The 288,358-nt window shown below is 41.3% G+C and overlaps 15 protein-coding genes and 1 long non-coding RNA gene across 22 annotated transcripts in view; 6 read left to right on the forward strand and 10 right to left on the reverse strand.

Annotated features, from left to right (window-relative positions):
- Positions 1 to 1,718: 1,718 nt before the first annotated feature.
- On the reverse strand, positions 1,719 to 64,475 carry LOC134626156 (septin-9-like). Of its 5 annotated transcripts, none has more exons than XM_063471719.1 (11): positions 64,350 to 64,475; positions 47,104 to 47,820; positions 11,534 to 11,743; positions 8,612 to 8,740; positions 8,418 to 8,499; positions 7,994 to 8,131; positions 6,550 to 6,667; positions 6,013 to 6,108; positions 5,812 to 5,908; positions 4,962 to 5,013; positions 1,719 to 3,097 (listed from the first exon to the last, which is right to left on the reverse strand). In XM_063471719.1, exons 1-11 carry the CDS (start codon positions 64,369 to 64,371, stop codon positions 2,956 to 2,958), a joined length of 1,803 nt encoding a protein of 600 aa, XP_063327789.1. In that variant the 5' UTR covers positions 64,372 to 64,475; the 3' UTR covers positions 1,719 to 2,955. The 5 variants fall into 5 exon arrangements, with proteins under 5 accessions (XP_063327789.1, XP_063327788.1, XP_063327785.1 ...); XM_063471718.1 differs by lacking the exon at positions 64,350 to 64,475 and adding an exon at positions 57,245 to 57,534; XM_063471715.1 differs by lacking the exon at positions 64,350 to 64,475 and adding an exon at positions 56,064 to 56,150.
- On the forward strand, positions 25,068 to 27,403 carry LOC134626159 (uncharacterized). Its single transcript, XR_010093806.1, has 3 exons — positions 25,068 to 25,231; positions 25,690 to 25,858; positions 26,525 to 27,403. It is a non-coding gene; the product is annotated as an uncharacterized LOC134626159 (long non-coding RNA).
- LOC134626158 (uncharacterized) lies at positions 30,278 to 36,044 on the forward strand. Its single transcript, XM_063471723.1, has 2 exons — positions 30,278 to 31,297; positions 32,169 to 36,044. Exon 2 carries the CDS (start codon positions 32,170 to 32,172, stop codon positions 33,610 to 33,612), a length of 1,443 nt encoding a protein of 480 aa, XP_063327793.1. The 5' UTR covers positions 30,278 to 31,297; position 32,169; the 3' UTR covers positions 33,613 to 36,044.
- On the forward strand, positions 37,199 to 40,065 carry LOC134626157 (uncharacterized). Its single transcript, XM_063471722.1, has 2 exons — positions 37,199 to 37,273; positions 38,183 to 40,065. The coding sequence occupies exon 2, from the start codon at positions 38,184 to 38,186 to the stop codon at positions 39,663 to 39,665; it is 1,482 nt and encodes a 493-aa protein (XP_063327792.1). The 5' UTR covers positions 37,199 to 37,273; position 38,183; the 3' UTR covers positions 39,666 to 40,065.
- Positions 64,476 to 89,316: 24,841 nt separating the features above from the next.
- LOC134625392 (T-cell antigen CD7-like) lies at positions 89,317 to 91,241 on the reverse strand. 2 transcript variants are annotated; one of them, XM_063470615.1, is made up of 4 exons: positions 91,154 to 91,241; positions 90,719 to 91,042; positions 90,157 to 90,293; positions 89,317 to 89,933 (listed from the first exon to the last, which is right to left on the reverse strand). In XM_063470615.1, the coding sequence occupies exons 1-4, from the start codon at positions 91,215 to 91,217 to the stop codon at positions 89,847 to 89,849; spliced, it is 612 nt and encodes a 203-aa protein (XP_063326685.1). In that variant the 5' UTR covers positions 91,218 to 91,241; the 3' UTR covers positions 89,317 to 89,846. The 2 variants fall into 2 exon arrangements, with proteins under 2 accessions (XP_063326685.1, XP_063326684.1); XM_063470614.1 differs by having other exon boundaries at positions 91,139 to 91,240.
- Positions 91,242 to 106,043: 14,802 nt separating this feature from the next.
- Positions 106,044 to 115,427, reverse strand: LOC134626160 (jupiter microtubule associated homolog 1-like). The gene is made up of 5 exons (XM_063471724.2): positions 115,234 to 115,427; positions 112,636 to 112,778; positions 109,359 to 109,507; positions 108,428 to 108,458; positions 106,044 to 106,673 (listed from the first exon to the last, which is right to left on the reverse strand). The coding sequence occupies exons 1-5, from the start codon at positions 115,287 to 115,289 to the stop codon at positions 106,519 to 106,521; spliced, it is 534 nt and encodes a 177-aa protein (XP_063327794.1). The 5' UTR covers positions 115,290 to 115,427; the 3' UTR covers positions 106,044 to 106,518.
- A 1,808-nt stretch (positions 115,428 to 117,235) lies between these two features.
- Positions 117,236 to 123,263, reverse strand: LOC134625393 (small ubiquitin-related modifier 2). Its single transcript, XM_063470616.1, has 4 exons — positions 123,136 to 123,263; positions 120,806 to 120,937; positions 118,490 to 118,561; positions 117,236 to 117,956 (listed from the first exon to the last, which is right to left on the reverse strand). The coding sequence occupies exons 1-4, from the start codon at positions 123,154 to 123,156 to the stop codon at positions 117,894 to 117,896; spliced, it is 288 nt and encodes a 95-aa protein (XP_063326686.1). The 5' UTR covers positions 123,157 to 123,263; the 3' UTR covers positions 117,236 to 117,893.
- A 581-nt stretch (positions 123,264 to 123,844) lies between these two features.
- nup85 (nucleoporin 85) lies at positions 123,845 to 131,040 on the forward strand. The gene is made up of 19 exons (XM_063470617.1): positions 123,845 to 124,100; positions 124,484 to 124,574; positions 125,711 to 125,867; positions 126,010 to 126,080; positions 126,240 to 126,283; positions 126,568 to 126,637; positions 126,727 to 126,848; positions 126,997 to 127,131; positions 127,682 to 127,804; positions 127,935 to 128,066; positions 128,340 to 128,446; positions 128,551 to 128,634; positions 128,769 to 128,834; positions 129,044 to 129,195; positions 129,298 to 129,415; positions 129,635 to 129,735; positions 130,112 to 130,263; positions 130,539 to 130,640; positions 130,842 to 131,040. Exons 1-19 carry the CDS (start codon positions 124,068 to 124,070, stop codon positions 130,938 to 130,940), a joined length of 1,959 nt encoding a protein of 652 aa, XP_063326687.1. The 5' UTR covers positions 123,845 to 124,067; the 3' UTR covers positions 130,941 to 131,040.
- A 2,100-nt stretch (positions 131,041 to 133,140) lies between these two features.
- On the reverse strand, positions 133,141 to 142,011 carry gga3b (golgi associated, gamma adaptin ear containing, ARF binding protein 3b). Of its 2 annotated transcripts, none has more exons than XM_063471727.1 (17): positions 141,760 to 142,011; positions 139,825 to 139,909; positions 139,653 to 139,728; positions 139,470 to 139,568; positions 139,268 to 139,391; positions 139,071 to 139,174; positions 138,887 to 138,967; positions 138,628 to 138,765; positions 137,128 to 137,209; positions 136,912 to 137,037; positions 136,568 to 136,810; positions 136,322 to 136,404; positions 136,102 to 136,238; positions 135,628 to 135,914; positions 135,373 to 135,542; positions 133,914 to 134,024; positions 133,141 to 133,348 (listed from the first exon to the last, which is right to left on the reverse strand). In XM_063471727.1, the coding sequence occupies exons 1-17, from the start codon at positions 141,797 to 141,799 to the stop codon at positions 133,238 to 133,240; spliced, it is 2,097 nt and encodes a 698-aa protein (XP_063327797.1). In that variant the 5' UTR covers positions 141,800 to 142,011; the 3' UTR covers positions 133,141 to 133,237. The 2 variants fall into 2 exon arrangements, with proteins under 2 accessions (XP_063327797.1, XP_063327798.1); XM_063471728.1 differs by having other exon boundaries at positions 136,568 to 136,807; positions 141,760 to 142,009.
- Positions 142,012 to 142,021: 10 nt separating this feature from the next.
- mrps7 (mitochondrial ribosomal protein S7) lies at positions 142,022 to 145,173 on the forward strand. Its single transcript, XM_063471731.1, has 5 exons — positions 142,022 to 142,077; positions 143,713 to 143,904; positions 143,994 to 144,057; positions 144,153 to 144,320; positions 144,749 to 145,173. The coding sequence occupies exons 1-5, from the start codon at positions 142,034 to 142,036 to the stop codon at positions 144,968 to 144,970; spliced, it is 690 nt and encodes a 229-aa protein (XP_063327801.1). The 5' UTR covers positions 142,022 to 142,033; the 3' UTR covers positions 144,971 to 145,173.
- A 36-nt stretch (positions 145,174 to 145,209) lies between these two features.
- On the reverse strand, positions 145,210 to 149,386 carry mif4gdb (MIF4G domain containing b). Its single transcript, XM_063471730.1, has 6 exons — positions 149,296 to 149,386; positions 148,616 to 148,734; positions 148,422 to 148,531; positions 148,169 to 148,324; positions 147,624 to 147,716; positions 145,210 to 146,781 (listed from the first exon to the last, which is right to left on the reverse strand). The coding sequence occupies exons 2-6, from the start codon at positions 148,692 to 148,694 to the stop codon at positions 146,554 to 146,556; spliced, it is 666 nt and encodes a 221-aa protein (XP_063327800.1). The 5' UTR covers positions 148,695 to 148,734; positions 149,296 to 149,386; the 3' UTR covers positions 145,210 to 146,553.
- A 258-nt stretch (positions 149,387 to 149,644) lies between these two features.
- On the forward strand, positions 149,645 to 154,544 carry slc25a19 (solute carrier family 25 member 19). Its single transcript, XM_063470618.1, has 7 exons — positions 149,645 to 149,751; positions 151,014 to 151,172; positions 151,514 to 151,669; positions 151,769 to 151,939; positions 153,067 to 153,247; positions 153,317 to 153,447; positions 153,536 to 154,544. The coding sequence occupies exons 2-7, from the start codon at positions 151,041 to 151,043 to the stop codon at positions 153,749 to 153,751; spliced, it is 987 nt and encodes a 328-aa protein (XP_063326688.1). The 5' UTR covers positions 149,645 to 149,751; positions 151,014 to 151,040; the 3' UTR covers positions 153,752 to 154,544.
- Positions 154,545 to 154,675: 131 nt separating this feature from the next.
- pitpnc1a (phosphatidylinositol transfer protein cytoplasmic 1a) lies at positions 154,676 to 223,499 on the reverse strand. The gene is made up of 9 exons (XM_063471726.1): positions 222,924 to 223,499; positions 180,203 to 180,351; positions 167,748 to 167,836; positions 166,386 to 166,393; positions 162,242 to 162,313; positions 160,376 to 160,471; positions 158,180 to 158,335; positions 157,501 to 157,564; positions 154,676 to 155,936 (listed from the first exon to the last, which is right to left on the reverse strand). Exons 1-9 carry the CDS (start codon positions 222,969 to 222,971, stop codon positions 155,626 to 155,628), a joined length of 993 nt encoding a protein of 330 aa, XP_063327796.1. The 5' UTR covers positions 222,972 to 223,499; the 3' UTR covers positions 154,676 to 155,625.
- On the reverse strand, positions 199,760 to 201,096 carry LOC134625669 (H-2 class II histocompatibility antigen, A-S beta chain-like). Its single transcript, XM_065470626.1, has 3 exons — positions 200,978 to 201,096; positions 200,373 to 200,451; positions 199,760 to 200,002 (listed from the first exon to the last, which is right to left on the reverse strand). Exons 1-3 carry the CDS (start codon positions 201,094 to 201,096, stop codon positions 199,760 to 199,762), a joined length of 441 nt encoding a protein of 146 aa, XP_065326698.1.
- Positions 223,500 to 264,343: 40,844 nt separating the features above from the next.
- On the reverse strand, positions 264,344 to 277,100 carry cacng1b (calcium channel, voltage-dependent, gamma subunit 1b). The gene is made up of 4 exons (XM_063470619.1): positions 276,860 to 277,100; positions 267,137 to 267,211; positions 264,995 to 265,132; positions 264,344 to 264,576 (listed from the first exon to the last, which is right to left on the reverse strand). The coding sequence occupies exons 1-4, from the start codon at positions 277,098 to 277,100 to the stop codon at positions 264,344 to 264,346; spliced, it is 687 nt and encodes a 228-aa protein (XP_063326689.1).
- Positions 277,101 to 283,782: 6,682 nt separating this feature from the next.
- LOC134625398 (voltage-dependent calcium channel gamma-4 subunit-like) overlaps positions 283,783 to 288,358 on the reverse strand; it is a 16,793-nt gene continuing 12,217 nt past the window's right edge. The window contains exons 2-4 of the mRNA XM_063470621.1: positions 287,725 to 287,808; positions 286,697 to 286,837; positions 283,783 to 284,956 (exon numbers count right to left, since the gene is read on the reverse strand). Of these exons, the coding sequence (XP_063326691.1) occupies positions 284,430 to 284,956; positions 286,697 to 286,837; positions 287,725 to 287,808 (752 nt within the window). The 3' untranslated portion in view covers positions 283,783 to 284,429. The remainder of the gene's footprint in view (positions 284,957 to 286,696; positions 286,838 to 287,724; positions 287,809 to 288,358) is intronic.

Genomic DNA, 288,358 nt, shown 5'->3' on the forward strand with positions numbered 1-288,358 from the left:
CACGACTGCTCTTCACCGTCAGGCCCGTTTGCACTGGTGTCGGCAACATGTGCTCTGGAACGTGAACATGTGGAGGAACGTTATGCTCAGCAGTAAGTCCAGATGCTGCTGCAGTTAGATCATGGAGGTTAAGTGTGAAGATTGCCGATTGTGCACAGATAGGTAACAGTTTTTGGTGTAGGCAGTGTGATGGAGAGACGCTGCAACTTCCTTACTGGAAGAACAAGTTAACATTAAAGGCTTCAAATCTCCACAGTCTGGGACTGTACCGCTCATCCCACAGCAGTGTATGACCAAGCTGCTGACCAGCATGAGGCAGAGGTGCGAGGCTGCTGTGGGCTTGTATGGTTCTTCCACATGTTACTGAGGCATCTCTTTGTTAACTGAATAACTTGTTAAATTTCCAAGATGTCTTGTTTTGTCAGACTTCGATCCTCACATCCAATAAACTACACCAAACAAGAGTCAGTAGCAGAATAAGCTGTTTGGCAAGAGAAGATTTGGCAAGTTTTTCCATGGGTGTAACCCACAAATGCACTTTCCTTATAAATGTGGCAACACTTAAGGGGAAATAAACAGGCTTTCCCAGAGTATAAGATTTATTGCCAAGAAGCATTGTTAGAACAAAGACATAATCAAACACAAATTCCCTTACTTTTTGTGCTGTGTTTAGATTCTTAGACTTTATTCCTTGATTTTCCCCCCCTGTTGGCTGCAAACTTTTTCATTGTTCTATAAGCATCAATATGCGATCCTAAAACTGGACATTTACACACACACACACAAAAAAGTGTTAAATCTGTTATTGCATTTATTCTCTACTTGCTCGCAGCATACTGAAGACCACCAAAGACCTGTTGTTCAATCAAATACTGAATTATAATCCATCAGATCCCCGGCCACATATAGCAAGAGTTATAGTATTGATAAGTCTGTTAACTTAAACAGATTGTCTGTATTTTGCTTGAACTCTTCACATTTTTCTAATAGTATAGCCTCTCTGTGGCCACTGCACTACTTCTTCCTGGAGCCTTCACTCAGCACTCTTAGATCGGCACCCATCTGTCTTTAAACCACAGTGGGTGGCCAAAAAAAGTCACCACTTGGCTTTAATTAAGGAAATGGTGTCTTCCATGGGACCGAAGGTCTAGGTTCAACAACTGATGACACAAGCATATTCCAAGCTGTCACAGCTGATGAGTTACAAGTGAAGCTTCAGTTTAGACCTGAGAGTCACTGAAGTTCCCTCTGGGCCGATTCCACTGGCGTCAAGTCCTTCAAAAGGAATCAAAGTAAATATTTTACTTGACACGAGTCTGTTTGCCGCGTTTACATTCTCTTCTCTGCTTCAATACCTCAGGACGCTGACGTCTGCACATACTCTCACTGATCCCGAAGGTCTCGCCTTCTCCAATGTCGTGCCGAGGAAGAAAAGATGCACTCATGCATTCAAGTAATTAGCACTAATAAGCTTTGCACTGACCTAGTAGGCAGCCATATTGATTTCAGGGGCTAATCAAGAAGAAGTTTAATGACACGGCAATTAAAGTGCTCCAGTAAGTGAATTACACCTGTAATTAAATGCTATGGAAAAGCCAGTGTGGGAGAAAATGATCTAAAATGTCATCGGTGTATACATTTAAACTTTAAAGAGTGAGTTCTTTCGCTGGCTGGACTTCTTCTAGGCATTGTAAAAATATAAGAAAAAACCAAGAATATTTACAACTTCAATCTTTATTTCTTTCAAATAAGATAAAAGAAAATTTGTTATCAATAATACAAGTACAAAAAATGTATCAGAACACAGACGAATATACAGGACAGAGCTTGACAGTGAGAGCTTAGGAAGTAATATATGGATGAAAGAAAGATCCTCGGTACATGATGGGAGGAAAAACAAAGTGGGCTGGTCAGTGGAAGACTAGATTTCAACAAAAAAAAAAAAAAAAAAAAAAAAAAAAAAAAAAAAAAAAAAAAGAATTTAAGGGGACTGGAAAACGTCTAAATGTAGTCAGCCTGGCACCAACAACCCTGCTCTCTTTCCAGTTTTGGCCAACATGCTATGAAAAAAAACAAAAACCCTCCAATAAATAAGGCGCCATGACGGGCCCAGAGCAGGGGAAGTGTGTGTGTTACTAATCTGAATATATGGACTACAACTGACGGTGTTCACATTTTATATCGTGCATAAATACTTTATCATCTTAAATCACTCTTAAGATATTTCTATTCATAAACAATGACATTTATAAGTGGGAATTAAAAACAACTTTTAAAGAGAAACACGAGCTGCGACAGAAAAGTTAAGTCAAGCGTATGAGGTGCTCTCTGATAACCCTTTTGTGGGAGTGGGGGGTGATTTAACTAAGGGGGAGAGAGCTGAGTGAAGCTGCACTGCTCACACTTTACATTACTGTGTGTTACAAGTTGGCGAAGCGCTGCCTGGCCCTTCTCCAACATGCTTTATGCAGTGATCAAGTGCAAGTATCATCACTTTTCACACGTCGCTATAAGTGTGTGCTTAGAGGAAAAAACAAAACTGTGGCCCACATTCCTACAGGCGCTGCTAAAAACAAAACACCAAAATCTGCAAAAAGAAAAGTGGACGAGTTTCATATGTTACATTTTAAGGCACTTCAGTGTCAGTTCGTTCGGTTTGGTGGAAGCTGAAATTTTGGCACCACAAATATTAACTGTAAGCAGATAAAAATCCCTCTCTCGGTCAGCGATACTGAGGGGATTTATTCATGAAGCAATAAACTGACATAAACCGTCCATTCAGCCGCCAAAAGTCACCGAAGATGAAGTCCCTCTGGCAGGCGTTTGAGTTTTTCGCACCCTGTGAGGTGGGGGGAGGAGGTTTGGAGTGGAGTGGGTTGGAGTGAAGGGAAGACTGTTGCTGAACATCAGAGTCTCAGAACAAACGAGTTATGCTATGATGGCGGCGGGCGGCGTCTACATCTCGTGGGCGGTGAGATGATGTTCTGGGATACCGTTGGCATGAGCCACCATCGTGTTATTCTCATTGAGGCGCCTCACGCGATACATTTCATAGTGGATGCTGCTGGTGATGTCCTTAATGTTCTGCATGTGGGTCCTACAAACAAAAACACACACGGTCGCATCACAGAAGTGTCCGTCCATCTCAAACCATCACAGTTTTTACATTTTCTACTCAGCCACCTTAAAATTTAGGGTACAAAGTGTGGACAGATATAATTACTGCTGTAAAAATCACACACCTTTGTATATATGGATTTTTAAAGAGGCTCGTCCACACACTGAGATCTGAAGTTGTTTAAATGAACAAAGATCTCAAAAACTTGAAAAATTGAAGTTTCCAATGGTCTTTCTCGATGTATTAAAGGGCGATTTTATTCTGTTCTATATAAACTGAATCCGGATTTGCAGTTTCAGAGGATGAGCTGGTCAAAATTTATATTAACAGACTGAAGCAGTCTCATTCTTGAACACAAACACACTACCTAAAACATTTCACACTGAAAAATACAACTACAGACCATTTCTACATGTAGATAACTCAAAGCAATAAAAAAATTATTTTTAACTAAAACATTTAGTCACAAAAATGAAGAAAATGCTATTTTAATAACATTTTCATGCTGGATTGAACAAATATGACAAGTTGTGCTACAAAAACAAAATATCAGTAGATGGCCTAAGATGAATGAAATGAATGAATGAGGACTCATGAAAAGTACTAAAATTTCACAAGAATCATTATATATTATATAATATAGCCGGAGCAAAATACAGACTATTTGCACAGACGATATCTTATTGGATCCATTAAACTTTGATAGTTTACTCAGTATTTTCTGACTTTTAGGGCGTTTTCACACCTATAGTTTGTTTATTTGGGTCCAAATCAGTTGATGAGCTTGCATATTCATATCCTTTAATTTCTAAAAACTTCAAACGAAACACAATCCACCACTAAAAAGAACATCAAGTCCTCTTATCGGCCAGAGTAATCGACTGGTCTAGTCGTCACTCAATAAAACATGTTGTTTCTAAGATTTCCTTTGCTGACCCCCTACAGTGAAACCAATTCTCTACGTTTCACTCATCCTAAGAACTGCAATGCTCGAGCACACGACAGGAAACTATGATCACTTTATCTCGAGTTTGAAAATAAAAACTAGTTTTACTTTAACATGCTGACTGGAAACATCCTCCTGCTCCTTTGTGTCCTTTATTTTGCTTTACAATAACCTCAAACAGTTTTGAATCCACCTTGATCCAGCATGTACCTGTAAACTACCAGCACACTTGCAGTGCCAGACAGAAACCGCTCAAACCGTGTCTTTAACTGTTGTGTGTGTCTGACAGAAGGGAAACACGCAGACTTGAATCGCTCCAGCTGTCTTTACAGACAACAGCTCATGTTTTATTTCCACTTTGTGCCTGTAAACATGTCTCATATCAGTTTTTCCCTCTGCAAATTTGCGTTTCTGCTTTTACTGCACTGGGACTGTGATCACTATAAAAACATAGGTGGATTCACTGAAGCAGGACGCCTCTTGTAAATTAAAAACTAGGGCTGTCAATGTTAACGCATCATCACGATCACTGCGATTAAAATTTTTAACGCCATTAACCAATCAGGAGCGCAGAATGGACAAACTGCCCGAATTGCGTTGACAGAGACATTTCAGGGATTTTGAGTCATTCTGTGCTCCACATGGGTTAACTGCGTGATGACGGATTAATCCGTGTTAACGCACTAACATTGGCAGCCCTATTAAAAACATTTACATATTCATTCATATTGCTACTACATACATGTGGCACATGTGATTCATGAGACTGATCTACCGCATGCAGATTGAGTCTCCCTCTCTGTGTCTAAATTTACAAAAATCCCTTTATTTATGATGAATCTGTGCCAGATCCTCATCTGGCATAAACTTGTGGACTTGCAGACAGCATGCACTCACCTGATGAGGAGATCCCGTAAATAGGCAAACTCACAGTGGGCTATGTTCTCAACTGCAGAGAGAGAAGCTTTGAGTTAGAAATAATCAATGGGGAGTTAAAACAGGTGCTAAGAGGCTGCAGAAGCTTCATGAATGGCTGGTGCTGAGATTCTTTAAGAGTCCAGCAGGTGGAGTCAGTGATCCTAGTGTGATGGCTCCATGCAGCAGGCCATCTTGCCCTCACCTGCTGCAGCTTTCATCTACTTTGAGTATTTTCTGAGGAGATTAACTGCATCAGAATTTCCCAGTGATGTGTGCCTGTGTGTGTCAGCACAGGCACACTCTGCAGGAAATTAAACTTCCTTTATGAGGCACTTGATAAAGGGGTGGGGCCTCCTAACTGGAGTGGCTAACATAATTAAATATTGAAAGTCCGATCCTGCAGTCAAAATGAATGTGACCATAAAGTCGTATGACACTAATGATGACCAGTTTCCTTCAGCTGCTGGAGGAAACTGGAATTAAAAATGACTAAACTTACACATTTTCTCTGCTCAGTGCATATCCAATGTGAGGATTCAGCGGACATAATCTTTGTGATATTAAAGGGAATGAGAGAGGTTGGGACACAAAGTAAACAATCAGGCCTCTTCATAGAGACTGTCTGGTGGAGGGCTGAGTCAGCTGCATGGCACACGACCGCTGTCTGGAGAGCTGAATGGAGCATTGTTGACACTCTGTGACCAGCTGATTCCCAGAAACCCTCCCTTCTTTTTTACCCCTCATTTAATAAAACCACTGAAAAGTAAATGATTTATGAACTGCTTTGCTAAAAGTGCATCATTAATATAAATACAAATGAGAATTGTACCTTCAATGGTTCCCCACTTGGTCTTCCTCCCCAGCAACCTCCTGCCGTTGACCTGATACTCCTGATCACTTCCCACCACAGCAAATGGGATCATCTCCTGTTCAAAAGGTTAAAAGTAAACGGCTATTAGAGTTAGAAATCCTTACAGAATGGATTTCAGATAGAGCCCAAAGTCCTGCTTGGTGATGCTGCTGCCCTTACCCTGATCTTTTCATTGATCATTCGGTCCTCTGCGTCCTCATCAAATTCCTTCTGTGGGTATACGTCAATCCCATTGGCTCGCAGCTCTTCCCTGATCTGGTTAGAGCATGTTCAAATACACACATGCACACAACAAATCTTTAACCCACCACAAGTCTTTTAATCTCTGGACTAATTAGGCGGCTGTTCTTGATGTATCCTTCTGAGAGATCAAACAATTGTACCTAAATATGCACAGGATGCAGATTAAGGTTGCATTAACGCTAATCTATGCCAAAAGTTTGGGCTTAGTCGCTAACCGCAACAAACAAAACGCAAAACCCTCACAGGATGTACGCCTAAACCTGTGCGCACACAGAGTGTGTTAATGAGGGAAAGGGAAATCCTGAGATCCTTGAAAACAAAGCCAATAAAAACCTCATAAAGGGGTCAGCTGTTTAAAAAAAAGTAAAGGCAAGCAGAGAGCAAAAGGGTAAAAGAATATAGGGATACTTCTTCAGAGAAGTTGCAATGCCACTAAAATCTAATAGATGTTACCTTCTTTTTGAAGAAGTCTCTCTCCTCCAGCGTAAGTGTATCTGCCTTGGCGATGACTGGGACGATGTTGACCACTTTACTCAGACGTCTCATGAATTCGACATCAAGAGGCCGAAGACTGAGGAGACACAACATGAGAGAACCGGGAGGAAGACATTACATTTAAGAACAAAAGCACAGGAAATTGTAACGCAAAGCTTTCGCACCAGAGGGCAGATGTTCCTAAGAAACGTCCCAGATGGAGGAACATTTACAGTTCCAACTTCTTATCATGCACCCATCATTACACAGAGTGTGTGAACAGCTGCTTGATACAGTTAGGGGAAGCAGCTAAGGCTTTTCCCGCAGTTTGAGAAAGCATCTGCATGTGGTTAGAGCAGCGGATTCTGGCCTGGCTAACGACTCTTTCACACAGGCTGCTCGTTGTCAACAACAAGGCTTGTGCACTCGAGAAAGACAAAAGTGCAGAATTGATTGCATGCACCCAGACACACACAGAGTCTCTGTCTCTTTCGTCCTTCCTGCCTCTCCCCCCGTTAGGCTTTTTAAGGCAAGCCTGGAGCAGCTGCTGGCCGGGCCATGTGACATCTGCAGTGTTGGATCAACATGAAACGCTGCTTGCTGGAGACGGGGGGTTGGGGGGGCATTCACACCAGGCCCCTGCCTGAGTAAAGACATGCCATGAGACAAAAATTAATAGAGGTGCAGCATTTGCTCTGTTATCAGTTGTGTCTTTGTGTGCGTGCTCCAAAGGGGATGACAGTCCACAGCTGCTTCAACATTTTCCCAAGACCAGTCGCTGCACTCGACTCGAGTTACACCAATGAAAAAAAAGGAATATAAAAGAAACTATAAGCTGCATGGTGAATTATTATGTGAGACTGTGTTCACCCAACCCCTAATTCCTTCTGCTAGTATACCCAGACCCCCTGAGCTCCGATCGGTGCAGGTCTGAACCAAGAGAGCGCTGAGACGGAGGGTAAACCGGACGGTTCGATGAGAGCCAGATGTGTGGGCCTGTGAGAGGTCCAGGGAAAAACTTAGGATACTGAGCTGCTTCAGGGCCTGGCGAGAGCAGCCCATGTCTCCAGAGTGTGTGGGCTGGATAGAGTCCTTGTGTGTGTTCAATAAGAGGGGGTAACAAGGCAGAAAGATCTGCTTCACATTTAAAAAGTTAAGAACAAACAAAGACAGTCTATACCAATATGTGCTGACATGCAGAAGCAAAGCACAGCATTGCTGTCTGTAACAACAGCAGTTATTTAAATTCCAGTTGATGTAATTGTTTCGTATTGTCACCATGTCAGACTTTTAGAAAACACAATGTTTGTTTACAAGAAAACTACAGCGCATAAAAAACAGCTTGTGTGACAGGAATCAGCACTGATGTTTTTTTAGATGTGTCTTTTTGAGATTTAAAACTACGACTGTGGTGTGTCATTACCAATGTCCAGTTGGGGGGATGAAGTATATGCAGCAGTGGACTCTGGAGTCTGGGATCCTTTTCTTCCTGTTGATATTGATTTCCTCCTGCAGGTACGCCTCGTACTGATCATTAATGAACTTCATGATGGGCTGCCAGCTATACCATAGTGGAGAAAGATAATTGAAGAAGGAGAAGGACAGAAGAGGGAGGGGGAAAGAAGGGTAAGGGGGTGGAAAAGGAAGAGAAGGGACAGATCAGTAAAAGAAGGAAGGAGGAGGGGCTCAGGCAGACAAAGAAGAGGAGGAAGGACAATGATAGAGATCAGGAAAAGTAAGAAAGCAGGAAAAGCAAGAATAAAGGGAAGGACATCTGGTTAGAAACTCTTGTCATTATGAACTCACTGCTTATATGGTTGTTGCAGCAACGTTAAGTTGTAGCCTACCAGTTCTCATTGTTGATCTGGTCTCCAAAGCCTGGTGTGTCAATGACTGTCAGCTTCATTCTTACACCCTTCTCCTCAATGTCTGCAAACAAAAACACATAAGAACACTGAGAGCCAGCACAGCAGCAAACTGCTGTAACACAGACAAGCAGTGAGAATGCAGATGGGCATAAGCCAGCTGTCGTGAGTTGTACCGTGACTGATGGACTTGATTTCCACTGTTTTGGGAATCTTCTCCTGGGCTGTAGCCAGCACAGACTTACGGCTGACTTTAGACTTGAACAGCGTGTTCATCAGAGTAGACTTTCCCAGGCCGCTTTGTCCTGTAAGCAAAAACACAAACAAAAAAATGACAGGCAATGAGAAAAAAAAAAAACAACACTTCGACAGTGACTGCTTACACAGTGGGGAGCCAACGGTTTACACAATGGTGCCATAATAAACCCAAACAAGATTCTATAAAATGACCCTGCTTCACTCCAACAATTTCAGAAGCTGTGACATCTGTCTGCTCAAACACTGCCAACAAAACGTCAAAGCACACCAGTTTACTTCATATGCAGTAAGTGATGAGAAAAAGGGGCAGCTGCAATGAGCCAACAGCAGGACAGGGCAAGCAACAGCCACAACTGCTATGCCTATGGTTGTCTTTTGTCATCCGCTATATAAGTCTCCAACGACTGCACGTGCACAAGAGTTTGGGCGTTTCCCCTGTCTAATTTCTCCAGCTCCTTTCTCTCAGCTGCCTCTCTCAACAAGTCTCATCCCGTGGATATGGGATGAGATCCAGCCCCTCCGTTGTAATTGCAGCTTGTGATAGTAGTCCCCGTTTTGCTCTGCAGCCTCGATGAGTTTGGCTGATTTGTCCACCTGCTGCAGGTTCTGGTTAGAGTTTCAGAGCAGAACGAGATCTAACGTCTCCAGCTGAAATCCATGACTGTTTATTTGGAGTACGTTTGACTGCGGGAATTCTTCTTGGGGAAGCAGCTTAATGACATTGTGGGCCACCACAACCGCAACATCAACCTCTGGGAAAAATGGCACAGGAAAGACTGGGGCTAAATGACAAGCAGAGACTGAACTGAAAAATAAAATGAGCAAAGGGAGTGTTCACTAGTAAATTAATTGTGAATGGTGATGCTGTTTTGGATGGAGGTTAGTTTTACTTTGGTATCCTGTGGAGGCAGCAGCATATGAAACACTAAAGCTTTTTTTTTAATAGCCCTAAAATGCTAATACGACATATGGCACTTATGAGCCACTCAAAATAACAGCAGGGGAAATAGCATGACTGCAACAGCCACACCCAGAAATACAAAAATGTAACTCCTTCTTTAATCTTATAACTACCATTTCAAGACACTTTCTGATCAGATAACAACACAGATGCTCTTGTTTTGCTACAGTAAGAGGATAAAATGCTCCCCCATCCGGGCAAATTGAAACAGACTTAATTTATCAGCTGTCTGTCTATATGGATGAGACCCCCTGTGATCCTTGGACCTCATGCTAACATCACCACGGTTTAATGAAGAGCTGTTTGGAGGGGCCCACTGAGAAATGACCACTCAAAGTTCAACCTCAGGTTAAGTCAACATTCAGAACTCTGATTTATGGATATGCACTCGCATGCACAGCAGCACACACTCCACGCAAACACAGATTCACAGAACAAATATGAAGCTCAGCAGCTGGAAGTTAAAGGACTCAAAAGTCCACGTGGCAAATTAGCATTTTATCTGCTACAGAGCTTTGGCAGTACTGATGCCACTCTGAGCCGTGTCCAAACTCGCTCCAACAGCTGCTTTCTCCAAAGTGTCTGCATCCATCATCCTACCGCTAACAACCATCACAAAACAGTGAGGTGATTCCAAAATCCCACAAGTGCTTTCTGTATGAGGTCAAAGTCGTACAGATGCTTTTTAAACTGTTAAATTGTGTCTGGCAGCAAACATTTTCACAAGAAAAAGCAAACAAGCTGGAAGGAAAATTTTTAAAAATGACACTCAAAGTTATCACAATTCATTATCTTACCAAAAAATTTGTTCTTCTCTTTCTATCGTCTCGCTATCCTGTTTGGATGTAGGGGTTTCCCCCCGGGTGTCCTCTTTCTTTATAGAGGAGGAAGTAAATCCACCTGCTCTGTTAGTTTTAAACTGTTAGATTGTAGCTACTGCACCTGGTCCGAAGCATGACTGAGTCTTATGTTTTATAATCAGTCCATTTTCACTCCATTTGTTTAACAAATGAGAATTAAAATAATGAAAATCCAGTGAAAATACGTTGTTGATTTTCCTTTCAGTTTTGCTACAATTTTTGGAGGGGAACATAAAGTCCTCTATGCAGGTAAAAATCCGTCAGTTATAAAGATGCCAAACCAATTATCCAGTTCTTAAAAACCATCAATTGTTCCTATAATTTCACCTTGATATTAAAAAAAAAAGACACCCAAAAAAACCATGGAAACCAGTTTTGTTTAGTTGTGTTTACCCACTCAGGCCTGGGGCTGCTTCTCAAGCACATTTTTTTAATTTGAGGATGAGACACAGACCATGTGTGGAGACGACATGCAGGAGACATAAAGCAGTGAGATTGGGTGGGTTCGATGGTGGCCTGTTTGATCCTGAGGTGTGTAATTAGCTCCTATTTTAAAGGTGTCTGATCACAGTGATGAGCACCACTGAGTATGCCCAATTAAAAAAAAAAAAAAATAAAAGAAAAAAGCTTCAGGCTTCTATTTAAACTTGATTAGAGAGAAAAGCATCATGACTCAGTCTCAGCTCTAGTTATACATAACTGAGGTTATTGTGAGATTTAAGTGTATACAACCATCAATGCAACCATTTATTTGCAGAAGGCCACACTTTTGAGTAAAGATGGGAAATATTATTTCAACCTGAACATTTGCTAGCAGTAGTTATCCACAGTGAAGCACCAGCTCAAAAGTCTTACTCAAAGGCAATTCCTGGAATTATTTCTAATGCTTCACATGCATTTCTTTTAATGTGTGAGTGCGTAAGCAGCCAAAGATTTGATCACTGCAATGCTATGTGTCCGACAACTACTGTGCGAACCAAATCTGGGTATTTTAGTGAGTGTAAACAGGCTCTGCTTACCCACAACCATAATGTTGAGCTCAAAACCCTGCTTCATGGCTTTCCTCCTCATCTGCTCCAGAATGGCATCAATACCCACGTAGCTGAAGTCCAACATGGGGCCGCCAGCCTTCTCCCCATACAGTCCACCCACTGCTGGGGACACCATAGCATCAGGCACCACCGCCTCAGACATGGTACTGCTGCTGTAGCTGGAAAACACTTCAGGTCCTGATGTAACACAAAGAAACAGAGAAGGCTTGAGTTACTCAGAAGTATAATATGGAAGAAGCAATAACAGATAAATGACTCATCTGTGAAAACAGGTACTGCAAGTAAAATGATAAGCGAGTTTTTTTAAAAACAAAAAAACAAAATGAGTAGACTTTTTACAAGAATTTCAAGATTCTTGGTTCCTTGGAAATCCATAGGAGGAAGTAATGTACTGCACCAAACTGTCATAGTGCTGAAATATGTAATGATTGACAACTTCCTGTTATAGAACAAACCAGTTCAGCTAAGCAGCTCTTCAGGTGATGGCAGTTCAAAAGAAAAGCTATCAGTAGAATTAAACTACAGTAAAATCTGTTAATAACACACATACACATTTGAACAAGATAATAGGGAATTCCTGCAGTGTCAGAAAAATGCATCCCTGACTGGGAAAAATCGTGTGAACACCCAGTTAAACAACAGCTTGGAAGGTTGATGGCACAAAAAACCAAGTTATAGCTGAAATGGCCTGCGTGTTTGCCTGATAGGGAGAAACTTGATTAATGGTGCAAGTGGCCATGCACATCATTGCATCTTTAATGTTGGGTTTTATTCAACCTGTGATGCACTTTGTAACTGTTTACAAAGTGCTATTAGTTATTGTTATTTCTAAAGGAAAGCTCTGGGATCCATCTTCTAGTGAATGTCTGCACAAAAGTTTCTGATAATCCATCTAATGGTTGCCGTTTATTTCAGTCTGGAACAAATGTGGCGGACTGTCTCGAAGACAGACAGACAGAAAAACAACTAAAAGCACCTCCTGACTTTCAAGGTCCTGGTTGGTCTCATGCCAGAACAGTTTCTCAACCCAAAAGTAAAACTATCAGAAAATTCGCTCTGTGGAATTAGAGTAGTTTAAAATTGGCAGAACGACATCTCTTCACTTTGTTTTTGTAATGATTAACTTCATGTCCTTCTGTGAAATGCCTGCAGATGTTTGTCTAATCACAAGAGAAATATTAAACTTTTAATATGTTCACTGAGGTCTGCGCATGCCAAAGTCACCGTACCTCTCGAGCTGTGTATGTGACAAATTTACACGACGACAGTGTTTACGTCCGTGTGTCATTAGATACACAGTCCATGTACCATGCTACCCCTCGCAAGGCCTCCCCTTTCCCTTGCTCTCTACAGTGCAGTGTTAGTGTCCTGCTAATGTGAGAGTGGAAAAGAGTGAGACTGGTGAGGTTGAAACCTGATCCACTCACAGCTAGCCTGGCTAACACACACAAAAGCCCTGAGTACATGCTTGACTTTGTGCCTTTAAACATGCTGGTTGCCTTGACTTCACACACTCAGACTTTCCTCTGTTTGAGCGCACAGCTGATCTGTAGGTACACATGCAAATATCAGCCCCTGGACTGCCTGCCAAGAGTTTAACAGCTTTTGGATTCCAGCGAATACTCGACCTGTCACAAGGAGAAAGTAGTCCAGACAGCAGGCCAGTTCACCCGTATCACTCTGGGAATTAAATCAACAGGCTGGTAGAAAAGTCAACACACTTCAAACTGGCACTGCACTGATTACTGGAAGAAGAAAAAAAATCTGAGGAACAGCAGTGCTGTAGAAACTCAAAACTAGCTCATGTTAACACGTTAAGTCTTGCTGTTATAATATGCTCCATTGTGTGTGCATCCATGTATCATAGAGACCCACCTATGGAAGCAGCTCTCCTGGCCTCTTCACCACTTCCTCATCCTGTTCCAAAAGTCAGTCAGCAACTTACAGCGACTCACTGCCCTCCACCTCCCCTCTGCAACTCCCCTGTTCCCATACCTCTGTTTCGCTCATGTCTTTTTCCCCTCAGCCTCACCCTTTCCTCCCTGCTCACACTGATCCTCTCTCATTGGTGTTCCCTATTGCACACCAACTCTCAGTTTTCTTGTATCTCTCCTGTTTGAGCCCCTCCTCCTTTCTGCTACTCATTTCGCTTTTAGCTTTGTTATTAAATGTGCTGGATAATACAAAAACTCCATCCTCTTCTTCTCTACACCATCTATTTTCCCCCTGAAATCCCTTGCTGATTTTTTCCTGCGACAGCTTTGTGCTGTAAACAGAGATGTTTGCCAGGAGTTAGGACACTGTGGCAACCAGGCCTCCAACAACAGAGCTTCAAAGGCATGATACCAGGGAAAGCATCAAAGGAAAGGGACATAAAATGAACAAGATGGAATACTTAAGATATCATCCAACAGCAGCTACACCTGCAAAGCACTAAGATATAATGATGAGAAGATCATCTGAACAAGCTTAATCTTCTGTTAGAGCTGAAACATTTAATAGATGATGGATTGTCAGCTACTTGGATAACTGTTTAATCTAATCCAAAGGCTTTACTGTCAGGACTCATGCACAACCATGAGCTGAGCATCGACCCATTTTCGAAGGGCATAACACGGGATAAAACAAATTTGTTCTTTTTATTGTAACTGTAGATGTTACTTCTGCGGTCCCAGCACAGTCCTCATTCCCAGCCTCTGAGCTTAAACACTTTTCTCCAATTTGGTATGCACACTTCTCATTTTGTGATCAGTGTGGGTTTAAAACAGGAAGAAAAAGTAGGTTTTATGGAGGTTTTTGGTTCTGTGTAAGCTTTGTGGAAACAATCAATTACAGTATTTGGTCTGAGGACTTCCTGAAATCAATGCTCAGCACCTCTGCAGCATGTCTGTTCTGTTTAATGTTCAATTACTATTTGCTAATCTTCCACTGTGGGTGGGAATTACAAAAGCTAAGATACCGAGTGAATGAGAGAGGGACAGAGTTGTTGGTGGTAACTAGCTGGTTTCCCAGCCAGAAGCACAAAGACTCTTCAAAAGATTGGTTTCATGAAGGACAGTTAACAATGTACTGATTTTCTCAAGTCAAAGAAGAATTTAACACCATAAACAACTTGGCAAACATCACAACACCACACAAAAGGAGTCTTGAACCACTACCGTGGGAAACCAAACTCTTCTCTACAATAAAAATGAATCACTTCATTCATGGGCAGGACACTTCTTTAGACCTTTAGCCAACTTTGGTAAACTACAAACCCTATGATGTGGTGAGTAAAGCATCGTATCAGTGGTGCAGAGAGTGTGTCAAAGCATCTGGATACACTGACCATTTATCAGATGGACGTATTCACCCTCTGTCATGGTTTTTAGCCAGTAACACAGCTGTCAGACAAGAAGTGGTTGGAGAATGGCCTTATAAATGTTAAAAGTTTTATTTTATTTTTTTTACCTCCACCTGGAAAATGTCTGGCCCTGATGGCTTAACAGCTGTTGGACATTACCTCAAACCTATCAAACACAATGGGCTGACTGAAAAAATTACTGTTGAGTCAAATAGGGATGTAAGGAATGACATACTGTGGGAACCTCAGGTATTTTAATATGTTGTCATGCAAACTGATGGTGTAAATCCTTTGGAGGTGGATTAAATGAGCCTCTCAGATGGCCACAGCCTTTTAAGAATAATTATATTGGGCCGCTTCTCAACTCAGCATTTTATGTTTTCCCCCCCACTAGTTTCAAGTCTGATGGGAAATGGGCATGCAAACGTTACATTTGAGAGAAAATGCGATGACAGTTGTGGAATAGGTTTGCTTATGTTGCTGATCAAACAGCACAAGCACAGTTTGGATGAATCAGATTTGTTTTTCAGTGACAATTAAGGGTCATTTAAAAACTTCAGTTTTCATTGTTGCTTGCTTAGTGGTAATAAATCACCCCTGGATGACTTGCACATTTGCCATGCCATTCCTTAGCTCTACTGTTCGCCTGCATCATGGACAAACAAAATTTATTTTAGCTATTGGAAAGCAGAGTGACTCACTGTGATGCTGTTTTCAATTACAGGCACTAAAGAGGTTTTCTCTTTTATTGCTTCCAGCGGTATCAGATTGCTTTGCTTTTTTTGTAAATATAGCCAGAAGTCTCATCTCTGCAGCAAAGCATTTCAGAGAAAAACAGCAAGACACAAGAAAAGGAAGAAGACCGAAGTGTGGAGAGAGAAAAAAAGGCAGACGTGTGCAGATAGGCATGAGATAAAGAGGAGAAGCAAAAAAGGAAGATGGCTGTCGTTGAGTAGGGGGGAGGTAAACAAGATAAGGTCAGTGAGAGGAGGACAAAGAAAGGCATGCAGAGGGGGAGAAGGAGGGGAGAAAAAAAAAGTGTGGATTGCAGAGATTGTGATTTATTCCAGTTTTGGGCCTGGGGCATTCCTCACTAACTACACACAGGCCTCCAAACTGAGATGCAAATACATTTGAATCCAGCTAAACATCTCCCTGTTCACTGGATGGTCTTTTCAAAAGGCACTAAAACTACAAAGAAGTATGAAGAAAAATGTGACTCTGTCGCCTAAGTTTAGATGCAGTGTGGCCAAAACCACTGAGCCATGGCTTAGCTGTCCAGGGTGTTGATCTCAACAGGGTGGTGAGCAGGTCAGAGATCATGTTCCCAGTTTAGGTTGGAAAGAGCTGCACTGAGGTTAGTCCCCTTATGACAAACCTGTGGTTTGACCCTTTGAGTAAACTCTGTAGAATTTAGAGGAATCCAGAGAGAGAAAAGGGCTGGAAACTTGGAGTGTTTGTTATCTGCAACACAGACTCACTCAGGGCATCTGTAAAACTGATTGTACAAAATCTTTCCCTTTATCGCTTCACTTTTACAACTGTGTTATACAACATGCAGGCAGTTCCACAGTTTTTCTACTATTTTAACGAGCCATAACGTACACAATTCTTTCTCTACTAAAGCATTGCACTGAATGATTAAATGCCAGGCTTTAAACAAACACTAAGCCATGGATGAATAAGATCCAAACACAATTGCTCAAAACTTACAGTCACAAGAACTCCTGTTTTTCAAAGGAAATTAGATTTGTTTTTATCCAACGTTACATGAAACGGATCAAAAATGTAGTAAATGACAATTGCTGTCTAATGGGTCCATTTATCACAAAATGATTTATGATTTTTAATAAAATAAACAGAGGTCCACTCTGAGCCAGCATCGCCCCTGTGTCACAGTGTTACACTGTATTACCCAATGTGGGTTTATATGATAAAATGGCTAACTGATCCCATTAGCACAGCAGAAAACTGTTTTGTTAAACTAGCCATGATTTGGCTGCTGAAACATCTGAGGCGGCTTATTCTAATAATCAATTAGCATTTTGACCACATGTTGTGGATTCCTGGAAACAGCTTCCAAATCCCATCCTTGGAATCATCTCCACACCTCCTGCTTGCTTGTGTTTATACACCACTTTGCATTTAATTTAATTATTCATCCCCACTCTCTTCCTCAGTTGTGCTCCATCTCCCTCCCTTCACTCCCAACTGTAGGCAGTTTATACAGTAAATTTCATCCAGATTGATTGCATCCAGGAAAATTTAGGGAACAGCCATGCATATATTAATTTAATCCATTGTATCAACACCAACACAAAGCTGGTGAATTCCTACAGATAACCTTAATTATATTTGATTGAAAAGGAAAATTGAAAGAGTTTGTGTCCAAGCTCCACATAACAGCAAGCTTAATTTGTTTCATAGCAATGACAGCTCAATAATTTAGTATTTAGTATCCACCACTAGGCATTAATCCCATCAAGCAATAGATTAACCTGAACTTGTGCATTTTAAGTGCTTGTTTGGAGCTGTATGTCAAAGACACATTGGTTTACTAATCCACTAAATGGGTTTTGAGATCTTTGTTCTTTTTAACAATCTATTTATGGGCTGGTTAAAAACATCTGCTGCCTTTGTCTTCCATTTACATTCCCAGACAGGACGAAGGCGGTTTGCAGTCGAGTCTCATCTTAACGTCGCTAGATTTGTTTTGATGGTAACCCAGATGCCTCTTGAGGAGTGTGTGGGCTGCTGCAAATTTTATTTTATTCAATGTGATAAAAACGACTGATTCTCAAGCTGGCTTTTTTATGGTTGATTTCCCACAAGAGATGGTGCAAACACAGCTGAGAAATTTGTGTAGAAGCGATAAAAATGTATTCAATTACATTGAACTGGGGTTCCGGTAGCCCTCCAGCATTGAATCAATTCGATACCCCCAGACCACATGGGTTTACAACACACATAAACACACAAACACAGTTTCCCACCCTCTAACAGTGAAGGCCTTTTTATTAAAAGGGGAAATTGGTTTGGTGGCAGTGCAAACACTGACTTTAATAACACAACAGCCTGAGTGTTTTTGCAGCAAAGCCGAATTCCCAGACTCCTCATCGTTCAGCTCTCAGGAGAAATGTGCCCTTTGACCCCTGCAGGGTCCATCTCTGTCATTATGTCACCTGGCACTATTTGCCTGGAAATGATATACCCATCTTACTGTGTTCTGCACGTGTGATGCATTTAAAGGCATTTATGTGCATGTTTTTAGAAGTATTTTAATATTGGGGCGATCGTGGCTCAAGAGTTGGGAGTTCGCCTTGTAATCGGAAGGTTACCGGTTCGAGCCCCGGCTCGGACAGTCTCGGTCGTTGTGTCCTTGGGCAAGACACTTCACCCGTTGCCTACTGGTGGTGGTCAGAGGGCCCGGTGGCGCCAGTGTCCGGCAGCCTCGCCTCTGTCAGTGCGCCCCAGGGTGGCTGTGGCTACGACGTAGCTTGCCATCACCAGTGTGTGAATGTGTGTGTGAATGGGTGAATGACTGGATATGTAAAGCGCTTTGGGGTCCTTAGGGACTAGAAAAGCGCTATATAAATACAGGCCATTTACCATTTATTTACCATAATGCAGATGCTTAAAACCAATGATAATCAGTCTCTTAACAACATACAACTTAGTATTTTCAGCATGCAGCATCAGCAGCTAGCGTTACTTTGCAGACAGCAGAGAAATGTAAATTACTGTAATGACAGCAGAAGCCCACAGGTTTGTCTAGACTTCCAGAGGAATGTGTTCGGCCTCTAAGCTGTGGTGGTGCACAAGAGAGCTGTTGTCTTTCTAGGCTCTTCAGCTAATTCTTACACCAAGCAGCTCCAAAAGAAAAAGAAAGAAAGGAAAAAAGGAAAAAAATCATCACTGAGAGCATCAGGTAAGGTTTCACCTATACATTATTAAATGCATGCATGCCTCAATTTACCGTGCGGACACCCAAGTGCAAGCAAGAAGACTTATTGACTCAATTCAAGGCTCAGGCTGATTTAGTTTCAACTAAACATCTACAGTTAAGGAAATACATTCCACTGCAACAGATCATGCTTTACAAAAAATATTCCACCCTAAAGCAACTGCTAAACTTTACCCTCTAACTGAGTTTACACGAAAGCAAAATGAATCAGGAAGTTGTCAGTTTTGTGAGTGTCTTTGTGGCTAGGCTAAATAATACATTAGTTATCCATTACCTATTGGCTACTTGCTGACAGTAATAGAGCATGTGGACTGAACCAATGTAATCTTAGTGAATGGGTCAAAGTGTATCAGTGAAATGGTTAGCTGACAGTGAGCGTGGGTCTAGAGGGGCAGGGGGTTGAGGAATCTGACCTCTGTTCGTGCACATGCCTCACCTTAGAAACAACAGTTAGAAGTGTTATTTAAACCAAAAAAAAAAAAAAAAGTGCAGGGAACTCAGTTGAAAAAGTTCTGTTTTTTTAACATTGCATAGACATAATTATAAATACCAAATTATCTACAAACAACCAATGTTACTTTAATGCTCAGTTGACTTAAGGTGGACTTAGAGGGCAGCTGTCCTTCACTATTGAGACAGAAGGCTCAAGGTGTTCAAATCCTCAGAAAACACAAACTCACTATTCCATCAAAAACACAGACAGCAGGACTCCTCCTCTGACACAGTCTACAGCCTGTGTGCGAGCTGAAGCCTGTCACCTGGGTCCTCTCCAAGTCTAAGCAGCAGTATTTATGGACTGTGTTTGACCCACATACAAAGCTTAAGGGTGTAGTGGACATTAAGTGAAGTCACAGTGTCAGTTTGACTTGAAGAAATGTGACTCCTTACTCAAAGTAGTTCATATTTACATGTTACTTCGGTTAATTTCAAGTGAACCACCATCATCTCCTCACCTTTGAAGATTTTAAAGTCGTATATTTATCGTGTGTGGCAGCATGACACTTCTAGGTCACTGTAGGTGTAGACAGCCAAACACTTGTTACATTAGACCCTAAAAGCGTGCCCTATAAAGGGAATATTAGCTTATTGTGTTATGTTAGTTTAGAATTGTTTTCTTTTAACGTCTTCATTGCTAATCTATCAACATCAACACTTGCAGACAACTGAATCATCTCAAAATTTATATGCAACAAGTTACAACAAAAATACGACGGTTTCTCTTTTTCACTCTTCTCTTGTGGTGAACATCAAACGCACATACATGTACTAGAAAACGCAAACCAGTTATTCAGAGAATCTGCTCCCGGTGAATCCAACAGAGATGAAATGTTATCGATTTTACAGAGCTCCGGTTACATTCATGAAATGTTTTGCATTTCAAACTCATGATGCTAAATTCCACAATAGATACACAATCTTACTGATCTAACTTCTTGACTCCCGATGTGCACAGACAGACAAAGACACGCAAGATGCAGAAGGTAACGATGACCTTTTCAGCTTCCCATTAAACAGTGGTGAAAGGCCACAGTCTGTTCTGCACAGGGGCCACAACAGAGCTCCTTTCAGCAGCTCTGCGTGTGTGTGTGTGTGCACATATGTGTGTGTTTCTGAGGCAAACCAGAGGCGGGTGACTTTCTGAAAAGGTGAGGGGCGGTTGGTGTTTCCACCGGTTTGATATTAGCTGCTGAGAGGAATTCCTTGTATTCTCCAGGTCAACTTTGGATAACAAAGCCTGGATGATAAATTCTGAGGCCCAAGGTTGTGTCAGCTGCTGCCACATGGCCCCATAGCCAAGAACTCGCACTATCACTTTGTCAGTGCTTAAACAAGGGAAAAGAAACTTGATCTGTACAGAGCTCATAAAGAAACACTAATCTGAGGCTAGCCTGTTCCACTTTCCTAAAAGGATTCCTTCACTGTACTTTCCAAAAGCACATCGAAGCCTACTAACCACATGTGTGGTGCTAACTGTCCACTCTGCATACGTATTTGGCCTGGTAATATGTCATTGTCAGCAACAGCAGTCCGGTGTGTGGACAACGTCAGGAGGAAGGAAACAAAAATAAAACTGGGAGTTTAAACAGAAAAAAATGGGGTTGAACATGATGGAACATCCCCCTGGATACATAAACAGACGTGTGTGTGAGCCTGTGTGTGTGTGTGTATTACACAGAGAGATCGATTACAAAGCGTGCCACACAGCAGACATGCACAACATTTAGGAGATGAAAGACAGGGAATGCAAAACTTGAACAATGGTAATTATCCGTGAAAGCATACTCACACAAAAATGAGAAAAAATATCCCAACCTGAGATCCTGAGCACTGTCTTTGAAATACACAGCCATGCTTCTTTACAACCAACAAATTAATAGCCACGTGCATATTTAAGCTTGGTTAAAACACATCAGTAACATTACATGTTTGAACAGCTGGACTCAAAAACAAACAGTTTTCTTCTTTCTGGTAAGAAGACAAACACACAAATAAAGAACAAAGGAGAAAAACTACTTCCTGCACTTCCAACTGATTTTTAACACACACACATACACAGCTCTACACACACACACACACACTTACACTCCCTGCCAGTATGCAAAGCACTCACCGTGTGTGAAGTGTTTGTGTGTATGAGCTGTCCCCTGTCGAAGTGCAGCGCTCCAGTGAGAGGCCAAACTCTGCTGTGGCTCTGGAAGCTCCCTGCCTGCCCCTCCCACCCATGCCTGTCATGTGACTCTGCACGTAAGGCAACACCATACGCCCACTTCCTGCAAATAACCCCGACCCTCCCTCTGACAAATAAAAGGGAAAAAACACCCCCACAACTTCCAATGCGATAAAAAGTAAATGTTAGCAGAGACCGGACAAAGACAGAGCGTCAGTGGCTGCGATAAAGAAACAACAGAAGAGCTGTGTGTGTGCATGCGTCTGCAGCTCTGCAGCCTTTAGGCCAGCTTCTCCTCAAGTCCCACATTAAAAAACCAAAAACTGTAATTACTTTGTCTGGACTCCTTATCTCCTCATCTTTACGTCATCAAACTACTAATACTCAGTCCCTTTAACAAATCAGTACCCTCCATAAATCAAGACTCACTGATTTTTTTCCCCCTCTTTGCAAATTTTATATCATATTGGCTTTTACAGTAAATCATAAAAAAACAAAACAAACAAAAAAAAACAAAACAAAAAAGTAAAAATGTTTTAGATAAAGCCAAAGAAATCAAGCAGACAGAGCAGGGGATATGATGACATTTATGCTTTTACAAAAATTTCACAGGAAATCTTTTTTTAAAAGCAGCTTGTGTAAGTACTGAATAATCCCACAGCAACTAAACTGAAATATTTGGCAACAGTCAAGAGCCTGGATAAGATATCCTCAGACATTTCAACAGTAAAAAAAATTACAGGGATGATGTACAAACACTTTTGTTACTGTAACAGCATTAAAGCCACATGTATACATAGTATGACAAAGTATGAAAAGCAATACCTTTGGATATGTGTAGTTGAATAATTACAGATCAATATATAAAAATAATATAACATGAATCCGTGTATTAGACAGGTATATTTATTTATAGCATATATTAGATTGTATACTGAAAACAGATGTATAAGATGAGTTAGATGGGGGTAGGAATGGCTGACCAGGAGTGCAAACACCAACAACTATTACTATTTTCCAGTGAAAATATAAACAAAATACGAAAAGACGAAATCTAAAGGGTGGCAAAATGAGATGTTAAAAAACACCTGATCCCTTATCTTCCAGTACCTGAGAACAAACCAATCACTTTGGCTGATTACTACTCTTTGGAAGTGTGTATATTCATGCCAGATTAAAGAGGAAGGGAACAGCTGTTTTCAGGCTCACAGGAAGTGTAATTACACACCAGTGCAGCGACTTGAGTTTAACCTTACAGGCACATGAACAGACACACACACACACACACACACACACACACACACACTCTCTCTCTGGGCAACACCTGCATTCCTTGAAACGAACAGTCAGGTTCCTGAAAAAAAATACAGGCGTAATATGTTGGAGAGACGTGTCATTACTCAAACTCAGAGGCCAAAATAAACCAGGGCTTTTAAACAATGTCCATCTAACGAAACTGAAACATCAATATGGACCTTCTGAGTCCTGCACAATACCAACACACGATTTATTAAATCCGACACACAAACATAGCTGGACTTGTAACTGTGATAAAAACCAGGTTTCTACCAAATATGGACGTAAAATAAACCCTTGTTGTCGTTAGTTTTACAGGGTGGAGAACCCTGCAATTTCCCCCAAACTTGGGTCCCGTCTCTCTTACAGCTTTTTGCTCTTTGACCTTTTTCTTTCTTTTCAACTCACTCTTTCTGAAGCTCACCTTTATCTCCCCAATAAAAACCTGATGTTTAAAGTGGAGACAAGTGGAAATGTAGATAATTCTGACAGCACTTAATAATGGGTTTAGGAGCTGGTTTATTACTCAGCTGCACTTTATTTCACCAACACGACACAATCATCTTCGAAATCTTCTTCTGTGGATTATGTAGATTATACAATAGGAAGACATAACAGAGCTTTTCACTCCTAATATGCATTGCAGCAGTGCCAGTGATGAAGCAAGCCACAGAGAGTTTAAATAAAAAGGGGCAAAGGTCATGACTTAAGACAAATTAAAAATCCACATTTAGGAAGATGAAAGCATCATCCTGAAGTCACGTAAACAGCTGTGTGCATAAAACTGTGCCACTCTGAACTCGAAACACAAACTCCTCTTTTCAACATCACTGCCACTCAGGAGCTGCTCTCCAAAGGTTTCACTATTAACTTGTCTTTTTTAAGCCTAAAATAGACTTTTTATGAGATACAAATTCCCTCTTTCAGATTTTCTTCTTAAAAACGCTGACTCCTGAGTGAACCCTGCATGCATGCAGCGTGGGCCAACCATCATTTGTTTGATCTGACATAACTTGGCAGACTTCTTTATTACAGAGCTGCTGTGCTGCTGGGGACACGGCCTTCTTTAATGAAAGAAGAAAAAAAATCTTAATTTTGAGGAGAAGGAGACAGAAAGCCGATGTCAGGGGCTGAAATTTGTGGGCCACACTGAGCCAAGATGGTGTCATGTACTGGCAGGCAGAGCATGAAGCTGCCTGGCTGACCCCTGACAGTATTCCTTGCAGTTGGACTTTCATAACACAGAGATAGAAAGAAGAACCATAGATTGACTGGGCGCATTACATTAAAGGCATCACAGGTTGTCTTTTTCCTCCATAGGAAAATAGTGGAGTGTACGACTAATACAGAGGGCTGCAACACATCTTAAATCAGTATTCAGTAAACTGCAGTGCACGGGGTGTGTGTACAGTTCTACTATAAAACATCTTAGGCTGATAAATGACATTACCAAAAATAAATAAATAAAAGGTTCATTAGCTGACATGCATGCTGAGGTTTCTAAAAACCAAAAAAGCAAGTACAGAAAAATTAAATCAACAGCAAGGATCTTATTCATTTCTGCAACACTCATGCTGCTCATGTGAAAGATGTGGGTGGTGGCCACAGAGAAACTAAATGTTTCCTTTGTGTGTGTGTGTGTGTGTGTGTGTGTATGTGTGTGTGTGTGTGTGTGTGTGTGTGTGCGTGCGTGCGTGCGTGCGTGCGTGTTTCTACCCTTTCTACCTCACCCAGAAGGAATACTTAAGCCTCCGTACAGGATAAAAGGAGAAACTTGAGCATGTCTTTATGTGTAAACATTTGTGAGTTTACTTAACCTAAAAATCTATTGTGCACTGTCACACTGTGACGCCTGGATTTCCATTTGGAGATGAAGAGTAAACACTTGCAATGTAAATAACATTTAGGGGCCAACTTTAGGGCAAATCTACAGGAAATTAATGTAGGTCAGTGTCCTCTGAAGTGATAGAAACACTGTGTGTGTGCGTGCGTGTGTGCGTGCGTGTGTGCATGCGTGTGTGGGGGGTGGGGGGGGTGTTTGGAGATGTCACATGAATCCAATTCTCTGGGAAGAGGAAGTACTTCCTCACTGAGGAGGATTTGTAGTAAACAGCTGAATGAGGCCCTCTCAGGGTTCTGAAAACAGCTCCTTCACCCTCCTCCACCCGATGTGTGTGTGTGCCGACACTAAGCCACTCAGCTCTGTGTGTTTGTGTATTGTGCTTCTTAGTGTATAATACAGTGGACTTAAACGTATCTTTGACAAAAGTTTTCCAGCTCCAGGCTCGCTACCTTCCAGGTGCAAGGCCAACTACCTGTGTGACAGCAGCATCTGCTGGTAGCTGGTAGAGTTGCAGCAGTAGAAGCAGCTCCACAAACTTCAAAACAACATGGGTGAGTCTCCAGCCTCAGCTTTGCAGTGCAAAACCTCAAATCTAAAAATTTGGCAAGTGTATATTTAGTTATTTTAACATGATGAAACTTAAAATTTGAGTTGTGATGTAAACATCTTTGTACATAATCGTAAAGTTTTTATATGGTGACAGGAACTACAGAACATCTTTAAACAATGAAAACTAAAGTAAACAAATTATAAATGAAAACATAGCCATTAAAAACACGTGTACACTCTTTAAAATTCACTCAACTACAACACGAGAGACTCGACTGCAATTTCAGTCCCTCACCTCTGCAGTTGGGCAGACACACCCATATTCGGACTTTGGATTAAATGACCAATAATCAGCTTTTGTATTTTAACAGAACCAAATTACCACAAAAAAGAAACAAAACAGAACAACAACAAAAAAAAAAACCACACTGAAATGCATGCTGGTTTTGCTCTTTTACAGTGAAGAAGTCTTTTTTAACAGGCAGACTGTCAGATTTCCTCTAACAACAAAACAACCGGCTAAGCGTGTTTTCCTGGTTTCGGTTATAAGGAAAGTGAAATCTAAAGGGAGTTACTACAGCCTCACACAAACATACAGATCAGCCATCGAAAGCAGCAGATTTACGCAGGTAAGCGTCTCGTTTTCTAGCGGCTACATTTTTGCTTACTTTTGCTCAAATGACTGCTGACAAATTTACACCCAATCACTAATGCAGCATTTATCAGGTGACAAAATACTTACAGATACAATGAAGTTGACTGTTTTTTTGCATTAGATTTCACTATGAAGTGGATTACATTTGACTCCTTCTGCCTTCTCATAAGTTTGTCTTGCAAATACACACACTCCTGCAAAATTGCACTTAATTAGTTTAAAATCTAGTTAGTTTAGGTGATTTTCATGGAACCAGTGCCAGACTGAAAAAAATTAAATTCTAAATGAATTCATTAGGATCACTGTTTGGACAAATACAAATGTTAAGGCATGTTTTCATTACAAGTCTTTGACTCTAAAACTGCCATAAAACAATATCTACTTTGTTTTATTGCTCTTCTTTAACCTGACCGTTTAGGGACTTTTACTTTGTTATTTATCTGAAGCTGAAAGAAGGCTTCATCACATAATGGATGGTATTAATCAGGGAAAACCCCCCCCCCATAAAACCCGTTTTAAATAATGTTTAAATACAGAGTAGGACAAATGATTGCATGATGAAAAGATCACTGGTCACAATGACAGCATGGACTTAAATATGGACGAACAATAAAACTAATAAACATAAATTTCTCTACAGGATGATGACGACGTCAGCAAGAATTACTGTGCTGTGTGGCTGTGTGGCTCTGCTCCTGACCCTGACTTCTGTGTCAGCTGTAAGACAAATACTCAATTCAATCAATGATCTAATGTCAGTAGACTTCGGCCAGTCTGTGCCGATCCACAGTCTTGTGCTGCTCCACTGGTTTGCCAACACTGTTGACATTGACAGAAACGATGTCATACATCTGACCTTTAACCCAAACCATGATTATGGGTCCCACTATTATGGCAACAGTGAGAATCTGTTTGAACTATCGCTGGCATCCAAACACTACACCATCGGTAACATCAATGCATCAACATCAGTCCCACTTCCACCTCATGTCCAAGCCCAGTCAGGACATGGAAACAGAGTTCGAGTCGTTATTAGAGTCAGGGAGGCATATGGAGTGCGACAAGTAGAGCGAGTCTATTTCACGCAGCATTATCCATTTTACTATCGAAGGTCAGCTTATGATCCCGATCAAACGTACGAGGTCACTACCAACCTCTTAAGAGAGATCAGAGAGTTTTCTATGGACAGTCATGACATGATATCATTAAGGTATCTTAGGGATCGCTTTGGAGGCAGTGCTAATGATTTACAGTTAGAACGCATCAGAAACATGTGGGGTCACCTTGCTTCTCTCGGACTGTTGTTCCACATTGTGGGGTATACTGGGCCAGTACAATCCTACTGTAACCAAGTCCAGTTGGCATCGAGAAGAAATGATTCATGGAGCAACATTCAAGACTGTCTAGGTTTCTTATGTCGTTTGTTGTTAGTAGTTGTTTTGGTAGTTGCTGTTTTGTTTTTTCTTTTGTTAGCAGCAGCAAATAAAAAGTGAGTAAACAATGTGAAGAGAAAACTTGTTCCAAGATAGACTCAACCAAACTGTAACTGTTGGACCAGAAAACCATCTGGATCTTTATTTTGAACATGGCCTTCACTTGTTTTGGGAAAAAAAAACAATTAGCCAGTTGCAACATCTGTAGTACCACTAGATGACTGACGAGAAATTTTGTAAAAGTGTTATAAAACTTTCCACTTTTCACTTTTTATTTTTACTCTCTAATATGAGTTAATTCTGTGCTAAGTTTGAAAGTTTTAAATGGATAGACCCACAGCATGCTTGCAGTAAAAGGCCAAATCAATATTTTGTATATTAGCTACTCAAAATGGTTCTTACTGTGCATCATCTGTACAATGTCTACTCGTGTCTAATCTAACAGTAGTCCCAGCAGATTCATCCGGTGAGGCTCAAGGACAATAATGCTGATGGAGAAATGACAGACATGTTGATTAAGAGTGTATCTGACTGATGCTTTTGTATTTTCTCTGTAATCTTGAAATGCCTTTGACTTAATGGCCTAAAAATAATAAAATATACGATTCACTTGATTCAAATCCATCTGTGTTTCCAAGTTTCAAAACGTAGCTGATATAATATTTGTTGTGCACTGTGTAAATTTCTACACGTCCTGATAATGGCAAAAGACCAAAAATGCAGCAAGTGTTAGAGGCCAATAACCTGCATTAAAACAAACAAAAACATCCGTCTCAAACAAAAAGCAGACACAGATTATGTGCAAATATTTCAATCCACTCTAGTAAAGTCATGAGCTGTGACACATACATATTTTTGGACACAGAAATAATCTCAAGTTTTTATATAATGACTACAGATCACCTTTAAACAATGACAACTTAAATTAAGAAAACAAAATCATACAAGAAAAACACCAAATTCAAACACATGTGCACAATGTGTGAAATTCGTCTGTGATCATTTGCTACAGGAGAGACTACTGCAGTGTCACAGTTCGTCACCCTGCCATAAGGCAGACACGCCCATATTCAAAGTTTCCATTACAAGTCTGCTCATAAATGGCCAATAATCAGCTGTTAACAGACACGTGACTGCCAAACTACCAAAGATACTGAAATGTTTTTTTGTCTTTAAAAACGGAAGGAAGTCAAATAGTGAGACTTGTTTTTCAACATCCTCTTCGCAACTGTCAAAGCTCGTCACTCTGGATTTATTTACAAGGAAAGCGAAACCTAAAAGAAGTTACAACTGCTCTCACACAACAAATAGATCAGACTGAGAGAAGCATACCGACACAGGTAAGTTCCCTCATTTTCAAATTCCTTACTCGACTGGTGAAGAATTTACCCACGTCTCTAATGCAGAATCTATTCTACAGGTGACAAAATATTACATATACAACAAAGTGGATTTGACATGGAGTCTGTTACAGTGCACTACGTATGCCTTTTGTTTAACTACAAGCATACATACTTCCATTCAATATGATCTGCAAGTCTGCAGGATTAGTATTAAAGCTTTGAATTTTAATTTGTATAACTTCCTGACACAGTTATCGGGAGCATCATGAAACCAGTGCCATGGCCAATAAAACGTGAAATACAATTCATTAAGATTAGCAACTGGCTTTATCTAATAAAACATGAAAACATTTTCGGAATCGCTTAAACAAAATCTGCTTTGTTTAATTACTCTAAGCGGACCGTTCAGTGATCCCGCCCTCTTGTTTATCTGAAGCTGACAGGAGGCATCGGTGGACAAATCAAACAAGTTTTGATTATAAATGAAGAGTTACTAGTGTGACACTCCCCTATCATCACCAGCTCTCAGATCCTGTTCAGGAAGTTAAGACTCTTTGGGAAAACAAGAGAATTTTGAATTTAAGTTAAAAACAAAATCTCTTTATTTAAGAAGATTTAATAATTTAATAAAACTTTAATTTACTTTTCTTGATGAATGGCTAATACCATTCACCAGGAAAAGTAAATAAAAACTGTTTCAGTGTTTGTACGACCAAATGATTAACGCTTAATTACAGACTAGGAAAGAAAAATTAAAGTCCTTTTTGTAAATGGTAGCATGTTGATAAAAATATGTAATCATAACTATTATATGCATCACAGGTCACAAAAAAGACAAAAAAAAACCTTGTAAGGACTGAAAATGCATGACTTCACTAACTTAAATCTCTCTACAGGCTGATAAAGATGTCAGGAAAGATCATCTGCTGCTGTGTGGCTCTCCTGATCTTTACATCAGTTTCAGCTGTAAAACGAATGCTCAATTCAGTCAGTGATCTAAAGTCAGTCAGATTTGGCCAATCGGTACCTATGGAGAGCCAAGAATTGCTCCGCTGGTTTGCCAACAAAATTGAAATTGATACAAATGGTGTCATACGACTGAACTTTGACCCACACTGCGATTATGGCTCACATCATTACGGCAACTTTGAGGGGTTGCTAGATGAATTGCCAAGGGGGTACAGATACTACACTCTTGGTAATGTCAATCAACAGACATCACTCCAGCTTCCATCTCATAGGAGAAACAGGGCCCGAATCATAATTAGAGTCAGGGAGCAGTCACAGAGAGTAGACCAAGTCTATATTACACAGCATTATCAGAGATTTGACTACCAAAGGTCAGAGTACGATCCAGAACAAACGTACCTGATCTCTACTAACCTCCTAAGAGAGATCAGAAGGGCTCATATGGACAACTCACCGATACATCGTGTAAACGCGTCCCAGTCATGGGACACTGGAAACAGGCAGGCTGCAACAAGAAGAAATGGACAACCTAATGGTTGGAACAACGATTGGTTGATCGCTTTGGTTGTTGTTGTCTTCATTTTTTATTTTTTTTTTATCTTTTTGCCATCAGCAAATAAATACAGAGTATAGTTTAATCAGTAACTGAAATTATGCTCAGGACCAGAGAACCAGGAGCATCTTTGTTTTGACCGGGACAACAGGGCAGTTATCTGAGTTTGACTACATGACTAATAGTTTCTGCTGTACAATTTGCAACCATGTCGTTATTTATTTTTATTTTTTTCCATTTTTGTTTTAACCTGGACTATATGAGTTTATTTTGTGTTAGATTTGGTTATAGCATGCTTGTAATAAATCATTTTGACAGCAAGTCACAAAAATCAACATTTTGTATATGGACTACTCAAAATTGTGCATTTGTATTTGTAAAATATCTAATCAAGTCTAATCAACAGTAGTGACTACCAGCAAATTCATCCAGGGAGGAGAACGGACAATTGCTCTGACGGATGAATGACAGAGACGTGATGTGTTACCGTTTTGGTATTGTATTGCATTTTTAAAATGTTGTGCTCATTAAACTGTATTTTTAATTGGGGACAGTCATTTTATGTGATGTGTTATAACTGTGTTGACTCAAATGTTGTATTCGATATATTAGTCTCGCTTAAAAAGTAAATTAACTGTGTGGCCTGGTTAGGTACTGGGCTATAACAAACAAGATTCACTTGATTCAATTTCATCTGGCTCTTCTATGTTTTACAACATAGCTGATATGCGGTTTGCAATGTACTACGTAGATTTCTACACTTTCTGATAATGGCAAAAGATTTTAAAAAACGGAAAAAAGTGTTTGAGGCCAATAATCTGCTTTAAAAACAAAACAAAACAAAGAAACAAAAAAATGATTATGTGCAAAGGAAGGTCGAGAGCTGTGGCACTTACATGTAAAAGTGACACTTGGCTGTGTACCCAACTAAAATACTGTTCTGTTTTTCTCCATGAGGATGAGGTTTCATGCAAACAGCTGTATTATGAAACTTCCCGTTACCGCTCGCCTTTCGAGCTGCTTTAGTTTCATTTTCAGGGAAACAGAAACCTAACGTGAGTTACGTCTGCTCCTACACAGAGAGCTCAGACACTGGCAGAAGCAGGCTAAGGCAGGTAAGCTCTCTTACTTTCTGCTGCTAATTTGAATCATTTGGAGACTGATTAACTCTAGGTTTTATTGTAAAGGCTTCTCTGCTTAGAATTTATTCTGAATGGAAAATTATTTACATGACAGTGCAGCTAACAGCATTGCACGAGGAATTTATATGGAGAAAGTTACAATAAATACTGAGAGTCGACTGTCTCTTTGAGGATTACACACTTCTAATGCACCCTTTCACACAGAAGAAGAAAACCACACAACATACATTCAACTCTTTCTATGGCTTTATTGACCCACCGAATGCATTTCAATACTTGAAGCAGGCTTTTATGTGATGGATTGTTACCATTGGTCTCTATTACACAGAGTCTACAGAGCACTTTGCGATATTTTGTGTTGTGGATTGTTTTACTTCCTGAAAAGGCAGCAATCATAATAAACACTGCATGAGCAGCAGCATCATTGTAGCACACAGCTATATCAGTAAGTATATTCTGTGTTAAAAAAAAACAAAAAACTGTCAATACAGACATTAATTTGATAATGCTTTTGGAAATATTCAGGTTTACTCATGCAATTGTATTTTAGCAGCTCATGAGCCCACAAACAAACGTCAGGACAAAACATTCTGGCTTAATTAGAAGCAGACAAACTTGTACTTAAGGACCAGGAAAGCTCAAAACGTACACACACCCAGACACACACGAACACACACCCGGACACACTCACACACCCGGACACACAATAACTAGCAAAGCTTACTGCAGGGTTCATATGGACACATGTCTAATGTTTAAAGACCACTGGGAAAATATGAACAAATGTAAGGTAAAGATGCAGAGATGAATAATGAAACCAGTAACTTCTTAAATCTCTCTACAGGATGTTGAAGATATCAGGACAAATCAGCTGCTGTGTTGCTCTCCTCCTGACCCTCTCCTCTGTGTCAGCTGTAAGACGAGCGCTCAATTCAATCAGTGACCTGAAGACGGTAGGCTTTGGCCAGTCTGTGCCTGAGTACAGCCTCCGCTTGCTCCACTGGTTTGCCAATGAAATTGACATTAACAATAACGATGACATCTTGCTGACCTTTGACCTAAACAGTGGTGCTTATGGCTCACATTATTATCGCAACAATGAAGAGCTGTTAGACCCACTGCCGAGGGGATACCAATACTACACTGTTGGTAATATCTACCAAGATGCATCACTGGAACTTCCAGATTATGTCGCGGAGTCGGACATTGAGGAAAGTAACAGGGTTCGCATTATAATTAGAGTCAGGCAGCAGAATGCAGCACGGATAATAGATCAAGTCTATATCACACAGCATTATGAGCCATATGAAGATCAAGGGACAGATTATGATCCACAACATACATATCCAGTCACCGTCTGCCTCCTAAGAGCAATCAGAAAGTTTTCCTTGGACCGCAATAACATCAACTCAATGAGGTCTCTCAGAGACCACTTTGGAAGCAGTGCTGATGATTCCCAGCTATGGGACATTATGGATATCTGGGATGACCTTGCTTGTCTTGGACTGTTTTTGTTTATTGTGATCCCAGAAAAGTGTTCCTCTCACAAACGCAACAGCAGACGTCAGCCAGCACCAAGAAGGAACACACAACCTGATTTTGAGAGCAGGCAAAATGTCACTTCTGGGATGTCTGCAAAAGATCAAGTGGATCATAGAAATGGGATAAAACTGAAGGTGACAACAGGCGAAAGTGGAAACGCCAGAATTATTTGGAGCAATGTTCATAGTGACCTTCTTAAACGAAATGTGATGGTGGCACTTTACCAGAATAATCAGGAAGAGAAAGCCCTGATTTCTATATGTATTGGGAACATAGTGTCAGGTAGTTATGACACATCAGTACCCCTGAATGAAGGCCTTCAGGTACGACTGCATGAGGTTAGGACTCGATTTTTCTTCTGGATTTCAGTAGGAAAGGAGATAGACAGAGGCAGTGAGTTTAAAAACCCCAAAGCTGTGAATATAACAGGTTACAATGCTAACCTGCAACTCTTTGCAAAAGACGGCAAGGCTTGTGCTCGCTTAATAGTGACAAAGTCTTTCCATAACTGGAAGTCTGAATTTAAAAACGCATGGGTAGGTTTCTATAGCTCTGAAAATAAAGCCACAAAAAACTATGAATGGTGGCAATGGCAATGGGCAACAAAATTCAAAGAAAACAATTCTCAGGACAATTATAATGTGTACGAGTACGAGTCAGACATGACAATTGCCGCAGGAGTGCAAGTACGCTTCATACTGCAGCATGAAATAGAGAAAGCAAGAACCTCACCCTGGGCTGAATGAAGAAATTTACTCCTTTAAATACTGATTGAATAATGTTTTTTAAAAAGCCAAAAAAAGAAAGTAGAGACAAGTGTTAGCAGCAGATTTTAATTGCAGGTCATTACCAGCCTCTTAAGAGTGATCAGAAAGGTTTCTAGAGACCACTTTTGAAGAAACAATCATGATTCCCTGCTATGGGACATTATAAACATATGGTTGTTGTTTATTGTTGTCAAGTGGCCTGGCCCTATACTATGAAGCAAACCCAGAGTATCTTTCAATTAGCTGGATTCACTGGTGATCAGGATACATAGTCATACGAAGCTGATTATCAACTTGCCAAGTTAACTCCCAGCTTCTTTCACATGAAAAGGGTGGTCTTAGCATCTGACTGATCTCAAAGGAGCATTTCATAGATCATATACACAAAATGATCCCTATGCAACCTAAACCAGACATATTATCAAATGGTAATTAAAAGTCTGTAAACATAGTAACATTGAAAAAATAAATAAATAAGTATAAATGTTTTTATACTTCACAAAAATGCTGCCAAATCTTATAATACAGCAACTTGGACACAGAAAAAACACCAAGAATACCTATTCAACAAATAAAACGAAAGTCACTTTGATCTGCAGCCAAACTGAAGTCATTTCAACATCTCCTTTATTAGCCTGTGGGACAGTAAGTTTTAATGCTCAAATGCATCTAGTATAAACAGCTGTAATGTGCATCCATCACCTTAGAAATAATCAACAGCACAGAGCATGCACTCAGCCATAAAATAATTAACGTGAATTAAAATGTTTACTTTACCACTCACTGCACTAAGTCATAAGATTAATGATTTTCTCTCATCCTTTTTGCAACAGTGTTGCATTTTACAGTTTATGTTCTTTGCATAATTTTGATCAACATTTTATCATCATCTGATAAGGTCTGTGATAGCAAACTCATAGGGATCATTTTGTGTGGAGGAAAAGTCATATGACCTATGAAACACCCCTTTTAGATTGGTGTTGGCAGCATCTGACCAACCGTTTCATGTGAACATGCAGGGAAAACCCTGGAGTTAATGAGTTAATAACTAGCTTCGTGTGACTGTTTATTCAATTGCTGATGTTAGAGTAAGTAAATCCAAATAACAGAAAGATACCCTGGGTGTGTAGAACTTTCTTCATAGTACGGGCCTCTGGAAAGCTACAACTCTAACCTAAATAACCTATCACAGGCTGCAACACAAGGAAACAACACGACTCTGAGATAGCACCTTTGGAATCAGGGCTTCTCCAACATCTTATTCTCATTCTTCTGTTTCCCCCGCCTGTCATATGTGTGCAAGGACTAATTTAACTAAAATCAACATCAGCACATAGTTTAAATCGAGCTTCTCTGTTAGAATTGACTGTTACCGACTACAGAATCCTTGAACAGTGTTACATCATTATTCTTACTTGCTGTCTTGATACACTCCTAGCAAGTTTTTACTTTTTTCAGCACCTTAGCTCCTGACCTTTTTTTCCTGGTATTTCTTCTGTATCATTGAAGACTGCATTTTTCAAACCCTCTTGAAAAAGAAAAAAGGACAAATTCAGATAGTGAGGCCATTAGTAATTATTGGCCTATTTCAAATCTTCCATTTATTGGGAAGATTACTGAGACTGAGTTTTTAAATCAAATTTCTACTATGAAATCTTCCAATCAGGATTTCATCAATGTCACATCACATAAACTGCTCTCATTAAAAAGGTGTTCAATGATATTTACTATCATTGTTTACCTGTTTTACACTATATTTACATATGTTTTTAATCTGTGTTGTATGTTTTTTAACATTTTTAAAGTAATTTTTACTCATTATACTTTTCTGTTCATTCATCAAGTCATTTTACTACATATATTCTCTTCAAAAATAAAGTTATTTTAATCAGATTTCGTAAAATACTTTGAATGACTGTTGAGTAATCGCTGATATATAAACAGATTAGCACACTGCCTTGCCTTCAAACCAGTAAATAACACAAAGAGGCACAACATGCTCTAGATATCAACTAAACCAAGCTATACCCGCCTCACTGTTCACCAAGAAAAGGCCACGACCACCAGCAGGATGTGTAATTAAACATGGAAACAAAAATCCAGCAGGAGTTGTTACAGATGGCTGCAAAGCGTACAATATTTAACTTTACTTTGTGCTGTATGGATTTGCTTTCTAAATCTTGCATAGAATGCTTGAAATGAAATGTTTGGGATTTCTAAATATATTTTTAGCATTTGAACTACATAAATTGGTGCTTACTATGTATGATGTAGTTGCGCCACATATTTGTAAGAAAAAAGGACAATTGCTCTGATCGATGAATCTCTCGTATGTTGAATAAACATGTATTTTCTAGATGTTTTTTGTATTTCTTCTGTCACCTTGAAAAGTGTGTGTTCATTAAACCATTTTTGTGTGTGCAATGGTTATTTTGTGATGTGTCATAACCAACTTTAGAAACACAAACAAGCAGATACGTAGAATGTAAGGCTCATCAGTGCCTACGCTATATGAGCAGGCTCTGGCTGCTGGGCTGGGGTCAGCATACAGTCAACTTTATGATCACAATGGGTTCTTGGCTAGCTGTGTGTTATCATGCCATCTGTTCAGATGCTTGCAAAGAGCTGATGATGCGTTAATAGCATAATACGATTGTTTCTGTCATGGGTGCAGTTTACCCTGTGGTGTATGAAATGCATGTCTGTTCCATTTTGCTTCTCAAGCACACGAAATGAATTCACATCCATTTCTTTTATCTGCTCTATCCATTCAATATGCAGATAACTGAAGAACTTTTGCAATGTAAGTAAAGACAACATTGTAAATGTAATATAATTACTGAGTTAAGTGTATTAACACGTACCTGCCTTGAAGCAGAAGTGTTATTATGTTCGTATTAGATATATTAGTTTGAGAGAATATAAACAAATAAAAAAAAAAATACATTGTCCTGGTGACCTACTGACCTAAAAACAATGCATGATTCACTTGCTTTAAATCCATCTGGGAATGTTCGTTGCACGTCTTCCATGTTTCACAACATAGTGAATAACAAATAGCAGGTAACCAAGTGACTCTTTCTGTTGCCTAATAATGGCAAACGACCAAAAAAGAAGAAGAAAAAAAAAAAAGAAGTCAAGTGTTTGAGGCTAGTATTCCACATACATATATATATATATTAAAAAAGCGAATAAAAATTAAGACACTGACGTGCAAGTATTTCAATCCACTCTAGGAGGTCAAGAGTTGTGACACATACATATAAAAGTACTTACAAAGACCTGATAGACTTGATAAGGCTTCAGGTAATACTGACTAATATTTAACCAAATTTGGCTCAGTCGCTCTCCCAACAGTCAGACACTTCATCCTAAACCTGCTCTTAAAAATGACAAATAATCAGTGTTTGTATCTAGAAACGTGGCTGTAAAGCCAGCTAAAATGCTGAAACAGTATTCTGTTGCTTGCTATTACAGGAGGTGGTTTCATGCAGACAGATGTATTAGAAAACTTCCTGTTAGTACTAGCCTTGCTGGCTGCTTTGGTTTCATTTACACGGAAACGGCAACCTAAAGGGAGTTACCTCTGCTCCTACACAAACAAAGAGCTCAGACACATGACAGCAACAGACTAACGCAGGTAAGCCCTCTTACTTTTTGGTGGGATTTTGAATGAATTTGTGACTGATTTAACTCTAGATTTTATGTGTGAAGGCTTCTCTGCTTCTCACGTTATTTTAGTATTGTATGTAGTAAGTTACAAAAATTGAACATTGACAGTCTTTTGTAGTATTACGTACTTCTAATATATCTTTTATCATAAAAGAAAACCACACAATTAATATTTTACCTCACTTTCTACAGCTTTATTGACCCACAGAATCATTTTCTCTATTTGAAGCAGGATGTTATGCAATTCACTGGTTCTAATGGTCTTTATTACACTGATAGTCTACAGAGCACTTTGTAACAGCTTGTCTTGTGGATCATTTATTCATTTGACAAAGGCAGTTATCATAAACATTGCATGAGGAACAGTGTCATTAGAATTTTAGCAAACAGCCAAGTATGTTCAGTATTAAAAATAATACAGACATTGGTGTTAATGTTTTCAAAGTCATGTTTGTAAAAACAATATTCAGGTTTACTCATGCAGTTGCATTCAATAATTTCAGTAGTTCATGAGCACACATATAAACCTTGGTTCAAAACTTTCTGGCTTAATTTAAAAAAAAAAAAAAGAAAAAACAAAAACAGAATTTGTACTCAATGACGAGCCAGGAAAGCGCACTCCTGTTGTTTAACCAAATGATCTGGCTCATGAAAAACACACACTGAGACACGATCCTCATGTTAACCTAAGTCAACACTGCATTATGGGATTAGCCAAAGGAAAGATAACTGGCAAAACCTGTTTCACTGTTTATATGAACATGTCTAATGTTTAAAGACCACCAGGAAAAAGATCATCAAAATATGAACAAATGTAAGGTGAGGATGTAGAGTCTAGATGAATAATGAAACCACCAACTCTTAAATCTCTCTACAGGATGTTGAAGACAGGAAGAATCACGAGCTGCTGTGTGGCTCTCCTCCTGACCCTAACCTCTGTGTTAGCTGGAAAACGGACACTGAATTCAATCAGTGATCTAAAGTCAATCGACTTTGGACAAACGGTGCCCAAACACAGCCTCCTGTTGCTCTACTGGTTTGCTAATGAAATTGACATCGACAACAACAACATCATCCTGCTGACCTTTGACCCAAATAGTGGAGAATTCAGCTCACATCATTACGGAAACTACGAGAGGGTGTTAGATCCACTGCCGAGGGGATACCGATACTACACTGTTGGTAACATCAATCAACAAACATCGCTGCCACTGCCATATTATGTCATCCACCCACGGGCGGAGTACCCAGCGAGAAACAGGGACAGGATCATATTCAGGGTCAGGGAGCAGAACGTGGGACGCCAAACTTCACAAAGGATCGATCAAGTGTATATCACACAGCATTATGAGCCATCTGAAAATCAGGGCACGAGGTATAATCCAGAGCATACATATCAGGTCACTACCAATCTGCTGACGGAGATCAGAGAGTTTTCTGTGGAAGAAAATGACATGAGCTCACTGACGTATCTCAGAGACCGCTTTGGAAGCCATGCTGATGATTCCCAACTATGGCAGATAAGAAACACGTGGGGTGAGCTTGCTTGTCTTGGGCTGTTTTTGTTTATTGTGATCCAGGAGAAATACTCCACTCACAAACACAACAACAGACCTCAGCCAACACCAAGAAGGAACACACAAACTGATTTTGTGATCAATATCCCAGAAAGCAGGCATAATAATCCTGTTGGAATGTTTGCACAAATTCAAGCGGATCATAGAGATGAGATAACACTGAAGGTGACAACTGGAAAAAAGGGAAATGCCAGAATTATTTGGAGCGATGTTCCTAGACATCTTCTTAAAGAAGGTGTGATGGTGGCACTTTACAAGAATGATGAGGAAGAGGACGCTCTCACTTACAAATCTATTGGGAACAGAGGGTCGGGCAGTTATGATACATCAGTACCCCTGAATGAAGGCCTTCAGGCACGACTGCATGAAGCCAGGACTCTATGTTGCTTCTGGAAATCATTAGGAGATGAGATAGACAGAGGCAGTGTGTTTAAAAACCCCAAAGCTGTGAAAATACCGGGTTATGATGTTAACCTGCAACTCTTTGCAAAAGACGGCAAGGCTTGCGCTCGCTTAATAATGAATGAGTCTTTCCACAACTGGAAGTCTGAATTTAAAAACGCATGGGTAGGCTTCTATAGCTCTGAAAATAAAGCCACAAAAAACCACGAATGGTGGCAATGGCAGTGGGCAACAAAATTCAAAGAAAACACTGATTTTCAGGACATGTTTTATGATGTGTACGAGTACGAGTCAGGTATGACAATTGCCCCAGGAGTGCAAGCACGCTTCATTATGCAGGATGAAATAGAGAAAGCAAGAACCTCACCCTGGGGGGAATAAAGATATTGAAACAAAATTTAAGATAGAAATATTAAATTAACCTGTACATATGCCCTTTCAAATAACAGCTGAATGATTTTTATTAAATTAAAAAAGGCAAAATAAGATACCAGACCAGTGATGTCCATACTGTATATTTAAAAGTAGATTTTTAGTTAAAACAATCATATAGTAGTAGATGTAAAGGTACTTCAGGCTATGCTGTCTTCTGCTGAAAACAGACATGAGCCTGTAAGAGCTCATTGCAGAGATACTGGTACTAATGTGCTGTACTTCATGTGGTCAGAAGTTTTTGTAAAGCAGTGATGAACTGGGTTTGAGTCAATCAGAAACAATGTATTCATCAGCCCATAATCACAGAGCACTGTTAAATGTCCATTTATGGAAAAAGGAAGACATCCATGGGATCAGTGTTAAGATTTCTATGGGGAATTTTTTATATTTAAAAATTTTTTTTTTTTTTACCTTATGGAAAACGGACACAATGGCTTCTGTGCGTCTCCAAAAGATTTGCTGGTGTGTGCGCGACATTTTGCCTCTACATTTTGAATGTATTCTGTGTTTGTATTATTTTTTCCTTCCGTTTTTGAAAATGTTTTTTGTAAAGACTGATTTCAACTGTGTATGACATGCTTATGTTGATGACCCCTTTACAGCAATGTGGCATTAAGATTTGACTCTTAAGGGTTCAAGCTAAAATCCTGCAGACCTCGCCTTTACGGAGACATGCCGCAGAAAAGGACTGGACTGGATATCACCTGCTAGGATTAAAGGTCCTAGTGTGTAAATGCATTTTTAAAAAACTGTACAAAGTCTTCTGTAACGGCCTTATCGTTCATGATAAAGTGCTGCTCTGCAAAGGCTTTTCAATGCTCCAGCATATCTAGTCAAACAAGACGCACCGCTGTCTCAGCTGTTTGCACAAGATTGCAAAAATATGAATTGCCTGGATGAATAAATGTCCTGTGTGTTAAGCTGTAAGTGGTATATGGGTCTAAAGTTTAATGAAGAACATCCTGTGAAAAAGACTCAAAAATTGTGTTTGTTAAACATCATTTCATCAGTGACATTAAGTTTTTTTCTAAAAGTTAGATGTGCATAATTACAGAGACAGGTGTTTCTCCTTTTTCTAATCACAAGACATTTTTTTGGGGTCAGGGATAAATCATTTCCATCCCTTGTGACATGCACAAGTCGTCGTTTCTAGCCAAGTCCCAGGCAGAACTATCAAAAGGCCTTTATGCTTGAGTGAAAGAGATAAATACTGTTTTAATGCGGTGAAAAGAGGATAGCACTCAGAGGGCCAGCACAAGACCCAAAAGATCATAAGATAATGACTCATCATTAAAAGTGTTGCAGGCTCAGCTTTGCGAAAATAGTAGTACAAAGAACTCTCTAGTGAAGAGACCAGAGCCAAGTTTTAATGACAAGCAGACACTTATTTGTTCCGTCTCTAAAAGTCTGAAAGCTGACACATTTGATCAGCTACTTCCACCATTTTGTAAGAAGAAAGCAGAAGAGCATCAATTGGCTGAAAATATCTCATTTCTGCTATGACTTGGAGTGATTCAGATTAGGAAGAATCAGTAATCGATTAATGACACCTAATCCATGCACATTCGTTAATTTAGTTTTGCTAACAACATTAACAGGTTTAATTTTTGTAAATGAAAATATGCAAATTCAAAACGCATAGGTGTTTATATAAAATATATACAACACAGACACACACACACACACACACACACACAAAAGCAACAAAACAACAACAAACCCCCCCCCCCCCCCCCCCAAAAAAAAAAAAAAAAAAAAAACACCCAATATCCAAAAATAAAGCTGCTGTGGATTCACTTTCATACTTCCTCTTTGTACATCCTTTCAATCACATTACATAAAACTAAACACATAATAAAGCAAAAACTGCATAATGTGTCATTACTGTCCTAAATTCACACCCCAGTGCATGATGTTCACACTCAGTTACTATAAGCAACCTTAAAATCAGCAAATAGAGCTCACTGTATCAAAAGGTTTTTGTTCCCTTCCTGTGTTCCTTTGTTAACCAAAACATAATGGACTTTTTTTAGTTTCAAGCAAGTAGCAGAAGAAATTATGTTAAATACTTCACAATCCAAGAGACCTCATTAATAATAAGGAAGCAGGTGCACGGCATGGGAATGGAATTCAGCATGATGCTGCAAGTTCCATGTTTGGCTCCACACCTACATAAACGCACACCTCTTCAGGAAAGATAGCACATGGAAAGATTGCATTAGAGAGGTGTAATCAACAAAACACCTTTGATATTCACTATTTACAACACGTAAATCATTAGCTGTGAGCCTCAGGCACTAAGTATTATGGAACGTGTCGTAGCTATGGCTCAACAGCTTATTAAACAACAGTTAAAACGCCTTTTTTAAACGGAGCATTTCATGAAAATAGAAATTGTCTTCAGGCCAGTTAAGAACTGGTATCATCCCTTAAGCAAAACATAAGACAGAGACATAACAGGACACACAGTTTTGTTTAACTGAAGCATGGTAATCAGTTTTATATACATTAGCTCTTATTACTTGAGATTGTTTGTAAGAAAATTATCCACAAAACAACCAATGTTTTATGTATTTTATATTTTATTTAGGTCGACACAATAGTAGTGCCTTAAAACATGCATCCAAAACAGCTTTTTTTTTGTAAATTAACAGTTGTGTAAAATCCTAATATGGTATTGCTATTATTTCAAGATGTTTTTATGTGCTGTTTGTGCAGAGAAATTAAACTAATTCACCTCAAGCTGCTTGAGCTGAAGTGCAAGCTGTTAAGCTCAATGCTACACGATGAATGTGTGACGTGCATTTGAACATTCAAACAAACGTACAGCCAGGATATGGAGATATCTATATTTCTACAACGTTTCTAATTTTAGATTTTTTGGGGGAAGATCTAAATGTCAATCATTACAAACAAATACATCCAGCCAATTAAAACAATAACTTGCTTTGTTTTTTCTAATGCTGAATTGCATTCACTTGCCATCATTCCAAGGTATGATAAACTTAATTCTGGCCTAAAAATGGCTTTGTGAACCACAGGTTATTAACTTATTTTTAAACACCTGTACTACGAAGTTTTTGACTACTTAAGTTTAATTTAAAATGACCTGTGGTAGTTTGAATGAGCTGGACTGAGGTTACCTTTATAAAGCAGAGGATGGACTGAGAAAAGCCAAAAAATGGAGCTGGAAATGCAAGTAAATCAATGGCAGGAGGCAAGACACAGCAGACATAATCTAAAATAGTAGATTATATAAGAGTATATAACAGAATATATTCAAACTTTTCTTTTGCTTTTTCTCCTTTCAAACTTTCTGGTATTTATGCATAATCTGATGTGAAAATTCTTCTCATTAAGTTAACGTATTTTAAAAGACACTTATACAAACTCGCTGCTGTCAGAGTGAGGCATCCAAAGAAGACCGGAGGCATAAAAAAAAATAAAAATGAATGGTGTAAAATTTAAAATACACAAAATGTAATATGCGCTGATTAACAGTGTTACTTAACCACTTGTAAATTTTAAATACTGCTTTTTATCATTTTTTAAAGCAAAAAGACAGGAAATACCAGTGGTGATATTATTTTGTTGTTTGTATGCATCACAGTGTGTAGCTAAACTTATGTATGACAATCACAGAGCAGCAGGTTTAAAGGGATTTCAAGCCTTGGTCTTCCATTGTTGTTTTCTCTGAGAAACAGACCAATAAATCATCATCCTATATAAGCTCTACGCAGCTGTGTGCTGTATGTCAACAGCAAGAAATTGCAGTAAAGTAACGAGAAACTGGCTTTGAGCCATATAGAAAATGAATTTGCATGCAATAGTTAGTCAATCATAGAGCTCCAACAGGTTTTAAATTGTTAAATATCAATTCATGTCGCAAAAACTCTAACAGATCGGTGTCAAGATACTTCTGTGGTTTGTTTATGGCTGCAGGCATCATCATCAGCAGATAAATGTGATATTTAAACTCAGAATCAGTATCCCTCTCAAAAACACATTACTGAGGGGTGCATTGTTATGCATCCACAGTTTGAATTCTATTGCATTTATGTGTATTTCTTTTTTCTTACAGTCCTTTCACATGAAACACATAGTCACTGTATTTTATTTTGCACTATATAAGCAGCAGATACAAATTTATAGGACAGACTCTGTATTGCCTTGCCTTGAACTGTGATCATCGCTTTGTCCGTGTAAAGATGCCTGCATTAACATAAAAAAAAAAAAAAATCTTCTGAACTACCCCTTTACATTGAGCTGTTTGTGAATCAGGGAGCAAAGCATACATGCTGAACACACTTCCACTACATACAGTTTCTTTAGATCACAATTTCAAATTTTAAGTCCTGCAAATGCGTTAGCAAACCCCACTTCCTGTCACATGTTTTCCATAGCAGCTGGTTCTCTGAAAAGGTGCCCGCTGTTGTTGTGGCAATCCTCGCTATCATCCAGCTGCAGTCAAAGGTGGTATGGGTGGAGTTAATTTGCACGGTGAGAGCAGCTGACTAATTTCCCAGATATTTTTCATAAAGCCCTTTGCAAATAACCTTTTGCAGGAGAAACTTACTGCATGCAAACAGACATCCCAACCCACAAACTCAATCTGGAAATACTGCAATTTTTTTTTCATATTAAGTTTATGCAAAACAAAGCCTATTTGACTGACTCTGCAATATGTATCACAGCATCCATGACAAAACAAATCAAGGTCAAGGCCAGGAACAGGAAACTGAGCTGTGTACACAATGAGTGTGCATGTGTGTCCCTCTCTTTGGGTAAACATGAGATCACATCCTGCTTCAGACTGAATACAGCTGCTCATCGTTACAGGCGACAAATCAACCGACGCAAAGCATGTCATTACTACCTCCTGTGCTCTCGAACAGCCACCACAAAACATCTTATCACCTATCAGCATGTTCATCAGTCACTCTCCCCTGGGCGTGAGGCATTCTTAACCCTCGCCATCTACACAAGGATGAATGTATGCGCTCATGGCATGTACGTACATGAGCTGACACCCGAAGGGGAGTACGTCCCACTTCATATAAATCAGAAGAGGCTTTAAGTAATAATCTAATGGGTCTCAGAAAAAACACTGACACCCAACCGGATGCAGACCTGACATAGGCGGCAACAGAAGTAAACAACAAACTGAAAACATTTCCCGTTTCCCCTTCCAAAATAAGTCAAAATATTTACCAACAAAAACAAATGCTTGGCCTGCATCAAAGCTATGTGGAGTTGTTGAGAAAATGGTAATTAAAATCTCGCTTTGGGCACGATGTTGAACCAGTGTGGTCTAACTGTTTAGATTTATTTCCAAATGACGGGATGCTAAAGTGGGCTTTTCTCATATTGTTTTCTCCCTGCAGACAAACTACAGGAAGCACATCGTCTCTATCCACGCTTCACATCTCCATGCATTTGGCTCTCTCTTTCCTTCTTGTCCACAAACTCTAGACTCTCTCTCCGCCTCCTATCTGCTCATTGCTGGAAGCTTCCCAAGCTTCTTGCAGGGCCTCCCTCCACATGCATGGCTGAGCAGGAAGTGTGTAATCTGAGCCAAATGTGGCAGAAGCTGAGATCTAATCCTCTGCCGTTTCCTTGCTTATTTTACATAATTAGAATGCACATGTGCTCAATGATACAACAATGCTGGTATCTAAGAAACAAAAGTTTTAAAAGTCTTTTATATCTTTAGGTAGAAGAACAACCAAAATAAATCTCTAGCTGCCTGCAAGGGAAAAACAGTGGACAGAGTCAAAAACAGGCGAGACACCATGTAAAAAAGTGGAAATTGGAGGCTTTCTATTTTTATGTAAAATGTTTTATGACCTCCAGATTTGGAATGTACCACCTCCCAGCCGCCTACGCCTACATACTACTTAAGCAGCGAGAGCAGCCTATGAGCACAGCTGTCTCCAGATAGCAAAGGCACACACACACATACCAGTATAGCGATGCGCTGTTTTAGTTGGACAAGATAGGAAAGCAAACAACCAAAATAAGCGATAAACTGAAAAACAAAAAATGTCCTGCACAAATACGCATGCTTTCTTTCATTTAAACCAAGAGCCAAGAAGAATACTAAAAAAAAAAAAAAAGCAAAAAAAAAAAAAAGCATACAACGACAGTTCAAAAACTGAAAACAGACACTTCCAAAGGCTGACATTTATTATTAAAGAACGGGGTTAAACAAACATATCAGAGGGGGGAAAAAAGCAGTTCGACTTGAAAGTGGCAGTAGAGAAAAGGTCATAGGTTAACCTTAAACATTAATCCACTAATGATGAGGCATATCCAGAAAGTACCTCATGGAAATCCACATTCAGTTTTTGGGAAAGTGTTACTGTAGAGCTAAATTCTCCCTGATAATGTGATGAAAGAAAAAGAACATAAGAAAAAGTTCAAAGGCAGTAATGTGTCATCTTTGGGTATGAACCAGCATGCTGGATGAGCAGCCTAACCAACCTCTGTCATCACTTTCCCCTGATCGATTGCTCAAAAATGGTCAAGCAAATTAAAAAGTCCTCCATCAAATCATGTTATGATCAACATCAAACACTTGAACTGGTCAGGTTGAGTGGTTAGTCCAAAAAGTGACTGTTTCTCCCTCAGTAAAACCAATACTTAAAGGCACAAGTTACTAGAAAAACATCTGACGCTCGAGTTTGGGCTTGGCATCATCCCTGTACCACATCTGAGAGGTTAGTCAGCTGTGGGTGAAAAGTAAAGCCTCTGAGTGGTCTAGACAGGGATAAATTCACTTGTGCAAGTATCCTACTGAGTTTATGTCACAAAAATCCAGAGAATACACCGAAAGAAAAAAAAAAGAAAGAAGAAATCACAAACCGCACGCTAAGGTCAAAAAACAGCGGCTACCAGACTTCCTCCTGCGTCACATGCATCTTATAAAAATAACCGACCAAATTAACTACAACTGCCTGCTTGTCTGAACTTACAAAGGCTTCAACCAAACTGTGAGTGCTATAAGTTTTTAACATAAGTTCAGGGAGAGCCAACATACTCAACTGCTTGCCTGAGTCTTTTCTTGTAACCGCTGTCCTGGGAGAAGCTCTGGGATTCTCATCATCACCCTCGCTGACCTACATTCAGATAGTCTATAATGACAAGCTCACAAGGACTGTGAGCTGTATGCCTCCTCTTAACATGACTATGAGTGTGTTGCAAGATAAAATTAAGAAGAAACAGTCAAGCGGTAGAAAGAAGTGAAAATCAGATATGGTGTCGCTTTCAAACAAAAAAAAAAAAAAATCAGAAACAAACTGTTTGATCTCACTGAGGAGTTTCCTTCTATAAATCATACACAGGGGTTACTCTGGAAAACAAGCCCAACTGAGGAGGTACTCACTGTCTGCTGGTCGGCTTGCGGACGCCTCTGTGACAGGCGACTGCACCCTCTCCACCCGGTGCTCTGCAGGTGAAGGCAGGGGGGCGACAGGTGCAGGTGGCTGGTGGCCGTTGTTCTCCACAGGAACCTCTGGCCTCTTGAAGGCCACATCAACTGGGCTAAGGTTGGGCGACGGGGGTTCCGCCCTTCTCTGGGGAGGCTCGGGGATCCTAGACACCGGGGTTGAGGCCATCTGGGAGTCGATCCTCCGGGGAGGGGCGGGTGGTTCGTGGGTCCTCGTCATGTTCAGCTCCCCCCGCCTGCTACTGGTGCTTGAGAAGGAATTGGAGGAGCTCTCCAGGGAGGTGCTCCTGTTGCTCAGGCTGACCTCCGGCCGTTTGAGCCCAAAGCGGGTGATGCCAGCACTGGGCGAGCTATCTATCTGCTTGGAGGAGACCTCGATGGACATCTCGGCACGGCGGGAAGAGGCTGTATCAGCATTACGACCCCCCGACAACTCAATGCGCCTCATGCCGGTCTTCGGGGAGCGTAGACTGGAGGACTCAGAGGGTGAAGATCTGGTGGAGGAGTAGTCAGAGTTGCGGGAGCTCAAGTCGTAGCTCCGCTGGCTGGATGTGGAGGAGGTGGATGAGCGGAGGGGGTTGGTGGTCCGGCGAGTCAGGGGCGATGGGTGTGTGGATGTATCCGCTTCCTCCACCTCAAACGAGCGTTTCAGCGCTGAAAGACAAACAACAAACATGGTTACATAAGAAACAGCAGCCTGAGCTGATGGATATGGACTTAAATCACTGTTGCACCATTACAGTGTTATCATATGGAGCAAAAAGAAAGTAAAAGCACAAATAAAGAAGAAAACATGAGAGCCAGAGGACACAATAACGCTCATCACTTCCTCTCCAACCCTGTAGCAGGACTCTAAAGAGCCAACATCCATTTCTGGTACTTAATGGCCTAGTTTTAGACCATAAGTTTTATTTCAAATACTCATTACATTTTTCTTTTAGGCTGAGAATTTCTGGGGAAACTGCTGAAAAGAGGCACTAGAGGCCTGGAAGTCCTCAGGTTTACCACTTTAACAAAGTTTTAAAAAATAATAGCAAAAACACATGCTGAACAATAATCAATTTAATCGGAAACATACAAGTTATTAAACGAAATGCAGCGCGCAATGTTAAGATTATCAGCTAACGAGTTGGTTAGCTAACAAACCGCTAAAATGAAATAAAATAAAATAAAGAAAACCCAGAAGAAACTCATCTTACTCGACTTGACACGCTTCATATAGCGCGATAACATGGCGTTTAATTCACTCGATAAAGATACTTCTATTTTCCCACCAATCGTTTTAATATGATTGCCGAGCTTTCCAATCACATCCAGCCACTGAAAGAAAAGAGTTCAGTTTAACCGGCTACCTACACATCTCTTCAGCGCCACGAACCTCGCGCACCTGTAGCCAGAACAGCGTATCAGGATGACGTCGTCAGAGCCCAGATTGATCACGTGACCCTTAATCCTAAAGCGTTGACGTATATTCTACCAGAAGTATCAAGATTTTGTAATTTATTTATTTTTTTTATTTTATTTTTGCCATAGTGAAAATTTCCTTTTGCTATTATCTCAAAATTCAGATTGGAATTTGTAATTTTTTTAAATTTTACATTAAAAAAAAAACTTTTCCCAATTTACAATGATTTTCTTAGAAGTTTGAATTAGTAAGTCGAAATACTGAGATAATAACCTGAAATTTTGACTTACTTATATTTTTCCCCAGTAGTCAAAATAAGCTTCCATGGATTTTATTAAAGGATCTATTTAAAACAAATCTCTCACTAATAAACTAAAAATGAAATATAGAAATATTTTCTTATATCTATTTCATGTTATATTACAATTTATTCTACACCAAACTAAGCCTCGGAACCTTTGGACTACTTTGAATGTAACTATCTGGCAAGTAATATGTTTTGAAGTTTTGTTAGTTCAAGAAAAAATGCCAAAGAAACTTGGATCCTGCCTTGGTGAGTGGAATTTCAGCATTTTAATGGTATAGACACTTTACAGCAACAAAAAGGTCAGAAAGAAAAAGTCAATAAGACATATATTAGAAAATGACAGTACATAAAAATAAGTAAATAAAAATGGTGTACAAATAAAATATGTGACTATACAGGCAGTTTGGTAGCTATGGATTAACTTAGCACATCAGCCTCTCTTCTAAATATAGTCAATTCTGGCTCCTGAAAACAAAGATGAGGAAGGCCGCAGAGCAAAAGTTGAGGCTGAAAAATCCAAATCAGCCAGTGTATATTGACAAACCAGTAAGCCCCTTCCATATCTTTTGAATGAGTCAGTATTTCACCAGCAGCTGTGTTGTTACTGGTTGATAAATTGCATTTTTTCCTCACTGCAGTGAGCTGCATGTCAGATGTCGATGGTGACACCTGGCTCACCTCAGCTCGGCCCAGAGACAAGAGCAGCCACTAATATCTGGACCAACACAGCCCCTGTCCCAGATAAACACCCGAGCCCGATCAGGCATCTGGCGTGTTTCAAAGCTGACGAGCCAAGTACCAGCATGGGAGAAGCCTCTCTTTCCCCCAACTCAGTGTTTCCACATCCTCGATATGTTTCTGCAGATTTCTGTGTCTGATATCACAGCGTGTACCGAGAAGAAACTAACAAATAACACTGCCCACCACGAGGTGCTGGGTTAGCTGGTCGTCTGCAACAGTAATGACCTTTTGAGTTGCTAAAGCATGAAATATACATCGCTGCGATCATTTCATCTGTGTCTGACAACAAGCTCTTTGTGTAGAAATAATGAGAAAACTGGCCCTTGAAATGTTCTCAGAAGAAAGGGTAGCAATGCCTGATGTTCTTCTTTAAGTATAAGCACACAGATGGCACACTAGTCACACTGAAGTTATACTAAAATTAATCGAATGTGGTGGGAATTTCTTGTCAGAAATGGAGAGGAGGGGAACCATTAATGAAGCGGCTAATTTAGTGGACATGACTCGCTCTGTTTATAGAGGCCGAGGAGTAAAAGTAAGCAGAAAATAGACGCCAAAGATGACTTAAAACTGCATCTGGCTGCTGGTTTGATAAACAGTAATGACCCGTTTGCCTGAAACGGCGCTGAAAGTGCGCTCTGTGGTGACACAAGGCCAACGCAGTGACGTCCTCACAGACACTGTGGAGACAGGGGCCTTGTCAGCTGAGTTACTCTGTGTTATCTCTCACTGGATGTGCATGCATGTGTGTGTGTGTGTGTGTGTGTGTGTGTGTGTGTGTGTGTGTGTGTGTGTGTGTGTGTGTGTGTGTGTGTGTTTAAACACAGCTGTAAAGCAAGCACAACTGGGTTTTTTGTTGTTTTGACGGTCAGTGGGGATTGATCCCTTTTTTTTAGTGTGAAGAAGATGGCACCATTACTTCTGCATGTCTCAGTGGCTCCTTATGTGCCTGCATGTTTACACATGAACGGTGTTGAGCGCGTGTGAAGGTTTTAGCTGTGCTCCTATGCGTGATGGCTTCAAGCTGCTGCTGCTGCTGCTGCTGCTGCTGCTGCTCTGAGGCGATAGCATTGATTACATACCTTCCAACGAAGCACAGATAGTACTGATAAGCCCCAACGGGGAACAAAATGCAACCCCAGTCCAGTCTTCTCGATCTCCTTCTTTTTGAAGCTGAATTTGAAGCAGGTTTCTGAGTCTTATTAATCTTGGAAACCCTTCTCACAACCTTAACTGCCAAATAAGGAAGACACTGAGCCAAGCATGATGTTTTTCACCCGACACTCGGTCAGGCATGGGCTGGATCCATGTAGTGCACTGAAACATAGTTAAACTGCCAGAAAAATCACATGACGCTGCTCCTCTAGCATAGCATGTACCGACTGAGGACCACATTCGCTACGCATCTCTGAGCGTGACGGCGGATGAGCTGGACAGGTCAGCGAGAGGTAGTTTGGTCATCTGGAGGTTGACAGTGAGCAAGCTGACAAAACCTAATTAGAGCACCAGCATACCTCCAAACAGACAGTCACATGACAAAGCACCAGCATGCTTGAGGGTAAGTTATAATCCTTGTATCTGTGCATGTACTGTCTACTTTATCATACAGTTGCTGCAGAAAAGTTGGTGGTTCGGTCTGCTAGCAATTCCCAGCAGCTTCCCGCAGTCCCTGTCCTTGTTTCCTGCCGAATTAAGATCCTGCTAAAGCATTTATTGTGAAGTCACAGGAAACACAGCTGAGGTTATCAAAAAGAATCCAGTTATATATATTTTTCATTCTCCCTGACATTGTTCTGATTGGGTCAGCTTATTGGGATTTGAGCTGAACACGCTCATGTGCCAACGCATTCAAGTAGAAAAGCACGTAAAAAAGTGATGAGTATGGCCTGCAGTCGTCTTCCACCACAAGATAAGGTCACCTTCCTTATCTTATCTTCTTCGCGATCATCTCCCTGAAGGTGGAAATCTATCACCTGTTCCAAGAAGCAGTTGCAGGTATTTATTCTTCTTAAGCAGTGTTATCAAAGACCAAATTTTCAGCTTGCAGAGGTTGCCATATGCAGAAAGAACACAGCCAAAGAAAGATAAATCAGGTTAAACTGTTTTCCTGGTACAATTTTCATGTGATCAGTTACACTTATTCCCCTGAAATTTTACTTGGCTTGGACCTTTCTAGTCTTACTGAGGTGTTTAAACCAACTACAATAGCAATACTTGGCTCCATGCAAATGTAGCATGTGAGATATTTAAGTCGCTTTAAACATATTCAACTAGTCAGGCAGATCCCATTGTGTTAATGGAGCTGCTCAGTAATGTCAAACCGGAATGCTGTTACGCTGACAATGAGTGGATATGAATGCTTCAGCCAGGTCTGAGGTCTATAGTTTTACAACTTTAAAACAGAATTTACAACATTAGATTCAAAGAAGGTCTAGTATTTTAGTAGCCTGTTACTTCGCACTAGATACTGCTCTCTTATTTCCCAAGGGGAAGCCACAGCAGATAAACCTGCATGTTTGATTTGGCACAGATTTTGCGCCGGATGTCCGGCCTGATGCAACCTTCCCACCATGGGAGGCCCTGAGACCGGCACTAAGAGTACACTAACTTCCACCTCCCCGAGGCTGGGTTTCTATCTCCTCTCAGTCTTTCACCAGGGATCTTTGGCGTAACAGGCAAACATGATAACCACTACGCCACTTAGGCATGTATGTATCGATGTGATATCCCCTTACAGACACACACCCAGCTTACTAACCAATTCTTCAAGTGGTACAACGTAAATGGTATATGAACCAGGATTTTATAGAGTCTTTCTATGCAGTTGAGCATCAAAGCCTTGATTTCTACCGCAAGTCTCATTCACCCAATAAAACACACATTCAACTTTGGTAATGTGAACGAAGGAGTTTGGGAATGACCTTTCAATTGGTAGACAACCTGCTCTACCATCTGAGCCACAGTTGCCAAATTTCACAGTCCCCCATCTCATCCAAATTTGGTCACTGTTGGCTCCAAAAGAACAAGATGGAAACTACAAAAGTGTTAAAGTAAATGCTTCAAAATGCCAAACGCTGGGTGACACTAAGGGCCAGCAAGGCCGTGCATCGGTCCTACACAGTTTTACAGACCATCATTCATGTACATCTTGTAGTTTTTACTGTCACCAGAGGCAGCATATATATAAGAAAAGACTGTGTGGGATAGACTTGCTTGTGTTTTTGCTCATCTTTCAGCCAAGTAATGCATATAATAACAGGACAAATAATCATGAATCCCCAACCACCCTGGTAAGAAAAACTGCATAAAATGCATAGATACATAAACCAAGAGTATGCAAAAACCTAAGGTTGTTGCCCCAGAACCAACAAGTACCTCCATCCCAGTTGGGGGGTGGGTGGGGGGGGGAGGACTACCATCCCCTCGCAGTGAGTGGTAGGGAGGATGAATCAGCTGGACACAAGCCAGCTGCTGAACAGTAATGCTCATCCACCTGCCCCCAATGTCTAAGATGCAGATAGCATCCTTGCACATTTTTTAACCAGTCAGCATTGCATGCTGTTGTTTTTCTTTTGTTTTATTAACAACTGTATGTAAGCACATGTCTGTAGGTTGCATATCCATAACCCTTCACTCTGCAAAGCCAAACACCTACACAAATGATTTACAGTGAATTCTGCTGTCCATGCCCATTTTTTATTTACAGTCTGTTTTCGAGCACTTGAGGCTTGCGCTCCTCTCTTAAAGACAGGGTGGTCTCCAGGTCAGAATGTTTCTTTGAAACAGCTGGCATAGGATCATTTGGTCCTTAACGAATCTCAGTCAAAGACATTATTCATTCCCTTACAGGAAAAAAAAAATTTAGTCAAAGAAAATCTTTCATCGAAGACTAGCTGTTTTTAGCTGTAGCATGGAGTGTGTCCATAACTCTCGGATCTTGCCCGGGGTTGGAATAGGTGCAGCTTTTTTACCCGCCATGTCCAACTGGGAGGAAAAAAACTAGGATTAGTTTTAAAACCTAACAAAGACCTGCTGTGTTCGCTCTGCAGAGTGACCCTCTGTGCCTTCCAGCAGCACCCCTCCAGTTGGCGTCATAAGCAGGAAACCTGTTGGAGCTGGTGAATACAGAGCAGCCTGATAGTGCTGATAAGGATGGGGACTCCTGAGGGTGGCTCATCAGCCTTTTGTCAGAAAGTTACTTCCTTCCTCTCACACTCTCTCTGTTTAGTGTGTCTACTGAGCTTTAATGCTTGCAATCAATATGGTACTAGCCCAGCATACAGTATCTGTTTCTTTGTAGCACAGTTTCAACGCTTTGCTGGCTACAGAGCACCAACTAACACGGTTCCTGAAAAAATCCAAAGCCACATGTAATTGGCAGTTGGCTTACTGTATAATGACTGTTTTCATTTTGACAGGCATTTAAGTTCCTGCTATGATTCCTCGTCGGATTTCTTTCTGTCACCATTAACGAGAATTATCCCACAGAACAAGGTGGGCCGCCTCATTTAGAAACAGATTGTTAAAACTGCCGCACACAGGATGAAACAGAGACTACGAAGCCCACAAATTCTGTAAATGTTAACCTTTTTTTTTGTATTACATACCATGCATACTATATATCTATAGGCTTTTCTTTCAGTTGTTTATAAAAGCCTGCTTTCTTAGCTTGAGATAAGATTTTCCTTTGTCTTATCACCGACTGTCAAAACAAAAAAAAGTGCCATGCAGGCTGGGCCCCATGCACAAAAAAAAGAAACCCGGCTGTGCTCTGATCCACTCCTCCTCTCCGGCCTACCCCGACATTTTCACCCACCGCAGAAATGTACTCCTGTGGAATTTCCTCTCATTGGACAAGCAAATGCCCTTAACATGCAGTTTGGAGATGCAGAGAGACAAGAGTAGTAGACAGAAGTCACTAAATCACGGTTTTTCTGGCTACGAGACAGAAAAACAGCCAACTTTTCCCAAGAGAAAAGACAGCACAGATCTACGATGACCCTGAATGAATGTGTGTGTCTGTTTGTGTGCATGTGCTCCATCTGCTCGCAGAAGAGGAGCCCAGTGGCCCGGTCAATGATCTATGTCAGTTAGGGAGGCTGAGGTCACAGCTGAGGTCACCAGCCTCAGGGGCGAGTAAATCCTCTCCTCTGTCTGTTTCAGCCTCTCAATGGTGTCATCAGCTGAAGGCGTGGCAGGCTGAATCACACTCGCTGTCCAGCACCAGTGACATGGCAGATACACACACTGATACATAACGTTCTCATTCTTGTTACTGTCCGGATTACACAGCGCAAACTCTTTTTCCACCCCATCCAAGCAAAGAACATAATCCGATGATGGTATCTCAGAGCACTGGGGTTTGTCAGCATATTAATAATTAGCATATCTGACATAAGATAAAGTACAGTTAACCTATTATTACAGCACTCATTACACTTTGTTCCCATGTTCAGTCTGACGTCATCTCAACTCTGTTTTCTGTAGAAAAACATGTTTGATTTCCCCCAAACCACTTGCAACACTTTTAAACAGCTCAACAACAGCGTTAGTCATGTCGATTGGCTAACTACTTGGCTGTTAAACTGGCTGACTGTCTTAACCGAGAAATTCCAGATTCATGTCACAGTACCAGTCAGTGCAATGGATGCATTTAAAGGTCTGAACCCAGGCAAGATGGGTCCAAACCCGATCAGAGATGTGAAATCACTATGAAAAATGCAACCTTTCCAAACTTCTTCCAATCTTTGTAGATGTGGTCTGTGGTGGTTAAAATCACCCCCAACTGACCTAAATCCTAAACATTCACGGCCTTGTGTCTTTTAACCGGAAAAGACCAAAAGCTTGGATGCAGCCCTGTTTTGGAGGCTTACAGTGAAAAGTTTTTGCAGCACAGTGCGATCCATTCACCACATGTCACTTTAGATTACAGAAAAGGCAAGAGACTCTTATTACACAGTAATAAACTACCGCTGCTGGTCTTTGTATCATAAAATGATGTAAAACCTGAGACGGGGGAGGCTAAAACTGTGGCTACAAGATACAAGCGGGGTGTAGTACACCATGCTAAAATAAAACTAGCTGACTCGATCTTACTGATCCAGGTAAAGTTGAGGCAGCTAAACTCCCCTCAGGGAATAAAGGGTATGTTGTGTTGCTTTTAAATTCATCTTTTCTGTCAGAAAAGTGTGTTACTTTTTCTCTCTAAAGTCACAGAGTCTGGCTTCAAGGAGAGTTTGTGACAAAAGCATCATCTAACCTTTAAGGGTGAGATGACTGTGTCTAAAGTTTCCTTGCTTATGATTTTAAAAGTTCCTCTTACAGCAAATTTCAAATCAAAAACCCCTTTGATTGCAGACTGCCCAAAAGCTGTTCTCAAATGAAGTAAAATGTTTAAAAATGTACCAACAAATGAGCTCATTATAATGAAATCTTATCACTTACAGTAAGAGGAGAACTTGTAGTTATTTATTTTCCAACCCTGATACATATCGGCTCCCACAGGACTCCCGTGCTGCATCGGTGCCATGCTGTGCTCAATGAGCCACACAGAGCCACACAGAGCAATACATCACGGGGCATGGTGGTGACACAAAGGTATTACCACACAGTTAGCCCAACCACGGACAACACACACACATACACCACTGACAACCCCAACAGTAGGCCATTATGCTGGTGTTACACATGAGCGAGGACCATCTGAAAGCGTGACTTCGAGCTACATGGTTGGAGCGCACCTCTTGTTTTCTGAACGCCACTTATCTTTCCGCTCGGTTGCACTGTGTAAGCCGGTGGTTTAAAGACCTAAAGACAGGAAGAGAGTGAGGCAGAGAGATTCCCAGGACATACCACGAGCAAACTCGTGTTGACAGAGGAGCAGCTCTGGACAAGTGTGGATGCGTTCCTAATGGCTGTGAGACAGGAGGCATCTAGTGAGACAGGCAAACGGTTCCGGGGGGGAGAGATGTCGGCCTGCCTACCCTCACCCATTCCTCTTGTAACCACCACCGGTTAGGCGAAAAGGGGAAGAGGAGAGGGAGCTGTGAATGGACAAGCTGCTGAGAGAGGGAAAGGGGAAGCACAGCCAGAGGACGAGTGGGAGGGGAGAGATGACAGGGGGAATCTGTGTGCCAGGGGCAGAGAGATGAAAAGGAAGAGGGGGGAGGTGGTCCAGGTGTTCACCTCGCAGCCGTACGGTCAATTTGTGCTTCCTGAGCGCTTAAAATATAGTTTCATTTTTTGCCTTTTCTGTCACACGAGTTTGTTGTAAAGTGAAGCAAGAAAAAAAAATCAGTTACTTTAAAAGCACAAATTTCTCTCTCACACTTCAGAATAAAACACACTCTCTCAACACATCTCGCAACAAAAGTTTAAGAGCAGTTTAAAAAGCAGCAACACTCACAAATTTGACTCCCCCTCCCCTAAAAAAACACCACAGCTCACCGCAGATGTCAACAAAGCCCTCACAACACTCTCCATTTTTCCAGATGCGCTGGGCTCCAATCAAACATGTGGAAATGATCTATAGTGTCCTCATGGCAGGGTTACAGAGAGCCTCACTCCACAGTGACAAGGAGAAGAAGAAGAAGAATCAGCAGAGCACATGAGAGAAACAAACTGACCTTCAAAGTCTGATATGATCCCTTCCAAGTGAGCGTTGACAGTGGAATCAGACATTTTGGGCGTCAAGTGTGTTTGTGCGTGTGTGTAATAAATGCGAGAGAGAGAGGGAGCAGGGTTCCCTTTCCCTAGCAAGGAAAAGTCTTCCTACGGCGCAGTCCCGCTTTTAAACAAATCCCAAATTAGGAGCCCGTGTAAGGGAGAGGTGGGGAGGGAGAAAAAAAAAGAAAAACACACACATATATATGCACACACACACCCACACACCAGGCAGGTCACAGATCCAAAACGCTCTCCCTGTCCTATCTCTCCTCTCTTTCTTAAAGCAGCAACTTATTTTTCTCTTCTCCTCCTTCTCAACTTCCAGAGTTTGGAATGAGCAACCAATGACAACCCCCCACCCTCCCGCTCTCTCCCTCCCTCTCTCTCTCTCTGCAGCTCACTGCCTTCCCTCCCTCCCCCCTCCTCTTCCTTCCCTATCTCCCTCCCCTTCTGCAGCCCTCCTCTCTCTGGCTCGCCTCTTCTCTGCGAACCCTCTCATTTTCGACTGGGCAAGTCGAATTATTCACACACCAACGTTCAAAACGCACTTCCTACAGGCCCGATCACATGACTCAGACGCTCCGGGCAGCACACTGAGGGGCCTTTGGAGGCTCTCAAAGGGTTGGAAGCCATTAGAGCAGCATCCTACAAACACGTAGCTCGCTCAGTGTATAAGAAAGATGAGCTCTACGTCCAGTCCTGGAGCGAAAGCTTGCAGACGACACATGAACGACCCGAGAGCGAAGACACAATCACACAATGGACTAATATGGTCAGGACGGGCCCATGCAGGCAGTTTGTAGGTCGTCTGACATGCTCAGTCACTCTGGAGGCAGACATCAATAAATAAGTAGCCTAATGACTTAATGACCATGTGAATGAGGCTCTCTGTGGGACGGGTGGGCAGGGGCGCTGGTCAGTGTGAGCGTGTGTGTTGCTCTGTGCATGCACGGGAGAAGAAGCGAGCGGATGTGGCATTTAGGGGCATGTGGATGAATGCATGTTAAGAATGACTGCGCACAGTCGCAGTTAGTTTACTAGAGTGTCTTGGAAATGTTTTTCTAGTAAAGCGCTGCCGCCTAAACTGACAGTTCGCTGCGAACGCAGTTACCTTTTGTGTAAACTAGAGTTACTCCACAATGCTATCACACCCTCAGGCAACTGCTCAGCCACAGGCCTGTGGTGAGAAAACACTGCTGCTGGCCTCGCAACCATTCATTAGTGAAGACAATAAACACCAAAAGTATTATAGTTATGTGTGTGTGTGTGTGTGTGTGCTGAGAGGATCTTTTCTCATAAGGCTCATAACTCTTTCCAATCTGCATGGATGTTCTGCTTGTAAAGTAAAGAGGCAGCCCTTAGAGACAACAGCTGAAGCAAAAATGATTAGGATTTAAACGGCAGTAAATTTTTTCAGAGCGTAAAGGGGCAGGAGACGTTAAGAGGCCCCCTCAACCCCCCCAGCAGTTTCTGCCCGGCGTGTGATTTATCTGGAAAGCCAATCGGTTGCTTACACTAGAATCAAAGTTTGCATTTTCTGTTGATTTAAGCATGTTTACCTCGCCATAAACACAGATGTGCACGAGTGCCCAAACACACACTAAACACGCTGATTGTGAAAATAAATACGGCGCTTTACTGTACCAAAACCTGCAGTCTGCGGTTAATCTCACTCCACGTCCGTCCGTCCCCCCCCATCAGTGAACCGTGAAAACAATTATGTAACCGGAAAAATGTCAGCAAATAACTTTGGTTAATACAGAGAACTTGAAAATTGTGGGACATGTTTTCAAAAGCTTCAATTTTTAATTTTTGGTTTTTGCCCAGATGAACAGAATCAATTTTCTGGGAATGTGCACAATACGATATCTGCACTGCCTTACTCACAAGTTTCATAGGGGTTGTTCTCATCTTACTACAGCCCCACACACTTAGCCTATAAATACACCTAAATATGTTTACTTCAAGTGTGTTTTCCTGGAGATATGAACCCTACAATGTCTCAATTGTGTATCACTTCCTCCAGCAGAGGTCAGCGTTGTACTTATAAATAAAACGTGTCACTATACCAGTCACTATACCAGTCACTATAGCACCCGGTAACATAATCTGGGAACAAATAAAGATGGAGACACGAGGAGAATACTGCTCGGGACACACCCTCCACCCACACAGCCAATCCTGCCCAGCATGTGTGTGGTGGATTTCTACTCAGCCTGGCATAAAAATACACACCACTTACACGCTGAGCCTTTCTGTGCACACACACATGCACGCACACACAGACGATTAATAAGCGCACAGCTGATGCATGCAAAACCACGAACATGCATGCACACTCAGCACAGCACCCAGGCCGGTCGCCGTAGCAGCTTTGTATAAGTGTGAGGACACTTACCCCTCACCTTGACTTTTAACAACCCCATGCCCAAACCTCACTGTGAGCTACACCCCGATTCTACACAAAACCCTGAAATCAAGTGTGAACCTGCATGCAGCTGTTTGAAGTTATCAAAATGGTTTTAAGCAAAAAATGAAGAAAAAAAATGTTCACACAGAGCTAGAAAGAGACACACACAAACACAGCAATGCACACTTCCTTCCACCACATATCCTTGCAAGCCCCAGCAAGCCCAGACAGCTCTAATCCAATCTGCTGTAACAACTGTCACACTGGGAGAAGAGGGGAATGCTTTTCGCCCTTTAGAGAACTTCATTCACATCATAGCAATCGTGCACTCGCGCTCAGCACATTCAGAGCGCTGAGAAATCATTTTTATCTGCTTTTTTGCACAACATATGCCTTGGATATGGTATGTGGTAGCCCAAATGTGTGTATGCGTGGGTGTGTGTGTGACTGGAAGTTTTTACAAGGACATGTTGTTTCCAGATATCGGTGCAAGCTTCGGGGCCTCCTGTGGTGTCAATTCAGCCACAGCGCCTCTTCTTTCTAGTAAACGTGGCATTGTGTCATGAGCAAAGATGATGTTTTTCATTAATCAGTGGTAAACATGTGCATTATTTTCCACAGAATAATTAAATCATCAAGTTAGTCTTGGCAGAGCTGTGTATTTGTTGTAAAAAAAAAAAAAAAAACCTCCTAAAAAAACAGCAATAATTAGGAACATTGATTCAATCCAGAGTAGGAATCTACTGGGCCTTCGGGCCTTCTGTACATTTCTGAACTGCAATACACTTGAATAGCGAGCTGTTAATAAAATGTTGCACTGCAGCAAGAAGACAAAGAGTCTGTCGCTTAAAGAAACCCAGACCACCACCACGCTAAAGAGGGTCCTGTCCTTCGAGGAGCTGAAAAATGAGAGGAGCCCAGTGGGAGGAGAAGACGATTGCTTCTATAAACAGATGCCAGCTTGGCGTGGCAGTTACTGGGGCGATGCCAGGGCAACAGCAGACTGAGATACGCTAGTCTGTAGTCTGGTGAGCAGTAAAGATGCCCTGAAAGTTCAAATCTGAGATAAAACGCCATGAAAACTTTCAATAGTAAGCAAAGCCACACTCATCAGGAGGATTCAAGAATGCACCTGAACATCATTGATGACTGCAGCTTTATTAACTTTTTTTCTACAGATGGCATGTTTTCAAAGCCGTTTCCTAAACCCCTCGTACCAATTTCGATGCGTGAATAATGATCAGTGTTTCTTTCAGCTTGTGTCAGTTGTTATTTCAAACATTTCCAGTACCAGATACAGAGGAAGCTCTGGCTTCCTGCTGAGTTCACTGTATAACAACAGAAAAGCTTTGTTGGCCTCAATGCAGACAAGTCGCCCATGAGTCAGACTGCATCAAACAAGCCATCTGGAAGAGGTAAAGTCAGTGCCTTGCTTGCATTGATCGCGTGTGCTCATTTGTGTGTATTTTTTGGATGCTTCTGTCTAGTTACTGCAACTCTGTTTACATGGCAACCCCCATAATAAGCAGCTGTACCTGGCTCGGGGCTTGAGAGAGGGGGAGAAAGGTGGGGAAAGGTGTGCTTGTTCTCTCTCCCTCTCAGGCAGCGAGGGGAAAATAAATATATATGTAAAGAGAGAGAGAGGGAAAAAGGAAGATGTGGAGTGACAGTGAACCCCCCACGGCTTTAATGGAAACTAGAAAGCAGGAAGATATCTGTCAGCAGTGTTAGGAAAAAAGCAGTAAACCCACTGGAAGAGTGCTTTTAGCTAAAAGTGGGAATGAATGGCATGGGAAGGCATCAGAGTGAGAATGTGTGATGGTGCACACACACAGTAAGAATCTGTAAAGGTTGCCACATTAAAACACACACATGCACACGTGCACATGTGCACACGGAGCCTGTGGCCCCAGAGATGGTGAAGTGACTTCATCTAAAGTAAAAGCACAGCTGTAGTGATGGCAGCTGCCCCTTAACCAAAATGTTAAACATCAGCACCCGGCCAGGCTCCCCGACCTTTAATCAAAAGCAGCACCTGTTGGAAAATACACGCACACATGCGAGGGAACCCCCCCACTCTAAAAAACAACTCTGCACACTGCAGAGCAAACCACACAGCCTGTGTATGTGACTGCACATGGGGGTGGTGGGGTGATGGCTCGGTAAATACAGAGAGCAGCTGTCCTTCATTGGAGATGACTCTCATTACGCTCGTCTTTCTTTCTCCCACCTACGCCTTCTGCGCCGTGTCACCACTGGGTCGGTAACAGCACTGTTTAATAGGTCAACAAGCCAGCACTGTCATCACGGCCCTAGTTTTTCCCCTGCAGGCACGTTTTGTTTTCACCAAAATCAACCCTCTTATTTCCTTAAAACCGGTTACTGTGCAGCAGCCTGAAGATGCAGAACAGCACAAGTCTCTGAGACTCCAGTGACCGTCGTGTAACTCAGCGCCTCCACCTGGTGGTGAGTGTATAAATTACACATCAATCAGAGCGCTCCTGCCACAAACAGCCTGCCTGGCGTCTTTCAGTGAGTTACCGCATTGATCACAAAAGCTTGTAGTCACTGTGAAAGTCATGACCCTGAGACTTCAGAGCGGCGTTGACTATGGCTGTGTCATGCAGATGTTTATCAAACCTCATCAGCTGACTTCACTGTGACTGGAAATGATGTGAAACATCAGCTCTGCGGTTCATGGAAAGTTTCTGTTGAGGACATCACGGTCGTTGATTCATGAGGGGGGAGGATCACAGGAGACAAAGGGAGCCTTGAAAATCAGCATCAGCACCAGAGGGGTGGGGAAACAGAGCGGATTCATTAAGTGGGGTACACATGGTACATATAACACAACAAAAAGGGTCGCAGCCTATCTGAGCTAAGATTAAGGCTGCGATAGTCCACACAGAAAGGCCACAGCTGCTTTTCAGAGGCAACTGTGCCTCAGGAGGACGTGTAGGTTGTCTAGTAAATCCAGACATGAGCTTTGGACAATTTCAAGAGAATCTGGTCGAGACTCTTTCAGAAGTTGTCCTTTCTTACATGTGGCACGCGGCAGGAAACTGTCCACTTCAGACACGCTCTCACTCCTGGAAATACTCCGTGGTTTAGGCAAGGGTGGTGCCTGAATGCCACTGCCTTGGATATTTGTGTTTTCCACGTGCCCAAATGCTCCCAGTGGCCGGGGGGTGGGGGAACTTGAATGGAAATTCTGCCACCATGCATCGGTGTGTGAATGAGGAACACACTGTAAAAGGGCTTTTCGGAAGGTTAAAAGGAACTGAATACATAAGTGTGAAACAACAGGCAACAGTGCTACACGATGCACCGCAGAAAAATGCGTCCAACGCGATTCAGTGCTTAAAAAACGCAGCTACATGTGAGCCAATAGAAGCTAAAGCATTACGAGAGATTGATGGAGCTGATGCACACATGCTCACAGATGCATCGAAACCTGAGGGAATATTTAAACAGAACAAAAATACACACGCATGTCCTGCTGGAGCTGTTACAGCCCACTGGAGAAAGCACCTGGAGTGGAGAGGTCACTCAGAGAGAAACAGAAAGAGAAACGAGAGGTTCTGTTCACGGGGCGGGAGAGGTGCGATAGGTGTACCACTACTTTACACTTCCACCACACACTTGCCAATAATCTGAGCTTACTTCAATTCGATTCAACAGACCCTTTAGGTGCTACAAGCTGTGCTCGTTCACACACACACACACACAACCGCACCAACCACATGTATGCTCATTAACATAGACAGTCACACACACACTCATATAAACATGCTGCTGCCACCACTTGAACGTTTCCACCCTACTTTTCTTGAGCTTTTTTACAGCTCTCACACTAACACCTATAAAAATACCAGCGAGAAGCAGACAGGGTTCCCTCACTGATGACTTTAGCATCAGTCCAGCTCACATACCAGCACCTGTGCACAGAAAAATGGTTATCAGTTCACTAATGTGTATTGTTTGCCGCATCCAGCAAAGAAAGACATGGCAGAGGTGCAAATTTGGAACGTCACTTAAGAGGACTGAGGCAGTCCTTTCTCTGCGCTGTCAACTGAAAGAGGGACTGACCGACGGCCAAAGAGGGATCAAAGCCACAAGGGACAAGAGTAGTACTGTTCAAACAGAGCTCCTTCCTGTTTTCACACTAAAGAAGAATGCAGGGGATGGAGAGAAATATCTAAGAAATAAGTTCTGTTCTTTGTCACTTTAACACAAAAAAGTAACTCTCTAAAAAAGGTGCAACACTCATGCAACAAATGAAAACGAAGCAAACCAGTCCAAATCTGGACCAACATCTAACAGAGGTTCGCTGATACAGATGGTGAGGTGAGTGCAGAGAGACAGAAATACATGAAAGGAAACAGGACAGATAAAAGACAGATAAACCAAAATCGGGTCCGCTAAGCTGCTCCACAAACCCTGCAGAGCTCCCGGTCCCAGCTTCCAAACCCCAAAGAAAACATCCAGTCAGCAAACAGCCCAGAATGAGAGAGTGGAAAATACCATGGAGGGGAAAAATAGACTCTGGCTCATGGAGAAAATAACCCAGCAAAAGAGCCGACCGAAGAGCCTTAAACTGCGCTAAAGAACGGATGGCACGGACTCATCTAAGTTCCCCGAGAGTTTGGGCTTACCTGAGAATTTGTCCCCCTCCATAACCGGATCACTCCCTCCACAGCCACATGTAGTGTCTGCTCTTTGACTCCACTCTCCCTCTCTCACCCTCTCCCTCTGCCTTTTTTTAGCCTTCCCTTTTTTCCCCCCCTCTTGCTCCCTCACTCCTTCCCTTTCTCCCTCCCTCTGTTCCTCTTCCTCCTCTTCTTACTCTCTCTTTCCTTTCGGGCTCTCTCTCCCTTTCCCCCCTCCCTCAACTCTGATTCCTTCAGTGTGTCTTGCTAATGAATTCAGAATTACGACATCCCCATGTGCTGATCATATGTTGCTCCCTCTCTCTCTCCCTCTCCTTCTTCAGAGCAGACCAAGAGACTGAAGCAGCATTGTGTCTTGAAAATAGAAACCATTAGCTCCACCATGTGACACGGACAAGCTCCTTACAGACAAAAATAAACCGCTGGACTTGAAAACTCCTCTGTCAGCCTGCTTATAATGCTCTCCTCGCGTGTGCGTGCGTGCGCTCCGGCCCTGATTCATTTGATACCAGCTGCGATCTCGTCGAGCTGGTATGACTGTCCTGCCTCAGCCACGTCTGGACTTCCCCATGATGAAACAGTTCTGCCGTTGTGTATGGTGTGAAAGGCTGATAGCCCGCTGAAATAACACTGAAGTGCGAAAACAATAAGAGCTGGAAGCAAGAAGGGGGAACTTAATTAAAACTTCCCAATTAAAGCTTCCCAGTAACGAGCCTATATAGGTAACGCAGAAGAAGTGCTTGTGTTTTGCTGGTATAGTGGAACAGCAGCCGTCGCTCTGTAATGTGTGCTCAGGAAACTAAAATGACCTGCGACTGTTGGCATGTCCCTCACGCTGCGCCGCAGAGGTCAGGGGTCGCATGGCAAGCGTCTGAGCTCTGATAGAGAGCTCAAACACACTTAGACATGTCAGTCAGCTGTCTTGTGCAACACGTAACGTCCCCAGTGACCCAGTATTTGTGCCTTCATAGGAAGCTTCGGAGTGCTTGTGTGTCCTTTGTTTGTCTCAACTCAAATCACTTTTAATCCTTCAGTTAAAACCAGCCTCATTAGGCCCCAAATGGATAAAATCTGGAACTCTGATTAGCTGGAAGCCGATGTAAGCAAAGAGGATAGAGCGCACAATTCTAGCAGGAGGCACAGACATGATTAGTATTTGTTGCCAAAATAATTAAAGGACTAATTAGGTGCTGATAGACAATCTAAACAATGAATGAGCAAATCAAACTTCAGGCCTACTTTCAGACACACATACTATATATTAGAGATCAACGATGTTCACCTACTCCTGCTGTTGCTGGTTTGCCAATGAGAGAATCTATCAAGTCATTTAAGCGAAATCAGCTCCTTTTGGCAGTTCTTGTATATTAATAAGATGATATAGATGTAAGGCTATTTATCCATCCAGACTGATTTTGTACACTTGACTGAGTAAGGTACTGTGCAGCAGTCTTGGCTCACCCTTTATTTCTTTAAACTTTGCTTCTAAGGAGCCAGATTTTTTTCAAACCTTTTAAAAGTAGCTTTCTATAGATCTTTCAAGCTTTTTATTTAGAACTTGGCTCTGCCTGACTATTTTTAGAGGAATGTTTTTCTTGTTTGTTAGACTACTTAACACTGACATGTGAATAATTCAAGAAAAAAAGGCATCTGAATCAAGACATAAACCACTGTTGTTGTCAATACAAAACAGACAATTGGAAACAAACTATTTTAAACAGTATCTTGAGGCACTTTGTTAATTTCATTAGTTGAATATACAAAACTGCCAAAGATAACAGGCTGATAGGCACCAACTATATTTGTGCACTAACAATGGGTCAAAAAGTTAGCATATGTTAGCACGGTGTGCAGTGTGTCCTTAAAAAAAATTGAGGAAACAGGATGAGTGGGGGAACATCTTGACAGAGAACAGAAAGAAAGTGAGCCAACATCCAAGGAAGAACTTCCTTCTGGAAACCTGGAAAACTATTCCTGAAGACTGCTTAAAGAAATTAGATGAAAACCCTCCTGGAGGGGTTGAGACTGTGCTGAAGAATAAAGGTTGTCTTTCAAGCTCATTAGAATTTTACAAACTCTGTTTTGGCCTTATATACTCTATTTACATGTATGTTCGCACATTTCAATAAATCACTGCACATAGTTCCCATTTTCCTGACAAAACATTTGTGCACGGTGCTATACATCAGAGGAAACACACATCTAACTGTGGTGAGAGGCTGGTGCTCATAAAAGGCTACAGGATGTAAACATTAGTGGCCCCCTCTAAGCTCAACTGTAAAGTTAGCTTGCTGCATGCTTCTTTACAATGTTAATAGATTAGAAAGAAAATAGTTCCTACAACCTGAACCTGCTCACATTACAGTTTGCTCAGAATCTGGGTCGTGACTTCTGGGGGAAAAAAACAAAAAAACATAATACTGAGTTTTGAAATGTATTTTTTGGCACTTTGGAAAGACAGGAAATGTGCAGATTTGATATTTGGGTGAACTGTCCCATTAAGTTTAAGATGAGAGTAAATGTCACTCAATGTGTTGTTTTTGCCATAAAAAAATGAAGTGTTAGAATTAAATCCTATCTGGGTTAAGTGCATGTGATTATCCTTCTGGAGGGCTATATCTCTGTAATGTCTCTGTGTGCATGTCCAATAAAACAGGATCTGCTGACTAATAGAGGGGAATTAACCACACACAGACAGACAATGGCAACAGTGTTGGACAGACCTGTGTGTATGTGTGTGTGTGTGCTCTAGTTGAGTTTACAGTAAAGCATCCTCCCAAACACACGCCTGCTGGCTCGTAAATCTGCTCCGTTGGCAGATGTTTTGTACAGAGCATCTCCCTGTGAATGCCAACACAAACTCCTACACACACACACACACACACACACACACACACACACACACACACACACACACACACGCCCTGTGGCAGCTGCATCAGCGTTGGGGGGGTCTGCTGACAAGCAGGGCCTCTTCTGGAGCCTCAAGCACTGTTTGTAAGTACAGCATGTGGGTACGGAAACATCTAATCAGCCAATCATATGGCATCAGATCACTCTGTGTAGGCATGGTCAAGATGACGTGCTGATGTTCAAACTGAGCATCAAAATGGGGAAGAAAGGTGATGGTCGTTAGTGCTTTTCTTTGTTCCCTCAGTGAGGTGTTTCGTTGTCAAGTTAAACGAAATACCGTCCTTCCCTTTTAAGATTCGCTTTTAAAACTGAGAGTGAACAGCGGAAAAAACAAGTACACATGCTTAAAAAGAGCGAAGCCTAAAATCATTGATTACCCTCATATTGCTGTCCTCACTTGACTCTCTCTGCGCTTCCTTTTTCTCTCTTCTCTTTCCCTACATCTCTTAACCGATTGCATTAGATGACCGCCCCTCCCTGAACCTGGTTTTCCTGGAGGATTCTTCCTGCTAAAATGGAGTTCTTCCTTCCCACACTCTCCAAGTGCTTGCTCACAGGGGATTGTTTGGATTTCTGGTCATTTGGTTTTTCTTGAATGATGCTCTATAATTTAACAGAACAATTTTTCAGATACTATCTGAAGAGTCATTATTCGTCTTTTCTTTTATCCCTTGCTGTTTGTTACACAGAAAAATCATTTCACAAAAGTGCTGCTGACGCAAAGACTGGTGGGAGAATTCAGTTTGTGCGACTGCAGACTGTCGTCCTCAACGATCTTTGAATGGGCTACGAGTTTCTTTTGAACAGTTAGAGGTATCAAGATAAACAAGTACCTTATCTCATCTTCTAAGCCACAGTTTGCAGCGTGATGTAATCCCCCCAGTTTGAGATGTGGTGTTGATCACGTGATTAGTTGATGGTTTCATAAACAGCCTTGAAAGAGATGGTCAGTATGTGTGGATGTGTTTTTTCTTTCTGTGAAATATTACACATTTTATTTGTGCAAGATTTTTATTTTAAATCTGAAAACTACCATATAAACAACACTGCAAAAACACTGCTGGCATTGAAGCAAATAAACTGTTTTTAGGGCTTATTTTTTATAACCTGTATTTTTTAAATAACTTCTAACCTGTTGTCAGAGCGAAGATAGAAATAAGATCTAGAAATAAGATCTAAAATAATAATTAAATGACAATCCTTTAAATGTTTCTTGCTAGAATTTCTTACCCTTGTATGTGTGATCTGCTATTTACTGACTATTAGCCGTTATCTGTGCAGGAAACACGCAGTGCTCGCACCTTCCTCAGCTGATGGTCATTGACGCCGGCTTACATAACACTTCACAGTAATAGAGAGCAATTTATCGAAGTGGAAAAAAAACGTTTTTGCGTCTACCTCCGCCCACAAGAGACAGATTATAATCGATTCTTGGAGATGAATGTACCAAATTGTGCAAAACTTTTTAGGCTCTCAATGTTTAGATTTTGTCTTGTCCCTGACTCATTAGCAGCAGGGAGGGGTGTGATCAGTCCACACAGTCCTTTCACAGCTCTGAACATGCAACTAGTCTTTTTATGACTCAGTGATGAGAAGAATAAAAGGTGTTGCAACAGATGCCACAGAGATCACATCTCTGGGATTACCCGAAGAGAAGCTAAATCCAAAGATCAACTGCAGCAAATTCTGCAAACGCTGTGTGCAAGTATACCTAGGAGAAATGCAAGGTACCCTGTGGGAATCTTTAGATTATTTTGGTTTAGTCTCGAAGCTTGGATGTTTTGTATGTGTGGACACTGGAGTGGTGGAGTCTACTCACTGGGGCTGGTGATGCCGGAGGCCTCTCTCTCGGTTCTCCTCACTCGAGCGCCGGAGGTTCGTGCTGTGGATTGTGACAAGGAAAGAAGGGAAAATGAGTGAAATCTCCTCATCTGGAATGTAGTCAGCATTAGGAAAGTAATATTGCATTACTCACAATTCTCGGCCACAGTTATGGAGTACGAGCAAACATACAATAAAGTCTGCACAAAACCACAGTTTAGGGTTACGCTGTGAAATAATAAGCATCCTCGGTGGCAGGTCTGGTTATGCAGTTTGCCTCTATTCTTCAAAAACGGCAAATTATCAGGGAAAGTCTGCCGTTTAGCTCGCCTTTGCCAGTGTTTCCTTTTAATGGCCAAATCCAAAATGACACATTCGAGCGGATTCACTTTCCCCCACGAGGAACACCTGCTGCCAGTTCAGTGGCGTTTTGAAAAGACGGGCACCAAATGGAAAAGCATTACTTCACATTCTTCATGAGGCCAAAATAATCTACAGTTGCTATTTGGAAAAACAAAGTAAACCAACAGTTTGAAAGACTGCTATTATTGTCCGACCACAGAGAGAAAAAGCCAGGCTATTTTTTTTTTTTTTTTGTAAATTAGTTTGTCGTTTGTTTCTGGTTTTATAATTGTGTGGATAAAGTAAACCCAGAAGACCAAAGCTGCAGTTAGGAGAACGTGCATGACAGAGAAGAGAGTAACGGCACAGTGTGACAATTCTACTACATGCGGCCTGTCGCATGTTTTGTTTGCGCATGAATAGACTAAAATTGTGCTGATGGAGTGAATGTATGATGCTTTGGCAGGTGGGTAGAAGCAGTTTGTTTAAATTTAGTAAAGCCAGAGAGGGGGGAAAAGGGCGGAAACAAAGCAAACCTCAATTGTTAAATTAGAACAGCAGCTGAAAGTATAAATCGGAGCTGATGAAAGCGTGGAAAGATCTGAAAAGTGCAGCTGAAGTTATGGTCTCCTGATCCCGTTAAGTGCTCTCCCCGGGGTCCCATATGCTTATTTTCTGGAAAATAAAAGGTTATTCATCCCCATTCATGTTTATCTAAGAGAGATCTCAGTGTCAACAGTCTTGTTCTACATGACGGTGGTTGTTTTAAGAATCAGAGGAATGTTGCTTCCTCTTGGCAGACGGTCCACTGTGTTACTCTCGTGGAACGCTGAAGATAATCTCTCATTGATCGACTCCGGGGTGTGTGTGTGTGTGTGTGTGTGTGTGTGTGTGTGTGTGTGTGTGTGTGTGTGTGTGTGTGTGTGTGTGTGTGTGTGTGTGTGTGTGTGTGTGTGTGTGTGTGTGTGTGTGTGTGCGCGCGCGCGTTCAGTGCTGCTGAATCACCAGCAATTGCTGGTGGCGTACTGAGCTAAACAAGGACACAGCTGCTTTCTGTTCAAACAGGTGATTCAGCTCCACTACAGGAACAGGGGTGAATATTTTCTTTAAAGTACATGACTAACAAGTGACTTCAGCCAGTCAAAGGAAGAATGATGTAGAGAGTAAATGGATTATATGTGAGATTAATATTTAAAAATAGTTTTATTCATCACTTAAAATCATGTGTAACATTTTCAGACTGAAAGTTTTGGTTAAATAAATGGCAATGGAGTTTTCTAAAAGATCTCATAAGTGAATACAGCACCCATCTTTGACTGCTGTGTACCAAAATGTGTTTGTATTACAGTAACATCAAATGCCTATGGACCTTATGAGTGAATAACAGATATGCAGACTCTCAGCTTTTATTGAAGGCATTAAAAACAATTGTTGCATTAATCACAGATGAGTTATGGCCATTTTTATACACAGTCCAAAGCTTTAGGGGCTCAAATGTAAAGCTTTTCGTCCTTTACACAGTACTAAGGTCCTGATATTCAGGAAGGAAAATAGGAAGTAGGTGCAGTTACTTATTGAAATGTGTGCAACCATGCATGGAAATACAGGAAATGAGTTTTTATAGTGAAAGTGTAACTCTAATGTTGAGGTCTGGACCCGTTTATGACTGATAGCGTTCTATTGTGTGTTTGGAGTCATTGTTATGTTTAAAAATGAAGCCGTACTTTGCAGATGGTGATACGTGCTGGATCAAAATGTCATGGTACTTTTTTGCATTCACAATTCCATCAGTTGTGACCTAAATAATGACAGAGCCTCCACCTACTTCTTCTTTTGTCCTCCACTCATCCAACTTCCTCAATATTTAATTATTTTAAAGACAAACTACACACCTTTCAGACCCATGCCCAGTTTTCAGCTAATAGCTCTTTATGAAAGACATTAAATTACGCTTCTAAAACTGTATCATCTTTGGCATCTTCAGGTACCTTTTCATGTTGAATGATTCATAGGTCAGAGTTAGGTGGCATAACAAACAAACAAAACCAAAAAAACCCCTTCCTCTGAAACACATTGCTCAAGATTACTTTAACAATTACAGATAAGCTTAAGAATCCCTTGCAGGCAATGACTGCCTAAACTAAGATACATAAGAAAACATGCATTTCCTCCACTGTGATGTTTATTGCAGCTATATTCGGCTGCTATTTCTTTGTGGGTCTTCTGTTTTTTATCTTCAGCATGTCAAACGCACTGAGATCAGGTCACTGAGCGTTTCTTTAATCACGATCATCCACCAGTGTTTGCTTCACTCACTAAAACCACATCATCTTTAACTTCATTTCATGTGTAGTCAGATTTAATCTCAGAGCGCTCATAGGTTTAAATAGAGTCCCAGTGACTGCGGACTTGTGTTAACCATGTTCAAAGCTTTGGCTGTGGCTTCTCATTTGCTTCATGCAAACAATACAGGATTTACTTGACACAAAATAAAGCATAATAAAGAATAGTTTTGGTTACAGAGAGAACTGCATGATAAAAAAGTGTTGTCCTCCTGGGTCATGCAGTGGCATGGAAACAAGATGCTGCATCTTTCTCTGATCAACCACACTCTCATCTCCACTTCCCTTAAGCTTCTAGACGTCGCCTGCGTTGACTCGCTTAACGCAGATCAGATGAGGTAGTTCATCCGGTGGATGATGATTCAGTCGTCCCATCCTGTTTTTAATTCTTAGAAGTACTTCCTTCCACAAATTGGTGCACAACATGGGCTTCGTTTTCTTCTAACGCTGCCAGCCAGCATAGCGGTTTTCCCTCCTCTGCTGTCACTGATGAACACAAAGACGGCTGCGCCCGAGGGAGAGGTAGTGAGTGTGGCGGGTATATGACTGGAATACATGAGTAAAACTTTTGTAATACGCAAGTGTGCACATGTAGCAGGAGGCGAGAAGGTGCGATGGAGCGTTTGAGGTCATTCCTCACAATGAGGAGAGTAAATGCAGGAAGTGATGATGCAGCCCAGCATCATCAGCATAACGAAAACAATATGACTGCTTTGTTGGCATAAATGTTGCCGTCTGCAGATACATTAGAGCAGAATTGTATCATTTAGAACAAATCATTAGGCTACAGACAGCACGCTGGTGCGGTGCTGAGCACTGTTTCCTCATAGCAAGAAGGTCAGGACCTTTCTGTGTGGAATTGCATGTTCTCCCGGGTACTCAGGCTTCCTCCCACAGTCCAAAGACGTGCACCAACAGACTGCCGACCTATCCAGGGTGTACCCTCCCTCAAGTTTAGATTTCATTTTAAAATCTTTGTTTTTACTTTTATGTCCTGGCCCCACCCATTGTTCTGTTATCTTGTCAGACGTCTGCCACACTGGTGTCTAACCAGCAAACCACTTACAGTATATACACACACCGCAGACTTTTAGTTGTTCGATTGTCTTGTTGTTAAGCAGTTTTGTCATGTTTTTCTGTGCACACTTGTCCCAGGTCTCAGTAAGTTTTTTTTCCGGTGCACCTTTGGTTTTCTCATGGTTGGATTCAGCCTCGCCGACTCTCTGCTCCTTTGCCTTTTGTTTAAGAATTCAATTTTGAATTTTTACCTGCTCCTAGTGTCTCAGTTTGATTACCCCCGCCCCCAGTCAGACCAGAAAAAGCTCAGGTTTAGCATAGATTATTATAAGCATTTCAGAACTGATTTAACCTGTTTTACACTCAATATTGAGCTAAGGTGGATGTAAGCAGCACTACTTGCGCGTTCAATGTTGATTTAGGGAGGAAGTCTTACTCTTTAAATCACCAAACGGGAACTCGGGCTGACCATTTGCTGTGAGTGTGAATCATTAATCAGCAACTTTTCATGTCATGACCCCATTGGTCTGCTATGCTAGTGTGTGCACAGAGCTTCAGGTTTGTGGAGTCAAGTCTATCAAGCCTCGGAGCTAAAAAACATGTCTGTGCTTATTTATTCTTGGATGCACATACACACCCTTGCAACTGAACCTCTCCTTCAAATGGAGCGAGCAATGCATATCATCGCAACAAAGTAAAGCGTCACAGAAGCCGCAAAAAAAGCAGCACGAAGTGGCTTTGAAACGCTGGCATTTGGCATAAAGGTGATATAATTCAGTGTAGTTTAAAGTGAGGGCAAAGTACTGACAGACATACAGCAATACAAAGAAAAAGAGGGACACCTGCCAAGTTTACTTCTACACTAGCACAGAAGTGTCTGTGTGCCGAATCTGTTTGTCCTCCTGCACAGTCTTGTCTGAGGCAGCAAACATAAAAGCATACATTCACATGCATCTTTTTTCACCTTTGAAGGCGAGTTTTAATCATCTGATGTCATATTTGCAAATGATACTGTGCGCAAAGGAGGTCAGCGCACGCACAGCGCATACATATGAATGTTTGCACAATGTTTGCACATTGACAAATCTGTCTGTGCTTGTGAGTTCGCAGTAAAGTGACTGATGTCAAAACACAGTGTTTAGCGAAGCCGTGTGTGCGTTCGTGCCAGGTGGCGTTTTAAGCATGACCAATAAAGTGCACGGCTATGCTTGAACAAATGTTTCAGCTGATTGGTTAAATGTGTCAAATGACTGGAGAAGAGTAAATAACAGAGGAGAGGGTGCAGCACTTCAACATACTTGAAACACAAGAGTGATCGCATGCAGTCACACACGAAAGATGGCCTGCACAGAGACCGGGTAGAGGGATTTACTAAACGTAGGCTATAATTAATGCCGGGACCTGAGATTTTAGTGTTTGCTTAAGGAGGCTGTGCGGAGGAGGCTGTATTGATATTTGTGCAGGAGGACAGAGGAGGGGATGGATCTTTGACTTCCTTCGTTCTTACCCCCCCCCCCCCCCCCCCCCCCCCCATCCTGTGCTTCTTTGACTTCACTTTTTCCTTTAGTGGTTTGAGTCTGATGCAAGACGTATCTTTAGTCACTTTACTAAAAACAGCTGCAGAGCAGTTCCTGAACAATTAATTATCACTGTTGCTTGGAACAGGAAATTATAAATTAGTTCTGTGACATAATACCAAATTTTCACCTATTGATATTTGAACTCATATAAACCAAACACGGACACTGTCTGATTATGATTTTACAAAATATCAGAGTTCCAAAATAAAAGCACTTATAGAGACAGTTGAGGCGTGCTTAAATTATAATTTTGAAATGTTTAACCAGATTCATTCTGCTTAATGCTCCCTTATACACTCGCCAGCCACTTTATTAGGTACACCTTGTTAGTACTGGGTTGTACCCTGTTTTAACTTTTTTTACCGAGCTGCCTTAATCCTTCGTGGCACAGATCCAACTAGGTCCTCCAAACATTCCTCAGATATTTAGTACGGTGAACTCATTGTCGTGTTTAAGAAGGCAGTTTGAGATGATTTGAGCTTTGTTACATGGTGCGTTATCCTGCTTAAAGTAGATATCAAAAGATGGAAACACTGTGGTCATAAAGGGATAGGCATAGTCAGCAACAGCAATACTCGGGTGGCCTGCGGTGTTTAAACAATGCTCAGATGGTGGAACCCAAAGTGTGCCAAGAAAATATTCTCCACACAATTACATCACTGGCAGGCAGAAGCATTGATACAAGGCAGGGTGGATCCGCGCTTTCACGTTGTTTATGCTAAATTCTGAGTCTCAATTTCTTGTTAGCTGACAGGAGCGGCACTCGGTGTGGTCTTCCGCTGCTGTATCACATCTGCTTCAAAGTTTTGTTGTGCATTCAGAGATGCTTTTCTGCATACCTCGATTGTAACAAGGATTTATTTGAGTTACTGTTGTCTTCCTGTCAGCTCGAAGCAGTTTAAGCAGTCTGGCCATTCTCCTGTGACCTCTGACCTCAACAAGTCATTTTTCACCCAGAGAACTGCTGGTCACTGGATATTTTCTCTTTCTTGGACCAAATCTAAAAAATGGCAGTGTGGGGAAATCCCAGTAGATCAGCAGTTTCTAAAAGACTCAGACCAGCTCATCTGGCACCAACAACTGTGCCACATTTAGAGTCACTTAAATCACATTTCTTTCCCACTCTGATGCTCAGTTTGAAGTTTGTGTTGCCAAATCCTACAAGACTAAAAGCATCGAGTTTCTGCCACATGACTCCCTCGTTCGATACGTGCATTAACAATCAGCTGAACCTAATAAAGGATCCAGCGAGTGAATTACGTTGTATATGCAGGTGTATCATGTTCATTGCTTCATTTACTACCGGTTTATGATTATAATAAATGAGTCTGACAGACACAAGAATACCAGTGTACCTGCACTGCTCTGAACTGTGTACACAGCAAATAAAGATTTTCACTGTGGTGTGTTTGCAGACCTGCATCCATTACTGGAGGATCCACTGGAGAAGTTGACACTACATGAATGAACATCATCTTTTCTTTTTTTAATTTAAATTATGATGTCAAAGAAGGTTAAGCTCACTAAGCCCTCCTTCCTCCCCCCTGTGTCTCTCTGCTCAGCCATCTGTTCCACTGTGTTTTATGGCCCTCATTACGATGCTGCAAACAGTGTTTCACAACTCTGCCTGTGAAAGAGCTGGGAGTGGATGAAAGAGGGCTGAAGTGAGCGAGCGGAGGAGCTAAAGAAAAGAAAGCAAAGCTGACTGAATGGCTCCACGTCCATTTTTCAAGATTGTTTTTACAGCCCAGGTAAGACCTTTACCCGGCTGCAGGTCTGCCCACACACCGGCAGACTCAACACGCACGCGCAGACACTTTTATAATTTTGGGGAAAAGATTAGCCGTGACCCTAAACTGGAACCCATATGAATGGCCGCTGTTCTGGTGGCGCCCAAGGCAACACCTTTTCCCAACCTTCTTCTTCACTCACTCCATTCATTGGAAAGCAACACCGTGTTGCCCAACACACAAAAGCCTCTCTGTACTCCTCACAATGCCACACACACAAGTCGGCATTAAATCATATCAAAACGTGCTCTAGACAGCAAACTCATGCAGTCCATAAAATAATACCAGTGTGGTAGATAAACATCAGCCTTCCTTTTTCCAAGGCTGTTAAAAGCCACGGAGTTAGTCAAATAGCCTGTAGAGCTTTATGAGCTACAGCCTCCCCCAGGAAATACGTGTCACAGGCGAACAGCTCGGTGAGTGACTGGCTGCACAGACGTGATTCTTCAGAAATGTGAGAATGACGGGGAGAAGGAGGAAAGTTTTAAGGGCCTCAGCATCCGCATGTTTGCTGGGATTTTCCAATTTGTACGAGGGACTTAAGTTCTTCAGGAACTAAACAAACACAGCCACTCCACCTTAACGCTGAAGCATTAAGCATCATGCGGCCAGCGCATGTGCTTGCTCAGGTGTGTGTGCAAGCAACAGGTCACGTTAAAAAAGAAAAGAGCTTCCTCGACTAAAACAAAGCTGATAAACTGAAACAGAAACTAAAAAGCAGATGAAATCCTCTTGCAGCCATGTTATACAGAGCGGTTGTCCCGGAAACTGATTTTCAATAAGAGCAAGACTTTGTACCGACAGCAGAGCTCGCATGCATTTAGCATGCATTATCTGACTAATTCACGAGGGCTTTGCCACCCTAATAGGCTCTCCGAACAGATATGAGTCACTAACACTTAAACTGATTGCTACTTGCAATAAAATATTTATTCATGTCATGACAGGACAGGGCTGTTCCTGCCAAGCAGAGGAGCTGCTATCTGTTGCATGGGCTACTGAACAACATGCTTTCCCCACTCCCCCTTATGGGTTTTGTTTTTCTTCAGGTCTGCATGTTAGCCAGATAACAGTGCAGTAAAAATCTGAAATCTAAACAAATGTACGCGAGTGTCTGTACTTTATCACCCTAATACCCGTCTCTAGATGTCGGCGCACATGTTACTCCACGCATCAGAATGTCTCCGAGCCTGCCATTATCTTTTTACAGGCTCGCTCCTGGCCTCGGGCCTACAGTACAGGCGGTCTGTTGTATCAGTTGACACCCCCAGCAGCAGCACAGCATCACAGAGCTGCATTCTTGGCTGCAGATGATAAACACAAAGCAGAGTGGACACTTCAGAGCAGGCTCTATGCGCCTGAGAGGGGAGGACCATACACAGCGCAGAGACAAGACATAGTAAGTATAGGTCTCCTATGATTTCACACGGAAGTCTTTATTAATAACACAGTGCTGTGGCCTATTTGCCACATACATGTTTATCAGTCTCAAGGTTGCTAAAACTCCATAGAGTCACACAGGACAGAGATGCCACAGGTCCGCACCCTTGTTTAATAAGCCTTTATCTATGTCAAAGATAAAGTGTGTTTCCTGTAGTCACCACCCTTTGTATTTGTGGTTATGGTCAGGTTGTGGTCCAGAGTAGGAGTATTAACTCATGAGAACCTCCAAGGCCGAAATATAAAGCCACATGAAGTGCAAAATTTGCAGCAGCTCAAATTCGCATAAAACTAAAGATAAAAAGCTACAAATCTCTAGCACTAATTCTTCCACTTTTGGACTGCCTGAGGCTAATTGGCATAACCCACTGTAACCCACTGTAACCCACTGTAACCCACGGTCTCCACAGTGTTTATGGTGCTGTTGCCTTTTGGATCATCCAGCCATCGTCTTCTGTTTATTCAATTCGGGGGTCACATGATGGGCTGGAGGTTATCTGAGCTGTCATGGGGCGAGACGCACTGTACGTACTGGACAGGATGCCAGTCTATCGCAGGTCTAACACACACACACACACGTGCACACGCACACAAATAATCATTCACACTTTGGCACCTATGGTCAATTTAGAACCACCAGCTAACTTAACAACATTTTTAGGCTGTGGGAGGAAACCAGACCACTTGGGGAGAACAACCACACAGAAAAGCCCCCAACTAGAGCCAAACTCTTCTACCTGTGAGGTACTAATGAGTGCTAATCGCCCCTTTCAGAGGATTTTAAATCAAATTTACTTTTAATAAGAGGAAGTCTACGCTCTAATTTTGGTGAGAATTTTCACAGCTGACTAATCAGCAGGTCTCAGTAAAGCATAGATATAATCATTTTGTCACTTTTGCTTCTGGAAAACATAAAGATGGAGGTGGCCATAATGACAGAACTGAGGCTTCAAAGTGAGCCTTCATATTCAACTTTTATATACAGTCTATAGTTGGGGTTAGTGTAAAGCTGGACCCAGGATCAGGCGAGGGAAGGCACATGCTGACACAACAGTGATATATGAAAACTTGATACTACTAGTACATATGCATCAAGTTGCAAAATCAGCGAACACTGAATACTTGATGGACCTGCTGTACCTACAGTACTCTGCGTGGTAAGAGCACTTTACCTTGCAGAGTACTGTACAAGTATGTCCACATATCCCAATACCTTATCTCTCCATTATCCACAGGCTTCCAAATTGAGGGTTAGACCATCGGCGGCACGCTCTGCTAGATGACAGGGCGAATATGTCTCAACACAGTTTACAGCTCGACTTTCAAGTTGCCATCAAACAATAGCTTTAGGCTCTGAATCAAAGCCCGGCTGACTCTCCAGTGTAAACAGGCTAAAAGCTGTAATGCAGCGGGGAGTGAGGGCTTTGTCACACAGGTGAGAGGAGTGGAATTTGAAGTGTGTGTGTTTGTGTGCTGAAGTGAGCTGTTATTCATGCAGGTTACTCATTGATCCAGACAAATTGAGGGAGTGGTGTACAAGCCAGGGATTGGCTCCAGGAGTGGGGTTCATCTGTGCGGGGTTACATGACGGAACACATACACAGAAACACACACACACATTTCTACACTGTTAATGTCAGTCTTCAGATGAGCCAGATACACGTTGTACTTGTTTGTGTGTCTACAAGGGTATTTGCGTACGAAATACACACACACATAAGCTGACACACGAGTCCACCTTCCTCTCTCGGAGTCACCTATCCACATCTCTGGTGCTTGTCTAAACAACGCTATGCATTTGTGAGGAAGGCCTTTCACACATGTCAGACTTACAAACACACTTTGTTATTAGACCGCTCCACGAGTGGAAGCTCTGACAAAGAATGTGACAGCTCTGTGCACGTCACATGGCAGACAAAGAAAGAGAGACAAAAAGAGAGAGAACACGCACACACACACAGAGGAAGAGGAGGAGGAGAGGCGGCATGACCCAACATGTGCTTGGCTCCGATGGAAAACCATTGGATGCTCCATCGCACAAAGGCTCGGGGAAGAGGAGCCGGGAAAGCTGGCATTCCGCGGGATAGGGTTGTGTACATTGGACTGAGCCACTGCTAAGAGAGACCGGATTCATGTGTGTATGTGTGTGTGTGTGTGTGTGTCTTGGTGGAAGGAGGGGGTGAGGGAATGTAGAAGATGTGGGCGATAGTAGGCAGTGCCTTAAGAAGAAAGAGGGGGGAATTAAGAGGAAAGCTGCAACAAAGGAAGGTGAAAAGAGAGCATAAAGGGAGGTCACATGCACTTATGGTGTACTTTCCTTGTGACAGGGGACATTGTCCTTTAAAGAAGCATCCTCGCTTCAAGTCTTTGCCTCCACAGTGTCACAACAACCATAATCAGGTCCAGCCAGTCCCAAAGTAAACTGAAACACTGAACTTGTCTGATGCACAAATCAGATCACTCTTCAGGCATTAGTTGGGAGGAGTGAAGGAGCTACACCGAAAAGCTATCAATCAAGCAGATTAACAAGCCAACTGATGTATAATCTGACTGTAGGGTACTGTAGTATTTCACTGTGAATGAAATATGACCTGCTTTGGTGACACACAGAGCAGCTTTCATCTTGTTCGTCTGAGCATGAAAGAAACTCACATTTGAAAAAACAAAAAACCGGGCCAGGGTCTGTGCACCACCTTTCTGTCATGACGTCGTAGCCTATTTTTGAAGGGTAAAGACTGAGAGCACAAACATGCAAGAAATGCTTTACAGCCACACCCACAGATCCATGTGTGGGCCCCCCTCTTTCTTTCTTCTGGCAAAGGGGGAATTCAAAAGGAGAACTTTTAGAAAAAACGTGGGTTATTAATTGTTAGAGCTGTTTAATGTTTACCTGAAACCACATCTCCCTCTTTTTTTTTCCATTCTACAGTCACACTGGCACCTAAACATGCACAGTTTATAAGACACAGCCTCCTCCCTGCAATCAGGCTATAAAAGGGTTTGGTGATATCTCACGAGATAACGAGTTTCTGAAAGCTGTCACCACATTTAAGAGTTAGACTTACCTGTGAATGAAGATTTCTTCATGATTCTGTGAGATGTTTCCTCTCCTGGTGGTTAAGGGGGTTCTTCACTTTGACAATCTAAGCTTGATTATCCGCTCTGGTTTCTCAGAATGTGTCAAGTTCACGTTTGCATTCGTAACCTTTCCAGGTTGTTTCTCTTTGTGCGTCTCTTGTTCGCCACTGATAGACGGTATACTAAACAACTGCAATAAAGCCTTCGTGGTGCAGCTAATACTAAATTTATTCCGCCTTTATGTCTAACTCTAACTCCTTGGGAAGACACTCTTCTGGAAGTGGATACAATCACACCTGCGCTCCTAACGCACGCCCAATCCATGAGCGGGAGTGGTTTACTGTAACAGTGAGGGCTTTCACCTATCAAAGCTCAGAGGTGGAATAACTGAGCGCGATATTTGGGGAGGTGTGGAGAAGAATTATTTGAAGCACAGTTAACTGGTGAACTGGGAAGCTTGGTGATCCGAAAATTCACCAGTGCGCAGGTCTGGACTATTGCGCAATATGACACGATAATGAAAAATCTTACAATATCTCTCAGTTTCTCTGTGTGTGATTATTTATCAGTTGCTGGCATCTCTCTCACACACACATACAAACACACACACCACCTCAGGTACTGTGTGGGCAGCTTTGTGTGTGTGTTTAGTGTAAGGATGTGGCCGGGTGGTGCGTGGAGGTGGAGGCGGGGGGGGGCTTTTGTTTGTAGTATAAATCTTACGGCTGGGTAGAGGCACGCGAGCAGTGGAGCCCACATCAATTCAAGTACTCAGCTGCGCCCGTGACCTTTAGCCTCTCTAAATTCCAAATGTCAAACTGCAGCAACCTGCTTCGTGTTCGTGGGGCCTGACTTCACATCCTGCCTCAAAGATTCGCACGTCTGAGCTGCAGAGACCTCTTGTGGCTGCTGCTGGCTCCTCCTCCTCCTTTTCCGCTCAGGAGTCTGCTCTTATGTACAGCTTAACGTTATTTATTTATTTATTTATTTATTTATATGTATTTATTTTAAAGGACATGGCCTGTCATATCTAGAGGACGCATGCTAGAGGACACAAAATCTCTGTGTGTTTGCTTATTTCTTTGTCCAACCACTGCCTCTACACAATAAGGCATTAAGCAACCAGACTTGGCACACAGGTACCCAGTTGGCAACTGAAGGTTTTTATCTAGATCAGATATTATGGCAGCATCATGTTGTGTGGTAACCTCTTGCAATGGGTTGAAATGACCTGTTTTTAGCATTTACGCACATACCGCATCTTATGAAAGCACCCACTTGTTTGAGTTTCACAACAACATCTCATTATGTTCACAAAAGGTGAACTTTGCATTATGCATCATGATGCTATTGTGTTGCCTAGCAACCACCTTGCAGCAGGCTATAAAGACTTATTTTTAATCTGATAGAAAAAGATATTGCACTCATAAGCCTACCTTGATTAGTGTGTAACTTGTAGTCCAACAAGCTAATACATTCTCATAAACTCAATTCATTAAAAATACACAGAGTTCATGTGTGGAAGCCACTAAGTTTCTCTGCCATCTTGAACACAGCAGCAGAGATGGACATCACTCTTCTGCCTAATGTGCTTGGAGACCGGCCGAGGACACAATTCAGCAAAGGTGGAGGTGAAAAAAAGTTGCAGGCATTCGTGTCCTGTGGAGGCAAATTTTAATTCATGCCTCCTTGATCACCAAAGAAGTGAAAATGCGAAGGAAGGAGACAACGTGACAGATAAAACAAGAGCACTTAAATTCGGGAGGGGTGGGAAAACAGAACTCAGCTGGATCTACTGACCTCTAGTGGTGGGACTTTACACACTGTACCTTTAAATCTACTAGTTTAAATAAAGTAATGATCAAAACGAAAAATGAATAAAATAATGTTTGTAAAAGTATGTTTGTTTAGAGGATGTCTAACAGTTGAAATTGTACCTAACAGTATAGATGAATACATAGTAGCTAAATTGCTAAATAAAATTATGAATAAAATAGTAAAAGTGTGGATAAATAAAAAACTGTTAGCTAACCATGAAGGATAAATAACTTAAAGTGGTCACATTGACTTAGTGTTAAATGTTGTGGTTATTAAAAGTGGACAAATGGTTTAAATAGTAGTTATACACCATGAATTTTTAAGGTACTCCAGATGAAACTAGTTGAAAAAAAGTCCGTCTGTGGGAATAATACCAAAAGTGCTTTAACTGTCAAAACGAGCATGACTTATGTCATTTGTTTTGTCACTTGTTAGCAAATCTTGTACTTCTTGTAACTGACTTGCTGGCTCAGCAGCTTCCACCTTTACCAAAACTGTCCTTTGATAATATTTTTTTTTTAAAAAAGAAAAAAACAAGGTGTTTTTCAGAGCTTGTTTAAGAGCACCTTTGCTCACTGCGGAAACACGCCTTGCTGATGCTTTGCACTGTGCTGACGGTGACAAGTGGGTGAACGTGCAAGCTGTGCGACCCAGAAAAAAATAAGACTCTGAACTAGATATATTATCCGTCACAAGAATAAGTGCATACTCTGAACAGATGGGGCCCTATCCTGCATTTTGAGTTTTACTGTAAATTATAGTGTGGTTACATGTTTTTAGCAATATATTAGCACCTTTAATGACTACAGCGTGAGAAATGAGGAACTAGAGTGGTGTTATCCTAAAATAACAATCTGCCAGTCACACTAGACCGAGTAAGGCCAAACCAGCAAAACCCAGAAACAAATCTAGTAAGTTAAACTGCTGTGTTTTTCACCGCTCACAACTATCTTTAAAATGTAGGTTTTCCAGAGAAGTGGCACAAACAAGTCAAATGAGTCATCTCTGAAACCAAATAAATGTATGGGTGATGCACACTCATGATCAAGTGTTTCTGTTTTTTTCTTCACTTCAAAAGGTTGATGCAGCTCTGTTATGTCAGGTCTCGGAGGCTTTCTTTTTTTCTTTTCTTTTTTTGTCGTCAGTATCTATGCAGATTAAAATGAACTTGGAGAACCCTGAGCCTCAATCACCTGGGTTTAAGCTGCCACTAAAGGTTTGAATAAGAATAAATCTGCAATGTAGAAAAACATAACAGCTTACAGTAAACAAGAAGATAGCCAGGTCAGTTTTTAAGTGCTTTAATTTAAAGCAGTTCACTCTGTGTGTGCTGGTGTCTTGGCTCACATTAGGAGACATGACCCCTTTGTTTGCCTTCAGCGGCCACAAACCTCATCCGGCCTTCCGCAGTTAAGGGATAATGTTCCATAAGTGCTAATTCAGAAGCTCTGTGTACCAGATGGAGCAAACTCGATGGGCCTTCAGGAAGTAAGTGAACTCCACTGTTCAGTGGGATCTTAGACTCCTGCTTTGGCCTTTAACTTTGCTTTTAGTGCAGGACGTTGTGCTCTTTGAGTCGTGAGACTGAACATATAAAACCATTGATTAAGCAGCTTCTAAGAATACAGTTTGTAGCTGACTAACCTGTGAAATCTTAAACCGATCTGTTTGCCTTGATCTTCAATCCTTATGTAATATACACATGACATGGTGTGGTTACACACACACACACACACACACACACACACACACACACACACACACACACACACACACACACACACACACACACACACACACACCAGTCTACAACACTATGCTTAGACCATTCTTTTGTCTGTGATCTCAGCTAGGATGCAGTGTAAAGCGTAAATAATAACAAAATGTAAGATGTTAATAAAATGATATGAAACTTTGACGCTGACATTGTTTTTGAATTTTGGTGTGTTACATCATCTCTTCCTTTAACAACACCCTGTAAGCATTTCAGAGCTGAGGAGAACAGGTAGTTTTTTTATAATGCAGTGTTTTCCGTGACTGACAGGTCCGGATGATAACAATGCACATAGACTGCTGCTTTTATAACACTTGCAGAATGTGGTTTTGAAACCACAGCATCTTCTTCTTCCTCTTCTATTTTTTGCTGTCTCTATCTTAAATTGTTTTCTTTTATTCAAAATTTAAATAAATATATCACAAATTAATTAATAGAAAGTTGTATCACATGTGAATTTAATACAATTTCTAAATATTAAAAAAAGCATTAAAAATGCATTGTGCTTTATTACTTTCCACCATAATAACCCAAACCAACTGAGTAAACACTGATGTGTTACGGTTAAATCACAAGCTTCACATTATATTGCACTCACTGTGTGCTAATTACTAATAAAACATCTCCACCACAGTATCCACCGACACAAAGACGAGTAAAATGTCACGGTGACAAGCTTTTTGGCTTTCCTGCCGAGCAGAATCAAGTCGAGCATCTGCAGCAGACACTTTGCCCCAGCTTTCCTGGTTATACGATTGAACGCGCACATGCTGCATCAGCACAATCAGGATAGTGTAAAACCCACACTGCCGGATATGTAGCTGCTTATTAATGAGTAAATTGTTTTTCTTATCCAGAATCAGAGGAAAAATAATAATAATCAGTATAAAATTATGATTCTACACCTTTATTTTTTTTTAAAAAAAAGATCATATTTATGTTGACATTTACAAAACTGTTTTGGGCCTCTTCTGATGTTAGGCCAAAGCCACATCCTGCGACTGACGTTGAGTCCAGGTGAGTGTTATCGAGGCTGGATCTGTGGGTTCACAGCTGATGCACAAATGAGAGAGCATTAACTTGAAAACATGGAAAACACCGATCAGAGTGCTATTTTCAGCCACACAGTGCAAATCCAAACCTTTCACCCTTCAACACCTGCCTACACATCTTTAAAAAAAACACCGAGTGAATGTCACCGGTTTCCACTATTACCCTAATTACAGAAAACAACTTCTGACAAAATGCTGAAGGAAAAAAACAAAAAGCACGAGAAGTGAGTAACGAGTTACGTGTCTACAGCTCTTTTATTCCTCAGCGTCTGATCAACAGCTCAGACTCTGAAACCTGAAAGGGAAGTGTGAAGGAGGTTATGTTAAAGCAGACGGTCTGCAGATGGAGCTTCAAGTCGCATCTGTTTTTGTTTTTTTGTAAACACCCACTGGCAGTGTGACACTGCAGCAGATTATTATCTTTTACTGATGTTTTCAGTATTTTAGGACTTCAGGTTTAGAACATCAGTACACATGCTGTTTCCTGTTACAGGTTATGACAGGTACAAAAACTGCCGCAGTTGCTCAATAACAAATTTTTTGTACTTGTGCAAATCTGCCTGAATTCATCCACACTGGTGAACAAGACGGAAGATTGTATTTTTTATTTTATTTTTTTTTTGTAAAGGCCATATGAAACTGTGGTGGAGGGTGCTCTCAGGTCCTTGGCTCTAACTTGTTTTTCTTCGAGCAGTCTCAGTTTCCGTCTCAGGCTCACCTCAAAAAGCATGTTTTCCACACCTCGCTGGACTTCTTGAAAGTGGTCTGCCTGTAAACACACACACGCACACACGCACACAACAGCTTGCACAAGCATACATTGACATTTAACCCACAATCACTTAAACCCATATTCACACTTGCAGGCTTTGGTTGCTCTTCCGTGCTTCAGAGGCAGACTCGTTTTGTGACCACAGTCATGCTACACAACTACATCCAACTTATAGCACTTGCACAATAGTGCCAGATGAGATGCTTTTTTTTGTTTTTCTTAGGTTATTGTTGACTCATATGGCACATCTCAGCCCTGTGCTTAAGTAAAACTTGTCTTGACTTATTTTGTTTAAAGTGCCACTTGAGTTTGAAAATCCACTGTTTGCTTAAGAGAACACATGCACTGGCTTGACTCAATGCTGGCAATAAATTATCGTGCTGAATTTTACAAATGGCTGTTTGTCTTCATTTGGTTTGAGGTTAACTTTAATTTTCTAGGATTTAATACTCTGAATACTCTGATTTATCCTCGTATAATAAATGAATAGTGGGAGAGGCATTAAAATAAGAAAAAAGTAGGAAAAAAACACGTTTGATTTGATTTGGGATGTCAGTGACTGAAGATGGGTTTAAATTCAAGCCATGGGACAGTTGTAAAATAGTTATGAAATTATTCAAACCTGTATGGCAAGTTGAGCGCTGTGAAGGCAATTTTAGAGATTTTAAAGATTTACCTAGGGATGATGTAGTTAACATCTAGTACTTTCTTCAGGTACCCACATTATCCTGCAGTTCTTATACCACTTCATTGCACACTGCAAGTCTGAGCATAAACTGAGCTCCGTTTTGCATTAGACCGTGATACCTGCAGTGGTGTGAAAAAGTGTTTGGCCTCTTCCTGATTTCCTTTTTTTTTTTGGTATGTTTATCACACTTAAATATTTAAATTCATTAACACAAGTAAACACAAAATGCAGTTTCTAAAGGAAGGTGTTTATTTTTTTAAGGGGGAAAAAATCCAAACTTACATGGCTTGGAAAGATGAGTTCAATTTCTCTAGCCACACCCAGGCCTGATTACTGCCACACCTGTTCTCAATCAAGAAATCACTTAACTAGGACCTGCCTTACAAAGTAGAGAAGAACAAAAGATCCTCAAAAGCCAGATGTCACGCCGCAATCCAAGGAAATTCAGGAACAAATGAGAAACAAAGTAACTGAGATCTCTCAGTGCGGAAAAGGTTATAAAGCCATTTCTAAAGCTGTGGGACTCCAGTGAACCACAGTGAGAGCCATTATCCACAAATGGCAAAAACATGGAACAGTGAAGAAGCTTCCCCGGCCGACCAAAATTACCCCAAGAGTGCAGCAACGACTCATCCAAGATATCTCAACAGATCCCAGACCAACATTCAAAGAACTGCAGGCCTCACTTGCCTCAGTTTAGGTCAGTGTTCATGAATCCACGAAAAGAAAGACACTGGGGGAAAAAACGGCCTGCATGACAGATTTCCAAGACTAAACCACTGCTGAGCAAAAGGAACATAAAGGTTCATCTCAGTTTTGTCAGAAAACTTTTTTATAATTTCCTGAACTTTTGGAGAAATACTCTGACGACACAAAAGTTTTTGGAAGGTGTGTTTCCCCTTACATCTGGCGTAAAAGTAAAACAGCATTTTCAAAAAGGAACATCATACCGACGGTAAAATACGGTGGTGGTAGTGTAATGAGCTGGGGCTGTTTTTCTGCCTCAGGACCTGGAAAACCATGAATTCTGCCATCTACCAAAACATCCTGGAGGAGAATGTCCAGCATCTGTTGATGACCTCGAATTAAAGTGCACTTAGCTTCTGCAGCAGGACAATGATCCAAAACACACGAAAAAGTCCATCTCTGGATGGCTTACGAAACTAAATGAAGACTTTGGAGTGGCTTAGTGAAAGTCCTGACCTGAATCCGACTGAGATGCTGTGGCAACACCACCCTCCACTGTGGCTGAATTACAACAATTCTGCAAAGATGAGTGTGGCAAAATTCCTCCACAGAGCTGTAAAAGGCTCATTGCCAGTTATCGCAAATGCTTGATTAAAGTTGTTGCTGTTAAGGCTGGAACAAGCAGTTATTAGGTTAGGAGAGGGCAATGACTTATTCACACTGGGCCATGTGGGTTTGGGTCCCCCCCCTTCATAATAAACACCTTCATTTAGAAACTGCGTTGTGTTTACTCGCATTATCTTTTTCTAATATGTAAATGTGTTTGATGATCTGAAAAGTATGACAAATACCCCCCAAAAAAAGTAAATCAAGAAGGGGGCAAACACTTCTTCACACCACTGCACAGTAAGATACTGTAATATGTGTAAACAGTAAATTACTGTAAATGCCAAAGGAGTGTGGGAAAGTACCTGCTCACTGCTGTAATTCCATTCACCATGGTAACCTGGCTGAGAAAAAATGGCCAATGAGAGAGAAGATTTCTTTTAAAATACTAAAAGGTTGGTATAAAGTATTGTTGTTATTCATCTACATATATCTGAGACATTTTTAAGTGCCCTGTCCTCTGACTTGTTTTGTTGCCCTCTGCCTTACAGTCCGTGACTGTAAAGTAAGCAGGTAGAAAAAAAGTTTTCATGTGGTATTTTGATTAGATTTTTTTCCTCTCAGGGTTGTGGTCGAGTGGGTTTCACAACATCTGATTTTTTTTTTAATTACTGTAAATGAAAAATACAGTATGTTACTGAAAATACTTTTTACAGTAAGTTACTGACATCCAGCTGCCTGTAAGTTAGGAAATTACTTTAACATTTATAGCAACCCTTGGTAATTTTTTTAGTTATTTAATTTTTTTTAATTTTTAAATTAACAACCATTTACAAAAATGACGTTGGTCACAGTTGTATTATAAATCTTTTACAGTGGAAATGAACACAAGCTTTAAGAGCTAAAGTGTTACTTCTTTGGGATATGATGGAAACATTTTCAAATTATAACAGTTTTTATGCCTTTAAAGTAATAGTCCTAGCATTACTTTAGTTTGATTAGTTTGAGTAACGAACACGGTCTTGTTGTTAAAATCACGCTAATGTATGTAGACATGTAGACATTGCACACCAACATATCTGGTGCTGGATTAACACGTTGTAACATTGTTGTATTATGCTGTGAGTTTGTACTGCTGTAATAATCTCAGTGCCACGTCTTACTAAAAATAAATAAAAACTAACTAGATTCATATGGACGGCAGATAGTTTATTAAGATGAAAATACATAGTATTTTACAAGACATTCGTGTCTTTATTTGCATTAACTGTTTTCTGGTTTATTTCCCTCTTCAGATGCTGGAAAAATCAACACATGTACACAAACACATATAAATTCAATTCATTCAGTCCACCCCACCCCAAGTGAATGTCCCACCCACCCTGCCTCACGCTGCAGCGACTGTACACCCCGAAGACATCACATATTGCATTAAATTATATATTTTTTAAAAAAAGTTTAGTAAAAAAAAAGCAAAGTTTTTGAAAAACTGACAACAAAGATTAACATATTTACAGTTACAAAAAAAAACCCTCTCCGTCTGGGTACATCCCAAAATACCACTGACAAGCCTCATTGTTGACAATCCTCTTATAAAGATTACAAATAATCTACAGAGCAAGTGTTCTTGTGTTGCACCATTTTACCTCACTGTTGCTCTTTAACAGACACCCACACAGGGCATGAAGCGTGAGAACAGACCGAGCTTACACCACAGTGGTGCCGAGAGTTCACGGAGTTTGGCGTCGGCTCTGTAAACTCTTCAGCGCCTGATTGTGCCGCGCATATCCTCATAAACGTCGTTGACCGGGACTTGTCTTTTTTTCACTGTGCTGCGCAAGGGCTTGGTCTGGGAGGAAAAAGACAATGCCGACTGTTATCTGCAGGTCACATTAAGCCATTTGATTATTATTCGCTGAATTTTGTGAAGCTTGTTGTTGCTGAGATTTCAGTCGCTCTTCATCTTTGTAACAATACAATTTCTAAAGAGGCATTTTATGATTATACGACTTATGATGTTTTAACATTTACAGGTCACACACACACAGATGCTGTCACATCAAAGCACATACCTTGAGGATGATCCATATGAGGAAGACCGTGAGGACGACAATGAGCACAGCAGCACAGATGACCACAGAGACCAGGACCAGGTCACCCTGGGACTGCTCAGGGCACACAGACCGTTGACCTGCTGCTGATCCGCTTTCTAGAAATTATATTCATATGTTATTAAATTGTTTTCACTGTAAAGTTGTAAATATTTCTGTTTCATTAGGATTTTCCGTCCATCTGTATTATTTCCATTCTGACATCACAAATTTAAAAAAAATTCAGAGAAATCAAATTTAGAGCCACACAAAAGCAGAAAAACTCAATTTCTGTAACACCGGTCTGTTTAAAAATGAAATGAAACACTTTCTGCCTCTAATATAAATAACAATAAATATAAACAGTCTGATATTGATTAATGGATCACATGAGTGATTAGTTCTACATCTTCATCTACAATACTTTGGTGAATTTTGTTGTAAAGCACATGTTGAACATGTTTTTTGGATAAAGGAAATGTCCAGTGGAATACTTTCAGCTCAGTAAGTTTTGCAGAAGCATAAATAAACTTTTCAGACTCACCTGTCACCACCAGCAGCACAGACCCACTGCCTCTTGAGGTTTTGAGCTCATATTTCTGGTCGGTCGATTTGTACACACACCAGTACGGTCCTGTATCATTCAGGGTCAAGTTTTTGATCAGAATATCCACATTGGGTAATTTCCCATGAAACTGAAGTCTGTCAGTAAATCTTTGGTTAATAGTATCTTTATTTGAATCTGTGAAATAAATGTCCTCCTCCTCATTGAGGCCTTTCTTCAAATACAGCATATCCTGATTGGAAGCACTTCTGCACTGGATGGTGACTTGCTTTCCAACATTTCTCCGTTCCACTCCATGACCATCTGCATAAAAAAGACAATACTTACAATCATATCTCACAATACAGTTTGATCAGCATGAATGAACTCTTCCTCCTTACATCATTTACTGTAACACACCTGCCTCAGCCTTACCTGCAGCAGTCTTAGCTGTGCCATAGAGACAAAGGATGAGAATGAAGAGGCAGACAGCAGACATGCTGACAGCGAGTGTCACTCCAGGTTGAGTTGAAGTCTAACTATTCAACAGGAAATGTGTGCATGTTTTTACCCACAGCGCCTGACACAGTTCTTGAAAGCAACACGTGACGTAGTGGTATTAGTGAGTGGCAATGAAAATATAAGCACCGTGCATTCATTATCACTGGCAGAGCATTAAAGCCACCTTTAATCTGAGGTCAAACCAATTTAGCATTTTAAACTTCTCTGGTTTTCAGGCAAGGTATTGTCATTGCCTCATATGTTTTAGGAGCTTGCAGTTGCTCAAAGGGGGGAAAGATGCAACAGGACAAAGACACCTGACAACCAAATAGATTAAATATGCTTTTCTGTAAAAATTAAGAACTTTTATTTAATGATTAAATTCCTCAGCTCCTCAGGTCACTATAAATGTGTGTGATCTGAATAAAAATTAGACTGTTCTTCATCAAACCTTTGTTAAGTATTGTCTCTGAGTGATATAGACTATGTATGTTAATGCAGTGTGCACAAATCATGTCAAAGTAGGCCAGGAGATTGTCAACAGAGGCTGGAGCATACTGGAGGGCCATTTTTAGAACACTTACATCGCCCCCTAGCAGCAGAGAAACAGATATTTGGTGTTAACCACAGACTACTGCAGACCGATGTTTATCTTACGAAGTTTTCACAGCCCTCTGAACACTTAGCAGAAACTAAGCTCACTGCATAATTCAGCAGCTCATCAAGCCACCTTTTAAAACACCAACTTGAATTAATTGTTTCCTGTATGACTTTATCGGTATTGCACATTGTTGTGGAGGGATTTTGGCCCACTGTATTTTGCAGTGTAATTTCAGTTCACTGAGGTTTGTAAACATTTGTTTATGTACGGAAGTCTGAATTTCCCACTAAGCATTTTGATAAGCTTGAGGTCTGAACTTTTACTGGCTCATTCCAGTAGCACTGTTTTCTTTTTAAGTCATTCTGTTATACATTCATCCTACTGCATGATATAAATGCAGACGAGCTTTAACAGTCAGACACATGGCCTCACATTTGACTCTAGAATACTTTAGTATACAGAAGAGTTCATGGTTGACTCAGAACAACCAAACCCAAGTCATCAACAACATGCTTTGTTAAAGATGCGACTTTGCAAACCTGAGCCATGCTGTCACGTTCATTTTACATAGAAGAGACCCTGGCAACCATTTAACACAGGTCATGCTACTTTTTCTAATTGTGCCACCGTCAACAGTTGGCATTTAACATGCTAACTGAAGCCCAGTTAGTGCTTGCTTTCTTTGCAGTTTCTCTGAGCATTGCACAGTCCGACCTTGGGGTGAATTCATTGGGAAATCCACTCCAGGAAAAACAATAAATGTGTGCCTCAGATTTCCCTAGTGCTTGCCTGGTGGAATCTCAGAATAGACATCAAGTGAAAGCATCCTCTTTCATCAGTCTGTCATAAAACTCCCTGCATGATTGCATTCAGTCTTTACATTACTACCATCTTGTGGCTGCAGTTGGCTATAGTCACAGGAAGCAGGCTTGTCTTTGACCCTACTGAGATCCACAGGGTGTCCCGTCAACAAAGGCTTAAGCTTTTCAGGCTGAGATTCCAGCAGGTTTTTTTCTGCTTGCTTTGCACGTGCACATTGTGGATCAACCTCTGGTCCTTGATGGGAGACAAGTAGCTGCTGGCTCTGACTTCACAGCTATAGACTAAAGGGGAGTGTCACAGTGACTCAAAAGCTCAACAAGACTTTAATTAAGACTTCTGTATTCACAACAAGTAAGAATTTGAGGCTAATATTACATAATAATATTATCAAAATATTACCAAATCTGATATCCAAACAGTAGTTTTCACGTCTTTTTCTTTTTGTCTATTTAAGGATGATTACCACAGGGTGGTATGACAGGTAAGATTGACTGTTCTCACGGGTTGCTGGCACATGTTCGCTGAGGTTACTTGCATGAGTGTATTCCCAGATGTATTTACTGGGAATGCTTTTCTTCTGCTACTCAGGCTCCAGGTACAGACAAAGTCTCTCCAAATCCACATGTGATTATGTCTTCGTGAGTGCAAAAGCAAGAACAAGTGATTAAAATGAGTCTGAAAGCTGAACTTTTACGAGCCATGGAGACAACCCTGTTAAAACCTCTGCAAAAGCTTCCATCCAGATAGAATTCCACAAATGTTTCTTTTGTTTAATAAGCAGGGAGATTTAAGAACTGTACACATTCATATCCACGGATGAATTTATGGGTATCATAAAGAATGCGTTAATGGTAAAAACGTCACTGCAAATATTTTTGTCCCTCAAGTCTGCTTTGGTCAGGTTTCCCCTGCGTCTTTGTTTGAATTCCTGATAAACATAAAACAAATAAATGATTTTAAACAAAAATAATAAGAATTTCATGTTTAATTAGAAAAGCAAGCAACTTTAAAAGACAGGGTGCCTGACTCTAAAAGAAAAAAGAAATACATCTAAACAATGAAACAGATTCGTGAACAACACAGGGTCAGATACATAATTAAATCAAATGTCCATCTGAACAGGAATGTCTTTGGCTGTTTTGTGTTTTTTAAAAGTTACCTCTAAATCATAAAAACCAAGGTAAGTTTTTCTTTTCTTTTCTTTTCTTTTCTTTTCTTTTCTTTTCTTTTCTTTTCTTTTCTTTTCTTTTTTGAGCCACTACTCCAAAAGGCCCAATCTCGATCTGTCCTAAAATGAGTCCTTGTGTTTCCTTACTGAACCTATGCTTAAACTTTATGTCTTCAGTATGTATCTACAATGTAGAAAGTAGTAAAATAAAGAAAATACATTGAATGAGAAAGTGTATCTAAAGTTGGTTTGGTTTCTGGATTATTTAAGATCTCAGACGTTTTCAGCGGGCTGCTAACCAGCGCATCATGACACTAGTGGTGCACACAGGGACTGGCACAAGCAAGTGGTTTCTTGAGTAATATGATTTCAACATGTGGCAAACCCCTGACTTTCTCTGTCTATGTGGGGTTTGGATCACATAATTATTGTCACTGATTTTCGTTTCTACTAGACATGGACCAGCGAACTGGGCTTGCAAGCTGGATCCTACCATAGATAACAACACCAACATTTTCTCTCCAGGCTGGACACTTCTGTTACAGTTTTTTTTGTTTTTCATCATAATGAGCCTTGATCTTAGTCTGTGCATGCGTCATATTTTCCTGTGCTAACTGACATGCAAAGTGGAGTCTCTCGCGAAGACTGGTAAACTAATCTAGAACATTATGTTGAGTGTCAGAAGTTTCTGACAACCATTCCTCCTTAAGGAACCAAAGGGGCATCAGACCACATAACCAAACACTAGATCTGAGGGACTGAACCATAAGGATTCTTGAGTGGCTTCCCTAATGTCACACATCAATAATGGCACACCCTCATCCCACTGTCTGCCATACTCCAGGCAGAACTTGCGCAGCATAGTTTTCAGGGTTTGGTGAAATCTTTCCAGGACACCCTGACTCCCCGGGTGGTACGGACTGGATTTTTCATGTTTAACCTGTAGCTCAAAATTGCGCAAACACTTTTGACTTAAAGTTATTCCTTGGTCAGATTTTTGGGAGCCCAAAGGTAGAAAACAACTTAATCAGGTCATTTATAACAGTTTTGGCTTGTAGTGTACATAATGGGACAGCTTTTGGGAATCTTTTCACTGAGTGATAAATGTTTCAGCAAAATCAACAACATCATCAAATTTACACGATCGCTCAAGAGTAACCACACAAACAGGGAATACACTTGACACAGGGAAAACTCTCCCACCAGCCGAGTCATTTCCCAGAATAAATGAGGCCCCTTTAATCAGAAACTGGGAGGTTACAATGACCTTCACTCTATTGCTAAAGGTGATTGCTAATGCACCCAGTGTAGCGGCACATCTCATACCAATACGTCTGAGTTACAAGCAGTTTTATCCAACAATGGCAGGACAGTGTGCAACATAAATGACTGATGCGCACCTGTCAGACCTGTTGAATAGAGAAATCACCTAAACAAAAGCTGTCTGACAAAGTGAGATAGGCTCAAAGATTGAAAAAAATCAACACATCATGCCACAATCTAAAGAAACAAATGAGACACAAAGAGACTGATGTCTATCAGTCTGGAATGGGTTCCAAAGCCATTTCTAAGGTTCTGGACTCCAGTGAACTACGGTGAGAGCCATTATGCACAAATGGGAAAGACCTGGAACAGCAGTGCATCGTATCAGGAGTGGTCAACCTACTAAAATTATTCCTTACTGGGCTCAGTTAGGTCAGAGTTCACAATTCAACAATAAGAAAGAGACTGGGCAAAAATGGCATCTATGGAAGGATTCCAAAGAGAGAACCACCGCTGAGCAAAAAGATCAAAGGTTCGTCTCATATTTGCCAAAAAAAAACATCTTGTTGATCCCCAAGACTTTTGGATATTCTGTGGACTGACGAGACAAAAACTCGGCTATTTGAAAGTTTTGCATCTTGTTACATCTGGTGTCAAATTAACAGCATTTCATAAAAAGAACATCTTGCCAACATTCAAACATGGTGGTGGTAGTGTGATGGTCTGGGGCTGCTTTGCTGCTTCAGGATTTTAGTAAATTGCTGTAATTGATGAAACCATAAATTCTGCTGCCTGCCAGAAAATCCTGAAAGAATATTTCTGGCCATCAGTTTTAAAAAGAACAAAACAAAAAGGTTTTGGAATGGCTTAATCAAAATCTGGACTTAAATTAGATTAAGAAGTTTTGGCATGATCAGCCAGGACATTCATAAAAAAAACCATTTCAACGTGGCTGAATTAAAACAATTCCTGCACAGTACAATTACTGTCACATATTTCAGGTTGGTTTGGATGGCTTTTTTCCTTTAATTAAATAGCTCATCATTGAAAAATTGTATTAAGTGTTTGTCTTTGTCTATTACTAAAATTTATTTGAGGATCTTAAATAACATCAGTGTGAGAAATATGCATAAACCCAAGAAACCAAGAAGTGGGCATACATTTTTCACAGTATTGCAGACCACAAAAAAAAACCCCAAAAAACCCCAGAGGTGCTCATTCTTTTTAACACTGGTCTGTTTAATGCTTGTAGACTTGCTGAAATGAAACTAATTAGATGAAACACAGTGACTTCCTTGACAATACTTATATTTTCTTATAAGCCCCTGCGTTGGAATCCTACTTGGTTTTTGGACAAAGAAAATGTCTGGGGGAATATGTTCAGCTCAAAAGGTCTCTCTAGAAGAATAAATGAACGAATGAGGCTCCCCTGTCACCATGAGGAGCACAGACCCCGAGCTTCTTGTGGTTTTAACTGCATAGTTCCTGTCAGTTATTTTGTACACACACCTGCACGGTCCTGTATCTTTGAGGGTCAGGTTTTTGATGGGGAATTTCCCATGAAACTGAAGTCTCTCAGTAAATTTTTGGTTAATTGCAGATTTTTGTGTGAATCAGTGAAAAAAATGTCCTCCTCCTCATTGAAGCCTCTCTGTGAAGGTCTGCTCTGGCAGACCATGTGGAGAGATGAGGAGGGCCCAAATGCAGACACTTAGAACAAACTATAATTTAACAAGACGCGAGCCCTTTATTTGTGTCTGGGGAAAAGGAACAAAACAAAAGGCAGATGCAAAAATGCAAATACATTGTAATTTTTTGTCAAGTAGTCACACTGTTCTGATGGCAAAAGCAATAATGGAGGAGCTACTCATTACTGAGTTCAGATCATCATAATACAAACAGGAGAATGAATGAAGAGGCAGACAGCAGACATGCTGACAGTGAGTGGCACTCAAGTCTAACTCTTTGTGTGTTTTTACCCACACCGCCTGACACAGTTCTAAGAATAGTTTTACATAATAGTGTTTGTGGGTACGTTTACTGATGACTATGTAAAGTCCACAGAAAATCTAATTCCTCAAAGAAAAACTACTTTTGGTTTCACTGCTTTTTTCACGAAGCACATCACGTTGCAAAACCAGACACTGAACTTTTAGCTGTAGTCAAAATATACACAAGTGACAATAAATATCTTTAACTCTGACTTCCAGGTCAGACACTTCAAATTACAAATGTATGTGATGCACATGGACACAGATTATGTCTCATTAAACTTCTAAAATATTATCATTGGGTTATTCGGACTATGTTTATAAAGTCTACAAATCATGCTGGAAAGATGACAGTAGTTCAGTGTCTGAGTCTCCATTTGGGTCAGGCTTGATTTCTTGGTTTAAAAAAAGCAACCAGATTACATTTTATTCAATTAAATATTTATTTTCCATAAACCACAATTATTCAACTTACATAGTTTCCCCTCATTATTTCCCCCACTCACAGTTGCTCTGAGCTCAACAGAAGGACCCAGGCCACAATCTGAAAACCACTGATTTACAAAATTAATTATCCACAATCATTTTATATGTAAAAAAAAAACCATGAAATTCAAACAGTGAAAGTGACATGAATTTAAACATGTTCATGTCAGTTCAATAATTTAAAAAAGGTAAAACAAAACACAATATTTGAGCTTAACTGTGATGGAGTTATATCATCTATTTTCATACGAAGCATTTCTAAATATTCTGCAGCATCAGTGCCAGTTGTTCTTTTGTTGTACCGCTTTACGTTCTCATTCACTGTTACCCATCTTTCTCTGAGACACATACAAGAACCGAGGAGTGAAAATAGACTGAGTTACCACAAAGCTTGATCTTCAGCACTCTGGTGCAGAGTTTAAATGGTCTCATCTCGTCTTGTTCTTGCTTTGTTGTGCAAGCGGTTGTTCTGGAAGGAAAACGTATAGTGAGTTGTGGGGCTGTTGTACATTATTATACTCTGAATATTAATATAACTACTTTTATGATCTGTGCAAGCTCCCTTTGCTGAGCTTTCACTCTTTTTTGCTTTTTTGTCATTAGTCTATCTTCTTAAAAGATAATGTCTGACCAGTAAATTTTTATACATTTGCTGGCCAGACATGTTGCAAAATTGGACAATGCAAAAAAATAATAATAATTAAAAAAAATCGGTTTTAATATGAAATTCGTTTCTCTCCTGTTGCTGGTCCAGCTGTACAGTTATTTATTATAATACATTATTATTCTATTACAGTAATGTTTGGTTCTGCTTCTGTGGTTTTAAACATGCTTGTACCTTGATGACGATCCAGATGAGAGAGGCCATGAGGACGACAATGAGCACAGCAGCACAGATGACCACAGAGACCAGAACCAGGTCACCCTGGGGCTGTTCACTGCACAGAGACGGTGGATCTGCTGCTGATCTGCTTTCTAGAAATTATATTCATATATTACTAAAAACATTTTAAATGGTAAATGGCCTGTATTTGGGATCCCTAAGGACCCCAAAAGCGCTTTACACATCCAGTCATTCACCCATTCACGCACACATTCACACACTGGTGATGGCAAGCTACATTGTAGCCACAGCCACCCTGGGGCGCACTGACAGAGGCGAGGCTGCCGGACACTGGCGCCACCGGGCCCTCTGACCACCACCAGTAGGCAACGGGTGAAGTGTCTTGCCCAAGGACACAACGACCGTGACTGTCCAAGCCGGGGCTCGAAGCAGCAACCTTCCGATTACAAGGCGAACTCCCAACTCTTGAGCCACGATCGCCCATTTTTCTGTAAAGTTGTAAATATTTCTGTTTCATTAGGATTTCTTCGCTCCATCTGTATTCTTTCCATTCTGACATCAAAGATGAAGAAATCAAATTTAGAGCCACAGGGTAGAAGCATAAACCTTGCACCTCACAGAAGCATAAATAAACTGTTCAGACTCACCTGTCACCACCAGCAGCACAGACCCAATGCCTTTTGTGGTTCTGAGCTCATATTTCTGGTCGGTCGATTTGTACACACACCAGTACGGTCCTGTATCATCCAGGGTCAGGTTTTTGATCAGAATATCCACATTGGGTAATTTCCCATGAAACTGAAGTCTGTCAGTAAATTTTGGGTTAATAGTATCTTTACTTGAATCTGTGAAATAAATGTCCTCCTCCTCATTGAGGCCTTTCTTCAAATACAGCATATCCTGATTGGAAGCACTTCTGCACTGGATGGTGATTTGCTTTCCAACATTTCTCCGTTCCACTCCATGGTCATCTGCATAAAAAAAGACAATACTTACAATCATATCTCACAATACAGTTTGATCAGCATGAATGAACTCTTCCTCCTTACATCATTTACTGTAACACACCTGTCTCAGTCTTACCTGCAGCAGTCTTAGCTGCGCCATAGAGACAAAGGATGAGAATGAAGAGGCAGACAGCAGACATGCTGACAGTGAGTGTCACTGAAGACTCAGTCGAAGTCTAACTATTCAGCAGGAAATGTGTGCATGTTTTTACCCACAGCGCCTGACATCATTTCTAAAAATACTTTTCACACACAGTAATGTTTGCGGGTAGATATGTTACATATGTTGTGAGTGGCAGGGCATTAAAATAAGACTGAAGAGCCGATCGGTTACATTAGAAGTGAAAGTGGATGTTAGGCTGTCTGTGCTTTTCTTTTGTGCTTTTTACTTGTTAATTTTTTAGAGATTTGGGGCATCTTTTAGAGTTTGGAGTAGAGCAAAAGGCCAAAAAAGGAGAAACAGTGTCATGCAGTGATAGAAGCACAGAACAGGTTTAATGCCATTCTTTCAGTTTTCACATAAGGAAAGCAGTTCACTGCCTCAACACAGCTCTACCCAAAGAAAGGCATTAGGCAATTCTTGAGTAAAAGTCAGTCTTACCTGCTCTGCTTGGGGCTCCAAAAGAGACACAGAGGAGGGTTATCAGCTGTAACCAAACGGCAGACATGTTGACACTGATAGTTATGTTCCACACAAAATCTAATTCCTTAAAGAAAAACTGCTTTAGGTTTCACTGCACATGACATTGAGAAACCAGACACTAACTGGTTTTGCAAGTAAGCACCCCCACCCCTGAAAAAAAAAAAAAAACAGACCAACTGATGTTTTTTTTTTCAATGTCTTAAATTGTCTTATATTCAGTTTCTCATATGTGACATACATGAACACAGACCATGTTTCATTAAAGCTCTGTAAAATATAATCTTTGTGTTATTTATGTGTGTTTTTTTTTTTTTTCTATAAGTCATGATGGAAGGAGTTTAGTGCGCACAGAGTAGCTTGTGCATCGCCCTCTAGTGGCACAAAAAACTAACTTTGTTAACTTTGGCACAAGCAGTAATGTTGAATTAAAAGTACTGCTTTCAAAATCTGAAAGTATTGTGCTAGCAAAGACTTGTTGATTCATCTGCTGTTCACTGAAGCCTCAAATGGTCTCAGCGGAGGGGTCGTTGTTAAGAAGTCATTTTTAAGAAAGTGAAACAGGGAGAAAAGGGTGACGTATGCCAAATTGCACAACTACTGGACTGAAAATCTGTTTGAACAGGACTTATGGATTAATGATTCCAAATTTGAGTGTACTGATGAGGTCAGGAGAGAGGTGCAACAGTGAGTGTTTTACAGTTATCTCTGTAAAACACTGTCGAGGTTCTGTCTGGGCTGCATTTCAGCCAATGATGTTAGGGATCTTGTCAAAATTGATGGAATCATGAACACATCAGATTTTGATCCACCATGCAGTACCATCTGGAAAGCATCTGATTGGTAATGGCAATGATTCCAGACACAGCCAATGCAGTAAAAGCATAGCTGAAAAGGACAAAATACACCTATCAGTAATGGAATGGCCTCCACAGAACCCAAACCTCTACATTACTGAAGCAGTGTGGGATCATCTTCACAGAGAACAGACAACAAAAGGCAGCCAACATCTAAAGAAGAGATTTGAATCTCCTTCACATAGCCTGAAGAGCTATTCCTGAAGACAACTTACAGAAATGACAAGAAAATTTTCCTGAGAGTTCACGCTGTGTTAAAGAATAATGGTCGTCATACCAAATGCTGATTTTCCAACTTGTTAGAATTGTACAGTCCTGCCTGTTTGCCTTATTCATTCTATTTCAGTGTATGTTTGCACAGGTTTCCCATTGTCCAAGCAAAAAATTTCTAATAGCATTTTAGGTGAAATATTGATTGATAAGAGCCTTTATTCTGGATTTATTAGCACCATATGTATGTTTTACAAATCATTCACTTAAAAAAAAAACCAGACAAACATTACTCAGTCATAATTTGAAGACATGCTTGTATTAAGTTTAATATTTTTGAAGTTGGTTAAATCTTTGTAGTCGCACACAACAACAAAAATGATTTAAAAACAATGTTTTGAACATACTGACTGTCTGAAGTAACCGTGTCACGCTCACACTGTCAAACCTTTTTAAAAGGAACAGCAGATTATGTTCACTTTAATTCCAAAATCGACACATTAATTTTTTAAAAAGTGCCTTAAAGCTGATATTTTTAACAAGCAACAAACAAAATCCTGCCGTTAAAATCCTCACAGGGGCCTCAGTGCAAACCACAACCAGAATGGAAAAAAATTTGACGTGCGTATGGGAGCTCGCCCATTGACCGTTAAATCACAGGGACTGGAGTATGAAGCAGCAAAGAACATCAAAAGAAAATCTAACATGTACATATTAAAACAGAAATATCCAGCCATGTTTTTCAAGGACAGATGGAGAATCATCATCAAGTCCTGCTGCCAAGCCTGTCAGCCGTCACAGGCAGAGTGCAAGATATAAAAAGATGACCAAAGTAGGTTGAAGAAATGACCTCAAAAAGCACCGACCTGAGAGAACCGTAGGCTCAACCAGTCAATCAATAACTACAGAAAACAGCCCCTCCCCTTTTTGCTCTGTCTGTTTCTCCTCAGGGACGGGATAAAAAGAAAAGGTCCCTGTCCACCCCATCACTCTTTTCTCCATCAGTTCCCTTCCTCCAGTCTCATTCAGTTAAGCAGGTTCAATGTGATTGGAAGCAGATGCTGCGAGCAGGGCTTTTATGTGGCCTTTGTGCCTGCGGAAACAGCCCTGCCCCATTTGCCTACCAGTGCTTCCTGTTTGTGCTCCTGGTGAGTGGGAGGTTTTTTGAATTTGCAAGATAATCAGGATGATTTATCTCTGTTCACAGCGACTGCACAAAGGCAGCTCAGCAGGTTTAATCGGCTCTTCCATGTATAGTTTTGTGATAATCGCACAATCTTCCTTTAAGCAGCCTAGAAAGGTTGCTGAGTCAGGCCAGTATGACTGCACGGAGGTATTGATTGCCTGATTGTCACTCAGAGATGACTCACCTCATTTTCCCAATCTGCTTCCGTGCTCACGCATCCTTTCGGATCCTCCCGAGACACAGGGAGGCCTCATCTGGACTGCACATGCTTTAATGATCCTGTCAATACACTTAAGTTGCAAATGAGCAAAGATGCTTAAACATTCATCACAGGCATCAGTTAAATAAGTTGGCATATGGCTGTGGGGGAGGAAAACAGTAATCTCCCGTCTTTCTATAAAGATTAGTAGGATAATCGGGGGGGATAGAAAGGGGAGTCTGTTTCCAAAGCAGTTTTACTGATTAGCAGCTGACCAGGAGAAAAAAAGGGTGAACCACAACGCTGCAGTTTTTCTTTGCTATGACTCAAATAATGCAAACTCCAAATGAGTGCATTTCTAAAGGCTCTATGAAGTATGAGCACCTTTTGTTTGCAGAAGCAGGAATGTACAGGTAAGAAAATGCAGGAATCCTACAAGCAAAATCTGATAGAAGTATTAGTAAATATTATAATCTTAAAGCGCCTGAAGAAGTGTTCCATTATTACACGTGACCCTGTTGTTTTATTGTTAGTATTTATGCACTAACACACTGCATTGTCACAATCTAACCATCTACAGCATGACTCAGTTTTATAATCTGTTAAACGTCACTGTCTATGCTTCAAAAGTCATTAGAAATATGTGGTGGAAGAAATGTCTAAATGAGTGCACAGCACATTGAAAGTCAGTGCTTGAATTGTACCTTGTTACTTCCCACCGGTGGTCATATGTGCATCAGAAGTAAACTGTGGAAAACACCAAGGATCTGGGCTGATTCTGTGTGATAGACTGTAATAAAAAGCACAGGACTTTCCCTGTGGATGCAGCACTTAGAGAAAACAAGCCTTCATTGAGTGCACTCCGGCATCCTGGCATTTCTCCAGGGCAGGAAGTTCTTTTCCTGATCTTGAGTGACCCGTGCATGCCTTTCTTGGCAGATGAGGGCTGAAACATACCTCTGTGCCACAGAAGTCTACGAACAGCTCACGGTTTGACTCTGAAGGAGCCAGTGTTGTCAGAAATTGTCTAAATAATCTTGATAACTTGTATTCAGGTCATAGACCTGCGTAGACAAACGGAGCTCGAGCGATACACTAAAATGTTGTAGTTTGTTAATCAGGTGGGCCCAGCAAAAACACTACCCTCAAATACTCTGGTGTGGTCGCCATAAACTTTAAAATGACCCATTTTTGTTGTCTGTCTGAAGAGTGCTCTGAAAGCCAGAAACTTCAAGTCAGTGAGTAAAGATCAGATTAATCATGTCTGATCTGTACAGAAGGATCTGACTTCTAGACCCCCACGGATTCATAGTAAGAGGCTTAGAGTCATCGAGTCCACAACAGACCAACATTCAATCAAGACGGGCTGCTGTAATGTATCCTCCCGTATGTTTAATAGTGATCATTACAGGTAGTGATGTTTCTAGCACCTCATAGCTCAGAATCATAGGTTCTATGTATGTATGTGTGTGTATAAATTCCCCTCTTGCAATGAGTGCTCCGATTACCACTGGGATCACTGTTGCCTTCACCGTCCACATCTCCTTGAGCTCTTCTCTCAGCCCTTGGTACTTTTCGAGTTTCTAATCGTCCTTTTTCTCTGATGTTGCTATCACTTGGTATCACCACATATATCACTACAGCTGTCATCCTCTGCTTGTCTTCCACTTCTATGTCCAGGTGGTTAGCCATCACCACTTCGTCCATCTGGCTCTGTCATTCTTAACCACCCTAGGGTGCGTCTCCCATTTTGACCTCGGGACTTCCAGGCCATACTCAGTACAGATGTTTCTGTATACTATGCCGACCTTTGCCTGCTAGCATCTTGCACCCTGTTGTTATGTGCTGAATTGTCTCAGGGGCATCTTTACATAGCCTGCACCTGGGGTCTTGCCTGGTGTGATAAACCCCAGCCTCTATGGATCTTGTGCTCAGAGCTTGTTTCTGTGCTGTCTTTCAGTCCAGCTTTGTCCAGCCATTGGAACGATTTCTGGATGTCAGTCACTTTATGTATTTGACAGCACATACTGTGCATGGAGGTGTCCTTACATGATGGTCCTTCTCCTTGCTCCTCTTCTGTCTCAGGTTTCTGCTGCCTCATGTATTCACTAAGGACGTGGTCAGTTGTGGCCATCTTCCTCATGTCCTCATGGATGTTCGTTGTCTCGTCCTGGATGGTGGTTCTGACACTCACCAGTCCTCTGCCTCCTTCTTTCCACTTATCGTACAGTCACGGGCTGCTAGACTTTCATTAGTAGGCTGTGTTGCCTACAGCAGCCTGAACCATTGATCAAAGGCAGGATGTATCCATGCATTCAACCTCTTAATGCCGATTTCTGCCCCTACCATTCAAATGCAGCAGACTCATCAGACCAGGCAACATTTTAGTGATCTTGTCCAAATATTATTGATATCATGCGAATTGTAGCCTCAGTGGCACATAGAGTGGTCTTCTGCTGCTGTAGCCTGTCTGCTTCAAGGTTGAGAGATGCGTACTTTGGTTGTAATGAGTTGGGACCTTTTTGGAGTTATTTCTTCCTTCTGATCATCCTGAAACAGTCTGACATCTGGTACAAACAGTATTTTCACCCAGTGAACTGCTTTTAGATATTTTCATTAAAGCGCAGCTAAACAGGTTTTACTGTATTCCAGGAGCGGACTTTTAATCACTGAAAAAGCAACTGTACTTGCATAGTTGCTGTTAATAACACTTTTAACCCAGTTCTATTACATTGCATGTATATTTTCACTGTATACCACAAACATCTTCTCAAATACAACAGAACTGTAAATTTCAAACCACTTAATGCGTAAAGCTACCTCTAATCGAGTTGAAGGCAACTTTTTTATTTTCCAAAAAAAGCATTCCAGCAAATCTACATCCCTGTGGGTGCAATTCACCAGAACACAATTGGCGAGGTATTTAATTCAGGAGTAAAAGAGTGGAGCTGATATTTTACAAGTCTGATGTGTTTAACAAAACCCCAAGCACCAAGTGCTTTTTAAGAGAATTACTTCTGTGCTTTGTGTATTACTAATGATGCTTAAGAAGTTAAAGTGCTCAGGCTAAGACCAAATAAAGCCATCTCTGAGCAGTGCTGGTAATGGCCGGGTTCTAAAAGTAACATTACGTCTTGTATGAATCACTTTTCACCTTTCGGGAAAAAAGACTTTTGCTTTAAAAAGTCGGAGTCAGAGCAAAAACACCTCTCCTAAATCAAGCACACTGTAACCAGAGCCAAATATCCAGTGTATGATGTCATGAAGAGATAGTGCAGTTTCTCTTTTGACATAACTGGCAGCGGCCATCGTAATTTTTTTCCCTTTTTTCGGCTGGGCAGATTTCCAGACCCAGAGCCTTTCTTTGCTCTCTGTGGCTGCTGTCTTCAGGCTCCATTACAATGAGTATAAATAATACTCAGCGCCTTGCTTTCAGACATCTATGCACTGAAATGGAGACTTAGCAGATACTTTTACGTCTACATTTTCTATATCTTATCCTAGACTACTATTACAAGATAATAATAAAGAAAAAACAAAACAAGCCACAGCAAATTAATATGAATCTTTATTGTATTTAGAAATCCACGCATCAAATCTTTTTTTTTTAATCTTTTTTTTTACCATTTACACCAGGGGAGAGAATGAGGGACAAGCTAAACGTCATGCCTTTCCCAGCAGGCGAAATGCGCTACAGGATGGGCTGAAATGGAAAGGGGAGGGGAGGGGAGATACATAAAGTGCTTTTGTCAACAGTTTTCTTTTTTAATAGAAAAAAGGATCAAAACAAAAGGTTTGCAGGTGGAGGGAGAGGACACGGGGGTCCATGGACGTGACGGCATGAGTGCATGTGAAGGAGGTGGAGATGGTGGTGTTGGAGGAGGGGGGGAGAAGCAGAGATGTTGATGAGGAGGAAGAGAATGGTGGTTGGGGGTATTTGTCTTCAAAAAAAACAAAAAAACAAAACAAAGAAAAACAAGCGCTCAAAGGAAAAAAAAAAACAAAATTAAACAAACTGACTGGTCTCAACCCAGGATGAGGCTGGACTTGCCACCAGGGGGGTTTCTTCGGCCGCCTGAAGCAGTGCTGGCACCTCCCGACGGGTCGGAGGGCTGTGGCATCTCCTTCTGCTGCTGATCTTGCTCCTCTTGCTGATCTTGCTCCACACCTTCAGGACACTCTACAGCAAAAAAAGAGGGGGGGATAATGTGTTATTGTGCAGACCACAACAATGGGTGACGTGGCTCTTATTTTGTTCTGCAGTTTTTCCAGATGTTGCAGTTTGGAGTGGACCTCAAGCTCACAGCGGCTCTCCAGAGCAAAATATGGACTACTGTCAGCAATCCAAGACAGACTATGGAGCAATAACTGCCTCACAGTGACACTTTTAATATAAGAGTGAGGGGACTCTCCAGTAGTAAGGATGAGTGAAAAAAAACAAACAAACAAACAAAAAAAAACCCAAAACATCCTTCTATCACTGGAAAAACTGGGCTCTATGACAGGAAATCGACATCTAGCAAAATTTGACAAAGCAGGCAAAATGATAACAAAAATAATAAGGATAATAGTGGATTCATACATCTGTGTTAAATCTACACTGTAGACATGAAATGTGCACAGAAACATAACTACACGCTGATGATGACACAGGCACAGGTATAACTGCTGCCAATGGCTTGAACTATTTGCAGAAATATAATTCTTCTGTCCTTTTACTTTTAATTTTGGCTAAAATTTCAAACTGTGTCGCTTCTTTTAAGTATTGTAATTATTATGCAAACACATAAATATGATCCTCCTGGTTGGAGCCAGTGCAAACTTATCAGCTAGCTGCATCTATCAGCACTGCTGAGATGGAAAGGGTTAAAGCTGGTTTTATGCAAATTCTGGCTAAAAACAGTCTCCACACTTTAGCTCTGTGGAGTAGTTGAGGGCAGCCCTCTTTAAATGAGTAAAATCACAGCATTAAAGCATCGCCGTCTTTTTATCCATTACCGCCTGAATTGGTGCAAAAACATTAGCACATTGCATGGGGACCTTTCATTTAAATCTTAGAAATGAGGGCAACATGTTCCTTTTTGGAACATTTTGAATTTTTTTTTTTTTTTTTTTTTTTTAAAGAGGTATAATACACACTCAACTGCTGAATGTGCTCTGTTTGAACCCCAAGAGTGTGGAGGGCCTGTAGCGTTAACTCGGAACAGCATCAAAGACATTAGGTGTGCTGAATGTGGATCCAGAAGCTGAGATATTTAATCTCTCTGTTCGCCCATGTCTTATCAAAAGTGTGCACTACTGGCTTGTCTGCTGGGAGAAGAAACTGACTTAGAGGGCAGTAATGAACTGGCTTAAGTGCTTGAAAAGTTTTTGATGGCATGTAATTGCGAATATTTATACACAGCAGACTTCAAAGTGCGCGCACACAAACACACGTGCATTCCAGTCATTCAAAGGCCGTGCAGAAAGTGAGCTTTGATTTAATTTTCATTATGGTATGCGGTCGAACCTTCCCATTATCTGTGGAGCCAGGAATTCTGTTGCAAACATGCACCTGGAGGTTAATAAAAAGCTTTTCATACTCAGTGGAGCCTGCTATCGAACAACAGCTGCTTGACTACACACCGACATGCCATCATGACAAGGAAAAACCACATCAAAGAGCCCACGTTGTGTTGACTCAGAAAGGGAGAACATGTGTACTCCATGCTGAAAAAAAAAGACTGTATGCCAGCAGCAGCATACCAGACCAGATCAGTCGCCATAATCTGATCTTTGCAGAGGAGGGGAGAGTGAAATTAACTGATCTGTTCTGGAGCTATACCGAGGAGGTTCTCACCGACCAAGTCATGCAGATCTGTTTAGACATAGTCAGACTGTGACAGAAACCTGAAAGCCTTTTTATAAAAACACCAGAGTGCTCAAGACACTTACCATCATTTCCTTGTTCTTGGCCGTTCTCAACCTGCAATGAAAACACAAGACAGGAATGTCACATCTCTCCCTGACCTGGCTCCTCTGCTAACGTTTCTTCATTTGAGAAGAAGCGTTTTATATACAACCACAAACCCAAAAAAAGAAAAGGAACGCTGCCAGGAAAATAATACTGAACATCCACAAGGCAGTTGCATATACAGGAACTTTTGTGCAAGCACTTGTAATTGCGAATGATTAATGACAGCACTGCTGTGATTTCTGACCCTAGTGATATGTTTCTAGGTTGGTAGGTGGAGTGGGCCGTTGTGTTTTCTCTGCGTCTTTATTTGGATTCTATCCATGTCGACAAAGCGAGGGCCGCCTCATTCACACATTAAAAGGGATTACAAATGTCAGTGGAGGATATCTACCCAACAATATATCCTAGGTCTGTTTCAAACAGACGACAAACACCAGGGTTTCCACCGATGTATTAACAGCTTAGCAGCCCGCTGGGGACAAGCTGGCTCAAAGCCAGGCCTAACCACTGGAAACTGTTTTTTTGGACCCAAGTTACACTGATCAAGTTAATGCAATCTTACCATTTCTGTTAATTACACATGAAAACAGCTTGAAAGAAATAAAGTTACAAAAATGAATAAAGAATGACGGCAGATCTTGTGACTTAAAGACATTTTAGATAAAGTGAAGCAAATGATTCGCGGCTCTCATCTCTCGCTCTCTGGGATGCTGTGCTTCGTTGTTCTCTGTCACAGATTTAACAAAACTCTCTTGGCAGCAGTTGTGAACTCATCTTTCCCCCCAATGACTTTTTCCACTGAACTGTTTAGAATTAAAGTTAATCTATGACAGAGTGTTTTTTTCAGCTTAGTACTTGGCTGCGGCTCTGTTTTGGAAACAAAGTCTTGAAAGGGTGAACGGCTGGTACCTCTCGTCTCTGGTTCCAGACCAAGGCGGCCCCAGAGTTGTGGATGGTGGTCAGCTCCGGCTGAGGGTTCTTGGGGAAGAGGAGAGGCTGCTGTACTCGCCTCAGCGGGGCAGACGGCTCACCGCACAGGGTTCCTGTAGGCGCCCCGCCTAGGCAGATAAGGGACAGACAGGAAAAAAATGCTTTCAAACTATTTAGAAAATAACGTAACACTAACACTCATGGCCCTTTAATTGTTTGGGTTTTTTTCCTCTCCTCTTTTTTGGTCAGAAGATTACACTGAAGCTTAACAGGAAACCCAAATGGCAAAACATGAGTAAGGCTCCAGAGCAGCACAGTCATACCATATGGACACTAATCCAATTAGTGACAAAGCCACCCCAGACCCAAATCTCTCTAGCCCCACCAATCTACCATGCTCATCACAATACTCATTTTCTCAGATTTCTCAGATTCAGTGATAAAACATCAGCTTGATTAGAGACTCAAATAACACAAGACAAGAAAAAAAATCATTGGGAACTAAACAGGAAACATCACTAAATCCGCTTGGGCGTCTGCAACAGACCCAGAAACGAAGTGGAAAGCTTCCAGGCAGACAACCTGAATGCCAAAACTCACAAAACCCTGCAGCGCCTGCACTCTCCTTTAGCAGAAAGAGCTTTAAAAATCCTGTGCTGGCCCACTGTGGGGAAGCAGGCTGTGCTAGCTCAAGCCACATAAGGTAACAGCTATAAACCCCGAGGGCCAGGGAGGGGACAGACCGTCTTTGTCATGACGAGAACAACGGAAAGCAAAGAAGAAGAGGAGTGGCCATTGTTGTTAATAGAGTGAAGTGAATCAGCACTCAACAAGCGCTTCTTCATTACCGACTCCACATTAAGGAGTCTGATAAATTCCCTGGACAGTCAACAAATATGAAACGGAAGAGGATTTAAGTAGATTGATGGACCAGAGAGAGATGCATTATGTTGTCATTGCTATAGGCTTCTACTTAACCTTATAGATCTCCTGGGTCTATGGCATAAATATATTATAACACTGAGCCTACTGAGCTTCGAGACAGCAACAGCAATCATGCGGCTGATGGTAGTCTCGTTTTCCCCCTCTTATTTCATGTAAGCACTCATGTGGTCAGAAGCTGAGGTTACTTGCACATACCCACAGCTTTGGTATCTTAAAACCTTAAATTAAATTGTACTTGCCATACATTTTCTTATTTTCTCACATAAACATGACCATGACCATAATGAGGTCAGCAGTTTTTTTTCCCCTTCAACTCTTGGCTCTTTATGACTTCAAAGAGAGCCAACATACCTAATATGGTCATCTCAGACACATGGCTCTGGCTGTGAGCCCAGAAGCCTCACCTGCCATTTGTAAGTTCCAACCAATCAGAACAAAGGCAGCTTAAAGGAAGCGAGGAAGGAGCTAACAGAGCTTTCAGACAGTGGATGACCCCAGAGGCTTCAATGAACCCCAATACAAGTTAAATAATGATCATTTCTCTTGTATAACCCCAATAATAATAAGAATTAGAATAATGAATATTGCTGAAAGTTAGAAAAATAGGTCCCCTTTAAAATCCTAGGGAACATCCTGGCTGAACAACAATCTGCTTCTATGTCAGTAAAACAGAATACAAGACAAATCTTTAAAAGAAAACCATCAAAGTATAGTTAAAACAAAAATAAGTTACATTTTTTTAAAAAACAAGTTTAATTGTTTTCTTACATTTGCCACTTAGTAAAAAGACACACCATGAAAGTTAGGAATCAGATTCAGGCATTAAAGGACTACCTTGGGAAAACCCCCACCACCCTCCCACCTCCTAGTTTTAGCCATGAGGACAGCGCTCCATTTATTTTGTTTTCTGCCAACTGTGGCGCCACCATCTCTTGTTTAAAGTAACGCTTATAGCAGCTAATCCATGCTTGTTTTCTGTGCTCTTATTTTGTCAAGTGTTTCTAGGGTCGTTTGAGACTGTGCTATCATAGCTAAACTTATAAATTGCCCAAAGGCAAAAAGTACTTTACAAAGTGGCTCTTGATGGTTGAGACATGAAAAGGTGTATTTGATCTTAACAAAAAAAAAAAAAAAAAAAAAAAAAAAAAAAGATGTACACAGGGCTGCATGCCAAAGCAAACAATGAAACCTGTTCATCTGCAGCATGGGTTCAAACACAGGCCACATAATAGATCGCACAATGCTTATAAGGCTTTATATTGTTATTAACCTTGGTCATTCAAGCAGAAATTTATATCCTCCTCATCCAGTTGCATCCGTTAAAGTGGGACAGCTGTGGTAGGCTCTCCTCAACTTGACCCAGAGTGAAACAATGCAAGCAGGAAAAGGCTTTGCTGTAAGCAGCTGCTGGCTGCAGAGGTCAGAGACTGATGTAACGATTTTAGGCCAAATTCTTCATCGTCCACACTCACCCAGAAAATCTGATACGCCATGTAAACAGTTTTCCACAAAGTGGCCAGTGTGAAAACATGTGATCTCAGGCTTGTGAGGCCCTGAGCTAAAAAGCAAATCTGCAGAAATACCACAGAGCTCGAATTTTTTTACCCTTTATGCAATGTATTAAATCATTGACTAACTGGACCATCTTTAATTACAATCAGTGAAGCCAATGCATAATAAAAGATTCAAACCTTGCCTGGCACTGTCAGGCCACATTAATATTTCACCTACTTCCTCTGGCTGTATGTTTGCGGTGACCTTGAAAACTCACAGTGCCACTCACAGGTCTCGTGGCCCCGGCTGCATTTTTCTGCGTCTTCTTGCACACTCAAAATAAGATGTCCTCCGTGGCTGCAGAGGGCCACTAATTTCACCCACTGACACATTTTTAACTGACGCATTTCTTTCCATAGAGGACTGATCCTCAGCCCCATTTAACAAACCCTCGCTTCGAATTACCCTTACGTAGTACTCTGGGGATTTTTCTCTTTTTTGTGCTATTACTCTTGTGGGATGCTCTTTCTGACAACCCAAATGGAAAAATTTTGGATCTCTATCTGTTCCTAGCTCAAGTAAGAACAATTAATTCCATGGTGCTTTTTTTGTTTGTTTTTTTTTTTTTGCTTACTTAAGGTTTCTGGTAGATCCGTCTGCTTTTGCAAGATAGAACTTGCTCTTCGTGTGTGTTTATACAAGCTCCCTGATGTAAAACCACAGTTCATGTAAATCAAACCTGTAAACCTTGATTTCAGCTCTGATACAGTCACATGCAAAATCCATCAATCAAGAAATAAATGTTAGAGTGAATTACTAGGGGGATTGTTCCTCCGATGAGCGTGAGGGTCATCAGGTTCTGCAAAGATGCTGGAGGCCATCTTGTTCTTGCGCTGGGGCGTTGTGTTGTCATCTGTGCCAAAGGAGAAGCTGGAGTCCCCACCCGGCGGTCGTAGTACCCTTAGAAGTAACAAAATGACACAATTTTGACATCAGCCGGAATGACACCCCGCCCACCATGCTCCTATCCCCCCCCCCCCCCCCCCCCCCTCCATAACCTCTCGCTTCATACTGAAACACAAGGCCTTCACGTCACACACCACTGATCAGATGCACAGTGCAAAAACAGAAAAAAAAAAAAGATAAAATCAATAGTGAAATAAAACATGAGGTAGCCCCAAGCTACATGCAACCTTCTCTCTACTCCACCCTAAATCTTTTATAAACATACCACACAAGCAAGAAAGGACAAAAAAAAAAAAAAAAAAAAACCTTGAGAGATACCAGCAAGGTCCCCCCACTGTCTAAGCCCCGGCTGTCAGCCTGTCAGACAGACAGTCCCAATCTCTGCCCTGCAGCTGACTCCAGTCGCATATAATCACAGAGTTAGCTGGCTAGCTGCTGCCTCTCTTCAGCGCGGATTCCTTTGCAGTGACATATGAGGGCTTGCGTCTGTTTCTAGGGGGAATAATTACACAATTATCGTATTTATTTATCAAATCTGATGTTTATTTTGGTCACAATCGCACAATGGAAGTGAAAGGTCTGAGGTTTACGCTAAATATAGGTCACGTAATATTGGGACTGTTCTAGAACAGCACAGAAAGCCGGGATCCAGATACACAGATGACAAACAAAGCCTACTTTCCACAGACTTTCTTCCACCATGAACCGAACAAAAGGAATTCAACAGCGAGTAGGGAAACCCTTTTTCTCCTCGCTGTGCTCAAGGGCAGCTGAGGTGGACGACAGACACCGATGTGCTTGCAGAGCCACTGCTGGACCCCTCCCTCTTTTTTTTTTCTTCTTTCCACCAGCAAACTCTCCTCTCCTGGAGCCCCCTGAAGTCACCAGCTGACACACCGAGCAGCTGTCTGAGGGCCAGGCAGGCAGATGGGAGTCTAAAAAACAACTCTGCTCTTGAAGCACAGCTACAAAGAAAGCAACCAAGACGAGGGGGAAAAAACATATCTCACACAGCCTAGTATGCAACAACGTGAATTTGCACATTTAATTCTTGGCTGTGACAACATATAATGCCTAAACCAGACTTCACCTCCCGGCCAGAGAGGATGAGCTCATGCTTTCCACATACACACACAGATTGCGACGGTGGGGGAAAGCTTTGAGCTGGCTGGCAGCAGACCCCACCCTAGAATGAACCTGCAAATAACATGAATGAAATGGCAGTCATGTTTGGAAGCCTTAGGCCACTTTAAGGCAGGTGAAGCTGGGTAGGATACAGCTAAGGTCCAGAGCCAAAGATGGCATGTCTGATAAGGCAGGATAGGAGGCCTTTGATTTTAGCCTAATTCAAGCTGCTGCTCTACTGATCTACTTGGTCGTCCAGAAGCAGAAATGACCAGCAGCTCGCTGAAGGGGGCTTTAAGGGGGAAAAGGCAGAAGAGCTAAGGAAAGATTTACAGGCTTAGCTAGCTCAGAGCCCCCACCCAAGCCCCCTGCATCATCCGAAAGCAACATGCGGACTGACCGACATTTGACATGCTCACTCAGACTCAGCAAGGGCTAACAGTGGCAGTATAAAAATCTCTAGCACGCCCTGAAATCATGCCTCATTATAAAGGCGGCCATAATTTTAAGGTTTGCACTCTTCCCTGTAAGAAAAAAGAGAAAAGGGAAAAAAGGGAGGAATGCATGAAGCCGACACGCATCATCACTTACAGGAAAAGACTCAGCGCATGCTTGGAGGATGACTCTTAAACTGAGTGTAAAACCGGGCATCAGGCTCGCGACCCCGCTAAATGAGTTTCCCTAAAACTTCCTTGAACCAAAATTCAAGAGATAATGACATAAGCAGACCACGGTCTAGTCTGGGATCTTTCCTGTAATCAATCAAATGGACTCTATTGTTTCTTTTCTTTCTTTCTTTTTGTTTTGTTAGATAAAATGCAACAAAAAAGAACAACAAGACGTTAACAACTCAAAGAGCAGCACACACAGAGATCTTTCCTTCCATAGAAGGAAGGAAAGAAAAAAAGTGGTGACTTGAACTATTAAAAAAAGTTATTTCGCAGTCTAGAGCAGCCAGCAGGGAGCTGACGTTAGGCTTAGGCAGCTTTGTCCACTTCTCCTTAAACAGAAATGTGGAAAAGATCCTGTCGAGCAGTTTGTTTCCGAAACCCAGGCATGCTAACCTCACTAACTTCGTGTAGCTAAAGGGTATGGTGCATCAGACACCCAATAAGATTATCTTAATTAGCTAGACTATGTGACAGTTTAGCTAAATCCAGAAAAATCCCTCGCCAACCACCACCGGGCTAACACAGCCTGTGATATTCTGTAGCAAGCTGTCTTTGAACAAAAACGAATAAAAGAGGCGTTTGCTAGCTGAGAGGCTTTGCCCGCATCCTACTTCTTTTGTTCCTCCGTGAAAAGGCTTTCGGCTCCTTTTTACCTGGAACTACTTTTAGCACTAGGGTCCACTCCTTGAAAGGTGGTTGTCGTCGTCATCTTTTTTGGAGTATTTCGATGTCTGGCAGTAAGAAACAGTCAATTAAAAAAGTAATGGTGGGGGGGATAAATCCTCCTCCTTGCCCGCAGGGATGCGACGGGATGTAGACTCCACCCGACACTGAAAAACATAACGAAGAACAGATCCGCTGGTTCTGCGGTGCCAGCCCACCAGACCCAACCCACCAGTATTAGACACGTTGTGATTGGGCAGAACAGCACAGAACTCGCCTCTCATTGGACAGAACTTCAGCAGTCGGATATCTTGTTGGTGGCAGGTCTCGGGTTCCTGTGAGGGATCGGACTGAAGAGACCACAACCTCGAGGGCGCTTTTTCCCCCGTTTTCATTTAATAGCGCTGATTGCGGCAATCTGCAAAATTATTTTAAAGAATAAAGTTAGAAAATTGGTACACTTTCAACTTCTTTCTTAACTTCCAATTTAAATTACTGGCTCACTAAGATCATAATTAGGTGCATCGTAAAAATATTTGCCCCTTTCCCGATTTCTTAAATATTATTTACACTTACATGTTTCAGATTTTCAGATGAATACAAACTGCAGTTTTTAAATCATGACTTCATTTGTTAAGGGAAAAAGTTACCAAAACCTACCTAGCCTATGTATTTACCAAAATGTTTTGGAAAACTGAGTTCAATTTATTAAGACACACCCAATTTACTGCCACACTTGCTGAATCAATAAATCACTTAAACAGAACCTGTCTGACAAAGTGAAGTAGGCCAAAAGATCTCAAAGAGCAACAAATTGTGTTACAGTCTAAAGAAACAGCTGAGAAATAAAGTCATTGTCATCTATCAGTCTGGAAAGGGCTACAAAGCCATTTCTAAGGCTTTGGGACTTCAGCAAACCACAGTGAAAGCCATTATTCACAAATGTAGAAAACTTGGAACAGTGGTGAATGTTCCCAGCAGTGGTCCCCCTACCAAAATTCCTCCAAGAGCGGATCCAAGAGATCAAAAAAGGACCCAGAACAGCATCTAAAGAGCTATAGGCATCACTAAACTCAATTAAGGTCAGAGTTCATGATTCAACAATAAGAAGGAGACTGGGGAAAAATAGCATCTATGGGAGAGTTCAAGGAGAAAATCACTACTGACCAAAAAAAGCCACAAAGGCTCCTCTCACATTTGCCAGAAACATCTCGATCATCCTCAAGATTTGAGAACATATCCTCTGGACTGATGAAGGTTTTTGAAGATAAAACTAACACGTTTTTGTTTTTTAAAATAACATCTACCAACAATGGTGGCTGCTTTGCTGCTTTAACCCTTTCACACATAGTGGTCACCACAGTAAACAGGTATTCAAAGGCTGTTTTCTCGTATTTTTGTCAGTGTTGATGGTATGTTTGCACATAAACCACCTCATTGGACACTGATGTGTCACTCCATACCAAACTCATAAGTCAAAACCTATGTTGTCCACCTAAGTGGACGTGTAACAAACTCTTTGAAAAGTACGTTTAAAAAACGAAGTTCAATTTTTTTTTTCATGCCTAAAGATGAATAAAAATACTTACGAAAAAAAATCTGCTCTACCAGAAAATCCTCCAAAACCGTTCAGTTTGTGCCATGAAACTCGTTTTGTTTTGGACAATGATCTAAACGCAACAGCAAGTCCTCCTCTGAATAGCTTAAAAACACAAAATGAAGGTTTTGGTGTGGGCTAGTCAAAGTCGATCGCCACTTTATGCAAACATTTGATTGCAGTTCTTGTTGTCACTGGTGGCTCAACTGTTTATTAGGTGTAGGGGTCAATTACTTCTTAACACAGGGCAGTAAAGGTTTGGATAACTTTGCTCTCCTAATGAAAGAAATCATTTTAAAAAAATCTGCATGATCTGAAACATTTAAGTGCAACAAACATGCAGAACACACACACACACACACACAATTATATTGTCAAATAATAGAAAAATATGGTGAAAGTTTGGAAAAAGACAATAGCTTTATTTCAACAAGCATCTTAATAGACAATACAGATGTTTATTTTGCTGGAACATCTCTTAGGGCTTCCCAAAATTTGAAGTGGCCTAGCAAAAATGATTTCTCAGAACATTCCTCTACACATCCAGTACTATTTTTAAAAAATGTAAAAAATCAAATATGTTTTGTGAATATGACAGAACCCAAATGTCAGCATATCCCGTGATCCCCATACTTGGCATATGGTTCACTAAGTGACAGCCAGTCCCAAAAATTGTACACTTTAAGAACTGATTTGCTGGCCACCGACCAAGATCAGCTGAGCAGATTTTGATCAATAAAGTCAGTTTTACTTAATGCTCGCTCTATCACCAGTCCTAACAGTCTGGAAGGGAAGTCCTTAACACTTATCACAATACAGCATGGAAAAACAAAATCTGAACTCAGGGTGACGTGGATGTGGCTTATGTACAAAGACAGAAAAGTAAAAGGGGCGCGAATGAAAATATACAGCAGTTATGTGTAGCAGAGAAACGGGAAACTTCTTCTGCGTGGAATTCTGTTGAGACGAGCTGCGAAGAAGCAGGCGCTGTGTGCCTCAGAGGCCAGGAAAGTTGGTGGTGTCCAGGAAGAAAGTGGTGATGCACGTGGCCGATTAAATCCGTCCGCCCGTCTGTTGTTGAAACACATCGATCGTATCTTCATCTTCCATTTCCAACTGTTAAGGGGGAAAAAAACAAAAAAATATAAGCCCATGAATTTCATAACGTTTGAGTAATTTAAGCAAAAAGTGATGTGAGGGAAAATATCTGTACTGCAAAGACAAAAAGGAGGATGCTAATTTGTTGACCTAGAGGGTAACAGTATGCCCTGTACAAATGAAAAACTTCCCATTTGCATACACAAAATACCACCACTGTGACAATAAAATGACACACTGCTTTTGGCTTTGAAGGCTGCACTGTGGACAAGGTTGGATGGCACTGCAATAACATGCAAGTTGTGGCTACTCCAGCCACAAACTGCAGTGAATACAACTGGCATCTGCACAGCGACATATTCAAAAACAACTTAAAATTAGCTCGTTGTGACAGCCCGAGGCTCCTCATGGCAGCACTGTGACTTTGAACGAACATCATTCAGCCTGGAGAAACCCCTAATGCCCACGGTTATTAAGAAATACTGTTATCACAAGCACTAATCATCATGGGAAGTGCATGAAGTATGTTTAACTCATTGACACGGCCTTACCTGTGCTGGTGTGTCTGTCTCGTTTATTGGCTGCCCGTCAAATCTGAACCTGATTTGCCTCATTGACAGTCCCTGAAAAGATAAACGTGTAAAATCTTGTTGTTAATCTCATGTGAAGCTCTGTATAGGCTAACGTGTAAAAAATAAAAATGCAGACAATAATACGCTCGTGCTGAAGATAAGGCGGCTGAGGTTTGAGAGACAGAAAAAAAACATGTCTTGCTGTGAAGCAGAAATGAAGGAATAATGATAACCATTTGGTTCTGTCTGTACTTTAAAAAAAAGAGCTGTATGACAAACATCTCTTTTACCCTGATGGGAGTCCAAGGAACAGATAACACTGTGATTGGGTTTCCATTCTTCCACAGAGTTGAACCCTTATTTGACTTTCAAATAAAAAGGATCTCAGACCTCGTGTTCTATTACATATTTTTTTTACTTTTATGCACAGCTCTTTTAGAAAACCTTGGGAATTGCTTTTGTAGCAATGCAAACACAGCTGCAATTAATAGAGAACCAGAGTGATGCTCAGTGCAGTGCTAATTCATACAAAAGTCAAAATTCCTGCATGCCATTACAGCAAGGAGCCTGGCAGAGAACATCTTAAAATCTGAGTTAATCCATAACAGCAGGAGGAAAAGATTAGATGTCTTCTGCGATTACTGTGAAATCACAGATGATGATAAGGGAGGTTCATTTAAGGGATGCAAGAGCCACATAAAGCGTTAAAGCTATGCTATCAAGGTGGTATTTGCATTAAAGCTGTAGACCTTAACTGCATTTGAGGAGGAAGAGAAGAACTGCAATGGAAACTTTTTCAAAAGTGAAACAACAACCGTGATGAGTTACTGTCTGATGGATGGATGGACGGATCGTTTAGCACGTGATGTGTATGTTAAATGTGATTAAAGTATTTGAGACTCAAGGACAGCTAAGTATGTTCTCTGTCCAACACACATAGATTTGGCCTAACAGTAAATATCTACAAACAAGTGCAATATTCGATTTAACTTATTCAACTTACTTGGCTCTGTGGCCCTGTGGCTTAAAAACAAACCCAAATCATGACCCCTCCACCTCCGTGCTTAATAGTTGGTATGAGGTGTTTGTACCGATATGCTGTGTTCGGTTCTCACCAAACGTCTCTGTTCATTATGGCCAAAAATCTCTTCTTTGCTCTCCTCTGTCCAAAAGAAATTGTTCCACATGTCTTGTTGTTTGTGTAGAAGCAACTTTGCAAATTGAAGCTGTGCTGCATTGTTCTTTTTAGAACCTGGTAACCCTTCCAAACAAGTCACATTTGTTCAGGTTTTTTTTTTTAACATTTAACATCCTAACTGAGGCTCTTGGGTCATTTTGCTATTTCTCTCAGGACTGCAAGGTTTGACCTTGACCTGAACTTGCCTGTAGATCCACTTCTGGGGAGAGTGTGGCATTGTGTTAACAAACATCTGAATGCTCCAGATCTACGACCTACAAATTTCTGCTTTTATAGAGGTGATCACACGCGCTGATAATCAGTTAATCAAGTACAAGTTGATTAGCAACACCTGGCTGCTACTTGTCCCCTTGATCCCTATTGAAGTAGTAAAGGTGTACTTAGTTTTTCAGAGGATTCCTATGAAAACCTTCTTTTTAAAATGCCTGCATATATTTTATGGTAAATGGGATTTTTAAGACGCCCTGGCATAACTGCTTTTTTTGGCATCTAGAATACAAACATATAATCTGCAGTCATTAAATGCATGTGTGAAAAGTGTCAAAGAATTGAAAGTAAATGGTTTAATTGTATCCTATTCGGTTGTAAAACACGATTAACTGTGTGCAAACTTCAAAGTCTGGCCTCTAAAACATTAAGTAACTCCAGTAATGATTTCCTTATGATGTTAAAACAGCATAACCTGTAAGCACTTGCAAGCCTTGCTCCACAGAGGGTAGGCAACTCTCCCAGTAAATGTTATTTCTATACACCCGTGTCTTTTTGCCAACCGTAAATGGTGTGCAGCGATGCAGGGAAAAGGTCAATTAAAAGAAAGCAGGATTATTGTTAATAACACCTAAACATGTTATTAAGAATAGAATCCAGCAGCTAACTATCAATTACATCAAGTGTATATATGATTAGTAGCAGAGGTGTACAGAGGAACACTCGACAGATATTTCTGGAAATAATACTACAAGTCGAGTTCTCCTCATGTGGTGAGAACTACAAAGTAACAAGAAGTCTATTTAACTGTAGCTACACTCTGCTTATAAAGATCTATGCCCATTCAGGAAATGATCAGTGTTAGTGTAATGCCTCGGGGCCATAATCACCTGTCTCTCGCAGTAGGCCTTCATGAGTTTGATGAGCGGTGTGTGTCTTTTGATCTTGAACTGCACTACAGATCCATCCTGACCCGCTACCTTCAGGTTTATGTGTTCATTGTTTTCTGTCTTCACTGCTTCCTGAGGAATAGAAGCACAGAAAGAAACACAGTGAAGGAACAAAAAAAAATGACTTTGACTAACCAAAACAACACAGTAGTTACAGGTTTGCAGGGGAAAAGCACTGCACGGTATTTTCTGTTATTATTAAATGCGTAATTTCAGTCCCTTTAGTGCCTCCGGTGGTCTTTTAATTTTGCAGTAGCGTGATGAAATAATGAATTCAGACCTAAACAGCTCACCAGGTGGCTAGGGAAGGATATTGGCAAGAACTTATTAATATCCATGACATTATCAATTGTGCTAATTCTTTATTGATTCTTGATCAATTTTCTTTGGAAGGTATAAAGCAGGCAAATGTTAGTATCAACCCAGCCGTGTCATTATCGCCAAAAGAGTAGGAAAAGACTGAGCAGTACAAAAGCAGCACTGCTATGAGTTTGACTTCACTTTCGCAATGTGTAACTGCCAGAAAGATATGTCAGCATCCATAAAAGGAAGGTTGATAAGCCCAAAGGCGTAAAATTCCCCAGGACTGGAGAATGCACGACCAGTTTGATTTGCATATTTTGAAATTTGAAATTGTCATTTCTTATATTTTGCTAGGATAATGTGAAATAGTTGCAGCAATTCATTGAAACATGCATACATACTTGAGAATACAGTATGAGCTTAAAAATCAATGTTTGATATGACCAGACTTTATTGTTCCAACACAGCCTGAACTCGCCAAGGAAAGCTTTCTTGTAATTTCTTTAAGTAGTCTTCAGGAATAGCTCTCCAAGGTTCTCGAAGGACATTAAAAGCTCTTCTTTGGATGTTGACTGCTTTTTGTTCTGATCTCCTTCAACATGATGCAACACTATTTCTGGGGAGACCAATCCATCACTAACATTGTGTTCCACTGTTTTTAAAAAAAAAAATCCGTTTACTGCACTGGCAATGTAGTAAAAGCACTTACTCTGCTCAAAAATGAGCCTTTTGCCAATCAGATGCTTTCCAGATGATATTATATGGTGGATCAAAATCTGACGGTACTTTTCTGTGTTTCCATCAACTGTGACAAGATTCCCAACACCATTGGCTGAAATGCAGACCCAAACCATGACATGCCTCCACTGTGTTTGACAGATGGGTGTAGACACTCACTGCTGTACCTCTCTCTTGACCCTCCTCTGTACATATAGATGTACAGAGATTCTTGTCTAATTTTGATACCTCAGCTTTTTCTCCTCGTTTTTCTCTTCCTTGAAAATGGCTTCTTGACAGCCATTTCTGATGAGGCTTCAGAGGACAGTAGATGGATCATCTGAGGGTCCAGGTGCATGCCTCAGGTCCTGTGTCAGGTCATTGCCGAATTTTTCCCATTTCTTATGGGCATGAATTTCAGATGCTGATCATCTGTTCATCTTAAAGTCTGTACCTTTTTTTGTCCTCCACTTTTCCAATTTCCTAAAATTTAAGGACACACTGCACACAGTCCTGAGATATGCTAGGTCTTTTCCCAAAAGCTCTTTGGGAATCACTTTGTTAGTGCAAAAATACAATTTTAAGCCTTTTGTGACATAAAAAAAGTCAGTTAAAGAAATGTGTTTTCCAAATAGGAAAAAACACGAAAGACCTGGAAAACTTACTTATAACCACTGAGTAGGCAAAACAGAGAGTAATGAGGGATGGCTCAAGACTTTTGCACAATACTGTATACAAAGTATTTCTCAGATTTAAACAAAATTTAAATCTTAAATCCTCCCTTTTCGCTTCGCCTGCAGACTCAGAGTGAGCCTGAGACCACCACAGTGATGATTCATAGAGTTTCAGTGGCACCAACAGATTCTCACCGGTACACTCTCCCACAGTGGCACAAGCCATTCACACATGCAAGCACGCAAGCACACACACACACACACACACACACACACACACACACACACACACACACACACACACACACACACAGGCGAAATGAGGCATGCAGTGGGGATGACACCAGCTGGTTGGCTGTGTGTTATCAAGCAGAAAGAGATCCGCGCGCCATTGGATGCGCGTTCACAAACCTTCCGGTCTATCAAAGTAGGTACAGCTAGTAGTTGAATTTCAGCTTGTAACTTTGCAAAAAGGCACAGCGGAACATGCGGAAATGACCGTATTTTTACACACGCACATGTAAAAAAAATCAGGAGGAGTAAACTGGCATTTCAATCCACTGTGAAGACACTCACCTTTGGTTTTTCATCAGCCATGGTCACTCTTTTGGCGCTTCTCTACACTGCCACACAAAGAACACGAGTACGCGCACGTACACGTGCCCGTTTAGCCTATTACAACCGAACGTGCGCGGCCACGCGCCCATGCGCGTCCACCTCAACAAGCGTTGAGTGGACAGCGAGTAGTCACGAGGTTGAAAGCGCAGTCTGGGCAAGGGCGGGAGAGTCACAATGCGCGTTAAAGAGGCAAGCAGATGCACGTGCACGCGCACAGCGATGTTTTCCCTTTTGTTTTCAGGTTTAGAAAAGCGGTTATCTCATTAAATGCTCCTTATCTCCCTGCTGACCTCGCATGGGTGCAGCATAGTTCAGTCAGCATCACCACACATGATCCTCACTGCATGGGGAGAGCCATATGTGCACTTTTCCATTTCCTTTTTCGTTTTAACCCTTTAAATACCAGTGGCCATCTTGTTTTTTTGTTTTTGCCTGATGGTGATGTGTAGGTGTACTGAACCAATGGTGGCCTTTACGAACTCAAACTGTAACAGTACAGGGCAAAGCTGCACTGATTCTTCACAGATTCAAGTGGAGACATTAGTGGGGGTAGCATGTTCGTGGATAGCAAAAGACAAACCCAGCTTCTTAATGCTGGTAATGACCTCTCGTAGGTGAGTCTGGGCAGGCAGTTATAAGGTTAGTGATAAGCTGTGTTATCTGCATTTGTCGCGATAAATCCAAATCCCGAGTCAAGCTCAGCCGACGGAAAAACAGGCAGGTAGACGGGCACCCTTTTCGGTGACATCTTAACGCATGCGCAGCAGGTGCTTTCGAGTGAAAGAGCGAGGCGCGTAAGCAGTACCGGTCCACATTTGCAGTTCATGGCGTGTTTATAGCCAAAAAAGTTCACATTGTTGTATTTTCTGTGTCGATGATATTGTTCCCAGATGGAGGAGGTAGACGTTGAGCCCACTATTACTGTAAGTAGCCATTGTAGCTTAGTGTTTTTAATTCCTTATTGCCACTAAATGGCTTTGCTAACAGGCTAACTTTCGCAAACACCTATTTTAACAACCCGTTTGAATATTAATATTGTAAGTTGTCAAGAAGTGGAAAGGGGCACACACTCAGCCATGTCACAAGTGTAAAAGTGGCAAGATTATAAGAAGATGAGTTAGAATTACGAGCAGCATGAACTACAGTTTGAGTTAGTAATATAGCTAGACCATGTCCCAGTCACCACTCAACCTTCTCACACAATATTATAAGTAAATCTGAAACGGAATGATTTAATCTTAACCCTCATCATGTTATTCACATCATTTTCAGTGTAGTAACAGTGTTTCTCCTTTTTTAATTGCAGAATATCCCTGCAATCAGTGATGGAAAGCACATGGGATTTGCATGGGGTCCTGGTGATATTCTTGTATATGAGACACTATACAAAGCATCAGGTATGCTTCAAATTTAGTACAAGGCACCGTGTATGCTTTCACAGTTTTCCTCTGTATCTCTTTTTCTTTTTAAGAGAATGAATGGTGTAGTGAATGCCTGTAAAATATCTGCTACAATGGTGTGAAAAAGTATTTTCTGCTTGTTGATGTCGTATTTTTTTGCATGTTTGTCACACTTCCATGTTTGATATTATCAAACACATTTTGATTTTGGATGAACAAAGATGACCAAATGAAATATAAAAGGCAATTTTTAAATGACGGTTTCATTTATTAACAGAAAAAAATGCATTCAGTGCTACCAGACCCTGTTGTTGTGTGTGTGTGTGTTTTTGTTTTTTTTCTTAAAAAGGTAATTGCCCCCAAAACTTAGTAACCGGCTGTGCCACCGTTGGCAGCAAGTAATGCAATCAAGCGTTTGGGATAACTGGCAGCGAGTCTTTCACATCGCTGTGACCCACTCATCTTGGCAGAATTGTTTTAATTTAGCCACATTGGAGACTTTTTCAAGTGTGAACAACCTGTTTAAGGTTTTTCTAATTCATCTCAATTGGATTTAAGTCCAGAATTGCACTCCAAAACCTTACATTTGGGTTTTTGTGAGACATTCAGAGGTGGACCTTCTTGTGTGTTTCGAATCATCATAGAGTGATTAGAATTCATGGTTTCATCAAGTAGCTCCACACCATCACACTACTACCACCATGTATGACTGCTGATATGATTTTCTTTTATGAAATGCTATGTTACGCTTACACCAGACGTAACGGGAAAACCTGTTTAACACTGGGACAATTAGGTTTGGATAACCTTTTTTTTCGCGTAATAAATGAAATCGTCATTTAAAAACTCCATTGTCTTTGTCTAGTATTAAAATTTATTTGATCATGCAAGTGTGACAAATATACACAAAAATAAGCAGTCAGGAAGGGGGGGGGGTAATTTTCCATAGCACTGTATGATGTGTTTTACTATAGTTTTTTATGGTTACTTTTAGAGATGTGCATGTATATATATGTTTTTCAATAAACATATTTTGAGCCATTTTTTTTCAGACATTTAAATTTTGTTGTATATGTGCAATGACAATAACTATAATATTACTGTTGCTCTTTCACCTCCTGCCTTTGTTTCAGGTGCTTCAGGATCAGGTTGCTCGTTCATCCATGAGATCAGGAAAGATGAGGACATATATTCCCCCATTTTACGCAAGCTTTTTAACGAGTCTCACCACATCTTCGTTGGCCTGCAGACAATTAGAGAGGACCTCCCTAGCAAGACTAAAAAACCCCAGTAAGGGCGCGTGATGCAATCCCACCTCTGTTTGTTCATATTGTTGGATTGCATATCAGTGGCATAACAATAGTTGCAAAATTCACACAAAGCAGCACCCACATTGTATGTTTTACAATTTTACCTCTGCCTTACTCCTTAGATTTGTTAGTATCAGCAAAAATTATCGATCCGTGATCCGTGCTTGTATGGAGGAACTTCAGCAAGTTGCAGGTAATACTTTTGAAAATATGCTTATTTTGGCAAAAATTTTGAGTTGATGTAACCATAAAAGTTTTGGCAGTTTTTTCAGATTTCTATTTTATAGTCTTGTTTATACAATAAAAACACAGGAAATGTGACTACTCAGAAAACAACTTTTCTTTTTTGCAGTTTCTACCAAAAATGCAGAGTTGGCCATGCAGTGTGGAAATCAGGTAAGTACTAATGTTTGTGTGGCAATAACTTTATCTGGACTAGTCCACATACAGAGCATGTATGAGTTTCTGAGTCAGTAATTGACTAATTACGTCACGATTTAATTGAGTAGCATGGCACAGCTCTGTGGGTTTTATGACCACAATCAAACGGCCTGTATTTAAAAGGGGACATTAATGCTCAGTTAGTGAGGAAGAATCCACATTCAGTTTTTTACTCAGATATACATTTCATTACATTGTTTAGTGGCACTATCCTGACCCTGATCTGCTTTTTGTTAAAGGTGTCCATTCTTTTGGCCATAGAACTGATCTGGAATCTGTGTGAAGTGCTGTTCATCGATGCTGCTCCAGGTTAGAATCCACATCTTATGACCGGATTTTGGGGTTGTAGAAACACCCAAACAAATGTATCTGCAACATGGGTGTGTCTGTATTTTCAGCGGGCTCCCTGTTGCTCCACCTGCTGGACTGGGTAAGGTTACATAAGGCTGACGTGGACGAGAGTGCCAGAGAGGTGCTCCAAAGTGAGAGCCCTGCCGAGCACCGCGACTATTGGGACGTGGTAGGTGCAGCATGTGCGCACAGTTACATCTTTAAAATGACATCTGCACTATTGGTGTTCTGCATTTGCTTCTTCATCTGTGTTTTGTCTGATATGAATTCTCTGGAGAGACCTGAGTGATCACATGCCGTGTGTGTGTGCTGTGCAGGTGGTGAGTTATGTGCTGCAGGGCAGGTTGGAAGAAGTCAGACAGATGCTGGTGAAACAGGCCAATCTACAGCCTGCTGCCAGGAGCATGTACAAGCAGATGGATACCTTGCTCAGCAAGATGCCCTTCTACAATGTAAGATAAAAATGCAGTGGTTTATTTCCTTTGAATGATAGCTGAAATTATTTTAATCATGCTTCTAAATGGGATTATTGTGAAAGTGTGCACTGTTAATTTTACAGTCAGAAATGAATCACACAGGTTCTTGATGTTTTCTTAATGGGTCTGTGGATGTGACATTAGAGGAAATGATAGCAGAAAAATGAAAGAACCTGACTTGAGCCTCTAGGCTGCAAATACACAGTATGATGATATAAAATAATAAAAAATGGTCTCCTTTAAGTTAAAGTGTATCAAACATCGAATGTGCTGCTGCTGACTAAAATGAATTTAAGCCTCTTTATTTTGCTGGTGGTGAAATGAAAATCCACAAATCTGTTCAAACCTTCTTCGCTAAAGTTTTTGTTGCTTTCACATACATTATTCAGACAGTAAAGGGATTAAGAACAACATATTTGTATTCATTCAGTGCAGCGATTTCTCTAACGCAGCCTAAACACAAGATGAGCGCATGAGCCGACCCGTGCTGACTCACACCTCTGAATTTTCTGTAATGTTCCCTCAGCCTGGTGGCACTCAGACGCTCACAGAGTTTGATGTAAAGTGGAGGCACTGGCACGAGGAGGTGGACCGCTGCCTGCAGGACAACTCGTTTGCCAGCAACCGACATCTGGAGCTCATCTGCAAGGTGAGTGAGGAAGTGCTGTGTAAGTTATTCATGGATAAGTTCAGGGTCAGTGCAAACATCCAACAACAGTTAGGCAATTTTTTTATTTATTTATTTGTTTTTTAAATTTTCCTACCCCATTTCATCCTAGATCCTTCTGGGAGATGAAGACACTTTGCTGGATCACAAGGAGCTGCTGGGTACCTGGTATCACTTTCTGGTCACGAGACTTCTCTTCTGCCACCCCACAGTGAAACCCACAGAGTTGCATTATTATGCTCAGGTATACCATATTCTCACATCATTCAGACATTTTAGAATCACTGCTGGTTTAGTCTTAAAAAGTATTGCATTTTTTAAAAACCTTGTCAGATATCCTGTAAATATTGTGGTAGAAGAATTTTTTTTTAATATTTGCGTGTTACATCGTCTGTCGCAAATTTCAACCAGTTAATTTGGCTCTATGATTTTCCAGTTTGAAATTTGATTGTAAAAAATGTGCAGCAGCCCCTGATTTATTGTTTGTGTATCTTATTTGTATGTGTGCGCACTGCAGTCGTGCATGACGATGTTTCTGGACTCGAGGAGCGTCCCAGAGCCCCTGGACAACATCTTACTTGCTGCCTTTGAGTTTGACATCCATCAAGTCATCAAGGAGTGCAGGTAAGACAACTTTTTTTTTTTTGCATCCTGCCATACGTGTGTGTGTTACATGCAGCGTACAAATGTGTGGTGGTTCATAAACTTCCTTAATTGTTTCCTTTTAGCATTGCTCTCAACAACTGGTGGTTCGTGGCCCATTTGACAGATTTGTTGGATCATTGCAAACTCCTGCAGTCTCATAATCTCCAGTAAGGATGCCGTTTGTCTGTTTTTGAACTTGTTTACCTTTTAATTTGATTGTACACGTCATTAGCCAATATTTACCACACCTTTTGTGTGTGTGTGTGTGTGTGTGTGTGTGTGTGTGTGTGTGTGTGTTTAGCTTTGGCTCCAACTTGAGAGAGTTTCTCCTTCTAGAATATGCTTCTGGTCTCTTCACTCATCACAGGTACGCTCATCCCAAGGTTCAGTGTAATCATGTATAATATATTTGTTTTTGTTTAGATTTACACAGGGTGTGACTAATGTGGCTCTTGGAACAGTTATTTTTATCCTGTTAATCTAGTTAAACAATCATTTCCTCTAATTGACCTAGTACAGGGTAAGCTGAAGTGTAGGTTATCACTGTCATGATTGAGCATGTTTTTCTGTGTTTAGCCTTTGGCAGTTGGCTGTGGATTACTTTGATCACTGTCCAGAGTTTGGTCGTGTCTACCTGGAGCTTCAGATAGAGCGCGTCCCTTTAGAGACGGAGCGTAAAGCTCTCAAGGTGCTGAGGATTTGTGAGCAGAGGCAAATGTCAGAACAAGGTAACACGTTGCTTCTTAACTCTTGATATTATCAAGATGGGGCTGTTTTTGTTTTTCCAGTGCAGGAGAGACCTAAAACATATTTTTTGTGTGTTTATGCAGTGCGGAGTATCTGTAAGATCATGGCTATGCAGGCCCTGAGGAACAATAGGCTGGGCTCTGCTCTCTCATGGAGTATAAGAGCCAAAGATGCTGCATTTGCCACCCTGATTTCAGAGAGGTTAGTTTCTTTCATTATAATTGTAAAGATCCCAGATACTGTTACTTTACCCCCCTTCTCTCCCTACTGGCTTTAGCAGGAAGTGTGGTCTCTTCCTGTTTAGTACTGCTTCCACTGTGAACATGTTCCTATACCATCAAACAGCAACAAACCCTTCTGCCCTCTGAATGTTTGTGTTATGGGTTCTGTGGTGTGTTTATGTGTATACTTGTGTTTTAGGTTCCTACAGGATTACTGTGCCAAAGGGACCTTCTCTGATCTGGACCTGATTGATAACTTGGGCCCGGCGATGCTCCTCAGCGACAGGCTGACTTTTCTCGGTATGCTCAGGGAACACGCACTTGCTGGAGCATTAGTAGCACCGCTCCACTTGTGACTCAGCGACTGCGTCATTCTCACAAGTTCAGTCGACACATGAAGTGACGGGACATTCAGTCAGGCCAGCTTCAATTCACATGAGTCTCAGACACATAAATGTGCACACAGACGTCTAAATAAAGCTGGCCTGCTGTTTAATGCAACAGCATGTGATGGTGTGTTTTACTACTGAAAAATCAGGAAAAACATAAGATAAAAACAGAGAAAATATGTTCCTATAGATTATTGCTGATTGTGAACTGAGAAGGAACATGCACAAAATCTCCTGGATACTTTGAGCACATCTGAGTGTGAAAACTGCTTTATGTTCTTTCTCAGGAAAGTACCGCGAGTTCCACAAGCTGTATGGAGAGAAGCATTTCAGGGAGGCGGCAAAGCTGCTCCTCTCCCTGATGACTGCAAAGATTGCTCCACAAAGCTTCTGGATGACTCTGCTGACCGATGCTCTGCCACTGCTGGAGCAGAAAGAGGTTAGTCACCAGCAACAAGTCCAGTTTTGGACAAAATTAGTGTGATAATTACAAGAAATCTGATGCTGAAATGTACGACCGAGATATTTTCTACTGTAGTCTGCATGATACCATTCATGTTATCACCACAATAAATTACAGTGTCCCCCAAACTGTTATGGTGCAGATTTAAACTGAACAACATAAACTTTGATGTTCTAATCATGGTGTAACCAGAGTTGTACGTCTGAATCAGTTGTTGCTGCCCTACAACAACAGTGATTTCTTCTTCTCAGGTGATCTTCACAGCAGATCAAACCTATGAGCTGATGTTCTGTTTAGAGGAGCTCACCTCCTCACTGAACATCACTGCTTCCAGCACAGACAGGCCTATGCAGGTATGCATGTCCTCACATGGCCTTAATCCCTCCCACACAATCAGACTAAAAGCTCTAATAGCTGCTTCTAACCGCATGGTTTAATATTTGGTGCTGCTATCACCACTCTGTTTTAATTTTAAGATGACATGTAGGCAGATGTCACTCTGGAAGTCTTAAAGATTGCTTTATCTTTATATTTGAGTGTTTTTGTCGTTGCAGGAGGAAGACGTAGAGGTGACCAAAGTGGAGCTCCTGAGACTCGCTCTGGCCAGGAATCTGGCTCAAGCGATAGTCAAAGAGGGAACAGTGGAAACATAAAAGTGTGACTTTAATAAGAAAGCTCTTGTTTTGCATTTTTGTACTGTATATACTAAAGAATCATTAATCACAATGTGCTCTTTGATAATAAAACACTTCATGATACTCATTGAAATCTGACCTTTTTGGGGATGGTTTGTCAAGCAAAATGACTTCAGAACATCAAACATCCATGAAGACTCTTTATTTTATTTTTTTCATGCAGCAAAGAAATGACACATCATACCTTTATATATACAGTCATAACACTCTCCCCAAATCTACAAGTCACATTTTCACAGAAGTTGTCATACACCAAACAGCAGGTACATTACATTATTACATTAGATGCTATGTACAGTAAACACTTCTGTACATCCAGTATGATGAATAGAGGACTATCAGAGATGGGATGCAGTGAAGTCAAAGCGTTCAGACCCCTTAATGTTCTGAGTTCATTTTAAATGAATAAAATCATGAACTCTCAAGTATTCAGCGCCTTCATTGTGGCGCTTCAAATTGTAGTTTGGTTGGTCCTCTTTATGTTGAGATGTGGAAATATGAATGGATCAAACATTGTCTAAATGTGTGTTTTAGAGCGTATGTAAGGTCCAAAAACTTACACTGCGTGCCAGAAAAAAAAGCTGAAGTCTTTGATAAAACATAATTCTTAGTATGGGTAAAAAATATTTAAAGCTTTGAGATGTCCCTGGATAATACTGGCCCGGGTTACTGTAAAACAAGAAAAACTGAAACAACCTGGATTCTGTTTTGAAATAGCTCCGCCCACATGACAATTTGGGAAGGAAGATGGCTGTGAACCCAAAGACCACTAACAGAACCTGGTACTACCTCAGCCCAGATTAGTGAACCTGTCATATGGACAACCATCAAACATGTTACAGCAGCAACATGAATATCACTCTTCACTATCAACACTTGACAGACTGTAGTTGCCAAATTGCATTTGCACTGGTTATAGTCCACAAAGCAAGATTATCTGGTCTACCCTCTGTGAAGCGGGCCTGAAAGAAAAGTGACTTCATCCAAATATTACGGAAATTTGTTTAAATTTCAGCAGCCTGAGTTATTACATTGAAATTTTGAGATAACTTAAAAAATGTAAACTTATCGGTTGCAAAACAGGCTGAGGTAGCTGCAGGACCTTTTTTGTAGCAAAGTCCAAGTTTTAAAGCCGGCAGATCTGCCAAGAGGTCTGTAGATGACAGTTCACAGATTCTTCCTATTGAATCTGATGATGGTATAACGGGATCTCAGTGTGGATCACTGAACAAAAATATAAATTTATCCACATCTTCGGTGTGCAGAAAGTGAAAGGGGTCGGAGAGGACTAGGTACAGTTTCACTCCATCCCACTACTGCATACTGGATAATAATCTGCTTCGTTCTGGATTCAGATTCAGGTTGGTTCAGTTCACATTTTTTGGGTTTAGCGATCCACTGTCGTACCAGGAACAGAAAATAACTATGACAGAAATACTCCCAATACTTAGCCTGGTAGGAGGGGAGTAAACATTTTTAATAATACAAAACCAAACTATGGACAACCACTAACTGAGAATCATTTATCTTCAAAATGAAAACATGAAATAAAACCAGTGTTGGACTCCTAACTGCATTTCTGCAAATGCACATTACCATCTAAGTGCTGTTGCGCAACGTTTCCTTCATAACCTAGCACATTAGCAACACAATTTACTCACACAATCCTGCTAGATAGAATAATCCAAAACACACGCCCCTCTTCTCTTTCTGCAGCAATCATATCTGACTGAATTCTTCATGTCAACATTATCTCCAACTCTCAGGATATATTCAAGTATAAATGTTCAGCAACACGAATAAATAGAAGCACATCTGCAGCGCAGGCTCTGCTAACTTCAAGGTTATTTTCTTTTAAAATATTTGTTGTGATCAACCCAACATTTTAAGTCTCTAATGCATTATTCATTGCAGTTTCAAACCATTTCCCCTTAGGGAAAATGCATTAAAATATCTGTCAATAGCCTATAAGCACCAAGGTCTTACATACCAGTGTCTATCTTTGCTATGTTAGCTATCTGCAAGCACTGCATCAATAAAACTTTTAGTGTTTGCTTTTAACATCTCAGCAATAACAACGTCCAAAACATGAACCATTGTAAGGAATGTAAAGCTGAAGTGAGGAATATAACAAAAGTTCCCCTTCCGATCTCTCTGGGATGGATATGAACACACACACACACATGCGTACACTCACACCCCTTCATGGAGTATGAACCAGCCTGTCCCTGCTGAGCAGCCGGCCTCCACCGCTGCTATAGATGACCCCACATCTCTGGAGGGGGGAACTGGTCAACCTCTCCGACCTCGTTGCATGGGCGGTCTCCGAGAGTAAAAGCCAGCTTGTAGCGCAGACGCACCTTATCCTGCGAGGACAAGCAAAGAACATGCAAACTTACACACTCCTGCAGAAGGATTTGCAGCTCTGAAAATGCACTATTTGGACAAAAGTGTTGGGCTACCTATACATTAGACGTACAGGAGCTTTTATGGCATCCCATTCCAAATCCATAGGCATAGATTTGCAGTTATAACAGCTTCCTTAGGGGAAGACTTTGTACAGGATTTTGGAGTATCTGTGACGTGAGACAATGATGTTGAACAAGAGGACCTGTCTGGCAATCTTTGCTCTAGTTCTTCCCAAAGGTGTTCAGGGGGCAGGATTCTTTGCTGGCCAATCACCAAACAGATCCTTTATGTACTTTTTTTTGTACACTGGGGCAAAGTCATGCTAGAACAGAAACTGACTTGTTGCAGTGGTCACACCCCATCACAGCACCACACTGAAATTTAGAATAACCAACTTGTAAAGAAAGACTGCTTAAAACACCTAAATTCAAAGATTAAGCGGCGTAGTCCAACACTTTTGTCCACATAGTTTATGTATTGTTTGTATATTGTTGCAGCTGGAAGTGTTATTATGTAATCTACCTTTGCTGGATTGGCCAGCAGCATGATCTGAGTAATGGAGGCTGGAGGTAGAATGGGGTTAAAGGGTGCCAGTTCTGTTCCCGACGGGGGCTGCAGCTTCAGCTTCATCGACTGGTGGAAGACAAAAGGAAGAGTCAACGCTGTTCTTTTACGCCTTTATTAGAGGATTCACAGTTTTTCTTTGTGTTGCTGCAAGTGGCAAAGGGACATTTTGCACTATGAAGACTGAAAACTGTTGAAGCCTCATATCAGCTTTGCATGAACTTAGATAAAGAGAGGGATGGAACTGATTATCCATCATGAAAGATGACTTAAGGAAAGAGACTGAGCAATAGACATCACAAGTGAAAGATGAACTTAAGACATTGTGGATTAGCAAATAATTAAAGTTTCTTTCAGTTAAAATAGTCCATCCATCCATCCATCCATCCATCCATCGCTTTTGCAGGGAAGCAGCAGCCTAAGCAGTGCTCATCCAGCGGAACACCAAGGCATTCCCAGGACACCTGAGAGGTGTAATGTCTTCAGCGTGTGCATCAAGGTCTCCAGTGGACCTCCTTCCCAGTCAGACATGCCCAGAACACCTCAGCCAGGAGGTGTCCAGGAGCATCCTCGTCAGATGCTCAAACCACCTCAATTGTCTCCTTTTGAAGCAGAAGACTAGCAGCTCTACTCTCAGTCCCTTCAGAATCACTGAACTCCTCACTGACTCCAAGGGAGAGGCCAGTCACCCTTCACCCAGTCACAGAAATGAGAGAAAGCTCATTTCTGCTGCTTGTATCTGCGTAATGTATTCTTTCTGTCAACATCCAAAGCTTGTGACTACAGGTGAGGGTAGAGATGTAGACTGATCGGTAAATCGGCTCAGTGTCCCCAATCAGTCTATCAATCTGTAATAATGCAATATTCTGCAGTGAAGCTTGAGAAACAGACCAAGAACGCCCCTCTATGGCAAAGACATTCCCTCTATCAGCGTTCTCTCCCAGCTGGACAACGCACCCTGACACAGTGCAAAAACTGCCACGAACAAAGAGCCAAAGGCACTGACCTGTTGCTAGTTGAGGAACTGTCTATGCACCAGTGGGTCAGAGCTATTTTAACGGCAGAAGGAAGACCTCCACAACATTAGGTAGGTAGTTTTAAGATTATTGGCTGATTGGAGTATGTTCTTGGAAAGGTTTTAAAGCTGTGTTAAACATTTTTAGAAGGTGTTATTGGACAAGAAACATCCAATCATCCAATAACATTTCAGCTTATGAAAAATGAATTGATCTGATAGAGCTAAACTGTTTTCAAGCTTTAGAAATTCAGCCTGTCACTCTTTCAAGAGATCTAAAGAGAGACTTTTCCAGTTATCGCTCAGGAAATGAGTAGATGATAGGTCACAATGTAGGAGCCAATCAAAAGCAAACACTAGGTGATGCTCACAACGAAAGAACAGATGTGTTAATGTCTTTACCTTGGGCACAGCAGCTTGTAGGACCACATTGTGAACAGGCAGGGGTGCTGTATTAAGCATCGACACCACCATTACCAACACGTCAGGCCGCCCAGGGGGACAGTCGGAAGCAAAGTTGAGCAGCACGCGAACGCCATCCTTGTCATATGCAGTCACAGGTAAGACTTTACCTGAAGACACACAGAGAATAGCCAGTCAAGAAGAGGCAGCCATTAATTACCCTCTTAGCTGCTGAGCCCTGTCTTTGTCTCTTACTCGGTCTGATGGACTCCAGGGGGACGTGTACGTTGCTCAGGGAGATTTCATTGGCTCTAGCTGGGCTGCCATGGAGTGGAGGGTGGCAAGGGGACAGAGAGCGGAACAGCGGACTTCCTGGGGCTGAGTCGAAGCTGTGAGCCTTCACATGGGACAAGGCTGGAGAGCCAGGCAAGGGTCCTTGGAGAAGAGTTGCTGAAGAGGGAGAGCCCTGCACAGGTACGAGGGGCGGTGCTGCTGCAGGCACTCCAAAGCTGGTTCCTCTGGCCGTAGTCTGGTTGGATAAACTGAAAATCCCATTTAATAAATGCCAATAAGACCTCACAGTGCTGTTCTTGAAAAGTATAGGACACTTATGCCAAAATATCCTCAGATTAGTGCTTTACAAGACAGAATTACAGAAACTTTGCTACCATGAGAATTTAAAATACTGGTTTCAAATAAACAGTGGAGGGAAAAACATGAATAGATCACCTCTTGTGATCTGAAAAGCCCATCATGGCCAGGTCCTGCAGGTTCTGTAGACTGTGGGTGACAGCTGGCTCAGCTGGTGGCACCACTGGACCTGAACAAGCTACGCTGCCAAACATACCAACACTTGTTGCTGGGGCCTGTGGAGGACAGGAGGAGGAAAGATAATTTACTATTCTGTTACACACTGACTATATATCTGCAGTTAGTTATCCTAGTGTACCTGCAAGGAACTCCACTGGTTGGAGATTTCATCCAGCTTTGGTTTTGATTGGCTGCTCTGAGAGGTAGGAGGGTCATTCAGTCCTGGGAGACGATGCAGGCATTTGTCATCATACAAGATACAACAAAAACATGACTCGTTAGATGGTTTTCTCATTTAGCGCTTCACTAAAACACAATAAAAGCACATTTCCAAAACTGTCAAACTGCTCCTTTAATTCAATGAGACACGTTGGGGATGCTCTACCGAGAGACAGTAGCTCATCATCCAGGAGAGAGAGTGCAGTGGAGGCCTTGTTGGCAGGGGGATGACTCGGGCTGCTGCCCTGACTGCCAGTGAGGCGCTTGGGAGGAGGAGGCAGGACGGGGATGGGGATTACTGTGAGATCAGCAGCAACAGGATGTGAGGGCTGGGGTGGTAGAGCAGCAGGCTGTGGAGGGCTCGGAACATCAAGGCCGGCGAGGTCGATCAGTGTATCTGTGGTTTCTGCTGAGTGACACAGACATGAAAAGAGAATGCAGCAGATGTATTAGATACAAAAGGGCAATCAAGTTTTTAGAAAAAAAAACATAAAAAAAAATATCTCTGACCGCTCTCGCTGTGACCAGCTGTCGATAGAGGCTCTTCGCTGTCGCCGTTGATTGGTTGCCCCTCAACAATCTTCTTATAGGCGTTGATGACCCTGGAGAGGTCGTCGCTGGCCTGGAGGATGTCACCTGAGGAGCCGAAGGTCAGTGGTTATAGATTTTATGCACAAAAAGTGAAGACAGGGCTTGCTCAGTCAAACTGAGACCAATGTGACAAACCTAAACTGGTGTCATTGTCCTCCGTCTCAGTGGCCATTTTGAAAGCAGCTCGTCTCAGCTTGTCACAGCGCTCATAGAGCTCCTGAGAGGTGACACAAAGGACGTGCTGTACGGTTAACGTGCAGATGTGACACCAGCTGCTGTGTACTGCTGTTGTTAGAAACTTGACAGACATTAAAGAATTTTAAAATATCAAATGAAAACATCAGGTTCAAATTATATTTGATCAAAAACGCTGTGCATTCAGCCCACAATGAAATGATAAAACAAATTACTGGAGTGCAAAATATGAATATTACTTTATCCGTGCCTTTAAATACTGAACTGGAAATATCTGCTCCAACTTTTTCTGATTGTTGAATAAAGAATAAAGAAGATGACCCTGTTGAATTGTATGTGTGCTTTTTGTCTGCAGGGACCAAACAGCAACTTCCATGAAGGCACCCAAAGTGCCAAAAACTGCAGTTCCTCAAATGGCCACTTGAGGCTGGCTCCAAATACGAGGTTAAAATTTCCAATTTTTCAGTAGAAAAAAAACGTGTTTGTGTCCTGTATAGGTAATTTTTCCACTTAACAACAACTTTAGACATTCTGTTGTACATTAATTGCTGTGCTTGGGGTCACTGTTCTGTTGCATGACCCAATTTCAGCCAAGCTTCAGCTGTCAGACGGATGGCTTCCGAACTGTGTCCAGAATATTTTGGTAAACAGAAAGGTTCATGGGCAAAATGACTGCAAGGTGCCCTGTGGCTGCAAAACAAGCCCGAATCATCACCCCTCCAACATGAATGACAGGTGGGTCATCAACACAGGAGGGTTTAACTGTTAGCTCCTTGCTAGGGTTCACCTGAGCTAAATCAAATAACTGAACTGGAAGTGTCTGCTGTGTTTATGGTGTTTGTGCGTTTTTGAGCATTTTTATTCAGTATAGCATTGCATAGCTATCCATTCAGTTAACTGTACTCATCAAGTCCAACAAGAATGTGCTTCCATTTTTAAAATGAAGATATTATTTCATTTGCAATAATTAGCACGTGACTGTGTCTGTGCGATTCATCTTGCAGTCTATTGCTTTAGTTTTCGAAAAAACCTAGGTGGCTGGCTGATAACTCAAATCTGCACCATCTTGTCCAGTTATGGTCACTTGTGGTGACTAAAATCAATCTCAAAAGGCAGCTCACAAGCCAGTGGGTTACATCGCAGTGGTCACCTCCATCTTTTGTATACAGTCTATGGCATAGAATAGAATAGAATAGAATAGAATAATCCTTTAATTGTCCCACAAGGGGAAATTTGGGTGTAACAGCAGCAAGAAAGACACATATACAAACAAACAGTACACAAGACACAGAACAGAAACATACACAATTTTTACATATTTACATCAAGGACAATGGTTAGCAAAAACAGAGTACTGTACCGTTATTAAATAAAATAAAATTAAATACAGATAAGAGGCAAACCCAAGTTGTAGTGTGAATCGGTTGAATGGGCGCACACCTTAATTATCTCCTTGTCTGAGTCAGTGGAACTGTCTTTATTGTAGTGGGACAGCATCTCGGTCAGTAACTTGACGTTGATGTTCATCTCCTCCAGTGTGTGCATTCGCTTTGTAACCTTCTGCACCCGTGCCTCATCCTGGCAAAATATAAAACCCAATAAAGGGTTTTACATCAGAAAAATAGTCCAAAGTGCATTTAAAAAAGAACACAATGGCTGCAGTAAATAGTCTCATTCAAAAGGGTCTGACATGTCTCACCTCTTTCACCATGTTTTTGATTAATCTGTTGGCTTCCTGAAGATCTTCTGGGTTTTTACTCCGGAGAAGCTCAGCAAGCAGCTACACAGACACAGACATCAGTCTGCTTGTTGTAATAATATAAGTATACAGAGCATATTTACACTAAGACAAATGATTTCAATAGGATGAGGCAATCTCTCACCTTGCCCATGTCCTCGTTGTCAAACACAGGATGTTTAGGTCGCGTTGGAGGAGAAGGAATTAGAGTCCTGTCCAGCGGTAACTCTGGGTCATGTGCCACGAGGCCTGTCAAAGAGAGCAAGGACAGGACTGAGGAAGATGTGTCTTTATATCCTTTATGCTAATACTTTATGCTGACTGGTCCACATCCACACATACCCTGTCTCTTCAGCGTCTGGTAGGCTTCACCGATCTTGGTTTCACTGGGAAAAGCGACGGTCCAGCTGTACAGCATTTCAACAATCTTCAATTTTACCTTCTCAGGCGCACTGTCGCCCATGTACTGGAAATACAAATCAATGACTCATTAGCCACTCGGCACGTGTTTTATCAGCACGAAACCTACCTGAAGACGACCCACCTTTGGAGAAACAACTTTAATCAGCTCATTCAAAAATCTATATTTTCCGACTTCATTGTGAAACCGTCTGCCGCAGTTCTTCATACACGCCTCCAGCACCTGCCCACACGACATTTATGTGAATGGTTGGTTTAGTAGTTCGTAAAAATGTGCTTGCTGACGGTTCTGTGCAGCATTTCTTACTGTCAGAGCTTGAAGGGCTTCCCATTCTTGTGGAGAGTGGATTTTGTGTACGAGCAGCGTCACGGCTATCTGGGGACTGCAAAAAAAAGAGGCCGGAAAGAAAAAATAAATCCATAAATATATTCCTGTTCAAATTGAAAAAAAAATAAAAATAAAAATGCATTAGACATACCCTTCCAGTTCCTTGTTGATCTGATCACAGAAGCCAATGATGTACTCCCAATCCTCTTGCCGGTTTGTTGGATGGGTGGCTTTATCTGTAAGAGAAAGACCATTGCACCAACTAAACATATGCCATTAAGGAGCATCTTCTTCAGTGAATCTGATAGGTTCCTTCCTGTGAAAAGGGAGTTTTTCCTTCCCACTGTCACCATGTGCTTGCTCAAAGGGGGTTGCCTGATTGTTGGGGTTTTCTTTGTATTATTGTATGCCTGGAGGCCACTGTAGTTGTGATTTTGAGTTATATTAATAAAACAGATATTGGATCAGAAAACTGCATATAACATAAAGGCTCGACATTTACTCACTCCAAGTAAAAAATCCTGCTTACAAAGTGAGAACAAGCAGGCTAAAAAGTACTTGTTCTGCATTAATTATCATCTCTGACCGATATCTCTAAAGAATCTGATATTATCGGACTGTTGATAGTAGTCATCAGTGATGTATTATTATTGAGGCTGAATACTTTGTATACAGAGAGTTTAGTCTGACCCATTGTGATGATGAGGAAAAAAAGAAAAGCTCTGAACCAAACCCCCCCCCCAAATAATAACATAAAATAAAAAAATCAACATAAATATCAGGATTTGTTATTGGCCAAAATGTTCATTTAAACATCAGTATCAACCCAGAATTCACAACCACTGTGTCCCTAGTTTTATATTTTATGTATTTAATATTAATCCGTTTTTATTTGGGAATATACAAGACACATAAAAACAAAACTTGAAGTCAACAGACTCACAGACATCCCACAAGCACCACTGCCTCCTTATTCTTTCTCTACAACCAAGTTTTTAAAGACTGAAACTAAAAACACAGACCTGTATATAAACAGCCCCAAACACTCCCCTCCTGGTCATGCATCTATAAATAAGTACTTGCGCCACACACACACCTATTTGCCCTTGTTATCCTGCCCCACCCCGCCCTTAACCAGCCTAAAGGTATCTGGCATTAATCCACAGTGAAAGCCTTCCCCAATTCAAGCCTGAGGCCTTGCTCACTGCTTCATTATCAATAAATATTTATCATTCACATTTGGGGTTGGGGGTCCTTAAGTTTCTGTGGCTAATTACTAAGAGAAATCTGAAATGTGATAAGCTTTGAGGGCTCAAACCCCTTGCTTCCTTCTCTGCAATGTTTACTCTGCAGATTGTCAAAAGATGTGGCTGATCCTTTTAGTTTTTTAGGTTATTCAGTCCTTGCACCACTTTATCCACCACCTCAGATTTCCAGTCATCCACATACAGCACACACTGACTCACCCCCGTCTTGGGTAAACAAACTTATTGAGTAACCTGGGTTACCTGGTTTAATCTTCACAACACCTTCTATTTAAATGTTTGCACAATACAAATCTCAAAAGCCAAACAAAAACACAGCAATATTTCTTACATATATATACACATGTATGTATATACATTAACTATATATACACATCTGAGTCCCGTGTGCTGATCCCGACAATGCAGTGACTGTTACAACTCCTCCCCTGTGTAATAACAGATGCATTGTCCACAGTTTCCAGTGCTGTGCATTCATCTCCCACACCCATCTGTTTCTGCCATGAAAGCTGCGCTCAAGCTGTACAGCGAGGGGTAACTATCCGCGGAGCTCCGCGCCTCTGCACAATCACTGCACGCACTGATCTGTCACTGGCAAAGACTTGTGTTTATTACAGCTCTCCACCCATTCAGCTAAACATGCAGACACTGATTGGACTGGGCTGGCAGCCTGGATCTCTGCTCAAACTGCAGGAAAACCGCTTTCGACGAGGCGCTGACAGCTTCTGCACACGCTGATTTTCTCCTCCGTCACAGCGGAGCAACGCGTCTAGCTAATTAGCCATGCTATTTAATTAATAAAAATGGGATTAATAACTCACTGAGCCAAGATTCAAGCGACTCCCCTTCCTGGTACGCCATAGCACTACAAACATCGCGTGATGTCACCGGCGTGTGCGCGAGAGTCCGAAGAAAATAATTGTCGGAATTAATTTCACAAAAAGACAAAATATCTTCTTTCAAAATATATAATTCTTCAATTTTGGCACTAAAAATGTCAAATGAGAAATTTCAGAAAGCAGCATTTTTTTTTTATTCCAAAGGCACCTGCGAGACTTCTAACCCGGGGTCCTAACCGACGCTCACACTTTCAAGATGGCTGCTTCCATCTCAGGATTATTAAAACCTTGGACGCCGAGGTAAAAAAAAAAAAAAAAAGCCTTTTACGAACACATTAGCTGGCGGTTTCGAGTTGTACGCTATTTATACATTAATATAATTTGAGTGACTACAGATTAAACTAACTAGCTGTGGTATTACATTTAAACCAGTCCCCCAGAGAGGTAAAGGCACGGGTGCAGCGTTTAGCACATTTTTATTTTTATTTTTATTAAGGCAGAATTGACAATTTCTTTCTTTATCAATAGATTATCTTATCGTTTTGAAAATAATGATAAATGGATCCCACATGTAATTAATATCTGCATGTTTTCACTTATTATTTTTTATTATTTATAAAACAAATCAGCAAATATACTCATCGGCCGTTTGTTTTTAGGTACAGCTGTTCAGCTGCTCGTTAACAAAATATCTATTCAGCCAATCACATGGCACCAACTGAGTTCATTTAGACATGGTCAAGACGACCGGCTCAAGTTCAAACTGACTATCGGAATAAGGAAGACAGGTGAAGCAGATGAGCTCCAGTTGCAGAAGTCCTCACCGGCTGCCATCTCTGTCAGCTAAGAACAGGAAAATGAGGCTACAATTTACACAGACTCAACAAAATTGGACAAAAAAGATTGGAAATACGTTACCTGGTGTAATGAGTCTTGATTTCTGCTGCGACGTTTGGATGGTAGGGTCAGCATTGGTGTAGTGGATATTTTTCCTTGAGCACCTTAGCACCGACTTTCATTTAAACACCACAGCATACCTGAGTGTTTTTGCTGATCACGTCCATCTCTTTATGACCAAGTTAATCATCTTCGGTTTGCTGCTTCCTGAATGCTCCAAGTCACAAAGCTCACATGATCTCAAACTTGCCACAGTCACCAGATCTCATCTCCAATAAACCATCGTTAGTTTGTGATAGAACAAGAGATTCACATAATGGATGTGTGACAAATCTGCAGCAACTGTGTGTGCTGTCATGTCAATATGGACCCAAATCTCTGAGGAATGTTTCCAACACCTTTTTGAATTTATGCCAAAAAAATTGAAAATTAATGCAAAAGGCAACCCAGTACTAGCAAGGTGTGTCAAATGAAGTGGGTGGTGACTGTGGACATCTTTTAGAGTATCTTGCTTTGTTTGACCAGCAGCCTGTAACCCAGATATTTAGTTCACAGCTATATAATTCTGGGAAGAAGCTGAGAGAACCTAAATTTTAAAAAAAGAAGAAGAAATACTAGAATTTTTGGTGATTGACTGACAAATAATGAAGAAATCCCTGATTCACATAGACATTTCTGCTGTGTATTGACAGGCTGTTATTGGATTTATTTAGTGGTGCTGTTTACTGTGTACTTGGGTTTTAGCCTTGTGTTTTACAGCAGGGTTTTCAAGGATACGTGACCATAGGAAAGTGAAAAAAATTTGAACAGTTTTAATGTGATCGATTCCTTGCAAATGGTCCAATCGATTAACTCTGTGAGTTATACTTGGCGATGACCCCAATCATAACCATTTGCTTTAGAGAAACACAAAAAGGATTTTTTTTGATAGATTAGGATTAGTTTAAGTTTTTTTTTCTTCAGCTGACAGTGAGGTCTGTCTGCAGACACAAACTACCCCGTAACTTTGAGAAACTCTGTTCTGTCATTTGTTTGCAGAGTGTTCCTGGTGAGATGGAGCAGATACAACCCTTATTATCTGGAGCCTGAAGTCAGCAAGGAGGCCTACAGCCGACCAGAAACGGAGCTGAGTGCCGAGGAGAAGGAACAGCGTGAGCTCAAGGCCCTCAGGCCCATCAAGGCAGCCACCAGCGGGGTCACAAGCTCTGTTTTTGATGACCCAGTCGTCAGGTAGACTCACATCTCAGCTCACAACAACAGGAAAGATGTGTGCATAGGAATGTTCATGTCAGGTGATGATTTTTGTCTTTGTTTTTCAGTAAATTCATCAACATGATGATGGAACATGGAAACAAGGTTTTGGCTAGAGAGATCATGACACAGGTAAAAAAAAAAACAATGTAATAATAAATAGCAGAGATGTCAACAGCAGTCTAAATAAACGGTAAATAGATAACTACTACTTGTCTTGTGTTTAGACGCTGGAGAACATAAAGAAGAAGCAGGTGGAGAAGTATCACAAAGCTTCTGAGGGGGAGAGGGAAGCGATCGAGTGTAACCCCTACACCATCTTTCATCAGGCTCTGGAGAACTGCAAGCCTGTCGTTGGGCTAGCCAGCATACAGAAAGGTGGAAAATACTACCAGGTCAGTAATGACACACACCATTGCCTGCACAGAAAACACAGAAAAATAAGATTCAATTCAGTTTTATTTATATAGAGCCAAGTCACAAGTTGCCTCAAGGCAACATAAAGACTCTACAATAATATAGAGAAAAGCCCAACAGTCACATGACCCTTATGAGAAAGTATTTGGTGACAGTGGGAAGGAAAAACTCCCCTTTAACGGGAAAAAATCTCCAGCTGTATTGGCACCAGGGAGGGGCATCTATCTGCCATAACTGATGAGAGGAGGGAGACGGGACAAATGATGCTTTTCAACAGCTTCCACACTTTAAAAATGGGACACACAGTTTGTCTTTGTGGTTTGCTTTTTAGACACATCTGCTGATCTTATATCCGCAAAGCATAAAGGTTAGTAATTGCATTACTTTGGCCTCTGACCCCACCCAGGTGCCCATTCCACTCACGGACAACAGGCGGCGCTTCCTCGCCATGAAGTGGATGATCACAGAGTGCCGGGACAACAAACACCGACGCACGCACATGTATGAAAAACTCTCCCAGGAGCTGCTGGCAGCCTTTGGCAAAGAGGGCAACGTGATCAAGAAGAAGTACGAGCTGCACAAAATGGCTGAAGCCAACAGAGCCTATGCTCACTACCGCTGGTGGTAGAAAGCAGCGAAACGGCGTCGACTGAAATCTGATGACTAACAGACTGGACAGAAGTCAGGTTGGCTGCAAAGAGCCGCAGCAGCTCAAAGTGCTGACATGTGAAAATCATTTGGACTGTAAAATGCTGTCAGAGAGATGAAGCGTATATAAAGAAGAACTGAACATGGCTTACTGTCACTTTTGTATTAATGAAGCTGTACTGTGTACAAGTGTGTATTTGCAATAATAAACGCAAATAATACAAACTTACAAAGATTTATTAGAACAAACTTTCATTTAATGCACAACCCAATCATAAAAAAGAAAAAATGGAAAGTGTAGTAAAAAATAGATTCATGTTACAGTCAGGTCTGTGGAGTCATTTAGGGATTTGGTTAAGTCCTTCTTTGACTCATTGCAGTTTAACACACAAACTTATGTTTTTCTTGGTTTTGTTAATTTGACCCAAGAATTTGTAAGAAAAAAAAACCCAACGGCTGAAATTTAAATCTCCCTACACTAACAAAGAAAATGATTTTAGGAGACAAAATACTTCAGTGCATCTGTGAGCGGCTTTTAAGTAACTTCTTTGTTTTTATCATTGTCAGACTGCCTTAAAGTCAAATTTCAACATACATTCTACAGATCATGGTTATGAAAACGACCACATTTGAAAGATGTAATATTTTAACAGCAGGGCACCTATGCCTGAGCAAACTCCTGAAAGCCATGGTGGACTATCAAATGTAGTGTTGCTGGTGTAAAGAGAAGTTAAATTGTTTTGAAAAAACACTTTTTTATGAGCTTTGCAATCATAACTGACCTGCAAAAGGAGCTTCGATAAAGGAGAAGAAAACAGATCCCTCTGCCTCTTAAGGTAAAAATAAACATGTCGGTCTTTATGGAGTCGTTGGTACCATGTGATGGTATTCAAGTTACATCGGCGCAGCTTGTTTAACAAATATTTTATATCAAGGAATCTGTTGTTTCTGCAGAAAAGCGGTTTAACCAATTGCTTGGTCTGCTGTTAGTAACAAAAATAAAATAAATCCCTGAATTAGGACTCTGCCAAACTGATCACTAACAGGAGTTTTACAGGACAAAGTAAGCAGAAACTCTTCCCATCGCAATTTAAAACCTTTTCAAAATTTTTAGTTTACACTAAAATATCAAAATAATCAAATCAGGTTTCATCTGACTGGAATGTCATTTGGATTTGGTAAACTTAGGTTGCAATATTCTCTCAAAACAGGAATGCTAGAATGATTAAAAATGTAAAAAACAAAACAAATTTGCCTCAGCTCCTCTAGCTGCATCAAACCTGAACACAAACATCTTTGAAACAAAGTGAACCTGAATGTGGTCAAACCTCGTTAACTCAACTTCAGCTCCGCGTGACCTATTGCACATTCCACATCCACAGCACGCTTCAGGAACATTGTATTAGTCTTTTTAGAGAAATCACCATCTTCTCAAACTCCTCCTCAGATTGCCTGGTAGATATTGCTATCTATCCTCAAAAAGCTGGTTTTGTAATCAATGGCGCTTGAGTAGTGTCCAAGGTGCTTGAAGGCTCTAGTGCTCAGCGCCCTGCTCCTTGAGTCCTAGTCAGCTATTTCACTGTAGTAGTACTTGTGAGCGGTGCTGCTGAGCATCCAACCTCCGGCCCTGAATTCCAGGATCTCCAGCAGCAGCAGGCGGGCCATGGACGTGAGGCCCTCCTGGAGGAGAAAGCCGTCCCGCAGCAGGAAGAACAGGTCATTCATCCGCTGGCTGTCTGCCTTCTCCAGCTGCTCTCCGATGCGATGCAGCTGCACCACCAGACAGTCCACCTGTGGAGAAAGGTGGCGACGCCTCAGTAAAAACGAACGTCACACTAAAGGGGAGATTATGTTTCGCTGTGGTTAGGGTAAACTGTCAGCAGCTATGGACTGCCCAGATGTGGGCTGAAGTAAAACTAAAAGAGGCCATGCTTCTCATACTGCATTTTTTAAAATCTTTGATGGGTTTTTTGGTGCTTCTCTGGCCCACTTTTCAACTAATCAACACAGTGTCATCCATGTCAAACAATGTGCAGTTAGGATGCTGGAGGATGGCATGGGAGCCCCTTTGCAGTGGTTGAAAATTTTCTGTGTAGGTGCTTCATAGGCAAATACGCACACAAGCGTGGTAGCATAAATTAAGCACTAAAAAGTATGCCTTTGCCACGTATCTATATTATATAGAATTTAAAATTCAACTGAAATTAAGTTAAAAGTCATGAAATAATCTCTCTTCATATACACACATATTTGTAAACATTTGTACACAACAATGTGAGGTCTTCCTCAAAATTACAACCCTTTGGCTACTTTATAGAAAAATGGCTATTAAAGTCTTTTTAACCTTTAAAATGAAAGGTGACTGTTCTACCATGCAGAAAAAAGTGGAAGTTCACTGGCCAAAATGCAATTACGAAAGCTTCAGCAATCAATTGAGATGATTTAGTTTTTTATTAGCCTTTTTGGATTTATATGCACTTGTAGTCAGACAAAAACACCTACTGGAACAGGAGGTATATCGACTGACTATACAAAGCAACCCCACTCCCCCAATCAGTCCTGAAAACCACTATAGCACTTTTATACTTATATGCCAATGACTGATAAATACTTTCTCCAGATATCGCCCTCACCTCATCCTCATTCATTAGAGCGTCTGGTTTGGCCAACCTCATCAGGCAGTCATACACAGGATGAACCAGGGCCACCATCGGCATGTTGTTCACCTAAAAAACAGTGTGGAGAGTCCTTACAGCAGCTCAGTATTATCAACATAAAACAAAAGGAAACTGTGTTAAGTCCTTGACTCTGATTTCTCTTACACAAAAGCCAGGATTGAGTAGTCTTACAATAAGGATCACTCTGTTTAAAATGCCAGTGGCTCCAAGCATGGATGAAACCTGAGTGTGTTAGAACCACACCTTTCAGGCTCATCTTTACACTGCCAATGAATAAACCCCTTACTAAATGAAAATGAGACATGACCTAGATTTTAGAAGCAGCATAATTAGCATCTTTTCAAATTTTAGTGGTTGTTCCTGGACACTTAAATGTGCTGCAGTGAACATATTAGGACCCCCAAGTCCTCTTAATAAGGACAATGAAAAGGTTCCACTTTTAATCGGAATCGGTTTCCCCTTCCTAAATTTTAATACTCAAAACTCTCTCTGGCTCTTACTTTGAGGTAGTCGAAGATGTTGCAGATGAACGTGACATAGCACACCCACTCCTGCAGAGAGCGTGCCCTCATCTCCTCGCGTTCTTTGAACTCCTGCTGGAGTCGGTTCAACAAGTGTCTCCTGAACACGTTTCCATTGTTCTGCTTGGCTTCAGCCTGCAGAAAGTGTCAAGCAAAGTGTCAGACAGATAACAGTGGGAGGGTGGACAAAAAGTGGGAGCTTGAATGTAATATATAGGTGGGACTTACTGACCTGCACTATAGTGTAGCAAATACGCCCAGCCTCTTTGCTGAACACGGGGTCCTTCAAAGACTGATCCACAATGATGTTGGATACTTTCTCCAGGTTCACCAGAGATGGATCTAAAAAAGAGAGAATATGTTTAAGTGCTTTTTTCTTTTTTACAGCTTCCAAAAATGACACACATGAAGAAGTTGAAGGCTGACCTTTCAAGGCTGTTTTTAGTAACCTCTGCGTGTCCAGGTCAAATGACTGGATCCGGTAGTCTTCAGCAGAGTTTTCCATTACAGATGCAAGTAAACAAATTACACGGGAGGGCTGTCACCTGTGGAAATCAGACAGTTACTGCAGGCGTTTTCATGCAGAATATAAGCTTTTCAAAAACAGATCAAAAGGCCACAGCCGGAGACATCCGGGCACTTTTGGTGACCACAATACATGTAAAATACTGTACAGTCATCAAATTGGCTGGCCCCCGGCCGCAGCTCATTCACTGAGGGATGGAGGGGATTATACAACCCAGGTCAACTAAAAAGTTCACCGAACACCCAACCAAGCATGAGCCAAGTTATCTTCACCAATGTTACTTCCATATTCCATATTCAACTAGGTAACGTTAGTTTAGTGTAAGAACACGTAAAATTTCATCTAACGGTAGCTTCGTTTTCAACAACATTAACAACAACCATTACAGCTGTAGTGGAAACCAAACGTTAACGGCTAGCATTGACGCTAACGAATCAGAGTGGAGTTTAATACCCAGCCTACACTTGTGTTATAACCGCCCGCTGAAAGGTACAAATGGGTAAATACTTTCCCGAACTGAAAGAAAACGGTGGTTAAATAATTGACCAAAAATTGGAGGATTATTATGTGACAATTATACCTATTTAATGCCAATTTGTCACATCTACGCTCAGGTAGGTAGGGGTATGCTCTGGTAGGCAGCGTTTCTTCGACGCAACCCTAACCTTTCGAAGATGAAGTATCAACAGAAAGATGAGTCCCTCCTCTCTTTTCTTCGCCGCAGAGCCTATGGTCTTCGCCTAACCCAAAGTTAACGTAAACGAAGCCCTTAGTCTTGTACTTTCGAGGCCTGTCTACGCCATAGATGTCTTAAATAAAAGAGAATGCGAGTTTTAAGTAGTTGCTTGCTGAATTTGACACGGTGTAGTGAGGCACGGACTTATCTTGACGTGATATGTCATCTTGGAGAATCTCTTCCGACCCGGCAGTAATATTAGGAGCGTGCTAGCAAGTAGTAGAAACCTGTTCCTGTTCTACTAATTTTGAACTGTACCAGTTGAGGTTCACTGTTGGAGCTGATGTGGTATTTATGAAGGTACGGTGATATTTGTCTGCTTCTGTTACCATTATAGCCAAGTTAATCCCTGCTCTGTTCTTAGTTTACCTTAGCTTAGCTTAGCTTAGTTACTTCCAAGGTCTTATTATATGTCCTCCACATGTCTTTTTTTTCTTTTTAACTTTTCTGGTCTTTATGGCATTTTATGGTTGTGTTATAATTATATAAATGGTGAACATGGAAGAAAACGAGCCATTAACAGACACCTGACAAAACACGAATGACATGGGTGAAGCTGTAAATGTAATGTCATGGAAACAGCTGCTGGGAAAACGTCTTGAGCCACCCGTCGTTTCGTTTCTTTATACTTTACTTCGGAGGAGCCAGACATACTTGAAATTTTTTTAGTGGTGTGAGCAATAGTTCTCCAGGCTTATAAAATTTTGTTTGTTTGTTGAACCACTGAACACTGGCATATGAGTCATTCAGGCATAAAAGGGCACACGAATTAAGTTATCAACCATTGTTGTGTATCCTTAAAACATTTGAGGAAACTGGACTGGTGGGTGGCAAATGAAAGCCATGTCAGTAAGAAATAGTAAAGACCGACACAGGGCACGAGAGATCCAACTGACCCTGCAGGTGATCCATCAACTTTTCACGGAAGTCTCCTTGTAAATAGTCTCAGTGTAAGTGTGGATGTCAAGAAGCCATGCTTAAGGAAGGGAGACAAGGAGAAAAGCCATCTGTAAAACATGGTGGAGGCTTTCAGAATGACAGTGATTCCAAACATGCATGGGGAACTTCTCCTGAAGACTACTTAAAGAAATTACAAGAAAGCTTTTCTAAGAGACTTCAGGCTGTGATGTATAATAAAGGTGGTCATACCAAACATTGACTTTCAAGCTTGTTAGAACAGAACAAAAAATCTACAAAATATATATTCTGCATTTCCATGTATGTTAGCACGTTTCAGTAAATTGCTGCACCCATTTCTCATTTTCATTGAAAAGTATATAGAAAAAAAAGGAGTTATATATTACTGTGTATTGTTCTAAAGTCCATCCCCCAAAACCAAACTGGAGGTTTTATAACATCTAGCATGTGACTGTTATTATAAATATCAAAATACTCACTTTAATACAGTTTTGAAACACCTGTGCTTAAGATTATACATACAAAACAAGCTCATCTCATCAAACATGATGCAGTTAAGATTATCTTTATCTATTTAAACTTGAATTAAAGTTTGTTTTTAACTGTGTCAAACTGAACAAAGGGTTGGTCATTTGTCTCATTAGTTTCTAGAAATCTGAGGCTGTAGAGACATGGTGGGCTATGACCCTGGTGTCCAGGGTGCACCTCTGTCCCCAGAGGAGGCGGCCTTCGCTGGTTCAGCTGCTGGGATGGTCACCAGAGCCCTCATCAGTCCTTTTGATGTCATTAAAATCAGATTTCAGGTAAGGATGTGTACTTGTTTTAGGACATGTCAGACTTGGTCTAAATGGTGAGAGAAGAGAGCACAGAAGTGAGGATTCGTGCTGACTTTGAAGATTACAGTGAAGTAGCAGCTGTGACCTTTCAATTGGTGACTGTACTAATACTAAAAGCATGTGCAAACATTTGCATTCAGTACCACACTGTTCACACAGTAATGTGTATTTTTATTTATTTATTTTTTAAAACAACCTTAATCTCTTCACAGAACTCAAGAGATTTTTGAAGCCTGATAGATGCAGGTCGTGAGTTGTGTTCTTATCTGTATTTCCCCCCCCCCCCCCCCCCCCCCCCCCCCCTGTAGCTGCAGATAGAGCGCGTGTCTTTAAAAACACCAGAGGGGAAGTACTATGGGATATTTCAGGCAACACGCTGCATTCATTCAGAGGAGGGACTGTCTGCTTTCTGGAAGGGCCACATCCCGGCACAGCTCCTCTCTATCTGCTACGGAGCTGTCCAGGTACAACCTGCAAACTGTGAACTGCAGGCTAAGCAGAACAATTATATTACTCTAAACAATCTCAACAACACAGTTGCTTTTATTGTGTCCAATTTGCAGTTTGCGAGTTTTGAGTTTCTGACAGAGTTGGTCCATGAGAAAACGCCGTATGACAGCCAGACAGCAGGCGTTCACTTCGTCTGTGGCGGCTTGGCAGCCTGCTCTGCCACAGTGGTTTGCCAGCCTCTGGACACACTGCGGACACGCTTCGCAGCTCAGGGAGAACCCAAGGTGGGACTAATCATTGCTGATCCTGTCGCTGTCAATGTTTGACAGAATTTCATACATCAGCTCATCATACAGGTTTTTATTTTGCAGTCCCAGTTTCAAAAAACTTGGTACATTGTGAAAAATGTAAATAAAAACAGAAGGCCATGACTTGCACATCTTATAAAGTCACATTTTTTCACTAAAGAATACAGAAAATATAGTAAGTGTTTAAACTGGGAAATTTTTAAGAAAAATGTTAAATCATTTTAAATTTGATAACAGAAACGTATCTTATAACATATTGTTTACCACTTTGTAACAGGCTGTTCAGGCTGTAATTGTCTGCTGGATTTTGTATGGATGGGAGCACATGTTGTTCTAAAACCTTTACATACAAATAGATGCAGTATTTAGTTTAGCATATGTCTTGCTGAAGTATGCAGGACCTTCTCTGAAAAAGACGTTGCCTAAGTGAAAACACATATCGCTCTACAACCTGTATATATTTTTTCAGCATCAGTGGTGCAGTGGTGCCAATTCCAGAGACACTAACGCACCGCCATACCAGAGGTGCAGATTTGTGAACTGAGCTCTGATAACAACGCAGATGGTGCCTCTGCTCTTTAGTCTGCAGAATGCAGCATCAATATTTTCCAAAAAAAAGTTAAAAGTTTTGTTTAGTCTGTCCACAGAACAGGTTTTCCACTTTGCCAAAGTCCATTTTAAATGAGCTTTGGTTCAGAGAAGAAGGTGGCATTTACATATGACGTTATCTTTGCACAATGGAGCTTTAACCTACATTTGTGGATCATGTAATGATTTCTGGAAGTGTTCCTGAGCCCATGCACTGATTTCCATGACAGAATCATGCCGCCTGAGGAACCGAAATGATCACGGGCATCCAGTATTGATTTTTGCTCACTTGTCTGTTGAGGATAGAGATATCCAAATGTGTTTAATTAGGGGAATGTAGAAATATTTGAGGATTTGGACACAGGTTTTTGTTTCCCACACTACCAACAGCATTGAAGGCCATTTCAAGTCTTACAACGATGAAATATTCATAAAGCATGTTAAATATTCTCTAATTCCTGCCTCAGGCAGAATCATTCACTGTATACTGCTGAAACCCAGTTTTTCATTTCCAGGTGTACAGGAACCTGCGACATGCTGTGTCTACAATGTGGCGATCAGAAGGAACGCTAACATTTTACCGCGGCCTGTCACCAACGCTCATGGCTGTGTTTCCTTACGCTGGTCTGCAGTTCTTCTTCTACAACATCTTTAAAAAGTTGTTGGCTCCACGACCCAAAGCTGGGAACTCGGGAGGTGAGTGGAAACTCTTATTTGTGCAGCGTTTACACATGCACAGGGTCACTTTTTATGTCTATGTTCAAGGAAACTTAAAAAGCCTGGTCTGTGGGAGTGGAGCTGGAATGATCAGCAAAACAATCACGTACCCCTTCGATCTGTTCAAGAAGAGACTGCAGGTGGGGGGCTTTGAAGCAGCCAGAGCTCACTTTGGACAGGTAAGCTCCTCAACAGCATGTTTCATCATATTTGATTAAGCACTCTGGGTTTAATGGTGAAGCATTGTCTTCTGTCTGTTCTGTGCAGGTGCGGAGCTACAGAGGTCTGCTCGACTGCATGGTTCAAATAGCCAAAGAGGAGGGCTTCCGAGGATTCTTCAAAGGCCTGTCCCCCAGTCTCATAAAAGCTGCGCTGTCAACAGGCTTCACCTTTTTTTGGTATGAATTTTTCATCAACGCCATGCATAACTTCAAGGAGAAACAGGGAACAAATGTCATCACCAAAGACTTTAACAGAAGATGATGAAGGCGGGGGGGAAGCAACACACACAATCACGCACATTGGAAACTAACTTATGCCTTGTTATTTTCTTGCACTGAAAAAATGTGTCAACTGGGTCAATATCATCATTTGTTTCTGTTGTGTTTATATATCACGACAGAAAAATTACTACATTATGTTTGTTTTTGTGATGTTATTTGAGTGTGTGTCGTAAAAGAGCTGGATTTTTTTAAAAACATGAATTTAATGTGGGATTTCAAGGTTTGTGGATACTTGCTTTAAAAAGATAAGTGTTAGCATTGAATATTCAAACTGAACTTTGCACACTTTGAGCATTTTGTGTCATTTTACACAAATTGTTTGACTTCATTAAGTTGCAAGAAGAGAATACAACAAAATTAAGCTTTAGCTTTGGGATTGTGTGTTGGTTTTGTGCACAGACAAAAAAAAAGCACTTAATATTTATTGCATTATATATTATGGAGGACAAAACAGCACTGGGTATGGGAGGGACTGCTAACTGAGAGTTCAGTTAGTTTGTTGTGTTACGTTAAACTGTTAAAGCAGTTGTGTCAATGTGTCTGCTGAACACTATGATGTTATTATTTTTTCAATAAAGTTTTGATTAAGGAATTGTGTTTGCATGTGTGGTGTGTAGACCAGGGTGAACATAGTGTTCACTAGAGGTGTGCGTATGAATCGTACGCCTTTTGACACCTTCGCAATATATTGTCTTATTTAATACTGCTAATTTAACTTGTTAGTTACTGTTCTTACTGTCTTGGAGCATATCTGGCCACAAAATTTCCTCTGAGATCAATAAAGTATTCTAATTCTAATTTATACAGCATGACTTGGTTTCCAAAGTTGCATTTGAATGAGCCACAAGCCTGTCTTTCCATTCAGATAGATCACATTAACAAACTCTTCACACAGTAACGGATGCAGCAGTATTTACTTTCATTTACTGAATACAAAACCCATCAATAGTATGACAGTAAGTGAACACAATAAAACCACAATGAAGTCAATACAGCAGCAAAACAACACCACATGACCAAGTCTGTAAAAACTCCTGTAAAACACGACATCACATATGAGGCTCAGATAAGGAAAACATTCAGTTCACAAATATTTAAGGGCAGCCCCGGTAGTCAAGAATCATGCTGTTTCATGAAGACATCATGGCTGCTGAGACACATTACAGAAATGTCAGAGCAGCTTCATCACTTGATGTGATATTCTTTTTGAATTAGTCACATTTATATTTTTCATACAGTATATACAAGAATACACAATCACCTTACATCTGACTGTGAAAACCATAATACTCAACTGTTACAGTGGCCAACAAGAGTCCCAACTACATAATTCAGTTACCAAATAAATGAACAAAGCCAGAGATGTTTAAAGATAAAGCAGAAAACAAATGTTAAGTTTATGTGCACTGAGTCTCTAGATATCTTTTCACCAACACACCCTGAGCTTGGATGAAAACAAAGTGACACTCTGTGGGATAAAACGATTTCAGGAATGTATGCTACACTCAGTCAGGCTAATTGGACTCCATACTGATTAATGAAAGGTGCAGACTGGCTGTTTTCTAAGGAGAAGTGAAGGATGAGGAGCCTGCAGGTGCTTTTGTTGGACTCTCGCTGGGATTTACTACACCTTTACACTTGGCGGGCCTTCCTGTGGATGCCTAGCTGTACCTGTAAAGGCAGTCTGAGAGCTGTTGGCTTTGCTGGAACGCCGGCGAGTCGGCTGAGGGGCTGGGATCACCAGGACAGTCACTTCTTCTTCAGATGGCTGAGGGAACATTGCAGGATGTGCTGGGTAGGCATCCTTCACTAATACGCAGGTCAGGGGTGTTTAACAGCGGCTTAGCCCTGCTCTCATTCTGGTTGCGGACTGGAGTTCCAGGAGAAAAAGCTTGGAAGCTTGAAGAGTGAATCCCTGCGGCCTGGATCAGGTAGGGTCAAAGTCTCTGGAGCTGACTTCTTCCGGGGTCGCTCTTTGGGCACTGACAGGAAATCAGGGGCTTCGGTGGAGAGGGGAGTGGACGGGGCGCTGTTGGGTCCGCTGCGGGTGCTAGATGGCAGGGGGTTCTCTGAGATGGAAATGGTAGGGGGGAAAGTGCCAATCTTCAGGTTGGTGGCTTCCTGCGTGGCACGCTCATACTCTCTTACTTCATCCATGGTCATGTCTGTTGGGTTGGGGCAGTGACATAATATTAATAATAATGCCTACTGAGCTATCCCTGTCCCCATATAAGAGAGACAAGGAATCTTTAGAATTGTTTTTATTAGATTTTAATGCAGTTTTTATGTGATATAAGTACAGTGATCTGCAATTCTAATAAACACATAATTTATTAACAATAAAACATAGAAAACACATCAAATATTTAAACAGATGTGTTTCACAACAGAGCTTAGTAGTAGTAGAAGTGGGGTGCTGAACTGGCCTGCCTGCGGTTCAGGCCTTTCACCTCTTAAAACCATTTGACCCATCATGAAATATGAAATGGAGCTAAGAAGACCCAGGACTGTTAAGACATTAGAAAATCAAGCAGATCGTATCTTTAAGTTCCCAGATGTTCGTGGTTAAAAAAGAGAGGATGCTACACAGCAGTAAACAGGGCTCTGTCCCAACTGTTTTGAGACGTGTTGCTGCCATCAAATTCAAAATGAGCTAATGTTTTTCTTACTTTGGTACATTTGATATGGTTTCTGTGTTCTACAGTTAATAAAATATGAGTTTAAGATTTACAAGTGATTGCGTTCTTTGTATTTTCAATGTACACAGCATCTCGAGTTTTTTGGAAATGGGACTTTGCAGATTTATTTAATGTGGTGAGGCTGCAAATGTGGAAATATTAGTGGAATTGCACACAGGTTTCTCAAGGTCTTACAACTAACTGCTTCAAGGGGAATACGTGTCAGGAGAAAACTGTACTCTCAGTTTCCTGTTCTTAGCTGACAGTAGTCACACCTGTGGTCTTTTGCTGTTGTAGTCCATCTGCTCTACAGTTTGACATGTTGCACAATCAGAGATGCTGTTCTTCATACCTTGATTATAATGAGAATTTGAGTTAATGTTCTCTTCCTATAAAAGCAGTCTGGGCACTCTCTTCTAACCTCTGACATCAACAAGATGAAAAATCCAAGTTTCTAAAATATAGTTTCAAAAATACGCAAACCAGCTGCACTTCTGTAGGAGGAGGTAGGATGTGGCATAACCAATTAGCAGAGGTGACACTACAGCTAATTGGAGTCACCCATCTAGTGTGTGGAACATTTTATATCTTATCATTCGTGGTTAATTGTCCTAACAGGCCATTCAGGAAGTCTTTTCTCTGTTTTTGGTGGCGGAGGTTCTAGTATTTACCCAATTTCGAATTATTAACAGGTATCTGTTCCTGTGCACGGTACCCATACAGTGCATGCATACACCCTGCTAAAAAGAGCTTGCTAACATTTAGTTGATAACTTAGCACGCTATGCTCATGTCCAAATATGACAAATATATCCAAATATTTCCAACTCCAAAAACACCAGATGGAGATGGTCACAAAGCTAAAAATTGATGAAATTAATAAACAAATTGATAATGTCATGCTAGCTATGTCCATCCTTTGCATACAGTCTATGATCTCCATCTTAAAATGGGAAGATTTATGTGAAGTGGGTGCAATCGTGAGATGAGTCAGTGCCTGCACATGAAACTAATCCAAGTTTTCTAAAGACTGTCATCTTCTGCACACTTACCAATCCACTCATCCACCCAGGCAAAGGCCTGCCTGTGTCCTAAAAGCAGCACATCTCGGATCACCTGAGGAAGATTACAAAAAATAAAAAGAGAGAAAAGGGAAGCAAAGGAGGCAAGATCACAGGAAAATGAATTCAGGCAGGGACAGAGGCAGGGAGGAAGTTCAAGGAGAGAAACTGCAAATCAGACGGCATTCACTCTAAAGGATACAGAGAGTTTCACTGCATTTCTCACTTCAAAAATTTTCTGTTCACCCCTAGAGGATTATGATTTATGTGGGACACTCCTGGTGTTAGCCTGTGAGTAATGAACTTGCCTCCAATCTGTGTGTGTGTGTGTGTGTGTGTGTGTGTGTGCGTGCGTGCCTTGGGCAAGGATAGTGCAGGGGCAGCTGACCCGAGGGACAGATGCTGTAGCAAAATGGATTTGGGAAATGAGAGATACAAAGTTTAAACTCTGCAGCCAAGAAAAAGGGAGGTGGTGCTGCAAGGCAAGCTGTGGGATGTGAACAGGGCAGATATTGTGGAAGGTGATAATGGAACTGCTGATCTAGCTCACGGCCGTGTATCACATGTTTTCAGAGCAGAAAATAGGATGCCTCTGGCTCAGACGATGATATAAGCAGGCTGAAACTCATCTACAACGTGTCTCTTGCCCCCAAAAATGGTTTGTCCTGACCTTGTGTACAAACTGCTCCACACGGGTTTGCAGGCCCCAGACTTCAAATTTGACAGTGACCAGTTTGTAGGAGCACATGATGGGGTCCTGGGTGTCGAGCCATCCTTCCTGCAGAAGCCCCCGATTTGTCTTCTTTGACTTAAAATACCGAAGGTCCTACAAGGCCACAAGACACCAGATTCAGAAAAACAACTCATTTTTCCCCAGGAGTTAGATAAACACAAACAATCTTATGTCGATAATCCTCATCAAATTTACATAAGACGATAAGGAAAATTTGTTGAACTGTTTTCAAACCAATACTTCAAATTAAAACTATACTTCCTGCCATCTAATCTCTCTCACACACATCAATTTCCTCCTCTCTGCCTACAGGACAGGATCATCTGCTTTTATTTATGAGGCTAATGCAGGGTATAGCTAAGAAGCACAGTGGGAGTCTCAGAAACTTTACACGCATTAATCACTGCTCCCAGTGGACTAATTATGCTGTGATGCTCATTTGTCTTAGAGTCATGCATCTAAGTGTGACAGAGTGTCTCTATCCCTGCTGGGAAAGTACTTGTAGAGGAGGTGGAAGACGTCTGTTATATTCGTCTGCGTATAAAATGTTTCATCAAGTGTATTGAGAGACGGAAAGATGAGAAATGCTAATGAGAGATTAATCGCTTTTAAGCACATTTTTTAATAAGCAAATATCTCTCCAAAAGATATTTTACTTCACTTATTTTTCCTCCTGGTTTTGCTGAACAAGTTTCATTAACTGTAGATTGTATTTCAAGAAGGTCTAAAAAGTGAAGCCAAAGTCAAAGTGCTTTGAATATGATTTCTTTCTGGTGACCAGCAGGGAGCAAATCCTCTGGCTGCAAGTAGTTTGGTTCTATATACTGCATCATATATGCTGCATCCAGTCAAATCACCAGCAAGTGTGAGGATCTCTATAAAAACAGAAGTTTTTGGCAGTTTGCAGGTCTGGAGCAATGCCACAGTCTTGCCAGGAGCGGACGATGCAGCAAACTCACCCAAGGCCAGACTGTGCCATGCTCATACAAACAGCAAAAAACTCAAAAGCATTTGTCAGTTTATGGTCTCAAATGTTATTTTAATACCTTCTTTCATACATCATGAGGTTTATTTTGTAAATTATGTTCATATTTGGAGTTAAATAGATAAAATAAAAACAGACGTGACTAAGTTGTGACTGTGAACAGCATCTCCAGGCTTTAATAATAGCAGAACACAAACACAAAAATAGGTGACATCCATCTTTTCTATACGAGCTATGGCTTGAACTAATATCAGTGGGGCAGAGAGACTTTTTGTTGATTAAGATTACAACAAATTGCATTAAAATCAAGCATCTGACACTCATGCATGTGTTGAGCTGTATTGAGCCAAACGTGGTTTTAAAGATCCTTCATTTTTTGTATTAATTGATTTCTCAGTGTGATGCATGCGGGTTTTATTTATTTTTTTCAAAATAAGTTTAGACACTACAATAATTTTTATCTTCAGCACTGGAAATTCTTTCTTGTCTTGTGAACACTGGTTGCATGTGTTTGCATCATGAGCACCTGCTGTCAGACCTTTGACTTTTTTCTCCTTTGTTTTTAACCCCGTCTCTTTTAAACTTGGACATTTGACACAGTTCATCTGTTTTTAAAATAATATTTACATTAGACATCTGACTTCTATGTTTAGCTTTGGACCGCATGTCTGTGCTATTCTTAGCTCTCAGTGGTTAAAAGCAGAGGAGCACAGAGATCGGTGGGAGGTGCGTGTGTGAAAGTGAGGGCGTCAATAATAAAACTGCAGCGCTGTCATGACCCCTCTTGGTTATTAATAGCTCAGCTTTTTATGACCATCACGTCCTGATAGATGAGCGAACGCACGCGCATACAAATGTCAAATCTCCACAGCTAATGCCCATCACCTCCCCCACACATAAACATGCGTTTCCCTTCCTTCCATCGCTCAGAGGAGGCAGATGGCCAGCTGGTGGTCAAACACGAGCTGGTGCTGGTGGAGAAAAGATAACACCCTATTCTGTTCCCTTCTCCTCACATCTCAGTTGTTGACTTCTCTCCTCCTCCCTCCTATTCACCCTTCTTTCCACTTCCTTCCACAGTATCTGTGCCGTGGCTGCAAGTATTCATTCACTCCTCATCCTGAGGTCAGTGACGTCGCTCTCCTCACCTCCGACTCCTTGTAGTGGCGCTCGGGGATCTCATCGTAAGCGATGTCCAACAAACACACCTCCGTCTCCTCTTCTCTGGGCTCACTGCCAAAGATCTGAGGAACAGGGAACAGTTCAGTATGTGAGGACAGCTCAATCAGTGGCGTTGACAAATGGTGTGGGATAAAGTGCCGTCACTTGGTGGATTTATAAAGGCAGCTTCACGCATCACGTAAATGCTGGGCATCATTTTAGTCACACATTATATTGCTGAACAGGAAAGCAGTGGTTGAAAGGGTTTACGTTAGACAAAAAGATAATTTCCTGAGCACGTCCCGTCCTTCTAGCTTTACCCTCAAACAATAGGCCAAACAAACTGTGAGTAGGAATGTGAGTCACACCAAGTGGTCAATGATTTCCTCCTGGGTGACTCACGGGACACAGACGCAGCAAAGCAATGTTGACTAGTTATCCGCTCCTTTCAGAGCAGTGAAAGTGCTCTTGAGTCATTGACATTAATTAAACTTCCTGCATTCTTTGAATCTTTTCCATGGTTATAGGGCCAGGAGAGTCAACTACCAAGGTTATTACAAGAAATGAGGGAGGCTGGAATAAAGAGAGAATAGCGGTGACTGCACAAATGGTGGAACCAGTGGGGTGTTAACATGAGAGCGGAAAGACCCTTCTATTGAGTTTGCACCCACATTTGTTACAATCAGTTTCAAATGTGAGATTTTGACCATCTGTGAAACCATCGTGATGTTCTTGCAACTCCCATAATCCACCACTAGGTGGGGCCACAGCCTTTTCCTTCCTACTACATTGTGTATTCGAGTAATATTGTGCAACAGTCACACTTGCCTCCACTGCCAATACCAAGTGTTGCTCTGAAGGTGAGGTGGAGATCACTTGAAGTGCTTTTACCTGGTTTGAAATACTCAACACAACCAGCAGGACCTTGTCAGGTTGATTTAATAAAAGACAATTACAGTCAATCTATTTTATAGCTAAAGTTTTTAACCAGTTCTTATTTCTTTATATTTTACTTTCAAGGAGCCAGACTTTCTTGTAATTTTTAAAAGTGGTCTTAAACATTAAAAAACCTTCAGAAAATCTGCAGAACTAATGTTTGTCTTAAGACAACAGGTTGCTTTTTCACTTGCTTTCAGTCTTGTCCGTCTATGTAACCATTTAAAGTGGAATGTTTTTTGGACCATTCTTGTTTCTACACATAACAAACAACTTAGCAAAGAACCAATTTTAAATTTCGTCTTTAGGCACTTTCTTACTAGCAGCCTGTCTTGAAAAACACATTTTTTCTGTGAATTAATTCTATGAAAAATGCCAAAGACAATGAGGTTTGACAGGCATAAAATTGTATGTTTGCACCAACAAAGTGATTCCCAAAGAGCTGTTAACCAAAAACTTTGCTCGTTATAGAGATTCAGTTTGTCCACCTATTGTTCAGATGTGTCTATCTGAACAATAGTATCTATGAGAAATTATCATGACAGATTGAAAAAGAGTAATACTTTTCTACAACTGCACTGATTATCCAAGATACAAATGAACGCAAAGACAAAAACATTCATGTTAACAGTCGCAATCACTCCCTGAAGAACTCAGAACAGCAGGATGACTGATAATCCTCCTGATGTCCTTGGCACACAATGATGCAATAACCCTCTGACAAAGAGAATTCATTAGTTTTGATTTTGGGGAAAAGACAAGAAGCAACAAGATGAGGCAACAAAGCAGACAGCAAAGAGCACAAAAGGGCAAAGGTACATGAAAAGAGAGAACCTAAATTCTATCCTCTTTCTTTCAGATGCAGCTTTGTTCCTACGATTCACTTCCAACCGCACGGCACTCGGAGCTTTACTCACATTATCATTGTTCCCTTTGTTGTCCTCATATTTGGTCTCAATGTGGATGGAAAACTTGGGCAGGAAGGAGCACTGAAGGGAGGAAAAAGTGAGAAATAAACAACGTGTGAGTTTCTCTGTTAATAACTACATTGCTTAATGTCGTTTGTTCCAGGTCACATCACACACGAGGACAGCCCTTTTTCAGAGATTTTTAACATTTTAAGCTTCATCAGTCTGCTAAAGTGACAACATCCTGTCCTTTAGGTCAATATGTGTGCATGTAGTCTTACAGTAGCTCACTCTTTAACTTCGCTGCATTTTAGCTGCTCTGCTGAAAGCACAGGATGCCGACACGCTCAGATGCCAGATCAGATTAATGGAGAGGACTGTGTGTCTGACAGGGGCCTATATCTTGGGTTTTATTACACAAAACCAAAGCAGTAATGGTTATTCTCTCACTCCGGAGATTTAAAACCGCATCACACCTGCACACTTTAGTGTTTTTGTCCATTTTTACTGTCTTTAACCAAATTAAAGCTCAACACAATCATTATACAGTGTAGAAGGATGAATACTGGATACATGAGCTGTAAATGCAAAAGCCAGTGTTTGTGTTTATGCATGCCATCAATAAGTGATGCTACACATAGTATATTCACAGTGATGTGGAACGAGAGGCCTTATTGTAATTACTCAGCACAATTCAGTGGCCTTGTGAGTCTTAAAGAGAAACAAGAAAACTGTGCGAGGTGTGTTTGTGTGAGCGTGTCCCTGTGTTTCTGATACTGATGATGGTGACAGAGGATAAATGTCTACACACGTAAAGGAAGTCAACAGACTCCTTTCACAGCAGCTCTAACATGAATTAGTAGGTTAACGAGACTAATTTGAACCTACATCAGTAACAACTGACCTGCTGTTTCAAGTCAAACTGGTCAATATTAAAAAGGTGTTTGTCATTTACAGATGAACAATGAAGATATTTCTTTAAAACTTAATTTGGTGCTAGAAATAAATGTCTGAGACCATCACAGTGAGCAGTTTTTTCTTCAGTCACAGACGTGTGTAAAATCAAGCACCTCTCCATGCAGTCTGCCTTGTTGTTACAAGTGTGGTCCTGTAATAAGATGCCACCACTGCAACAAGTCAGCTGGTGAAATGTCTTCCATCTTAGATCGCAATCAGCTGTAAGTGATACAGAAACCATGGCAACTCAGCCACGAATGACTGCAGAGCTCCAAACCTCCTGTCGCATTAACATCAGCACCAAAACTGTGCACTGCTGGCTTAGTGGTATGGGTTTCCACATGGGAGAGGAGCTCCTGTAGGAGTAATGTGTTGTACTCTGCAGTCAGAGTAAGAGGTAACGATGTGACATGCATCCAAAAACACAGTAGCTGCTGCCACAACGCTCATATTCTTAAGGCTGTTAACTCAAGAAAAGTTTCACAGTTTCACATGAACTGGCGTGACCTCCCTGAAACATCCAGATGCTGCAGAGGCAGTTGCATAATCTCAGCGAGGCTAAAGAAATGGCCTGCTGCTGATTTTATATGTGGTTCACTGATGCATTCCTGCTGCTTCACACACACAGAGAGGCCGTGTGTGTGCGTGCATATGTGCATGTGTGTGTCTGGGCGGGCATGTCTTAGGGCATGTCTTCTTAATGTCCCGGTGCAAATCATTAGTGCTTTTTGTTGGCAACAGTCAATTAAACATTCAAACAGCTGAGAGCTGTGGGGTTTCTGTTAATGTCTTTAATGGAAAGTTCCCCTGATTAGCTCATATTGACAAACAGACTGGAGCAGCAGGGGTGCGGCTGTTGTTGAAGCAGGGATCTGGACGCGAATCTGAAGCTCTAACAAGTATGTTTGATACTCTCATGTCCTTGGAAGTATTGAATAAAACAATTCAATTCAGATATGAGTGTCTGGGCTCAATCATAGGGACAGACTGAGGAACTAATTTATCCGAAAGCAACTTGGATGATTTTTTTTTTCAGGATTTGTCCTGAGCTTCCACGTCTACCTAACTGGAAGTTAACTTCAGAACAGATCTCTGCACGCTGGAGGGATTACACTCCTTCCACAGGGATGCCTCGACATCTGTGTTACCCTTCACTGCCCGGTGCCATCAGCTGCCAGCAGCTAATGATGATTATTGCTGTCTCGCAGGTTCACTTTTAAAGCGACAGTTGAGACGATATTCATAATCTTAATTTCCATTTTTATCCCATTATTTGGGTGTAAATTAAACCTGATGTTTTTGTGTTATTCTCATTTTCCAAAATTATGCGCAGCAAAAAATCCCCAACGTCAAAAAGAGAAAGAGAGGTGAAAAAAACAGAAGGTAATAATAAAAGAGAATAAACTTTGTTTGGATTTAATCAAGGTATCAGATCACACTGGGGATCAGACGTGAAATTACATTTGTTTCCGATATGCATGGTGGTTTTGTTAAAGACTTCACTTGCTGTGACCACAATCTTATGAAAAAAAGGTCAGAATAATAAGATGGGCACATTTCCCTTTCTATTTTATTCTTGCATATATTCTTATATTCATATATACCTGCAATCACAACATGTTATTCATGGCAGTCATGATAACTAAAAGCTAGATTTGTGTGACTGAAGAGGTTAAACTACTTAAACAAACATAATGTTTCAAATTGAACTGAGCTATATGGTGTAGTGCCACTTGTTCTGGGTCCTGGGTCTTTAAATCTGAAGTTTTTTGGTTCTTAAGTTTAATGTTTGTTGTCATATTTGATTTTCATGTTCCTTTTTAGCTTCAGCTTTGGCTCTTTGTTCCTATTTTGAGTCATTTGTTGTGTTGATTTCATAGCAGACTTACTCTTCGTGTTGAGTTTAAGTGCACTATGGTGTTGTCGTTGTGCAAAGTTAGTCACTACACGTTTTTATTTTGGTAATCTTTTCTCTTTCTGTCTTATTTCTAATTTTACTTCCTCCTGTCTCATTATCCTTGATTAGTTTCACCTGTCTGTTCCCTATCCCCCTGATTAACCTTAGTGTATAATCAACTTTTATAAATAATGCTGTCTCCCCCTCAGTCTGTGTCTCAGTGTCTGTCCTTGCATGTTCCAAGCTTAAGCTGGATTCTTTGTACGCTATAAAGTAGTCCAAAAGTATTCACTTACCCATCCAAATTATTAAATTCAATCCTTTCATCAGCACAGTTGCATAAAATTAAACACCTAGGCATGCAGACGGCCTCTACAAACATTTGTGAAAGAATGGGTCGCTTTCTGTGAATTCCAGCATGGTACAGTGATAGGATGCCACCTGTACAATAAGTCCAGTCATGAAATTTCCTCACTACTAAATATTCCACAGTCAACTGTTAGAGGCAGTCTGCATGCCTAGAGTGAAAATGATTAGGTGCAACAGCAAATTAGCCTCGAAGCCTCGAAGTAGTGGCCCGTGTGAAATCACAGAGCAGGGTCAGCGGCTGCTGAAGCATGCAGTGCAGAGAGGTCGCCAACTTTCTGCAGAGTCAATCACGACAGACCTACAAACTTCATGTGGCTTTTAGATTAGCTCAAGAACAGCGCACAGAGAGCTTTATGGAATGGGTTTCCATGGATGAGCAGCAGCATCCAAGCCTTACATCACCAAGTACACTGCAAAGCGACGGATGCTGTGGCGTAAAGCCCATTGCCACTGGACTCTAGAGCAGTGGAGACATGTTCTCTGTTTCTCTTGTTCTAGGAAGTAAAGCTGAGACAGGTCCAGCTCAGTACCCACATTTCTGATATTTTCTAATATTAAAGTGCATATTTGTTCCCATGTATTTTGACAACTCACAGGAAGGACTTGGGTTAATATGGACATTTCTTCATGCTGTAAATGCCCTGATGATCATTACAACCAGTAAATATCAAATATCACAATAAAGTAAAGTATTACAACTGTCTTCTAGCAGTACATGCTGCTCAGCATGCATTGATGTCCTTGATACTGATAGTGTTGGGTGTTGTCAGAGATGTGCTGGACTCAGGGCTCAACAAACATAACCCGCTCCTCTTCTAACACTCACCCTTAAACTCTACAACACGAGATCTTCCAGGCAGCTGGTCGATCAAAGTGGTTTTGTGTGTGTATGAGTGTGTGTCTGTGTGCAGGTACACCAAAACTACTCACCGTGTACTCTGACCATATCATCAGCAGAGGCCATCAGTATAATGGATGGGAATGGGAGTTTGAGGCGGGTGGGGGGACAAAGGCATGAAAGAGAATGAGAGAGATAAGACGAGAGGAGAGAAGAAAAAAATACTTCAGTTCACAATGAAAAAAAAGAACCATTAAGCCTCAGCTCAGTAGCACTTCATTTCCAGTAAAAGCACATGAGAGGAGCCCATTTCACTATGATATTGCCCCATTTTTAAAAATCTGTGTGACACTGATTGTTTTTGACATGCACGGTCCTGCTGAGCACATATTTAGTCTGTGATATAAACACACTGTACATACAAAAATCCCAAATGCAATATGATGTTTACTGGTTGCCATCTATCGGTATTTTTGTGACATTTAGAGCTGTTCTAGCTCTGCTATAAGCTTTTTGACAACCTAATGCTATCGCTTTAATTTACACATTTGATAGAAAGCACATTACAGCTAATATTTTTAAATAAATCAAAGAAAAACAATCTGACAGATAAATACTGACACCTTCTTGGTGCCAAATTTATTTTGGAAATGTAAAAATGGAACGATATTACACTGTAGAAATTACCAGATGGTGAAAAACAACACTTCACAATGAAATAGGCCAAAAGAATTATCTTCCTAATGAAACAAACAGATTTCCCCAACATTTCATGCCAAATGTAGGTACTTATCTGTACATACTAAGAAAATGACAACCGAGTTTAAAATGAATCTTGTTTTGATGTGATGAAAGCAGTAAAGAAAAACGACACACTCGTGTCTTTGACGCAGCACAAGGCAGCACAAGGCAGCAGGTTACAAAAATCAAGATGTACATGACCTGCAAAAATGGCAACTAGCCAATCTGTTGTCAACTTTCTCATTTGAATAGCTCCGCATAGCAGGTGTAAAATGGCCCTAAGACTTTACTCAGCTCAGCTGGACGTTGTGTTGGTGCCATTTCGAACAGGCCAACAGAGGGCAGAGTGCCCTCTGGTGTGCAAACTATCTAATGTCATCACTCACAACATGGTTGAACGGTATTTCTCCCACATCTTCTTTACTTTTCAATTTTTCATTTATCAGCCCTACAAATAACAATACCGATATTGGTATTAGCAAATATCGGCCAACATAGCCTAGCTCTAATGTTGTGGTTGGAATTAAAGTGTGATTTTTATCATCCACACAACAGTGATGCTAATTATTGAGAACAAAAACAGGCAGATTACTACCTTTATGGCAGTGTTTATTCTAAATCTATTTGCTCTGGACAGAGTTGTGATCCTATATCATTGCACCAATTCTTCTAAATTCTTTTAGAGCAGACTAAGGCGTATAACAAAGCATTACCTGTGATAGTGTATGGGTAATAGTTCCAAGCCTTCTCTGTGACATAGAAGATCTTGGGGACCACTGCTCTGGCCCAACTGGGGAGCTTGCTGTCAAAGATAGATGAGTGGATAGGTTAGTAAAGTGAAGAAGAAGAAGAAGAAAGAGAACAGCTTAAACAAATAGTTTGTGTACAGCATGGTAGTCTTCTCTTAAAGTTTCTCCACTCTTCTTCTTTGGGCTATTATCTGGAACAGGCAACAAGAAGCATCCAGCTGTGTGGAGTCATAATGGAGGCTATACAGGGCAGCCATGATGGTCCCTTGGGGAAGTTGATTACACCCTGTACCCTGCAGGGGAGTTTCACCAGCGTTCATTGTGATAGATATAGAAAAGGGCATGGAAGGCAAATAGAGGAAATACAGGGGGAGGGCTATTACTCAGCACAAATGGATTCTAAATGCTGACAGCCAAGTAGCCGAGCACCTCATTGGATGTATAATCAAAAAAGAAGAAGAAGAAGAAAAAAAAAGATTGCTGCGGAAAGGGAACATCAGGGCTTTGGTGAGCTGGAAGGAAATTGCCATGTCAGAAATCTGAGAAATACACAAATTTACCAGTGAATACCAGTGAATGGGGAAGATTGACTTTTGAGACTTTGACATTTGGAACAGTAAGTCCTGATTGCCAATAGACGCCGAGAGAAAAGAAGGGTTGCAGACAGTCATTACTGAGTGCCATCAGAAAAAGTTCACTGCAGCCCAAATCACATTTAGTCCAGATTTCTGCTCCCTGAAAGGCAGACAATCAAAGCGCAGCAAATAGCAGCATAATTGGACTCAAAGTCATCATTAAGTTGTACCTTTCAGAAAAATTCTCTCTTAACCACTGATTATTTAACTCTCACATTTCCAATCTCTTCTCTTTTTCTTTTTCTATGTCTGCTAGATGTAAGTGAATATGGAAACGGAGCTGGTTTGTCACTAAAGCCATTTTACACAAGAACTTTGGATAATTTCAGAAGAATAAGATCAGGATATTTTAAAAGTTGTCCTTTTCCACGCTGGGCATGCAGCAGGAAACGCTCTGCTACTGGAGATACTCTGTTTTAGGAGAGGGAGCTGCCTAGATAGAGACAGCAGGAGGCAGGACACATGACGCCCACTCACCTGCAGGCAGGCAGAGCACTAAAATATTAGTGTTTGCAGAATACAACATTATGCATACATTTTACAAAAGGTGCAGGCAGGTTAAAGCAACTGACTAATGTCCCGTGTGACTGTGCTGGACATTTGAGTTCTCACGTGCACCTCTATTAGATAAGTCCAATCAATGCTCAGGGCTGCAGTGTGTATCTGCAAATGGCTTAAGACTCTGTATAAACTATGGGAACATGAGGCAGACAGTTTCCTTCAGTCCCCTTCTAATAACCTGTCAAACAGCCAAGGGAATGTCCAGACACAGCAGACTAGCCACATGTCCTCACACTGCCTTATTTGCAAGCCACACACACACACACACACACACACACACACACACACACACACACACACACACACACACACACACACACACACACACACGCACAGAATGCAGCTATAACATGGTAACAGGTGGTTTGTGGGTGGAGGGATGCAGGCTCCGCTCGGTGTCCGACAGCGACTGCTCAAATTATCCATCATTTACACTGACCTCATCTCTCTGTGCACACACACACACACACTATCACACTCGGCTAAACGCACACCACACTCTGCCCTCCTCTTCACTGAGTTTGTCAGTGACACTTTATATTTCCCAAAGGCCCACTTACTTGTCACTTCAGAGCACAAAAACTTCCACCTCAGTCTTCTTTGGTATTCTTCGCGCGGATCGCTTTTTATCTCACAGTCTGACTTTTGGCAGTGAGCGGCTCAATCTTGTCTCACAGAATCTATCTTACCAGAATAAGACTATGTGAAATAATAATAATAGAAAGTAACATTATTGCTTTACCTGCACAACAATTCAGTAAATTTTAATGGATTAATGGATAGACACATTTAGACATCGAGTTTATGTAATAGATTGTTCCAGTTTAATCTCTTCAAATACTGCATTGTTGGTGCCTTTTGGAGCTTTTTCATGATTATAATCAGGGCTTAAGCGGACCGGAAGGATCTGTAACAGTGAAAAACTGTTTCACAGAATCACATCCAGTCTTGTAGAAAAGTAAGTACAACCTTACTGCTTCAATAGGACCTAGGAGGGTATGGAGCAGCCAGGAGCTGCTAATCAAATGCACTTGATTTACTGATCATCAGCAAGTGAGAACCTCCAAAAAAGCAGTTTGTTGCTCTCGAGCATTTAGGTGCGTGTTAACACACCACAAGCCACAATCTTCCCAAGGAGTGAACATCCCAGTAAATTGCCCCAAGGTCACGTATTTTCCCTGGTCATACTATCCTCTATACATTGTACTGTAGTGTGTTTATATTCTAGTTCATTGCTGTTTTTCCTGTCTCTGTGTATTTCCATGTGTAGTCTGTCTTATTGCTGTGTTTGTATTCCTTTCTATCTCGCCAGTCATGCCCATGTGTCTGTCTGGTCTCAGTGTTCTGTTCTCTGGTTTCCTGGTTTGTCCAGTCAAGTTCCTACATGGTTTCTGTTTTATTTTGACAGTCCCTCTTCTTCTGTGCATGATGTTCGGTTTATCTTCCCCTGTCTTGTCAGCCAGATTCTATTCAGCTGTGTTCCCCAGGTGTGTCCACTTAGTCCTAATCCCCTACTAGTAAATACTGTCTGCCTCTGTTCTTTGTTTGGTCCTCCTTTATGGTGTGTAAATCTTTAGCTGGCAGGTTGTTCCTGTTCAGCTCACTTACTGTTTTTGGTTTTTGTATAATTTGCCTTTTTGTCAGCAATAAAATAAATCTGTGATTTTGAGTTATGTCAGTCTTCTGAGTCCTGCATCTGGGTCCACGTTCTCTTTGTCACACACCTATTCACATGACGCAGTCAGCTAAACCTGTCTTACTGTCAAGTGTTTTCTGTCTGTGAGGTGCCCACACTTGACAAAGACCAGACTTTGAATTTCACTCAAATTTATTTCTGACCAATTTCAGGATCATGCAGTCAATAAGGTAGTTAGATAGCTAGGTAGATAGTTAAATAGATAGATAGGTGAAAACCCGATAGCCCGTCTAGCTCAAAGTCTTCCTCACAGTGCAAAGTGAATTGTGCCTTGTTTGCTGTCCTCTCAGTATGTCGCACACGGGTCAAATGACTGCTGCATGCATTTTAAGGTTTACTAGGCACGCCCGCCCTTGATTGCTCTAATTCAGCTCACCTGGCGGAGCAGTGCACACCAGGCCGTGCTTAGTTGTAGATTGCACACAAGGTCCAATCAGCAGCAGCACAGAGCAGGTAGTGGGCAGGAGGAGGAAGAGAAGAGTAACAGCCACACCTACTAGGTCAGCGCGACACCTCCCACTCGATCTTTTCTCAGCACTGCCTAGAAAGATCGCACTCAGGTGGGCTGGTCCCTGGCTTGATCTTCCACCGGTAAAAGGACCACAAGACGCCGGACGTCCCGATGTAAAATGGTGCTCAGCTCAGGACTTCTGGTAGCGGATTTTGGACTCTGGACTGCAATGCTGGAACTTGGAGAGACCCTCACATGCACATCTCGAACGATCCCTCGTGGATGAACAGGTTTGGTCCAGCGAGTTGGCTCCAGGACCTCCAGAAGTTGTTGACCATGGTTTGTACTTCTTTCATCCCTCACATGATAGGGTCCAAACAAGTCGACAGATGTGAATTCGAATGGTGCAGCAGGATTTGACCTCTCTTCAGGTAAGTCTCCCATTACTTGCTTACAGGTTCTTGCCTTTGCCTTCTTGCAGATGATGCACTGGTCCGCGACCTTTTGGGCAATAATTCTTCCTCTGACAACCCAAGCCTTCTTTCTCATCCGCAGTGAGGTTCCTGCCACTCCATCATGTCCCTCGCTGTGTGCTTCTCTGGCAAGGAGGGTGGATAACCAGGCTTGGAATGGTAGAAGGGGAACGGCTTTACGGTCTTCTTTGAAGGTCTGGATTCTGCCACCACTGACGCCCTCTTGTGCTGCTAGGCAAAGGTCTCGAAAAGCATCTCGTCTCTCGTTGACTGTGAGGACACCCGAAGATGGTACTACCTCCCACTTTTCTTGGTCTCTGGTCTTGGATCTCATGAATTTTTTGGCAACCCTCCAGACCCACGCCACGGTCCCAATCAGCCTTCTCAGGTTGCTGAATCGCCTTTCGTCGATGAGCTGTTGGGTTGCTACTCCTGCCAGTGGTCTTCTCGACTCTACGTGTACTGAGTCCTGAGCTGCATTGGTGTGGGTTCTGGTAAGGACCGCAACAAAAGTCTTTTTCTGTAGCTTTGTGACCTTTTCTCGAGCTTGGGCAGCGACTTCTCCGGCAGATTTCTTCAGCCACTCATCTTCAGGAAGTTGGAGAAACTTTGGACCTGACTGCCACTCGGAGTCCTCGGTTAGGGCATTTGGACTGGCCCCTCTGGTGAGAATGTCTGCAATGTTTGCTGACCCGGGAATCCACCACCAATCTTGGACATCAGTGCTACTCTGGATTTCACCAACACGGTTTGCGAAGAAGGTCTGGAAACCGTAGCTCTCACGCTGGATTGCACCCAAGACGGTCTGGCTGTCGACAAGGTGGTACCATTTTTTGACCTGGATTCTGCAGTGTCTCTGGAAGTAGGTCTTCAGACGGGCAGCAAAGACGGCGCCACACATCTCTGCTTTAACAGGATCGCCTTTATGGTTGAGAGGCGTCAGTTTGGCTTTAGACTCTACTAGTCTCACGATGACACTATGGCTGCAACTCCAGCGAAGGTACATCACTGCGCCATATGCGTGTTCACTGCCATCAGAGAACGTGATGGCACTGGGCTCTGTACAGGGATCTGGTGGAGTCAGGGCTCTAGTGAAATGCAGTTTCTTCAGGTCAGCATACTCTTCCAGAAGCTTTATGGCGTCTTCTCGGAGACCTTCAGACAAGGCTGAGTCCCATGTGTCTTCGAAGCAGTGTTTTACTTTTGCTTCTTGGAAAGCTCTCCTTACCAGGATGGCACCCTTCTGTTTGACAGGAGTCACAAGCCCGAGTGGGTCATATAGGCCGGAGACTTGGCTTAGCAGTTCTCGCCTGGTGAGTGGATCAGGTGTTTGCTCTCTGACTTCTTCCCTGAGCAGGTCTTGACCAAGGTGCATTTTCCTCCTTTTCTTTGAAAAGTTCACTGCAACCATGACATGAAGTTTGTCATCATTGATGGTGTAGCCAAGGCCAAGGGCTTTGTTGTCATCTTCCGTCAGCTGGTTTGGCAGGATCATAGTCTTTGGCTCTGATCGAGGCAAATCTTTCTTTGACTCCTCCCTTCCACTTTGACTGGAGTAGACCCAAGGCTTCATGTAGAATCCTCCAGCTCTCAGGATGTGCTCGATGTTGGCTGTTAGGTGTCTCAGATGGTCGAGGTCATTGTGTGATGTCAGGATGTCATCGACATAGGCGTCTTCTTCCAGCACACGTTTCTCTTCTTTGAAGTGACTGAATGAGGGTAGGTTTGCAGTTTCTCTCATGGCGACTTGGGCTATGCAACCAGCAGGTTTGTCTCCAATGTTGACTCTTGTTATGGCATAGTCTTCTATGCCTGCATCTTCTGTGTCACGCCACAAGAATCTGTGCAAGTGGACTTCTCGATCTTCCAGCCAGACGGAGTTGTACATCTTGCGGATGTCACCAAGGGCGGCGTAGACACCAGCTCGGAACCTCAGCAGGACAGCTCTTATCAGGTTCAGGACATCAGGACCTTTGATGAGGATGTCATTCAGGCTGAGGCCTCTGTACTTTTGGCTGCTGTTCCACACCAACCTCACTGGGGTAGAGACTGAGTGTGGATTTGGCACGATGAGGTGGCTTATATACCATACTGGCCCAGTCCAACTCTGCAGGACTTCTTTGGACAGCTTCACTGCAGCTCTGCGGTTTACCATCTCATGAACTTGTGCAGCATAGGCCGTCTTCCACTCAGGTTCTTTAGATAGCTTCATCTCGGTTCTGATGAATGTTGCTTCTACTGCTTTCCTGTTATTTGGCAAAGTTGCTGGATCTTCTACCCATGGGTACTTGGCATGCCAATGCGGTTCACTGCTGTGGTCATCTTCAGTTGAATAAGTCAGGCCATTTCTCACGATCTCCATCTCCCTCTCTTCAGCGAGCGTCATTTCTTTACCTACTGGCTGGCAGTTCCCACAACGACACCCTCCACATCTCGGCTGGCAAGCGGCTCCGATGCTTTCCCACCTCCACTTCAGAAAGTCTCTGCTGCTGGTAGCTGTGGTGGATAGAGTCTCAGGGTGATCAGGATGTTGACAGGAAGCTAGGTCTTTAGTGAACTCTTGGTACTTGAATGCAGCAGCTCTCATTGATCTTGCAAAGTGAGTCTTGGAGGTGTGGGCCATCAAAGTGACTTCCTCAAAGAGGTCTGGATGCGTGCCCCCGATTGTCTTGCCAAGTGGACCGTCCCAGAGCACCAGGTCACCGATGGAGCGGATCTTTTGGGGCACCAGCTGGCCTTCTTTATGGCTGATTAGAAGCTGGATCTCTCTGGGTCTGATGAGGTCTTGGAGAGGGACGTCAGGGAAGATCTTCTGTAGCTTCTGAGGTCGAACATGTCTTTTTACTTCAGCAATCTTGTCAAGACCATAGCAGACTAACTGGTGAGGCTTTAAAGTTCCTCTTGAGGTGTTGACACGGATCTTGAGAAGGTAGCGCTTGGTTGCCACAGACACCTTCATACCTCCGACACCCTGGATGACAAGCATGACGTCTTCACTGCGAAGGTTGAGCTTACTTGCAGCTTTATGGGTTATGTAGTTTGTGTCAGATGCTAGATCAATTAGTGTCCCAATTCTCTGCCCATCATTGGCGATGACGTCAAGGAGCATCAGAATCACAGGGTACTCTTTTAGACCAGTCTCCTCCAGTAGACCTCTCTCTGCTGCCATGGAGTTGAAGACTCGTGATGAGACGTTGCAGAAAGCTTTCCGACACTGCTGTGCTAGCTCTGGCGATAGTTTAGAGATGAACTCTTCTTGAACCTCTGTGTACCTCCTCCCCTCAGCTCTCACCGGACCAGACTTGGGCGTTTGTGATAAGGGTCGTGGCAAGGGACAAAGAAGGTAATGATGCTTGTCTTTGCACTCTGGATTTCCACACAGGTAAGTCGTCTTTCTGCAGGGTCCGTCGTGGATCTCGAGACACCTCTTGCAGGCTCCAAGTTGCTGCACTGCATCCTTTTTCTCCTGTAACTTTGTGTTGGTTCTAAACCGTCTGCAGATGTAGAGCTTTCTCTTGTGTTTCGGGTCCCCACAGATGATGCAGCCTGCTGGATCAGTACTGGATTTGACTGACTTGGTACGGGCGTACTTTGTTGGGAACTTTGTTCTCTCCTTGGCAGGGTCGATGTCTCTCAGCTGGTCTAACTGCTCGTAGATGGGCTCTTGAGATTGGAGGTATGCGAGCAGCTTGTCGAACCGGTTCTGATGAGTCACAGCATTCTTTGGATCAGCAGCGTGGGTAAGCCAGTCTTTCTTTAGGGACTCAGGCAGCTTGCTCTCAATAGACTTTATTACTAATAGGTTCTTTATGGCGTTTGCTTTATCCAGCTCATTTAAATCATAGAGGGCCTTTTCAACTGCGTGGATAAGCTCTATTATTCTCCTAGGCTGGTTGCTACGGACAGGAGGGATAGCTTGAAGCTCCTCAATGATTTCAATGGCGATGGTGGCTTGATTTCCATAGCGGTTCTCAAGGACTCTGAAGATCTCATCTGCCGAGGTGTATGTGGACAGGCGCAGATCTTTGGCCACTTTATCATCGAGGCTATCAAGAAGTTGGAATTTCTTTACTTCCATGGACCCGGTTGGTTCACCTTGCTTTTGCAGAGCCTCCCATTCCTTCCGCCATCTGTAGAACTCACGCTGGCTGCCGGTGAACTTTGGTAAAGCTGTGGCTTTCAGTTTTATGGCTGCGACCGGGGCTGCGTTGCGGACTGTGACAACTGCTTGGTCGGAATCTCTTTTAATTCTCTCTGCTTTGATCAGGGCTGCCTTCCCTGACACCAGCTTTGGAAGGCAGGTTTCGAGCTCCACTAGTCGACGATCACAATCTCGCCTCTCAGCAAGTGGAGCCCAGCGGTTCCATGTCCGGTGTGCCTGCTTAGCTTTCTTCACCAGTTCTTCTAGATGGTGGAGCATAAAATCATATGCCTCCAAGGGTGTATCAGGCTGAGTAGATGAGACGTTCTCACACTCCATTTCTGCTGATTTTAGAGCAAGGGTCAGTTCTCTTTCACCATATGATGTCCACAGTGTCTCTCTGATCAGGTGCTTCGCCTCCTTCAACTTCTGCTCACATTCTTTCTCCGTTTTCTCGATGTCTGCTCTCTGTTGGCCCATCAACTCCGGTGTGCCCTCTGCTTCACACTGCGTGATGTAGGCGGCCTCAAGCTCCTCATTCACATCAATCACTTTGGAGCCCTCTGCTGTGAGTCTCTTGAAGGAATCCTGCAGCTCCTCTACAGACATATCCATGTGGGTCCTTCTTATATGGTTGGTGAGTGTGGAAAACAGTCTTTTTGCAGTGGTTCGCTCCATTTTCAGCTCTTCGAGTGACTTGGACTCAGCCATGCTGCTTTCTTGATTATTGGTTGGACAAGCAAACGGCAAGTTGCGATTTCCTCCAGGCCCCCAGGTGGAGTCTTCTCCGTCTTTGTGGTGAGCTTTTGTGGAGTCTTCACTGGTCAAGGCCGGTTTCTTTACTGGCCAGGCCGGTTTTTCACTGTCAAGTGTTTTCTGTCTGTGAGGTGCCCACACTTGACAAAGACCAGACTTTGAATTTCACTCAAATTTATTTCTGACCAATTTCAGGATCATGCAGTCAATAAGGTAGTTAGATAGCTAGGTAGATAGTTAAATAGATAGATAGGTGAAAACCCGATAGCCCGTCTAGCTCAAAGTCTTCCTCACAGTGCAAAGTGAATTGTGCCTTGTTTGCTGTCCTCTCAGTATGTCGCACACGGGTCAAATGACTGCTGCATGCATTTTAAGGTTTACTAGGCACGCCCGCCCTTGATTGCTCTAATTCAGCTCACCTGGCGGAGCAGTGCACACCAGGCCGTGCTTAGTTGTAGATTGCACACAAGGTCCAATCAGCAGCAGCACAGAGCAGGTAGTGGGCAGGAGGAGGAAGAGAAGAGTAACAGCCACACCTACTAGGTCAGCGCGACACTTACAGCAGGAAAATAATCCCAAGCAAAGCAGAAAATCTACAACAGAATAGTTGAAAAAAGAAGAAGACTCAATGTACTGCAATGGCCCAGTTAAAGTCTGGACCTTAACTGGACTAAAATGCTTTGTGTGAAATGCAAGACTTTAAGAGAGTTGGGCATATAAAATCTCTACGAAGCTAAATGAACTGAAGGAATGATGTGAAGAGGAGAGGACCAAATTCCCTACATGATGATGTAAGAGACTGATTAAGTTAGTTATTGCTTACTGAAGGTGGTTTAAAAAGCTACTGAACCATAGGGTTTACTTACTTACTTTAGTTTTTCACAGGACTCCATAGACTTCTGTGAAAATGTTTTTTTCGCCGCCTATCAGATTTCCCAAACTACAAATCTGATAGAAAGACTCATGAGTGAGTTCATTGTTCAAGTCATGTAGCTGGCATTGCTTTTAGCTGAAAAAGCATTGAGAGGGCTTCTTTACAACCTCAACACAACCTTTGTCAGGCATTCATGATGCACATGTCAGCAAAGTTGTGATCCCATTACTTTGAGCTAGCATCTGTAGCTAGTGCTATAGAAGTGGACTGAACATAAATAGATTACATAGAGTATTTTTTAAATGACATATAATTTCAAATCCAATGTGTTCAAACAACATAACAAAGAAGCCAACAGTTCTGTGCAGTTTGTATCAGTAGTCGTGTCCAAATTCATGGGCTGCATCCTCCTGAGGACCGGGCCTTCGCAATCTAAGTGGGCCGGGTCCTCAGACGGTCGGGTAGGCCGGAAGTAAACGGCAGTGAAATTGGACGGTCCAGCCTTCTGATTAACGTCACCGCTGTCTCGGTGGAGTTTAATAAACTCGGCCGTCTGCTCCTTGCTATGTACAATATAACAGTACACTGGCGTAAATTCTCGACCATCTCACACTTCTGTTTAATCAGTTTTCTGTTTGATGTTTAGTCAGCTGTATAAAAACCAAGGAGGAACCCACTCGGGGGATTAATAAAGTTTTATTTTATCTAATCTAATCTACTAACTTTAATCTCAGCCAAACCGATTTACTCACGAACAAACAAAACACTGAAAAAGCCCAACAATAACATTTTTAGGTTGTCTCAGGTACTTATATACTACGTTTAACCCGAGTAGCGAAAGTCCGCGGTGATCTGAAAATGATGTGCCGGGAGTTGTGCCGTTCTCGGCGGCTTCAGTGACCGTTGAGCTCCCGGCTAGCTATCGAGCTGGTGGGTAACAGACGTCTCCGACAACGTCGAAGCACTTTTCCAAATATGCGATATCTTGATAAACCGAGCAGATATTTGATGTTTACACAGCTACTTTCTCGCCTGAAAATATGTTAAAAGTTTATTTTGTGACCCAGAAAAATTAATAAGAGTAATTTTAAAACGTAGTACCGGCCGCCATTACCGGAAACTAGAGTTTGGCTGGGCCGCGCTATGAATTCTGGGATATGGTGGGCAAAGAAGGATACATCAGACCCATCCTCAAATTCGGAGAAAATGAGGACCTATTTGTCGGCTGCATTCGGAGCAGCCTATGAATTTGGACAGCCTTCGGCGCGTCGCTGTGACGTAATCGGTCTACAAATGCGGCCTCAGGAGGAGGCAGCCCATGAATTTGGACACGACCAGTGTGTCTGCTAGCTTAAGTTAAACTCTGTATTTTTCATCTCACAAGTTATTATTTGATGTATATCCAAGTGATTTTTCCCCCACAATGCGCCTTGGGATTTATCCACGTGCAAAATCCCACTTTAGCCCCTTTTTATGTATCTGGCAAATAATGTTGCTTGCTATGTGGTTAACTGGACCAGCACTCTTTAGTACTGGTAGAGGTATTGGTATCATTGACAACATACATTGACAACAAGGTCACTTCTGACTCAAAAGGAGTACATTTTTAATATACAGTCTATGCTTACAAATGTAACGACAGCCTCAAATTAGGCTGTTTTCTTTTTGCTTATTGTTTCAGTCAACTTAGTAAATTTAATTAAAAAACAGCCATGAATTGTTATAATTATATGATACATTAATATGAGACATTGCAATCATAAAATCAAAGCATCTAATCTATTCTGTCTGTATGTAATCCTTTATTTTAACTTGAATAAGTGAACTCAGAGAGTGGCCAGTATTTTTAAGTAGATACATCACAGTACTCACACAGCAACAAATTCAATTCAATTTTAATTTACATAACAGAAAATCAAATCCTCAATTTCACGCTTATCAAGTTCAACAAAACACAGGAACAAAGGACTGAGCCAGAAAATGGGCCTGAAGAGAAAAGGTATGGTTAATTATATTTTTCACTTTTTTCATTCCTGAAACGCAGAAGCAACAATTAGCACCGCTCTCTGGATTTTATTATATCTGATATTTGACTCATTTGTAACCACTTCTATTTAGCTTTTAATTTCAGCAGCGCAGATCATTAGACATGTCACCAGTGGCTAATCGTGTGTTAACGTGCTGAAAGAATGAGTTCAGTGACAGCTATGCAGAGGCAAATAAGTGAGCTTGTCTTTAACTTGTCAAATCAGCAGCAGCTTAATACATGGAAACTGCTTCAATGCTGAGAATTATTATTGTCAGAGAAAGTGCTAGACAGTCAGAATCGCCTTTTATTGTCCAAGAATGGGTACACATACAAGGAACTGGGCTCTATCTTTTTCTTGGCTCTGCGCATTAACAGAATAGACAACACGGACAATAGTAACATGACACAGACAATAACTACATATATAGTGTATTTATATTTATTTGTAAAATGGTGCTGAGTGCAAAGCCTTTAGAAAATCTATGGAATAAATACAGGATAGATCATTGGTTACTATATATACAGTATATAAGCTATATACTTTAAATATATACATGGAATTTGACAGTATATATGTTAGTATATAGGTTTGTGCAAAGGTGTACAGATATGTGCAACAAAATAAGAGTATACCCAGCATGCTGTGGTTCATCAGTCGATATGTTGGATGTTTAAGTAACATAAAGCTAAAGTTAGAAGCCCTTATGAAAGTGATTTAGACGTTTGCTCAGTAGTTTATAGTCCAAATACTTTTTTATTTATTCGTTTTTTCAAGCCCACTGTAGGTGGGAAAGGACACTCACTTGTTAAGGTAGATCCGTTTCTCTGTGAACTGGCCCGATCCGTGCTCTGGGTCCTCATAAGGCTCATTCTGCACCACCTCCACACCTTCTCCGCGTTCACTCTGTTCATGACTGTGTTTGCTGATCATATACAGCTGGCCGATCCGGTACTGAAAAACAAAGGAGGACCAAAAAGAAAAAGGAGACTTTATCAAATATAGGGAGGCAATTAACATTTTACACATCTGAATTAGCATGCTGATGCGGCCAAAGTTAATGGAAACAAAATCTTCTTGGTGAAAGTCCAGGAACTGACCCAATCGTCTGATTTTATGGAAGCCATAAAAATAAATGCGGGAGAGAAAATACCAGGATTACAGCACCTGCACGTTCCTGACACCTGGGGGCAGTCACCATAGCAAAAGAAAGCTGCTGGATTAGGAGCCGTCTGCAGCACAGTGATAAAGGCCTCGTGTCAGGTCAGGACCAAGTGGCACAACAATAGTAACAGTGGCAACAGACAGTTACACGACCCCATCCCATGGTCCCTTGTGACACATCAGTCAGCACGCACAATCCTTCACTCATCACTCACTGACCCACTTGGGCCTGTGACAGTGTCACTTTTGGCCACCTTGACAGACTAGGTGGAGGGGGTTGTCACACGGCAACTATTTTCCATATATTTGGAAAACGACGAGCACAGGAGCGAGAATTTCTAACTGCTCATGGGACTATTTACGCGCTGGGGAAACTGATACTGCCCTGATGGTGACTTATGTCGCACTGATGGAATGCCAAGGGCTCATGCAGGACTCTATACACACCCACAAACATCCACCCACACACACACACACACACACACACACACACACACTGCTCCAACCAAGGATAGCTGTGTTAAGCTAATGGAAAATAGGATCGTCTGGGCTGTTGACTTGTGACTCTACATCCAGCCACATAAAGCAAGGAGTGGAGTGGAGTGAAATGTGATAGTGTAGTGGAAAAAAAAAACAGAGCTCATGTATACCAGTAAACTTCTTATATCACAATGCCAAATTTTTCCATCTGCTGACCATCAGAGGAGAGCAATGAGCTGTGACAGAGAATTCCCAGCTGAAATGTGGATGGCTGTGAGTTTCTGACAGCACAGCTGTTGGAGTCTGGCATAGTTTTTCCACTGCAATGACACAGTAACAGACCAGGCATAATAGATGGGGAACCTGTATTTAGTCACACACAAACACACGAGCCTGCCCACATTTTGAGCTCTTCTTGCAGCTGATATGGTAATTAGCACATCAAAAGAGGCAAAGAATGAGCTGGTTCCAGTTTAAGAGATGTGAATATTTGTTGCTTCTTTTCATCATACGTGCTAGCTTATACTGCGGGATTTCGGATCGTTGCTAAGAGAAAAAAACAGGAGAGCTACTTGGACTTTGGATTTCATCAGACATTTGAGTTTTGGTGTCATGTTTTGCAGACAAAGGACATCAAAAGCAGGCTGAGTAACTGAAAATGAACCTTTTACTCAGATTGATGTCAAAGTCCAAAAAACAGAGTCTCACCAGGAAACTAATTGAAAGCCAAAAGTCCAGAGCACTAAACGGGGAGCGCACACAAGGGTGCTAGTGTAGACAAGGAGTAGACAGGCATATACAGTGAGATTTTGCAGATATGTGACCGCTTACCTTGTGACATTAACTTGACAGCCACTTTGTACGGGACAATCATGGTGACAATTTAAGATCAAGTGAAAAAGGTCCTGTTTACACAGGTTTAGACACAGATCCTTGACCATCTGGCAACCGCTGGTCGTAAGGGAAAATAAAAGCTCACCAACATGTTGTAAGTGGTTGCTGGAAATGGATGAAGATTACCAGGAAAACTAATGCTAAAGCTCCAGTTACACAGGCCTAGAGACCAGTTAATGACCCCCATTTCCCCCTAGAAACCCACAGAGATAGATAGATAGACTTTTATTATCATACAGTCTATACATCAACATTACAACAAAAATAAGTTGCCTGGGTCAGAATAGTGCAGTGTAACCTGAAGTCCAGTCCAGTTGAAGTCCATATGGGATATGCGAAAACTGCAAGGATAACCTGTCCCTAGTGAAAAATGTGTATTCCACATGAATTCCCATGCGTATTTCACTCGCAGATTGCTGCAGTTGCCTGTAGTTTTCATGGAAGCGACAGGCTTGTCCACAGAAACTGTCCAGCTATACTGTCCAAGCTGTAGTGAAACTGTGAAAAAGTGCAACACAAACCATTTTACCTCCACAATTAAAATTGTGCCTTTTTAAACATGTTGGCTGCAGCACTGAGGCACAACTTCTACTATGAATGCAAAGCTTCTCCTTTTCTGGAGAAAAAATAGTGTTGCATTTTTTTCCAGGAATTCAATATGTCCAGTTTCTCATAATGCCTCCTTTGTTTCCTCATCTGTGTTTGTCAATGTGTAATTTCCGGGTCCTAGTTACGGTCTGTTTATCCTCTTGTCTTCACCCGCTGTGCACTTTTCCGCTGACATCAAACAACTGTTTTTTTTAGATTTATTATCTTGACTCCTGCATCCTGTTTTTGGGTCCTTACGTTTAAGTAAGTCTGTCAAAATTTGTGCATAAAACAACAAGGAATAATGTGATTCATAAAAAAAATCTTACTGGTTAAAGCTGGCTGCTTCGAGTAATGAACACACAGAGTTAAGTTCTTCATGGAGCTTTTCCTTGTCTGTTATCTAATTGTTTCATCTGTACAGCCTGCTAATGTTGAGCTCAGTGGAGCAGTCAGCAGTTGAAAGGACACATATTTTCCCCATGATTTAAAAAGAGACCAAACACTTACATTTAGCAGTGATGTAACTGAATGTTTAAATAAGACATCATTAATGCAATATAACAGAATGCTGTGTTGTCTCTTTGTATTGTCTCAAATTCAATTAATGCAAGTTTAAACAATTGGATCAACAGATATATACTTATGTATACTGCAGAAGTCTTTACTCACTCCTCACTTCTTTATATTTTGCTTCTAAGCAGTTAGACTTTCCTGTATTTTTTGATTAAGTGGTCCTGTACAGTAGCTTTCCAGGCTTTCTGAAAAGGTTTTTCTTTGGATATTGGCTGCTTTTGGACTCATTTTAATTTAAAAACATGCCATCATATGCCGAACATATTTCATGACCAAATCAACCCACGATAACCAGTTTACAAAAGTGTGCTATTCATTTAAAATACAAAGAAAACCTGAGAGATTCTTTTGTCCAGTCTATGACATGAAATCCAGCATTCCGACACTGAGGCAGCTAAAGAAGGATAAAGGAGATTGTTGTACATATCAAAATATTCCTGTTGTAGCTGAAACATGAGAGATGGTTGAAGAGCCGACATAAATCTCCACGCTGGATGAAAAACATCAAGGCAGAGTGCCCACTCAAGAGGACCTCTGAACATCCCTCCCATCATACTGATGACTAGCAACAGTGTATTACCATTAAGCACCATGTTTTCTGTTTCCCTCTTTGACTAATTTGGGTTTGGACATGTTGTGTAAACAGCCCGGCCATTGTGCTCCCTGCCAGGCATTGTATCCGGCTCGCTGTCTGCTGGCTACCTGAAAGCTGCAGCTGATGAATGAGGGGCTGCTTTTCATTGTTGTCTTTGGAAATCTCGCTCTAATGACTAGAAGGGAGAAGTGGCCCTTGCCTTGGTTAGAGTGGCCATGAATAATCTCTTTTTATCTCTCTCTTTCTCCCTCTAGAGCCTCTGGGCAGGATCAAGGGTGACAGCAAGGAAAAATATGAGCTCTCTTCAGCTGAGGTATACTTTCTTTTCTCATGTGCCCTTTGATTTATCTGCCTTCTTCTCCTATTTACACCTCCTCCTGTCTCATTCCTCTTTACCTGGTCTCCACCTATACACTAAAATCCAACCTTTTACTTTCTGAACTCCTATTCTTGCTCACCTCCAAACTTTGCTCTTAGCTCATTACCTGGTAAAAGCCACGTAGAGTTCAGTCACCTTTGGCACTCAAGTAATGGAAAACTTGAAATTAAAGTAGTGGACCGTGATTGCTCATGGAGCTGCTCCTGGTGCTGGTGGCAAAATTTCTTTTTTTTTGGCCAGCATGACCCAAGAAAATGGAACAAAATTACAGTAAAAGTGCAGCACGAATCGTGCCTTATTGTACATATCAAAAGAATAGAGCTGAGGAAGAAGAGGGCTGCAGTAGGCGGGAGAGATGAAAGAACTCTAAAGCAAAAATTTGACTTTTTGAGCTTCTTTTTCCTTAAGAAGTTTATGCTTTAGAAATGCTGATAGGTGGATTTTGCTACCTTCGGACAGAGCGAGGCTAACTGTTTCATCTTGTTTCCAGTCTTTGGCTGGCTGTCTGTGGTCATGCATTTAAAAGACAGAGTATATTCATTTTAAGATGAAAGCATTAAGCCTTTTACTGTGATCACACTCTGTGTGTGTCTCTCTCTGGTTTTTTGGCTCCCCGCTCTAACGCAACAGCAGGTGTTGGGGAACTGTGGTCATTGTGCTACAGTGTGCTACTGTAAGATAAGGACACACACAGACACAATTACACTTACACACATGAGACAATACCGGGCACAGTGCTAAAATGTAATTAAAATTCAACCACTGACAGAGTAATTGCTGCTCACAGCGCTCAGTATTCTTGGATAAATGACTGCGCTCCTGTCGAGATAAATAGCTTTAACTTTTATGTCCGTTTCTGGGTGTGCATGTGTGCATCTGGACACATGCCAAAGAAGTGGATTTGCTTTTTGTAAACTCATCTAAGCTGATCAATAAAGCCAGATTTTATATATTTATAGAAAATTATCATTTCATTTCTTACAGTAATGGTATGAAAAGCTTTAAACTCTTTACTTGTGAAATCCATCCATGTTGTTCTATCTCATCTGCAAGGTTCAAGGTTCAAGGTTCTTTATTTGTCACATGCATAGTTATACAAGTATAACACACAGTGAAATGTATCCTGACACGCTCCTCAACATGTGCAAAAAAAGGGGGGGGGGGTAGAGGAATAATATTATAAATATATATATATATAGTATATACATTGGCTGAATGTGCAGTAGTAGCAGCAAGCAGGTGAATTCTGTACATTAATATGAATAGACATCTGACTATTTTACAGAATGGACAATATAAACATATTTAAAGTTAAAGGAATTGAGTGTCTGGAGGAGAGTCTCAGTCAATTATAGATGATGTGAGAGGGCGGGTGTGTGTGTGTGTGTGTGTGTGTGGGGGGGGGGGGGGAGGTTTAGGGCCCGGATGGCTTGAGGATAGAAGCTCCTCTTGAGTCTCTCTGTCCTTGCCCAGATGATGCGGAACCTTCCACCAGATTGTAGAAGTTGGAACAGTTTGTTGCCAGGATGGGACGGGTCCTTCAGTATCTGCGTTGCTCTAGTCCGGCATCTCCTGGTGTAGGTGTCCTGAAGCGGGGGGAGAGCAATCCTGCAGCAGCGTTCTGCTGTACGGATCACTCTCTGGAGAGCTTTTTGGTCCTTCACACAGCTGTTTCCAAACCACGATGTCATGTTCTGTGTGAGGATGCTCTCCACAGCGCCTGTATAGAAGATCCTGAGGATCTTTGGAGAGACCCTGAACTTCCTCAGTTGTCGTAGGTGATACAGACGCTGCCTAGCCTTTTTGGACTGGGCCTGAATGTGGGCAGCCCATGTCAGGTCTGAGGAGATGTGGACGCCAAGATACTTAAAGGACTGCACCCTCTCTACTGGAGCTCCATTAATGATAATGGGCTTGTAGTCTCTGTGCTGACTCCTTCTGAAGTCCACCACCAGCTCCTTGGTCTTGCCGACGTTCAGCTGGAGGTGGTTGTCCTGGCACCATGATGCCAGATTCTTCACTTCGTCCATGTAGGCCGCCTCATCGCTGTTGGAGATGGCACCCAACACCACTGTGTCGTCAGCAAACTTCACAATGGTGTTGGAGCCGTGGGTGGCCACACAGTCTGAAGTGTAGAGGGAGTAGAGCAGTGGCGAGAGGACACACCCCTGTGGTGCTCCTGTGTTGATGGTGATGCTGTCGGAGACACACCTACCCACCCTCACCACCTGAGTTCTGCCAGTGAGGAAGTCCAACACCCACGCACACAGACGGCTGTTGAGTCCCAGATCCCTCAGCTTTGTGAACAGTCTGCTGGGCACTATTGTGTTAAACGCTGAACTGTAATCAACAAACAGCATTCTCACATAGTTACCCTGTTTCTTGTCCACGTGGCTGAGGGTGGTGTGCAGGACGTGGGCGATGGCGTCCTCAGTGGATCTGTTGGGTCGGTAGGCGAACTGGAGCGGATCTGTGGTGTCTGGGATGGAGGAGGAGATGATGTTCTTCAGCAGCCTCTCAAACACCTTCATTACTACCGAGGTCAGCACAACTGGCCGGTAATCGTTCAGGGATGAGGGTTTGCTGTTCTTGGGCACCGGGATGATGGTGGATCTTTTGAAGCATGTGGGGACCACAGACTTCGCCAGGGACTCGTTGAAGATGTAAGTGAACACACCTGCTAGCTGGTCAGCACAGCAGCGCAGCAGACGTCTGGCCCCGCCGCTTTCCTTGTGTTCACTCTCCTCAATGCCACTCGGACGTCATGCTCCGCGATGCTGGTCACCGGTCTCTCGCTGATGACGTCACTGTCCTCGGTAGTCAGGCGGTAGATGGCATTAGCCGCCTGGCTAACCTCGAAACGGGCGTAGAACTGGTTCAGCTCATTGGTGAATGCAGAGTCGGCGTTGATCGGCGCAGTGTCGCTGGGTTTGTAGTCCGTAATGGTGCGTAGTCCGTGCCACATACTCCGTGTGTCGCCCTGGAGGAAGCGGGACTCCACACGCTCCCGGTACCGGCGTTTAGCATCTCTCACCGCGCGCCGCATGCCGTATGAGGCCGCTTTGTAGGCGCTCATATTGCCAGTGGCGAGACCCGCGTTGTAGGTGGCGGTCCTGGCATTTACTGCAGCGCGGATCGATCTGTCCATCCACGGTTTCTGGTTTGGGAATGTGGTGACTCTCGCAGTGGGGATAATCTCCTCCGCTAGCATATTGACGAAGCATACTGCTACTTCCGTAAACTCGTTGATGTCGACTGCGCATGCTCTGAACATGTCCCAGTCGACGTCGTCGAGTGCGTCCTGTAGCGTAGCTTCTGATTCGGCAGACCACCGTTTCACCTCCCTCGTGGTTACTTCTTCCCTCCGTATGTTTTGTTTATACTGGGGAATGAGGAAGATGGCGTTGTGGTCAGACTTCCCAAAAGCCGGGTGTGAGACAGCTTTGTAGCCCTGCTTGTATGGTGTGTAGCAGTGATCCAAAATTCGATCCCCCCTCGTTGGACACGAGACATGCTGGTAAAAGTTTAGCATGACTTGTCTGAGGTTCGCTTTATTAAAGTCTCCTGCTACAATGAGGGCTGCGCCCGGATCCTTGTTTTGAAGCGAACTCAGCACATCATGTAGTTCGGACAAAGCCATACCTGTGTCCGCTTGGGGTGGGATGTAGACCACCGTGGCGATGACTGAGGTGAACTCACGGGGCAGATAGAAAGGGCGGCACTTAATGCTCAGGAATTCCAGATGTGGCGAGCAGCTGCTGGAAAGAGTAGAAATGCTCCTGGCATCACACCACTTTCTGTTTACCATGAAGCACACTCCTCCACCTTTGGTTTTGTTCGACTCTGCCGTTCTGTCCGCGCGGAGCACAAAGAATGAATCCGACGGAGTTACGGCCTGGTCCGGCACGGTGGGGGTCAGCCATGTCTCCGTGAAGCACAGAATGTTGCAGTCCCTCATGTCACGTTGGAAGGTGACTCTTGCTCTTAGGTCATCGAGCTTGTTCTCCATGGATTGTACGTTGGCCAGTAGGATACTGGGCAGTGGTGCGCGATGCGCCTGCTGTCTCAGTCTGTTCCTAATGCCAGCACGTTTCCCCCGGCGCTTCTTTGTTCTACGCCTCGGATGAGCGGCCCGTCCTTTGTTGTTCTCCGCGCCGCGTAGAATCTCTGGCGGCCAGGATGGGTCAGGTTTAAAAGTGTCCAAGATTAGATGTGCAACCTTGTCACCGATGTTTACAAGTGATCTGCCGTCGTATACTATAAGACTAGAGGATTTTGGAATGTAAACCAGTGCAAAAAATAAGTAAAAAACAAGAAAAGTGGATAGTCGGAGCGGAGCGGTCAGGAAGGCGTCTGGACGTGGCCGCGCCATCTTGATAGCACATATGGTGGATGAATTATTATAGCATCAGAGGGCACATGCAGATATAAACACCCTCTGTCAGCACACAAACACCGGCCAAGAAAAACATTTTCAAAATGTACATGGAGATGTATTTAATGATTCTGGCAAACGCTGCTGCTAATTTATCAAACCCTGCCTAACAAATATATTCAAACTTGGACCACAAATGCTTTCAGCGCTATGAATAACTAACAAGGCATTTTTAAAAACAACAGCTCTTCCCTGAGGTCACATTCTCACCGCTTAATGGTCACATCAGCAACCTCTTTGCGACCAGGACAAATCTGTGGCTGTCGGACGACTGCAGCACTTTTCGCTGTTAGTGACTCATTGCAACTGGTCACCCAGCGGCGGAGCGTGCAACAGCCTGCATTCTCTGGACAGCCATTTTTCATGGCAATGTAACTACACGGGCAATTGCCTTGCAGCCTGGCATGTTGCAGTCAGTCAGTCTACATTGTTGAGTAAAACTCATCTGTGATGAGCATCTTTGCAGTAGGAGAGTGACTCACTTGATGACCACCTGGTTGTATTCTGGTTACATAAAAGCAAAATTGCCACGTGTCTATGTCATTGTGCAGTTAAATTGCTTTTTGTCCTATTTGTGGGGGAATTTCTGTTTCAGATCTGGAGGTTCTGGCTGTGCTGGAATGTCAGTAGTCATGTCCTTACCGTCATGGTACCTGGGTCTTGCATCCAGGGTTTTAAGTTTTGGGGATGTTTAAGGGTTTTTCTGGTTTTGTATCTTTGCTTTATGGTTCTGTATTGGTTATATTTATCTCTCTGTTATTTCTTTGTGTTTACGTGCCTTGTTTCTTATTTCTTTATGCCTGGTACAAGCTCCTTTAGTGTTCTGGTTTCATTCCTTTCGCTGTGTTTGTAAATCCTTAGGTTAACCCTTTCTTGGGTTAACATTCTGTCCCCTCAGTCTTGTCTCAGTATTTTGTCTGTCTCTGTGTCAAGCTCATGTGTCTTAGTCCTTGTCTCACTGTTAGGTAGTTCCTGTTTTATTTTGATGACCTATTTTCTCTTGTGCTTTGCATATATACTTCTGAAACTATGAGACAGGTCTCATAGTTTCAGCTGTTTTCCCACTTGTTATTCTGTACGTGTTGTTGCATTCTCCATCATGGTTGTGATGGTTTTTCTCCTAGAAGATCTGGTTTTCTTGTTTATTTATTTGCCGTTAAGATGGCAACTGACTGTAAGTGTTCGTTGACCATATCCTTATCATTAAAAGGCAACAAGTTCATTGCACATGGTTTTAATAATTTTGATCATGCCGCGGTCTCCAAACACTGTTTTTCCTAGTCTGACTGTAACATCACGTGCAACACTAGTACATTAATACAAAAGCTACTGTACAAACTAGGAGAATTTATCTAAAACTATATGACAAAAAGACATTAGGTGACATTACATAATAATCGCATCATAGTCACATTTTTAAATTCAGCTGCAAAACACACTCTCAAAATCCTCCAGCAGATGAGGCACAGAAACACACTGCATCGTGCCTCCAGGCTACGTGAGACAGCAGCTTCCATTTTCTTGCACATCTCAGAGAAACGAGCTAGCATCAGAGCAAATGCACAACTCCTAAATATCATAGATCAGATCAAAGAACTCTATTAAAAATACTATCAGGAGGACTGCTGTGGAGCTGCCTGTGCTCATATTCTGTCATAAAGGACATTTGGCTCCAGTGCAGAGCTGTTTCAGAGGTGTGGGAGTTCCATATAAGACCTGTGCCTTAAAGAGTCATACAAACAGGATAAATGTATGGTGAATCTGCAGTAGATGTTACTAAGACGGTCTCGCTCACGTCCAATCAGTGTAGGAATAGAAGCATGCTGAAAACAGAAGGAGAAAGAGCACCACATGTGATGCTGCTGTAGACTTAAAAAGCAAACGAACAATCTTTCTGCTAGCATAGATAGAAACAAAGCAGTGGAAAATATTTAAAATTGACAATTTCACAGCAATAAAACAAAATCACAAAAAATCTATTACTATTAAAGAGAATGACAGCTTACTAGCTTACATATAAGGCACAACTGATGAAAAAGATGGCCTAAAAAAATCCTGTTTAGAGCTTACAGAAAATATTCCTGACATCAGGTTTCTCCTCAATTTGAAATTAGGCAAGAGAGAAATAACGGAGGCAGGTTAGGGCATAAAACAGGTTCAGCTTCTTATTAAGCAGCAAATCCTAGAAGTCTAAAAAAATTAAATTGCAGTTCCTCGAATGACCACTTGAGGCAGATTCCCAAAAAGAGAACCGACAGAGGAAATGTGCAAAGGCAGTGGGAGGTTTGAACCATACTCAGTTTTATCCATGCTGGGATGCATTTTGACTCAACCTGACACATTAGACTCAACTAAACTTCAACTAAACTAAACTAAACTAAATTAGAAAACTAATAATCCAAACCTGTCCTGAACTGGCTTTCAGTAATTGCTTAACTTTAAATCAACTTATTCTGCCTTATTTAAATCACTGGGCAAATCATACCTGTGTTATAAAACACTAATCCTATACATCTAAGATGAATACTTTCTAACAGCCTAAACAGCATCTCTCTACTCCAACATTTCCTCGGTTTGTAAAATTTCTTACAGTTCTAAAGCTGTAACTGCTGATGTACGAGAACACACACACACACACACACACACACACACACACACACACACACGCAGTCTGGTTTGCTATCTTCGTGGGGACATCCCATTGACATAATGCTTTCCCTAGCCCCTTACCCTAACCCTAACCATTAAAAATGAATGCCTAACCCTAACCCTTACCCTAAACCTAACCATAACCTAATTGTAACCCTGACAGTAAAACCGCATTTTGAGTGTGAAAATTGCTTTCAACCCCGAGGGGACCTGGATTTTGGTCCCCACGGTGCAGAAAGTCCCCACCAGGATAGTAAAAGTCAGATTTTGGTCCCCACCAGGATAGTACGAACCCGTACACACACACACACACACACACACACACACACACACACACACACACACACTGGCACACATTCTGCCGTTTCAGCACAAACGTGGGCATGCTGTCGAGAGTAAGTGCATATGAGTGACTGTATTTTCTCCTCTGGTGCTGATTCAGCAAAAAGTGAAGGTGAGCTTAAACTCCCTGCAAAGGTTTGATGAATTCACTCTCCACAGAGGTGACACAGGCAGTGTGGGAGGATGCAAAGGGTGGCAGCTGGCTCACTGAGGCAAACTGTTACAGTAGCTCAACACTAATGAATTCTGTGCCGCACACGGGGACAGCTGCCTTTCGGAGTGTGATAGCCTCACTCGAGCACTCGGGCAGTGCAGCCGCTGAGAAAAAAGTAGAGTGACAGAGGAAGAGAAGCTGGTGTCAGGGCCTTTTCTGCAGGGAATACAGGAGGTTTCATGCATGGGTTATTATTTATGCCCTTTAAATGTATTAATAAATTAATGGAACTAAACATGGTATGTTACTACGATGGATCAGTTAATAAAAGGAAGGCTGTGAGAAGATGTCTAAGCACTTTAAAGACATTTTTCTCACTTTTGGCTGTGAATCAAACTGATTTTTAAAATGCTTGTATAAGTATATTGTTAGTATGTATACTTCTTGCACTGATCTACAAAAATACAGTGAGCAGAATTAAGTTTGAAGTAATTACGAAACTTATACTAATCCCAATAAACACTCCAGATGTAGTCCAGAGGTGATTATCTGTCTAAAATACAGGGTCAGAATGGAAAATGTAAAATTACCACCACAAACTCTTTTCTCGACAAGTGCACTTTCAACTCCCCCCGAAGGCCAAGGGCTATTGTAAAATGTTGATGTTTTATGGTGTTTATTTTTTTTACAACCTGCTGACATCAGCATCATTTTTGGAAATCCCCAATAATGACATCTGCACTGTTTTCATAGATCATTTGTGCTGATGTCAGCATTTTAATTTTAATACTGCAAATCTAGTTTAGAATATTAAGCTTTTTGTGCCATTGTGAGGTCATAATGTTTCATTAAAAAATGTTTTAAACCCTAACCATGACCTTTGGCCTTGAAGCATACATACCAAAACGTTGTTTTTTTGTTTTTTTTTATCTTAACCCATATGATTGGAGGAGAATTGGCTGAAATCTTGGCTTCTATAAGCTGTAAAAATGTGAGAATTTAAGATATATTCATGCAGTTTGTGAGTATAAACATTTTATGGCATCACTGTGAGGTTCTAGGGCATCATATTGAAAAAATAAAAAGTGCGTTGTACAGCTCTCTCCATTCCGTTTCATATGACACATTACTCGATATGGTTTCTTGAAATTTTTTTCAAGGTCAACTTTGACCTTGGGCACTCACAATGAAGGTCAAAATGCTTAGCCAACCAAGGTCACGTTCCCTGAGGCGTCATATCTTGAAAACTGTGGAGGCTACACTGCTAACAAACAAACAAACCGACTACATACTCCCTCCCTTTGGGGGGGGAGAATAAACAAGCAATAATAGAAATTTTAAACAGAAAGCAATGTGAGCAGAAAGTTGTTTTATGTAACCAGCTTTTATTTTTTCACAGTTGTCCTTAGATCTCAGCAGATTGGAGATATATAAATTTTAATTGTAGTTTATAAAACAAGCACCACTGGGTGAATTTAGCCGTGGAAACAGCACACCTGAAAAACAAGCTTTCTTACAGCTCCTGCTAAGAACAAGAGTGTATTGCATAAACTACTGTATGTGAAAGGTGTGTGGTGAGGTGAAATTTATTAATACTGATTGCTGCAGGTGGGAGGAAGCACTCTCCTGTCGTGCTTCCCCTCTATAACATCTTTCCCCCCCTCTCTAACTCTTTAGCTTCTCCTCTTTCTCCAACTCTGCAGCGTCTGAGGTCAATGAACCAAAGATTACATAACATCAAGATCACTCACTATGGATCACTCCACTATGCATCATCTTTACCCCCTGCCTGGCAGCACATTGAGTGGCTGATGAGAATAATGTGCTCATATCCAGGCATGAAACAGGAGAGATGACTGTAAGAGTGTCCTTAAAAAGTAGAGATGATGAGCAGGGATGGGAGATTTAAAAAAAAAAGAAAAAAGTAAGAGCAGCTGAAGAAAGATGTTTGGGAAGCTGACAGATTGTGAGATTACATAACAGGCCTTGATTGAGGGCAGCTGTTTCTTGCCCTCCCTTTTACTCCTGTTCCTTTCTGCATTCATACCCTCCTCGATGCATATCAGTTTCTGCTTCAACTTTTCCTCTACTGACACTCCTTTGTGTTGCTTTGCCATTTCCATCCTCTGATGCTATTTTTCCTCCCCCTCTGTCTCACAGCATAAGCATGATTGAACACAGCGCCTCACTTCAAACCGTGTAATAACACTTTTGATAATACCTCTGAATCGGTAACACATTTGACCTCGATGGTACTGCAGTCACTGTGCTGGCAGAGGCAGCAGTGCAGTCACAATGCTTTCAAAAGGATGACCAATACATGGATAAAACAGCAATGACAAATGATTGATGTTTATGTGTAGCTTTCTAAGTGGTTTAAGTCATCTCTAGTAATATGCCTTCACCCCTATGTTAGTCCTTTAATGCATGTATGTGTGGGATATCATCTAACATACAACTGTGTTTGCAAGTGTTACTACAGTCCAGGGATTATTAAGGCTGTAAAAACACAATTGTGAAGTGATGGTGAATCACTTGGTGTCACAATTACAAATTTGGCTTTATAGTTTATGAATAACACAATGACATCAATCACAGCAATACTTTTGGAGCAATTCAAATGAGCCAATCCTCCCATTTAGCCGGGAAAAGCCATCACTGTTTGCTGTGTGCTGAGCACTTTATTTTAATTTCATATTGGAAATGCTGATTTGCTAATGTAACAGAGTGCTACTAATAGAGTCAGAGATTTCAGACAGATCTGTAAAAGTTTTTACGTACGGTCTGACAGTGGATCTAATCTAACAGATTTCCATGTTTGATGAGGGGACTGGACTGTGTCAAACCATCCATGAAATATCAAGTATCCACCTGAAACAGTTAAAGTATGTTTCTCTACTCCATATTCAGTAGCAATGCTTTGGCTGTGCCAAAAACAAGTGACGACTGGCCATTTAAATCATCCCTGCAGCAGCACATGTTTCACCAAGCTCATGCATCAGTCAGCTCTGTGACGTTCAAAGTCCAGATATGGGCCAACATTCAGTAGCTGTGGTGGAGAGATACTCAGATAGGGTAGCAATGCCATAATCTATACACTGTTAAAACTTTATTGCTGGTACTAGCATCAAAATGTATTTCATGAATACCAAAATTAAAAGTAAAGAATGACAATTATTAAAGTTTAATATGAGCTGGTACTTATTTGGGACATAAAGTGGTTTCCACAGGCATCACTAGAGGCATTACTGGCCCATTTAACCCAACATTCACACACTCACATGTCGATGGATGCATCAGACGCCACTGAGTGCTCAGTATCTTGCCCAAGGATACTTCGACATGCAGGCTGGAGGAACAAGGGATCAAATCACCTTCCAATGAGTAGAAAAACTGCTCTCCTGAGCCACATTCGCCACATTATGACGTATGTTTTTGCATTATAACTGTTAATAACTGTTATATTTAATGTTACAGTTGATGTGGTTCATTTTTATTACTGTTTATTAGAGGTACATCCCTGAAGGTTCTTATCTATATCAGTTATTATGATGTCATCATGCTGCTTAGCAGCTACCTACCAACAGGCAAAAATTATTCATTTGCAGCTTTTATGCACCTGTAACATTGCATTGTATCATTTTAATTTCACAACAATATCTAATTTATATCCACAAAACTTTTATTATGAATAATATATTATGATGCTGTCATGTTGCCTAGTAAATACCTACCAACGGTCCAAATTTAACTGAATTACACAAACTTTATATGACACTAAACCGCTTGAATAAACGCACCAGGAAACATACTGTTTTTTTTTTTTTTTGTATAGAGGTCTACACATTTGCCTGGTTCAATCCCAGGAGGACACAGAAATCCCTGCAGGGGAAGTCAGGAAGGGCGTCTGTTGTATAAATCTGCCAAATCAAACATGTGGCACTACCTGCTGTGGTGACCTCTTGTGAATAAGGGCACAGCTGAAAGTAGCAAAGTTCCACAACTTTGGTTCACTGGCAAATGCTTCTACTGGATTAAATCTACAGGGTGGGCCATTTATATGGATACACCGTAATAACATGGGAATGGTTGGTGATATTAAAGTCCTGTTTGTGGCACATTAGTATATGTGAGGGGGCAAACTTATGGGCTCAAATTGTGGTCATAAATATTTTGTACTTGTAAATCAGGATTTGTATGTGTAAAAAGAATTTGTGTGTGCATAAAAAAGATTTGTGTGTGGACTTAGCTAAAAAATACATGTTAAACTCTGCACTCAAGTTTCAAGTTACAAGTACGAATTTTGACCCTATTTTTCTTCCTTTCATCTGATTGGCCAATGTCATGTCAATCACAAATTTAACTATCCAATCAGAGAACAGATGGGTTTGGCTATTGGAGGGGTGCTTTATGGAGCTATCTGGTATATCTGGTGAACGCAGTAACCGGGTCATTGCAGCAGATTTCAATGCAAGACACCCTACGAGACCACCCATCTCCCATGCTACAGTTAGCAAACTGCTTGCTAAGTTTTGTGAAACTGGTTCAGTGTTGGATTTGCCAAAATGTGGACGCAAGAAAACTGTCACTAATGAAGAAACATCAGTGGCTGTCCTAGCTTCATTCAGCAAGAGCCCACAGCGTAGCACTCGCCGCATGTCACTGGAGAGTGGCATTAGTCGAACATCCCTTCGGCGGATATTAGCTACTCACAAATGGCACCCTTACAAACTCCAGCTACTGCAGCATCTCAACGAGGATGACCCAGATCGGTGCACAGAATTTGCAGAATGGGCAAAACAAAAATTGGAACAATTTTTTGTGAATGGTGAAGTTAACAAACAAAACCACCGCTATTGGTCTGACACTAACCCACATTGGATGGATCCCTCCAAGACTGTTGGAACAACAAAAGTGATGGTTTGGTGTGGTATATGGGGTACAACGATAGTGGATCCATTCTTCATCAATGGAAACCTCAAGGCCACTGGATGTTTGAAATTGCTACATGATGATGTGTTTCCCTCTTTATGCACTGAAGCTGGCACGTTCCCTGAGTTTTTCCAGCAAGATGGTGCACCACCACATTATGGGTGCCAGGTCCGAGCATTCCTAGATGAACAGTTTCCTGGAAAGTGGATTGGTCGTCGTGGGCCAGTTGAATGGCCCCCAAGGTCTCCCGATCTGACCCCCTTAGACTTTTATCTTTGGGGTCATCTGAAGGCAATTGTCTATGGTGTGAAGATACGAGATGTGCAGCACCTGAAACTACGGATACTGGATGCCTGTGCTGGCATTTCTCCTGCGGTGTTGCTATCAGTGTGTGAAGAGTGGGAGAAGAGGGTTGCATTGACAATCCAACACAATGGGCAGCACATTGAACACATTTTATAAGTGGTCAGAAACTTGTAAATAACTCATGAAAGAATAAAGTTACGTTGAAACCAAGCACACCATTGTTTTTCTTGTGACATTACCAATAAGTTTAATGTGTCACATGGCCCTCTTCCTATTGAAAAAACAAAAGTTGTATCCAAGATGGCCAACTTCTAAATGGCCACCATGGTCACCACCCATCTTGAGGAGTTTGCCCCCTCACATATACTAATGTGCCACAAACAGGACTTTAATATCACCAACCATTACCATGTTATTACGGTGTATCCATATAAATGGCCCACCCTGTATTTCATCATTAAGTACTAGAGGTAAACAAAGGTTGAGGGACTGAAACGTTCTGAACATGTTTAAGTCTACTCACGTAAGAGAAATTTAAAAAGGAACAAATTAAGGTGGATTTTACTGAGAAAAACAAAGAACTGTTCAGCCTTGGGCGTGACACGCATTAGCTGCTACACTGATTTTTGATTGATTTAATTTTGTCGCTATATATGCTCAAGACCAATTTACCAGCAATAAAACAACATTCACAGTCAGTTTAAATCCATCACTCTGTTCACCTCCAACTAAGCTTTGAGGCAAGAACCAGGTGGTTTTCTTAGAGAAGTCATTTCTTGTTTTGGCAAGCACCTTATTGTTACATAAGCCTTTTGTCCCTTCTGTTCCAGTCTGGAGTGTTTTGGTACAACTTGAATTTCAGATTGTTTGGGGAAAACTCATCTCGTTCATTATGCATGGAGAGAGCTCGGTAAACTCACAGCAGTGGTGAGGTAGAGAACGATTGGACACAAAAAACAGCCTTTGTTAGCGTGTCATACTGGGAAAATTAGAAACAACTTTACTTGAATAACATTTGACTAATTGTTATAATTTTTAATTAGTCAAGGAGTTTCCTGTGCGACCACTACTGAATACAGTGAAGATTTACATTTCGTTTGAATAAATATTGTAGCAAAAACACATACACACAGTAACAGTAATAATGTAAAGGACTCTACAGTGAGCACTACAAAACCTGTGTCATGTTTCAATTACTAAAAAGTCCAAAATGAGTCATGGGACAAAAATATTAACATGTCGAGAGCCAAGCTGCACTAACAAAACCCTAAATTTAAGTTTACTTATATTTTTGTTTGTTTTCTTTACCAGGAAAAGTACCGGGAACCTGTACTATGATGCATGTTCAGCATACCGAGGCAATTTTTTTGCTATTTGAGTTCACCTTCCCAATCTGTACCTAAAAAATGTTTCCTGTTCTTGGTACAAGCATAAAGGGGACAATGTTGGCTGCTTCCTTTTAGGCAGAGGACGTTGTAAAGCCCCACCCGACACCCCAAATAGTAACCTAAAAGTGACCACACCAAAACTTGAGATACATTCATCACACTGGCAAATGTTTATCATTAATAAATACACTTGATAATACATTCAACTTCCTTTATAGGGCTTTGGAGCGTGATGTCACGGGAGGGGGTGTGACCGCCGAGGCGCCATTTTAGCAGGCCAAACAAAGGGCTAAAGGAGCGAAAGCACACGGATAGCATCAGCAATGGTACGCACTTGCTGTGTTGTCGGTTTTAATGTTAGATCGCACGATCGGGAAGGGAATAAGCTGGAAAATGGGCTCTCTTTTTATCGTTTCCCCACCTGGAAGCAACGTGAGGGAGTTTATGTATCATATGTTACCAAAAGAAGGCGTCTAGCCTGGATAGCAGCTGTGAGACGAGCTGATATCCAGTTCTCTACCATCCCCAGATATCTGTTGGTGTGCTCCAGACATTTTCATTCAGGTAAGATCTAAATAAGTTCATATTACTCTTTATAGCCTATTAGTTTTATTTTCAATGCGCTCTGAGGTCATAGCAAATTAGAACAAACATCCTAATGAGTGATTTTGTTGATATATGTTCTGTTTATAGAGTTGCTAGTTGTTTTTCATTATTGCAGGCAAACCAGCCTATGAAATGGATGAAACAAATCCTGACTGGGTTCCAACGCTACACATGGGTCACTACGAAATCCCTGCTTCAAACTACATGCTACATACCACCATGCCAATCAGATTACTTCATCCATGTGAGGGTGAAGAGGTGACCCTTCTAGATAAGATGGTGAAGGTTTGCTGCGTTTTGGTGAACATGTGCCCCAGTGAGGTAGTACAACCAGGGAAAAATGCTCTTGTTAAATACTCTTAAAAGTGTTGTGCTGTATATGCAGTGGTAAGATTTCAAAAGAGACAGTAAATAACAGAATGCTAGTAGTGGGTGATATTATTTAAATGTTGTCATGATTTTATGTGAACATTTTGTCATTTCAAAACTATACATGACATTGATTCTACATTGTAACTGATGTGATATTCTACAAAGTGGTTTTAATTAAAAGGTAAAAATTAGTTTGTTTCTTTATTCAACTTTTGAACAGTGGTACTTAGTAAGTACATATTCAGTAAATGCAAATTATTTACATGGCAATGCACTTCAGGCACAAATGTAGACCCCCTAAATACAACATTATGGGTTATTCAGAACAGAATTATGCTTGGAGAAATATTTTCCCATCAGTTGAGACAACTCCTCCACAGTAGCAGGTGGAATTTTTCCTTTCTGAGGACGGCTTCTTTTACCTGTCACTACGGATGGTCTGTTTATGTTTTGATTGAGAGCCTATTTTTGGGCAGCTGAAGAGGAGAAGTCTATCTTAATCTTAAAAAGTATTAATATAGAAATTAGTTTCACCCCAAAATCTGGTCAAGGGCTCCTCAAGGGCTTCATGTTCCACTGTGCAGCCATAAATGTCTCCCTTTTGTGGGATAAAGTTGAGAGTGGACAAAATGTGAAATGTCCCATCAGGATTAGATAAGCACTTCTTGAAATGATTTTCCACTGTTATGATTTTTCCATTCTTGCTCCACTTTATGTTGATAGATGGAGGAAACAAGTGGTTAATAAAGTATCACGTGATCTCTGGGGTAGACGATGACCACTAGTTGCTCTGTTAGTTGCATTAACAAATGCAGTAATGAAATAGTATTTTGTCATACCACATGTACCATGAAATTGAAAGCAATCCTATCAGTGCAAAGTTAAGAAAAAATCCATAAAACCTTTATAAAATTTACACATGAAGTATGATGCAATATGCGATGTCACATACCTCTGTTTGATAACGAAGCTGACTTGTCTCTTTTCCATTCTGCAGATTCACATTTGCACAGTGATCTGTAATATACTGCACACTGATAAGTCTCTGAAACGTGCACTGTAACAGGGATTCTGGCATCATATACAAGCTCTTCTTTTGTGTAGTCTACTTAGTAAAGATCATCACCATCCAGTGTCATACAGACCTGAGTCTTGCTCGAATCAAAGCATTCATATGTGAGACAAAGTTTATGACTCCCCACACAACAGAAAAATCCAACTATAAACTCAACTGTTTGTTTCACAGTTGTATTGTGTAAATTACCACCACAATCACATTATCAGTTAAAAAACTGTTTCAAACTTATAGTCCAAAACTAGGGTTGACACGTGATTATTTTGATAGTCGACTAGTCACCGATTATTTTTGCGATTAGTAGACTAATCAGATCATGCATCCATTGGACGTAAAACGTACAGCTTATTGCACCAGCATGGATCTGCTCTTATATAACTATCATTAGCTTACAGCTTAAGGTGTTTAAGGTATGTGCTAACTAAAAATAAAGACAAGATGATAGTTTATTAAACTTTTAATGAAATTTTGTAGATTATCTCGGTGAAGTTTAATAAACTCAGCCGTCTGCTCCTTGCTATCTAAAATTTAACAGGACACCGGAGTAAATTCTCTACCATCTCACACTTCTGATAATAAGTTTTCTGTTTGACGTTTATTCAGCTGTGTGAAAACTATAACTTTAATTTAACGTAATCGGGCTACAAATGCGGTTTCCGAAGGATGCGACCCCTGAATTTGGACACAGCTATGATACCGGACACTGCTCCTTCTTCTTCGGGGTTTAACAGCAGCTGGCATCTATGTACATGCAGTGCTGCCATCTTCTGTTTCACTCTGTTACTACACTCTTAAATCCTACTACTTATTCCTGCGTCTTTCGGGATCTTACAAAGCTTCAAACGACGCCTCGAAAATGTGACGTCATTCAGGGGTAAAACCGCAAAGGATTCTGGGAACTCGTGGCAAGAGGTACTAGCGCATGCAGGCTTTCAATTGAAATCAGTTACACAGCGATAAAAAGAAACACAAAAAATGGCAAGAAGCTGTTGTATTATTAACTGCAATAGCCGGTCGCATGACAGCCATGCGAAGCCGACGGGTAAAGAGATTGGTTTTTATCGGATTACGTCGTGGAAGAGGAATTGTTTAAGCCATGTTTCCGAAGTAACAAAGAGGCAGATGGCCTGGATATACCAAATATAACGTCCCAGAACACTCCAGCTCACATGTTAGTCTGCTCCAAGCATTTCCACAAAGGTCAGTGTTTTGTAGTAGTTAATACGTCATTTTTCATAACATAATTGGTGATATAGGTTACAAGCAAGTCTGGCGCTGAACAGAAATTGTCGCGCTATGCTCCTTTGTTTATTGTGCATAAATAGTGAATTGTCCTGACAGAATATTGCGTTTCGCTTCTGTTATTACCATGGTACATTGACAAAAACATATACTTTTATTCACAGGATAAAACAGTTTTTTTGTATCACTAATTGCCCAGTACGATTACAGCATACATTATTATTGTCACTTCTACATTTCTGTAATGCGTACTAGAAATTATTTCCACTACTAATTAATTACCGTTGAGCTCAAAGGTCCTATTAATAAACGGTTAACGAATGTGTGTTTATGAAGACGATTTGTGAGACTGGTAACTTACCTTTGTTCGTACGATGGTCTTTCATTCTACACGGTGCATTTCAAGGTCCTGTACCCATCCGTCGGTAAACTGTACCCGGGCTTGTTGCAGTGACCTGAAGTTACTAAACTTCATGAGTGTATGCACTCACTCCAAAAACTATATAATTATAAATCTGAGCGTGGAAGTTGTGCAGCACACTGACGTCTTTTGTCCACTCTGTGTGCTGGTAAGGGTCTGACCCTTTCACTCCTTTGATTTTTTCCTCGTACCTTTTCTTTGCCTTTTCGTCGAGTCTGTCTTTGTACGGTCCGGCATTGTTCTCCTTCGTTTTGTACATTCCTTTTTTGGGGAGCAAAGAGAAACCAAGAAGGTATTGTAACCGGAGAATGAACGTTTTGCGGTGCTGCAAATGCTTGCATTTGATGCGGTACTTGGATTGTTTTGCCACCAGTTCCCGGCATGCAATGCACGAAAGTCACGTGGTCTGTCAATCTCTATTAAATCAGCCGTCGGCGATTTTGATAGTTGACGTAATCGTGACTAGTCGACTAATCATAGCAGCCCTACCCAACACCCTCTCAAAACCCTTCAAAAAGTCCAAAGAATCAATACAACAAAGGTTTATAAAAGGCTCTGGGTTTTTATGTCTATGTTCTGCAATATTGTGTGGGGTGGAGCCGTAGGAAATGACGTAGGCAGAAGTTGGGGGTAGTGCGCTGCTACTCGAGAAGGGGAGATTGTTTCCGTGATAGTTCTGTTTACCTTGTAAGCTGTGTTCCTGGTTGCCATCCTTCACGGTGATGCTCCGAGTGTTAAGTTCGTGACTGCAAGTAAGTTTCCTTAAATATGTTTATTTTCCGATCCTGATGTTTGCCCCGGCTATAGTTACTTTCTACAGCGGTATAGCAGTGAGTTTTCATCTCGTGACTAGAGGCATGTGTCGCTGACCGCCGCCATTATGTAGTAATTTTATTCGGCCACACGATGGCGCCAAAGTCCTTATGTTCACAGCTAGAGTGGATGTTTCGGCTATGTATGGCATTCTCACTGTGTTTAATTGTGTCCTTTCTGTGTTTGGAGCTAGAGATGTAAGATTGGCATAGTTCAAATCATATATGTTATGTTATGTGTATATTCAGATGGATGTGTTGGTTTATTTCATTTAATACTTTATGTTTATCTTGGTGGAGCTGTTGCTGTATATATTTATTAGGGGTGCAACGATACACAAAATTCACGGTTCGGTTCGGTTCGATACTTTGGTGTCACGGTTCGATATTTTTTCGATACAAAAAAATGTTCATGCCTTTTTAATTTGTCATTTATTAAAATTATAAATATATATTTTAACTCAAAAGTACAGTTTTTAAATTTAATGTTGCTGAAACAACAAAGTAATAAATCTATCTGATCGAGAAATCACTCATCTTTGGAAAAAGAGAGTTTATTACAGAGAAATGGCTCTTTCCAAAATAAAAGCTATACTATAGCTTCTTCTGGGCTATATTCTCAGCAGCATATTAAACATATCAGGTCCCCATAAGGAGAATCATGTGCTAACGACTGTCTAAATGACTCGGGTAAAGTTTGTGGCATGCGTGCTTGTTGTTTTTGTCTGCTTCCACTTGTCTTCGCACTAGGATGATGTCGGCGTAAATGTGCAGTCATATTCGTTGTGTTCCCACTAGTGCTGTCAGCGTTAATCTCGTTGAAATGACGTTAACGCCATAACACGGCAAATCTCCGTTAACGAGCTACCGCGGATCGCCCCGTGCGTGGGGCTGGACGGCGTCAACACTTTAACAAGCTAACTGCGCTAAGCACTAGTTCCCACCAATGTAATTGAGCATTGCGTGGCACATCCGACATACTGTTTTACTTTTGTCCATGACGCGCTTACCTTCAGGGTCATACTTCACATGAAGACCAAAATAGTTCCAAACGCCAGATCTGAATTAGGGTGGGGGAGGTTCAATTTGCCATGTTGCAACGAGCAACTTCTGTCTCGCTAGCTTGCGCTGCACTCGGTGGATCTGCGCTCGACAGTGCAGCCTAGGCGGATAAGTCGAACGCAGATCCACTGAGCTCTCAACACAGACAGTATCGTCAGAAGAAAAGTTGATAAAATAAATTAAAAATTTTGTATTGTTCGATACATATGCGTACCGAACCGAAAGCACTGTATCGAACGGTTCAATATCGATATGAGTATTGTTGCACCCCTAATATTTATATACTCATGGCAATTTGTTTGTTACTACAGACTGCTGGCAACACTGAGTATCTAAGTGGCAATAAAACAGCTGGCGGTGACAATCCAGCAAAGTGGAAGCCTCTCGTCCTCCTTCCTGTATCCTGACCGATAACACCATCTTGTTAGCTGCTGAACCTAAAAGAACTAGCCCTCACCAAGTACTCCTCAACATTGGTCCTTCGAGCCGGATTGCAGTTATCAAGATGGAGCCAGATGGAGCGATATGTCCTGATGTAAGGCCTAAACGCCACACACGTCGACCAAGCCGGTTTGAGGACTTTGATGTTAACTATACAGGCCACCCCTTTAGGGAAATGCTGCAGTGGGACACCCCACAGCCCCACACAAGAAGCGGGAGAGTTCAGTCTCAGTATAGTCATACGCCACCCCTCTACAGCAACAGGGATGGGGACTATTACAATACACCCCCTCCACTGGGAAGAAGCGAACAAGATGTGGACTCTAATAGGAGCCTCTCACCTGAATGTGCACCTTCCAATTGGCCAGGGTCTTCAATACACCCATTTCATACAGAATTCAGAGCCTTGCAGGCCGAAAGAGAGAAGCTACTCCAATCACAGCAAGTTTTACAGGAGGGCCTCAGAGAACTGAAGGAGGCAAAGAGTGACCTCAGAGAGCTGATTGAAGTAGCTCACCTGCTGAGGAAGGATATGGCTCAGCTGACTGCCTCACAGTATAGCACCAGTCAGCCCCCCAAGCGCGGTTCAGGAGAGGTATACACCACCCCTGAGACAATGCCACAGGAGGAGGATGAGGAGGTGTGGCCCGACCCACCACCATGGCCTGAACCGGTGGAAGAGTTGCACACAGGATTCTCCCAAATGAAGGTTGACGAACAATTCTCCGATGATGGTGTACAGTACCACCCTCTACCCCGCACAGCGTATTTCACTGGTGAGCCTTCGCTGCCAAGTCAATGCTGCACCCCATATCAGGACCCTGTGGTTAAGGATGGAAACACGTTTCATACTCCTCCACAACACTCTGTGCCACCCCCCTGCTGGGCACCAAGTAAGACAGGTTTGCTCCCAACCAAGCCTGTTCCAGCCAGTCCCCCCTCTCCGGTCACTGGAGTAACCAGTGGGCACTGCAATAACCCATCTGCTCCTCTTTCAGCTGAGCTAGTGTACAGGGGGCCCAAACCAACCATTCCAAGGTTCATTCATGCTGATCCCTCTGAGTTTGCTAGGCTCCACATGGCTTTAGAGAACCTACTCCCTCCTAATGCTACTGAGCTCTTCAAGTATCAGATACTTGTGGACCACCTCAAACTAGAAGAAGCTCGACTTATCGCCGATGCTTACCTGAACTCACCTAAGCCTTATACTGACACCATGGCAGCCCTCCACGATAAATTTGGACAACCTCATCAGCTCGCCTTGAGAAAGATAGCAAGTGTCCTAGATGGTCCTGAAATAAAGCGAGGTGACACAGTAGCCTTCCAAAGGTTCTCCCTTCAGGTGCAGTCACTAGTTGGGCTGTTACAAACATTAAGACTGGAAGGAGAAGTGGAGTTGAACTGTGGGTCCCACGTTGCCCGACTAATAAGTAAGCTCCCTGCCGAACAGAGAGCTGATTTTCGTCGACACCAGTTCAAGCAGCCCGGGAGCACCTACACTCTGTACGACCTATCTGCATGGCTTCGTCAGGAGTCCTGGTGTCAAGGATTTGACGGCCAAGCAGGCGTAAGAAGCAGTAGAGAAAGGACCAGTGTAAAGGCTGAGGCCCGTCCAGGCCGACAAACCGTGACAGTCCTACATAACCTAAAGGGGCCATCAGAACACACCTTTCCACCAGTGAAGGAGAGTCGAGCTAGAGGGAAGGTCAAGAGCAAAGCCTACTGTGCCTACTGTGAGAGCACAGAACACTATTTTAGCCAATGTGATGATGTAGCCAAGCTCTCCAAAGAGGAAATAAAGGACTGGATACAGGTCAATAAACGATGCTGGCGCTGCGCCCGAACTCATTTAGCTGCTCAGTGCACACTAAAGAAACCCTGCAGCCGCTGCCAGGGCAAACATCTGCTGGCTCTTCACGAGGTAAATGCCAAGACGGAAGGAAACAATGCTGGCATGGCTGCAAAGGAGGAAAGCTGCCTAACCAGTTCAGCTTCGGGCTCACTCTACCTTGATCGCCATGGGGCTGGCAATCGTGTCATGCTAAAGATTGTACCTGTGCTTTTGAGCCATGAAGAGCGGACTCTAGACACCTTTGCTATCCTTGATGACAGTTCAGAGAGGACCATGCTGCTCCCCGCTGCTGCAAAGACTCTTGGTCTGACAGGCATCCCGGAGGACCTGCCATTACGAACCGTCCGCCAAGATATTCAAATGCTTCACGGACATACCGTATCCTTCAGCGTCTCTGCTGCTACCAACCCTGGATCCTACTACAAGATTGACGGAGCGTTCACAGCTGATCGTCTCAACTTAGCTCACCATACCTATCCTATCGATCAGCTGAGAAGGAAGTACAAATACCTGCATGGGATCCCGGTCCCTGCCCTGAAGGAAGCCAAGCCTCTGCTCCTTATTGGTTCAGACCAGCCACACCTGATCACCCCCATAGAACCAGTCCGCCTCGGCCCACCTGGGGGCCCAGCAGCAGTCCACACCCGGCTTGGCTGGACCCTTCAAGGGCCAAGTCTTTTCATGGGGCGGCAGACCCAGCCTGTCCTATCCCTGTATACATCCGCCCAATCAGACGAGTTGCTCAAGCACGTGGAGCGGCTCTGGCAGGTGGACGTGGTGCCTTACCGATCCGAGAAAGAGGTCACTCGGTCGAAACAGGATCAGCAGGCTGTGGCCCTGCTCGAGGCAAGAACCACTCGCAGGATGGTCGATGGAGTCTTCAGGTATGCTACACCTCTACTCCGTCACCCACAGATGCCGCCATTGAATGCACCAAAGGAATCAGTCATGCCCATGCTTCGAAGCACAGAAAGGCGCCTGTTAAAGGATCCTGGTCGGGCTGATGCCTACAGGGCAGAAATGCAGAAGCTGATCCAATCAGGAGCCGTGAAGGAAGTTACACATGAGACTTCACCCAAGGAGAACTGGTACATACCACATCATCTTGTCAGTCATAACGGGAAGAATCGCCTGGTGTTTAACTGTTCCCATAAATACCTTGGACAGTCCCTGAACCAGTTCCTGTTGCCTGGCCCTACTCTTGGAGCTTCCCTGTTGGGGGTGCTGGTCAGGTTTCGTGAACACCCCATAGCTGTGAGTGGAGACATCAAGGGGATGTTCCATCAGGTACTTCTCCTCCCTGAAGACCGGCCCCTGTTGAAGTTCCTTTGGCGGGACTTAAAGGTGAATGAACCCCCTAAAATCTTCGAGTGGCAGGTCCTGCCATTTGGGACAACTTCAAGCCCCTGCTGCGCCACATTCGCCCTGCAGCGTCATGTGATGGAGCATACACAGCCTGACGACAGCCTGAGATTCTCCATCGAGAGGTGTTTCTACGTAGACAACTGCCTACAGAGTGTTGGCTCACCGGAAGAAGCTAGAGATCTGGTGGATCGGCTAAGAGAGTTGCTGAAATCAGCTGGCTTCGAGCTACGCCAGTGGGCTTGTAATGATCCAAATGTCCTGAGCCATTTGCCTCCAGAAGCTAGATCACAGAGTCTGGATCTGTGGCTAGCCGAGGACAAATCCAACCCACTAGAGACCATGCTCGGGCTCAGCTGGGACTGGAATACCGACTCCTTGGGTTATAAGCACAGGCCCGTGTCCTATGAGATGCCAACCCTCAGAAACATCTATAGAGTCTTAGCTTCACAGTATGACCCTTTGGGCTATCTGTTACCCTTCACCACGCGGGCCAAGCTCCTCCTCAGGCAGCTATGGGATAAGAAGCATGGTTGGGACGACTCGAATCTCCCTTCCACCCTCCTGCAAGCTTGGTCTGACTGGGAAGCGGAGCTTCAGTTTTTACCTCACCTTACCTTCCCACGTGCCTATGTTCCTGCCAGTGCTAACTCAAAGGGGGCCATCCGTGAGGTGCACATTTTTGCGGATGCTTCTGAGAAAGCTTACGGAGCGGTGTCTTATATGAGGACTGTAGAACAGGATGGGCAAGTTCACCTCACCTTCATCCTAGCTCGCTCCCGTGTAGCCCCCAAACGAGTTCTCTCTATTCCCCGCCTCGAGCTCTGCGGAGCTTTGCTGGCAGCGCAGCTGGCCAGTACCCTGAATAGGGAACTCACCTCAGCGATTGAAAGAACAGTCCTGTGGTCTGATTCGACCACTGTTCTCACCTGGTTGAGCTCACAGTCCTGCCGCTACAAGGTTTTCGTAGGAGCCTGGGTAGCTGAGATACAGGAGTTGACGGAACACTGTACCTGGCGCTACATAGACTCAGAGAGTAATCCAGCGGATGACCTGACAAGAGGGAAGGCTCTGGCCGAGCTCAAAGTGCCTAATCGGTGGTCTAATGGACCCCCCTTTCTGCTCAACAGTCCTGATACCTGGCCAGAGAACCCGAGCTCCGAGCCCAGTAATGACGAACCTGAGCTCCGGAAGACAGTCTTCTGTGGAATCTCTATCACCTCCCCACCTACCTGTCAGGATGGAATGGCATGCAAGACTTGGCAGGAGCTCTTGGACGTTACTGTTAAAGAGCTTGGTGGTCAGGGGCTCTTGACTGCGCCACCTAGTGCCGAGGACTATCAGAATGCTGAACAGGCCATCCTTCGGCAGGCTCAACAGGAGTCATTTCCAGAGGAGTGCACACTGCTTTCAGAAAGGAAACCTGTCTCATCCAGAAGCCGCTTGCTTACCCTGGCACCTGAACTGGATACCTCAGCGGGCCTCATCAGAGTAGGGGGTCAGTTGCGACGCCTAGAAGGTCTTGACGGACCTATATTGCATCCGATTGTCATGGATCCTTCACACCCTTTCACACGTCTGCTTATCCAGAAATATGACGTTGATCTGCATCATCCAGGCTCCGAACGGGTCTTCGCGGAGCTGCGGAGGTCTTATTGGATACTGCGTGGAAGAGAGGCAATTCGCAAGCACCAGCGAGCCTGTCCTGAGTGCCAGCGTTCGAGGGCACAACCCTCGGTTCCCAAGATGGCTGACCTTCCAGCTGCTCGGCTTTGACTGTACAAACCAGCCTTTTACTCAACCGGTGTTGACTGTTTCGGGCCTATGTTTGTGAAGGTAGGAAGACGGCCCAAGAAACGCTGGGGAATCATTTTCAAGTGTATGACGACGAGGGCGGTACATCTGGATCTCTTAAGTAGCTTAGACGCGGATGCGTTCCTCATGGCCCTGAGGCGATTCATAGCCAGAAGAGGGACACCGGCAGAGTTATGGTCTGACTGTGGGACCAATTTCAAAGGGGGAGAACGAGAACTCCGAGAAGCCTTTGCCAACATGTCAGAGACATTGCAAAGGAAGCTCGCCTGTCAGAAGATCAGATTCCAGTTCAACCCCCCGGCAGCCCCACATTTCGGAGGTGTATGGGAGAGGGAAATCTGTTCAGTGAAGACAGCTCTCCGCACCTGTGTGGGTTCCCAACCTCTTCACGAGGAGGTACTCCTTACAGTTCTGCTGGAGGTGGAGGTATTTGTCGGTGGAGGTAGCCCTTAGGCTACATTTCCACCGACGTGGCCGATGTGGACCCTGTGACACCTAATAGTCTCCTCATGGGGCGGCCTGATGGATCACTACTCCAGGTGGTCTACCCAGAGACAGAGAACCTCAGTCGACGATGTTGGAGGCACTCACAGATTCTTGCTGATCAGTTCTGGGCAAGATTCATCAAGGAATACTTACCTGGTTTACAGGCGAGGGAGAAGTGGCAGTTAACTCCTCCTGAACTTCTGGAAAAGGCAGTTGTTATGGTTGCAGATCCGCAACTGCCTCGAGCCTTGTGGCCAATAGGCCATGTGATCAAGATTCATCGTAGTGATGATGGACTTGTCAGATCTGCTGATGTGAACGTTAATGGACGGGTTTACACCAGACCAGTTGCTCGGTTGGTAGTTTTACCTGCCGTGCCAGCGGAAGACAGAGATACTGAGAAGAACAGCAAGTCGCCTCCTGGAACTGATTAGGGAGCCTTTTTTGGGGAGCAAATGTGTAACCACATTTGGGGGCGGCTGTATAAAAGGCTCTGGGTTTTTATGTCTATGTTCTGCAATATTGTGTGGGGTGGAGCCGTAGGAAATGACGTAGGCAGAAGTTGGGGGTAGTGCGCTGCCACTCGAGAAGGGGAGATTGTTTCCGTGATAGTTCTGTTTACCTTGTAAGCTGTGTTCCTGGTTGCCATCCTTCACGGTGATGCTCCGAGTGTTAAGTTCGTGACTGCAAGTAAGTTTCCTTAAATATGTTTATTTTCCGATCCTGATGTTTGCCCCGGCTTTAGTTACTTTCTACAGCGGTATAGCAGTGAGTTTTAATCTCGTGACTAGAGGCATGTGCCGCTGACCGCCGCCATTATGTAGTAATTTTATTCGGCCACACGATGGCGCCAAAGTCCTTATGTTCACAGCTAGAGTGGATGTTTCGGCTATGTATGGTATTCTCACTGTGTTTAATTGTGTCCTTTCTGTGTTTGGAGCTAGAGATGTAAGATTGGCATAGTTCAAATCATATATGTTATGTTATGTGTATATTCAGATGGATGTGTTGGTTTATTTCATTTAATACTTTATGTTTATCTTGGTGGAGCTGTTGCTGTATATATTTATATACTCATGGCAATTTGTTTGTTACTACAGACTGCTGGCAACACTGAGTATCTAAGTGGCAATAAAACAGCTGGCGGTGACAATCCAGCAAAGTGGAAGCCTCTCGTCCTCCTTCCTGTATCCTGACCGATACACCATCTTGTTAGCTGCTGAACCTAAAAGAACTAGCCCTCACCAAGTACTCCTCAACAAAAGGTGCACTTACTTTGTGCACAGGTACAAATTACCCCTGAGATAATGAGCAGGATTTTACATGGTTCTGTTTGTTAGTAAATCTGTTTGTTAGTGTATCGCTCTAGGTCTCTTATGCTTTACTACCTTACATTTACAGGTGTGTCAGAACTTCCTCATTCCTACAAAGCAACACTTGTACAGAAATGTTGTACAGGAAAAGAAGACAAACATTAAAGACACACAACTACTAGTTCTGAAAACATTCAGGTTGAGTCGAGCTTTGGCTAAATATTTCTTCAATTTTTTGTACACCACAAACTTTTAATGTGAATAAATCAAAAAGAATAGAAAACCTTTAAATGTTTAAATAATTTAAACTAAATTGATTCATTAAATGGATTATAATTGTTATTAAATGTTAGTTATATATTTCCTTTTCTCATTTCTTGTTTTCATTAAAATGTGCTTCCAGTTAGATTTTTATTACTAGCAGAGCTCTCATATTGTTGTCACTTTTAGTCTTTTTGTGTACTTTATGTAGACTGCAGTTAGGTACCTTCACTAACTAGTTGGTAAACCTTCCCAGAAGAGTGGGCTGACATCATATTATACCTATTATACATATTATACCTCATATTATATTATGGATAAAGAATTGGATGTCACTCAAGTTCATAGACAGACAGACAGACAGACAGATAGATAGATAGACAGATAGATATATAGATAGATATTGCATGGACACAAACAAACCTATACCAGGAATAACAAAGTCATGGCAGACAGGCATAAATACACACTGAGACCATCTGGTGTGTTGGATGAGGTTTCACTGCCAGTGCTGAACTTTGCAGGTACACGGTCGCTGTCTCATTTGAAACAGCTGTTCACCAGATTTTCACGTTTTTTTAAAGAACCCCAATAAAATCATTAAATATTAAAATTAAAACACCTTTACGTGAAATAAGTATTAATGTTACTAATGCAGACTCCTGAGCAAGCAGTTGTTCTTCGTGTATGCTGGTCAGTTGGACTCACATCTACACACTCAAACACACATACAGACCTTGGTGTTTGTCTGCTCACAGAACGCAAACACAAAGCCACTTCATCATCAAAGACATTTCTAATCAGTTGCGAGCTGCTGATGTTCCTATAGCAACCAGGGACACTTGTACCTGTTATTTCGGTATGCACATCATGTAGTTGTGCACACAACCACATATGGTAGATGACTTTAGACATACATTTGCATGTGTGTGCGCGTGCATGTGTGTGTGTGTGTTATGGTGATTATATTAAACAACCTGTCTCTAGTCTTCAGGGTTCAGCTGAAGTAGCCCTTTGACATGCTGTGGTTCTGATACGGTATAAACAGAGACCCTGTAGTGAAGGTTAATGGTATATGCAGCAAGAGCTGTGAATGAGACATTTTTAACAGTGTCGGGTGATGACCAGGTTAGGGGAGCTGATTGGTTTTATGCGTGTGGGATCAAGTAATAATTATGCAGCTCATTGACTGAATCAGTCAAATCTCTTGCGCTGACTTTCCAAGGAAAACATTTTTATTGGCGCCACACACATTGCTACCCGAACAGAATTAATTAGCATCGGCAAATTCAGTGGACAAGAGAGAGTAATGAGGTCTGCAGGTCTGAGAGTCCAAACTTAAATCTGAGCCTTTTTATTGTGTTCACAAGCTCCAAAGCTGTAATTGTGCTCCTAAAAAAATGAGGGTTTGCATATATTTTGCATATTTCTACAGACACATAAACAACAATAGTTGACAGTAACAACTGAAATAAGTTTGGCTTTATCTACAGGAATGGATAGGATGATGAAAAACAACAGCCATAGTGTCAAGTAGCAATATGAGGAAGAGCATGGATAAATGGTGATTAAAAGTAATAAAATCTTCTGAACAGGTTTCTGTATCAGTCATTTAACTGTGCTTTTCTGTGCTCTGCAACCTACATATACTGTGTAATTCTGTTTCTAGTTTAAACTAGGGTCTGAATACAATTATTAGGGTGGAAAAGAAAATCTTCATATATACACAAACAGAACAGTCTAGCATGAAACAAAAATTAGTACTCTTTTTGCAAAGCAATGCTGTGCTGGAATATCTTGGATCTTGGCATTCATCTACATGCTGACAAAATACCCATTACTGTAGAAAGAGTAATCCCTCATCATCACTTCTTTCCCATCCCCAGCCGCACAACTTGCCAGCGCCACATGGTCAAAAACTGTCGGAACAGCTTGAGGAACACGAGAGCCAAGGGCGTTCACCTGACCTTCACTAACTTGATCCAATCGAACAACCACGGGAGAGACAATCGTTATCCTGTGAGACACCACCCAGCAAATCACTACACCCACAGGACAAGCTAAAGCATTCCCATTTTGCAAAAACGAGAAGTCAAGTTAGTATCTTAGTGTATTTTTATTTTTATTTTCATCACTGTTCTTCCCAAACTAATATGACCTTCAGGGGAGCACATCACTCTACTCTACAGCACTGCCTCAGCTGTGAAGTGAGCTCTGCTAAATGTGCTCTAGAAATTTCAAAAAACAAACAATTGAGGAGAAACTGCAGTGCTGGAAAAAACAACAACAACTATGTCACGACTAGGATTATTACAAAAAATAATTCTCATATACTAATCCATACTAAAGCTATCAGATTAGATACTCCTTTTCAACACTAATTACACCAATAGCACCATCTTTGCCTCCTCCAGTTGGCACACAACTTCACACATCAGCTGCTGATGTGGTTGACACAGGTTAATGTTAGCTGCTTACTTATTAGTAATTGCCAGATAGCTACAAACCCAGCCACCGGGGGTCACACGTGGATCCTGAGCCTGGAAAATCGGGTGGGTTGTGTCAGAATATCTAATTTGCAAAAAATCTTTATTAAAGTAAGTTATCATTAAGGCTGCAATAAGGGGCTATGACTAAAACATTTCATACAAGAGCAAGGCAGCAAACATCATCTGTCCTGCAAATCTGTAAAGTTAAGAAAAACAGTGTTAATTTAACAGGATAAAAAAGTTATTTGTCTCTAAAAACGTTTGTTTCTCTCAAAGTCCCAGACTGAAATTGAGAAGTCAGAAACAGCGGCAGTCTACCGTAAAAACTGAAAATATAGTGCCAAGTCACTGAAGCCCAGCACTGTCTCATACAATCTAAAATATTGTCGTCTCTCTTGTTTTTTGGAAAGACCTAAAAGAATACCACTGAGTGGTGGGTGGGCCTAAGGGGGCCACCCACAACAACGGGAAGACCATTCTGACTGCTCGTGAGAAGCAGATCTTAACTATTTACATAAACAAAAGACTGAATGTGTTTTCCTTTAAAAAAAAATCTGGCAAATTCTGACCAATCACAACAGCCCATGAAGAAACTTTCCTTACATTTCCTTACATGCCTTTTCTTGAACTAATTACTCATAACTTGTATTTTTTATTTCTGTAATTTCAACTGTCTTTAGGTGTAATTTAATTTTGAAAACGTCAGTGACAGATCGCGTCACATTATCATATTTATCACATATAGAGCCTGATCACATGTACAATCTGTCCCATAATGGATTATGATAACATTATAGGACAGCAAGCCCAGCTGATCCCCTCTTTCGCCACATCTCTTCTTACACCTGTCCCATAACTCTACTGACGCATTAACAATGTGCCAGTCTAGCTTCTATTCTCGGGAGTCATTGTTTGTCCTTGTTTAGATAGCATGTTGACGGTAAGTGAAGTTAAATGGGACAGGAAGAGCAGAAGTGGGCTGATGGCAGAAAATGGAGGGACAGGTGGTTAAGATTTTCCGGATCTGATAAGATGAATGTATTTTTTTTATGCAAAGGTCTGAGATACTGTCAGCTGAATCCAGTGCATTATAACAAATTAAAAAGGATAGATACTATATCATCAATATAATGTGCAGAAATGTCACCATGTTCATGCAAAGTGAGCAGAGATAATCTAGTCAAACTGTGCGTTTGAGACTTCTATATCATTAGTGTCATAATTTTTCCAACCAAAAAAAACATGAATACATATAAATAAATTGCACAATACATTTTAAAGTAATAAATCCCCCAAAATGTCTGATGTAGCAAATTTAACCGTTTTTTTGGGACACATTTCCACAGTGTCTGTCAGCGGTATGCATGGGCGTGCAGAGGTTCTACTTAAAAATGTGTCGCCACATTCTCTAACCTCACAGGACCTCTGTTTGAAGCTTGGTGTCGCCACGTGTGAGTTTCAAACGCATAGCCGGAGGCAGATGCAATAAGGCAGAACTGTTGCAGATGTCAAGTCCCGGGCTGACAAAGGCCGTTGGCAGAGTTACTGGCGTCAAATAAATCAGCCACATATTCACTGATGCTGGATAAGAAAGTCTTCTTCTGGCTGCATCTTGGAAACCAAAGAAAACTGTCGTGCTTTTCATATTTTATGCAGTTCTCGAAGGCAAAGTAAAAAGCACATTCCCTATATTTATGGTCACACTGCAGGTTGGTGTTTCCACCACCAATCACACAACATTATTGTTTTCTTAACCTATTTTTCCTCCTTGCTAATTCCCCTGTCCCTTACATGCTTTAAATCAAACTATTTTATTTATCAGGCCTACCTTTGTTGGTTTACTGACCCTTCATGTTGTCCTCTATTTTCACCTGTAAAGCATCAGCTCCAGGGTTGCTTAGTGATGCGGCTGAACACCAACTTAATTGATAGCTCACAAGGTGGAAATCGACAGTCTGCGTTATCGACCGTGCTTGTGGAAGTCAGTCTCTCAATATAGCAACATCATCAAGTCATCAGTTCCTTGTGAAAGGATAAGCAGGTTTGGAGGATAGGATGATAATAAGAAAAATGTGGGTATTAAAATGATTAGAAGCTAATATGACTTAGTAGAAACATTTTTCCTTTAGCTTAGGATAAATTGTCAAATTTTCAAAGATCTTTAAAGTGTGTTTTTGCACAGTATACTCTCCTTATTGAGTCCTTTTATGACATGTTGCTCTCTGCACGTCACTGTGAGCTGCCTGCGTCTTTGTTTGTGTTCGTTTTCTCTTTGCCTGTGTCATATCATCTTATTAATCGCTGTGTTCATCTGTTATTCTTCCCGTCTCACCTCCATCTTTGCGTTGCCCTTTATCGACCATGTGCCTTTAAATTAATAAATATGCACTCAGTGGTCTGAGATTCAGTCAATATTAAAGGTTACTTCAGGCCTACACTAAATCACATGTCTAAATGCTTTCCTTGTGCCATCGCTGGCACAGGCAATGACTCTCTGTTCCCCCCTCAGGACTTATTTTATTTCTCACCTGTCCATTAGTCACCCCAGTTCCCACAACCTCTGGACTCCTGACTGAGAGTGTTACTGCTCTTAATTTAGTCCACTGCTCCGAACTATAAATAGAAAACCGTTGACCCTCCACGTTTAACAGATCATTAATGTTGCTATGTAGCTCCTGTGGTGGGGTCATTTTTTCCTGCCCGCCTTTTCCACTCAGTAACCTTCTCAGTATTGTGCCCTGAAAGCGTGCCTGTGTTACATTCTTGTTAGTTCAACTTGCACCTCTGTCCCTGGCTATTTCAAAGACATCGACTATATGTTGTGTCTGGTTTATTTTGATAAGATTACCCGAAGAACTCATTTAATTTAGAGCATCTGCATGAAGGCTGTGATTAGAGTCTCAATGGCCAGGCAGGTTCAGGCAGCTGAAAACACCACTTATGTGTAATAAACATCTTATTATAATACACCAAATCTCTTTCTATGTGTCCACAATCAGGAGCTGAACAACCTAACTTGGCACAGAGGTACATCTTAGGCCCCTGAAGGTTCCCATCTATGTCAGATATTCTGACAACATCATGTTGCCCAGCAACCACCTACCAATAGGATAAAATAACCAATTTTTAACATGTAGTCGCCTATAAGACCCTAAAAGAACAGCATATCTTTTTCACCTCATAACAATGAAGTTTAATTTATATCCCAAAACATGAAAATTAAAATATTATGATATATATGATATGTTATGATGCCATCCCATCGCCTGGCAGGAGATTAACAGGAGATTAAAATGTATATATACTACAGCAGGAACTCTGCACCGAAGAGGACTCGCAAAAATTGTTTAATGTATTTAGAGATTATATATGTAAATGTATAACTGTACCTTAGGGAAATGTATATTAAGCATTATTATAAACAAACTCTAAGTCATCATTTATATATCATTAATCCTCTTTAGTATGCCATTTATAAATACAGATATATGATTATGACTTTGATTATGATCATTACCAGCAGTGTTGTACTCGCAATGACAACTGTACATGGTGTAACAGGAACAGATGGACATACATATCAGTATTTATAAATTCTGATGCTTCATAGTGTGACATTATTATAAAGTGCTACTGAAAGTTATTAAATCTTCTTTTACTATATGGGTGTAGAGTTGGTAGAACAATATCACGCATAAGAAACATTTTCACTATACAGTTATGCATTAACTCAGTATCTGACTGATGAGTGTAACAGTAAACTATTTTCTAAAACAATGGATGGTTAACATGTAAATACATTTTGCTGTATATCAACATGCAGTCAGTCCCATATTTTTATTCACAACAGAGCACACATAGACCAAACAACACTGCAGCGTTGGCATGTACCAGTGACAGAACACCAGGCACCTACAGGTTTGACTCAGGGTCAGGGAAAGCACAACATTTGAGAATACTGGTTTCAGCTTTGTAAAAATGTGATACAAACTGATTCATCAAGAAAATAATCAGGAGTTGAAACTCTAATGTTTGCCGCCTGCCATCTTTAGTCAATTTCTCCTTTACCTTCGAAAATGCATGACTTTCACAGAAGAGATTTTTCAGTGAAGTATGGAGTCCAGCATGCACCTGTTTATCTCATCAGACAGTTACATGGCACTAGCTGAATACATTTAGGTATGAAAAAGTGATGACTGTACTCAAATGGTCAGCAGATGGTATGTGGTGGAAGAAGAGATTCACATCATGGATGTGTGGTCAATAAATCTACATCAACTGTTGATATAGACCAAAAACTCTGAGCAATATTTCCATCTCCAAGCTGAATCGATGACACAAAGAATTAAGGCAGCTCTGAAGGGAAACGAGGGTCCAAACCAGTAGTGAGGTATACCTAATGAAGTGGCCAGTGAGCGCATAATCACAGCACTTTATACATCACTTCCAGTGCACACTCTGCTGTACACCATCTCTGCGGGGACTCGTCTTTGGTGCACTAATCAAGTGCATACAAATCTGAATCCCCCAAATCCCCAATCACAAAATACACAAACGCAGTGTAGCAACATTATTATTTAGCCAGAAGACATTTAGGGTATTTAGCCTTAATTTTTCTCCTCACCCAGAAGATTAGCCCTGGCAGCATGGGGGAATTAACTGAAATCCCTATAATGCTAATGTTGCAAGACCTCCAAATAATGCACTACGGAGCAACAAACAAACAAGCAAACCAAAAAAAAATAGCAGACTTTGGAAGAAATGTTTTACGGAGTAGCAGCAATTAGAGACAAAGTGAAAGAGCACAAATTCAAACATGCCAGGAGGATTTTAATGAGACCCCCAGTGGGAGCATTAGATGAAATGGTGTGCAGATAAATAAACGCCCATAAAGCAGGTAAAGAGCTGACTGATCACAGCAGCAATCAACTTACAAAGAATCGGTGGTTTTTGGAAGCAAACAACCATAAAAAGTCAAACAAACTAGAAACTAGAAACAGAGTACATGAGACATTTCTTTAACTCATTATACAAAAAAGCACTAGTGAGTTAAAAGATGGACTCGTTGACCAGATGGTGCATTAAAAGAATATCTGGAGATAAACATTTGAGTCAAACTGGTGACTTCACCAATTATCCTGCTTATTCAATCCTCTCACATAGATGCGTCAGGACAAAAGAGAAAACTGACAAGCCACTTAAACTTTATCTGACTGAAAGCTGGAATGGTTATCTGACTGCACAAGAGACTGCTTGATAATCGGAGGGGATGTTCTGTGGAATTTTTAAAGCATGCGGTATTTGAATCGATATGTGCTGCATGTTGAAATTAGGCTGAAGCTTTCGGCCATACTGAGTGTAAAAATCTTCGAAAGTGAAGCAGCTGCACAGAAGAGCCTCCAAGACTAAAAGCCTGGAGGCATTTTGTTCTTTTCACTCTTGCAGTGGCTGATGCATGCGGTGCACAGTATTAAGCATGGGCACCTTTGTACAACACAAAAGGTGAGAAACTACTTGTAGAAGTAAGCAAATATGGCTGCTGCTGCTGTTGTTCTTGTATTGGTATCTTAAAATTGTTTATGCTGATTGCTTTTGTCCTTTAAATGCTGAAAAATGTGATTCAGAATGGAGTGTCAACCTTTGATTATCATTTTCCTAAAATCTGATGCTCTCCACCACTAAAGCTGTTTAACTCGTTTGATCCACAGCAACAAAAATAAATAAAATAACAAACAAAGTACTTAGATAATACTTAAAAGTACACTTAGATAATTACCAAAAGCAATCAATCTCCTTCTCAACACAAACACTCTCTCTTGGCAGACTGTCCGAGTGAGCATGTTTCTCTCCATCTGGCGTTCGTGTACCAGGTCACTTTCTGGCTAAGCGGCGAGTCCCTCAGGGAACAAGGGGTGAAACGGGCGTCTCGTTTATCAGAATGCAGAGCTTCCACTCTGAGGACGTAAACAAGATCTTGGGTCTGGGCCTAGATGTGACGTGGGGCAGCTCCGTATGAAGGTACACAAACAAACACACTTAAACTCCCACAGAGCCTGATCTTACATTGACAGCTGCAAGAATATGGAGCGATGTTTGGTGTATGCACTCACAAAAGTTATTTATTTAGCTTAATAAACACGAAGCAATACTTTTCAAGTAAAATGCAACTAAAGTATGTAAAATCAAAAGTTTATTTATTCAAATAATTAATCATTAATACTTTATTTAATACATTAATACTTTATCACCCATATACATAAAGGCCATGTGGCCATGTGGACCTTGAAATTTTGATTTGTCCCCAAAATGGTCGAAGAGTTGGGTTAATGTGAAGCATACATGGTAAAATCTAGGTGGAGCTGATTTTTCTGTCTGTGTTGAGACACCAGTACTTTGTGATTGCCTTGTGCGCATACACCAAATATCCCTGTAAAGCTTGTCTTAAATATATGAATAAAAATTAAAAGTTAAAGGGAGAAACACTCTTCAACCAAATCGTGAGGGCTGACGTTGCATAGGTTGCCCAAGAGAGGGCCCTGTTCAACTTCCCTGTTGGCAACAACCAGCTGATCCAAGTATCTGAAAGAAAAACATCACCTGATATATCGGATTTTTAAATCACCAAATATCGGTTTCAGTCTTAAAAATGCTCTATCATTTTGCGCTCTGTTCATGCATCCTCTGCCCGGTATCCCTTCCAAACAAGCCATACACGTTCTGTCTTTATCTGTTTGAACTGTCGTGAACTTTAACATTTAACAGGATAACTGAGGCCTGTGGAGTCTGAGCTGTAGCGTTTGGGGTTTTTTTGCATCTCTGAGCATGGCACAGTCTGACCTTGGGGTAAATTTGAGGACACGCCCACTCCTGGAAAGATCGTGGCTTTGGTGTTAATGCAAACCTCAATGCTCAAAACCATCAAAGTGACAAAATGTTAGCTTTTATGGCAGTGCTCAAACTTGGTGATGATGAATGGCTGCTATTTGTCCTCTTAATTTCTACAGAGGCAGTAAATGTGTACCTTCCTTTTTTGACATGACTTCATATCCTGTAACTGAAGATTATACTCTCATAATATGACTGTATAAACATTATGCATAACTCTTACAATTGCAAGAGAAACCCAAAACACCATTTGAACTGAAACTCACCTAATCTGACTGTTGATAGCGCATTTCAAAATAAGATTCCACAACAAGTGTAAGTGGGTTTTCTTCCTTTCTTTTATACACATTTTTAATTTGAGCCTTAAAAATCAAGGTTTAAACACCCAAAGATCTGTGAAGAACCTTAAACAATATGTATGTGGTGGCACAATTATGTTTTAAACAATGTATAAAAATTCTTTAGCTCTTCAAGTCCTTGTCATATTCATGTGAAGAGAAACCTGTTGCTCTCACGCTGCAGTGCCATTTGAGGAGACTGTGAATCGTGAGTGATGCGATGCCTCTTGTGAGAAATGCATTCAATATATCAGCACAGCACGGCCCTACATGAACCGTTCCTCATCACGAATCTATGAGAAAAAAAGGCAGTGTACTGACTCTGGGAGGTGAAGATGTGTTTTTATTATTCATCCAGTTTTTACAGGAACACCTAACAGTATGTTATGCAGTTTGCACCACTCCAGGTGACTCCACTGAAAGACAATACTTCAAATTTGACTGCTGCTGCACTGAGTACTCGAAGAACAATAACTTTATTGCCTTTCATTTTATGTTTGCATTTTTAAAAAAAAACAACGACTGTGAAACAGAACCAATTTAAAATGATTGTCCAGGGCTGTGTAGAGCTCATATAAAGAGTTGTGTGTGTGTGAAGATGAGTGCATGATTTATGTGTCTTAGGTGTTCAAAAGAATAGATTTCACGTGCTCATTTACCGAGTCACTCTCAGATCGATGGATTAGGCCGGGCCACGTTATTATCATTACAACAAAAGATGTGATAGCCTTTAGTTGGCCACTGAGGACAGCTGTGGCTCTTTTATCACCACTGGAGCGATGCAAAGCAGAAGAACCAATCAGCCTCAGGACACGATGTGATAAAGCAGTGCTTTGGCAAGAAACATAAATAGACCTCAGGAGGGGCTGTTAAAGCTGGCTTTCTGATTAAAGGCATGTACAGATGACTCCAGTTTCATCCTCACTCAATCCGAGAGCACAACAATGGGCTTTGCCTGACTGCAGTGATGAATCAAGTCTTCACAAACAGCAAGGCTGACTAAACTACAATTTAATGTGGCCAACTCTGCATTGTGAACCTGTGTGGCAACCCAGGTATTTAGAGCTACGCAACACAACATGATAAACTGCACACTGTCAAACTCAATAAAAGTCTTCAGGTGGAACATCTATTGTGCCGTTTCAGGTGTGTATGGATTGAATCATTTGAAGACAATCAGCCCAAACAGCAGGAAAGTAAGGGAACGAGGATTTCACAAAACCACTCTGCTGTGTGATCAATTATAAGCATGAAGACTGGGGGACCTGATTAGCAAAGGTATCTAACGTGATCACTGTTTGCAATACATCATTTCTGTTTGACCACACATGCAGCAGCTGCACAGGTGTGAACTTGTGCATTAGGGAGATTGCATGCAAACAAAGAAAAAAAAGAAAGAAGCAGCACATTCTAGTTTAATTATAATATAATACAATCACCCTGCCCGGTGGCTCCAGGAGGAGAAGACGCAGAAAGCAATCTGTAGCTACACACTACTCACAGAGCACAAGCAAAACAGAGGCATGATTCACTACCAAGATTAATCACACGACTCCCTCTGCTGCTGCTGCTGCTGCTGCTACTGGACGCAAACAAGCTGGGTGGAAGGAGAGACAAACAGCAGCTCCACCCCGCGGTGGCTGCCCGACTCCAGCTCTTGCTTGTATGAGGCTTTGGTGCAAAATATTGTGAACTTTCCTAAAATACTGCGGCGATCGCTTTTGCAATAGAAAAAGTGCAGCAAAGCAAATCAGGCAAAACTTGCTGATCTGCAAGTCTGCGGCTTGCAAAAATCAATAAAACTTCCCCTACCTCCTCCACTGCGAGAGGCATGCAGATGCGGTACTCCTTCATCAACATAGTCCAAGCACAGTGACGATGGTGATGATCGAACTTTCCTCTGTGGGGTTCTCTCCCGATGAAAGTATTCTGACTGCAGCTGAGGTCCAGAAAAACCACTCAATGCTTTTCTCACTTGTGCATCAAGAAGACCTCCTGCAACGCTCCGCTGTGCCTACGTGAGTCTCCACAGACACGAGGTGTACTAGAGGTCCTTCCAGGACATGAGACGATCCCACTGTGATCAGCAGCTGTCACTTTCCTAAACTACTCCGACGACATTAGTTTGTGCGACTGGGTAACAGTGTCAAAAGTCTGAAATTCAAAACAAACTTCAAAACAAGTCGCCCCTTCCAACCACAGCTTCAAAGGGGCTGTGTGTCCGCTCGAGTCCCGAAGAAGAACCGAGACTTTTTGGTCTTTCCGTGACTCTTCACGTGTAAATAACGTCCACTGAGCCGCTCTCTACCAGTGTGTCTCCACGTCCTTTGAGTTTTCGCCTTACTGTTCCGTTCAGGGATGCGCGGCCGTGCACAAAAAAGCTGTGTCAAGCACTAGAGAGCCAGCCAACAGGAAATAACCGGACCTGACCTTCAGCGTAAAAGCATCGCTGCAAAACAACCGCACAGCGGCCGCTTCACTGCGCAATAATACACACCGCAGTGGAAATCTGTCATAGTTAGGAGCAGCTTGAACCACTTCTCGAGTCCGACTCAAACAATGATGGAGATTTGTTTATTATTTTTTTCTAATGAGCGGAAGTTCTGCGTGATTTCTGTTTTGGTTTTTTTTTTACACACATTTGTACCCCACAGAAGCTGCGCGTGCTAAGCGCTCGATCTCAAAGATTTCCGATCACAGTAAATACAATGATAGCCTACACGGAAACAGAAAATCAAAGCGCATTAAAAAACATTCAAAAAGACACACACAGTTCAGATAGGACGTTACAGAAAACCATGTAAACTGCATTGCATAACTACGTTTCATAATTGTGCAGATTACTGATTCTGCCCCCCCCCTTATTTTAAATTTTTTTAGTATCAGTGAAAATATATTTGGATCAAGTGGCACATGGGAGGTCATGCAAGGCCATATACAGCATCCAGGCCATTCCACCCTGTTCTGTTTCTCAGCCCGTTGTGGAGCTGACCTTGGTCTGAGTTGGAGCTGACCAAGGTTCTGAAATTTAGCCAGGTTACAAATCTTTAGTTTTTCCCACAAAGTCATCAGACTTTGAAATTATGGCTTTAAAAACAGATTTAAATTATTTCCACTGTCCTTAAGCGTCGCTGAGCAGGGCATTTTTGACTGAACGGTTTCAGTATTTCCTTTGTTGATGGTAATTAATCAATTACTATATTTTTTATTAATTAGTTAGAGGTCATCAGTGACACACAACTTGCTACCAGTTTGTGGAAACTTTATATTCTTTCACAAGTCTTTCTCATAAGCCAAAAAAGTACAGGGGCTAATCTGAAACATATTTCTCTAAGACATTAAGAGTCCTGTTAAACATGAAATGTACAATTAAGCCAACATAAGCACTTCTCGCTTTCAAATATTGCCACAGCAGAACTTTAAATGTCAGTGAAGAATTCACCTCTGCACTTCTGTACTTCCCCAAGCTGATTTAGATGAAGTCTGGTCTGTGTGGTTTGCAGGTTCATTCCAGGAGGTCAAAGGTCACATTCTTTATTGGAGAAAACTTTTATTTAATTGGTATCTGTTACTCTTATCCTCTACATCCTTGCATACTTAGAAATGTGTGACAAAGCACAAATCATATCAATTCCACCTACAGTAAATTTACCTGATGACGTGTGAATCGCAGATCCATTAATCGTGGCTGTTTCATGCAGCGCACACCTACCGTGCTGAACAAACTCAGAGTTTCCTGTACTGTTTTCCGGCCAACGTGTCTGTGGTTTGAGGTCATCATGCTCACAACAGAGCTCCTGCATATCCAAGTTACTCATTCTCTCATTTTTATTAACCAAAATAATTTATTTAAAGTTATATTTGACGTTTCAAAATGTAAAAAGAGAAGCAGAGGTCTACATGCAGTACCATTTCTTTCACGATAGATGTCAGTAGAGATCTTCATTTCAGTTGTGATACAATATTTAACTACTACAAATGACAAAACCTACCGGTAACATGTTATAATGTCATTAAAAAAGAGCTATTCCTGACTCTTGGAGTATTTTGTATATAAAACAGTACATAACAATTATGATTTTTTTTAAACTGTAGAACAAATCAGATGCAGCATGCTGGAAAGAAGTATGCAGATCCTTTAAGTGAAAGTACCAGTGAAAATATTGATTAGTAAAATATTATTTAAGTAAAAGTACATAAGAAAAATCAACGAAACTTTAATTAAAGCAAAAGAAATTGTACCCAATGCAGGAGAATGTTCCTAGAGAAATTTCCTCCTACTTACGTATTAATATGCATTATGTTTATATTTTCACCCAGATTTTGGATGCATATTTTATAAACTCCTTATATGCTTTGTGTGCAAACAGATTAAAAGCAAAAGTTGTAATTAAACACGTCAAATGAATCTGTTAAGTGAAAGTACAATATTTCTATTTAATGTGGCAGAGGTTTACATGATCTGTAAAATGACTTACAAGTAGTGTAAGTGTGTACTTAAACACAGTTTTTTTTATTCTTCTTTCAGCTGCTCCCTTTAGGGGGTCGCTGTAGTGACTCATCAGTATCTCTGAGTTCTTCCTTGTTTTCTCCTGCCTGCCAGCTCCTCACACAGCATCCCTTCACTCCACTGTCCCTCATCTGCACATGTTCAAACCATCTCAGTCATGTCTTTCTCATTTTGTATCCAAACTGCTCAGCCTTACCTGCCCTCCAGATGTACTCGTATCCTGGTCATTCCCAACAAAAATCTTAACACCTTCAGCTCTGCTTCCTGTCTCTTTGTCAGAGTGGCTGTCTCCAAACCATCACAGCAGATTTCCCTACCATCTTGTAAACCTTCCCTTTCACTCTTGCTGCTATCCTTCTGTCACAAATTACCCCTGACCCTCATCTCTACCCACTCCACCCTGCCTGCACTTCACCTCTCTTGTGCACTGTCTGTTGCTTTGGATAGTTTGTACTTGTCCACCTTCACTAACTCTGCGTCTTACAACTTTATGATTCCACCGGTCTCCCTCTCATTAATACATAGTGAATTCTACCTTGCTGCTGACTTTTATACCTTCACCTCTCTAGGCTCTTTTTCACCCGCTCCCTACTCTCACTACAGATCAGAATGTCTGCAAACTTCCTCACACAGTACCACAGTTCCTCTCTTGGCACCCTATCATATTTTTTCTCTGGACTCACAAAGACAAAATGCGACTCCATCGGACCTTCTCTATACTTTTCTATCAACACTGTCAAACCAGCCATTGCATCTGTAGTTCTCTCTTTTGACATGAAGCCATATTGCTTTTTGTCACCTCTCTTCCTGTCCTAACTTAGCTTTAGCAGCTCTTTCCCATACCTTCATGGCACAAGTACACTTCTTCTCCATTCCTCAGGCATCCTCTCACTCTGTAGGATTGTGTTAAACAATCTGGTCAAAAAAGCCCACTGCCCTCTCTCTAAGCACAGTACACATTCTTATTTACACTCCACCCCCGTTTGTTATACACACACAGGGAGAGCTGTGAAGTCTCCGAGCTTATTATTAATTTTTAATGCCTAAATGCTTCAAGATAGTCACTGTGGGTTACCTCTAAGAGAATATGAAAACCACAGAAGCTGGGGAATAAAAATGAACATATACTAACAGCTTTGTAAAATTAATTACTTTCGGTGATCTCTTTGAAATTTATTATTATTGTGCAATGGCATAAGTATGTTGTGGAATAGCTTAAATTATATCTGGTAGCTATACTCCCTTTTTGGTAGCGATTTGTGGGAAGAAGAAGACACACCCACAGAAAACACCAGTAGCCACAGGGAGAACACAAACACTGAGTGTACCCCAGCAGAACAAGAAGTTCAGAACTGGAGGATTACTCTACCTCCCTTTGAGACTCATATTAAATGATGAAATCAGTAAACCTAATTATTAGCTTTTTCCCAAAACAGTAAACAAAAAATAATCAAACAGCCTGAATTAAGGATACTTGAAGCTACTTTAAGCTCAATAAAACAGATAGTGCTGAGGCTAACAGGAATCATTAAACACATTCTCTGTGTAGGTTGCAAAGAAACAAAACTGAAGTTGTCATACCTGAACACAAGAGGGTGCAACGCGCTTGCATGTGCTCTTTTGCATGTTGGTGTCAATGAGTGCGAAGGCATTGGTACACACTCAGACAGTACCAAAACATGCCAGCATACACAGTGCAGCTCTCACACCACTCCTGAAAGCACATATAGAGAAAATGAAACCTCGCACATGTGCAACTGAGGCAACGATTGCTTGGTGAAAAGACAAAATGGTGAACAAAGACAGGACTGAGCTCTTGTTGCCTTTCAGGAATCACCAACAAATGTCAACAAAGATAAAACTAGCTACAGAACAACTAAAATCACAATTTAACTGAATGAGATTGCAATATAACAAATTTGCATACATATTTCCAAAGTATTGGTTAGCTTGGTGATGATCGTTTACTTGTTACTGTTGTTACTTGTTACCACACTTCATGGTGTGGAATACAGTGGAATTTTATGAATGTGCCTGTTTTCACTGGTGCTGGTGAATATGGTCAAAGTGCTTCTAGAAGCAAGTCTCACAATCCAGCCGACAGGTTAAAATGTTTATCGATATTTTTTCACTGTTAATCTGCATGAAAATAAGCATGAAAACTCTTTTTTTTTCTTGATAGTTATACGCCTACAACCATGTAGGCTCTCTGGAATAGTCTGCTAGATTTCAGTTCAGGAGTGTTCGATTGCTCTCTTACAATGTCTCTGACATGATTGTTGTTTTCCTGCATTGATTTAATTTGTAATTAAATAACCTTAATAAAAATATTAAAAGTAATTACGGTGAGCCAAAACATCAATTCTTGTTTTCTGCTTTTGGATCTGTATGATGTCAGCAAGAGCAGGCATCTCAAGGACACAGGTGTGACTGTTAGCACAGAGTCCCCACCCACCTGCTGTTAAATCCTTGTGTTTGTGAGGGAAAGCCAATCAGAACCAAGTTAGTTTAATTCGATGGTTGTCTTAAAGGGAGGGAGGGTAAAACTGATTATTTTGATTGAACTAAGCTGCGGCATAAGACCAGCATAGGCTAAATAGGCTATGGATTATTTTGAACAGCGACTCAAAGCTATTTTAACTAGAGTGCTCGGAATGAGCATAATACTTCTCATTTAAAAGCTGGCTGACGATTCACACAGTATTAAAGTTGCAATGTGAAGTCTCTTTATCTCTTTTCCAGATTAATTCTTTATATACCCCCACACACACTTTTAAGAAAGTTAAAACACACACACACACAGAGCACATGTTTTGGGCTCTGCTGCCATAGGACAGCTACAAAACTATCTATCACCTCTAATTGAATTTTAAAGGAAAATAATATGACATTATGCTAAGCTGTTTGTAGTGTCAAACTGATGACACCAGCTACAATTAGGCAGACACACACAAACACCAAACTGTTTATTCCCGACGATATCAGAGCGTCGGCAGAGAGGAGAAACAGTTGCTAAGAGACCTGGCTTCCTTGCCTCTTGCCGCTTAACATCATTATCTGGCCTTTACTGTCACTTTCCTATCCACTCAGCCCCGCCAGTCCACTGTTACTGTGGAAAAAGGAGCTTGTTTCTCAGCTTGTTCGGTGGTGTAGGCTGTGCCGAAGCCAAAATTAATAAGGGGTTTATTGGAGCCATCCGTCTTGGAAGGAAAACACCGGTGCTAGATGGGCGAGCCAGGCAGCTTAATGACTGCATTACATCCAGGTGAAGACACAGGGGAGGGGTCGGGGAATGGAGGCGGTGGGTGGTATCTATGGTTTCATTTGTCTTAATAGTGGCTTTTTTGTCTTTCTTGCTGGGCACTATTTAATCCGTGTGAAGTCCAAAACGGAGCTGCTTTTCAGAACAGTCAGCACGAACATGAAAGATTTTGGTTCAGCCTAAAACTGTGACATCTTTGATCCTCCTACTGCTCGGTGGGAAATTTCTCTGTGGGCTGTTCGGCTTTTCATCTTTTCTTCTCTTGCTGAGAACACATTACAGGTCATCAAAAATGAAAAGAGATGGTATCACACATTCAGAGGTCCTAAACCTTACATTTTGTCATGATTTGTTACCATAAGCGAATAATAGTGCTGTCACACTTCCACACAGAAACAAAGACATTTACTAAGGTTGCAAGAGTTTGGCTAGTTTTACATGACGTGTTTCTTCATTTCTCGATGCTCTCTTTAGTGGGATGCAGTGTGCTTGGCTTAGTTTGGGCGAAAAATCAGTGTCACATAGACAAGTTTCAGCGTCTTCACAGAGGCAACCAGGAGGCAGAAAGCTCCATTCTTCATGGCATAAAACAGAGCCAAGCTCCAAAGCAGAGATGACTCAGAGCTGTGCAGTTAACTGCTCAAAAAAGATGGATGGAAAATGTTCCATGTTCAGAGGTAAACACATGCTGCCTTTAGTTAACACAGAAGATTATGAATACACTCTATTAAATCTGCAGATTAAGGTCCCAGTAGTCCTGAAAGCAGTGAGATTCTGTGTAGCCCCCTAACCTGCAGGTCACCTGCTCTCAAAATGCAAAACTCAGATCTTTTAATTAGTGCACATGACCAAAAAACACACACTTATAAGCATCAAGTTCCCTGTAATCAATAATTTTAGGGTAAAATATTGGGATGCACTGTATAACTACTGGCTATATGTCTGGCTTACAATAATGTAAAAATCAGGTGATTTTACACCATTACTGAGAAATATGTATTGATGTAGTTGGTGACAGATATTTCCTCGCTGCTTATATGTTTGTAGTAGCTGTCAAATTTCTTTCAAGTACCATGAAACCGTTTTACCATAAACATTTTTACAGTAACACAGTCAGGGACACAAATGGTACTGCTGTGCTCCCGATACCCGAGTAAGAATACTCCATCCTGTTGTAGGTGAAGTGTTTTACCAGGAGGAAGCCCCAGGGATACCCAGGACAAGCTTCAGAGATTATATCTCCAAACTGGCATGGGAATACCTCTGCGTTCTACCTCGGAAGAGTTGGGAGACAGAGGTCTGGACTTCTCTGCTTAGACTGCTGCTCCCAAGATGAATGGTTGGATACTTTATTAACAACACCTACTGATGGGCCATCTTAGTTTTTAGGACTCTAATAGCTCAATGCAGACATAGACAGCTTGATTTGTTTTAAATCAGTTTAAATTATGATTGTTTCTGAGTGTCACAGCTGAGCGCCCTGAGATGAGAGATTGACTCAAATGGAGATTCAACCCGAGAGCCAAGAAAGTGATGAATAAAGAACTTTATTTAACAACGGAGTGGTGCACAAGGTGAACAGAGCTAAGGCTATGAACTGAGCAAAAATTCTGAACGTTAACTGAGAGACTCAGAGCTAAGGGAAGCTTGCAAATAACATCAACTGTGAGGGGACACTATGATAGCTGGGTGCGGGAACATGACGGGGGATGCAGAGATGGGTCAAGGGCACTGTAATAGAAGGACAGGAGAGTCAGGTGGGTCCAGAAACACAGTGGATAGTTTGTCCAGTTAATTAGCTGTGATGCCTTAAGTTAAAGCCAATCTATAGAGAAATATATTTGATACCGTTTCAGTTATTATGTTACATGTTTGATTTTGTATAATATGTTGTTAGAGAATATATGCTGCGTGTTTAATTTGTGTCAAGTAAGAAAACATGACAGTGCATGCGTGGTAGCAGGTTAGAATGAGCCAGTACAGCAATGGAAATGTGTGCTGTAGCAGCAAATATTTTTTTGACCGTGACATCGTTTGTTTGTATGTATGAGTCAGAAATAAATCTGGACAGCTCACATTAAGAAGTGGAAGAATTATTTTTTCAAAGCTTGGGACAGAAATTCGCCACTACACCTTACTTGTTCGCAGGAGGAGAAAATCAGGAGGGGAAGGTGGGCGACTGAGGTCTGGGTGAGTCCAGGATTCCAAGCTGTAGCTTGGGAGGCATGTGATAGTGGCAGAAACTGAGAGGATTTTACTGGCAGCAGCAGCAGTATGAAGAAGACCAGCGTCCAGGTAAGCAAGGCTATGGCGAGTTTTGCAAAATGGCTTCCATGAATCGACTAGGAGACAGGAGAACAAGGTGAGTACAAACTCTATGAATAGCAAGGCTGACGTAAGACCACACACTAACATGGGTTAGCTGATGTTCTGTCGAAAGGTGGTTGAGCGCGCCAGTCTTGAATACTGCTGCCTTGATTTCCATCAGGTGGGAGCCCCAGGAGGAGCCATGAGGGCTCCACCCAGAGGAGGAGGGCAGAGGCTGTGGAAATTTACTGTGACTCACCCAGACTGACACTGAGGGCTGATGGTCCAGCGAGGACTCAGTGGAGGGGCTTCTTTCAGAGAGTGAACACATTTGGGAATACTCAAAGAAAAACATGAGTAAGAAAGTATGAAGCAACTAGAAGATTGCAAATTGAAGAGGAGAGTTGTGGCTGGAGCTGGTCATTTTCTTAACTGCCAAGATGATGAGTACTGTAGATGGAAAACAGGTGTGGGCTCAGAAGGGCTCCAACAGTAGGGTGGAGTTTTGGTAGGCCTTAGTAAAAGGTAAGTGGAAGAGATATGCACAAACAGAAGACCTTTGGACCAGCTGGGGAATCATGACATGGATATGTCTTTACTGAAAATCTGAAATAAAGTTTTAACTCCTCAACCATAAAACACTGGTGGGGTAAAATCTGGGACTCTCCACCATTTGACCCTAGCACAAAGAAGCTTCTCGGATGAGAGGTGAAACGTCTTCAAGCAACTCAAAGAAGTCCAGGCGCTTTTTTCCCAAGCTCCTTAGACTACAATGACCTGGATGACTGAGAACCTTCAAATACATATGTGGGGTATCATCATTACTCACCTGGGTGGTGGAGATTTGTGAATGTGATAACTCAAGAAGGAAGTCACATAGGACTTTCACAATCATACCACCAGTGCACCTACTAAAAATCTTGGATGACTCTGAGACTCACTGACCTCAACTTTAAGGTCAAGGTCAGAAGTCAAGTTTTCTGAAAACCTTGTGAATGTGATAACTCAAAAAGGAAGTCACATAGGATTTTCAAATTTATACCATATGTGCATCTACCAGGAGGCTGAAGGGTACCACTGACATCCAACTGCAGTTGTTGACTTCATTCAAAGAGCCTAATTTTTGTTCCTTCATGTACAGTCAGACAGCGAAACAATGTCTTTAGAGTTGGTATATATCAATATATCAGTATGATTTTCGTGCATGCTCACCTGTTCAGTGTTTAGTGGTGAAAAGTGTTCATGATCTTTAAAATCACTAACAAAAAGACAAACATGGTTATTTGTTTAAATGTAACAGCCTGCTGGGGTTTAATAATAGTCTCCTGAGAAGATTTATTAGGATGTTTATAAAAAATATGAACTTATTAGGTGTAAACCTATAGGAAGTCAATCTGATTAGCTCAGTCTGAGGATGCTGACTGAACAACTCTGTGCTTTGTGTAAATCAGACATTAAGCACAATGAATACCCAAACCGGTCGTCTGCAGAGCACTGAACGGAAACCAGTTCATTAGTCCGAGGAGACTGATGATGAAGTAGCTGAAGGGTGCAAAGTAATTATGTCATAAATTTTGGAAATTGTGGCGAATCCTTGTGGTGCAGTTTGCTGCTCCATATGATATCCACATGTCCCGCACCTATGTAGCACACACATGTATGTATCCCATGCTGTATGCAGTCAGATACTCTCTTACACATACACATGCACACACACACACACACACAATAGCACACTTCAGTACACCTTTTCAACATGCTCTCTCAAGGTTTGCTGTCAAGGTGGCAATTGAGAGTTGAGAGATGGCATTACGGGTGACACTGACAGCAACTCAAGACAAAACACCTTTGAGGGATTTTATGAGGTGAGGTGACAAAGTTTGTCTGTAGATAAATTGCAGTCTGTCTTCACAGGAATGTCAGAGACTTCACCGCTTTCTGCAGCGGCACCTGTTCGTTACTGCATAAAGCCCAGTGTCACCTGATGCAGCTTTAGTCTTGAATGGTGTGTGTGAATAACACGCATGCCAGCTGTATAGAGATATAAACTCTTTCATAACTTACTGTAGGCGTCTAAGTCCACGTCATTCATTTATAATCTTTGCATAAAGGAACATATAGAAGATGCAGTAGTTTGTGATACATGTGGGGATTTATTTAAAACGATCTATACACACACAAAAAAACGAGAATGCATTAAACAAAGATGTTAACAGATGTTACCAGTTGTTCCATCCAGATGGACACTTGAGCTTTGATTAGCACAATAAAGTAATAATGAGCCAAGTTACCACTGAATAAAAACTGAAGCTAATACAAAAATGTAGGATTAAATCAGTGTTAATTCATTCAGGGTAATTCATTCCAATTAAGATTATCTTCAGATCATCACAGTCAGAAGTGGTGCTGTGTTGCAGGTGGGTAATGTGCAGTTATCTTGGGGACCTCAGGAGTCCTGCAGGCTTTTCAGCTGATTTGTCTGTTCTGCCACAGTGTATGAAGATGGTTCAGATGGGACACAATGTTAGACTGTAAGGCAAACAGAAGAAGTAGCCTGGAAAACAGGTGATGTTGGTCCTTGATTCTGTTGAACTGTTGCTTTCTTTAACTTCACTGGGCTGGCTATTTGATTATTAATGTTTTAAAAAGTAATACAAATCATTACAATTTTAGGAAACTTAAATTTAACTTTAGAAACTTTGCAAAAGGTTATAGTAAATCTAATTAGACATTAGCAGTTCTGCTTGGACCCAATAATAAAAATGTTTAAAGTTCAGAATAGAAAGAGAAGGGAGCTCAGGAGACGAGAGAGATGTCACAGTGAGTGGGAAAGAGAGCAGGGCCTGATGTGGACAGTACTAGATGGTGTTGCTTGGATATCCTCTGAGGTGTTGTTGAAGTTATTTGCACCATTTTTAAATCCACTTCCAAACCCTGGATGAGTAAATCTTATCTGTATCTTGACATTTCAGGAAAATAACAAAACTTTTTTATAACAACACTTTTTTTGTCCGACACCGATACTGATATTATGAATTTGGATATCTGTCGATACCAATACGAACCTGATATAGTGTATTTTATAATCAATAAAACTATTTTTTTTAATATCTTGCTGCATTTGCCTCAGCACATGCCTCAGCCATCTTTTATGGTGTGGTCTGCTGGGGCGGCAGCATCTCTGCTGGGGACAGGAACAGGAAGAGACTGAACAGGCTGATCTGCAGGGCCAGCTCTGTTCTAGGATGCTCTCTGGACCCAGTGGAGGTGGTGAGTGACAGGAGAATGGTGGCTAAGCTGTCATCCCTGTTGGACAACATCTCCCACCCCATGCATGAGACTGTGACAGCACTGAGCAGCTCCTTCAGTGGGAGACTGCGGCACCCACGGTGTGGGACGGAGAGATTTCGCAGGTCTTTCCTCCCCACTGCTGTCAGACTCCACAACAAAGACTCCAACTGATCAACACACACATCCACACATGTGCAATAACACTAATGTGCAATAATCTTTTCTGGCATCGTTGTATTTTTACTGAGTTGTATATAGCACTTGTATTCTATTTTTATCTTATTGCATATTTTATTCTATTTTATTCTACTGTATATAGTATTTTATTTTATTCTATTCTGTACAGTTGTATACTGTATTTATTCTTATTTTATTTTATTCTAATTTTTGCTTCATAACTTTTGCACTGTCCACTTCCTGCTGTGACAAAACAAATTTCCCACGTGTGGGACTAATAAAGGTTATCTTATCTTATCTTATCTTATCTTATCTTATTTTGTAAAAGTTCATACTCAAGTTTTAAAAAACAAAACACTAAAGCTATTCTGTTATGCCTTTATGCTAAAAATACATCACACAAAATATTTCATAGTTCAGCAATACTGATTAATCTAATGAACTTAAACCTACACCATCCTCCCTATTCTGGTATTTTAAAGAGTACTTAGCATAAATATTAAACAACCTAACTAATATCTATCTATCTATCTATCTATCTATCTATCTATCTAGATAGATGTGTTTGTGTGTTAATTGTAGAGATGGACCGATCCAATATTACGTATCGGTATCGGTCCGATACTGACCTAAATTACTGGATCGGATATTGGCGAGAAATAAAAAATGTAATCGATCCATTAAGTATCAAAAAAGCACCTCACAAAACTTGCGACACGGCGTAACTCATCTCATAACCATAGCACGTTGGAGCAGTGTGCATCACGTGATAGAGGGCTGTGTGTATTTGTAGCCTTGCTACCAAATCAGCATTTCATCTCCGAGGAAGTTATCCCAGAGAGAAGTAAAGCAAGTGTGTAAGTTCATCTATGAATGTTTGTACAGCATTCCCATGTTAAGCTTAACAACCGATATATGGAGCGACTGCCTCTCTCTCTCTCCCTCCCTCTCCTGCTGCTACTTCAATGGTGAAACTGTTTAATGATCAGCTGATCGGCTTTTCGCGAGTCTGTCTCTCTTCTTTCTTTTTGGCCCACTTTGCACCAGAAAGAGGAAACCAGCAGATGAACAACAGCAGCACGTTTAAGCTTGATAAGCTGTTGTTAGAATTTATTTAATATTACTTTCTAGACCAGGATCTTTTTCTACGCAGCTGACGGCTGGTAACTGTGCAGGGGCGGATCTAGCAAAGTTTAGCCAGGGGGGCCGATAGGGCATGAACAGGGAAAAGGGGGCACAAAGACATACTTTTCTTTCAACCCTATTAGTTAGGTTGCTTAATATTTCTGCTAAGTACTCTTTAAAATACCAGAATAGGAAGGATGGAGTAGGTTTAAGTTTATTAGATTGATCAGTGTTGCTGAACTATGAAATATTTTGGGCGCAGTGTATTTTTTTTACATACAGGTATAACAGAATAGCTTTAGTGTTGTTGTTTATTTAAACTTGAGTATGAACTTATACAAAATGCAGCAAGATATTAAAAAAACAGTTTTATTGATTAAGAAACACACTATATCGGATTCATATCGGTATCGGCAGATATCCAAATTTATGATATCGGTATCGGTATCGGACATAAAAAAGTGGTATCGTGCCATCTCTAGTTAATTGTAACATACGCTAGAAAAAAAGGATATGGTGGGGTGCCCATTGAACTGTTCTACCAAGGAAGTTAGGAGTGGCAGAGACGTTTGAGAGGGTGGTGCAGGACATGCATGATGACAGCGAGACAGTGGTGAAGTAGTAGGAGTGACAGATGGGTTTAAGGTGGGGGTGGAATTACAACAGGGACTGGCTCTGAGCCCCTTCTTCTCTCTTCCCTCTTGAGACTCAGGAGTCTCGATGGACTAAGATGATCTGTAGGGAGAGTAGGGAACAGGTGGAAGGGAGCCTGGATGTATGCTCTGGAGAGAAAAGGAATGAAAGTAAGTTCAATAAGGAGAAATCACTGGAAAGAATGAACATGATTTATTGATGAACATAATACAGATAGGTGTTTGGCGGTTAGACTCCAATGGCCCGTCTTGGCGGACCGGAAGCCCAGCTTTGAAAGGGATTAGAGCAGGACACCCCGGAGCTTAGATGCTGATGGTGGAGATGAAGGTGGCTTAAATGGAGCTTTAGTGATGAGAGCTGGAGATGGGGAGGAGGTGGGTTGCACAATGGCATCTGCAAAGGAGAATGACAGATGCACAGTGACATTTAAAGTACGCGGCATGAATGCTGATTGGCCTGGAGAAGGCTGGGAGAAGGTGATTGGACTAAACCATTGATGACACAAACAGCTTGACAGCGTGGAAAAGTGGGAGTGATAAAACTTAGATTTAGCTGGCAGCACCTGGGAAGAGACAAATGTGAGACCATAGGTCTTCCTTATTGAACATGCGCATAAGCTTCATTAGAAGCAAGACAGAATACATATGTATGAATGAGAGGGAGGCATGTATAGCAGTGAAGATGCAAGGAGCAGAGGTAGGAGCAGGCTGATGAGTTTAAATACTTGCAGTCAACCATCTAAAGCAATGGACAGTGTACAAGAGCAAAGTGCAAGCAGGGTAGAGTGGTTGGAGATGAGTATCGGGGTGATTTGTAACAGAAGAATTGCAGCGGGAGTAAGAGGGAAGGTTTACAAGATGTTAGTGAGACCTGCTATGATGTTTGGTTTGGAGACAGTGGCACTGACGAAAAGACAGGAGGTTGAGCTGTTTGGATCTTCACCAGGAGTGACCAGAATGAACAGTATTAGAAATGAGTTCATCAGAGGGAGAGCTCAGGCTGAGGTGGCCTGGAAACAAAGTTGGAGAGGCAAGGCTGAGATAGAGGTGGGACAGTGGATATGTTGGACAAAGGATGTTGAATATGGAGCTGCTAGGCAGGTGGAAAAGACGAGGACCACAAGTGAAGGTGACATGCAGTGGTGCGAGGAGGTAAGAGAGAAGGATGCTAGGCATGTAGTGAGATAGAGACAGATAGTTACAGACACCATCTTCATCATTAAGGAAAATGTAGTTTAGTTTTCTGGTATACTTAAACATACAGATTTCTGGTGAGAGTCAAAGTATCAGATGTGAGTTTGTGTGTTTTTGAGCATGTAAAAAAGAACTACAAATTCTATGAACCAAAACTAACTATAAGGAGAGAAACATGAGTCCAAAGATGGTACAGAGTATAACAGGACCTCCTGGAATCTAGATGCTGGTGGTGGCAGTGGTGAAGCAGGTGGAGACTTGGATGACTATCTCTATCTGGCCAGGATAAAGTGGAAATGGCAAACAACGAATGACAGTCTTAAAGACAGAATGACAGAAGAGCAGTGAGATTTAAAGCACACAGAACAGAGGCTAATTTGCTCACAGAGGGCAGGCAGGAAAAAGACACCACCAGAGTGATTAGGACAGAATTAAGTTTGGCAGCATGGGGACGCAGAAGTGATGAGTGAATACAGATCTTCCTTATTGAACTTACACATTAGCTTCACTAAAGTGGCACTCATGTCCGTGAATTGCCTTTTCCTGCACACGATGATACCTCTGAAAGACGTTTTCTCATCTTTTTTTCAGGTCTCACTAGTGAAACATGCTTTTATTGTGCAATTTCCGCAGCTTTCTCATATTTTATTTCACTTTTTGCCAGAATCCAAACTGGAGTTTAGATTATTTTTTTAAGAAGAGGAAAATATTCTTCTTATGATTGTGAAGGACTGCTAATGTTAATTCCTCCAGTGTATAAATCAGTAAGACAAGAATGATTAATGAAAGTGCAGCAAGCATTTTTTTGGTGAATGTAGTGGCGCGATTGTTGTTTTTGTCCAACGATGCTGATGTTAAGAAAATCATTAGAAAATCAACATTGCTTGAGAAGCGCAAATGTTTTTTTAGGGGTGGTTGTGTTAATTCACCATGAGTGCAAGATTACTGTGAGAAGAATCACCAGAGCACTTATCAGCAAACAGAATGAAGAAGCACGGACAGCAGAGAAATATCGGGGACTATGAGAATGCTGCTTCAAGTGGCATTACCTTTCATCACTTTCAAATGATAATTTGCAAATTATCCATGTAGAAGAATGCACTTCTGTCACCACATGTGCTCTCATCCTTATCAATCATGCAGATGCAACCTTTTAGAGCCGTGGTTGATGCTTCAATGTCAAGGCTGTTTCCATGGATACACTGAAATCCAATCTCAGCTTTTGCTATTGCTGGTCAGAAACCCAAACATGCAGGGCGTGGTGGTGTTGATGGTGGTTGTGGGGCTTCAGGACCAGCATTACAACGAAGAAAATGCCCCATCCTATCAAAGAGGCAGCCATAATGTGTCTTTTTATTCAGGCAATTTCAGACTTCCCATTTACCAATCTACTGGGTCAGGCAGCCATCGAGGTGTCATGCACATTTCATTTAGAGGAGAAGATTTTCTCTTGCATAATGTATAATGAAATCTGAACTTATTGCCAGCAGAGAGATATTGCTGTGAGAGATGTGGCATCTTTTTTCATCTTGGGGCTCAGCTTGCGTTTCTCCTCCAAGATTAAACAACAACTGCTCAATATCACAGCTATTAGTGTGTGATGTTCGACGGGGGGTTGTGGGCATCGTGGTGTGCACGTTTGTGCATATGTGTTTATTTCTTGTGCGTTGCTGTGCGTGCTCACACCACGGTGTGTAATTGCGTGCCTGCTGTGTGTCAGACCTGCAGGTTTTTACAGACAAAATGCTTTTTCCCCCTACCCCCCCACTTTTTGTTGTTGTTGTTGTCACAGTGGCCCCAGCATATTTTGGGCCTGCTGATCATCTCCTGCGCATAGCCAAACTGCTGCCTCCATGTCACTATGGAGACACTGGTTGCTATACATCAGCCAATCAGTGCGGAGTAGAGGATGTCAAAAAGTTGCCAGGTTTTTGTTTATCACTTGGAAAGTTAATCCCTGTCTTTGTGTTTCCTCCTTCATCTCTGTTGTTTGTGTTTCTTGTAATATTACAGTGGGCAAAAACAAAAAGCTGGAATGGAAAGACAAACCCCAACAAACTATTCTCAGTATTGTAAAAAACAAAACATGCCATATGCCACACGTTAGCCCTACAGTATATGAGAAGAAAGTCCCATGAGTTTTCCCTAAAGATCAAAAACCATGGATGACTCCCTGGAAGACCACCTGCATGTCTGTAAAGTGTACTGGATCTCATAGTGGAAAAGCAGGTGCATGGCCTGGAGGTTATTTGAGTCAGGGACACAAATTATTGGCGTGCAACCTGAAGAATGTTAAAAATGAAATAAAATAAAAGAAATAAAGACATTTGCTCCTAGCCAGCAAACCCTTTTAGTGAGGAATTGCTGTGGTGGTTTTTGACTATCCAGAAAATCCAGCTCGCTGTGATGAGCTTCAACTTGATGTCAGTTTGGGTTGATGTAGAAGTCAGTGTTTGATGAATCCACGGTGAAATCAGAGAGGCACAGTTCATCGTAAGAAGCTGACTTTGCAAAGTAGCACAAGGAGACGGCCTTGAAGGGGAGAGCAGCTACAGTTAAACTTTTTTTTATGGTTTTGATCCCACTTCAAGCAAATAAATAATGACTGACTTTCCACAGTTAGTCCTGTTAGAGGTCAAATTGAGCTGAAAGCTGTATGGAAACTTGAATTTCTGTTTTTAACTTTCTCAAGTCTTTTTCGTACTGTTTGTTTACTCGAGGAGATCAAACTACCCGAAAGACATCCTGGCATGAGATAAAAGGCTTATGGTACTCAAACAATTTCACACCTGTGTTGAATTTTTAATTACACTCCTCTGGATACATTTTTTACACGTCTGCATTAAATGCAACAAAGTGCTGTGAAGTCAGTTCTTCAAGGTATGTTCCTCATTTTTACTGCAGGTCTAATTTGGACTTATTCTTTTTTACTGTCTTTAGTTTGTTCATGATGTACCAGATTGACTCTATGATGCTGAGATTAGGGACCTGTGATATTGCAGGGCTCTGAATTTGTTGTGGGTGCTTTCATCTGGGTGAATGTTCGGGATTATTGTCATGATTCTGTTCTCTGTTCGCCATGACTGATTGTCATCCGCTGTGTTTTTTTCTAACCAGGTATGCTTTGAGTGCACTGACATTGTGTTTGGGATGATTATCATGCGGAAAGAAATCCAAAACACCACTGCCTGAAATGTAGCTCCAAACCAATGACTCAGCCTCCACCGTGTTTTACAGATGCATGTAGACACTCACTGCTGGACCTCTGTGCTGACCTCCATAAAGCCTGGAGAACTATTGCTTGAGACTGATTACAATGAAGTCTGACAAATCCATACAAAAATATTCAGATGACAGATGGAAAGAAAAGAAAAAAAAACTTACAAAGACTTTAATATGTGGGATCTTCAACAGGTACATGTATGAATAATACCAGATTTACATTTGTTTATATTGCCCTGTATTTAACCATGATTTAACATTCTTACTATAATTCCTGACACAAGCATATGTTATTTCCGTCATATCGAAGATTTTGCCTTTGATAATACAATTGAATTGTGTTTTCTAATGGCTTAACCAATTTCCTTGTAGTACTGATTTCCACACTAGCTGTGCTGCACCAGATCTTGGCAGGTAACTCGGTAAATTGTTACCATAATGTTAGAGAAGCACAGCCAAAACACTAACAAGGCTTCTTTCTATAACCTGACCATTAAGAAGATTATGGTTGCTTTTAGAACAAGGCCAGCATTAGCAACAAGAACATCTGTAACAAGAACAGCACTAATGGCTGAAAGCAGAATGAAAGAATAGAAGAGGAAGGCGAGCGGGCAGAGTTCAGAAAGAATGAGAACGGTGAGTTAATGATCTTTCAGATGGAGGCTAATGAGTTCATTCGAGGGGCTCTAAGGTGGTGTCTAGACTGCGATGAAAGTTAGACACACACACACACACACACACACACACACACACACACACACACACACACACACACACACACACACACACACACACACACACACACAGCCTTCACCTCTCCTCTTTCTTCTCACCTGTATAGTGAGAACAAAGATTCACTATGAATTGATGAGTTTCTTCCCACAGTATTACGGATGTTAACAGCCTGCCTCTAGCTTTTCCTCTCAGGCACTAACGTCAGCTTCTCGTTAACAGAGTTCTGGTAAGCTTCAAAGTTTGAAACTGAGGCTAGGTGAAAAACTTTTTATTATCCTGCTTTTTTCAATTCACTGATAGTGCCAATAAAATAATAAATAAATAATAAGCAGTCTTATAATCTATTGCTTCCCGCTTTCATTAGCTCTTTGCATCTTTGCTCTGTGACTCACCTCAGATTGCTCTGCATTTTACCTGAATATTGGCTGCATTATCTTGGCTTAATTTTGACTCTGTAATCGCTGCGAGAATAATATATAATAAAAAACTGAGGAAATGTTATGACATGCACCACTAGTTTTTCCCCACACTGCTGTAGGGTTGGCCTCTGAAATTGCATTTGCCTGTATGGAGGTATTGGTGGTGTGCACTGAATCCATCTCCTCATTGGAAACCCTCGTGGTCTTTGATAGCTGGGCTCACTCACCTGCATCAGCCTGAATTGCGGCAGATTAATAATGTAGAGGCCCTGCTCCCAGGAGGAACACCACTGATTGAATGGAAATCAGCCCCTCAACCAATGTGCACCATATACACATACATACAGAGAGTCACACATGGCCGTCATACTCTAACTGTATATGAAAGATCTACATAACCACAGTGTCACCTGTTGCTTTGTGAAATCCTGTTTTAAAACCTTAAGTTGAGGATTTTTGCAACCACTCTTAGTTTTTTGAAACAAAACATCCCGAGTCAGCGGTGTTTCTGACTCAGTCTCATTGTATACTTCTACAGTAGCAACTTCTAAATGTATGGTATGAGATCCTAATTAACAAAATGAGCATGAAATTGTATTCACCAAGACCACAAAGCAGCGATTAATAACACAAACTTCATCTGAAAAAAGTTTCAGAGGCTACGTTCATCTTTTATATACACTGAATGGTTACCACACACACACATTTTGTTATACTTTGTTTGTTTTCTCACAAAAATAATCTGTTTCCAGACATCGGCTTTCCCTCTGTCCATCTTTTTCCATTTATCCAGTTCAGCCCATCCCAGCAGCCATAGGGTGAGAGGTGGGGTACACCATGGACATATTGTCAGTCAATCACAGGGCTAATGCAGAGATACAGCCGATCATTCAGGCACACATTCACACCTATGGCATATTTAGAGCCACCAGTTAACCTAACCCCACAAACTAAACGTCTTTGGACTGTGGGAGGAAGCCTGTGTACTCGGAGAGAATGGGGAGTATATGCAGACTCCACTCAGAAAGAGACCAGCTGGCCAGTAAATGTGACGCCAAGACCTTCATGCTGTGAGGCCAAAGTGACAACCACCAAACTGGCATGCCACTCTAAAATTATGTATATATATATTTTTTAATTTAGAATGTCAGCTTGACCCTTTCAATTTTGTATGAAGTGCTAACAGTGAAAAATTGTCTGGCAGATGAAAGAAACCAGCAGATGTCTGTATTAATATTCTTTTGTATGGCCCTCCCCCCCATCCAGTCTGTAGTCTTGGGTTGTGATTTCATTTTATCTCATTTGCAGGTTTGTAACATGCTCAATGAGTGTTTCAGGTGGTGATGTCAGCATAAAGTCTGGGTATATAGAGAAAAGTAGCTGACATACAGCAGTCGTTTCTGATCATGTGTGTAGATGTTTGGCCAGCAATGCAAACATTACATGGTTGATCCAGTCATTCATCTATCCATCCAGGTTACAGAGGGCACTGGAGTCTACCCCAAGGTGACAGGGTACACTCTAAATATGTTGCCAGTCTGTCACAGGACGATCATATAGATATGGAGAACCACTCACACTCAGTTAAAAGATTAAAATGGATCTGCTGTGCTTGTTTCTGTTGCATCACATTAAGTAGAGAGTATTTTAGCATCCGTGTTTAGATACTGATGGTGATAATTATATGAAGACTGTTATAGGAACTTAGGGCATGCAGTTCACTAAAAAGTGAAGCCAATGCAGAAGTGGCCGGAACTGCAGTTCAAAGTGCCACTTGAGTCTGGCTCTAAAGGGAGGTCAGTCCTAGTTGACCCACAGTGTTAAAATGCCACATTTTACAGCATCATACATCATATTTACAGCCTTGTATGATAAACAAGCAAACAAAAATATATGTGTCTTTATCTCTGTTTGAATGACCAACATTTCTATATCGTTAAATTTAAATCATCACCTGTTGCTTTGACAGAAGATGCACAACAGTCAAGATCGTTTTCATGTGGATGACGATATTTTTCAAAACAAAGACATCCACTTGTTACAACAGGACAAGGGCCAGAAGGAAAAAAGTTAATTAGAAAGACAATTACTAATAAATAAATAAATAAATAAATAAATAAATAAATAAATACAATAAGACCCCCAGAATTAAAAAAAAACAAGCAAACCATAAATCACTAAAATACAACACAAGTGTGATGGAGCCTTTTGGAGATTGCTGCTTGCTGTGTAGTACAAATCATCCAAGAAGACTGTGTTTCTGTTTTGGTGAATTAATTTTATTAGCCTGTTACTAACTCTATTCAGTTAAAATGTATTTATATAGTGCCAAATCACACCAACAGTCTATTGTAAGGTAAAGACACTATAATAACACAGAGAAAGCCCAAACAGTAAGATAACCCCTATGAGCAAGTACTTGGCGAAAGTGGGAAGGACAAACTCCCTTTTAACAGGAAGAAACCTCTGGCAGTACAAGGCTCAAGAAGGGTAAGCCACTAACCAGTGAAAAATTGTTGGGCAGAAGAAAGAAAAACCAGCAGATGTCTGTATTAATATTCCTTTATATGACTTTTCCCCTCATCCATATTAGTCTTGGGTTGTGATTCCATTTTATCCCCATCACCCCCGACCAGCCTGGTTGGGGGTGATGGGGATAAAGGTCAAAAGACGCTGTGGAAGAGAGCCAGAGATGAATAAAAACGAATTATTAGAGATGATGATTAGCTGATACACATGTCTGTGTGTTGCACCTGCATTGTGTATGAATGCAGCTTGCTAACCAAGCTAATTAGCAATCGCCTATAAATTAGCACTCCACCCTTTCATCCACATAAAGTAACTTCTGGCTCCAACATGATGGTGGCAAATATGCGAATACTGAATTTTCAAAATGCATGAACAAAGTCCAGAAGTCACTGTGCCCACATCCATCTTTTATATTAGTTATGAGTGGTTCCCAGAAGTTAGACCCTTGTAAAATAGCTTTAAATACTTTAAATAAGTGTATATCCCTTTAATATTTTATTAAAGAGATAGGGCAAACAAAAGAACCACACAAATCAGTTCTCATTATTTTGTTTTATTCCTTGAGTCCTACAACATACCTTTTGTGGAATAGTGGATAATTGTAAGCTTATGAGTCTATTATGTTAATGAAACCATCTGGTTGGATTGCTAATAACTCAACACAGATAAATGTTGTGGAACAAAATCAGCTCCACCAAAAAATATATCTGTGACATATGAACTAGAGGAATAAAGTGGAATAAAAAGGGAAAAACTCACAGTTGCGTAAACTCTGTATAAGAACAGTACTTGGGTAAACGTGCATAATTATTCTCCACCACTGCTGAAGGGCATCTACCTGATGCACTTAATTAACTCTGTTATTGTTCAGTTTGGCTGTGCTGGGTAAATGTCATATCTCTTGAAATAGAAAGGCCATTTCATTGACACAGTTTAAAATAACTTTTCTATAACCGCTATAACATTTTAAATGACAAAATTGGCAATTTTCTTTCAAGGTTAGAGACTTGAAAATGAACTAAAAGTGAAAACTGGAGCAGGTTAATGAACAGAAGCTGAATGGGAGCCTTAAAAAACACCTTGAATAGTGAGACAGACAGAAAGAAAATAAGACGCATCAAATAACTATGACGCACAGGCCTGATGCAAATTAAGATTAAGTTAAAAATAAATCAGAAGAGGACTGATTACCGGTGGGTGGACAGCCTAACGGTATAAAGCAACTTGATAGTGAGACAGCATTAATCCCATTCATTTTTCTTTATTGGACATCACACACTTAACAGCTGCTGTCAGCCATGAAACAGCTATGCATGTTATGAAGGAAATGTCCTTTAGCCATGGTTGCCATGACCCCCTTGGCGGAACCGGAGGAGGCTGTAGGACGGCTAATAAACATGAGGGGAGAGTGCCAAGCTTAATCACTGTCAGCTGCAGTACCACACACATCTGATCAGCTAAAGGCAAACCCAGTCTGCTGGGTCGACTCCTGAAAAAAGTTTAGTTTTCTGGAAGAGGTATACGGTGAACGTGTGTGAGGGGAAAATGTATTTTTCCTGTCCAAAACTACAAAATGAAGCCAACTCTGAAGGGCTAAAAAAACAGTGTTTCCCTTAATGGCCACGTGAGGCTGGTTTAAAAGTGAACCAGTCCCAGGAGCTCATCTGTAGAGCAGAAATATAAACCTTTAAATGACCTCTCTGGCTAATTCTCTCCTTTATAGCTCATCCAAGTAAACTTTATTAAGTTAAAGCTATCATTATTAGTGCACTGGAGGTCTGACTGACAGGTGGCTGTAGGCGTTAGCTGTCAGCTAGGCATCACCTCACCTTATGTGACTCATTAAACCGGACGTCTCAACTATGTTTGTGTTATTGGTGCTTTTTGGATGATTTTTAATGCAAACCGGGCACAAGCAACAGAGGGGTGAACAAGAGTTTCATGGTAGTGACCAGAATGGGCAGCTCAGGTTGAGTGGTTAGGACACAAAGTCAGAGAGGGAGGAAATGTGCACAGGAAGGATTGTGGATATAACGGATATATGGAGTTGTGGAACACCACAGCTGCAACTGAAAGAATAAAAACTGTCTTTTAAACATTAATTTAATAAAACACCTGATTATGGTCCATCAGATTCTCTCATGTCTTAATGAAAGAGTTGTGATATTGCTAAGTGTGATAACTTGTAAAGTTGGGATTTTTGCCAGATTTCCTTCCTGGCTATTTTCCAGACTGTCTGACCAAAGAGCTCAAAGCACACACTATCATACGGCACTTTTAATATTAAAAAAAATACTGTACACTCACACACACTCACTGCTCCGTCAGCAGCAGCTGCGCTGTGTCAGTCCGTATTGTGTGTGTAACCTATTTATATTTTTCCAATGTGATAGTTTTATCTTTGTTTGTAAATCATACTTACTATAAGTGACGGGATTGGTCAGATGGCGCCAACACCACCACTTTCCTGTGATTAAACCTGGGTTAACTTAACGAACTGATAACCAGCTTTGTGTAGCCATTTATAATGACTGCCAGTGTGAGGGTAAGTGAATTCAGTTAAGAAATATACTGGGGGTATGTTGAACTGCTTCTGTAGGACTCTTTGTTTTTGATCAAACTAGAACAATAACACATATTTTGGTCACTGCCCATCAGTGTTGGAAAGGTTACTTTTAAATCAAATCAAATCAAATCAGATATATATATATATATATATATATATATATATATATATATATATATATATATAATCAAATTATATATATATATATAAAGGCCAAAATGCACACAGCTACACTGACTTGATCCTTTTCCCCCGAACACCTGGTTCATCTGCTTAAATAGTCCGCTCACCCCTGGACTATTCCACTCGGTAAGTTAGGCGAACCTTTCTATACTCAAACTTGTACTGCTACTCCTTCCTAGCAATAAAACTCTAAGGTATAGTCAATACATATTACAACAAATCCATCTCTGTATAAACACACCCTAAAATCAACTTTATTAAATTACAAAGATTCTCCCTCTTCTTCACCTGGTCTCTTCCTGTGACCTCAGACTAACCAGGAAGCTATAAATACAGGAAGTGAAACTACATTTCCTCCTTTTGTTCCTGGAAGACAGGTAGGTAAGGTGAGTTCAAACTAAACCATTTAACAGTTGAAATAAATAACATGTTAACTTAACAAACTTGTCAGAATTAATTTAAACCAAGATGTTATGTTATGTAATCTGTAAAAGTGCAAAATGTAAACAAACCTGGGATAGTAGATGTTTGCCTATTGCAGGCTACATATGAGATATGACTAAATCAAAACAAGAATGTTAACTAAGAATATGGACAAATGGTGTTCTCACCTACTTTGTCACAACATCAAAGATACTGAAGTGGCACATAACTCAGGTAGCTACCACAACTAAAACAAGGTAGTTGCAGTAGGCTAACATTAGATTAAAAAAACACAAAACAAAAAACTAACTTCCAGATGTTTCTTTTGGTTGTAGGTGGAGTCTTTTGATGCTGAGAGCAGCTTGGTTGCTGGTAAACAGTTTGCACTGCACGGTCATATTTTGCCCCATCCCTTTCTTCTTTAAATGTGAAGTGGTGTTGGAATTTCCAAGTATAAAATGCATTCTTGCCTGTGCCCTGCTGGCTCTGTTGTGCTGGCTCTGGGTCCATTGTGTAACTGACGCCACCAACATTACCAGGACGCTTACATTAGAGCCTCTTATTGCGTGTTTTATTTGGTTTTCCACCAGCGTGGAATTACCAAAATAAGAGAGGGGAAAGAGGGGGGATAGCCTGACATATGAAACAGGAAAAGATCGCCCTCTAACTGTAACTGTATTCTAATTATCATCTTTTAAAACGGTAATTGTAATGGAATACAGTTACTCATATTTTGTATTTTAAACATGTAATGCCGGTACATGTGTTTCGATAGTTCCCAACACTGCTGCCCATACTTTGGACTTGTACTTATTCAGTAGGTCTTTTGTGTATAACACTTAACAGTAATTAGCACATGTCTGTCTGCATGAAGTGCTGATAGTGTATGGATGCAAACTGCTTACCAAATTACTGTTAGATGATAACTGTTGTTCAAATATGTTCTCTTCTGGCTCCAAATAAGCAAAAAGAAAGTCACTGTGTCTGCATCCGTCTTTTAATAACTGCCCGCGTCTCACATTCTCCCCATCTGTTCACTGGCACCAAAACAAGCACAAGACCCATGCTTCATAAAGAAAGTTCAACAGGAACTTTATTCCTCTATATGTGCAGAGCATCCAGCAGCAGCGACATCCTATTGAGGGAACCCAGAAGGCGCCTAACCACTGTGTCCAATTTTTCAGCCTACATGAGAGCTCGATCTCTTTCTTTGAGTGGTCAGTAAGACTAGAAAAGCACCGTATAAATGCCAGTCCATTTCTGTCTTCATTTTTCATCTCTGATAGTCACCATGGTGATTATGAAACTCATACCAAAGAGCAAGCATATACTATAAATTGAAAAAAAAAATTTAAGATTGAGAAACTTTGGCTGTACTTATGCGATTTCCTCCCACATTATGCACGAGTGAGTCATAGATGCAGATGAGAGCTTTTATCGAGCAAGTGAGAGAAATTGTTATTCTGCGTCATTCGAAGGTACGACTGGCGGCACAGAGCACCACACGTCAGCTAAATGTGTCTGGCAAGTGTAGTATGTCTCCTTTCTTTTGTTAAAGTTAAATATGTCGGTCATGTCTCCTTGTTTACCTTTAACAAAAATAGCAGTGACTCAGTTGAATGTCAAAATAAAATGGGTATCTATTTATTTTTTATTTATTGTGGGTTGCAGAAATCCTGAGAATACAAATAACCCTTCATGCATTTCAGATCTGGCATTTCATTAATGTCTGATTTTTTTTTTTTTTTTGAGCACAAATAAAGTTTTGCTAATTCTCCTGAAATGCTCCGCTCTAGGAATGTTAGACAACAGAGATTTACTGTTTCTGTTTCTTGAAGTCATGACCTTCACATACTGTTCATCAGTTTTAGGCAGTTTTCTAGGTCTTACAAGACTTCTTTTGTCCTCCGCTTCCCCACTTTCTTTAGATTATTTAAACACCCTGTACACCACGCCAAGTACTGCAAAGTTAATTCCTTAGAATCACATTGTTGATGCAAAAATACAATTTGATGCCTGTCCAATTGTGTTATCTTGGGCATTTGTCTCAACTGAAGAAATGGGAACAAGTGATGTGGTTTTGCAACAGGCTGCTAGTAACCAAGTGCCTAAAGATACAATTTAGGACAAAGCTGGTTGTTTGCTCACACAATGGTTCAGCCCTCGAGTTAGGAGCGTTTTTATGCCTGAATGATTCATAGGTCAGTGTTAAGTGGTTCAACAAACCTCTGAAAAACTTTGAAAGACCTTCAGAAAGCCTGGGGAACTACTGCTCAAGATGGCTTTAAAAAATGACAACAAATTCTGGCTCCTTGGAAGAAATCAGGGGTGACCAAGACTTCTACACAGAATTGTATCATAAACAGAACAATGAGACAGCTTGACATTGTTTTATATAAAACAGTAATATTCCAGTATTGAGAGGTTTGAGCACCCAAAGATCAAGGTACCATTACTGTTTTTGTTTCTAAGCGTTTGCAGTGTTATTGTGAACAAACAAAGAGCTGAGTGAAAGAAAAAATGGGAACAAGTAAGAAAAAAGTCAGAGTACAGGGTACACCTAATAGCAACAGGTACCACAATATAAAAGGCAAAGAAGCTGATAAGAAACTGTCTGTTACTGTTTCCCCAACGCTTTTCTAAAATATGTTGTCCTCTGCGTGATTACCCGGCGCTGGCTTTGTCAGTCTGAGTACTATTCATTTCTCCTCTTCCTGTCACTGCTCTTCTTACATAACAGAAAAAAGAAACATAATGGTGGTGCTCAAATCTATTTTCCTGCGAGGGCCGGCCTGAATAACGCCTCCATGCTCATCATCCCAACAACTGTTTCCTGTGTGCGTGCGTGTGTGTATGTGTGTGTTTTAGGCAATTATTGCCTGACCTCTTCTTCCACCTCTCCTCCCTATTGATTGTGAAAACAGACTTGGATTAATAATTCACAAAAAAAGAAGAAAAAACTCCCCCCAGTGTGACTTTTAAATACTCCTTGTTGCCCATGGCAGCAACCAGAGTATGTGTTTGCATGTTGTAAGTGTGTGTGTGTGTGTGTGTGTGTGTGTGTGTGTGTGTGTGTGTGTGTGTGTGTGTATCCCTGGTGCTTGTGATCATTAGTGTGCAGTGGTTGTATTTTAAAAATATATTTTGCTTTCTGCTCAAACTCTTGCAGCTCTTTCGCTACTGATATGATGACTTCAGTTCTCTCCACTGGTTTCTCTTCTTCTCTTTCAGTATTGGGACACAAAATTGGTCAGTGTGAGCATCATCTTTGACTCTTGTCTCCCATCTCAATCTAGATCTGTAGAGGCATGTTTAAATGAGAAGCCTGATCTGTAACCTACAGTTTGCTCTTTGCTGGACAGTTGATCGTTGACCAGCAGGCACCGATCAACAAGTTCCCTATATATGCTGTAAAGCAATAGCTATATTTCTTGCTTTTATGCTTTTTTTTATGGCAATACTTAAATAAAGAAAAACATATGATGCATTCATACTGAGATTTATGTTTGTAGCTGCCAAACCATCTTTATGCTGAGCTGAGTAATTGAGATGCTGTTTTGTTTGCTTGACAAATATGAGAGTTTGTAAATGCAAGCAGTGGAAATGCTTCCTCCGAATGGTGGAGGGGCTCAGAGTAGAGCTGCTACTCCTTCACCTCGAAAGGAGCCTGCTGATAGAAGTCGGTGAATCGATCCAGTTTTTTATTTGAAAATGAAAAAATATACCTCAAACATGCACATGAAAAATGTCCAAACCTTTTGTTGTTGTCTGTATTTTATTTATAGTCTATAGCACAGAGTTTCCCAAACACCAGACCATGGATCCTTTTGTTCTGGGGAGCAAAGAAAGAACTAATTTGTAAAAAAATTTGTTTTTTTCCTCATTGGTCTTCTGGGAGTTTTACTTTTTTAAAAATGCCACTTTTGTCCATACTTAAATCAGCTGTTTTTTATTTTTCCCCCACACATCACTAAGTCTGCAAGATAAACCATTCACAAATGACACAGAAACAAATGTTACTATTGAGGGAGAACGATGAGACACTGGGATCTCAAAATGACCTCAGTAGTTTTACATTTTTTTTCTTAAACAAGACAATGAAATTTGTGATGCTCCAGATAGATTTTACAACCTCTCATTGGGTAGCATTTAGGGGGTTAGCGATGATATTTGGTCTGTTTAGGCACAAGCAGTGAATGAAAAGCACAGTAGGGCACGAGCTGCTGAGTAAATAACTCTTCCCCTTGCGCTACTTTAATTTCAAGTAAAGGGATAAATCTGGATTAAGGTTTTTGTTTTATACACACAGAGCTCATCTTCCATATTTCTATATACACAGTAGCTCCTGCAAAAGCTTAAGGGAAGCTTTCAACATTTCTGGTCCCTGACCTAGTTTCTTAGTTTCAGAAATAAAGCCTTTTATACTCATGATTGGAGCATAGGTGCTACACCTTAAATATGATAAATTAAGAGGAAAAAAAAAAAGATTTCTAGACCCTGGTTATGGCCCTGCTCCCAGGTGAAGTGTTTTGGGCATGCTGGGAGGGAGATACAGGTATCTGTGCTTAGACTGATGCCCCCACAACACTGCACCCAGATAAGTCTCAAAAAATAGCTGGATGGATAAATATAAGAGGTGTATCAGTCTTTTCACTTTCCAACATCATAAACCCATCCACTTTACAAAATGATTAACCAGGTGTCCAAGATTGAGGAAAAAGGAACTTCTCCCTGAAACCTTTCTCTTTCTTTTTTACACAGCTGCTTTGGTTTTTTTTTTTTTTTTTTTATGAGGACAGACTCTTTGCTTCAAGTGTGTTTTAAAATCTATAAAAGATTTCATCTTTTTGGTGTTTGGATGTAGCTGAATAGCAGCTGTTGTGTTCAAACACAAAATATTATCGTTATTTTCACAGAGCTGCTGACAACCTGAGCAAACTTGCTCTATGTCATCAATTCCCCAGGAGTCCCGCTATAAAAAACACACGAGTCACATTTTCACACTCATCCACACCAGAGAGGAGGGTTGAAATTACAATTTTTTTCCCAAGCTAAAACTGCTTAAATATTCATCATTTATTGTTTGATTTTTTTATTCTGTGACAAAAAAAAGGCAACTTGAGTCTCCAACTTTGTCTCGATCTGAGCTGTCCTTCTGATGTCTTTGTCCATTCTGGTCATTTTCAATGAAAATCTAACTCCTTTCTGTTAGCACCAGACCATACATCATAAGAGGTCTCACTGCAATCTTATGAACCTCCTTCACTCCTGCTGCTATCCTTCTGTCACAAATCACCCCTGATACTTGTCTCCACCCGCTCCACACTGCCAGCACTCATTTCTTCACCTGTCTTGTGCCGTGGCCGATGTTTTTGAATGGTTGACCCCAGGTAATAACAGCAACAAATGTAAGCTTAAATATCAGCTTTCTCACCTGGGTTCAATTCATGAATCATAAGCGCTTGTCAGATACAGATGCAGACAGTGCAGCAGTGTGTCAGCTCTGTTAATCCTGTGGCACAAATATAATGACAGTTTTGGTGTTCTGTTTAGACTCCACACAGACCCCGAAGTTGTTAATTTAAAGGCTTAATCCACCAGACAGGATGGGCTGATTAAAAAATGTGCTGCTGCAAGATTTGGGCTGAATAAAAACACTATGCAATAAGATGCAACAAAAAAACTCGCAAGTACATGAAAATGATCTTCTTATCTTCTTATCTCCAGAAGCTTTATTTATTAAAATACACTGCTCCCATTATTTTTTTTTTCCTAAAATTATACCACTTGTCCTTCTCTTTTCTTTTTCACTATGAAAGCAGAAAACATATGTGATTTACTTAAGGACTCTCTACCCAGAGGACATTTTACTTTTTCATATATGCTCCGTCAGCTCCTCTTCCTCCATGCTGCCTCGAGGCTGGAGAGCAGTGTAAAGTACAAACAGATGAAGCACCAGTAGTGCTTTGCACTCTTGCGTGGGGTTGGATTGCCTTATTACAGGTCTATCTCCTCTCAACAGTCACTACCGATCCAAGTCATTAGACAGCAGAGTGCCTGCTTGAGAGCGCACTGGAGCAGAAAGATATGGAAGGAGGGTGAAGGGTGAGGGGGGTGGGGGTGGGGAGAAAAAGCAGATAAAAAGGAAGGAGGAGACGAACCAATGCCTCACTGTCACTGCCTGCAGAGGAAAGCACCAAGGAGAAAGGAAACGGGAGAAATATGAGGGGAGGAGAGAAGAAGAGAAGATTGAGGCCGACTCAGAAGAGGCAAAACAAAGAAACGGGGTGATTAATAAAAGAAAAACAGAGGAGAAAAGGGAGCGTAATCTGCTCTCAGGCAATAGAGGGAAACATACAGATGAAGGAAATAGAGAAAAAGATCATAAAGCAAAGATGAGAAATGGGAAAAGAAAGGAAAGATAAAAAAAAATCTGGCTGAAGATAAGAAAAAGATAATATACAGAAGATATGGAAGGTGTGGGCAGAAGGGAAAGACACACAAAAGAATGACACAGTGATGAAGACGTATAGAAAACGACCATGCATCAGAAACAACGAGACAAAGGCTGAAAGGAAAAAAATACAGCAGAGTGGAGAAGCAGAGCAAACTGTGGTAAAACATGTACTTCAGGCCAACTCGAGTGTTGGTGTCACTGTCTCCCTGAGGTGAAGAGCCTGTAGTTCAGTAGAATAAGTGAACTATCCTGGTAAACACTGCTCTCCCTTATCTTTGGACTGAAGTGTGCATTCAGCCAAGCACTAGGAGAGTGTGTCTGACATCTGAAAAATGACAACGGGCAGCATACTGGATCCCTGAAACAGTTTGGGTGTTGAAACTTGGAACTTGTTGTTTCAGTGCAGCACATATAAGATTTTTTAGGACTAATTAACAGACATAAAATCTGTATGTGGGGTTCAGTTTCAATATATTTATGTTAACAGTCTGCCTTAAGGCAGATTGTTTTTCCTCTTTCAATAGCATTCGATTATCTAATCAGCCACTTCTAGATGTTATTTGTTGTACTTCTCCCTTTAAACATGACTTTCTTTGCCATCATCCTTATGTAGCTGTGATGCTGTATGGATGCCTTTATGGACATGAACTGTCCATTCCAATCCCCACCGTTGGCGAGTCATCAAGTGTCTACTTGTGTTATATATTGCAAGTAATTGCCACAGTGCCCAAGGGTCTGTTAAGACAGGGACACACATGCATTAATAGGGACAGCTTGTCACGCCCACACATACAAACACTGTGCATGACACATTTCAGCTCTGATGATTTTCTGGGATAAAGAAGAATGATAATGTTACTGAGTTTGTAGCTCTGCTATAGTTGGGAGAATAAACATATTAGATTGCTGTCTAATTTAATCAAAATTAGTTATAAAGCACTTTATATACTGTTAGGCATTTGTTAGGTACACCTATTCAATTGCTTGCTAAACCACATATCTAATCGGTCATCACATGGCAGCAGCTTAGTGCATTTTGGCATGTAGACATGGTCAAGATGACCTGCTGATCTTCAAACTGAGCATCAAAATGAAGTTTAAATGACTTTGAAGTTGGCATGGTTGTGGGTGCCAGACAGGTTGGTCTGGGTCTGTGGGTCTCGGATTTTCAAACACAGTCATCTCTAGAGTTTACAGAGAATGGTCTGAAAAAGAGAAAATATCCAGTCAGTGGCAGTTCTCTGGGTTTAGAGGAAAATGGTCAGACTGCTTCTAGCTGAGAGGAAGGGGAAATGGTAACTCAAATGACCACTTGGTACAACCGAAATTTGCAGAAGAGCACCTCTGAGCACATAACACATCGAACCTTGAAGATGACCACTAGTGTTGCCACTCCTGTGATCTAAAAAAAGGAAGTGAGGCTACAATTTTAATGAGCTCACCAAAACTGGCCAATAGAAGGTTGGAAACGTTGCCTTGTCTGATGAGTCTCGGTTTCTGTTGCGACATTCAAATGTTTTGTTTTTTTTAAATCATAAACACTAAAGCATGGATCCATCCTGCTGTGGATCAAAGGTTCAACTGGTGGTGGTGTAATGGTGTGTGGGATCTTTCTTGGCACATTTTGTACCCTTTGTTTTAATGCCACAGCCGACCTGAACATTGTTGCTGGCCATGACAATCCCTTTAAGACCAGTGTACCCATCTTCTGATGACTGTACTCGAACGGCTGACACAGTCACCAGATCTCAATCTAATAAATCACCTTTGGGATGTGGAGAAACGGGAGCTTGACATCATGAATGTGCAGCAACTGTGTGATGCAGTCATGTCAATATGGACCAAAATCTCTGAGGGATGTTTCTGGCACATTTTTACATCTGTGCCACATTGACGGTACAAAAGGGTCCAACCACTAGTAGAAAGTTAAAGTGAGTACAATTAAAAGACAGTCAGCAAACACTGATAGACAGAAAAGACTGACAGCTTTAGTTTTGCAGACTGACCTAGACATACTGAGTTGCGAGTAGATTCATAGATCAGCAGGTCAACCATACATTCTGGAGATAACTCTCTAAGAACCTTAAAAGTTATGTTTAAAAGAATTAAAAGTATAAAAACTACTGGGAGAAAGTGAACTGATCGCTCTCAGCTCCTGAATCTGTGTGTGCAGCCTTGACTGTGACATATTACTGTTAGGATCATCAAATCATATGAGCTTAATGTGCAGTATTTGGATCGACCTGATAGCCTATTACCTTTGTTTATTCATTTCATTCTCGCACAGACATTTTTCTTCTGGTGCAGATCATATATACTTAGATGAGAGATGTTTCTAATTCAGTACTGTGTGGCAGTCTTACTCTTGTTTCTGTCTACTTTTCAGCGTTTGCTGCTGGCAGAGTCTTTAGACACTCATGTTTTCTTTTGCCAGTCAGTCTCCATGGCAAACTTGTGTCCATCTGTGCTTTTCAGGTTGTTATGTGTTTCTCTGTGCTGTCCTCAATCCTATTTCATCATTTCATCTTTTTTTCTCTTCTGTATTCACCCATCTTGTAAGAAATCTAACCCTGTGATTTTAAGCCTTTTTTGCCTGCTCATACTCTCTGAGGAATAGGGCTGAATGGGAAAGACTGGTACTGTAATGGTGGTGTGTAGAGAATAGTAACAGCTTTGACAGCACTCAGTCAGAGGTCAGGAAAGGGAATGACAGCTCTACATTCATAGTAGTGACTCAGAGGACCGGATGACTGCTGCAGACGTCAGCTTGTTTTTGTCAACTAAGTGAGACAAAGGTGAGATAAACTATGGCACTTCTTTGACCACATCTCTGTGTGGTTGCACCTTTTTGAGAGTTTCTAGTAAGACTTTTTTTAACCACTGACATTTAACACTTACACTTATTGGTCACTTCATATCTCACAGCTTGCTAGTACTGGAGTGGACCATCATTTGCTTTCAGAATTGTTAAGAATCAACAAGACGCTGAAAACATTCCTCAGAGATTTGAAAGGTGCTTCACAGGACTGATATTTGGTGACTGTGGAGGCCATTTGAGCACAGTGAACTCATTGTCATGTTCAAGAAGCCAGTTTGACATGATTTGAGCCTAGTGACATAATCATGTTCCAAGCATCAGAAGATGGGTAGACTGTGGTTATAAAGGGACGGACATGTTTAACAGCCGTGCTCAGGCTGTGGCATTTAAGCAATGCTCAGGGGCCCTCGTGGTTTGTATTGCAGACCAACTCTGGATGGTGCTGAGACTGTGACAGACTCACTGCAGTATTCTCCTGAGCATTAGGTGTCACTAGTCAGACAAAAAATCTGCATCAGCGCTGGAATAGGAGTATAGGAAGCTGCAACAAGGAGCAATCTAGTTTCAGTTTTGCTATATTTTATTTTTCTTGGGAGTCAGATGTCAGAACTGGGAGTTACATCACTTCTGAGAGGGGTGTGTTCCAGTAGAAAGGCCAGAAAAGCAAGGAAAAACAGGATTTCTTTTGTTGCAGGTAAGCTAGCACCACTCATGCATCACTAGCAATACAAAAAAGATCCTTCTTTTGCTTCTGCTTCTTTTTCTGTGCTTTAAAACTTCAGCACATTCACTGATAGATGGATGGACAGCGATCTGTGTATGGATTATTTAAGGAGTCACAAATCACAAGAGTGGCAGCACAGGTTTTTAGTTTTACCAATGTTTATGTGTACTGCCACCATCCTGACATCAGGATGAAATCAGGGTTGGTGGGGCTTCCTGGACTTTCTGAGTTTGAAGTGAGGACACACTTGAAAATTCTTCTTCAGAACTTGGAATTTCTGAATTCCTACTTCAAGTGGAATGCTGCATTTTTTTTCAACGTTTTCTCCTTTTTCAACATCTCCATCTGTATAATAATTAAATATAACATAAATCTATGTGCTGATGCACTTATATATTATTGAAATGGTAGTAAAAACCACCACGATTGTACACTTTAGCACACCTGCACTGGTCAGTCTGCCTGGGTGACATTACAAATATTGAGAGATGTAAGACCAGCTGAAACAACACCAAAGCATGGCTCACAGCTGATGTTACATTGCTTCTGGCGGTCACCACAGTTTGTGATAGTGACAACAGCAGGTATAACAGATTCTTAAGACATCAAAAGACATCAAATTCTGTACAATTCAAATCTCACAGAAGAAAAGATGACTCATCGGATCAAGAAACTATTACTAATTTCCTATTGTTCAATTTTGGTGAGAATATTGCAATTATTGCCTTTGTTTTCTGTTCTTAGCAGACAGGAGTGGCACAGGTACAGCAGCTAAAAGGAAGACAAGATACTTGTCTTCTTACCTCGGTTATTATAATAACTGTTGCCTTCCTATCAGCTTGAAGCAGTCTGACCACATACTCTGATCTCTGGCAGCAACAAGGCTGGATGTTTTTCTCTTTTTCAAACCATTCTCTCTGAACCCCACAGATGGCTGTGTGGGAAAATCCCAGTAGATCAGCATGTCTGAAATGCTCACACCAGCCTCTCTGGCATCAACAACCATGCCATGTTCAAAGTCTCTTAAATCACTGTCTTTCCTACTCTGATGCTCAGATGTCTAAATGCATTGACTTGCTGCCATGTGATTGGCTGATTGAATATTTGCCTTAACATGCAGTTGGACAGGTGTAACTAATAAAGTGACTGGGGAGCTAAATCAGTCCATATTTTCTCTAGCATGCATGGAGTAGTTATTGAAAATAAGGTACTCATATCTGAAATTCTTTGCTCAGACAATGATTATGCATTGAATAGAATTTGAATGTTTCACATTACAGTGCAGAAATCTCATCTAACAGAAAGCAACATTTAAACTTAAGGCTTAAATCTGCATTCAGTTCTCAGTTCTCACTGGACAGTTGTGCTTCTCTACAATATAAAAGCAGTTCAACGAACATTGTATTAACTTTTTTTTCTAACCAAAGACAATTGAAAGTCTAACTATAAGTGGAATGCAATGATAAAGTGGAATTTATTCCTAAAGGCATCATTGCAGTTGCTTAATTAACTAAGAGGGAAAATCTAAAATCAAACAAATGTAGGATGTAGAAAGCACATGGGTGCTCTTAGTATATGTTCTGCCAATGCTGCTCTCATTCTTGTAAGGTAAATGTGTCATGAATGATTTAAAGACTTTCATCCATCTATTACATCCACCCCTGGAAAACCTTAACTTGCTGAATGTTAGGCTTCTGAAGAATTTCCAGTAGGTTTGTCTCTCAATTCAAGCACATTTTCTGGTTGAAAGCTTCCCTGAATGTGGTTCACTATTAATTCAGTTTTATTGTGATTGTACCACGGTAACAAATGTCTCAAGTTGCTTTATACTGTAAGGTAAAGACTCTGTGGTGCTGAAGACAGTGTAACTGTAAAGGCAAAGTGAAAAAAAACAAAACAAAACGGAAATACAGTAAAATGTTTGGTCAAGAAAGGACTTAAAATACCACTTTTATTTTGAAATAAATAAACAATTCACTTTGTCACTCTAAAGCTAAACATATCAAAACATAATAGGAGGCAAAGGCCCTGTTTTATTAGTGTTAATATGATTTCAACAGTAATGTAAGTACAGAGGAACTAACATGATTAAGCATGAGTAATAAATTAGTAGACATTTGAAGGTCAATGTGGAAGAATATGCCCCCCAAAAATGTAAAAATGCAACATTCACCTGCACAAAAACAAAGAATTAAAAAGCTTTACTCGACTTTTTGATGAACATGATCTTATTCTTTAAAAAAGCTAATCACTGACATATAAGAGCAATTTTACAAATCAAAAGTAAAAATCACCTTATTTATATAATTACTGTATTAACACTGAGTCAGTCTTTTTCACAGAACTGGTATAAATGCTTTATTATACATATTATTATTATTATTATTATTATTATTATTATTATACATGTCTTGAGTCATTCTTTGGCTGTTAATTATTTTAAAAATGTGATGTCCAGATTCACTCACAGGATCATTTCACATCCTCATTAGTAGTTAACAAAATGAAGATACATGCAAGTTTTATTTAATATTCCTAAAATACAAACGTGGATATCGTACTGGTGTAAGGAAAATGGGATTGTTCTTTCTCAGAAAGACCTCAGAGATAAAAGTAATAATGTCTTCTTGTGTTCTTGAGTGAAACATCATCATTCAGGGATCTTTAATTTTGCTGTACCTGCACCAGCTGAATAACTCCGGGGCTGAGTGACTCACTGAGAAATAACATATAAGATGTAGACTGTCTTTTTTTTTTAGTTAACATTTTGTTACAAAACGACTGCCGTCAGGTAAAATCAGACATTGGAGTTTTTGTTGTTGCAGAGATCATCTTTGATTCATTTCATCTGTGAAACTGAATAAAAAGCCACATCTTTCCGATCACGGTTTTCTTTTGACAGCTAAGATATAAAATTCTTCATGATTCGAATTACTATTTTACATTCAATTAAAATTCAAAATCAAAATTTATTTATATAGCACATTTTAAAGACCGAAGTACACAAAAGTGCTTTCCAGTAAAACCATGATACAGATAAAAATCACAATATAAAATATAAATTACAGATATAAAATATAAAATAATTACATAATCTAAATGCAAAGCCAGATGTAAATTACCCTAATTAGCCTTGAATGCCAGGTTAAACAAGTACGTTTTTAGACGTGATTTAAAAGATTGAATAGAATCTGATGCGCGAATATGAAGAGGAAGAATATTCCATAACCTGGGTGCGGCAACGGCAAAGGCACAGACTCCTCTGGTCTTCAGCCGAGACCTAGGTTGCACTAAGAGCAGTTGGCCCGATGATCTTAGTGCTCTCTTAGGGCTATACAGGCAGAGGAGATCAGCTAGGTAATCAGGTGCCATATTATTTAGGATTTTATAAGTAAACAATAAAATTTTAAAATCAATTCGATATTTAATAGGAAGCCAATGTAAGTTGTAAGCATTCAATGACAATACTTTAAAAAAACACGACTTATTCTAAATATTTGTGACCCCATAATGGAAAATAATCCCAACAAAAATGTGAATACTGCATTGGAATGAAAAAAAAAAAAAAGAAATCTTAATGGTCTTCCTCTTTTTTTCTTTTTTCTTTAAAAAAAAAACCATTACTATCTGGAGCAAAACTGGAACGATGGCCGATCCCATTTAAAGGTAGACAAAAGCTTTGGCTCTTCAGCTTGGACAGTTTTTGTCACTTGTTAATTCAACCAGCTGTTGTTAGGTAGCACTAGGACTATTGTTAAATTATAATAATTATTATTAAATTAATGTAGATTTTTAAATGTTCACAACTGATAAGTTGTAAGTGACAATTCCCTAAATAGTTAATAAATAAGCAGTGGATTGATAGGCTCAGTGAGGCTGGAGCTGCTGTTATGGCTTAGTCACACTAGAGTAAAAATAGTATGGCAACCTCTAGTACACTCGTAAATGACTGGTTAAAATCAGTGGTTGCCTGGTGATTGCACAGGTTTTTATCTTTTTTTTTTTTGGTTTTATTTCGAGACCAAGATTGCAAGTAGCTGTGATGACCAGCTGGTTGCTCAGAGGTTGAACGTGCAACACCCTAAACCTCTTGGTGACCACTTTCTGTGATCACTTTCAGGATGATTGCACAGGCTACCTGGTGGGAGGAAACTGGTCTCCAAGTAACTGCGGTCTAACTTGGACTGAGTGCAAATAATTGCCTTCTAATTCATAAACACAGACAGATTGCCAAAACATTTCAGTCAACAGGGGACACGACTCAGCTGGTTGCCAACTGGTTTTATTCTGGTTATATTCTTATGTAAACGTGAAGTTGCCGAGGGCGTATGTCATGCTGCTGGTAGATTGCTGTCCAGCAGCAACTATGTTACTATATGTCACTATTTGTGAATGTCTCTTTCATATCTACGAGGTTCTGGATGAATTCTGAATGTAAGTAGTTAATATGAATTTCTGTGTACGTAAACAACAGGTTTGCAGCATACGGTAACACATTTGTGATTGCCATATTATCACAAACAGATATAACTGCCAACTTGAACCTATTCAGCTGCAAACTGATAACAGATTGACTCCATCTTATTGCCATTTTATCACCGTCTTGATGCACCAAAGTAACTGAGTGCGATTGGTTGCAGACCTGATCCCCGAGTTCATTCAATAAATTATACAGCATTCATTGAACACTGTATAATTTTGATCTTGCTGTGTTCTCCATCTGCTGGTTCCCATAATGTGACTGCACAGACACCTTGCCCATCACTCATGCAGACAATTGAAGAAAAGAAACCACATTGTTCTTATAGTGTGTCACTAGTTTTCAAGTTTAGAAGATCAGTCCAGCATTTTATTCTAGGATAACTGTTTAGCTTACATACTTGAAACTAATTATAGGGACCACCACCCAAATTCTTTATATATCAAGTAAGATATTGCTCTTATATATAAATAATCAGCGATGTTCTTAAAATTGATGTTTGCAGTGTTTTAACTACTTTTTTCTGGGTCTCGACTAACAACAGAACATTTCTAACATACAAAGCACAGGCCAGAGGTTCAGCAGATATTATTGACAACAGCATGGATCAGAGCTGCTAGACCTAAATCACCAGGGACTCAAAAATCAATGACTTATGTCAACAAGGGAGTCTCCGGGATGCGGTGTCTCTCTCATGATGATCAATAGATGAGCATAGATCAATTGTAGAAAGTTGGAGGAATGAAAAGGCTGCCGACCATTACAACTCATTAAAGCGTGTAAGCTCACTCTTCCTATCTGTTGTGGTGGGGTACAGATTTAGTTCAGTATTTCTTAAAAGAAAAAAAAAGTCAGTCTTTCTTTTTCTGATTTATTTGTCGAATTTCAGTATAAAAATGCATTTGAAAATGATCTTACTTTAATAAGGACTAGATTTACTGCAGTTGGACAGTACTGGTGTCAGATAAATCACCGATGACCAGATACATTATGAATGTATATGTAACTGCCCAGCAGTTTGGACTTCTTTACAGGCTAATGTGTCACAAACAACTAAATGTGATGTACAAATGGAAAAGAATCTGTCTACACAGGACATAAAGAGCATTCCAGATGTTTTGTTTTTTTAATGTGTTACTTCTTCCACATTTGTACAAAGCATACCATAATACTTTAGACTGATTCATTCCTCAGTTAGTAGCCATCCACTTGTTGGATCCAATATCCAGTATTAAAAAATCAAACTGCTGATCTATTATATTTACACCTCATTAAAACCTGGCATTATATAGGCTCTTGACAGTGACCCCTGAAGACCCAGTCACACAGGCCTTGAGACCAGCTGGTGATGGCCTAGCAACCACTGGTGCCTGACTGATTGGTGAATTGTTGCTCGAGGTTTCTGGCTGTCACTAGGGTAAATTGGTCACACAGAACTATACAGTGTTGCACCAAAATCCTCCTTACAATTGCTTTGGTCAGTAAGACACTGCCATGGCTGCCTGTAGTTTGTGTGAAAGATGCTGACATGTCGGCACTAGCCAAATATATGCTAAGCAGAAAAACTTCAGACTTAATTTCCTTTAATGCAGTAACATTTCAGGAATGATTTACTGGTTGACATACAGACAAAAATGACGAAAAAAAAAAAAAGGCCTGGGACTGTTTGAAGGAATCCACTCTTCAGATGTCACACAGCTTTTGCCAATCATTGATTTATTTATTGTCACAATGATATTTACTTCTTTCATGGCTGATCTGGTACCGTAACATAAGTCATAGTTACTTAAAAATATGAATTTTAAGAAAAAAGTAATAGGAGCTTTTAGAAATACAGAATAAAGATGAATCTTGGCAAATCAGTCTCACATCTCAGATAACTTACTTACTTTTTTACAGTTCTTGGTCCCAATTGTTCTACAATGTGTTGATATTTTGTGTTAATATTTTGGTAAACACTGAATGAAACCAATGGATGTGATCATGAGAAATGATGCAGAAAATCTTTTAATGCTTTGGAAAATTGATCGCAATAATAACAGAAAGAGAAAACTTCTCCTTTCAGAGCAAAGTTGGTTATAGTTACAGTTGTCTGTGTGTGTGAGAGTGTGTGTGTTTTTTCTTTTTTTAAAGATATAGCTGTTACATCACCTGTGGCTAATCTAAGGTGTCAGGCTCAGCGTCCATGCATGTCTCCCAGGGGTTACGTGGCATGTGAGGCATGGAGATGAGGAGCAGGGCGACTCCACTGAGGATGAGCAGCGTAAAGGAGGCACAGGCGCAGGTAAATGACCAGGAGTAGTAGTATTCAATCCAGATGGTCTCATCACTGGCGATCATGCGCTTCACAGACTGGCGCATTACTTCGACAGAGATGATGATGCAAAGGCCTGCGTGCCAGAAAGAGAGAACTGGTTATAATCGGCTTCAGAAAAAGCAGATGCTTCATTTGCATTCATGCCATTTGTGTTGTCAAGACGGTTCAGTCAAACGCTGTCACAGTTTCTCGTTTATACTAGAAGATTGTCAGTTTTATTTTAAGTTTGGAACAGATCGGAGCTCACACCAATCATAGGTAATTTAACACTTAGATATTTGAAATTGTCACCTCAGAGAAACATCAACTCTATCGGCATTTGACACCTCTCTCTCTCTGTCTCTCACAAACACGAAACAATTTTATTAACTCTGCTAAATTAGTTGCATAAGTAACATTTATCACCAGTGAAGAGGGTGTGCAACACGATGGCAATGACACAGCTCATATTGAGCTGTAAATACAAGGCAAAATCATCTGTAATAGCTAACCTGCAAAGGCAAAAAACATCCCAGCAGGCCGGAGCAGATAGTCCCGCCCTTTCCCAAAGGAGAAGATTACACACAGGGTGCCCAGGATCATGAAGAACAGACTGAAGATGGCAATGGCTGCTGCTGAGATATTGTACTCTGCAGAAAGAGAAGAAAAAAATTCGTAGAAATTAGTAAGAAGTAGAGGAACGAAAAGGGGAAACGAAGAGAGGGAAAAATACAGTAAACACGGTCGTCTTTGAGAGCAGGGGAAGAAAAAGAAGAGAAAGTGGAGGTGATTAAAAACCGAGACAGTGGGTAGGAACAGAAGGGGAGGATTACAGTATCGTTTACATAATAATTGTTTCAGTACTGCGTTCAGCCGAGTTATGTCACAGATAATTAGCCTTTAAATTAGCCCCACTTTTAAAACAACAGCCATTTATCCAAACTGGCAATAATGCCGCTTGCATGACAGATAAGATGCTGAAGGCTTATAACAAGATGATTAGAACTTGTCGCTCTCTTCCCGCCCTCTTCCTTTTTGTCTGTTTTCCAGATAAAGATAATCTATTCTTTTCTTCTCTGTAACACTCCAGCTGTGACTCAAATGATCCTTGGAGCGTCCTATTCCATTTCAGCACCCCGGCTGGGGAATAACACCGAGTGTAAAACAACCTTACACTCTGTCTTTCCAGTGCAGGTTGTTTTTTCAGGACTTTTGTCTGTCTGTGTGTATGAAGGTATGTGAATGCATCCCAGTGTTTGTACATTTCAGACATAGTTACGTGTTTGTGCCTCACTGCTGAGCAGGTGTTTTCAGACAGTCTGAATTTGATGTTGTTTCTTGTATTTTATTCTGCGTAACGTTTTCTGTTATAATTTATTTTTAGACTTAAAAAAAATCAGATATATTGTTTATTGCATTTGGGGTTTTTTTGGTCTCAGTGTTGTAAGTGATGTTTCCAGCCAAATTTGTATGAAACATATTATAAATGCCTTTACATGGAGTCATATAAGCACCATAATAAAGCATGAATCTGTAGAAGGCAAACACTGCTCAATACACAATAAAAATCCAAACATAAAGCAGTAACTATAGCCATAAATATTTTACATATATTTTTTCATGTATTTTTGCACATATTATTATCATATGAAAGTGTATTTATATTGTATTATTCTACTACAAGATAAAACTATGAATTCTTGTTTTTCCCATTTCCCATTCATCTATTTTTTAAAATATTCTTGATATTAGCAAATTTCATTAGTGTTTACAGGGTACTGTAAATGTCCTGCCCTGGTCTTTACACTATATGGACAAAAGTATTTGGCAAGCTACAGATTACACCTACAGTAGCTGCCCAGCCATTCAAACCCATGCTACGAGGCTCCTGGCAGATTGTTTTGCCAATGTTAAGGCTGCAGGAGGTTTATGAATCTGCAGTCTTTGAGTCAGCAGAGTAATGGTGACTTATACACACCATGGCAACCCTGGTTTGCCTATTTGTGGCTAAACACTTCCATATAACACAGCACTCAATTGGTGATGGAAAATCTAGGAAGAGAGAAATTCAATTTGCTTTTTAGAGTGACCCATTTTTTAATAGATGTTTGTAAAGCCTGACTTCATGGCTAGATGCTTGATTTCATACACCTATGGAGATTAGACTGAAAGCACCTGAATTTAAAAATTAAGAATATATAGTGTATACTGTGTAGTGCATATATACATATGTGTATATATATGTGTAGGGCATATATACATATACTGTACCTGTGGACTGTACCTATACTAACATTTATCTAGAGCAGTGTTCTCTAAACGTATATCTTTATGTCTGTGTGCTGTGTGTCTTTCTCTCTACCTGAAGTTAAAAGCATCAGGTTGTCATCATAAGAAGAGAGTAGCTTTTTGACTGAATCACATTTACTTTGAAAACACAAAAGGGATAAAAAGATCAAATCTGAGGCTGTAGAAGATTCATTTCTCATCTGATTTCTGCGAGAAATGGTGTGCACTGTATTTAAGTTAAAGCTTTATCTTATTATATGGAAAATCAAAAGGCAAACCACAGCTTTCTGCCTGTTATACTTTTTTTTCAGAGTTGGATGCTGTTGTAACACATGTAGCCTGTGTGGCTTTGAGGAAACACCCACCTTTCTGGGTCTTGACTTCAAAAACTTCAGCTTCCTCCCCTGATGTAAAGTGTTTGAAGTAGGAGCAGTTTTTTGCTGCAGAGTAAGAAAGGATGGGGAAAAGAGGTGAGAGAGAAAGAAAGAGGGAGGGTGAGACGATAGTGCAGACTGAATCCTTGTAGTCTGTTAGAAAACCATATGAATTAATTACACACACACACACACACACACACGTGTGCGCACACACATATACAAAGCTATGACAAACTAAACAGGGATTGTGGTTTGTTGCATTTCTACTAACCTAAACCTAGTTTTTGTCCATGCTGTGCTTTAAACTACCTTATTTATCAGCTATTATTCTATCAATAGACTTTATGAAACTCATGCCTTGTGTATCTAGATCTAATTTCACACACCTGAAACACCTGATAATCATACTATACTGTAACTTGTAACTTTTTTGAAAGTTAATTATTGTTAATATAAAATCTGTGTATTGTGTTCATATACAATGTTCTTGATTTATTACTTCTAACGAGCAGTATTCTGGACTAAAATCTTTATGTCCCTTTACTGTGAAGGATGGCAGTTTTCACAGTACAGTCTGTGGGATGCTCTAACGGCTCCAGTCCACACCAGAGCCGCCGATTGATCACACTGACAAAGCTGAACAGCTTCCACCTACGTAGATCTGGTAGCAAGGTAACATTACTGACTGACATTTTACAGTTATGACTGATACACTACATTAAATGGTGCATAAGACTATTGTGAGCACACAGTACTGCAAAAACAGTCTTGTTAGTTTTATCATCTGGAAATCTTGTAGATTTGCATGAACAAATGTTTCTTTTTATAATACTGTTGTGACAATGAACATCTAAACTCTGTGTGTGGCTATATGTAAAGTGGCAACCCACTAGGGAGGTTGAGAATGAAGATCCTGTGGGACTTCTAGATGCAGATGGATCCAGATCCAGATGATCAAGCTGATGCCCAAGTGGGCATATTAGTAGTCGACAAGCAGAGGAAGAAGGTCATAGTGACAGATGTAGCTATAACGAGTCATAGCAACATCAGAAAAAAGGAAGATGAGAAGTACCAAGAGCCAAGAGAGGAGCTGGAGAAGATGTGGAACGGGCAACAGTGGTCCCCTTGGTAATTAGAGCATTTGGGGCAGGGACTCCCAAATTGGGTGAGTGGTTCCATCAGATCCAACAAATGACATCTGAGATCTCTGTCCAGAAGAGCACAGTCCTAGGAACAGCAAAGATGCTGTGCAGGACCCTTAAACTCTCATGCCTCTGGTAAAGGACCCGAGTTTGAAGGATTAAGATTGAGTGGAGAATTTGATATATATTGCAAATAAAATGCTGTTAGGCTTTTAGGCATGTACATATTGTCAAGAAAACATACTAAAGCTCAAACTGAATCAGAAAAAAAAGGTAATCGAAGAGACAGATGGGCTGGTCTACTGGCATTTTCTCACACAACCATTTCTATGATTAGCAGAGAATGTCCAAAAAAGACAATATATCCAGTGCCCTGGGTGAAAATGTCTCATTGATGCCAGAGGTCAAAGAAACTTGTTACAAACAAGGTATGCAGAAGAGCACTCTGACCACACAACACATTGAGCCATGAAGCAAATAGACTACAGTAGACAATTTATATGGGCTCATCAAAACTGGAGAATAGAAGATTGGAAAAACTTTGTCTGGTCCAATGAGTCTCGGTTTCTCCCCCAAAATTCAAATGGTCAAGTCAGAATCTGACATAAACACCATGAAAGCATGGAGCCTTCCTGCCTTAGTTCAAAGTTTCAAACTGCTGCTGGTGGTGTAGTGATGTGGGGGAAAGAGAAAGAAAGTAAGAGCTGGTACTTTAACTTGTCAGTTACTGTTCTTACTGTCTTGGAGCAGCTGTGACCACATAATTTCCTTCCGGATTAATAAAGAATTCAGTTTCTGATTAATTTCTTGGCGCACCTTCGGTCCCTTAGTACCAACTTAGCATTATTTAAACACCACAGCCCACCTGAGTATTCTTGCTGACCATGCCCATATGGAAAAGATATATATATATATAAATCTTATAAAGTTTTTATCTGTCTTGTGTGAAACTTGTATGAAAAGCATACAAGAGTGAAAACAGATATAAGATCCCTTGAAAAATTATATAAATGAAACTTGTATGTTTTGGATACTTCCTAAAACAATATATGAAAGTAATGAGAAAGTAGCCACTTTCATGAGTAAATCATTTAAGCCTTATATGATTCACTATATGAAGTAGGCCACATCTGATGCAAGTCTTTTATAAGTTTTTTCTTTTTCTTTTCCATATGGGTGTCCACCCATTTATGACCACAGTGTACCCACCTTTTAATGGCTGCTTCCAGGAGGATATTGAATCATAGCACAAAACTCACATCATCTCAAACTGATTTCCTGAACATGACAATGACTCCACAGTCACCAGATTTCAGTCCAATTGTGCATCTTTGGGATGTGGTAGAACAGGAGATTTGGATCATGGATGTGCTGCAGACAAATCTGCAACAACTGTGTGATGCAAATTAATGCTAAGTGGTCGATTAAGGACATATCAAAACAAATCAAAAATGAACAAACAGAAACTTAGATGTATAAATAAGAAACTGCCATTCATGTCGTTTGATGGTGACCACTACAAAAAGGTCGGCGTCAAATATTCTCTGCTGCACGGTTCTGTGGCGTCCTTAATACTCACAACACTTAAAAAATCAACACTGATAATGGCTGAAGTTCCTCTTTGGCTTTATGATCCCAGTATGCTCAACACCCCCTTCAAGTCATAGCAGTGTTCTGTGGCTTGCCATCATCTTAGAATAAAGTTTATACTTAAATCCTTCACTGTCTCCCCTGTTGGCTGTTTTCCTCTGAAATGAGTTCACACCGATTTCTACAAGGGAATGATGCATCTCTGCACTTTGCTTGCCCAAACTCTGCTCCTTTGACCACAATCTTCAAAATAACCTCATAGCTGTAGAAAAATGATTCCTGGGTGCAGTCATTTCCCACACATTTATCTATTTGTTGCCTCTGAAGACAGCTTGGCTGAGAGCGAGAGGTGGAGTGGACCTTAAAGGCCAAGCGAGTGTCCCTTCGTTCCCTTCTCGCTGAGATTAAACCCATAAAGCAGACAGGTGCTTTCTCTGTCTACACAGAGATGGACAACGTTTGTGCGCCGGTGTCTGCGTATATGTCTGCGTGTGTGTGTGCATGTACTACGTGTGTGTACCAGGCAACAGTGGCGCTGTTTGTTACTCAGGATGAGAAAGAATCACTAAAGAGGTAACCTAGCAACAGGCTGCTGCAGGTCTTGGCTAGCCTGAATGCTATTTGCACATGTAAAAGCATATCAAGGGGACTGTGCTCGTACGTGTGAGCGTGTGCATGGATGTGTGTGTGAGGCTGGAGGTGGGGCCGAGGTCAAAGTGCAGCACAGACATTATACAGATATTATTAAAATAATATATTATATAATACACAATAAATTATTTTTATCGGTCTTCTCTCATTAAGCGTCTTTACCTCTGAGGCTAATCTAATCTGACTTAATATGTGTTTGTGTGTGGCTGTGAGATTTTCTCCTGTCTCTCTGAAGACTGTTATCTGCCTTCCACACAAAGATAAGACAAATAAAAGACCCTTAGAATTACGCAAAGACAAAACTGCTCTTTAATTGTTTTATCCTGATTGAGAGTTTCGATGTTGAAAGTAATAAAAAATTATTGTTGCTAATCCTCTGAAGCTTCCCCGTCTGTGTTTGCGGTTTATGTGGGTAACAGTGATTTATCTCCTGAAATTTGCTGCACTTTTAAGTAAGTCTTTGATTTCAGTCTGTTTTCTTCTATTAGCTGTCACTAGCTGCTCGTCAAAAAACAAAACAGTTGAATATTGTCCAACTGCTGCCCCCTAAGGACCAGACATTCGCAGACATTTTTATAGCCTGTGTTGTGTTTTCAGGCTGTTGCAGACTTGAATTCAGACAGATACTTCCAATAATTAAATGTTGATTAGAGATCTAAAACATGCATTCATACAAACACAGCGAGTCAGGTTGAAACTGGTTCAAAAGCGATGTTTAGTAGATGCTTGATCACACCTAGCTGTCTACATTCATCTAATGCATTAAACTGATATTTTGTTTATTGTGAAATGGTCATAATGACACAGCCACTCCATTTCAACATAATAGACTTGAGAACCCTGGATACTTTCTCTGCTTTGGGCCAGTTTCTGCAAACCCTATAGACTGTAAAGTATATAGTCACGATGCTGCTTTTACATGAGCAAGACAGCTTGGAGAAATAGCTTAACAGTCTAGATGGAACACAAATGGTGACAATACAAAGTCATTAAAGAGCAATGTATTGTTTTTCCCTCCAGTGTGGGCAGGATTTAACAGTGCTCAGTCTCCATTCTAACAAGCTGATGACCTCTGTGGAAAGCATGGAAATAATAGAGCCTCATTGTTAATGTTGCAGCATGGAGCTGTAGCTACGCACAATGTTACGACACTTTCAATTAAAATTTAATCTAAGTCCAGTAACCCTTGGGGAGTGAAAGTTTATGAAACACACTGTAGCACACAACTATAAGTGGGATTTATGTATTTTAAAAATAATACACAGATGTATGTGAAATAAATCTGGAAAAATACAGGTTGATGGTTAACAAACTAAGTCATCATTATGACTTGAATACCTACCTAACAGATATTTCACATTATGATCTTTCAACTGCATTTTACATATTGTAAAAGCTTTAACAGAACTTGTTTGTAGCTTCAAAGTTAAATCAGAGCCTCAGATTTTTTTGTTGTTGCAAAAGTAGCATGCCAGTCTCCACATAATCATTTTTGTTACATTATGTGATTTGCTGATTCATTGGAAGAAAAAAAAAGGTCACACCAAATAACTAGAAAAACTCAAAGTGTTAGAAGATGAAAAGTCCAGAGAATAAATCTCTCTTTTCCTCATTGCTTAAAACAGACAGAAGACAGGGCGGGCAGCTCAACACATTTTCTATCTGAGGTGTCAAAAGCCGCCGGCATCATGGAGATATGCATACGTGATTCATCAAAACAATTTAACCGCACTGCTGCTTTGTGCGTGCCAAAAAATTGTAACTTCTGTTGCCAAGTTACGGTTACCCTGTTGTTAGTATGATTGCAATCCAGCACAAACATTAACATTTTGAATTTTAGCAAAAGCACGCTGCCCACAAATAGTTAAAAAAAAACAAACGCGAAAAACAAATCAGGCACGATGAAACAGTGAGCATTCACAGAAGAAGAGAACATCTGGGTGCGTATCATCGACCTTGCAGTCAGGGTAATGTGGAGATTTAGTTCCAGGGGAGAGTGATTAGGACGAGGTATCGCCTGTCATTTTAGTTTCACCTCTTTCCATTCAACTCTGCTGCTGCCACCTTCTATCTTTGATGTTCAGCTTCCAATTTATCCATTCCTTACTCTTCATCCTCCCCGCTCTACCTGTCACTATGCCCGTTTCTCTCTTCCACCTTAGCTCTTCCTTTCAGTCTTCCTCCAGTTAAGTATTCCTGTGGTTTTTGCACTACGGTTAAACAGAATTACTTCTATGTTTTTAAACATAATAATCTAGAAGATTGTACAGAATTTGCTGCAGAATTGTCAAAGAAAACATAATATTAGGTAATTAGGAAACTGTTTTCTAGCTAAACAGAGTGACCGGGTAGTTCTGGGTCAATGTGAATGGGATGTATCATGGTGGTATTTGAATGGCTATTCCGCCAGAGCACCGGTATCTGGGACAAAACAGCACAGGAGAGTCCTCACTACCCTCATGTCTCTTGTGTGTGTCCTAACCTTTATTATGAAATTTAAAACAGTAAAGTTTCTTAGTCCTCTGCTCATCCTGCAAGCAACACCAGCCCTGAGCTCTGTAATTTCTTTTTATATATTTCTAATTTACATATCGTGGAATGATTCATCTGAAATTTTGAAGCTGTGAGTTGTTTTCTGAATATCAAATTCCAGCGACACACCTCCGCAGTTTTGGGCTCTGCGCTCAGAGCGTGGTTGGAAAGAAAGAGAAAAGGGTGGCTCAAGGTGATGTTGGTGCTACTGTGTCTATGAATCGAGGGCATTTGAAAGGCACTGTGTCAGAGGGAAGCTTTTATACTTGAAGGTGTTTTTTGGAGCTCCAAAAAAACACCATGATGGTTGACCTCTTGGAAGCAGTAAAACATCATTGGTAATGAACTCTTCTCCCTCGCTTCTCTGAGCACATATGTGAAGGAACACATACGTGCGCACAAAAGCACCATTTGCGCTCTTGATTTCCCAGCCGAGCTGCATGATGCGATCCATAAAGGGTTTGTTTGGTTTTTACAGCACTCAAGCTGTCATGCGTCATTTGTGGGAAGCTAATTTCAAAAGTCATTTGGGTTCACCGCTTTGCTGCCGCTGTTACGCAACCCCTTTCGCAGAAGCTGTGTAATTGTGTCTATATGAAAAAAGGGGTTTGTGTACGCTCCTCATGACGACTGACTCCCCCTCTGTTTGGGAAAATGCAAATCTGTGTTATTAAGTCCAATCACTGCTGCTTGCTTGGGTATACTCTTCATCAAGGATGTAATCTGTTATAGTGCACTCATGAGCAACCTGTTTTTTTCCTTCTTTTTATGCTTAACACATTAAATTTAGAAGCAGATAAGGTAACACGGGTGTTAGCCAGTCAGCCCCTCTGCTTGCTTTTGCTTGCCTTCAGAATCTGGCATGCTTGTACATACTCCACATATTTTGGTGTCACATTTGTCGCCTGGACTAATAAATCCTAAACTATCAAAGTAATTAATTAGAACTGCATGGCCAGCCACACTAATTGGATTTTAGCTGTTGTCTGCAATCAATTAGAACAGTCAAATTTACTTTTCAATGCAGACCTAGTTGCACGGTTTTGTTGCCTGGCTTTTTAAATTCAAACAAAAGCCCCCTTAGACACTCGAGTATTTTAGGCACATACAATGTGCACTCTACCTAAACCCTCACCGCTCAGCCTTGTAGCACTCCATCAAGAAACAAGAAGACCTCTGAAGGCAGAGAACGGCTGTTTCTTCTGCAGTCCTCTCTCGCCTCATGTCAAACTGCACAGACCTGGCAGACTGACCTGGTGGATGGAAGTGGAGAAAAGCATCTCAGAGGATGCGTTTTGACACCTTTTCCTGGGCACTGGAGCGGGTCAGGCAGCCTGGTAAGGATGTTCAGTGACACAAAGCACAAAATAGGCTGACCAATCAGCGTCTTGCCCTGCATCGTCTTTGGATTACAGGGCATAAAAGGAAGCTAGAACTAGAGAAGCACCGCCATGCCTACAGAGAGCAGCAGGGTCACAAATGAGAAGAGATGGGCTTGTGTAACCAAAACTATTCAGCCTGGCGTGGGAGTAAAATGCTAGAGCAACCACACACACCAAAATCTCTAGATCTTTTCAGCTGATATGAGAGAATGACTCATTTTCTCTCATTACCCAGATGTGAAAGCATCATGGTGGTTGTGGGAATGTAGCCAAGGGGTGTCTGACAAAACAGCTGGTATATTTTTTTTGTTTCTCGCTGCAGACCTGGAGAGATGGAAACAAACTTAAGGCTAAGCTGAACTCTCGGTGCTGCACAGAAATTCAAGCCACTAGCAAGTATAGTCTGCTAGGTGGCTTCTCTCTGCTGAGTCCTGTCAATTTCAGGGGAGCATGTGGCGCCAGAGAAGCACTTGAGATTTTGCACAAATATTCCGACACTGTTTTAGTGCTTCTGTCAGGCTGTGATGGTTGTGACTGGATCATTTGTCATACTACATGCTGCCCTTCATGCATTCCACAGGTGACTGACTTGTCCACGAGGAAAACAAATCCCCAGCACTGGTCTTAATAAACAAAAATGTATCTGTCACTATTTTTGCAAGGTGTGCAGATTTTTATGACAGGTAGCTGTCACACCTCTTTTCCTCCTGCCTTTTGCCTCCACCTCAATTCGCATGAGATACATGCAGTAAAATAAGGTGCAGCATCATCTTTCCTGACAGAAAGTCCCATCTCTCTCCTCCATCTTCAGACTCTCTAAAAGAGCACCCAGTCTCGCTCTCTCCACATAGGCATTCCTGCCTTTACATGCCCAAGCAATCGTCTGTTTTCTTCCCCCCAAGTCCTCTTCATTCCTCCTGAGTCTCCCAGGTGTACTCTAACTCATGAGCTGGAGCGGGAAGCCACACTTCATTAAGGCCTGCGCTGATCCTGAGGTGCTGAAGCCGGAGGCAAAGTCAATGACAGAGTCAGAGCGAAATCTTTCAGTTAAGCTGCAAGGCACGCACACACAGCCAGAGGCCAGGGAGAGACACTCTTTACCCCCAGGGCTGGCTCTGTTCAGAGAGAGTTTCTAATTAAAGACTTTTTTTTGGTGGAAAAAGAGTCTTAAATGAAAGCTAGACTTGTGTTTTTGACTTATTTTCAGAGTTACAGTATGAAATGTTACGCAAGTATCCAAAAGGACTTCTAAAATGACTTCGAAAATTACCTGACTTTTTGACAGATTTTGCACCATCTTTGGCTCTCTTGTACTTTTGCTTTCTGTTTTTTTTAATAGCTTGCAATTATTGGAGTTCTTTCCACAGCTGAGTGAATTTAAGCATCCTTCAAAACGCTGTTTATCAGCGGCATCAGAAACAAATCCTTATAAATGGCTCTCTAGACAGTTTTATGTCTATTTTGATCAAAGCCAGTTGCAAATCTGTTTTGACACTATGAGTCAGACAACACAAAAGAGGTATCAGTTAAAAAGCATCTGAGTTTTCATTTTAATATAGAAAGAGTAAGACGGTATTTTGACAAATGATGTAAGACTATGCTGTTTTCTGAGAAACAGCAGGGAAATCAGAGGAAAAGGCTGTGAGGTAAACAGAGTTTTATTTCTCTTTGTACTCTGAAGGTTGAAGAGCCCGAATGGAACAAATTCAACAAAGTCATGTTAACTGTGAAGTACGGCAAAAAATAAAATAAAAACTCCATTCACACTTCCATTGCGTACTTGACTTCAGCTGTTGGAATGTGCTTAATTGGCAGTCTGTTCAGTGACTTCCTCTGAGGAAGATAATAATGGTTCACTGGGAAGCTGGTCATAGAGCTGTTAAACATTCAGTCCAAGCACATGTCCGTGTGTGCGTGTTTGTGTGAATGCATGCACACATGCCAGCACGTGCCAACATATGTGCTGGCATGTGGCATTGTATGCGTGTGAAAGGAGTAAATAGAGAAAGGGACAGCTGCACAGATGGAAAAAAAAAAAAGCTGACCAGCACTGCTGCACGCTCACACTGACACTTGAGCCTCACACTGCTCTGCTATTTTGATTTCGTTTTTAGCACTGAAAAGGATTTTTAGAGAATGGGAAAAGGTTTGTTTCCAGTTCCTCCTAAAAATAGTTTTAGGAGGAATGAATTTTTTTTTTCTTGGTATTTTGTCTATTCAATTACATGGATTTATAAAGCTCTAATTATTATTCACCAATTCCAATCCACATTTCACAAAGTTTTCATCTTCTCACTATAACTCCTGGAAACTCAAGCCAGGAAAGCTTTCCATCAGCTACCACACAACAAATCCACAAATCAGACTAAATTAAAGATAAATGAGACATGAAGATCACCTTGACCTCAACTTACCTCCAGGTAAGCTGATTGGCCCGCAGCCTTTGCCCTGAGGGTCCTCTTCCACGATGAAGATGCTCTTCTTGCAGAGCCTCCAGAGGCCAAAGTGGGCCGCCTCGCAGGTGGCGTTGAGCTTCTCCACCCGGGGGCTGAGCACAGCCCAGTGGTCAGTCACCACCGCCGCCAGCATTGCTGACATGCCGACGACGATCACCACGGATGTGATTTTGACCTTGGTCGCCTGCTCCTCGAACATGTTTCTGGTCTTTTCCGAGCCAATGACGCAGGTTTGCACGTCCCTGCGAGTGTGCGGGTCAGTCAAGGTTGTCTTTGTGGTGTTTTTCTTCAGGTCCTTGGTGTCAGATGTTGACTCTGGAGGTTCCCAAGTCCTGACTAAAGCTTCACTTCACTGCTGGTGTCCTCTCCTCTCTCCTTCTCTCCAAGGCTCTTTCTTTCTCATTCTCTGCTTTCTGCCTGGTGGTTGGTAAAAAGGGGCCAGATAACAGTGCCCTAGTTTCTACCTCGCTCCTCTCTTCCTCTCCCTCCCTTGTCGCCTTTAGTGAGCTGAGGCCATTCAAATATAAGTAGACAATGTACCTGGTAGAGCTGACACCTGTACACTAAACACTACCCACCAGGTGGGTTAAGATCAGATGCTTTCAGTTTAAGTTTTTCTACAGTCTGTTGATCATCTGTACTTTTGCAGTTTAACTGCAACATCAAAGATGATACAGTAAAAAATCTCCAGCAAATGTTGACGGTGCTTTTCAATATTTCACTGATATGCCAAATACAGATCAATCCATCATTTATCCAGAACATTCACTCTCCCATCTCTCTGTCATATTCTTATTCAGTCCAATCCATTTCCAGCTCAATTGTCTCAGGCTCTCTGTGCCAGGGGACTCCCGAGGCAAAGATGTCCTCTATTCGTTGTCTTCTGAATAAGCTGATCTACTTATTCAGCCAATCAGAAGTCAAGGTTTGACCCAAGGGTCCCACCTGATGCCAGCAGCTGATCCAGATACAGAAAGACACAAAAGAAGCCTCTAAAATTTGGGGTTAATTCGACTGACAGAAGAGTATTATTTAAGATTTATAGAGTTTTATACACCTGTGTGTGTGTGTGTGTGTGTGTGTGTGTGTATGTGTGTACGGGTTCGTACTATCCTGGTGGGGACCAAAATCTGACTTTTACTATCCTGGTGGGGACTTTCTGCACCGTGGGGACCAAAATCCAGGTCCCCTCGGGGTTGAAAGCAATTTTCACACTCAAAATGCGGTTTTACTGTCAGGGTTACAATTAGGTTATGGTTAGGTTTAGGGTAAGGGTTAGGGTTAGGCATTCATTTTTAATGGTTAGGGTTAGGGTAAGGGGCTAGGGAAAGCATTATGTCAATGGGATGTCCCCACGAGGATAGCAAACCAGACATGTGTGTGTGTGTGTGTGTGTGTGTGTGTGTGTAAAGAATGAAATCCTACAGGTGTCTTTGGAAAGCTGCACACAGAAGTGTTTTCATCATACCTCAAATCTCATTTTATTCCAAATGCTTTTAGAGGTGTAACCAAAAAACAAAATATCACAATGTTTGAAGATGAGGAAAAAAATCTGGTAAAGCCTGATGCACTTCAAAGGCACAATCAACCATTTTCCTATGAAAGGCTTGATTAAATGGACATGCTTTTAATAAACCACTGTGACCCACATTAGACAGGACTCTGGCCCATTTTCTGTCCTGAAACACTCACACAGCTCTGCGCTATTAAACCACTAAAAGGCAAAACATTAAACCAAGAGCACACAAAAAAGAAAAAGTCAGGGGAAAGTCGCTTGAGAGGATGAAGGATATAATGCTGGCACACCAGTCTGATATCTCATCTTCTTAGAAATGAATTTAATGTGTGAGGATCAGAGTGTTTTGGAGCCATCAGTAACTAACTCAACCTAGAAATTGATCATAAAAGATAAATCATCTCCCATCTGTCTTAAATAAAGAACACCCACTGTGGGGGCCGAGAGGAGATGAAAAACAGTTGTGTTCATTATCGCATCTCACCTGCAGCGAAAACTGCTTTTTCTCCCAAAGGGCCAGTCGCTTGTCAAGCATGTGAGAGCAGCCACTTGTCTCTAACTGTGTAATAATAGTGTCTTTTGGTGCTTCCTGTCTTGCAGCCTGGCCCTCTGACCTGCTTCATTTGCTCGCGATCCCCCCGGTGACTGTGGAGAGACCAAACACCTCACAGCGGCGCAGTCTCTAAGCAACAGCCGTGTCATACTGGAGGGATCACCCCATGCCAGGCGACCGGCGGGGAGAAACACTGAAAAGAGATGACAGCCTCTGGCAAGAAGGCAGCTCTGACTCACTTGTGAGTGCCACTCGATGGATTGTTATCAGCATTACCGGGAGTATCACATGTGAGCCGTCAGTGCTGGAAATGTACAATGACAGTAACGCAACGTACAAAAGCACCTCTCCTGAAATCAGGACTACCACGTCTGAGCTCAGCAGTGATTAACTTCAATTATGGCAGCCAGCTTCCTTGTTAGAGTTTTTATTCCGGGATGAAAAACAACCTTAATTGGTGGCTAATTTTACCCATACCAGACTAGGTTGCACAGCCTTCAGAGGGACCCAACTGTATTCATTTCCTAATGACAGGCAACATTACTCAAGCTAAATTAGATTACCCATGCCCCAAGGCCATTTCTATGAAGGTCATGTTAATATTCTTCTATAAAACGATGGGATTGGATACAATGCACGTTCGCCTCGGTGGCACCACCCTCACGTTTTTGTCTTGTTCTAGCAAAAGCTTTGACCATCAATTTATGGGGCAAGGTTTAGCTAAGGTGATTTGGGATGGTGAATTGTGAGTTAATTGTGAGCATGGGTTGAAGAAAAATGAAATTAGACTGAAATTACAAAGGGTTGGTTTAGCTGCTGTACAGCAACATCAGATATTAACATCTGAAGATAATTCCCCTAATTAGATTAAAATGAACCAACACCAGTGTAATTACACCTATAAATGAGTAATGCAGTTTTAATTTTGGATGCAAAGCTAAATGTGGAGTATCTCACTGTGTATCCACTAGCACTCATGATGCAGATATTCCATATATGGTGTATTGTGCAGTAATAGCAGCTACAACACATTTGACAAAATACATAGCCTTTTGGAAATGAGGAAGAAAATATGGGCAGCTTTATTTAGCATCACCAATTCCTCTCCTTTGCTCACAGACTGAATCAGCCGGTTGACTCTTGATATATATATTTTTAAAAATTGCTTCATTTGTCCAGGTGGTATCGCTGTGAGTGAGAGCGCAGCAGCTTTTCAACATTTTGATCTAAGAGCTCTGCCATCAGTGTGATTCCTGCTGATTTATTTCTTTGTCAAACAATGTGGAGCCTCCAAGGCTGAAGTGGCTCATAGTTTATTCAAGATGACAGTGATTCAGTCTCATGCAGCTGAATAGAAGAGGCATTTAGGACTCTGAGAAGGTCAGACAAACATCTGAATGGACCATTGAACTTGAAGGTTTTCATTGAAAAACAAGCTCCATGAAGATGCTTGCATGTGGCTGTAAATATCTGATAAATTTGCTTTACTTGCCAGCATAGCAATGACGCAGTTGTCCCTTAAAAATCTGGTAACGTTTTGATTTTGTTTGCTGCTATTTCACCCCCTTTTTTTGGCTAAATTGTGAATGTTTATGATCACAAAATCAACAGGTTCAATGTCAGAATGACTAATCAACAAGAAGGAAGAGAAGGCAGTGTAACTGCAGCAAGCAGTGCAATCAAAGCTGTCTGCTAACATGTCGCAAGTCTCTAATGCAAATTCTAAAAATGAGATCATCAGCGGCCACATGACAAATAAGCAAGGATCGTGCTTGTTAAGTAAACTCATGGAGACTAAATCTCTGTGTAACCTTCTTAAATGTTACAGAGGAGAAATAGGAAGACAGACAGGTGGCACTCAAAGAAACCTCAACAGAAATCTCTGACAGAACATTGTCCCTATCAGACTACTTTTAAAAACAAAGGTATGAAATAACTTGCAAATAGTTAATGACCAACTCTACCTCCTGAACTATAGCCACCCTAAAATGCACTTGATTAACTGATCCTCAGCTTTTATAGAGAGAACCACTATAAAAGCTGAAGTTTTGACAGTTTGCTGCTCTGAAGCATTCAGGTGTGCATTAACACAATGCTACAATCTTCCCAGGAGTGGATATCTCAGCAAATTTGCCCCAAGGCCAGACCATGCAATGTTCAGAGAAACTGCAACAAACCCAAGAGCTTTATCTCAGACTCCTCAGGCCGGCGTTAACACCTTAAATGTTAAAGTTCATGACAATCAAGTCAATAAAAAAAGTCAGTTTGGGAGGGTTGCAGGAGAATGCCTCTTCTTTCTAAAAAGAAGACGGCAGCATACCTTAACTTTGCAAACCACAAAACCATGAGGCCAAAAGTGGAGAAGCCCAGTGCCATGTTTGGTGAAAATCAAACACAGCATGTTAGCACAAACACATCATAACTGTCAGGCACACTGGTGGAGGGATGATGATTTGGGCTTGTTTTACAGCCACAGGACCGGGGCACCTTGAGTTGACTATGATCTCCTCTGCATACCAAACTATGCTAGAGTCAGCTGTGAGGCCAGCTGTCCAACAGCTAAATGTTGTCTGAAACTTGGCCATGTAACAGGACAATGACGACAAGCACAGCAGAAAAGAAAAAAAAATTGCAAGGCTCAGTCAAAGTCAGGACCTCAACTTGAGTGAAATGATGGTGGGACAGAGAGAGCTGTGCATATGCAAATGCCCCAAACCTCAATGAACTGATGCAACACAAGATAAGTGGGCCAAAATTCCTCCACAGTGATGTGAGGGGCTGATAAAAATCATGATTATGCCAGGTTACTAGGCAGCAGTTCATAATAATAACACACTGTTGTTGAGCAATAGTTAAGCACTACTTAATACTTAATTCATTATTTAAAAGTATTAACTAGTACTTTACTAATGATTAATAGTGTGCAGTTATTATAAAGTGTTACCAGTTATAGCTTCTACAAGCTATAAACTCATTGGATGTACTTAATTTTTCATGGGACTACATAAAGACCTGTAAACTTTTTGTTTTTTTTAGGTTGATTGTGATTTATAACTTCTTTTGTTAAAAATCACAGCTGAACACACAGTTTAACCCTGATTTTGTTTATTTATCTGTACACGTGATGTTTGGGGTAGTACCTAAAAAGTGGCAGAGACAAAAAACAGTGTAAATTCAGATTAAATAAAAATGTTTTTGATTGGAACATTAAAAGCAGGTTTTACAATAGATTATACCTCGAACAAAGGCACTGATAATATCCTTACAATAGTGATGATATTGTGGCCGGTTTGGTTTTTTTGAACATGGAAATGTACTTTTTCTTCTCTGCCTATTTAAACAAAACAGCTCATCCAACTCTCTTCCATCCAGAAAATCCATTCTCAAATGTTTACAGTTAATTTTCTTGATGAAGAAAAAGAATGTGCTTATATCCATAGTAAGCCATAAATCAACATAAGCACATACAGTAAGATACAGCTGCTTCATACACATGGAATAGAAAATATAGTTTCTCTTCCTAAACAGACTTACTGCACTTCACCGTACAAAACAGAATACGTAATAGATTCACAGCAAAAACAGCGTGTGTTTATCTGAATATAAAAAGGTAAATTGAAACACATAACCACTGCCAGATTTATCAAGGCATTATTATTGTTCTGTAAAATAATGCTTTGAATCTCTGTTCATGTCTCTGCACATTCAGCTTTTTTTTCTCTGTGCTTATATATACACACAACTTTGCAGCTTTACATTACAAACATATTTTTCCCCACACTGTAATATAAAAGTGAAAGATTTACACTCAGAACAAATCATACTGATGGCTTCATATAACATGTGCTCAGCTGGATATGTGAAGTGATATCTCTAAAGGAATATCAGGCGCACTAAATACAATCAAATACTATTCTGTGGTTGAGTGAGCCGACTCCCAAAGAAACCTGGCTCTGAGATCAAGTTCAAGCAAACGTTCACAGCTTTAAATTAATGCTGTAACAGCATTTTGTCTTTTTCATCAGGTTTATCTTTATCAACAGTCCATTTCTTCGAGGACCTCAAAAGCGTTCAACCTGCCAACACTGCACTGTATTTCCTGAGAAACTAAAAGAAAGAGCACTGAAGGACTTGCAAGATGAAACACACATATCTTGTTATTACAGCCAAATCTTTCAGGGACCCACTCAGCTCCCTCTGCTTCTGTCTGAGCCCTCTGTTTGACATAGAAGCCGGGCTGGGTGGGTGGGTGGTTGGCTGGCAGATGGACTGCCAGGCTTTGTGACAGACAGACAGACACACATTTGTCGCCTGGCTCCGATCCTCCTGGATGTCGAGACTCCATTCAGAGCTTAAGGAAGTCCTGACCTGTGCTGTTTTCACAGTTCTGGGCAGCCCTTTTTTGTCAGCCTCTCTTCTTTTGTGACAGGCGCATACACAATGTAGCCTCCATCAGGGGGTGTGATGGAAGGATCGCAGGCTGATATGGAAGTAGGCAAAAAAAAAAAAGGACCATTGAAAAGAGGTGCTCCAGTGACAAAGAAAAGGACATTTCGCTCCACAGACAAATGTCAGAGAAGAATAAGGAAAGAAAAAAGGAGGAGACGGCAAGGGAGGCAAAACCCTTGCTACCTTTCTAACTTGCACAATCTACTACTCAAACACTAAACACTGTATACATTACAACTGAGTTGTTTTATAAAGACACAGTACATAAACTGCTCTGTAAAGACAACTTTCTCATTCAAATCCACAATTAAAGTATAGAGCAGAACTAAGTATGAGGGCACAATGCAAAGTCTGAAAAAGAGCCACGCTTATAAGCAGCGGTAGAAATCTTTAGGGAAAGAACTCTTTTTACTTATACCTTTTTTTTCAGTTTTCACTCATGGTTTGATTAGGTTTATGCAACAAAACTACAGGATCAGACATAAAAGATCTTTGTTTCCAAAATGTTAACCATGGCTCACAGATCCTGTCTGTCAGAAAGCAATGAAGGCAAACTTCACCCACGCGCACACACAAAGGGAACACCTTTATGGTGAAGAGCACATATCAGTTAGCACCTTGGTATTTAATTTGTGGGCAGAATACTGCTGAATGGCACATCTCTTCCCTCTCAGGTTTACCCACGAAGCACAATCACCATTACTCAAATATCATTTGCGATTGACACACTGCTCATATAAGAATTTTGGCACAGTTGAAAGATAATGCTAATGTTGGACTGGCTACAGCACATACAATATTAACTGTATTCTGCTTTAATATTCTCTAAAAGCAGATGATAAAGCGTCCTCTAGTCTTTCTTTGGTCCTTTTCAAAGTGGACACTCTCTCTGTGAAATGCCAGGTTGTCACAAGTGCTCAGTCTCTTGCAGGTTAGCCCAACGCTTTGTCATTCATTCATTTGTTTTTCTGTCCTTTATCTGGTAAACTTTGAGCTACACAAAATACCGCTCACACTGGTGTGGTCCTGCGATTCACCCCATCCTTTAAATCATTGGGGAAACAGTTATGGACCTGGAGGAACTCAGCAGCAGCCTCATGTTCAGGGCTGTACGTGTTCTCTGTCACGCTGTCTCTTGCCAGGGCGTACATGGACAACTCATCCAGGGCCCCACTGGAAGATGCCGCCCCCTTCAGACCAACAATGGGCGAGTTCTCCCGGGAAGCCTCCGTAGAATGAGAGCTGGCGTGCGACGTCCTCCGGCGGTAGCGAAAGCTCGGAATCCTTGAGTACGGTGAAGAGGAGGAGAGTGAACGGATAAACTCACGCCGCGCCTTCCAGCGGACTTCCTTGTTTTTCTCGATGTAGATGTTGATGGCGAGGACGGCCACAGTTTCGGCTACAATGAAGGAGAGGGCGCCAAAGTAGAAGGACCAGCCGTAGGAGTAAGTGTACTTCTTGTCATCATCACGTTTGTCACTTGGATCTCCTGCATTGCTTGAGATGTAGACGATGATGCCAATGATGTTGCTCAGACCTGATAAACAACAAACAGATGAAAGGTGAGGCTCAGTAACACGAGAAACTTCAACAACCAGCGTTTACAGGCTCTCGTCACAACCGAGGTTCTAAATGTGTACACTCTGATTCTTACAGTACAGAGAATCTTGAGCCACCACCTTATTTATTTATATTTTGATTCCAAACTTGCTTGTAATATCTTAAAGTGGTCTTTAACAACAGTTCTCCAGGCTTTCTGAAGGTCTTTCAAAAAAATTTTTTTTGTGTGTGGGAGCGTTTGCTGTTTTTTCAGTCCAGTCTTTGTATCTGACTATTTTCACTGGATTACTTTTCTTTGTTAAGCCACTTAACACTAACCCATGACTCACTGAAGCATAAAAAAGGCACCTAGCTCTAGGTATTAACCATTATTGTATCTACACATAACAGGCAACAGCAAAGAAACAATTTTGAATTGAATCATTAGCCTCTTTGTTACTGTCACAAATAAAACCTATAATTACTTCCCTCTTTAGCAGAATCTACAAAAATAGCAGAGTTCAACAAAAGTAAATAGTAGTATTGTACCAACTAGATTATTTCTAGATAACTGCACAGTGTGTCCTTGAAAGGGCAACTGCACAAGCAGAGGACAAAAGAAGAAGTGGAAGTCCTAAGAAGCTATCTACAGCAGATAAACAGTATCTGAAAGTCATGTCCTTAAGTAATAGGGGGGAAAAAATCCAGCTAAGACTTGACACAGGACCTGAGAGATGGATTTGGATTTGACTCTTCGGTTGATCCATCTACTGAAAACTCATCAGAAATGGTCTCAGTGGAAGGATGGCTGGGGAAACAGGCAGAAAAGGCTGAGGTATGCCAAATTACACAAGAACTGGAGGTCTTATTGAGTGATAAATTTGAAATTTCTAGTTCAAATCCTCATCGATATGTGCGGAGGAGGTCAGGAGAGAGATCCAATATCAAGTGCCTACAGATATTTAAAAAACACTCTGTCGGGGTATTTTGGGTAATTTATGGAATTAGGAAAATAGAAAACTGCCTCAGATTCATGTTCAAGTTCCTGTATTGATACCCTTAGGTAGATTTGTTCCCTTGTTTTGATTTTGATCCAACATATAATAACATCATATGGAAAACGTTGGCAACCTCTTCATTTTTCAGCATGACATTGATCCCTGGAAATCTATCAGTCATGGATTGGCCTCCCCAGAGCCTGGAGCTCAACATTATTGAAGCAGTGTTGGATCATGTTGAAGGAGATCAGAACAAAAAGCAGTCAACATCCAAAGAAGAGCTTTGAATGTCCTTCAAGAAGCCTGGAGAACTATTCCTGAAGACTACTTAAAGAAATGCCAAGTAAGCTTTCCTAAGAGACTGCTGTGGCTCAGGCTGTGTTAAAAATGAAGGTGGTCATACCAAATATTGACCTTCAAGCTCGTTTAAATTGTACAAACCCTATTTTTGCCTTATTTGCAGTATTTCCATCTATGTCTGCATATGTCTCACTAATTCTCTGAACCTGGTTCCCATTTTTCTAATATAAATAAATCAGGGGCCGCGCAAGACTTTTGCATAGTATTGTAAGATATGTGAAGAATGGATATGGTGCCTTTTTTTTAGTGGCAAATAAAGCTCGTCATCATGATTGCACCTCTGACGAAGTACAAGTTACTTCCCTCCATTTGTAAAACCAGCATACAAGACTGGACTTCACTGTAAACATGGATGACAGTGCATGTTTCCTCCAGCTCACCTGCAGCTACGAAGAGAATGCCAGCGCTTAGGAGCACATTGTTTGTCTTGTTGTAGACTCGGCCCACCCCAACACACAGCCCGCCGAGCATCAACAGGATGGTACTGAGGATGGGGAACACACTGGAGGCGCGAACTACACCTGCAGTGGATGGAGGAGTCACTGTAAACGGCTTTAAAAATGCAGTTTATTCCAAGACTGTATGAATTAATGTAACAACACAGTTTCATAAATTGTAAAATATATTATAAAATATATTTTTTATTAACCTTTTGAGTCCAGTACCACTTCTTTTCAACCTCTTCTTTGATCTGTTTTTTAAGCTCCATTATTAGTCATACTTTGGGGCTTTGTTGTGACAAAGCTTTGCTAATCAGCTGTGGGTTGCAACAAGCGCTCTCGCTGACTATCACCAACCCTAAAATGAATCACTGTGCCATTTTACAGGTTTCCAAAGATGAATGAGCTTATTCAACTGTAAAGTCCTTTATTAAGCCCTCCTTTTATTTAGTCTGGCTAATGGACTGAGTTTGGACTTGACAAGTCTCCTTTGTTCTTGCATATTAGGCAGATTCTGAATCAGCTTTAAGTGATGGGTCTCCAGTGACAGAATATTCATTGTGTATCAGACTAATCACAAGTCATGTTTAAGCCAGTTTTTCAAAGAAAAATAAGGAAAACTCTGGTTTAGACTCATTGTAACAGTGATTTTGCAACTGAAATGTAAAATCTAAGACATCAGTTAATGAGTAGAATAAAGATGAAGGCTATCCAATAGATGCAGCCAAAAAAAATGCTTGTAAACATGTAATAGTGTTTAATAATGCTTTAATGACTTTGAGCTTTGAAATGTGTGAAACCTCACTGTCTCGCATATCTTTCTGACTCTACATAGATAAGTGAGTTATCTGTCTGCTTTCACAATCAAATGACAAGATGCTGAATGTCAGAGGACTTCCTGATTTTCCTTTTAGGAGTAACACAGTTTTACCGATGCCAGACGAAATGTACAAGTCGGGAACACTTACGTAGCAGATACTCCGAACTGTCTGTGTCATAGTCGTTGTCATCAGGGAAATGGTTGATTCTGTAACAGCTGCCTTGATTAATGCCTGCAGGGTGAAAAGCACAAGAATGAGCCTCACTAGCCCACTGTACACATCAAGGCTGCATTTGATTTAAACATTTAGGGTGATTTCTTTCCTATTTTTGGAAAGTTATCCTGAAGTTAATCCCCTCCAAAGATTAACTTCAGGATATCTTAAAGATGGTCCTGTAACAACATACAACTCATAGGAGCATGGTGCTGTCTAACATGTTTAAACAGTGACCTTTTTCAAAGCATCCCTTTCCAATTAAAATCTACAAACACAGGTGCTGCTGTTCACATTAATTAAGGACAGGATCAAACTACATTAATGTAATTAGTAACACCTGTGTTTACCTAGTACTTCATGCCAAAATGGTTGCTGTGAAAACAGTGTGTTGAAAACGGGCGATAATCTACTCGCAACCCTAAGGAAGCCATTTTGACAGAAAGCGAAACTTAAAGATGGTCCTGGACAAGAGTCGAGCTTCCCCAGTGGGAAGTTAGGGGTGTTTATTCCACCACCACTTCACCTTCCACTTAATGCAGATTTTTGTTGCTATATATGCCAGATC

The sequence above is a fragment of the Pelmatolapia mariae genome, linkage group LG4 (assembly GCF_036321145.2).
Source record: "Pelmatolapia mariae isolate MD_Pm_ZW linkage group LG4, Pm_UMD_F_2, whole genome shotgun sequence".
Classification (NCBI taxonomy): Eukaryota; Metazoa; Chordata; class Actinopteri; order Cichliformes; family Cichlidae; genus Pelmatolapia; species Pelmatolapia mariae.

What these genes read in the sequence shown, in the direction of transcription:
- LOC134625392 (XM_063470614.1), bottom strand. Translation starts at nt 91,217, where the DNA reads ATGTCTGCTGTCTGCCTCTTCATTCTCATCCTTTGTCTCTATGGCACA. An exon ending in TGCAGGTAAGGCTGAGGCAG is followed by an intron (nt 91,043 to 91,138) that starts GTGTGTTACAGT and finishes TTTTTTATGCAG; the next exon opens with ATGGTCATGGAGTGGAACGG. An exon ending in TGTGCTGCTGGTGGTGACAG is followed by an intron (nt 90,294 to 90,718) that starts GTGAGTCTGAAA and finishes TATAATTTCTAG; the next exon opens with AAAGCGGATCAGCAGCAGGT.
- LOC134625393 (XM_063470616.1), bottom strand. Translation starts at nt 123,156, where the DNA reads ATGGCTGATGAAAAACCAAAG. An exon ending in TGGCTGATGAAAAACCAAAG is followed by an intron (nt 120,938 to 123,135) that starts GTGAGTGTCTTC and finishes TCTATTCCTCAG; the next exon opens with GAAGCAGTGAAGACAGAAAA. An exon ending in AGACAGACACACCAGCACAG is followed by an intron (nt 117,957 to 118,489) that starts GTAAGGCCGTGT and finishes CCCCCTTAACAG; the next exon opens with TTGGAAATGGAAGATGAAGA.
- mrps7 (XM_063471731.1), top strand. Translation starts at nt 142,034, where the DNA reads ATGGCTGCTTCCATCTCAGGATTATTAAAACCTTGGACGCCGAG. An exon ending in TTAAAACCTTGGACGCCGAG is followed by an intron (nt 142,078 to 143,712) that starts GTAAAAAAAAAA and finishes ATTTGTTTGCAG; the next exon opens with AGTGTTCCTGGTGAGATGGA. An exon ending in AAGGTGGAAAATACTACCAG is followed by an intron (nt 144,321 to 144,748) that starts GTCAGTAATGAC and finishes GACCCCACCCAG; the next exon opens with GTGCCCATTCCACTCACGGA.
- LOC134626160 (XM_063471724.2), bottom strand. Translation starts at nt 115,289, where the DNA reads ATGACGACGACAACCACCTTTCAAGGAGTGGACCCTAGTGCTAAAAGT. An exon ending in AGTGCTAAAAGTAGTTCCAG is followed by an intron (nt 112,779 to 115,233) that starts GTAAAAAGGAGC and finishes GTTACTTCTAAG; the next exon opens with GGTACTACGACCGCCGGGTG. An exon ending in TCGGAGGAACAATCCCCCTA is followed by an intron (nt 109,508 to 112,635) that starts GTAATTCACTCT and finishes TTATCTGCCTAG; the next exon opens with GCGGGGCGCCTACAGGAACC.
- slc25a19 (XM_063470618.1), top strand. Translation starts at nt 151,041, where the DNA reads ATGGTGGGCTATGACCCTGGTGTCCAGGGTGCACCTCTGTCCCCAGAG. An exon ending in TCATTAAAATCAGATTTCAG is followed by an intron (nt 151,173 to 151,513) that starts GTAAGGATGTGT and finishes CCCCCCCTGTAG; the next exon opens with CTGCAGATAGAGCGCGTGTC. An exon ending in CAAAGCTGGGAACTCGGGAG is followed by an intron (nt 153,248 to 153,316) that starts GTGAGTGGAAAC and finishes TCTATGTTCAAG; the next exon opens with GAAACTTAAAAAGCCTGGTC.
- nup85 (XM_063470617.1), top strand. Translation starts at nt 124,068, where the DNA reads ATGGAGGAGGTAGACGTTGAGCCCACTATTACT. An exon ending in ACGTTGAGCCCACTATTACT is followed by an intron (nt 124,101 to 124,483) that starts GTAAGTAGCCAT and finishes TTTTAATTGCAG; the next exon opens with AATATCCCTGCAATCAGTGA. An exon ending in CTGCAGTCTCATAATCTCCA is followed by an intron (nt 128,635 to 128,768) that starts GTAAGGATGCCG and finishes GTGTGTGTTTAG; the next exon opens with CTTTGGCTCCAACTTGAGAG.
- LOC134626156 (XM_063471715.1), bottom strand. Translation starts at nt 56,148, where the DNA reads ATGGCACCGATGCAGCACGGGAGTCCTGTGGGAGCCGATATGTATCAG. An exon ending in CGCAAGCCGACCAGCAGACA is followed by an intron (nt 11,744 to 47,103) that starts GTGAGTACCTCC and finishes GTGTTACATCAG; the next exon opens with GACCTGAAGTGTTTTCCAGC. An exon ending in TGATCAATGAAAAGATCAGG is followed by an intron (nt 5,909 to 6,012) that starts GTAAGGGCAGCA and finishes CCTTTTGAACAG; the next exon opens with GAGATGATCCCATTTGCTGT.
- pitpnc1a (XM_063471726.1), bottom strand. Translation starts at nt 222,971, where the DNA reads ATGTTGATGAAGGAGTACCGCATCTGCATGCCTCTCGCAGTGGAGGAG. An exon ending in TGCCTCTCGCAGTGGAGGAG is followed by an intron (nt 180,352 to 222,923) that starts GTAGGGGAAGTT and finishes TTTGTTTTTCAG; the next exon opens with TACCGGATCGGCCAGCTGTA. An exon ending in TGGAGCAGTTTGTACACAAG is followed by an intron (nt 157,565 to 158,179) that starts GTCAGGACAAAC and finishes AATCTTCCTCAG; the next exon opens with GTGATCCGAGATGTGCTGCT.
- cacng1b (XM_063470619.1), bottom strand. Translation starts at nt 277,100, where the DNA reads ATGTTCGAGGAGCAGGCGACCAAGGTCAAAATCACATCCGTGGTGATC. An exon ending in GCCAATCAGCTTACCTGGAG is followed by an intron (nt 267,212 to 276,859) that starts GTAAGTTGAGGT and finishes CTTACTCTGCAG; the next exon opens with CAAAAAACTGCTCCTACTTC. An exon ending in TGAAGTCAAGACCCAGAAAG is followed by an intron (nt 265,133 to 267,136) that starts GTGGGTGTTTCC and finishes CTCTTTCTGCAG; the next exon opens with AGTACAATATCTCAGCAGCA.
- LOC134625669 (XM_065470626.1), bottom strand. Translation starts at nt 201,096, where the DNA reads ATGGCAGCACTGCATGTACATAGATGCCAGCTGCTGTTAAACCCCGAA. An exon ending in ATCCTTCGGAAACCGCATTT is followed by an intron (nt 200,452 to 200,977) that starts GTAGCCCGATTA and finishes TTGTGTGGGGAG; the next exon opens with TCATAAACTTTGTCTCACAT. An exon ending in CACTGGATGGTGATGATCTT is followed by an intron (nt 200,003 to 200,372) that starts TACTAAGTAGAC and finishes ACGTGATACTTT; the next exon opens with ATTAACCACTTGTTTCCTCC.
- LOC134626158 (XM_063471723.1), top strand. Translation starts at nt 32,170, where the DNA reads ATGTTGAAGATATCAGGACAAATCAGCTGCTGTGTTGCTCTCCTCCTG.
- gga3b (XM_063471727.1), bottom strand. Translation starts at nt 141,799, where the DNA reads ATGGCGTACCAGGAAGGGGAGTCGCTTGAATCTTGGCTCA. An exon ending in GTCGCTTGAATCTTGGCTCA is followed by an intron (nt 139,910 to 141,759) that starts GTGAGTTATTAA and finishes TTTCTCTTACAG; the next exon opens with ATAAAGCCACCCATCCAACA. An exon ending in TCAAAAACATGGTGAAAGAG is followed by an intron (nt 138,766 to 138,886) that starts GTGAGACATGTC and finishes ATATTTTGCCAG; the next exon opens with GATGAGGCACGGGTGCAGAA.
- LOC134626157 (XM_063471722.1), top strand. Translation starts at nt 38,184, where the DNA reads ATGTTGAAGACAGGAAGAATCACGAGCTGCTGTGTGGCTCTCCTCCTG.
- mif4gdb (XM_063471730.1), bottom strand. Translation starts at nt 148,694, where the DNA reads ATGGAAAACTCTGCTGAAGACTACCGGATCCAGTCATTTGACCTGGAC. An exon ending in ACATCTTCGACTACCTCAAA is followed by an intron (nt 147,717 to 148,168) that starts GTAAGAGCCAGA and finishes ACTGTTTTTTAG; the next exon opens with GTGAACAACATGCCGATGGT. An exon ending in CTCTAATGAATGAGGATGAG is followed by an intron (nt 146,782 to 147,623) that starts GTGAGGGCGATA and finishes CTTTCTCCACAG; the next exon opens with GTGGACTGTCTGGTGGTGCA.